The following is a 275513-nucleotide window of genomic DNA, read 5'->3' as shown; positions in this document are numbered from 1 at the left end:
ACACTATGTCCACGACCTAAGAGCGTATGAATTATGCATTAGCGTAATTCGCGTCAACGGTTTTTGGTATTTTATTTTTATTTTTTTGAAAAATATGCATATAAAAGTAAGCTGGCTTGTAGGATTAAAATACGATGTACCGCGCCTTCCTCTGGTAGCATACACAAAAGAGCAGTAACAAGTTCATTTGATATGTGATAGTCAGTAATAGCTACTAAGAGATTGATTTGAGCAATTTTGACTTTTTGGTTATATCACGATACCTGCCGTAAATACCTATTGTAGTATGTTTACCATCAACTGATTGTTGCCGGCTGAACATTAGCACCACGTTTACATGTTTAGGTGAAATACGAAAAAACCAAAATTTGTTGTGTGCTAACGTTTCATTCCATCCTTTGAATTTTTTCAAGCATATAACTCCAACCGAGTCGTTGTAATTCTGGGATCTATGATCCAGATGATTTGAATTATAGACAGACCTTGGTTTAGCTCTACGTCTCTCCAGTTGTGTGCCCGACATTACCTACCCGTTTTTTAATGCTCTAGTTCAGCGCACCTGTGTCAAATTAGGTATTCAGCTGTTTCCAAACATATAAATAAAATGATATTTTTGATGATTTATAGTAGTTTTATAGGATATTTTTACGAATTCACATGTTTTCAAGGTTTATAAAGACCACCTTCTATTGGTGTCACAGCGCCCCTCATTTGAGCTAACTTTTAATCAACTACCAGATGAATGTTTGGTACGTATTCAGACCTTTTCTGAATTATAACACTTACAAATTCGATTTGAATTTACTAGCTGCATGGAAACACCCTAAATCGGACAAACCAACATCATTTACCCTGCTTTTATTTGTAATGAATCGGCAAAATGGATGGAAAAAAGGCGAAGAAAGACGTAGTGGTGGTGCCACGTTGGCTGAAAAGCCGCAAAGTTTATTACGTGTGATGGTGAACAAATGATTTGTAACATGGACAACGGTAGTGGTAGTACGTGCACTTACATACAGTGGAAGTTAGATATATGTAATATTATACGACACTTTCGAACAAAACACACCGAAAATGCCAACAGCGAAGGATTGCAATAGGAAGGGAAACCGTCTTCAAAAAATCCGATCATAAGGGCGATTACACATTATCCGGTTTCTGCCGGACCGGTTTCAAAAAGCGCCGCTGGGTTTGGACGGAAAACCGGACAACAATGTGAAAGAGACCTCGCGCTACACAAAACCGTACATCTCTCACAAACACATATATGCATTTGTTTATATGTGGATTTGACAGATAAACATCGCTGCAAATATTCGGTAGGATTTGATTGCATACGGAAAATATCGATAAAAACAAAACACGATAGCTGAAATATATTCCGGACAGTAATGCCTATTTTTTGAACAGTAGAGTTCCGGTCATCAACGAAACGATCGAGCTAGTGAAGAAAGCTATCATTCGTAGAATCAATAAAGTGAGTAACAGAATAGTATTTAGTATTTTTCAGAGATGGTGGTCATGTGCTGAGCCACACTTTTCACCTGGCGGATTTAAACGCTCGCGGGTTAAGCAAGCTGTTTTGGATTGTGATTTTGAATATACAACCATTCTAGGAATATTGTTTGAAAAACGAACAATATTTGGAAGCGCAGAGATCGCAACGGGCGCAGAGTATGTACTGAGTGTAAACAGAAACTGCCTACACGACAAGGTCTCTGGCGGAGCTAACGGGAAAAGAGTAAACCGTTTTAACACCTTGGTATTCTTGCCGATGGAACGGTCGTTGCGTAATTCAAAGCGTAAAAACCACATATCGCTGCTGCATTAGTTAAGAAAAACTGTGAGAAATTTGAATCTAAAATTTGTTGGCTATTCACATAATTTATTTTAAGGATTTTTTCAGCGTCTAATTTCATCCTGATTGGTACTAATGAATAGGAACCAAATTATAGCATTGATGCTCTATAATCGTCATAGAAAAAGAAAACATTGCGAACGAAATGTCTGGGTGCACAATATTAATAAACAGAGAGAGAAGTTTGGCTTATTTCACACCTTGTTTGAGGATCTACGGAAGGATGAACATAAATTTTTCAACTATTTGCGGATGAATATTCACACGTTTGACGAACTACATGGAAAACTTAAAAATGCTCTTCAGCGCCAAAATACGCAGTTCAGGAACTGTATACAACCTATCGAGATGCTGGTAATAACGTTGAGGTAAATACAAATATTATTATGGAAGTTGAAAGAAAAAAAAACAACGAAAATTAACTTATTTGATAATTTAAAATACCGTCAATGGGGGTGAAATTGACGCAGGTAGTTTTCGAAGTTTTTGTTGAATAACTATCTTAAATTAGAGTAAACCACAATTCTAATTACGTAGAAATGTTATCTAACGATGAACACTCGTAAGTGTTCAAAGAATTCTTGAATAATATTAATTTTTACTGACGATTAAATGAAAGTTGACTCAATTTCACCCTTTAGAAGGGATGACAATGGGTCAAAGTAGTGAAAGTTACTTTCCTTTCTATTAAGAATTGTGTTTAGGAATCAATTTCTCAATAACTTCAAGATAATTTAACAACATATAAGTGTCTTGAATGATTATTTAAGCTAGGAAAGTGTCAACCCACCTAGAAGTGCGATGGAAATATTTATATAGAGTCATTCCATGTCAAACCGGTATAGTGGTTCTCAGATTTTCGTGAAAAGTGGTTGTTCTGTTCTTTATCGCAAAACATTAGACCCGCATTTTTTATCATTAGGGTGATTATTTCCATTTTTCGGTTGCCCAAAAAATGACTTTTTTTTAATTAATAGCTTTTGAACTACTGTACCAATTCGGATGATCTACATATCAAATTAAAAAGGTGACCATTTCCATTTTAGTGTGGTCCGAAAGATATTTTTTTTCATTTCTTCCAAAAATTACTTTTTTTAAAAACTCATAACTTTTGAACTGCTGCGCCGATTCAGATGATCGACATATCAAAATAAAGCTCTCTTTCAGAAAAATACCATACCCACAGAAATTTTGGATTTTGGCATTGTAATTATTGATTGTATTTTTTTATAGTTTACATTATCTCTGGACCAAGGGCGCTATATTTTTTTATATTGACGTAGGACTACGTCTAACATTTCAATATAGGGGCCCATTTCAATATTACGGTTTGAAAAAGTGTTCAGTTTTTGAACGCTAATACCTCCTCAATTAATAAATGGATTTTGGTTCCAAATACACATATTGATAGGAAATATCCTCAGCAATTGTTTATATGCTACATATTACGATTTTTCAGCTCATATAAAGTTCAAATTGATGACAAATTGGAAGAAATAATTCCCTACTCTCCCATACATTTTGTCTGCGCTCTGGCAGCAAACAGCTATTTATTTCAAGCAACTACGGATACGGGCGAAACGTATGGACAAGGTGAAGGAGGGAGACAAAAAAGAGATTATAAATAAATATAGGCGGTATGATTTTTATTGCTAAGCCAACGGTAGTCCTACGAACGTACTTCTAGTATTTTCGTACTTTCTAGTATTTTATGTTTCTTCGTAAAACGAAGTGAGTTAGTAATTCCAATTATAGCGAATTCATTTAGGGTAAACTCAGTAATTATGGCAAGTGCCCAAACAGTCGTGATCCACTGGATTTGCTGGCTTTGATTTTTCTTCTGTATTTTAAAAACGAATCCCGAACATTCGTCCACATCCTTATTACATTTTTTTTAATATTTTTCTTTGCAGGTATCTTGCAAGCGGTTGCACTTTTACCGATCTACATTACAATTATCGAATCGGTATCTCGACAGCAAGTAAAATTGTGAAAAATGTTTGTGTGGCAATATGGACTGTATTGAGAGAGGAATGCATTCCAATACCAACATCAGAAATTTGGAGCTCAGTCGCGTCTGGCTTCGAAAACAACGCTAATTTCCCACATTGCATCGGAGCAGTCGATGGCAAACACATTCGCATTACTTGCCCGTCCAACTCTGGCTCAATGTACTTTAACTATAAAGAATTTAATTCTATAGTGTTAATGGCTGTAGCAGACTCAAATTATAAATTTGTTTATGTTGATGTGGGGAGTTATGGGAAGGACTGTGATTCCTCAATTTTCAAGCGTTCCAGTCTATGGCAGTCCATTCTAAACGAAACACTACAACTACCGGAAGAAAAACCTCTTCCAGGAACGAATGGTCCAAACATGTCATACTTTTTCGTCGGTGATGAAGCTTTCGGGTTACACAAGCATTTGCTGAGACCATTTGGAGGAACGCATCTAACAGTTGAAAAAAAAATTTTCAACTACCGTTTGTGCAGAGCAAGGAGATACGTTGAATGTACTTTTGGTATTCTGTCCAACAAGTGGCGAATACTTCATCGTCCGATTAACGTAGAAACGGATTTTGCAGTCACGATTGTGAATGCTTGCATTGTATTACATAATTTTGTAATTGAGAGAGAAGGGTGTAATAATATACATACGATGCCTATCACAACACTAGAAGATCTATCAAATGATAGAACCACAAGAGGAGGATTTGCTGCAAACACAATCAGAAACATATTCTGTGAATATTTCGTTTCCGACGTCGGAAGTGTACCGTGGCAATCATCAAAAATATAGTAATACATTGTAAAATAAAAAAAGTAAAAAAAAACTTTCTATGTTAAACGGTTTCATTCTAATAAAACATAATAATAATACAGATAATGTACTAAAAACTATAAAATAAATAGGCAGGTAGCAGTTAGTAGTTATCACACCCCTTCCTTTAATCTAGGACATTGATGAAACTAAAATAAAATCGTGGGGCACATGATGAAACTATTTGATATGGATCACGGAAATTCAACGTGCCCCACGATCTTATTTTAGTCTCATCAATGTCCTAGATTAAAGGAAGGGATGTAATAACTACTAACTGCTACTTGCCTATTTACTTTCTAGCTTTTAGTACATTATCTGTATTATTATTATGTTTTATCACAATGAAACCGTTTAAATTAATTTTTTTTACTTTCTTTTTATTTTCTAGTTTTTAGTACATTATCTGTATTATTAGTATATTTCTCTACAATAAAAACAGTCCAAAATTTGTTGGATTTTTGCTTATTTTTTTGAAATGTTTTCATGACGTATTGTATTCTATTAGATAAATCATTTCATTTGACGCCAATAATGATGAGATTGCAAAAATCCCATTTTGTGCCGGCGTCCTTTCTGAATATTTGTTGCTCATAATGTAGTTTATATATCATACTAGCTGACCCGGCAAACTTCGTCTCGCCCAAAATTTAGAATTAGAGAGGGGGAGGAGTGTATTCACCAAACGTTTCGTGGCCCGTAAAACCTTCACATGCTAAAGTTGGCTCCATTTGCTTGATTAGTTTTCGAGTTATGCAGAAATTTGTGTTTCATTTATATGACAGCCCATCCTTAGAGACCGGGAGGAGTGTCTAACCACCCTAGAAACATTTATTGCACCCTAAAACCTTCACATGTCAAATTTGGTTGCTGGATTAATTCTCGAGTAATGCAGAAATTTATATTTCATTTGTATGGCAGCCCCCTCTTGAAGAAGGGGGTGGAGAGTCTTACCACCATAGAATCATTCATTACACCCTTAAACCTCAATATGCTCAATTTGGTTTCATTTGCTTGATTAATTCTCGAGTAAAGCAGAAATTTGTGTTTCATTTGTATGGCAGAGAGAGAGAGAGAGAGAGAGAGAGTTTGAGACCCTTCCCCCCTAGAGAGGTGGGAGAGGTCTCAAACTATCACAAAAAAACCTTCCCCGGCCCCAAAAACCACTACATACCAATTTTCATATATATATATATATATATATATATATATATATATATATATATATATATATATATATATATATATATATATATATATATATATATATATATATATATATATATGTTATGTCCCCGATAAAATCCAGCATTTACTATCGACGTAACAAATTCTTAGCAGTCCCACTTGTGATTGATATCAAAACCCTGGGCGGAACAGAAAACGGAAGAAAACTCTCATTCGAAACATTGAAAGACACCAAAACAAACTGCTACTAGCCGATAATAACTCGAATATCGTTCATCACATGATTACCAGCCAGATGGTATTTCTGATCGAGTTGCACGCCGGACCCCGCTTTCGATCGGTGTCGAAATTTATGTCCAGCTGGTGGATGTTCGTTTCACGCAGCGTTTGGGTGCAGAACAGTGCCCAGGAAACCTGTTCATGGATCTCGTTCAAATGTATGAATGTTAAATCAAAATACTCTATGAGTTAAAGGAACAGCAATGTACAAACGCAATGAATCAAACGTATGTTTGTATTTGCATAACTTTACTTAATGTGAGAAAAAATCGCTGTATTTCACTTTGCAAAAGAAAAGATGATTCCCGCGGGAAAACTTAAATGAAATAAATGTTTTAGTTTGTGTAATTCATTTTTTTAAGTTATTTTAATAAAAGAAAAATGTTAAAATAATAAAATTCTACCGTTCAGAATCCTAACATTTGGTGAGAAGTAAAATTGAATTGTAATTAGGTTTAGAAAATCTCGATAATACTGCAATTTCATTTCCTGCCAAAATATCAGTTGAATCCTTATCACTTTTAACGCTAGCATTATTTGAATAAAAATGCAGTTTATTAATATTCAATAATTCCATTATTTTTGCCTTTAACAATAATGCTTTCTTTATGTAGTGGATACTTGAAAAAGTAACACTTTTTCCCTCCTGATTATTGGATCTCTTACGACATTTTTATTGGATTTTTTTGACAACCAATTTAAACCTATCTGCATGACCCAGGTTTCGACATTGGGACGTAAAACGCACACCTAACATCGTTCTGTACCAGTAAAGAAAAACTGTTTCATTGATTTTTTTAGCGCTTGCATGAAATTTTGCTTGGTAATAATGAATCGCAAACAAATAATAGCATTGATACTCTATAATCGTCATCGGAAAAGAAAACAACGCAAACATAATGCCTTGGTGCAACTTATCAATGAACAGACAGAGAAGTTTGACTTTTTGGCTTTTTTACACCTAGTGAATTACACAAAAAAAAACTGAAGAATATACAACCAATCGAGATGCTGGTAATAACTTATAGGTAAATTGAAATACCAATATTATTATGGAAATTGAAGGAAAAAAAAAACAACAAAATTAAACTCATAAATTAATTCATAGATTTATTATTAAAATTCTATACATGGTCAGTTTCGCTTGTATCAGAATCAACACTGTCTGCATCTGAGGATGCTATTGGAATTGGAAAATAAATTGAATTTTGGTTCTGAGAGAAGTCAATTAGTGAAGAATCCTGTACTTTTCTTTTTTCATTAATGTTTTCTATCAGTTTTAAACTTCCCAATTGAAACTGTAGGAAATCCTCATCATTGAATTTTTTAAGATGATGCATAAGGCTTTGTAAGAAAGCCATTTTACCACATGGCTTCTCTCCTTCTACTGCTTTCAAAATTCTCACTTCGAATTCATCAAGTGGCTTTCCTTTTGTTTTATTTTTCTTCGTTTCCGATGAAGCAGACGCACTCGAGTTTTCTGTGAAGTCTTGCACATTCATGCTTTCTGCTTCTTCTCCATCCTGTGTCTGGATTGGTCCCATACTATCGACAGTGTCTCGTTCATCACACACTTTACACAAGAACTGTAGTTGATCACTATATATATATTTTTTATATTGCAATGCCCCAGATCCACTGGATTTGCTTGCTTTAATTTTTTTTCTGTATTTTAAGAACGAATCCCGCATATTCGTCCACTTCCTAATTACTTCTTTACCTAAAATGAAATAAAAGAGGTCAATTTATTATATTAGGTGGTATTAGTTTTATATTTTTATTTTGCAGGTATCTTGTTTGCACATTTACCGTACAAGTACAATATAGAATCGGTATCTCGACGGCGAGTAAAATTGTGAATAATGTTTGTGTGGCATTATGGACTGTATTGAGAGAGAAATGCACTCCAATACCAACATCAGAAATTAGGAGCTCAGTCGCGTTTGGTTTCGAAAACAACGGTAATTTCCCACATTGCATCGGAGCAATCGATGGCAAACACATTCGCCTTACCTGCCCGTTTGACTCTGACGCAATGTTCTTTAACTACAGTTGAACCCCGATTATACGCGGAATAGTCTGGCACGTCACCTCGGATAAGGAAAATCGCGGATAACGCGATAGCGGGCTAAAAATAAAGTGCCAACGCGAAAAAAATATATTTCAGAATGTTTTTTTAATGCAGAAATCAATAAACTATCCATCTGTGTATACCAAAGGACAGACAATGTGAAAGCCATGACAAAACAAAATATCAAGAGCATACCATTCACTGCTAATTTTCGGAAAGCTCTATAGAATTACTGTAGAACTAGCTTCGGCGGATAATCGGGGTTCTACTGTATAAAGAATTTAATTCTATAGTGTCAATGGTAGTAGCAGACTCCGAACATTAGTTTGTTTATGTTGATGTGGGGGAGTTATGGAGAGGACTGATTTCTGAATTCCCAAGCGGAGCACTATTGAGGGCATTGTATCCAATAACAACTGTTGGTTATCTATTGATGGATGTTTATCACTCAATGAAAATGTTATACACCCACACCTCGCTCTACGGCCTAGATACGTTCCACGAAACTTGGCCGCAAAACGAAAAGCCGTGTAAGCAATCAATTATTCTAATACAAATTCACACAAATTCAATCGGATTGGTATAAATTTTCATTAGAATGATTCCTTATACGGCTCTTCGTTTTGCGGTTTAGTTTCGGGGTACCTATCTAGGCCATAAAGCGAGATGTGGGTGTATAACATTTTCATTGAGTGATAAACATCCATCAATAGATAACCAACAGTTGTTATTGGATACAATTCCCTCAATAGTGCTCCGCTTGGGAATTCAGAAATCAGTCCTCTCCATAACTCCCCCACATCAACATAAACAAACTAATGTTCGGAGTCTGCTACTACCATTGACACTATAGAATTAAATTCTTTATACAGTAGAACCCCGTAAAGATATAATTTTACAATCCACTCACCAATCGAAATTTTGTCGCTGTCATTAAAAGCATGAAAGTCTGGAAATAATTCCGCGCAAACTTCCTGCCAAGCACTTTTCGTAGCATTCCTATCTTTGTATGAATCACTAAATTTGTCCCATAGCACAGACCGTTGCTGAACTAACGAAATTAAATTTTCGGCATCCATGTCGCTTGAATTTTTGAGAATAAATAAACAAACGCCAATAGCACACTCATATTGATACATGAGACGAAAAATTGTCTGAATCGTACCAATACTAACACACATGACAAGCATACTGTCAATTCGCCTAGGTGGCATTGAACTACGTGCTCCGCTTTTGGGGAATGATAATAATTATGGATTTCCTGGTGCAATAAGCCCGTATACAAAATAAAAATTATGAATGAAAATGAACTTTTTTTTAACAAATATGTTATTTTTGTAATAGAGTAACACGTTCTTTTGCAAGTAGTGAAAGAATTCTGAACAAAAATTGTGTTTGATAAAAATTGTATGTTATAATGAAGTGTTTTAGCGAAAATATCATTAAATTTATATAAAAATGGTTAAGTGAAAGTCAGTTTTACGTGTTTTAAGTAATCAAATAACATGTAGTATAAATTTTCATTAAAAATTTAAACAATATAAAACTGTCTTAAGTTCGGATAATCTTATAGGGTATGATTTGCTTTCCCAAACCGATGTCTCCACCAGACGTCGACACAATGCTACTGTCATGCTTGTCCGGTCACCGGACATTGCAGTCGCAGTAGACGGCTGCATCACGGGGCCGTAAAGAGGTTGGTACGGTCGAAATTTGCCATTTGGGAAATTTGCCGGTCCGGCTGAAACCGGATAATGTGTAATCGCCCTAACTCGTTCGGCCATGCGCTATGGATGAGCGACTAATCGTTGAAGCGTTAGTGGAGCTGGTCGCAAATCATAACCTTTCTGTATCTAGCATGAAGTGGGAATTCATGCGCCTGAATTTCGATCCTCTGACAACAGCGGTAGGAATGACAATGAATACCCGGAACCTCGAGGGTCACCTTAAAGTCGGTGTGGAAATGGTTGAAGATGCGATCACTAGCGAAATGAAGGGATCCTTGATTTCGTTAAAAATAGATTCCGCGTCATGACACAATTTTGGCTAGGTATCTAGGTCAAAGATAAAATTGTCTCGCGGGCCTTGGGTTTGTACCATACATAGTACAGCACGAACTTGCTAACTTTACTTTTATTACCTCCAGGAATCATTGAAGTCGCCATGCCAAAGCTGAAGCAGGAGTTTGGAGCCTACAGTTTCACTGTATGTGACGCCACAGATGATCCTATCGAAACCACCATACAGAGCGATAAAGATCATTCAGAACAGCAGGAATCGCTTACAGCGTCATTGAGTGACCAACTGCAGGAGCATCTCAATCTCATCCGCTCCGCAGTTCATACACTACAGTTGGCCATTTCGGATGTGGTCAATAAGTGCAACGATGGAGATAGAAAGCTCACGGAAGTTGCTAAAAAATACGAATCGGTGAAATAGAGGTAGTTTTTTAAGCTTCATGGTGCCAGTTATCCTCCGGTGTGGAGACAAAAGCGTTGGGGTGAAATCTATTCAATAATTTCCAATTTTTAGAGCAGCGTTCGTTTCTCGATGAACTTTTCGAGCAATTTCAGAAGCTAGATAATGTTTCAACTGCTCTTCTAATCATTCAAATCATTATTAATCTTTTTTACAGATCACTCTGATAGCTGGAAATTTATCGAACCATGAAGAAGCTTTCGAACCGTTGTACATATCGACTAAAGACATGCAGACATAACATGTCTCTTTGTGTGATCTCTATCTGCTTGTGGCTTGTGGCTACGCAAAAAATCAAACAAACCGAACCGAACCATTTTGCTGGTGAAATGGTTGCTAACATGAATAATCGTTTGCAGAACTCGCGGAACTCACGAGCGTCCAAAATGGCCGTACACCTAGACCCACGACTAAATTATGCCGGTTCAAAGCTTTTCACCAACGAAGATAAGGAAGAGATACATTAAAGATACACGATGTTCATATATTTCAAGATTTGATATTTGTAGAGAGTAATTCCATGCACCCACTACAATTTCTTAGCTGGCCTGAATCCAACGCAGTTGTTCATTTTGATATAATGTTAGGGTCACACATGCCTATGCCTACGCATTGTTTACTGTTTTTCAATTACTTAAAATAATTTATTTTCAGCTTACATCGTTGGGATACTACTCAATATATTCGTTTCCCTGAGTAAAAATCTCGCAGAAGACGGAAACAATATCTTCATCACGCAGCTTTTTGGAGAATCTACAGCAACCACACCTATTGGACAAAAGACCGGTTCAATACAACAACTAAGAGCCGTCGATGTTAAGTCAAGACGAAGCTTCAGTTTTGATGTGTGGAGGTTTCGAATAGAGTGGAAGGGAACCCACCCGGGACTCAGTGCTATAACTTCGGTCCTACTGGCCACGCCGTCCGATCAAGTGTCAGTTGAACGTGTGTTTAGTGCTTTGGCACTCTCGATCGACACTCTGGTGTTAGTGAAGCCGAACTGTGAGGTATTCGATAAATTATTACCAGTTATTTGTAATCCAATAATTTTTGTATCTCTTGTTTTTTTTTATTCTCATTTTTGACCTCAAATATGACTAAATAATAAGTATGAATGGGAAAAGAAATGAATAATTTTATGTTGCAAACCAAATCTCGACTGTAAAGACATAGGTTCGGATTGATAGTAGAACTAGTAGAACTTTTCGTGATGCTGGCTTTGTTGAAGTGGACATCTATTGAGACATTTCTTCGATTATTCCATTCCATTCTTGTATCGAGCTGTGTATATATATATATATATATATATATATATATATATATATATATGTATATATATATATATATATATATGTATATATATATATATAAATTTCTTTGTGCTGTGTTCGCTCACTCGTGGATGGCTTAAGGTGAAGGTGGAAGCTAGTCATTGTAGTAGTATAGGTAAACCCTCGTGTAAAAATGGGGTAATAGTGTTTGTGAGAGAAGAGCAAAGCACACGTAAATAGATCAATTCGCTTATCAGACTGTGTGGCGCTTCATTCACACGAGTCTTTGAATACATTTGAAAAAAAAGACGGGTGGGTAATGTCGGGGACATAACCGGAGTGACGTAGGACTATACAAAGGAGACAGCCTTTGTTAAATATATATTTTAAATATATTGTTTTATTTTCTTCTCCAACGTGAATACCTACCTATCTTCCTGAAAAATGGATTAGTTTACTGAAAAGAACCTTTGGTGTTGTGTTTTTGTTATCACTCGATATTCCCATCTTGTTCGGCTAAACCTTCCTGTTTAGCTATTGCGTTTGCCACTCGCCACAGCTTTCACAGTTGGAAAATTTCTTCCCATTCAGCTTGTGACATGTTGTTCAGTAAATTACATTTAATGCAACGTGCCGGAGAAACACTTTGCCACTCACTGAAACTAATTGTTGTCTTGATGAGCGCCGAACCGAAGCTGCTCTGTTCTTGATGCGGGTTTTCTGATTGTCGTGAGCAGCTTTGAAAGCCAACTCGAGCACTCCGACGGCCGAAACTCTATAATCGCTGTTAGGTATACTGGTGCTCCGGCACCAATCCGTTCGGCCTAGTTACCCTTGCGTAGCAATCAGTGAATGCGACCAACAGGGAACTGGAGACTTGCACGGTTCGAGTGAGACTTTGCCTTTCCCTTAACTTGTCCTCCTTTGTTACGATGCCAATGCCGTACAACCACACGGGTTTACGGTTTGAAAGAAAATAAGATATTTATTTGGGGTCCGCGTGTTTTATACTCTAGCGGTACACACTCACAGGATAGAGACAAATCGGCAGACTCAGCCAGAGGGGCGAGTCCAACGAGACGAACGAATGAGCGTTCAAAGGGAGCGATGGCAAAAAAATACATTCATTACGATTTGTTCGCTCGTTGGATTCACATGCAGGCTAAAAAGGGTCCTTTTCAGGATCACAAAATTATCTTCAATCTAAAGAGTTTATTGTTTTGTTATCACTCGATATCCCCATTTTGTTCGGCTAAACCTTCCTGTTTAGCGATTTGTTGCCACTCGCCACAGCTTTCACAGTTGGAAAATTTCTTCCTATCCAACTTTGTGACATGTTGTACAGTAAATTACATTCAATGCGACGTGCCGAAGCGCCACTCAGTGTCGCATTGGAGGCGATTTCAACCTGTAATTGAACATTTGCGATGACAGTGGTACAGTGTCGACTTTCAATGTGGGGTCATAATTTGGATCTCTATGTTTACAAAAATGTCCAACTAAATAAGTCGCATTACATGTTCGTCCAATTAGCTAAATGTCGAACTTATTGTAAACTGTACTTTCTGTACTTTCAATCTGGAAACAATTTAAGAATTGATGAAAATTGTATAATCAGGAAAGTCCCCAACTATCAATAAGCTCAGAACAATTGCCAAATTCACATACTCATCATATCCTGGCAAACAAATTATGAAAAAATCAATTTGTGTTTTATTATTATTTTGGATAATGTTTTAGAAAGCATTGAACTGTATTTCCTAAACTCTTTCTTGAAAGGTTTAATGGGCCTGAAAAGCTCCTTGCTTTATGGAATGGTTCCAATTTAGAAAACTTAGTACTCGTGGTTTTGAAAAAAGCCATTTCGAACGCCCTCGATGCCGCCTTGTTCTGGATTTGCCACCAAAGCAGTTTGTATAAAGATCAAACTTTTTTCTTCTGCTACCAGCTGCCGTTTTGCGATTGCGTTTGCCACTCGCCACTCGTTGCAACTGCCTGTTGTTGTCATGATGTCCACCGAACCGAATGTGTTCTGTTCCGAATGCGGGTTTTCTTATCGTCGCGAGCAGCTTTGCCAGCTAACTCGATCACTTCGGCGGCCGAAACTATATAACGCCGGCTAGGTGGACTGGTGCACTGGTACTAACGCGCTCGGCCTAGCTACCCTTGCGGGGAACTCCAGATCAACACGGTTCGAGAGGGATTTTGCCTTTCCCTTTACTTTTCCTCCTTTACCATGCCCAGACATGGCTGCTTGGGTTGGTTTGTTGATGTGTTGTGATGCGAACCGATGTGGTGTACGGTTTGAATGAGAATGATCGTTACGGCAGCGGAGCGGGGATTTTTAAGCTGACTGGCTGGCTCGAGAATTACGCATGTGTGAGACTGCGACCAATGTTTCGTTAATTTTTTTCTTTTTCCTTTCCAATCGTGCTTCATTCTATTTCGCTGCTGCTCTGGTTGCCCGTTTTGGTCGGTACGATTTGAGGAGCACAAAATGGACCAATCAAAAATGGGTACATAGTGCATTTTGACAATGCTTGATATTTTACAATTATTCAATTATTTATCTCAAGAAAAATGAAATGTTATTCGTTATGATAGATGCGTAGATATATTTCCTATCAATTGATGCAAAAACCTTTGTGATCTATCGAGAAATGCTAGAGTTATAAGCGTTCCAAATCTTGCATTTTTTCCTACTTGTTCAGTGCCTAGATTTCCATTTCACCCCCTATATCTTCCGGTTAGACGTAGTCCTACGTCAAAAAAACAAATAACAATTCAATACTAAAGTAAAATGTATGAACGATATGTTCCGATATAGAAGGTGCATTTGCATATGATTCTGATTATACGCGAGCGTAACATGAGCAAATTTATAACACATGCGAATTGGGGCTCTTTTGGTATTAACAAGTTCTTCCGCATAGTAACTCGATGTTGATAATTCCTTAATATTTTCCTTCGTTGATCGTATTATTTTCACATATTCACGTTGGAAAGCCTTAACCCTTCTCTTCGTTGGCCGAGGCATTTAGATTGAATTTAATACTTTTCCGTTTACTGTTTTTGAAAGCATAGGCAGCCGTGGCAGTGTTCCGAGCTCTGCAATACAATTTTCTTACCCAATGTTAAAGTTGCTAAAACTTACATTATAGACCCATGTAACGTAAAAATAATAATTGTATTGATATCAACACAATTTTATTCTATTGATTTTCATGACATGGGACGTTATGACTCCGGAATAACATTTTATTGAGTGGTTTTTATAGCTGTTTCGATGATGTTGTTTGGCATCAGTGTCGAAAAAATAACGATGCTTCCACCAATACAAACAAAACCATTGCTGAAGATTGAAAAACGAAAATTTCACTTTCAGAGCACTTGCTCGAGTTTTCCGACGTTCTTCACTATACGGTGCGAAAGCAGATGAAAATTTAATATCTTGTGAGTAATCGATTCAAGTTTGGTTGATATAACTTGATGGGAAGTGTGCGAAAACGATCATTTTCTTCACACTGTTTCGCAAAATTATTGATTTTCGGGCGAGGGGTGAGGGAGGGAGATGAAAGAAATGAGCGCCATTGTAGCAGCCATTTGTGGCTAGCTTCCACCTTCACCTTAAGGCAAGGCGCAAATTGAGACGCATATAGCGCGAGTAACTTGGCGCGATACAGCGCCTGTTTTTGAGGCTAATGAAAACAGATAGAACGGCGCAAATTGGCCAGATGACGCGATATGGTGGAGCGCTCGTGAGACACGACTCGCGCGACGCTGTGGCTGAACCACAGTTTCTCGTGCTGGTCATGCCGGTTGTGGTAGTTGTGTTGGTGAACAATCATATAGCGCCGTGGGTTTGACACTGTATGGCTGTACTGGTCGGGTGATTGTGTTAGTAAATAAATATATCGCGCAACTCTGTGTTAATCAGTCATTGTATGCGAGTGGCATGTTATTTACACCAAACTGCGACTCAATATGCGCTCCACCACGCTACGTTTGTGGCACGTATGAGTCGTGTTGGTAGTCTCACGTTCGCTTACGAGCGCTATACGCTTCTCAATTTGCGCCTAGCCTAATAACGAGCAACTAATACACTCCGTTTCGCTCGTTTCCAACTTACTTGGTATAAATAAGTTGGAAACGAGCGAAACGGAGTGTATTAGTTGCTCGTTATTGACGATACGGGTAGGAAAGCACACAAATCGGCAGAACAAATGTATAGGAAAATTGGAATGCTTCCAGTTTCAATGAATTTACACCGTTTAACGATTAGAAAATTTTAATGTATAGCATATCAAACATATCTTAGAGAATTTTCGATTCGATTGGTATGCAAACTATCAGAGTTCGTTCGTGGTGAAACTAGTTATTAACGTTAACTTTATTTCATAAAAACGTGACCTGTGTTCTGATTTGGCACCCTTCCTTAAAGACTTCCTTAAAAATCGGTCACAATACAAATGCCATCTATCAAAAAACAAACAAGATTTGCAATATTTCATTAGGATTTTGATTCAAAACATAATGAAACCATGAATATTTTTAACGTTGTTTTGTTCCTTCATATACGCTACTCCACCCTGACACGTACTTCGTTGCCCGCATAAATAATCTTATTTTAGCGTCCATATAAAGTGAAACGAAAACATTATTCTGATGCGAAAAAGTAGTTACACCATTAATGGATGGTTTTATTTATGACCAGAGACGCCAACCTTCATTATTTTTCAGGATTTCCCAGACCTTTTGACACGTTCCCTGAAAACCTGGCAAACACTCAATTTTTCCTGATTTTTCTTAAGTGATCCTGATTTTTCCTGTTTGAAATTGTTTGTAACAAATATACTGAGATCCCTGTCAAAGTTTTCCTGATTGGAAATAATAACTGTAATAAAAGCCTACATGAAAAGGATCCTAAGCGAATCGTGTTATCGAGTGTACAATGTTGAAACTACCATGAATAAAAAGATATATTTTTCACGTTTTGCGGTAAAAATGTTTCTCTATTACGCAGAATAAATCCTCAAAATATTCATTCATTATTTTTATTTTGAAAGTACGTTTAATTCACCTCGACGACATTCATACAGAATAAGCAGATAAATCGAAAAATAGCTTTTAATTTTTCAAAGATCGATTCTTTGGTACCGATTTAATTAGTGGATCGATCCCTACGCGGTTTGGAAAATCGATTTGACAAGATCGATCATTCCATACAGATCGCCTGAACGAAATTTAAATGATTTAATGACTTTAGATACACCCTATACTTCAGTAGAGCTGTCGCATGTCAAAATATAAATAAAAACAAAAAATGCTCTCTCGATAGCCATTCGGCCGTAGTTCTGTCCGCATGGCATCTAAGGAATTTCTCGTGAAATGTAGTTTATTCAATCTGATATGTTAGACAAATCATCAGTTTGGACGACTGTTCACATATTCTTGGAGAGCTGAACAGATATTTTCTTTAATCTCAGCGATTAATTTGCATAGCACTCACTTTGATGTTTGGGGGCAAAGTGGTCATAGATGAACAACGACTTACAATGTTCTGTTTACTAAAGCTGATATACCTCATCGCATTCTGCTCTTGAAAAAGATTCTTTTGTGGTTTTGACCCTAGGAAAATATGCCACTCCAACTAAACCAAGCCTAATTATGCGGAACGTTATGTGTTTCTTACAACGTTTTTGTATGCATGAGAAAATTTAAAATGGTACTATAGGTGAATAGGTCAAGCTTATTTCATACATGTACCTACTATATCAAATATGATTTGTACAAATTTGGACGAAAAAACGCATAAATCTATCCCCTTTAGCTTAATATGTAAGAGTGACCACTTTACCTCCTAGCAATTAAAAAGATCGATTTTGACGTGGGACTACGTCTAACCGGAGTATATGGGGGGTAAAATGAAAGCCTAAACACAGAACATGTAGAAAACAATGAAAGATTCCGAATGCTTATAACTCGAACATGTATTACTGGATCGGAAAGATGTTTGCATCAATTGATAGGGAATATTTCTACGCTTCAATCGCAATTAATAAAATGTTATTTTTCATTAGATAAACAGTTGAATAACTGTAAAATGTTAGGTGTTATCTAAACGCCCTAACTGCCTCGTTTTGATTGGCCCGATCCACGGTTTCCCTAACACAGCCATCAAAACCAAGCAGCCTTAGGGAAATCAGCATTGCAAATACATGAAAGACGGGGGTATTTTTGTTCCGACTGAAATGTGTTTCCCTAACATAGACTTCAAATCCATGTAGCGTGGGGAAATCGGCATTGCAAATACATGAAAGTCGGGAGAATTTTTGTTCCGACTGAAATGTGTTTCCCCAACACAGACTTCAGAACCAAGGTGTCTGAGGAAATTGGCATTGCAAATTCGTGCAAGTCAGTGGCATTTTTGTTCCGACTGAAATGTGTTTGCCTAACACAGACTTCAAAAGCAAGATGGCAAATAAATGCAAACTTCGAGTACTTTTGTACTTGCTTGCCTTTGTGCAAACTAGAATATGTTTCCTTAACACGGTCTCCTAAACTTAGGAACCTGGGAAAATCGGCAGACACTAGAGACGAAAGAACTTTCAAATTTAAATCCTTTATTTATAAGAAGTAGAAGTTGAAGTTTTTGATTCATGCAAGCCGGGGGTACTTCTGCACCCGCATTTTTTTTTGCACTCCGAAAGTGTTTTCCTAGCATGGATTACAAAAACGGATACGAACACAACGCTTTGGCTGGGTTATTCATTATTGCATTGGAGGATATGCCTTCATATCTCCGGTTCACTTAATTTCTACGCATACCATTTGATGATTAAGCAAAATGTTAATTTGCTGCGATAACGCCTATTGATTAAAAAATATGCGTTCGACGTACATATCAAAATCGGAACTGAGTGCCTGAAGTTCATCAAATCAAGCGAATTCGTGGTTCGAGAAGTACGTACACTTGAGAGATGCAAACTTCAGAAGGAAACGTAAAATAAAATAATCGTGTGATAATTCTTCCGTTCACATATTATGTCATAGGCATCATACAAACCGTAAATAGACTGTCATTAAATTTACTTGTAACGAAGAACATTATAAATCCCAATGCATGAATTGACCTTAAATGGCATTATAAAATCTTTTTACTCACAAAGCATATATATCGAATTTCAATGAATTCGGGAATTGTTTCATTCTATCAAAAATTTAATCAATACGAACAAATGATTGCTAAGCTAAGGTAGTCCCACGTCAACCTTGCGGTTATATCATAGTCATAACCCACCCATTTTTTTCACCTTTTTGACGTAGGACTACGTCTTTCATTTCTATACCGGGGTGTAAAATCAAGTTTCGTTTCGAAAACGAAAGCGTTACGCCGGAGAGAGAGATTTTGAGCGTTAATAGCTCCTAAATAACTGAATGAAATGGTATGATAATCACTTTATTCGAAAGATAAAATGTCTTCGCGTTATATACATGTTACTTTTTGACGTGGGACTACGTCTAACCGGAAGATATAGGGGGTGAAATGGAAATCTAGGCACTGAACAAGTAGGAAAAAATGCAAGATTTGGAACGCTTATAACTCGAGCATTTCTCAATAGATCGCAAAGGTTTTTGCATCAATTAATAGGAAATATATCTACGCATCTATCATAACGAATAACATTTCATTTTTCATGAGATAAATAATTGAATAATTGTGAAATATCAAGCATTGTCAAAATGCCCTATGTGCCCATTTTTGATTGGTCCATTTTGTGCTCCTCAAATCGTACCGACCAAAACGGGCAACCAGAGCAGCAGCGAAATAGAATGAAGCACGATTGGAAAGAAAGAAGAAAAAAATGAACGAAACATTGGTCGCAGTCTCACACATGCGTAATTCTCGAGCCAGCCAGTCAGCTTAAAAATCCCCGCTCCGCTGCCGTAACGATCATTCTCATTCAAACCGTACACCACATCGGTTCGCATCACAACACATCAACAAACCAACCCAAGCAGCCATGTCTGGACATGGTAAAGGAAAAAAAGTTAAGGGAAAGGCAAAATCCCGCTCGAACCGTGTTGATCTGGAGTTCCCCGCAAGGGTAGCTAGGCCAAGCGCGTTAGTACCAGTGCACCAGTCCACCTAGCCGGCGTTATATAGTTTCGGCCGCCGAAGTGATCGAGTTGGCTGGTAAAGCTGCTCGCGACGATAAGAAAACCCGCATTCAGAACAGAACACATCAAGACAACAACAGGCAGTTGCAGCGAGTGGCGAGTGGCAAACGCAATCGCAAAACGGCATCAAGTAGCAGAAGAAAAAAGTTTGTTCTTCGTACAAACTGCTTTGGTGGCAAATCCAGAACAAGGCGGCATCGAGGGCGTTCGAAATGGTTTTTTTCAAAACCACGAGTACTATGTTTTCTAAATTGGAACCATTCCATAAAACAAGGCGCTTTTCAGGGCCATTAAAACTTCCAAAAAAAGAGTTTAGGAAATACAGTTCAATGCTTTCTAAAACAATATCCAAAATAATAATAAAACACAAATTGATTTTTTCATAATTTGTTTACCAGGATATGATGACTATGTGAATTTGGCAGTTGTTCTGAGCTTATTGATTTTCACCAATTCTTAAATTGCTTCTAGATTGAAAGTACAGTAATTTACACTTATCTCGACATTTAGCTAATTGAACGGACCTGTAATTCGACATATTTAGTTGAACATTTTTGTAAACATAGAGTTCGGGGTCCAAATTATGACCCCACATTGAAAGTCGACACTGTACCACTGTCATCGCAAATGTTCAATTACAGGTTAAAATTACCTCCAATCCGATTCTGAGTCGTGGTAATGCGACGTGTCATTGAATGTAATTTACTGTAAAATATGTCACAAGCTGGATGAGAAGAAATTTTCCAACTGTAAAAGCTGTGGCGAGTGGCAAATGCAATCGCTAAACAGAAAGGTTTAGCCGAACTAGATGGGGATATCGAGTGATAACAATACAATAAACTCTTTAGATTGAAGATAATTTTGTGATCCTGAAAAAGACCCTTTTTAGCCTGCATGTGAATCCAACGAGCGAAAAAATCGTAATGAATGTATTTTTTTTTTCTTCTTTCTTTGATTTTAAGAGGCTTTAAACTTTGCAGTTCATTCGCCTCTAAAATGTATTTTTTTTGCCATCGCTCCCTTTTAACACTCATTCGTTCGTCTCGTTGGACTCGCCCCTCTGGCTGAGTCTGCCGATTTGTCTCTATCCTGTGAGTGTGTACCGCTAGAGTATAAAACACGCGGACCCCAAAAAAATATCTTATTTTCTTTCAAACCGTAAACCCGTGTGGTTGTACGGCATCGGCATCGTGGACGTAACAAAGGAGGACAAGTTAAGGGAAAGGCGAAGTCTCACTCGAACCGTGCAGGTCTCCAGTTCCCTGTTGGTCGCATTCACTGATCCGCAAGGGTAACTAGGCCGAACGGATTGGTGCCGGAGCACCAGTATACCTAACAGCGATTATAGAGTTTCGGCCGTCGGAGTGCTCGAGTTGGCTTGCAAAGCTGCTCACGACAATCAGAAAACCCGCATCAAGAACAGAGCAGCTTCGGTTCGGCGCTCATCAAGGCAACAATTAGTTTCAGTGAGTGGCAAAGTGTTTCTCCGGCACGTCGCATTAAGGGGGTATTCTAGTGTAGAGACACGAATTTCGGACGTTTTTTCGAACTCCGTAAAAATAAAACAAAGAATATTTTTACTATCCATTATATCATTATTCGTTTATCTATCTTTCAACAATAAAACAAAAATAGGACGGAAAAAAAATATTCATAATTAGAATAGTTACATGCTGGTGAAGTGAGGGTGTTCAAAAAAAAGTTGTGCCATGGCGTACACGATTCCAGTCCTTCTGGTTATCTGAAAAAAAAAAATCGAACAGATTCTGAATCAGTAAAGATGTCGCTATGGCATGAACCTCGGACAAGTCAAAAACATGGGTTTTAACAAAATGGCGGCCGTTTGAAAACAAAAATGCTGTTTAAAACGTTTTTTTTGCGTTTACCGATTTTTTAAAAATAGTAAAATTAAAAAGTTATAATTTTTTATTGGTTCATGCGATAGAGAGATGTATGCAGATTATTTTCATATAAATTTGACATAAATCGGTTCAGTAGAACTTGAGATATCGTGTACGCCAGTTAGAAAAAAACTAGTTCCGAGAGAAACGCGTTTGAAGTTCATTGTGATGGCCGTAACAGGTTAGATACCACATCACTAAGATGGCTCTAACTAGGTAAATAATAGGATTTTCGATAAGTCCTTTCTAGAGTATATTCTTGAATGCCTAAACTACAGAAATATGGTAAAAAAAAAATTTCGATTTTTTCAGATTTCTAGACTAGAATACCCCCTTAAATGTAATTTACTGAACAACATGTCACAAGCTGGATGGGAAGAAATTTTCCAACTGTGAAAGCTGTGGCGAGTGGCAAACGCAATAGCTAAACAGGAAGGTTTAACCGAACAAGATGGGAATATCGAGTGATAACAAAAACACAACACCAAAGGTTCTTTTCAGAACCATCAACATATTCATAAAGAGTAAACAGTAAACTAATCCATTTTTCAGGTAGATAGGTAGGTATTCACGTAGGAGAAGAAAATAAAACAATATATTTAAAATATATATTTAACAAAAGCTGTCCCCTTTGTATAGTCCTACGTCACTCCGGTTATGTCCCCGACATTACCCACCCGTCTTTTTCATCCAGATACTTGTTTCAATAGTCTTAAAATTGCTTTTAAAACAGGCTATTGAAATCACCAATCGGTATATGAGCGAGCGCCGCTCGGATGTCCACTCAGTTATAATTGAACAACGATTGGAGCATGTTGTCGCTGTTGTGGTGAAGCTCTTCATTTATCATGAAAGCGCGGATGAACGGTGTCACCAAGAGCCTGTTTGTGCAGCTTAGGCCAGAAGGGAATCCATCAGGAGGAGAGTGATGCCACAAACGGTTCCGTTTGAGACATCGGAGCAGCCGCCGCACACACACATACACGCGCGGGACTTTTCTCGTTTGGATGCCATCCAGCATCGAGAAGATTCCTGACCTGGAACGCATTCAGTTTGGAACTGTGAGGGAACGCAGAAAATCCGATTCATCAGAAGAAGAGAAGACGACCGAGAGAGTATCAGCATCTAAAAACGGTTCCGTTTAAGACATCGAAACAGCCATCTGCCAGTTCCTCATGGGAATTGAAAAATACATTCATGCAAAAGAGTTTTTTTAATGTTTTCTAACATATAACGCTGCGACCAAATACATTTGGTTTTATGATTTTCCAATCAAGTGCAATTAACAGGGGCTTATTGAGTTAGCATAAACCACTGGTGGGCATCGAAGAGAATCTGGGAAGTTGTAATTGTTGCTGAAAAATAATCTGCCAGTTCCCCTGGGAATTGAAAAGTACATTCAAGCGAAAGAGTTTTTTTAAATGTTTTCTAACATATAACGCTGCGACCTAATACATTTGGTTATGTGATTTTTCAATCAAGTGCAATTAGCAGGAATGCTTCTGAAGATTATTATTTCCCATCAGTAGAATATGTTCGTTTGCAATATTGGATGCGCGCGCAACGGAAAATGTTTCGCATAGTGAAAAACATAATTTTCAATCGATTATTGCTCAGTCGCCGAAAGTTTCAAACTCAGAGAGTTCATTCGCCTCTAGTTTGCCTTCCAAATTGCCATCGTAAACCACACCTTCTTTCGATTCAATCACGGACAAAAAGCATACTTAAGCGATATTCTGGTGGTGAAACGCATTCATTTTTCGTGAGGACATCGACAAGACAACATCGTTATTGAACGAGCTGAACGAGCGGAACGAGCTGGACGGCGAGGGATCGAGGGATTCATCACCTGGCCTGACCTGACCTGAAACGCATTCAGTTTGTTTGGAACTGTGAGGGAGCGCAGAAAAGCCGATCCATCAGTAGTAGAAGAGAAGACGACCGAGAGAGTACCATTATCGAAAATTGGTTCCGTTTGATGCATCGGAGCACCCACCACATACACATACCCATACACACACATTTCCATAGATCTTTTTACGACTCTATTTATACTAATTGTTTCGTTTCAGATCCGTACATGGGCTCACCAATCAATCCATCCGGCAGTCACTCATTTCAGGTCCTCATAACACCAAATCGGTTCTTTTCAGGACCACTTCACAACTTTGAAAGAGTTCAATTGAAGTTTTCTAAATATATATGATAATTTTATACATATACTCATCCGCTCACAGAGTTAAAAGAAACTTTCAGCAATCTTGCAATTTATTCATTCATCCATTCATTAAAAATTGATTCAGATGCAACTTCAAACAAATGATCACTAAATCAACGATAGTCCTACGTCACCCTTGCGGTCATACCACAGATATAACCCACTTCCTGTTTTTTCTAATGATGAAAAATGTACTATTTTGAATTTTTATAATAAAAGCCGTTTGCTATCTTGAACAACAATGAGTTGAACTATAATATTCTTCGGGAAACGCGAATTGACGCGGTACGTGGACACCGGAAATAGGCATATTCCTTAGGGTGACCACTATGTCCCCACTTCCCCTACGGTAATAGGATTGGAGAAAAAATCAATAACTTTCTCTGAATGATAACCAGAGCACGGTGGGATTTCGGATTATCACAACACCAATTGACACCAGAGGAATTTAGCAACAAATTATTTTTTATTTTTATAATATTCATATATAAATTATCATATCCTTTTTTTGTTCATTTATTATTTGCATTTGCCTTTCATTTATTAATGGAATCAGTGTTTGTCAGTGTTTTATCTCCCTTCTGCTTTTTGTTTCAATATCATCAACGTTTCCGCACTTATTCTCTTTTCTGCAGTTCTGTGATCGTATATAACTTCATTTTTTTTTCGTTTAGTCTGCGATCATCTGTTTTCACTTTCGAAGGGGATAGAATTTGTGAAGGAAAAATACGTCACTTAAAGTACGAAACTTTGATGTAGGTTGTGTGTGTGTGTGTGTTTTATAATTTTTCAAAGATACGTGTCTAAATATAATAATTCTTTGAATTGGGATTCTATTGAGTAATCAAAATGAATGTGAGACTCTTCACTCGTAGTTTGTAAAACAACGTGAGTATACTGAATGGTATGTTAGCAAAAAAGTTGCGTATCTGCGTGAGTTCTGATTTTTAGTAACAAATCAAACACGATGATTATGGTTTTCTTTTCGCCCAAAAATGTCATTGACCAAACGTGATTCTTCTCTATAAGCTGTCGATTTTTCTCCCCCAATTATCCTTCTCACTATTACTATTTAATTACATTGTATTTAAAAATCACAGTTATCATAAATATCATTCCATAAACATAATCCATGCTTATGATGCAGCTGTAAAGAATAAAATTGCAATACAATCTGGATGAAAATGAAAAATACTCTGAGCGTAACGCTAGCGCCATTTTGCTCAAATTTGATCGAAATTGTATGCAATTCGGCCGCTACGAAACGGCGTGTGTCTTCGCTGTGGCTAACTGCGTTACGCTAGTTCGTTTTCGTTCACAACTGTTCCAACTGTTCGAAACAACTGTCGTTGCCGGATCTCAGAAACAAGAGTGATGTTCAAATTATAAAATTAAGAACGCTAATATGTATAGAGTTTCATCGAATAGTTGACATGTTTGTAACCCTGTTTGTAAAACAGCAAACACCGTATCGTTCGTGTTGTAAGGCCCGAAGAATTCTCCAATATGAAATATATTGTTTATTATTCGTATACAGAGGAAAATTGAGTATACTTTGTAAATGTATTTCGGTGAAGCCGACAATAGGGACAAATTGTCGCTATTCCATGAAATCTATCACGCTTCTCTCTGCAGGAGCATTTGGTGTGAACATAAATCAAAAGTGTGAACCTCATTCTAGCCGAGGATGCTCAATGCTGATCTCTACAATGATGTCATTTCCAAAAAAGGGTCAGTTTATCTTAAAGACGAAATTCGAACTCAAACTTTATGCTGTTCCGATTTATGATCGTTTTTTTTTTTTGGATTGATGTTGTTTTATTTTGCGAATGTGTGTACGAGTAGTTGCCGAAAGGTTCCAACCAAACACTTCATCATACTACAAATATTAAAGTTCTAAATCTTAAGTTTACGTATGTTTTTTTCTTTCTCTTCCCATTCTGTTACACTTGTGCTTTTTCAAACCTGAATACTTTCGCGAGATATTTTTCCTCCAAATCGGTGTAAAGTTCCAGCTCTCACGTAATAATATTGCAGTTTCCGTTCATTGGTATGCATACCATCTGCTTCTGTTCCATATTTTGGATTTTGTTTTTGTTTTTTTGTAGTTGTCTTACAGTACACTTCACTTCTACGCTTCGTTAATGTAGTTCTCGCATGATCGCCATGTTTTTTTTTTCTTTTATTTTAATTTTAATGCTTCATTTAATTTGAACCCTGAAATTTTGTACTTCCGAAAATGTGTTGTTTCAGTGTAAATTTTGCTCACTTTTTCACTTTTTTGTTTGTAATTTTTAATGACAATTTTGTACTTTTACCTTCGATTGTGACTCAAAATGTACTCGGTATGCCCAGTGGTTACCACTATACTTGACCGGAAAAATATCATTACATGAGTTTGTTTTTGGTTTTTCTCCTGTGGAATACATGCTGTTCAACTGATATACTCGGTTAGTGGACTTTCTGCCGCTTTGGATGAAGTAACGAAAGGAGTTGCGTGGTGGAGTAGTAGTGTTCGGCTTGCTAGAAGAAACTATCTTATCTTAATTTTATGCTCACATTGTTCATGTTTGTTCGTTCTCTTCCTTTTGTCAAACTACATCGAAACATCTAAGGGTTAATTTTTACTTTTAAATTTTGTCTTCTTTTTTCTTGGTTTTTAGATTACTCAGATACACACATTTTCATTACGATAATTTCTAACAATAATTTCATCCTTTAAAGTTATGATTCTTCATGTGGTATACCATTTTTAAATCGTGAACTGGTTTGTTTGGATTTTCCTAATGCCTTGCTGATCGTATCTCTCGAATGTGTTTCGTTTTTGTTTTTATTTCTTTGGGGAATTTCTCACGCTACTTTGCAAACTGGTATGATGCCCATCTTCTACGAAGGATTTTATACTTTAGACGCTAACCTCTAATTTCGATATAAATATAAATTAAAATACTAGTCCAAAATCGCGTTTCTTCTTTTTTCTCTTGCGTTATAATAAGGTTCTGAACTTCGTCATACTTCATGTTTTTTTTATGTTTCGCTTAGTAGTATATCTAAAGGTAAGGTTTAGTAAGAGCATTGCCAAAGTCTTACTTTAGTAATGATTAATTTTTAGAGTTAGTTTTAGTTATCATGTAGAGATCGTATTGCTGCGTTTTTTTTTTCGTGTGTGTGTGTCTCTCCCTCTGTGGAGCAGTTGCTACGCATCGGAACGATACGAGCTCCTAAATCCCTCCCTCACTTGTCGCACACACCACCTTCCACTTGTTTAATAATCAAGAATTTTTAATTCTACTCCGACTGCTTCCTTTAACATTTCGACGCATTCTGATGGCGACTATTCTCTATAAAGTTGCTTTTGCACTCGCCCTCCTTGTTGTGTCTCTATATGTACAGATGTAACATAGTTTGCAGGTTGTCAAACTTTGACTTACCTACAGCCCCTTTTGTTCTGTTTTATATTTAATCTTAATTCTCTGGTGCATTATTTTCACTGCAGTTTTGAATTGGTTTTGTTCTGGCTTAGTTAGTAGATCAACCGAGTGGTGGTTAGAGAGAAAAGATGTATGTTCTTAAATTAAATAATCTTTAACCTTAAACATTACATGGACGGCTAGCACTTTAGTCTGCTGTGTACTGTTTGGTCGTGTCTGTTAGTCATTCTCGTTCATTCATTGTTCTTGATAAAAATAAAATAAAAAATGTAACAATCGATTAAAAGGGACAATCGATAGAATAGAGATCCCCTTCAGTTGTTATCAGATATCAACTACTGTAAGACGTTTTGTAAAGAGTCCCTAGCGTTCATTATTACGGTTTCGAAACATTTTCGTCGAAAATTGATTTAGCATTCAAAATTGTGAGAGTTTGCATAACTGAACGCAACATGTCTTCTTGAAAGTCTATCTAGCTAAGCTTCGTCGAATCACAAACCAGTTTGCGAACTAATTGAGTCCAAGAATTCACGAGGGAATTCCCGCTTTATCAGATCCCCGGCCACTATCTGCAAATGCGATCGTTTCCGGATCTAGCAGCTGCGCAAATATAAGTCTGATGCTAGCCGATACTTCAGGCCCATTACTTATCCCAAGGCATGCCAAGAAAATTCCCAATCCGAAAAACAAATTATTTTCACACTAAACTGACTTACTACGTACAATTTTTTTGAGAGATACTCTCAATTGTATATATTACCCCATAAATTAAGTACGACCAGTACTAATTCCAGAATTGCCCTCTTCAAGAATTTTCATTTATTCCAGGTGTTATTATGAATCTGAATCGGTGAAAAGATTCGCAATAGCGATCGTTTGCTAGCACAATGAATTGAATGGAAGAAGTGTTAATGATCATGCTTTTTGCCTATAATGCTTTTTGAGCAAACCAATATCTAGTAGCGTTCTCGTGCTTAAAAAATGTCTAACAAATGTGTTAAGCTGGAGTTATATAAATTCGTGCAAACTGATCTGCTCCAAAAGAGACATCACTAATAACATTTCAATTTGATTTCCAGGACATACCCTTTCAAATTTCATACAATGTCTGCTACCGAGTGATACAGGGTGACCCATAGTGGCATACATTTTTCAAAGAACTTTTTCTCAGACATGCAACGATGGACGAGAGGGTGTCTTAACCGGAAAAACAACAAACGAGAAAAACCAATATCGTTCGCTCCCAAAAATATCGTAGCAATCATATTCAACATGATGCCAATGGACCAATCAGAATGCGGAATTTTAGTTCAGATGAAGCTTGACATTTTCAATTATGTTCGTTTTCAAAGAAAATACAATTATCTGCTCTGTTATGGTTGAAATATTTCCGATCGATTGATGCAAACACCTATGCGATCTTTTAATAAATGATCGATTTATAAGCGATCGAAATCATTCATTTTCTCTTTACAGATTTTCTTTTTACACCCTGTATCTTCCTGTCAAATGTCCTACGTTAAAAATATGATATCGTAACATATATATTTTGGCATATTTTGCGCACTTCGAGTATTTTAATTGAAACTTTCAAGATGTCACAGAAAGTAAACTTTGAGTTTGGAATGGAACATGGAAACCAACCTTTCTTCCGGTGAATACGTTGCTCTCTAGCAGGATGGGGTGCCTTGTCATACGTTAAGTCGGACTCAATGCTGGCTGATGGAGTTTTTTTTTTCAAATTCAGGAATCGCCTCGTCGAGATGATTGACAGAAAAAATGGCAGTCATATCGAATAACTTCCTTACCCAAGCCAAACAAACATTATTTAACTCAAAACCTTGGATAAAAATGGATTGAATAAATGAAAATGATATTTGACAATGTCTAAAGGTACAAGTTTTATATGCGAACCTTGTACAAGTTTAGGGGAAGTGCGGGTAATACGGACAGTGGTGGTAATATGGACAGGTGGTTGATTTGTATAGTTACATTTTGAATATCAAATTTCTGTTAACGGGAACCCGTTCTACATGTTATTCCATAATATTTAAACCAGGCTTCGACAATGTATACTGATCAAAAGTTGAAAAGGGAAACAAATGAATGGGTGGGTTATAGCTATGATATAACCGCAAGGTTGACGTGTGACTACCGTTGATTTAACATGCATTTGCATTTCGGTGGGAACAGAAATGCCCCCGGCATGTATTTTCAAAGCGATTTTGATTTAGAAGTTTATGTTGGGGAAACCGTAAATCGGGCCAATCGAAACGTGACAGTGAGGGCGTTTAGATAACGCTTCAGGTTTCGCAGTTATTCAATTGTTTATCTCATGAAAAATAACATTTTATTCATTGTGATAGATGCGTAGAAATATTTACTCTCAATTGATACAAACATCTTTCCGATCTATTAGGAAATTTTCGAGTTATACACATTCGAATTCTTTCATTTTTTCCTGCATGTTCTCCGTTTAGTTTTTTATTTCACTCTTTTTTCGCTTGCTTTTTCTGTTTGTTCTATATCTGTTGGAGAACAAACAAACGATGAGAGAGAGCGAAATTATCCCTCTTGCGAGCGATAAGCCTCTACCCTTTGTACATTATTACCCTGTCCATATTCCCCTCACTATATGTCACCATGCCACTATTTCGGTCTGTTTGAATTTCAGCAAAAACATTGAAAAAAAACACTTTTTTGTAAACCATTTGGCCGATTATTTCGAAAAACAGTATACAGGCAAACCTTTTTTTTGTCCGGGGGATAGGGACCGCACAAAAAAGTCGCATAAAAAATCGTGCAAAACTTCACCAGCAGCTTTAAAAAATCGTGTTCGGTACACATTTTGAAAAAAACTTTTTTTGTGCGGTAGATAGGGACCGCATAAAAAAAGTTTCCCCCAAGAAAATAACTCAAATCCACGCCATTCACCGTTCAATTTCCTTTTGTTTCCCTGCTTTGCGATGGGACACTTTGCCTTTTCGGTTGCGCGTGGCTGTTTTATGCTTTTAGTTGCATGTCGAAACGAGTTGCTGTTAGACATCATGTCATGCAAAAACTTAGAAAAACTTAGAGCATTTGATGAGAGGAGGAGAATGATTTCAGAAGTGGATGATTGAGACGCAAATATGCTTTTTTCGCACTGAAATGCATATAAGCCATCGAAAAAAAACAAAATGGACGATAACTTCGTCAAATATGCTTCTTTTCATACACCGCACAAAAAAAATCGCACAAAAAAAACTGCACAAGAACAGAAAATCGCACAAAAAAAACCGCACAAAAACAGGTTTGACTGTATTGAATTGCACGAAACTGCATTTAAGTTTTGGAAAGCAGGAGTTTCCAGAGATATAGTTGAAGTTCTTCTTAACATGTACGTATTACCCCTACCTCCCCTTATGCACAGGAAAAAATGTAGGAATTCGGAAAATTTATTCTCATTTGATAAACAACTTGTGGATACCACAAAAAGTTGGATCAGACATCGCTCGATCTGTTCATAGAAAGATATATGCATGTATTCTTGTGATAAGTCCATCAGATTTTATGAGTCGCCACTCGGACGTTACGCGCAAACAGGCCTCTTGAGAGGCCAACGGTTTGTTCGCTGTTTCTATGTTACATGTAGCATCTGTTTCCAAATTTCCAAATATTAGTCAAATATAATATAAAATATTCAGTTCAACAGTTGTTTTTTTAAAGCGAATGGATGTGGTCGCAATCTTTTAACCAGTTCCTGGACTACTGGCAAGTTCGAGAAACCTATAAAACAGGAAAAGATGTCGAAATTTCTGAGGAAATATTTTGTTTGGCAGTTGTGGTCTGATGAGTAAAATTTTCGTTGCTTCGTTCAGGCAAAATCAGCGTTTTACGAGAATCAAAGCTTAAAAAAAATTCATTCGATCATTCGAGAGCGTTTTTGAAAGTTTGACTATTTAGGTTTTATTTGGCATTTTACCATCACAGTAAGAAAGCGACGAATGGTACGAGGGTCGTTTGAAAAATCCGTGCTAAATTGAATACTACTCAATTGTTTGGGGTTATCTTTTTTCCACCATATTGTCTCCTTTTAGGCTTATACACTTCGTCCAACGCTGCTGCGTTGATCCTTTCCGAACAATAGAATTTGTATAAGTCTGATAATAGCTTTGAATAAAATCTTTTTCCCGCCAGACATTTCTTCAAATTGGGAAACAAAAAGTAGTCCGAGGGAGCCAAGTAGAGAGATTACGGGGGATGTGAAACAAGTTGGACCCCTATTTCCTTTAATTCTGTGAAAATTGAAATTTGGAGTGTGTGTTTTTCCAAAAAATGCTACCAACTGAACATAACGCCAGTAGCGCCATCTCTCTGACTTTACACGGGCTTTTCAAACGACCCTCGTACACTGAGAATAATATCCATATTGTACCACAGAAGTGCGATTCATCAATTTCACCAGAAGTCCGGTACTCACTGGGCATTGGTCGAGGGGAAATACAATGCAAGAGGAAAAATGCCTTCAAAAGCGTGACAAACGAGACTATGAATTAAATTCCTAAAGGAATAATTCACTCAATTGAAATTATTTTTTTTCTGAAACGTTTGTCGTTTACTCACAGTTGATCGAATAGAACAACGCTTTTGAAAATTTTTGAAAACTGTCTTGAAAAATCAAAAAGGCAAATGTCTACTATTATTTTGAGATGTACATGATATCTTCTACATGAATTAGGTTGGAAAAAAAAATCATCCTTAATGTCAATCGATAGCAACATTTCAAGTTGACACGAGACTGGAGAAACCGAGTGTTCATCAATGACGAGAATTGGTTTTGTCCATAAAATCCAGAGACCGATCGTCGAAATCATAGCAAAATGTCGCAATCGGAAGTGAAGTGCATGATTAAATGTATTGCTGGTTTCATGATGTATAACGCGACTCCTTTATTGTTATGTTATGGATGATTATGATAGATAATGCTACTCCATTCTCAGAACATGTCCTAACTGTGGACGGAGTGAATGAGCAAGCGTGCCCGTTAACCCCTTAGCGTATGATTTAATTTTCAAAAGAGCGGACCAAATGCAAACGCATCGATGGGTCACACATCGATTATTTTACTACTCTACTGAGCGTCTTAGCGTCTTGTGATATGCAAGCGCACTACGAGAGATACTCGATATTGTACGTTTTGGCACAATCATTTCGCATCGAGTGAGAGAGTTAAACTTGTTTAAAGTGCTATGAAAAAGAATGAAGGAATGTGGGTAGCCTATAGTAGCGATCTTGAATTTAGTAAGCCTTGAATTATCAGTCAGTACTCTTCAGTGAGACTTGCCCTTTGATTTATCCATCGATTGCGCCGAGAGCTCGCAAATTGGGCTTTGGGAATGTTTACCCCATAATGCATTCTCAGATTATGCACGAAATATGCATAGTGCAGAGACTCGTGCACTGACTCGCAGAAGCACAGTAGAATAGAAATACTCACGTCATTTCGTCTCCAATTTAATAACAGTCCTTTCTCAGTTCACTTCCAAGTCTTAGAAAGAAATTGCTTCGGTAGTTTATTGTCTATGAAAGGAATCACACCGCAGTGCGGTTTTTGATCTTTTTTGAACTTTTTGCTTTCATAAATACGGTGGAGGTTCGAGGTAAATATATGACGTACCGCGTACATTTTTGTTTTCATGCGTAGATAATGGTAGGTAGATAATGGTGGTGGCGGGATAAATATAGAAACACCTATGGCTGGATAAATATAGAAACACCTATGGCTGCAGTCGTTGTCTAGAAGAAAATATGCATACTGAGTGTTCCACGTGCATTGCCAATGAGGACACAAATCTCGCGAGAATAAAAATAAATCTTGAATCAACCATCTTCAGCTGCTTCTACAAAACCACGCAAACCATTGGTCCTTTCAAAGCTCAGCGAATCATTCTACTAAAGTGTTATAGCTTCGATGCATTCTGAAATAATATTTTTGGAGATGACGATGATGTTTTGTGCTGCCTCTGGTCGCCAGCTGGATGACTGATGCGTCGTGAATGACTAATATCGGTCACATTTCTCCGAACAATCATTCAATTTTCGTGAATTCAAGCGTTGTTTCCGGGTTGAAAGAGGCGTCAAAGTGCCGCCGCCGCGGCCCCTCAACCGATTTGGATCGGATTTTCGGTCGCCGTTCTGCGATAGGTGCTCCATAGCGTAATTTTTGGATTATTCTTGAAGAAAATTGTGTTTTTGGGAGCGTTGGAGGGACAATTTTGCTTCAGCAAGCTTCCTACAAAATGTAAATAACTCACCGGTTAGTGGCGAATCCACGACAAGAGAAAGGGATCGTTTAAATACCAATCATAAATGTACGGTTGTTATGAGAAAAAGTAACAGATTGCGTTGAAGTGCAATTCTCGTTGGGAACAGTTGTCGTCCATCGATTGATATCTCAGGCACATGCTCATAGAACTGGAATACACATATTAGGCTGTCAAAAAAGTCCTGCGGTATTTCCGCGAGGTGTCGTTGTAAGCGCGTAGTTCTAGTTGTATTCATTGTATCGAGTCATACTATAGATTGTTGGAAAGGTATTTTTGCGCGCTATAATATAGTTCTTGACAGTGTTTTGTTTGGTTAAGTCATTCGTGAGTTATAGTGTCGCAAATATGGAGAAAAATAAAGAGAAAATCTGACATATTTTACACTACTACTATGACAAAGGCAAAAATGCATCTCCATGCTAATAATGCTGCCAATAAAATTTGTGCAGTTTATGGACCCGATACAGTTTCCATTTCCACCGCACAACGATGGTTTCAACGTTTTCGTTCTGGTGTAGAGGTCGTCGAAGATGCGTCATGCTCCGGAAGGCCTGTCGTCGAAAATTGCGACAAAATCGCTGAATTAGCCGAGAAAGACCGGCATAGTAGCAGCCGTAGCATCGGCCAAGAGCTGGGGATAAGTCATCAAACCGTTATTAACCATTTGAAGAAGCTTGGATTCACAAAGAAGCTCGATGTATGGGTGCCACACACGTTGACGCAAAAAAACATCTTTGACCGTATCGACGCATGTGAATCGCTGCTGAATCGCAACAAAATCGACCCGTTTCTGAAGCGGATGGTGACTGGCGATGAAAAGTGGGTCACTTACGACAACGTGAAGCGCAAACGGTCGTGGTCGAAGCCCGTTGAAGCGGCTCAGACGGTGGCCAAGCCCTCATTAACGGCCAGGAAGGTTCTGCTGTGTGTTTGGTGGGATTGTCAAGGAATAATCTATTATGAGCTGCTTCCGTATGGCCAAACGCTCAATTCGGACCTGTACTGCCAACAACTGGACCGCTTGAAGGTAGCACTCATGAAGAAGAGGCCATCTTTGATAAACAGAGGCCGCATTGTCTTCCATCAGGACAACGCCAGGCCACACACTTCTTTGGTGACGCGCCAGAAGCTCCGGGAGCTCGGATGGGAGGTTCTTTTGCATCCGCCGTATAGTCCGGACCTTGCACCAAGTGACTACCACCTGTTTTTGTCCATGGCGAACGAGCTAGGTAGTCAGAAGTTAGCCACAAAAGAGGCCTGTGAAAATTGGCTATCCGAGTTTTTTGCCAATAAGGAAGCGAGCTTCTATAACAGGGGTATTATGAAGTTGGCATCTCGTTGGGAACAAGTCATCGAACAAAACGGCGCATATTTGACTTAAAACAGATGATTGTAACTAATTTTATGAACAAATGAAAATTCAAAAAAAATACCGCAGGACTTTTCTGACAGCCTAATATTAACCATTTGCGATCGGAATTAATTTCCCTTGAAAGAGATCCTCTTATCTTTCCACGCTAATAATCCTTTGTTTTCACCGAGTACCGTTATTTATTATCCATAGAAACTGTATATTAATTCGTGAAAAAGTTCGTTTGACATTAAAATTCGTTTAGAAAAATTGTTAACTATTACATATGATTGGATAAAGTATTTAGTATAATTCCTCGCTGGGGTGGCTCAGAGCAGACATACGATCGCATAGGGTTAATAGATCCTCATACGTTACGTCACACATCACTTCTGCATCCATCGGATTGTGGACATATTAGAAAAATCTTAAGCGCAAAAAAATCAAATATTGACCCCGGTCAACTGTACACATGGACGACAAGGCCAGGTCACTTGTAAAAAAAGACAATGTTGTGCGTTTTCTGGGATCGATGTGTGATCTAATACAACCTATTGAATCCAATGATCCGAAATGTTCGAGTAAAACCAGGCTCTGCTCCAAAAGAAGAGCGGAATATGAAAAAAGCCACACAAAGTAAATTTTTATGACTTTATTCTTCAAAAATATTCAAACCAATAAACGTGTATTTTTAATGAAAAAAATAAACGGTTTCATTTGGATACGCTTGATGCTGTGCAGAGCAAATTGTTTTTTTTTGTTTTTGCTTAATGAGAAAATCTCAGAACTCGTTGTCAGCAGTTCGCAAGCCTGCTCGGAAGTAAAAGTTAGTGGCATTTGTGAATCGTATCCTTTAAAGGACCAATCAGAAATAATGATTGAAAGACTTGAACTTGACTCGAACTCATGACTCTGCTCTAGGGAATATGAATCATTTCATCTTCCTTTTCATTTTCCTTGTTTTCATACGCATGGAAATAAACTGGAGCGCTTTTCATCATAATGAGAATTCAGATGAAGTAACCTAAAATGGACCTCAACGCTTAATTTAACGCTGGAAATATTGTCATTTTCGGATAACATCAGAAAATCCATTTCCTTTTCCTCTGTAAGCCATAAACGTTCATCGAGAGCAGAATGTGTTACAGAATAACCAATCAACATCATATTAACGCGAAACTGAAACTTACAAACTGAATCACTCAGTTAACGAACGGAATAGAGGCGAATGAAATGCAAAGTTTAAAGCCTCTCAAGTACAAACGAAGAAGAGAAACGAACGGAAGACACTTAAACTTAAAACTAATAAATAAAAAAAAACTCAAGCTTGATTATCTGATTTTCTGTTTTATATTTGTTCTTTAACGTTATAAAATCATGTAGTATCTGTGTTCCATACACTGTGCGGGACCCCAAATGAAAATAATCAACAACTCGATTGGACTCGATTGCAGCACCACTTTTTCGAATATATAGCTTCCAAACAGCCAATGATTTTTTTTTTCATTCGGTTACGCACACATATAAAAGAAAACTTAATTATTATCGACAAATCATAAACTTAAAAACGAAGAGGTAAACTTACAAAAACTTAATAAAGTATAATGTTAAAAATAACTTATAAAAAATGGGTTTCGTTTTTTTTTTGTTTTCAATTTTCATGTTTTAAAAAGCAGGGGAACCGATCATTATGCTCTCGCGGTTCCTCTTCCAGTTAATAACCCTCTCGCTGGTTCGTAAATGTACGGCCTTACAGCTAGCGTGTTTCTACCAGCACACAATGTATAATAGTTAAAGTTTGTATCCCTTTCACTTATCGATTATGGTTTACTTGTTTTAGTTTAGACTCCAGATTCAAATGATCTCATTGGAGTATCGCTTAGCCTAATCTGTAGTACGGGTTATGAACGGTTGACGGCGGGGTGACGCAATACTAAACCTAAAGTTGTTTTTACACTGACGAAAAAAAAAATCGAGATATTACATATTTCCTTCTTACCCCATTTTTTCAATTACACACATCCAGTTATTGAACGCTGGTATTTTTTTTTGCATTTTGTACTTTACAGTTCGAGCGAACAATGTTCATCGCAACCAGCATTTTAATAACTGAAAAATGGAAATGCAATATCTCAGTTTTGCCGAAAATACGTTTCAATTCCATTTCCATCACAACTACAACAACCATTCCGCTATTCATGCATTCTGTGTGTGTCCTGTGGGGGTGGTATTTGTGAAAAACAAAAAAAAACTTTAATTGTGTTGTAATCCGTTTCCGGTTTGTTCGAAGAGAGCGCTTCCGAACAAAAACAAAAAAAAAAACGCGGCGGGGGTGAATATGAAAATGAAAACGGAATCAAATTTGTTTGTTAACACACTAAACCATTGGCGTTCGTACTTTGTGAGCTGATTTTCGCTGAGGAGAAGTAAAAGATAATGTTTTTTAAACTATTTCAACTATCAATTAACCGGTGGGATCCACACTATTCGCTAGATTTTATTTTATGTTTTTTTTTTCTATTTTTACTTCACTGAATCGTCCTTTCTACCTCTCTCGAAGGAAAAACAAAACTACTAAGTAAAACGCGGTACTCGACGAAGGGGATGGGATGAAATATGCGCGCGAAACAACACAATTAAATTTAATGTTTTTTTTTTGTTTGCTTCATTGTCTGGTTTAGTCTAGTCTAGTCGATGGATGTCCAATATCCGTTTGGGTGTTTGTGGTCTGTCGTATTGATTGATTGATTGATTGATTACTTGCTTGGGTTGGATTTGGGTGTATGTACAAATAAATAATGATTATTTGTTTAAACTGATATTACACGTGCCTGTGTGTGTGTATGTGAATGTGAGCTAAAACTAACTGAGTTCTCCAGATCTTTCACCTTTCTAGTTCTATTTCTCTCGAGTCTCGAGCTCCAGTATCGGGGAGTCGACGAACCTCAATCGGTTGTTTAATAGTATTAACAATTCAATACACGTCACTTTAACTATTATTAAAGCAATCGTTTGCTGTGTTTTTTCTTTCAATCGGTATATCCTTTCATACTATTGCTGCAAGTAAGGTAAGTTATGTTTTTTCTCTGATTCAACAAATTCTATATTTGTTTACATGTTTGAACAAGATAAATCATCTTTTTGTTTTTATCTGCGAGTGTGATTCTTGGTTTGTGTTGGTATGGTTGCATTTTTTTTTTCTTTTCTGCTCAGAACAAAATCCATTGACAGTTCTATTTTGCGGAGATGGTGGGTTTTCGATTAAAGAATATGTGGAAGCTGCGTTTGTTGATTTGTTGATTTGTTTCTCTTAACTATTGTACAAAAAATGAACTATTGTCAGTACTGTATAAGGGTACTGTTAACTGTTTCCTTTTTTTTGTATATGGTTCTATCTGTTTGTAATTAGAAATATTGTAAATATTTATCAGTTTGTAGATTCTGTTTTCCATCGATTGAAGAAAAAATGCAGTTATTCATAATAAATAATTCGCCTATTACCGTTAATTTCATTCCATTCCATTATTTGTTAAACTTTTTTCGTATCGATCAACTGTTCGTGCTGTAACTATTGCATCTCGTTTGGATTGATCATATCTCAATCGAAATAATAAACATATTAGATAAACAAGGAATACTGAGCTTAACTCTAAGTCAACTGTTTTTTGTTCTATGTTTCATATTTTAAACTATTTAAGTTCTTTAAGGCTGTGTGATTCGGTCCTGATAGCCGCGCACTCGTTTGACAGTTTCAGCAGTGCGTTCAACACGCACACACATACAGCCACCACCGTGTTGACAGTTCCGTTGGACAGTGAGCTTACACTAAAAAGTTTGTGGTTAAAAAACAAACTATAAATAAGTAAAAGCTATTGTAATACACACAAAATGAGGTAACTGTTATCAGCAGTCTTTCAGGTTTAGAATTAATCTTCGATACACATATGTATATGTTATAGCGGTCGGTATTTCTGTTTTATTTCAATATTTCGTACACTGTCGAACCGTCATCAGCAATTGGTGTGGAATTGACGTATAGCATCATTCACACAAACTAGTTCATGGCGAGCAGGACCGTATTCAATTGGGGGGTTGGGGGGTTCTCATGTAGGGGTATATCTCAAGGATTGTAGAACAAAATTAGACTAGCTTATTGCGTATAGTTTCGTGTGCTTCCAGCAATGGGAACGGTAGCGCGGGAGCACCCTCCCGCTTCTGCCACCATAACTGTGTAACAAATTAACGGATCAACAGGCTGCCAACAGTGCTGCCAGTAAAGCCTCCAACGCTCGTGCCGCCGGAAAGATCTATGGACACAGAGTGAAATGTAAGCCTCTAGGGTAATATTTGGCGTCATCATTCCGCGATAGCCTCGAGATATTAGATAGCTTCTGTATGTAGGGGGGATCTTTGCCTCGTCGAGTTCCGTGTCTTGACAACGCTTGAAGGCAGCCGTGAATATTTTAATGATTGTGTTGTGGGAACAGTTTACAGCATGAATGTTCCGCCTTTTCTATAGGCAGCACTCCATTCCAGACAACTGTTCCCATTATGGGCATGCATCGTGTCCTTCCTAAATGTGTTGCTTCCAAAAAATGAATCCTAAAGTCAGTATTCCGAAAATGAGTGCCGGAAAAAGGTGTTCGTCATGTTTAAATTTTTGCATTTTGATGTAGTTGTAATATATAGTCGCGAATTTCGATGAAGTTTGATTTCAATTTCGAATTTCTCCAAGTGTTTTCACCACTTCAATGAGAGCTTCAACGGCTTTTACGTATTTCTGTCGTTAAGTATATTCCTCTTCGCTTCGCTTACCCTAAATCTTAGCCTACTATGTCGCTACACGTTTATATTTGATGTTTGTTTTTTTTCTTGTAATTTTTGCTGTGTTTCACTAATTTTACACATTCTCTATTTAAAACAGCCTGCACGGTCTAACTTAAGCATTCGGACACGAAACGGAACAAAATGAAAAGAATAACAAAACATAAATTTACGGCTATCAACGTGTATTACATATTTTATAATTATGGTTTTTCTTACCTTCGAAGATTTTTTTTTTGTTTGCTCATTGCAAATTTTAATTCTTAATGTTAAACGCTTACGGTTGTTTGTAATTTTTTTTATTGTACCTGAGTGTGTTGCACGTGTGACTAGTTGAGTTTTTTTTCTTCTTTTACATGTCTAAAACTTTACACTTCTATGCAAAAAAGATTTCCATCTTGCATTTCAACGCATATATTCACAAAGAACCGAGGAGAAACTGAGGTAGTATACAAAAACACAGTTGCAAAACGATTGGTTTCTTCGTGAAAAAGGCTTAAAATGTGACCCTCGATAGTGTTCGGGAACATTCCGAAGCTGAAAAATTGTAATTTAAAAAACTCTGGTTGAAACATGCTTTCTGTTCGCGTGATCTTCTCTCGCTAGTGGGATTCGTATTATGCCGAAAATGAAAAAGTCCGAAAAATGTCAAAACGCCAAAAGCTTGTTTTTTTTTCTCTCTCTTCTCACAAATACTAATGTAAATTGGTGACACACACTCTTCTACTTCTTCTGCCTTGCTATACTTCGTTCCGATCGTGCTTTCTTCTTCCTGCTAATTTTTCTCTCCAAAACAGCTCTTATACCTTAAAAATTTCCGTTTTTCCTTAAATTTTCAGTTAGCCCAACAAAAACAGCAACGTAAATTGTATTTAGAATTTAGAATTTTGCTTATAAATTGGTTTAATTTTGAAAACGTTTTGCCTAAACTTGCCTAACTAAGTTTAATTACGAGTCCGAAACGATTTCTGCCAAAAAATGTGTACGATCGCATCCTCTCTCTGTCACGATATGAACGAACGAACGAACGAAAAAAAAAACCGCTAACTCAAACTCTCGCCTAGTTCCGATTTCTTTTTTTTTTTTTTCATTGGGAGGGATCCAAAGTTTTGCTTTACACTATTTAATTTTTACGCTCAGAATTTAGCCTAAAGGTTGTTTTTTTTTCTCAGTATGCTTGCCTTTCCTGCGCACAACTCTATTTACACATTCCTACAGCTCTCTTTTTGTTTGTCACCGCTTTACATTTTCTCTTCCTCTTTTTTGAATTTTTAAGTATGATTTTCTGATAGTTACATTTATGTCACTGTATTGATTATATTTTTTTCTGCAAGTAATTTTTAAATCTAAAGTTATGATTACTTAAATTTTATCATCAAAAGATTTTTCTTTATTCTCTAGACATGATTTTTTTTCCATGATACGGTTATATTTTTAATTTTGCTTCCACATTTCGTTCCACCTTTTTTCAAATTTAATTTCATTAAATTTCAATTTTTCAAGCTATTTTATAGCTTCTATTTGCTTTGTCTGTCACTGTGTAATATTTGCTGTTTTGTTTCACTCGTTAGCTTAACATCTACGCATACATACTCTGTTATGTGTGTAATGCTCACCTTGCTTTTATATGTATATGCGTGCGCTCTTCTACGCCATTCTTCGCTTCTCGTCGCCGTAGAAACTATTTACAGGAGATTTCGAAGGTGTATACTTTCTCTCTCACGTTTCTGTAAGCCTTTCACGCGCTTCCAACCGGAGCCGGAGCGCGGAGAGCGCGGGGAGCTCTCTTCATTCGCTCTGACCGGTTATTAATAATTAAACTTTTAAAGTGCTCGCACTTGATTCTCTCATCCGTTTGCTTTGTTTTTTTTTTCGTTTGTCCAAACATGTGTGTGCTTTTCGCCATTTTTTCCTCCTTGCCGTGTAGTTTATGCGGTCTAAAATTTGCCTTATGCTTTTTGTTTAAACGTCCGAAATTGTTTTTACCCTTTTCTCATGCCCAAAAGTTGTTATTCTTCCTCGCTTTTTTTTACTCACGTGTTCTTGCTGATAATAATTTTGTTTCAAAATCCGAAATTTCTCTCTTTTTCCTTCTCTTACTGTCACTGTTTTGAGTTTTTGTTTTTGTCCTCAAAAAGCTCCCTCTCCAAACCTGTGCTTCCGCTGCAAACACGTTAAACTTTAAATTATTATGCTCTATGCTTATGTCCTTCCGTTTTCCCCCCGGCAAAGGGATTCTTGTTGAATGCAACGCAAAACGATACAAAAAATGATTTTACGAACAACGAAAGGTGAAACCCAAGGTGCGCAAGGTGCGCATTATGTTTTTCGTTCGATGCGTCTCGATTACCAACGAAGGATTAAACGAATTTCCTATTGCAGTAGAAGTGCTTTTTTTTGTTTGTTTGTTTGTAAATGCTTTCTCACTATATCATGTTCTATGTTTTGCTTCATGTAAAAATGGAGGTAGTTGATTTCAGCGATCATCAATCTTGTATGTTAGATCTTGCTTGATTATGCTTGTGTTTTGTGTACTATATAAATGGTTGCTTTCTGTAAACATGAAGGAAGAATCTATTGGATCCAGCTATTGTTTTGTATTTGTATTTTGGCTATCAATGGCAGTTGTTGTGTTCCTTGAAAATAAATCGCCGGAGCTATCGAAACAAAATGTTGAAAATGTGTTACTCCACTCCCAAATCAAATAGGTTCTTCCTTCTGGTTGTATTTTATTCTCTACCGCAACTATCGGAACTGTTTGCAGACTGTTTGTTAAGCTGTATGTTCTGTATGTTCCAGTTCTGTTTCCCACTTTAAATATCACTATTATTGTTCTATTTCACTTATTCAGCTTCTGTTTATCTATGAGTGGCTCACATTCTTCAACGCGAAGAGTTGAGCCTTTGATGGGGAAGCTTGGTTGCTTGGAGTTAACAAAACTCACCCAAAACCGGATGAGTTTGTGTGTGTGTGTGGCTTAGATAAATTAAATGCATAAATAAACCCGTTTTATGTGTCTTGGTATTGCGGTGCGCATTGCTTCTGATTCTAAAAATAAACTCCCTTTCGTGTGTACAGGCTGCCTACGCGACTTACAACTTAAACCGAAGAAATATAAAAAATGTGTTTTTTAGCATCTCCACAATGCGAATAAAATTCTTGCCATCTTGGAAGGTAACTTTAGTTGACATGTATTAACGTAACGAAATAAAAAAACCAAGTAACGGAAAAGGTGTTACTCCAGCTTCCTCCTTTTTTTCTTCACTTGACTTTGATGTGGTTTCATTTCAGATGTTGCGGAGATAGATCCGGTCGGGATCTCTATTCCCCTTTAGCGTAACATGCTTTCTGTTCTGCTTCAAACTTACATATTAATATGAGCACATTAGTTTTGATTTGATTTTGCTATTATGTTTTTTTTATCATTTCTACGCAAACAAAAACTCAGAAAATAACAAAGTTCCGGTTTCGTTCGGTTTGTTTGAATACAATTTTCTGTATTGTTACTGAAATGGCTACGTTCTGAAATGTTAGTATTTCGAAAATTTTGAGATGTATTTTTCGCAAAAAAAAGATTATTATTTTCTGTGTGTGTGGATAAGAACAGCAAACTTTAGAAGAAATTGGCAACACCAACTGGATTCTGGTAGCGAATTCGTTTTTGTTTAGTTCCAACCAAGATTCGCACGAGTTCCAACCCAACTACTGTCAAAAGTTTTTTTATTCGCTTAGGTTTTGATCCTAGTTTCGCAATAGTTCCAACCCGAAAACACTGATGGGTTCGCACTGTATTGTTTCACGGGTTAGCGATCGGCTTCACCAATACAGCTACACCTCTGAACTGTCGAGTGCGTGTTATTGTTCGGAATCCGATTCTAACAAGGCTGGTTCATTCGATCCCGTCGAAATATTTGCCAAAACATTGTGTTGTTTGTTTGTCAAGCTTCATTTTCGATATCTTGAGAAAGGTATAAACATGGAATATTTCCGAACTATGTAAATATTAGATGATATTAAGCATATTATTCGATCCAGATTTACTCCAACAACAGTTAAACTCGGAGGAGGATCACTGCTCGTGTGAGAATGTTTTTTCCTGGAATGGGGTGGGTAATCTTGTCAAGAACGATAGAAAGATGATTGGTGAGCCTACGTCAAAATTTTGGAGAAAAGTTTAAAGCCATCATTCAGGAAAATGAATATGAAAAGCTATATTTTCCAACAGAACATTTCCAAGCACACTTCGAAGGTTGCCTCAAAATTTTGGAGAAAAGTTTAAAGCCATCATTCAGGAAAATGAATATGAAAAGCTATTTCCAGTCCAAAAAGATTGAAATGATTGAGTGGCCACCCCAATCCCCAGACCTCAACCCCATTGAGCATCTAAGGACAATACTGGATGGAAAAATCAATTGTATTCGCGGAGAAATCTTAACGATTTATGATTGGATATGCAAACAGCGTGGAATGCGATTCCTCAACAAATGTTGCATAATTTGGTCGAAAGTATGCTCAAACGACTCATGGCAGTAATGGAGAATCATGACGGACATACTAAAGATTGGAATATATTATCCACGAGCATCGCTTCATTTACAATGCTTTGTTTTTATACTGTTTACTTTTTTATTTCCTAAGCTGGATCACTGATACTAGAAACAAAAACGAAAAATTTATATTACAAATTTGAAAATGAATACAAACAATGGCTTGTTAACATCCTATCCATTGTTAGAAATACGTTCTCCGCAATTTGCATACAAATTGCAGTGAATTTTCAAAACTGTTTCTCCTAAATTTACGATCGCTGATTTGACAACCTCGAAAGGCATCCAATGTTTATGAAATTCGTCAGGTGGTTTTTGATTAGATAAAAATCAAGATCGAAAGAAAAAGATCGATTTTCGCAATTTTCTGGAGTTAAAAGAATCGATCCAAAAAATCGGAAACCGGAAAAAAGATAGAAATTGGAATATATGAATTTAAGTTAACTTCTCCTTATCTAGCTTGTTTTCTATGTGTAGGATAACACGATTCATGTATTCATATTGATGATAAACATCGCACAATTCCGCACGAGTGACGCGTGAAAACGCTGTAAAAATACCGATTTCAAGTTGAATCGTTTCAGTTTCTTTATAAGTGAATGATGAATGTGATACAAAGACGACCGTCTTTGTCCGCGATCTCGAACATTCCAGGAAAACCAACAACTTTCATCAGGGGACTAGATCACTAGCCCTATTCTGTATTCCGACGGATTTCCATTTTGTTCGAGTTATAATTTCGCATTCCCTATTTCGAACGTTTTGCCCATTTAATGTTCAAAGAGAAACAGATCGAACGAAATGTAAAAACAACACGAACGGAATAGAGAATGGAATTTTATGAAGTCGTTCGAAATGTTTCGAAATGTTGTGCCCTCATTTCATTCTACAGCACGATGCTCGGAGCCAATTCAGTGTTCAAGTACTGCCTGAACTTCACGGAAATTCCTCCGGCGTTGTCATTTCCATCGCATGGTTGCTTTCAGCCACAATTGAATTGTAAATCATCCACAAACCGTCGGAAGTGGTATTTGAGTCTGGCACAAACAATTTTTGATCAGATTGGAAGGCCCGAAGGTAATTTGAAAATATTAAATGTTCAAATCGAATTAAAATGTCCACATAATATTATTTGATTACTTAAAACATCGCGTCCTGACCCTTGCTTCACTATTTGTCGACACATTTACTGATATTTCTTCAGTTCTTCATTATCATATAAAAACATTGTCAAACGAATATTTTGTTTAATGTTTTTTTTTTCATAATTTGCGAAACAGGAAGGAAGGAAGGTATTGAATTAGAGAGACTTTAAACTCTGAGAGTTCATTCGTCTCTGGGTTGCGAAACAACGTTTTTCTTGATACGGGAAAGTTAATTTTCATTCATATTTTTTTAAATGTGTTCATTTCGCCTGGAAATCCATCATTTTCATTGTTGCTTCCCAGACTCGAAAAATGGAGCCCAATGTCGTCAACGCGAATGAGAAAGGGAAAGTTCAGTGACAAGAAAACATGCAGACCAAGGTAGAATTGTCCACTACATGGTACATTCCATATAATAAAAACATATCTAGATAAAATTTAAACTGAATGCTCTTGTTCACGTTCACGTTCACATTGAATGTTCGCCTGTAAACGTGAAGCAAATAAACATCGAGCTTCAATAAATTAATTCGGATAAAGTATACAGTTGTTCACGAAGCAACCCGAAGCAACGAAGTTTTGCGACCCGTGCGGAGATTCGATTGAATGAAATTGTCTCCATATGGAAATTTTCACTGAAAGCTCGACTGTTGCTCAACATATCATTTTACAGTTAACGGCGAAATAATTTTCAGAATGCCTTGGAGCATTCGAACGTAAACATGAGCGGGGAAATATTTTGACGTCTATATTCACCACTGTTTTCGCGTTCACCGATGCCGACGAACTACGGAGAATTCACCAACATCTCGATTCCACGGTGGAAATCCAGAATCGTTGTGAAATATTGAATTAATCCATATTTATCAATATGAATTGTGTTTAAAAATGTTTTTCCATTAAAACATGTTTCTTTGTATCGTTTCAAGATGTTTTGCTCGCGGTTTATATATTGACTGATAAACTATTAACATGAAAGTGTTTGTTCACGTTCACCAGCCTTCAGGTTGGAACTAACATAGATTCAAAAACGAATTCGCTATAGGGTAGATTGGGGATGTTTTCAATTCGACAAGAAATAGTAAAACCGGTTGTCAGTTGAGGCTGTTGGTTAAATAAATGCTTCCTTCAAAAATGAAATCAATCGGATAGTAACAAGTAACTTATGTGTTATTGATTTCACTATTTCGGTTCTTCTCACTCTATCACTGCGATAACAGAGCGGTTGTGTTGTAGGTATAGTAGTAGCAGCAGTAGTAGTACTAGTAGTAGTATCTTCTCGCTTATAGGCACCCAGTTTTATACTGTATTGCAGCATACGAAAAACTTGTTCGTTTCTTCTAATGTTCGATAACTGTGAGGCGAAATAATTTGTTGAAAACTAATGAACCAATTTTCTTCGTTCAGTTTTGCTATGTTTCCTCGGTTTCTGTTTTGTACAATTCATGTATTTGCATTACGCTTAATTCCTTCCCTTTGCTTGCTACTAAATAATTGAAAAGTCTTTTTATTTATCAAGTAGTGCTGTTTAAGTTGTATCTTCTGTTTTACTGCAACCGCGTTTACGTTACAATAAAGTTAAATATTTATCCATATATTTATATTTAAATATTTCTCATTAATCTATGTTTTCTTATTATCAGCAGGTACTTTGTATATTCATTATTTATCCTTTTCTATTAGTTTCCATTAACTTTCATCTTCTATTGTGTGAGGAAAATCATCGCTCATTGATATACATCTCTGGGTAGTTCATATCTCGGAACAAAAAATCAAACTCTAATGCTTGCTTGTCTATTTATCAGTTACGTTTGTGTTTTGCTTTACTTCAACTCTATGTTTTCTTTTCTTCATTAAATTATTAAATAATGACACTTGTGGTGATTATGTTTATCATTCTTTATGAACATTGAAATAAGTCACCAGTCCCCTCCCGCAATGGGAGGGCTTGCAACTTGAGAAAAGAAATTCAGGTTCAATAGTTGTAAAAAGAGGAACTTCGATGAAAAAAATATAAACAAAAAAAAAACAATGAAAAGCTTCAGAACAAAGCCAGGATTGAAAAAAAACATAAATATTGCATTCGATTTGCATCCGGTAACATTGGTAGCCTAACTGGATAGCGCGGTTCGGTATCGACCGACAGCACCAGCTATTTATCACTCGAGAGAATAGCGTGAAATACATCTCAAAATGTGGGACACGGTCCCCCGCAAGCTGTTTCGATAAACAGCACTGCCAATTTCGTACTTTTTTACGATTTATTTCAGAGTTTGTTTGCGAAATAAATTTCGGATTTCAGCTTTTTTTTTCCTTTCTTCCTATCACATGCTCGCGAGTTTCAAATGCTGCCGATGGTCTGCTGGCAGTCAATGGTCGTGTGTACATTTCGGTTGTCAGCGCAGCGCAGCGGAACACCTTAGCTGTGCAGCTGGTTCGGCATGAACTGCGTCTGCTGCTTGTGTTCCCGCGCTATGTGCCGACGGACCGTGTTGTTTCGAGTGAACGTTCGACTGCAGTAGGGACATGGCACGCGGATACCCTGATGTCGCTGGCGGATGTGGGCTCGCAGGTTCGTTTCGTAGCCATACTGGCGATCACAGAGCGGGCACTGAAGCTTTTTGCCTGGGGGAAGAGAGCCTGGGATTAGAGAGGAGGTTTGGGTTAAGCCACTTTCTAATCTTATCCTCGGTGCCTCGGAGATTCTCGGGAGAGAGATATGTTAGTAGAGCGGGTTCGACTTCTACTTACCGTCAGCAGTGGTCACACTCTCCCGCTGGGCACTCAGCATACTTAGCATGTCAACAGAGGGCATCGTTCCATCCAGTCCACCCGGCAGGCCACCTTTCACGTTAATGTATCCCACTGGTGTAGTTGGCGTCGGCGGTGCGGAAGAGGTCAGCGGCGATTGTATCGGTCGGATTTCCATTTTCACTCGTAGATCTTCAGCGCCAGCCTGAAAAAAGAATTGATTTAGTTGAATGGTTTGAGCAAATTAGGAACGGTCTTCGGATTCGTTCCAAATTGGGATACATACCTCGTTTCCTTCCCTGCTTTCAACTTTGAGTTTGACCTCAGATAACGCCCGTTCGCTTTGTTCATCCCGATCTAGCGTGTTCGATGAGACAGGTCCGTTTCCGTTGCCGTGATGTGTTGTGCTGGGGCTGTGGTTCTCGTACCGACTACAACGAATGAGCAAAATTTCACTTAAATAGTGAGTCACTCAAAATGTATCGGCGATTATTTGTCACTAGATAGTGTTGATGGTCATAAATCGAGTCACTCTAATTCAATATATCGGGCCGAAGAACGCGTGCCTGAACGATGACATTTGGCTAGAGGCGAATGAACTGGAAAGTTTAAACCCTCTTAAAGCCAAAAAGAAGAAGAAGAAGATGACATTTGAGGTTATGTTTTTTTGTGAACAAAGTTTGGTAATTTACCAATCGTGTCAAAAGTTATACTGATTTGAAAATGAATGAAATTTCCGAAGAAATGCACAGGACGCAAGAAAAGTTTGTTCGATTTCAATCTGTAAATTTCATGTCAAAGATCAACCTCGCACTGGTTGGCAAGTCACTGGAAAAGGCGATGAAATTTTGCAACTTGTCGAGCAAGATCGCCATGCAAGCTGTCAGGAGATAGCGGAGACGTGGTACACAAATTACGTAACGCTAAAAATACGGTTTTTGTAACGGCTCTCCCTTCCCTACTCTGTGTAGCAGTAGGTAACGCTCACCCCCCTCCCCTTAGGCTGCGAAACGCTAACATAGCATAATCTATACACTATGTCGAAGTCATTTGAAAATTTTTCATAACACTTTATTTTTTTTAAGTACATAACGAAAATGTCATCGCAAAATCATACATCTGGCCAAATCGGATTGGATGTGACTTCGGAAGAACTTTTGACAAGTTCATAGAATTTCGAACAAACAGAGATGGAATAATAATGCTCGCATCTGTTGGGTTTGGTTCTTTCAAACCATCTGGCGTTTAACTCAGAGGAATGGGCTGGTATAAATTGATGTTGATTTACGCAAAAGTAACCACTCCTTGGTTCAATGCAGCAGTTCCTGTCGTACCATTCCACTACTTGCAAAAATTACTGGGACGTCCTTATGTGACGAGTCGCTTTATTTGGGATATCGTTCAACTCGGTTGAAGGCACTGCCTTCTGGAGCATTTGTAGCAACGAATTTTGCATCAAGATCCAATTTATTAAAATGACAAATCAAAAATATCCATGATCTTTTTAAAAACGAAGGTTCTCGTCTGGTGCTCCATCCATATTAATTTTGATTACTGACTTGATTATTCCTTGATACCGAAGCATCTCCAATTCAGGCAACTCGCACACCCTTTTGACTTCGACCCATGAGAAAATGCGTTCGAAAAATAGTGCCTTCTTTTAGTTTGGCTGCCATCCAGCATCGAGAAGATTCCGGAAAGATGCCATCGTTGCTGAAAAATAATCTGCCAGTTCCCCTTGGAATTGAAAAATACATTCAAGCGCAAGAGCGAATGTTTTCCATCCATATAATACTGCGACCAAATACATTTGGTTTTGTGATTGTTACGGCTTCTTTGGCCGGCCATGGAAAGCTCCCTCGGCGAGAGCAGTGAACCATTTAGATGGATCACGATAAAGAAGGATGATTAGCAGATTAGAAAAAAATAAGAAGAAAATTAAATGTCAAAAAATATCAAAGAAAAACAAAGCGTAATCAGAGAAAAGATAACGAGGTGAATTTACTGAAAAATTGGGAAATCTAAAATTGTATTATCTTTTTGCTAGAAGGAAGAAATTGTTGGTCAGATAGAACGGATACGAAGTCTTTTAGCTGTGTCCAACAATGGATTGCGATCTGCTTAAAAGATCCTGAAAATCTCGCCAACAGTGATTTTTCAATCAAGTACGATCAACGTGCAATGAATCTGAATCTTAAGAAGGAATTCCCGCTCTACGCGCACTGGCAAACGATGTTTACTCAACAATTTATCAAACGAGAAATGGGTGTTGTGAGAAAGGGAGCGAACGCAAAAATTATGTAGACTGATTTGATGCAACAGACATTTTGTCTATTGGAAATGGAAGGAAGGAAGGAAGGTATTGAATTAGAGAGACTTTAAACTCTGAGAGTTCATTCGTCTCTTGGAAATGGAATACAAATCATATCACATTACATGCAATGTATTATGTATTATACAACTTTTGTGCGATTGCTTCTTTTGCTGAATATTGTGCCTTCAACGTAACGCTCTCGTTTTCGAAATCCCCCAAACATTCATTCATTCAGAATTAATTCAGATGCGACTAAAAATAAATGATCACTAGAGCAACGATAGTCCTACGTCACCCTTGCGGTCATATCACAGATATAACCCACTTCCTGTTTTTTTTTTGAAAAGCTGTATTATTCGACGTTAAAAATTTCACGTTGATCTGTTTTGTTTTGAAAAAGTTGTGCAGGATGGAAGCCGATAGAATAAATTTGATTTTGGACACCCACATCAGCAATCCGTGGCGAGGTCGGGTATGATGTGCTGGAACGTATCCATGAACGTACAACTGTTATACGGATGGTTCAGAGGACGCATCGTGGTGGAATTTACGATCGGAAGAAGGTTGGAGGTTGAAGGTATTGAGCACAATTGAGGCAAACCCGGGATTCTCGGACTACGACGCTGAAACAAAATCTGTTGACCAAATGAAGCGCTCTAAAGTTTTTCAACAAGGTCTTCTGGTTCGATTCTTGTTTTTAAGGGACTTTAACCCAAAGGTCATTCGTCCCTGTGAAATTCTATGAGAGCACTGTCAGAGGAGATATCCCCAGCAAATTTAAGTTCGTCTTCGATAATAAATTTGTTAGGAAGTTTTCGATTTGGCAAACGATTTGCAGCTGTGGACAGAAAACAAAGGTTCTCGTCACAAACAAGACAATGGATTCGTAAATGTATAGGGAAGAGTGCCTGCAGAAACGTCTGCTTTGATTTATTAAGGCCCACAAAGGTCCGGTGAAGTTTTGTCCATATTTGGAAAGCTACCACTATAGTCGAGTTTAAGTGGCAATGTGGTCGATTACAATGAAAAAGACTACAATCCTCCCAATTGCTCCCAATTCCGCCCAATCGATAAATTGTCAAGCGGAAATTGAAGAAGGGTACCAAAGTGACTAGGAATGCTGCAGACATGAAAAGATTGTGGAATAAAAAGGCCACTGAGGTTAAGTTCTACGAACTCGGCAAAAAATTCAGTCAAAATTGATGACGCAAAAGGACTTCGTTCTCTTTCCTGTGTCCTCAACATCAAGGATTCAATGACCCAACGGGATAACGCACAAAAAAGGTCAACTGTACCCACCAGTACATGTGTAATACATTAAAAGGAGTCAGAATAAAGTGTCGAAAGAAGACAAAAGCCCCGGAGTACACTGAGAAACAGATTTCGACGCTGAAATCCCAAAGCCGCTGGTTGATAAATAAAATATTCCGGAAAATGTTTTGTTTTGGACGAAGAAAGTTATTTGCCTCTTTCGAAGACGCTCATTCCCGAAAACGATCGATAGTATTTCATGGATAGTTCTACTGCATCTCCGAACATAAGACATAAGTTTCTGCAACAAATCTGCCTCAGTGTCGCCTAATGGAATATTTATTCGGGGTTTTGAGATCATTAGTGTACAAAAATAACTGAACCGTCACGAATTACAAACAGTTTATTGGCAAAGAGTTTCCCACATCAAATTGCATCACAGAAAAAACGCTGTAGAAAATTATCCATTGGGTATTTTTTCTTGATAATTTAGGTAGAAGTAGCTTAAAGTGTATTGTTTATACTGTATTTTTTCTCGCTGTCAGTTTTTCGAAAAAAAATTTAAAAATGGCGTCACCCGAAAGGTCCGTCGCGAAATTATTTTGCGCATGCACCTGGAAAATCCTCAACTCTCTCATCGGGACATCGGAAAACAACTTGGAATCGCGCAGTCAAGGGTGAGTCGTGTGAGTAATATTACTACGAAACTCTGATTCTCGGACGGAAGGAGAAATGCGGTCAGAATGGATGTTCTATTAGTGATCAGGATCACAAGCCTGTCGTGAAAGCGTTTAAGCGGAATCTCAATGCTTCGGTCTGGGAGCCAAGGACCGGGAGGAACTGCATACGTACAAAGTGCAGGAGAATCCAAATCGTGACGAACGGCAAAATACGGTGGGAAAATCACGGGCCCGGAAACCGTACACTCAGATGCTGACGAAGCCTCATTGTTTCGTCATGGACGTCACTAAGGAAGCATCCCGAACGGGTCAAATCCGAGGAAGACATGAGGAAAAAGGGGTTTGCGTACAGAAGAAGCTGCAGCCAGATGTTGTTGAATGAAATAGATATGCAAAAGCTTACTGTAGGGGCGCTGGTTCTTCGGATTGGTGATCGTTTCATGGCGGAATCTGGTCCGTTGGACGGTGGAATGTTACCGTAATAAAATGCGCGAACAGTATCACGTGGTACACTATAAATGCGAGAGAATTATATCTCCTCTTACTACTCTCCTCCGCTTTGCGTCATGCTTAAATATACTTCATTTTTTTAGTCGGAAAATATTGTACAATTTGATACTTTTTGTTAACCTGATTCACGTTAGATCATTGTTCAGTGTATTCTGTGAGACTTATCGATATGCTCAAAAGCTTTGTTTCTAAATTTCGAGTCCATTCGGGATAATACCAACATCTGGTTTGTGTTTTACTGACATGTAAAATACGTCCTTATTTTTTTGTAGATGACTCGTGTTTGTGTTATGACAAAACGACTAAGCTGAATTGGTATTCAGCTTTAAACATCCAGAACCAACGTTGAGCAAGGCATATCAACAAAAACAATGCCAGACCTCGCAATATCCCTCGATTAGCGGTCATCGGCCACATTTTCGGTGGATGCTCAACTAAACACGCGTGTTTACTTCGGACCAGGAGCAGGAGTTTGTTCGTCTCCTGATCTTGAGAGCCGTTTTTGTGAGATCCTTATTGCTGATATCTGTTGTCTGGCTTTTGAATTGACGAAAAAACAACGTGAAACACCCTTCCATATGAAAAAAAAATCTGGCTGAGATTTCTAGATCGGAATTTGAACCATTCGTTCCGTAAACCTGATGTTGCATGTACAGCGAAAGCTATGGGGTTCTCAATCAGCCAACAGTGAAAAGATTTTGTGTGTAGTCGAAATACATTAATTTGTTTGTTTTTTTTTGTCATTTTATCATTTGCAACTATTTTTCATGGCTTACAAGAGTTGCAACGGACGAGTAAACCGCGAGTATTCGGTTGAATCCTACTAAACATAGCAATTAGTTGAAACTTTGTATAAACAAACCTTGAATTAGCGGCTCCGCAACGCTTATGCGATTGAGCCTTACAAATAAATGAATTGGAAAAAAAAGAGTTGCAACGGCGTATTTTCGAAGGTTTACACATTTCTTGAAACGTCGTCTCATAGACGAAATAGAATCAATCAAAAGAAAAGCTCAGTCCCGTCAAACAACTACTCACTTCGATTGCTGCGGGGAGTCCCGATCCGTGTGTGCCGTGTCCGCTTCCGTGGGTGCTGCCGATGATCCACTGCTCGAAGGTCGATAGTTTTTGCTGCCACTCACTGGACTGTCGTTGCCAACGCTAGCCTTTCCGTCCCTCAGCACACTGCCCCGGGTAGCTTCCTGGTGTTCGTAGAATGGACTGCGTATCGAGCGTTTGCGGGAGTTTGCTTCATATGGCTGGGGCATGTACGTGGGCTGCAGGTAGGCTGAAAACATTGGCGTTGCGTTGCCACCTCCGCCACCTCCACCGGTGCCTCCGTTTCCGGCCTGTGGCTCACTTTTGACGGACCGGTTGATGGATTCGAGTGAAGCCGACAGGGAGTTCCGCTGCTGCCGACGGGCAGCTGGTGATGGCAGGTTTATTGGCGTTTCGTTGAACGATGGCTGTGGCTGTGTGGCATTTGCGCTGGCAAATCTGCCGTGTTCTGTCGTGAGACCTTTGACCTGTGAAAATATGAATAAGATCATGAACCACGGATCCTATCTACAATGGTGTGCATTCAACTCTGACCTGCAAGTTCTCAGCGGCCTTCAGAAAGCTTTCCAGCGCTTTCTGTGACACGTGCACTTCGCCCTTGTACATGAATTCCAGCAAGGCGTGCATATTGTCAGCTGATGTGGCCTCCAGCATGACGCAAATCTGTCCTGTGCCGACCGGAGCCCGCTCAAACAGGTCGGCAAAGTTTTTCGAACATGCTGCCAGAATCACTTTGTGAGCGCTAAATACCGTCGCTGTGAAAGAGAATAGAAAAAACCAAAATTAGATGAAACACCAAACGCATTTTTGTATTTCACCGACCAGTCTGCCGGTGTCCTAATTTAGAGGCAATCTTGAATGGAACACGCTCAAAAAAAAACATACGCTCATCATTTATCACCGCGTTCAGCGGCACTGGGTCAACAAATATAAACCCATCTCCCGGAGCAATGCAGTTTGTTTCCGACACTATTTTTTATATGTTATGCTGCCGATTGAGTGGGGAATTCAATCGTATTGTTACCGCCGCTCTTTCTTCGTCGTAATATTTACCATAAGCTACGAATGTTGTTGGTGGTGAGACCTTGAAATGGAAACTGTATGCGCAAGCGTGCATCTTGTTGCGCGCCAAACCGGTGATGTCATATTGCGCTTTTGGCTTATTTGGGGGGGGGTGGTTAATACTTCCTGGAATATGAATCGCTTATCTGGTTCTTTTTTTTGCTACTTCGTTGAGTAACACAGTCAACATGTGCACATCGAATATGTGATCACACATTGTTGTGTTTGCATTATTGGCGCCGCTGTATGCTACTGCAAACAATCCGAGTCGTTGATACGAAATGATGCAAACGACTGACTCAAGTAAATCGCCGAAAGTTAGGCTACCATTGAACGATGTTTCGTTTTAGAAATGTCAATGTGATTCTATTCTTTTGTTTTCTCGGGAGCATTCACATTAAATTAACCGTTTCCTATGTTAGTCAGCCGGTATTGTCAACGCGTCATTTTAGTTTCTGGGGGTCAGTTAAAATAACGGGTTAGAGGCTAATTAGAACGTTTTATTGATACACGAAACGGCGCTGAGACTCGAATACTTCAATTCGGACATATTTCCAAATGTTTGGCACGTTTTCTTTTGTAGAGTAAGCAGAATAATGCAAAAATGAGCTGCGATTAACCCTAGCGATTATCATGGTAGAGATATTTGTTATTAGAGAGGGGTAAGAATCAGGGTTCACTGAGATAAGTGATGTGATCATGTAAACACTAACTATCGATCATTCGACGAAACGAAATTCCGAAAATCATATGTGTCACTACCAGGGTTGCCAACGTTTCAGTTTATATTGAATTCTTCCAGTGTTACTCTCTCGTCAAACAGTTTATACAAAAATTTTATAGTCTTTGTTTTTAATATTATCCAGTTTTATCCAGTTTTTTATATGTGTGCTTCAGTTTTACTCATTATATGTAAAATAACTTTCCAATGTATAAATATTATCCCTACCTCACCCTTCCTATCCATTGGCCAAGTAGATAGATCTTTTTTTCTAACACACTCCACTCATTATTATTTTTCTCCTGCTTACACATCCAAATTCAATGCGGTTAGCGCGCAGTGCGTGTGGCAGCAACGTGTTACATTCTAATTGTCATCTTAAAAAAAAGGAAAGACGATTTGCTGCGATTTTGTTTGGTGCCACATGAATTATGGTAAAGAAACTATATCAGGGATGGCCAAGCGGTACTCCGCGGTCTACCGGTCGCCCGCGTAGGTATTCCAAGGTGCCCGCCAGCTAGTCTAGGTTAGTGTCACCTCCAGAAGCAATGGATTAAATATCCTTCCACTTATTGCCGTGTTCGTTTCATAAGGTGTTTATACTAACCTCAATAAAACATATTAGTTGGATGAGTAGATATTGCTTCGGTAAAGTTTCCGTTTTAATATTTTCATTCAGATTGTTAGTTGTTTCATATTAACGCATCAAGTTGTTCGACCATAACTAGTGATTAGGCAACAAATTGTCACTAGGAACAATTTAAACAATGTTTTCTCCAGGCATATAATTTGTTGAATGACCAATTGAAAATGCTGGAAACACTCGGAAACAAGAACGATTTTGTTTTTATTGATTCGAAACTTAGAATTAAAATGAGCCTAAATTTATTCTGGCTGTAGTTCAACTCTTACATTATAAGAATGAAATTTTATTTCAGTCATATGACCACCACGGGCCCGTCTACAGCGATCGATCCGTTAAAACCCAATTTTCCACTACTCGGCCACATATTTCGACAGGAATGTTGCGAATTTTATGGTGGATGTTGTCTCTGAGCTCTTCTAAAGTTGCATACCCAACCCATTTCTTAAGAACACCGTGCAATTGACTTATTTGGGTTGGGGCGGCTTTTCGTCCACGGGACACGGGAACATCCAACTAAAATTTGGTTACTAAACTTTGCGTAGCCTGTCGGCTGGGACGATTAATACGGCTGAAAACTGCAGTAAGCGCTCTTAAAGTTACAACCACTGACTCCGAATTTCGGTAGTAACTTTTAACAATTACTAAGCGTTGCTCGTTCGTGGAATTCACCTAGTTGAAAATGTTGATTTGATTAACGTTTTGACATTGACAGATTGTCTCCGCCTAGATAGGTTCTAAGCGGAGATCCAGAGTGTTGAGATGAGTAGAGTAGAGAATCCTGTCTACAGCGCCAGTTTATGTCTCCGCCCAGAGAGGTATCTGAGCAGAGTTCCGAGGAGTGGAGTAGAGTAGGCTGGCTACCCGATGATGTGGTGAGATCGAATATAGTCAAGACGCTTGATCTATACTGATCGCTAGTTTATTCGAGACTGACTCTGTTCTTAACATTTCATGCCCTATTTATATCATTGGTCCCGTAGTCCTCTGAATAGCCTAGAATTGCGATTGATTCTTTGGTTGGGTTCCCTCTCGAATGTTCGCTATAAACAATACGCTTTGTATAGCGGGTTCGTTTCCATGCGTTCTCTGTTTCGTGACAATTGGGATGTTATTGTTTACATGATTGATTTGATTGTTATGTTGTCATCATGGTGAGTATTTTGTGTCGTCCAATTATGTGTAATAAATAATTATCTTTTCAGCTGATTGTTTCCAGATATCTCTCGACGATGCGAAGGTAAGTGACAATAAATATTGACCTAAACATATGCATAATGATTGTTTTGGTTTCTGGCGTGTGTTTAGTGTTAAGCATTTTATAGTATATTTTATGTGTTGAATAAAGGGTTTATGAATTAAAGAAAATGTGTGTTGTTTTCAATTTTTGCCTGTCTGGGCCGTAACACAGATCATTAAAATATTTTAAGGGTTCGTTCACACGAATACACAAATCTGTCAAGTCGCTAACCCTTCACCTCTAGGTAATTGAGGAATATAATAATCATCTCGGGTCTGTTTTTATGGCAAATAATTGCTCTGTATGTTCATAAATAACGATTTCCCTTAAAAAATCAAAAATTTTGATTGATGAAACTTTACAGAAAATAAAGTAATACTTATCAATATCCGATAATTATTTATATTATTTTTAGTTTTTTTATTTAATTATATTTTTTTTTGCTTTGAAGAAAATTTCGTATTGCAAGATTACAGAAACACGCACAGTCTGCGACATACAAGTTAAGATTTGGCGCACGAGTATAGGAGGACAAAACTATCTTTTCTTGTCTAGTACTACATTCATGGTAGACCGCGGCCTAGCATTTGAGCAATTAGTCGCCCGTAATATCCAAAAGTTTGGCCACCCCTGAACTATATTAACTGAATTTCACTAAAACTCAACGTATCGACCTGAAGCAAATCATCACGGGTGGAGAAAAATTGGTAAAATACAGGAGTACTGTTCGCAGAAGATCATGGGGTAAGTGTAGCGATTCACCATTGTCGCCAAATAAGGTGATGCTTTGGGACTGGAAGGAAGTCATCCATTGTGAGGTGCTTTACTGTTCAATCAAATTCAATGATTTGTAAGCATTGGTCATTTGTAAGTCTTTCCATAATTCAATTAAAACGAAAGCAATACAACACATTGCTCATATCACGCGTTATCTGTCAAAAACAATGTGCTAAAAAATCAAACAGCTAAAAAGTCACCCGTTATAAACATTCACTTTGGTAAATGTAGTAATCTTGCAGTCTCACTTTTTTTGACTTCCTGATGAAACCAGATGCCAAAAATACCTACATATAATGACAGGATGGTTCATTTAACGTGATAATATTTCTAATCATTTTTTTTACATTTATTTATTTTTCCGAAGTTTTTGTTGCAACTTCGCTGATTTAGACCGATCACGATGCGCCACTATGGTTGTGATCATATAGTTAGATGCCATCAAAGATAAACGTTTAGATGGCGAACAGTTATGACAGAAAAACCGCAACCCAAATTCTACTGACCACGACAGCTGATTCTATACAACCGCCATCGGACATACGCAACAATTTCCTGCTAAAACAAACCGGCAGAGATAGTGAAAGACGCAGGGTTTCCCAACTCGCTTCTGTGTTGTCCAACTGCATAAAATATGCGTTCTCACATACTGCTGCTGTTCACTGATGGCTTAATTTGTAACTTCCCGGTCCCGTATCGGCCGGGCCGTGAGTACGATCTATTGCAGCAATGTCTAAGCATTAACCCAGCGAACGCATCGCGGTGTTTGTGGGTTTTTGTGCGTTTGACCTACTTTTGGCTTTCGCCATGAACGACAGTTTCTGAAACGCATTTTGTACCAATTTCGGGAAGCCCCCCGAAAATTCGTGCATCAGACGGCTGCACGCTATGCTGGCTTTGTTTATGTATGCGTTGACGCAGCGAATAGCAGGAGAATAAATAAATAAATATAGAATGAAGGCATAGGCAATTCAAAATTAGGTCACGACGTTTGCTCTCTTTTTTTGTTCGTTCGATGCTCGACTGAGAATTGGGGAGCATAGAGCTTGGAATGCAAGTTATGTTTACGAGCTGCTAAACACAGCGCTTAGTATAGCAATGATCATATGCTGAACAATCCAACCAATCAGCATTCGGATTGACGTGTGCACGCACTTTGTTACTGTTTGTACAAATGTATGTGTGTGTGGGTCAGACAGCTCGAGTAATCGACGCTTTGCTGCCCATAAAACAAGTTGCAGTGAAGTGTTGTCGATTTCGCCCCAAACTTATTTTTATGCTGCGCCGCTGGGAACCTCCGCGCATTTGTAAGGGTTTTCATTTCACCAGAAGTGACCGAGCGGGAGATTGATGTGGTTTGTTGGTCAACAAGTCGTGGCATTAGATACGAACGTAAGCAAACCCACTCGAGGAGACCGACCGAGTGAGTGGTCCTCCCAGGAGCATCGAGCGTTGAGATGACGTAAAAATCGATATGCTTTTCGGCAAAAGGTGTAACTTTTCCCATTGCGAGAGCGTTTCTTGGGTCGAAGCGGTGTTCGCGGGAAGGGAATGCAGGCAGTAAATGCTAATGCCAGCCGGGTCGTTCGTATGAAGCATCTCCGCGCTGCAGTTACTTTTGTTTGGGTTTTGGATGGTTTCGCCAGCAGCGTAAATATATGTGCTCCGAGAGATTGGGAAACGTCATCTGTTTACTTGATTTCGATTTCAGTCGGTATGATTTCACTTTCTGTCCGGGGTGATAGGGGCTTCTGCCCTTCTATCCCGATTAGATTGAGATAGATTTAGTGTGAAATTTTTATAACAGGTGAAGCGATGTTTACGTGCGCTATAAACATCGCCTCGAAACTGTGTCAGGGACGAATTGTAAGAACATTATTTTTGAAAACTTCTTAACACGTTAAGCCCAGCTTCGGTCCCTTGAGCTTTTTGGTAGGAAAATGCTGGCTGAATGGGACTGACATTTACAAAATAATAAAATAAAAATACATACGGTTTGTTTTCGGATGTTTTACAAAATATGACTACTTTCTAGTCGAATAGCTGACTATTTTCTATTTATACAATAAGTATCTTTGGGAACTGAGACCGACACTGATATTGTGCAAACGCTCTTGATGCGCGCTGAATGGAAAGCGCAGCAAGAAAAAATCGGGGTTTAACGGGGTTAACTGAGGGTTCATCAATTCATCATTGCATGGTTTTTCAGTCAAAATATTTTCCGAGAAAATATTACACCTGAAGAAAATTTGGATTATGTTTTCGTAACTCATGATTACATTTTTTTTTTTTTTTTTATTTAAATCGTTTATTTTTACAGGCTCAGTTACATAGGTTTAAAGGAGCCGAACTCCTTACTGTATTGTTACTAGTATATATACATTTTTCCTTAATTCTAATGTTAATAATATAGGAAACCGATTACTCGCGGTCAACTCGAGTTTAGAAGGGTGACATATTTTCTTCAGGAAAAGGAGGGGATATGAGGATATGTTGACATTGATCACACTCACACTCTCAATCACACTCATCACACTCAATTCTTAAACCTATCTTATATCTAATATGTATTTACATTTCATCTTATTCTTAAGAAGGGATCCGATCTCTCACAAAGGAAAAGGAAAAGGAAAAACTAAGGGTATAAGGACAATCACACACGAAGATCGATAGCTTTAAGGAATACATATATTTGGGACATGTAATCAAGGTCTAACCGAGCCAACACGTCTCTCACCGGCACATTGGGCTGCCTTCCTCGGGCCCGAAGGGTGACTACTAAATTCGATCTGGCGACAAGATACAGCTCGCACGACCAAACAACGTGCTCGATGTCGTGGTAACCTTGGCCACAAACACAAAGATTGTTGTCGGCAAGATTAATACGAAAGAGTAGCGCATCTAACGAACAGTGATTGGACATGAGTCGGGAGAAGGTGCGAATAAAGTCCCGGCTCAAGTCCAGACTTTTGAACCATGGTTTGAGGCTAACCTTAGGGATAATCGAGTGGAGCCACCGGCCCAATTCATCTTCGTTCCATTTGCGTTGCCAGTTAACTATGGTATTTTTGCGGACTAAAGAATAAAATTCATTGAAGGCGATTTGACGCTGATAAATATCGCCTTCAATTGCACCTACCTTTGCTAATGAGTCAGCCCTCTCATTACCCAGAATTGAGCAATGTGAAGGGACCCAGACAAAGGTAATGACATAACAGCGTCTGGATAAAGCACTCAAAATTTCTCGTATTCTCTCAAGGAAGTACGGCGAGTGCTTTTCCGGCCTCACTGAACGGATAGCTTCGACAGAGCTAAGACTATCCGTTACAATGTAATAGTGTTCAACAGGTCGTGAGGCGACGCTGTCCAGCGCCCAGTGTATCGCTGCCAATTCAGCAATATACACTGAGCAAGGATTCTGAAGACTGTGTGAGGTGCTAAAAAATTCGTTGAACACTCCAAATCCTGTGGACTCATTCATAGAGGACCCATCAGTAAAGTACATATTATCACAATTGATATCCCCATACTTTGCATCGAAGATCGTTGGAACGATCCTCGATCGAAGATAATCTGATGTTCCATGGATATCCTGCTTCATGGACAGATCAAAATGCACAGAGGAATTGATGTAGTCAGGAAAACAAACACGGTTGGGAATATACGAAGAAGGATCAACCTGCATGGAGACGAATTCATGATATGAGCTCATGAATCCAGAATGAAAATTTAGCTCGATCAGCTGCTCAAAATTTCCGATCACCAATGGGTTCATAACCTTACACCGGATGAGGAACCGAAGAGATAATAAATTGAAGCGATCTTTTAGTGGGAGTAGGCCTGCCAAAACCTCGAGACTCATGGTATGCGTTGAGGGCATACATCCCAACGCGATACGGAGACAAAGATACTGAATTCGCTCGAGTTTAATGAGGTGTGTTTTGGCAGCTGATTGAAAACAGAAACTGCCATACTCCATCACTGAGAGAATAGTTGTTCGATACAACATTATAAGATCTTCGGGATGGGCTCCCCACCAGGTGCCGGTAATTGTACGGAGAAAGTTTATTCTTTGTTGACATTTTTTACTCAGATACCTAATATGGGCCCCCCAAGTACATTTAGAGTCGAACCAGACCCCAAGATACTTGAATGACATAGCATGAGTGATCGGTTTACCCAAAAGTTGAAGCTTTGGTTTTGCTGGTTTATGCTCCCTAGAAAAAACCACCATCTCTGTTTTCTCCGTGGAGAATTCGATCCCTAGCCCAATGGCCCAGGTTGAAAAATTGTTCAAAGTATCTTGTAAGGATTCTTGCAGGTCGGATTCGTTTGATCCTACGACAGACACCACTCCATCATCTGCAAGTTGTCTTAGGCTGCAATTTTGTGTAAGGCAATTGTCAATGTCGCTTACGTAGAAGTTGTACAAAAGGGGGCTTAAACATGAGCCCTGGGGGAGTCCCATGTAAGAGACCCGACTTACTGCCGAATCTCCGTGAGAAAAGTTCAAATGTTTCTCACAAAGCAAGTTATATAACATATTATTCAATAGAGGCGGCAGACCCCGAGATTGTAATTTGTCTGACAAAACCTCTATTGAAACAGAATCAAAGGCCCCCTTTATGTCCAAGAATACTGAAGCCATTTGTTTTTTTTCGGCGTAAGCCAGTTGAATTTCTGAAGAAAGCAACGCAAGACAATCATTCGTCCCCTTGCCCCTGCGGAACCCATATTGTGTATCTGAGAGTAGGCCATTCGTTTCAACCCATCGATCAAGGCGAAACAAGATAATTTTCTCCAACAATTTCCGTATACAAGACAGCATTGCTATTGGGCGGTACGAATTGAAGTCGGACGCGGGTTTTCCGGGTTTTTGAATAGCTATAACTCGTACTTGTCTCCAATCATCTGGAACAATATTATGCTCCAGAAACCGATTGAATAAGTTCAACAAGCGATGTTTCGCCACATCAGGGAGATTTTTCAGCAAGTTGAACTTAATTCTATCCGATCCCGGAGCAGAATTGTTACATGAAAGGAGAGCAAGAGAGAATTCTACCATCGAAAACTCGGAATCAAGATCGCACCTATCTTGTGGTATATCTCGAATAATTCTTTGCACTGGAGCGGAATCGGGACAAACCTTTCGTGCAAAATTAAAAATCCATCGATGTGAATATTCCTCGCTTTCATTGGATGAAGAGCGATTTCTCATGTTTCGAGCCACTTTCCATAATTTTTTCATTGACGTTTCTCGTGACAAACCTCCCACGAAATTTCGCCAATAAGCACGTTTTTTCCCTTTGATCAAGTTTTTAAATTGATTTTCAAGGTCCAAATACTTCTGAAAATTTTCAGGGGTTCCACGTTTCCGAAAAGCTTTAAATGCATTCGATTTATCTCCATAAAGCTTGGAACACTGGCCATCCCACCATGGATTGGGAGGCCTTCGACGAATAGTGGAACCTGGGATGGGTTTCGTTTGAGCGCGAACCGCGCTGTCATAGATCAAACGAGAAAGGAAGTTATACTCCTCCAATGGAGGCAAACCATCTCTGGAATTGATGGCTAGAGCAATCGCGTCCGCATATTTTTTCCAGTCAATGTGTCTTGTGAGGTCGTATGCCATGTTTATTGATTCAGAAGAATTCAACCCATTGGTGATAGAAATTTTGATTGGCAAGTGGTCACTACCGTTGGGATCCTGGATTACATTCCACTTGCAATCTAACGATAGTGAATTCGAGCAAAGCGAGAGGTCAAGAGCACTTGGTTTAGCAGGAGGTTTAGGTACACGTGTTGTTTCCCCAGTGTTCAAAACGGTCATATTGAAGCTGTTACAAAGGTCATATATCAACGATGAACGATTGTCGTCGTACTGTTCCCCCCAGGCAGTTCCGTGAGAGTTGAAGTCTCCCAAGATTAATCGTGGCTCAGGAAGGAGTGAGCACATGTCAACAAGTTGCTTGCGGCTAACCGCAGCTCTCGAAGGCCAATACAAGCTGACTATACAGAGGTCTTTGCCTCTGATGTTTGCATGACAAGCAACAGCTTCGATCCCTCCAGTAGGTGGAAGGTCAATTCTAAAAAATGAGTGACACTTATTGATCCCCAATAGTACCCCTCCGTATCTGTCATCACGGTCCAAGCGTATTATATTAAAATCGTGGAAAAAGAGATCATTTTGAGAAGAGAGCCAGGTTTCGGATAGAGCAAAAACATCACAATTGAGTTTATGAATTAGAAATTTGAATGTATCCAATTTAGGGATAAGACTACGACAATTCCACTGTAAAACAGTGATATCTCCGACCTCTCTATTTAAATTAGACATCAAGAGAGATAATCATTGCAAGGAGGGGCCATGTTTGCATCAATTGCTGCAAAATTGTCTTTAGTACTGGAAGCATTGCGGTGACAATGGTTCTGATGGAGTCGGAAACATTAAAACACGTGAAGATTTGATTCACAAGGTCAGACAACTTTATAAATCCCGATTGGGAAGTTGAACTTGACGGAAAAACAGGGACAGTTGGGGTTTTTGATGTCCCCTCGAGTGCTGGGTCGTTCGAAGGTGAACTATTACCACGGAGGCCAGGAGGGACCTGATTTTGCTTATCCGCTGCACTCGATTTTTTGGGCAAGCTAACAGGGGGTATCACCGGAGGGACTTGTCCTTGAACTTTGGGAGTGGTCACATTTTTGCGCCGGGGATTCCCTTGAGAAATAAACGGCGTGCCCCCGTTAGTTGTATCCGCTTCCATTTCGTCAACTGGCAACGTAGCGAAGACATTGTGTGTATTGATTGGTTGTTGTTCTTGAGCCAGTGGAGAAGCGCCCTTCAAAATTTCTGCGAAAGTGCGTTTAGAGCGTTCCCTCAAAGAGCGCTTCTGTTTCTCCCAGCGAGCCTTGTATGTTTCACAAGCTGAGAGCACGTGTGGGGATCCCCCGCAATATGGACACTTATGCTCAGTCGCACTGCAGGATTTCCCCTCATGTTGTTCTCCGCAAGTGGCACATCGTTCTTTATTGGCACAATAAGCAGCCGTGTGACCAACTGACTTGCACTTTAGACAAGTCATTGGCTTTGGAATAAAAAGTCGCACGGCTAACCTCAATTTATCTACCATCACGTAGTCAGGGAGAGCTGAACCAGCGAAGGTGACTCGAAACGAGTTGGACGGCGTAAATTTCTTTTCTTCTCCTTCATGGGAGACTGTTCCGAGCTGGCGGCAACCCAAGATCTTAACAGTCGTCGAGGGCAGTTTTTTAAAACGGCCGGTACCTTCACTCGTAATGTATTCGCACGTCAAGCCCGTTTCGGTTATCACACCCTCAATTTCGACTATGTGAGAGGGTATGTAGACCCGATACTCAATTGTAAAATGCTGATCGACAACAATCTTGTTTGCATCTTTTCGATCATTCACGACAACTCGCAATTTGTTTGGTCTAACCTTCGAAATTTCCGAAACGGAGGTATACCTTGCCAGATCTTTCGCGATCTGCATGACTCTCAACGCCTTTCCATTTGGCTTAGGCCTGGAGAAAACAACCCAGGGACCAGTTCCGGGCGCATCTTCTGGATAGACCTTTACACGGGGAGTGGGAATAACAGGGGGGGAAGGCGAGGACGGGGATTGAGAGTGGGAAGGCGAAGGTTGAGAAGGAGCGGGAAGAACAGAGGGAGAAGACGAGGTTGAAGGTAGAGTGGGATCGTTAAGGGCAGATGGGAGATTTGCTAGTTTTTTGGAGGGAGGCTTGGTAGGGTTAGCTGACTCGTCCCCAGAAGAAGTATCTTCCGTATTTGGAACACGTTTGAGTGACTTTTTTTTATCCGTTAGGAGGGAACTAGAGTCAGAGACCTCCATATCCGAAGGTCCCCCACTCTCTGCCATTTTAAATTTTCACTTATATTCTAAGTATTTTTTTTAAACAATATTTCACAATAAAATAATTCACAAAAACAAAAAAAAAAAAACTTATAATTATTAAATATTTTCTCTCAGTATATTCAATCTTATTCACCTATGAACGCACTCCAGTGCAGATGAACGGGAGCGTGCTGAAAGCTCGTTGGTGGTGGGAATGTGCCTACGACACCACTACACACAGTCGTCGGTGAAAGCTTACCCGCACTGTCACTGTTGGCACGATGACTCGGCGAAATCTCCAATGTCGGCGAAGCAGCGACAAAACAAAAACCAATGCTTGGCTTTCCGAGGATGAAAGCCTTTATCCACTTGCAGGCAGGGCACTTCACTCACTATCCAGATAGTGAAATGAACTCTTCAGCGGCAAAAAAACAACAATCACGCGGTAACCGATAACGGAACTTGGACGCGACTTTCCTTCGTCTGGTTACTTCGGGCAATCGGCGAAGAATGATGATGATTACATTTGTTTTTTATAGATTACATGGCCCTCTAGTACAAGAGGACGTTATATTTTTTTTACCATTTTGGGGAGAAAAAAAAATTTCGGACCATCGGTTAACTTTGAAAATCATAACTTAAAAACGATATAAATCACATCTCTGATTTTTGGATATTTTATGTAGAAAAACCTCAGCTTCCAAGAAAAAATATAGTGCCTTCTAGTCCGAAGCCATGTAATGAAAAACAAATACATTCAAAAACTACGTAAATTATATCCATTTTTTTTTTTGGCAAGTGCAATATTTTTCCATAAAATACCAGTTAATTTTCTTTAATTTGATATGTCGATCATCAAAATGATTTTATGCGATATAGGTTTAAAAGTTTGAAAATAGATTTGCTTTACATTTGCTTTCGTAGGTTGGAAATCTTTGCAGTGTGATGCATTCGTTTAGTCGTTCTGTATGAAATAATCTTTTGAGTTTTTTGTCATTTTTCCATCGTGGGAAATGGAAAACGCTAGGACGTAATCCGAATATTGGAGGATTCAACCTGAAACAAAACTATCGAACATACAAAATCATGAAATCATTAAAAATCATCTGAATCGTTGTCGGACCTTTTATTCATCTGTTCATAAATCAAGAATTAATTGAGTTCTTAGAGTAATAGCATAATTGAAATGGATGAAAACAAAGTCAAAATCGAAGCTCGTCAAACATGAGCATTGCAACAAAAAATGAGCATTATTGTAGTTGAATTGCTAGCCGAAGTCCTGGCCCAAACGAAAAACTTTGCGGCTTTAAGTGTATATACACTTAAACTTAAGTGTACACTGTGTTTCACAACTATAGAACCACTCATTTTTTTCTGAGTTTCCAGAGATATGTAAGAAGTCGGTTGAATTGAAGTATATAGCGTAGAGTACAATAACTATCTTCATTTATAAGACTGGCCATTTGAACTTTATTGTTGTGTTCAGGCGCGAAAAATTTAAAAAACTAAAATTCCAGTGTTTCATAACTATAGAACCAAATGGAAAAACTCTCACTTCTTTACAAAATTAACGCCAATTTAACATAAATTACGATGAGTTTCTAGTTCGTAGGTCATCTTTAGCTCTCAATCAGTTCAAATAACCCATTCGGGATGGTTACGACCAAGCTGCGCCATGTTATAGTGGGTATCTCGTTCTACCCAGAGGATACTGCTCGTTTAAGCTCTTCAAATCACTCATACTCATTCAACTCATACAATTCAAAAAATCTGGAAGGTCATGGCACGGTTTAATGAATAGAGGCTCCAGATTTTGGACTGGTCAGCTTGTTTACCAAATCAAAATTCTGCCAGGAACTTATGAGGAGTGATCGGACGAATAGTAGATGCAGCTTACAAGCAGTATGAGTGATTTGAAGAGCTTAAACGAGCAGTATCCTCTGGGTAGAACGAGATACCCACTATAACATGGCTCAGCTTGGTCGAAACCACCCCGAGTGGGTTATTTGAACTGATTGAGAACTAAAGATGACCTACGAATTAGAAACTCATCGTAATTTATGTTAAGTTGGCGTTAATCTTGTAAAGAAGTGAGAGTTTTTCCATCTGGTTCTATAGTTATGAAACACTGGAATTTTAGTTTTTTAAATGTTTCGCGCCTGAACACAACAATAAAGTTCAAATGGCCAGTCTTATAAATGAGGATAGTTATTTCACTCTACACTATATACTTCAATTCAACCGACTTCTTACATATCTCTGGAAACTCAAAAAAATGAGTGGTTCTATAGTTGTGAAATGCAGTGTATATACGCAAACGGACGCTAGTTCGGCAATCCAAAGCACCTCAAAACATGCACACGGAGGTGCTGGAAAGAAATCTCTCTCAAATCTCGTCAACAAAGTAAAAGTATTCGTTCAATTTAATTGATTGATTTCTTCGATGTAGAGGCTTAGAGGCTTCAACCAACGAAGTTATTGAAAAAGGCCAAAAAGAAGATTAATCAATGAAACGTCTTGGGATTAAACTCACAACCGTCCGTTCATTAAGCGGACGCAAAATCATCAAGCTACGAAGTTCCCTAGTTTCCGAATCCCTACTTAATTCAACGAGATGTTCTGAAACTATTGAGAAAAAAGGAGTCCTCAAACGTCAACTAACTGAAATTATCTGTGAATGTGACATGTTTTTTTTTAATCTGGATAAATTGCGTTTTTAAACTGAACGGCATTTCGAACAAAGCTCTTTGTATGCATCCAGGCAGTAAGTGAACCATCAATATCCATATCTTTGCCGACAAATCAACGTCACCAAGCTCTCGAAATAGACAAGATACGCCGGGTACAGATCCATCTCGATAGTTTGCACAACACTGACTTGATTCTGTTCAACCATGGTCGAATACGAATTGCAGAGAATTGCGGTTGCAGACTGTTTGCTTGATATTTATTTCGATTTATATTCATTTTTCATTTTTATGGTGATATATGGGTTTCAGTATTGGTTTTCCAATGCCTGGACGCACTCGAGTCCTGTCCGGGGCGGAACGAGCTAGACCTAACAACATTTCCATCCTTTTGTCTCGACAAAAGCAACCGATCCCAGAATTGCCCACATCTCTTCCCAGAGCAAATTCGAACCCATGCTCACCGTTATCTGCGTTTTTTTGCGAACCCATCCCCCGGCACGCACAGGATGCACACATATTTCAGCTCGGTTTTTCCAGTCAGCTCCCCCGGCCTATTAGCGAAGGGAAATAGTTCGGTTGACTTTCCACTCGAATCTGCGCACGTTCTGTCATACATCAACCAGATTGACGTTATTGAAAATGGCCAATATTGTTACGGACGGGATGCACACTCCTCTCCGGTCGTCGTCGTCTGAGGAAGAAAAAAGACGGTCCTACACACACACACACACGCACACGTAACTTCACGGTCCACAAATTGAAATTGATGACTATTTGTAAAATGCTAATTTCATGTATATTGCCGCTATCTGTCATTCATTTGCGTTTTCAATTCCATCAGTGGCCCGCCCGAGTGAGTGTTTGATTTGCTCTGGCCGATGCCCAGTATGTGTGGTGTCGTGTGGGCAGGGAAATGGCGAAATGCTTTCAGCATCTATTCATTCTAGACAAAAATTCCTGTTCCCTCCGGCACCGGCGGACAAGTGTCGATGCTCCGAGAAGTCGACGCGCTGGTGGATCCGATTCCGATGGTTCTGCTGAGTGTTTAATGAATATTGATTTATAGGTGCGCTTCAGAATTAGATTTTCAGTCCATCCCTCCCCCCAGGACCCACCAACCACCTGGGTCGACCAAAACCAGGCGGGGTAGAGGTGAGAAACCCGACCGGAAGATTGCCTACCCATGCAGGACATATTGACAGAGACACGCTCCACTGGTAGCAGTGCAAACATTATCATCGCATGTATCAACAATCATACCTTTTCACGGCACAGAAGGAACGGAAGGATTCCGAATCGTCCCTCGTTAAGGAGAACACATTTCACCTGAGTCGCGTATTTTGAAACACAGGGAGAAAACTACACATTTCGCCGTTATCCCATTGTGGAAGATGAAATAGTGAAATTGTGATTCGATTTTTAACCCTCCACTTCTTTTGTCGCAGCAAAGAAAACTGCTGGTTGCCATTTGAATTTCAATTTTAATTTCGTTCGCGCCACGTTTTTTTTTGTTTCCATTTCGCCGTCATTGTCTACAGCGGGATTTGGATTTTTTTTTCCGGTTGATTCAAAGCGGTATGCGATCCTCTGTTTCCGTCGATGCAGGCCAGTTGACGAATCTAAATGCGTCAGCTTTTGGTGCAATATTTCCGAAGTGATATCCTAGTTGACGGATGACAATGCCCAATTTGTGTGACTGTGCGAGTAGATGTATGATGCTCACGTCGTTTCATTAGTTTGCTATGTACGTTTTCTTATCGGTACTGGGATGTCAAGCATGATATTTCGAACCTAGAGCACCTTGAGACCCTTCGGCAGCTTATGAGCAATTTTGGAAATTAGTACAGAGAGAAATGTTGAAAATATATTTCTCTTTTTTTTGACATTGCTTCAACGAAAGAATCAGATTCAATGTTCAATGACCAAATTCAATGTTCAATGACCAGATGATACAAACTGGGAAACTGGCTTCCGAAAGTATACAGCCCTGCGCTGACAACCGTTTGACATAGCTGTCAACCAAAGCGTCATCGTTAATTGAATGTCTGCCATTTTACAATATAAATCGTTTTAGCATCGCACACCGTGTTAATTTTGTTAAATTATACTATAAAAATGATGAAAAACCGGCAAATGTTTTTCGAGCATTACGGACGGATTTTGGTCGTCATGGACGGCCTACAGAGCACACAATCGCTAATGTAGTGCGTAAATTCGAACAAACTGGATCCGTAGCGGATATTGTGAAACCTGTGCATCATCGTAATGTGCGTTCGGCCGAAAATATTGCTGCTGTTGCTGCCAGTGTGGAGGATGATCCGAATGTTTCGATTCCACGGCGTGCTCAGCAATTGGGCTTGTCAAACACATCATTGTGGCGAATTCTGCATTTGGACTTGCACCTACATCCATATAAAGTCCAACTGGTACAAAAATTAGTGCGTGGTGACCATGGAATGCGTCGGGCATACGTCGATTGGGTGAACGAACAACAGCAGCAAAATGCTGAATTTTCGCATCAAATTTTCTTCAGCGATGAGGCACATTTGAGCTCGGTGGCTATGTGAACACCCAAAATTTCCGTATATGGGGCTCAGAAAATCCACACGTGATTGTTGAGAAGCCATTGCATCCGCCAAAAGTCACTGTTTGGTGCGCATTATGGTCTGGTGGAGTCATCGGGCCGTATTTCTTTGAAAATGAGGACGGCGAGACGGTAACTGTGAATGGTGAGCGCTATGGCCGCATGTTAACCGATTTTTTTTTTGCCACAAATTGAAGATATGGATACGGATGACATGTGGTTTCAGCAGGACGGCGCCACGTGCCACACAACACGACCGAACATGGCCATATTGCGAACGAAATTTCAGGGACGCATAATTTCGTGTTTTGGTGATACCAGTTGGCCGTCCAGATCATGCGATTTGAACCCGCTAGACTTTTTTTTGTGGGGTTATGCGAAAGACCGTGTCTATGCCAACTCTCCGCAAACTCTTGAACATTTGAAAGACAACATTCGTGAAGTTATGACCGAGATACCGCCCCATATGTGCCGAAAAGTCATCGAAAATTACCTGTTCCGGATCAAGGTGTGCGAGGAAGCCCTAGGTGGACATTTGAATGATGTTGTATTTCACACATAATGGCATAAACCAAACTTTAATTTGAAATAAAAGTTTCATCGAAATTCGAATTCTTAGTGTGTTTTATTTCAATTTACTTTCGGAATTTAAAGTTGGAAAACCCTGTATTATATAATACTAATGATATACATGTATTGGGGAGTAGAACATTTTCTGTTATTTTTCAGCTCATTTAATGTAATAAATCGGGATGCCTTAACTAAAAAATAACTTTGGGTGTAGTCGGTAGTAATGTGTTCTATTACTATAATTCCTCTAATTAGACTGATCGTATTATTTGTTGATAGTTTGTACTTCATGTTAGATACTCATGAATGCTTGTTTCTGTAGCTAACGGGACAGGGTTCTCTAACAATATTATTTAATAAAACCACTCATGAACTACAACTTCCTTCCAATAGAATTTATATTTCATGATTGAGTCACATTTACTCGTTAGGTAGTTACCCGAACGACATTCACCCGAATTCCAATCATCCAAAGGAACATATATTCGGATGCTATATTTCATTAGAATGTATTTTCATATTTGATTCTGATAAGCGTTATTAAAATGATCACATTTATATATCAACTGGTATTCAAAAACTCGTATATTGAGCGAGTAGAGCAAAAACGAAAGCGGCATTGCGTACTATATTTAAGTTATGAAAATGATATATAGCACCACTTTTTTAATTAAATTATTATTTTTGTATAAATGACGATTAAAAACATTATCCAGTCATTTCGATCACTTAGCCCATACACGTAGAAGAAAGCTGTCAATTCTAGCACCGTAAAATTCATAGAATGAGATATTGAAATCTGTTAAAAAACAAATAAGAAAAAAAATACAGCTAAAAGATCAGTTTTATAACACAGCGGGATTCTAGAACATTTACAAGAATCAAGGTCACTCGAATATAATTTATATTTTTTCGGCATTTCAGGATTTAATCCCCCAAAATTATATCCTTTTTTTCCATTTGGGAGAATTCTACTCCGCTTCACTCACATCGAAGACCTGTTTGACGTTTATAGTCTTTCTATATCGATATCTATCTATCTAGTATAAACACACAGAAGTATGGTATGGTGTTTTTTCACTAATTTGCTTCCCTATCATTGATATTCAGTTCGATCAGGAAAATTATGCCAGTTTGGAAAATGTTTATGTAGGTGCTGCTATCGAAATGTTGATCAACGAATATTTGTCAGCATGTAAAATTTCGCACAACGCCGTAGCTAATTTCAAGACCAATTCGCAAAATTTTAGGTTAAACTGATTGAATATAATTTATTATAAAAAGTTTTAAATTCAATGATTCTGTAATCATCAACATGGCGATAATTTATCCAACTATTGTCATAGGAAGGAAGTATATGTCAATTGTTCCCCTTCTACAAAATCTTGAAAATATTTATAATTGGAAATAGTATTACAGCAACCCTGATTTTGACACTTTCCTCAGCAACCGTTTTTTACAGTATACAATTTGAATAAATTAAAAATAGGAAGTAGTACAGGAACGAAATCTATGCGAGGAATTCTAGCTTCCGAAAACTATGTAGAAATGAAGAATAATGAAAAAAAAGGGCAATTTCAGTCTGTCGCTGACATCGCCCTTTTTTTCGAAACATGCCACTTATGACGGAAGCTACCCAAAATCACAATATTCATCATCATCGAGGGCGTATTCAAAATCATTGATCTTATTTACAAAAAAACCTAACTCAAACTTCAGATGTCTGATTGAAATATGTTGTTTGACAAAGTTGTTGGAAAATCAATTAACTATTTACGAAAGTAACGTTTTAAATGCAGAAAATCTTACTAAAAAATTGAATTTTATATTAAAAACCTTTATATATAAATGGAATTTACATGAAATTCGACATAAAAAATTATATATAACGTTTTATTCTAGGACCAACCGTTCTCGAAATATACATATTTTTTATATAATAAAAATAGTGTTAGTGAGTATGCATTTTCTAATGTTCCACAAACATGATTTCCATTATACAGTAATTCGCCCCCAATTGGACAGGCCTGTAATGCGACACAAATGATTGGACATTTGATCTTCAATTTGTACATTTTTGTAAATATATCTTTGTGCGAGTTTCTACAACACGATAAATTTTTAGCAGTGTTTTCAACAATTTTCCAATAATTTATGGTGTTACAACCAAATTTTTATTATTTTTATTATTTTTTTTATACTTTCATAATATTTTTTTTTTATCCCATTTATTTATTTAAGGCTCATTAGCATTTTAGCTGTAACAGAGCCGCATTTTAATCGTGTACATGTCACATGGTTATCATATCTATAATTAGCACATTACACAGTTGCCATTCGCCAGTATTCCTCCTATACCATTACACATGGTACATCACGGAGTAGCCATTTAGGCGTAAGAGTTATTCTTTCTGTTCTTCCATTATCCAGTTGGACCACCGGACAGCGGAGACAGTTGATTGATCATTGTTGAGTTATTTATAGAACAGTAGCCCGATGTGTCTGGCAGAGCAGAGCAGTTGTATGGATGAATCGATCTTATTTCGACCGTGGATCGATCTCCATCGCTGATGATTGTTGCGTGGACGTAGCTATTCTGTAACAACACAAAGATGGTCAATGAGGGCCCTGAGTTTTGAACTCACGATCGATCGCTTACTAAGCGAACGCGCAACCAATGTGGCTACGGAGACCCCCTCTTTCATAATATCATTCACTTAATTCCTATCAACTGCTGTTATTTTTCAAGAAGGCGAATTCATCATAGCAGTCTCCGAGAGATGAGTTCATTTTACTAGATAATATATTTCGCACACTTTTGTAATGGTTATTTGTTAGATTTTCACCGATTTTTCAGTTTTAACTCGTTTTCCACACTGTGTTTTTAGTTTGTGTTGTGTTTGTTGATATGTCCAATTACAGGTCACAATCGCCTCTAATGCGACATTGAGTGGTGCCTCAGGATATCTAAAATAAAGAATATGCCATATGAACTGCAGTTTGAAATGTTACTTTATTACTGAATTTGCAACAAATTTTTCAAAAATCATATTTTAACACCTGGATTTTGTGTTACAATTTTTTGAAAAAAAGAATAATGATTTTGAATACGCCCTTTTAAAAATCAGTCGTAATTTAAATTGGTCATAATGAAAATTATGACTTAGTGTAGCTTCCATCATAGGTACCAAAATTCAAATCGAAGAGGCGTCGAAGTTTGCTGTTTTTCGACTGATTTGGCGTGGAAGTACTCTAAAACAAGATCAGGATCAGTTAGAATAACACAAAATGTACAACAAAAGTATAATGTATATACAAAAGTATGATGTATATTCACAGGTAAATTAAAAATGCTGATTACTTACTTTGTCACTGTATATCGTAACTTTTATTACTAATATTAACAAAATTTTAAAAAAATGATTCTTCCAGCTTTTTTTAATTTTTTTGTTTTTTTCCAGCTTTTTCCAGTTTTTTTTTCTAGAATTTTTCCAGTTTTTTCAAAAATTTGGTTGGCAACTCTGCCCAAGATAGCTTATTCGTACTCTATATTTGGTATTTTATTCGTAAATATGCATGTTAACATCTGTAACATAAACTATCATATGAACAATTTTTCTCTAATCATATTTAGTTTAGCAAATTTACATTTAAACAGTATTCGGAATTTAAGACAAAACGGTAATAGATTCGATCTATTCATACAGAGTATTCATGAGGATCGTATCCATGGATCGAAGAGAACATAAACGTACACGCCGTTTTCTAACAACGATAAAAACTCGGATTTTATTGGTAAAACTGGTTGAAAACTGGTTAGAAAATATTTTCGAAGCCGAAAAATCGAAAATTTAAATTGAATGGATGTGCGAATATACCAATGTAAAACAGTATTGCACCCCATTCTGTTTATTAGAGCCGGAATCAATCTTGTACTTGTTCATCTTACCGATACACATGGCAACTTAACGAATATGGCCTTTTTGGTGAAAAAATATTCGTTTTCGTCCATTGTTCGATTCGACCGTTCAGCGGAATAGTTGATATGAGACTGTTTTTGTTGCGTTATTAATAGCACACATAGTCCGATGCTTCGTACTACATACAGCAGAGCTTATGTGAACGGAGGGAGGCTGCATCTCGATTACTGATAATTTTTGAGTGCATTTAGTTATTCTGCAACATACAAATTACAACATACATTCGCTAGTGAGGGGACAGACTTTACTGGACTATTGGGTCAGATAGTTGATGTGAACTTCCTGTCAACGAGCCTCTCGAAGAGCGACTAGAAAGTAACCGTAAACATCAGAAAACCAACAATGTTTTTTTATATTTCCTTTTTTTTTAACCGTCAGTCCTAATGATCAACGTTCTTCTAACGAAAAGCTCAACGTCAGTCCCTAGGGACCAACACGGGACTCAACGTGTTAGGTGAAATATTCTGTTCATTCGATAGCGCGAATTCGTACTACTTGCGGCCTGAGAAATCGTAATGCAGTACACCAAACCAAATAAATCTTAGAGGAATTCGAATTCAGTTGATACGCAAATAATCAACGGACTAACCACAGAAAGAGTTATAATTGTTAAAACTATTCCATAAAAGTATGACTTGTAACATGTAGGCCTATGTAAAAAAATAAACAAACAAACAAAAGGTGAAAAATAGGGCACCATCATTTGTATGATCAATGCATCTAAGAACATAAGCTTGCAGAATTTTCAAAGGGATACTAACAGGTATGTACTGAATAGATGTGACAAAACATTGAAAAAAGTCTCTAAAGAGTCACGAGAACCAGGTATGGGCAGAATCGCATCGAAATTCGTTCAACAACACTCATCCACAGACAAAACTCCCCCTTCTATTCTTCGTGTGAGCCTCACTTTATTTGAGACAGAAAACATTCACCTATCATCTTCGCAAAGTTCATTCTCGATTAGAACGGAAAAATACTGTCTCGATTCTGCTCATCTATTCTCAGAGAGTTTCACATTCCCTCATTTGCCTCTCGGAATGACGATAGATGGTGATAGAATCAAATTGGAAACTTTTGCTTGAGTCAGCGAGTGTCTCTGTAAAATCATTCGTTTTTCACTCAAATAGCAATTATTGAGCCTCGATCGCGGAAGTAAAAAATAGGTAGATAGTTGAAATTGAGTTGTTGCTATTGCAATGACTTTTTTTTTTTTGATGAAACGATCTAACCCAACGCAAAAGACCATATTAACGCAAGTTATTGGTGAGCGGGAAGATTCATATGCACTTGAAGGCTGTCAAGGAAAAGAGTACAAGGGAAAATAGAATGATACATACAAGCAGATCCAGTCTATTTTGACTCACTCGTTATTTTGTTTCGTGCGATCCTTCCAAAGAAGTACTCATTCATTGAATGTTGTTTTCCACTCTTTGTTTTGTTATGTTCACTATCAGTCCCGAAAGAAGATGGTCGGGAAGTGTAAAATGATTCATCGTGCAATCTCACGATTGCTTGCTGCATTCTTTTCGCCATGATTATTCCAAGCAGATATAACTAGGTGTGAAGAAATGAGCGAATGAACTTTTCCATACTTGATGAGAACACATCACTAATTTCGCTGAAATGTTTGGTGCCGCCTGAAGTCAGTGCGTAAAACTCAGCCCAGGAAGACCTTAAGTTTTACCCAAATTGATCCATAAAAAAGATCACTGCGGCACGATCAGTTACTAATTCATCCAATATGAGACCCGTTGAATCATGAACTATAAGCACTAGGTGGATGCCGATCATGCGCGAATCAGGAAAGAATGTGGCATGGCAATGACTCAATGACTAAATATAAATTTATTTGACCAATTAATATGTAATCTTGCGGGAAGTGTGCGACGAGGTCAGAAAACAAGTGTCTACAAGTTTCCTGATTCCTGAATCGATTATTGCCATTCATATAATCCCATGTAGGCTCCGATACGCTATGGAATATATAAAATTTATTTGCAAATACTCATACTATTGAATTGTCCCCAGTTTTTGAAAATGGAACCATTTGAATGGGTGGTAACGAAAAAGCTCTCTCTGAAGAATCTTGTGTTATGATTTGTTACTAGAATAACTCATCAATCCTTTGAGTGGCAAACTGTAGCGAACTCAACGGTCCAATGCGAATAACTATTGTAAACAGATAAGTATTTCTTTGCCAGATATCATCTTTGTCACTCATTGTCTATGAAAAAACATTGAGCACCACCCCTTTACGTTTTAGCAAAGCGGAAGATTTTTTCCTCCCATCCTTTCAGAAACTTGACTCAAATCTTAGAGGAAACGAGAATACTCCAGTTTCGGCGAGAAAGCCCATGGCATTAAAAAACAACCAAGAAAAAGAATTTTCGGCATGCTTGGGCGGTAAAAAGAATTGATTAATTTGTTTACAAGCACGACCCACTGCGTAGGTATGTCGGAGAGATGAACAAGAAGACTAAGAAACCGGCTCGACTCGGTGGGTCGTATATTAGTGTCAGTGTGTCGATTTCGGCTGCTTCCGCTTTGGCACTCTCCTTCTTCGGTGGTGGTTTTTCACGGAAAGGATCCTCTCTGGCGCGCGTCTCACACCCTCATTCGAGGGGATGGGCCTTGAGGGGGTGGGTATTTTTTCTGTCTCCCGACGGAGGGTTTGGCTTCCACTTTATTACTCTGCCTTCGCGCCACTTTCGAGGTCACCGTCGCCAGCTATCACCAAGTGTACAAGTCGTGTGTACAAACTCCTCGCGGAACTGCCTCCCCTTCCCCTCCCCCGCAGCATCCCTGTTTAGGGGTAAATTTATGCTTCTTCGGGTTTATTTTTTTTTGGCTCGTGCTGGCGGCTCCTTAACCGTAGGGTCGTCTCGTATGATTTCTGCCGGTGCCGCCAGTCGGTTGGCGTTATTGTTGTCGGTTTTATGATGAAAGCGTGGTTAGATTTAATTATGCTTAATGAGATTTGTCTGGTTTTCTCCGGGCGTTGGAAGTGGAGAAGAAGCGCATTTGATGTCGCGGAAAGTTGTTTTTTCGCTCTCTCCCTTTGTATTGCTTCGCTATTTGGGAAGTGTTTCGAGGAAGGATTTTCACGAAGACAGCTGCTGGGAAAAGTGCGTATCTTTTTTTCGCGCCAGGTTGACGGCATAATTTGTTGAGTTAGGTGAAGGTTTTGTTTTGTTTGGGATTTTTTTTTTGTTTCGGGCAACTCGAAAGGGTTGGAATTATGTCTAGCATTATTTTTTCACCTCTTTCAGGGTTACAACTTTTTATTTGTAGGTCAAGCTGTTGATCTTAATGAAGAAGTTCGTACTGCGAATCAATATTTCCCTCGCTGGTGGAAGTAATAGTGATATTTTTGTTGCTTTAATAGTTGTTTTCCTGTAATTTGTCATCTAAATAAATAAAGGTTCATATTTTATTTATTCATGCGAATAACGAATTTGTCATTCTCAATCAGTTCTCCCCCATTAAATATCACTGAATGTTATCAGAACTCCGAGACAGCAGCAACAACCGAAAAAAATCGCTCGTGAAATAAGCGCTAGACAATGCGATGCCACTCCGGAGGAGCTAATTAAAAGTCTCAAGCTATTGTTTGCATTAGTCACGTTTCCTAATCGAATCCTCGCTATGCAAACAGACAAAAACGTTGCTTCATCAAATCGGTAAACAGGAAAAATCATTCCTCACGTATATGCAAGCATTCTCAGTTCTCGAAAAAACCATCCACACACTCGCTGCTACCGTTCTGTACCCAACCCAAAGTTCACTACTCAACCCCATCGCGATTGGTTTCATTTGTAGCGACAGTTCGCTTTTTTTGTTAAACCATTTTCGTCCGTTTTCTACGTTACCCACCGCAGTGAATCCTATCAGCCGGTCAACAGTAAGCACTGGAAACAAAGCAAGAAGAAAAAAAAATCGAACTCCAGTTGTCGTCCCGGCCCGGCTTGGAGGCAGGTATCCTTTCCTTTTATTCCAGCCGGCAATGGGGCTCTAGACAGCACTGGTGTGGGCCACGAAATACGATTTAGGCATATACTCATCGGAGCATGAATATCTACTACGGGAGGACTACAGCAGCAATCCGTCGCCGGGACCGGAGTGGTTCGCGACGGTTCACGGAAAACGCAGGTCGCGACGAAGGGCCTACCGGTCGGTCATGTCGATTTGGCGAAATTCAAAGAAACTCCTTCAAATTCGCTGGTCGGTTCTGCGGGGGAGGAAATAATAACAACAAGGCAGGCAGGCAGCAATGAGCCGCCATCCAGCAAATGGAAATGGAAGCAAAAGGTAGCAGCGGCGGTCCGTCGGTCGTCATCCAATATTCTAAAATATTTATCATTGTTTTCGCTTTCGACTCGCAACGATCGGCGGCAACCGACTGGCAGAGGAAAATTTTGCGCGGTTCAATGAGCCACAGACCCGCGTATCGATGGGCGAAGGGACCGATTTCACTCACTCGATATTAAATTGGAGTTTTCGTACGCCCAAACACTGGTTTCTATGTTGAGTTGGAAAACATGAAATCATAAAAGCAATTATTACGCATTGTAAGCGTCGACTCCGTCGATATTTCTATCAGCCAGATATAAATAAATGAAATTGAATGGATAATATAGAGCAATACCACCTTAAATCAGACGAAAAACAGTAAATTTTGACGAGACTCTCTCCGATTTTGTTAAAATTTGGTATACTTGATGGAAGCTACCCAAAGGGCCTGGCCGGGTAAGGGAGTAAAAAGTGCCCCCAAACCAAATCACTAGCTGTATGGCAAATATTATAAAGGATATTAAATAAGAAATTTTGGTGGTTTATTTGAACCCCTATGTGATTTGACGTAGGATCTATAGTGAAAAACGTACTTTTTCGTTTATTTCACGCCACCTTCAAAAGATCCGAGATAAAAATTTGAAAAAAATACTGAATGTGCATCTTACTACGGTGTATCAAGAAAAATTATCAAAAAAAAATTTCATCAAAAATTTTAGTACCAAAAAAATATTGAAATTTTGAAAATTTTTTTTTTGAGATTTAGAGATTCAGTACTACTCTAATTCATATTTAAATGTGTTCCTACGGCTTTTCTAGATATGTGTGATTTTTTTCAAATTTTTTTTAGTGTTGCGCGGCATCAAAAATTTTTTTTTATATTTCCAAAGAGTGGTTAGGTAAGGGAGTAAAAAGTGCCCCCAAACCAAATCACTAGCTGTATGGCACATATTGTAAGGGATATTAAATAAGAAATTTTGGTGGTTTATTTGAACCCCTGTGTGGTTTGACGTAGGATCTATAGTGAAAAACGTACGTTTTCGCATATTTCACGCCTCAATAGATCCGAGATAAAAATTTGAAAAAAAATACTGAATGTACCACGGTGTATCGGGAAAAATTATCAAAAAAAAATTCATCAAAAATTTTAGTACTAAAAAAATATTTAAATTCTGAAAAAAATTTTTTTGGGCTTTTGAGATTCAGTACTACTCTAATTCATATTTAAATGTGCTCTTACGGCTTTTCTAGATTGATAAATATCATATTTCGAAAATTCCCCTCCATTTTTTTTGTATATTTTTATTGGAAAGTCCTTCCGTTTAAACAAACTTTGACGTACAGTGGTTCCGTGGTAAACTCACCAAAATGGTTGTCAATCCAATACAAACGTTCATCCGAGGACTAACCGTTCCATTTTTTTAAAGAGAAAAATATTTTAGTGAAATAGTAGAAAATGCGTTTTTAATATTAAATTCAATTTTTGAGTAAATTTTTTAACACTACATTTAAAATATTTTTTTCTAAAATGCTTATATCAGACTTTGAGTCATGATTTTTTTGAAAAATATAATTTTAATACGTTGTCATATGATGATAATGAAAATTGTGATTTTAGGTAGTTTCCATACAGTACCAAGTTTAAAAAAAATCGGAACGGGTCGGGTCAGTGACCGGCTGATTTGGAGTGGAGTTACTCTATAGATAAAATGGAATGTAAACAAAAAATATAAAAAATTGGAATATTACGTTTGTTTTTAATTCTACTATAGTCGGATTTAAAAAAATCTTACGAATCTATAAATCATTTCAATTATAGATCGCTGGTTATCCAATTATTTGCCGTTTGATTGATACCTATGTATTTAAGAAGGAGAAGGTAACCCATACTGTTTTAAAAATCAGAGTGGCTTCAAAATACACCTACCAAGAGAATTGATATCAAACACTTCATTGTTTACTAAAATTATTTCATTTTACTATACATCACCTCAGTTGAGCTTAATAGTTCGTTGCGTAGCTATTTGATTTGATTGTAGCATAGCGAGCATGCATTGAGTTAACCAATGCAATAAGACGGTTTGAGGTTGCTCCTCCCACAAATGCACGATCCGAATACCACTCCAAAACGGACACATTATCCTTTGAAAATCATGATTTGATCAACTTTGAAACAATTTTAGGGTCGTTTGATTGCTGAGGAGTCCACCCTTGAGGCATGTGTTTATTTGCTTATGAAAACGTGTTGTTATCTAACATTATTTTGTACACGTCATAATATTTTGAATACCACGCCCCGTTCCGAATTAAACAATCTTGATAAATCGTCATTAATACAATTATTAACTAAATTCACATATATACACTTGGCACAAAAGAGAAACAGAGTGCGCAGTCGAAATTTTTAGGTTATTTTCGAAATGCGTCAACTCTCAAGTTTTACAATATTTTTTCGAACATATTTTGATGTGGGTGTATGTAGATATAAAGAAAGCGAGAAATGAAAAAAAAAATTATCTGTTTTTTTTAAACTGCTTGTAGAGATATTTTTTGCTAACTAAGTCAGTAACGAATCCAATTAACCCTATCAATCAGCCTAGAACTAGAACGTTCCTGTAGCACGTTTCCATACAGAGTTTTTTTTTCGATTTTTCGTTTTCGATTTTTTTTATAACAACAAAAAAAAAACAATTCTCTGACCCGAATACGAGAGAAATAAAAAAAAACTTTTCTGTCGCTTTTTTCTGACATCTCCTTAATTATCATTAACCAATGAGCGTTACAGTTTTAGTAAAGTCATTTATAATTTACCATAGAAATTGCGTACATGGTAAATTATGCATTTGCATTTTGCATATGTGCATTTTTTATATACAATTTTTAAAACAGGTTAATACAAATGTGAGTGACAATTTTCAATGATTCAAAGAATCGTACTGAACTGAAATGAAAACAAACAGAGTGAGAAAAAACAGAGCATCTTACTCCAGATGGAATAAGTTATGCCCGCTTATGAACGATACCAGTCAGCACTCCGGTTGTAGTATCCAGTGCATAGAGTCTCCCCACCAATCATTGAATTGCATAAAATGTCAAAATCGCCTCCAATTACATCCATCTACACATACATCCAAGACGCAGTTGGGTGATATATGATGCATATAACAGGCATATACATGCAAAATTGGAGGCGATATACGTATAGAAAGCAGTAAAACGTATATACGTACATTATATACGTATAGAAAGCTGTATGTGACGATATTACGATGCTTGTTACACTGATATGTGATTTAACTCGACAATTACATGATATGACATAATATATCCACTTCCGTAACAATATGTTACCTCGGTTTTGGCTTTTCATTGTTTGCTTCTTCAACAAACATAAATTTTAGTTATTTAAAAGCTGTGGAAATTATTAAAAAATAGGCGACCTCGAATTAACGGAGAGTGGCGCAAAGCTGTCAAAGTTTGAGTTTTTTGAGAACCGAAAAATCACCCAAGGGGGGAGTAAAGGAAATCGGGGTTATCGAAAAAAAAATATGTCTTAAAATGACATGAAACGTCGAGATCTAGTGTCATCTCGAAAATTTTTTTTGTCAAAAATCGGCACTCTGGGACTTTGAAATACGAAACGAAAAGTATGGTTTTGGGTGGCAATAAAATTCGTTATCTCGATTTTTCATTCGGAACTTGCTACGAAATGTTGATTTGCACGATAATATACTCTATGCAAAATATTAGCTCAATATTAGCGGACTTCATTTACTGGTGTCACAAACGTTAAAATTTGAGTTTTTTTGAAACGAAAATCGAGGTTTTTTAAATAAATAATTGATGCCAAATGTCTGAAAATTGCATTACTCGTCAAGATTTACAGTTATCTCAATTTTTTTTTTGTCAAAAAATGTTTTTGGCACTTGCTCATTTTTGAGTTGAAATTTGGCATAGGGTATTTTTTCGAGGTGGTGAACATTTAATATAGGGAAACTTTTTGAAATTTTAGGGTCAATTTTTTCCCATACATTCATTGGCACCCTAATGAGCATGGAAATGTTTTGATCTATCGGGATGAAAACGTAAAAGTGATACACGAACGGACAGCTTGATCATATGTCAGATATCTCCAGTCAACTAACTACGGCGGTGGAAATACAGGGTTTTCCATTTCGGGCTTCCGAAAGTATACAGCCCTGCGCTGACAACCGTTTGACATAGCTGACAACCAAAGCGTCATATCGTTAGTTGAATGTCTGCCATTTTACAATATAAATCGTTTTAGCATCGCACAACGTGTTAATTTCGTTAAATTATACTATAAAAATTTATGAAAAACCGGCAAATGTTTTTCGAGCATTACGGACGGATTTTGGTCGTCATGGACGGCCTACAGAGCACACAATCGCTAATGTAGTGCGTAAATTCGAACAAACTGGATCCGTAGCGGATATTGTGAAACCTGTGCATCATCGTAATGTGCGTTCGGCCGAAAATATTGCTGCTGTTGCTGCCAGTGTGGAGGATGACCCGAATGTTTCGATTCCACGGCGTGCTCAGCAATTGGGCTTGTCAAACACATCATTGTGGCGAATTTTGCATTTGGACTTTCACCTACATCCATATAAAGTCCAACTGGTACAAAAATTAGAGCGTGGTGACCATGGAATGCGTCGGGCTTACGTCGATTGGGTCAACGAACAACAGCAGCAAAATGCTGAATTTTCGCATCAAATTTTCTTCAGCGATGAGGCACATTTTGAGCTCGGTGGCTATGTGAACACCCAAAATTTCCGTATATGGGGCTCAGAAAATCCACACGTGATTGTTGACAGGCCATTGCATTCGCCAAAAGTCACTGTTTGGTGCGCATTATGGTCTGGTGGAGTCATCGGGCCGTATTTCTTTGAAAATGAGGACGGCGAGACGGTAACTGTGAATGGTGAGCGCTATGGCCGCATGTTGACCGATTTTTTTTTGCCACAAATTGAAGATATGGATACGGATGACATGTGGTTTCAGCAAGACGTCGCCACGTGCCACACAACACGACCGAACATGGCCATATTGCGAACGAAATTTGAGGGACACATAATTTCGCGTTTTGGTGATGCCAATTGGCCGTCCAGATCATGCGATTTGAACCCGCTAGAATTTTTTTTTGTGGAGTTATACGAAAGACCGTGTCTATGCCAACTCTCCGCAAACTCTTGAACATTTGAAAGACAACATTCGTGAAGTTATGACCGAGATACCCCGCCCCATATGTGCCGAAAAGTCATCGAAAATTACCTGTTCCGGATCAAGGTGTGCGAGGAAACCCTAGGTGGACATTTGAATGATGTTTTATTTCACACATAATGGCATAAACCAAGCTTTAATTTGAAATAAAAGTTTCATCGAAATTCGAATTCTAGGTGTGTTTTATTTCAATTTACTTTCGGAATTTAAAGTTGGAAAACCCTGTATTATGGTTAAGGCTGTTTCGCATGGTTTCTAACATTTGACTCAAATTAATGGGAATATAATGGCGTATCGACATCGTAAATCGTATATCGACATTATTTTGGAGAATCTGGAACGGTCGATACCAAAAACGGGACTGCAAGATAATAACTCCTTCCAGCAGGATAATATACGGCGACTCACTACATCTCCAGCTCAGAAAACATGTAACGATTTGGCGAAATAATTCTACATTAATAACATTTCAACCTAAGCTAAGCTACGGGCCCTCGTGCTGCTTCAATAGTGGTAGCAAGCGCTTCTGTAGGCACTCCTTAAGGTAAACCTGCCCGTTTACCGTGCCGGTCATCACGAAGGGGGCGCTCCGCTTTCCGCAAGAGCAGATCGCTTGCCACACCATGTACTTTTTGGCAAACTTGGATAGTTTCTGCTTGCGAATCTCCTCCGGAACGCTGAATTTGTCCTCTGCGGAGAAGAACAACAGGCCCGGCAGCTGACGAAAGTCCACTTTGACGTAGGTTTCGTCGTCCATTACCAGGCAATGCGGCTTCGTCAGCATTTCGGTGTACAGCTTCCGGGCTCGCGTCTTCCCCACCATGTTTTGCCTTTCGTCGCGGTTAGGAGCCTTCTGAACCTTGTATGTACGCAGGCCCTCCCGCTGCTTGGTCCGCTGGACGAATGAACTTGACAAATTCAGCTTATTGACGACATCCCGGACCGAACAACTCGGATCACGTCTAAACTGCTTAACTACGCGCTTGTGATCTTTTTCACTGACGGAGCATCCATTTTTGCCGTTCTTCACCTTCCGGTCGATGGTTAGGTTCCCGAAGTATCGTTTTAGTACTCTGCTGACCGTGGATTGGACGATTCCCAGCATCTTACCGATGTCCCGATGTGACAACTCCGGATTCTCGAAATGAGTGTACAAGATTAATTCACGACGCTCTTTTTCGTTCGACGACATTTTTCCAAATTTACGAAAAATTGACAGTGAAGCATGGCCAACGTGATCTATACACTCTTATCTGATTATAAAACCAAAGCTGAAGATATAATTCCTAAAAATTAAATTTCTACAGCGTTTTTTCCGTGATGCAATTTGATGTGACACACCCTTTATATATCAAATCATCATCTCTATTACACAGTCTCCCTCCAGTCAGCGAGCAGCCAACAGTCCTTTCTTACCACTGCGCATCAAGGGCAAATTCATTTTTTGAGCGGAGGCATGTGAATGGATTTGATATTGCGAACAAAATTACGCTGCTATATGAATTGATTCACCGCTCAAGTTTTAATATCGTCTGGTGAAGAGTTCTTGTATACTTTGCATCACCTAGCTAAATGTTTGTTTTTCTACGCACCATAGAGCTGTGTTTTGTTATTAAAAATGTGGAATGGTGGAATAAAAATATATTCGCCTATGTTCGTCGTAGTTCGTTCTGATTTTCTAATTGGATTTTTTTTTGGATTTGATTTTTCCAACGTCCCCCAGCAGCGATCGATAGAGAATTCTTAGGCGAACTTCAAACGGAGGATCTACTCAAGTAATTTTCTGGCCAAAACGGAGAATCTGAAGAACGGGTCAACATCTATTTTTTCAGCAGTTACAGTCACAGTCTTTCTCAATACTGATGCCATACACAGCGACTCAAAAGTTAAATCATTTCTAAGGATCAATATTGTGCTGTGAATGAATGATATCACATATATCGATTAAATGATATGAAAACCGATGCGCTGAATCACTTTCATATATTCAATGATTTTCCCAAATCATTTTTTTTTTAAATAAACGTATGTCATTTTGGATACCAGTTGATATAACTACTAAATAAAATGTTTTGCATGGATAAATTATTGTTGTTGTGAGACAAAAAATTGACAAAATGTAAAAATCATAATCCTAAGCTTTAAAGATCCACTTTCTCGTATACAGACAAATCATTTGAATGTCTGGCAAAAAAACAAGAGAATTTTCTCCGAAAAACACCCGCAGAAGAGAAACATTTCATTCATACCAACAGCTCGATTCTGACAACTCATCGGCAGAAAAACATCTTTTTTCACTCTGCACATCTCCGTGCTAACCGTATCAATAAATTTGTGTGCGATATCACTGTTCCGGCCCGTTTGACTGACCGGTCTCTGTTTTGATGGCGATGCTCTACGCTCGTATGAATATATAAGCAGGAGGGAAAAAAGCGCAAAAATTGGTTCCAGAAGCCCGCGCCCGCGTCTTCAATTTGGTTTTGGTGCTCTTCGAATGCTGCTCTCGTTTGTGTTCATTGATGTGCGTAGAGTTGTATCGCTTTATTCACGTTTTTATGCTTTTCCACCCGCGCCGACCTCGGCGTCAGTGTCTCTCCCAACAACACCCACCACCACCCACGCGGCACCATCCCCTCCCTCTTCACCCAGGGAAAGGAATGTTTTTATCCGATTTTTCGTTCTCCGCTTTATTATTCCTTGAGAAGGTCCGGGAAGACGAAGAATTTTTATATGCGTGTGTTTGGAATAATGAAGCCACCACGGAGAAGATTTTATCGCCTTTGCCGAAAGTGCGTGGTTGTGGGAGTGGCTGCCGCTTCTGCTGGCAGCGGTGGTGGTGGTGGTATTGGTTCTTTTTTCCGGAATATTGGCGGAAAAGCTTCCCACGGATGTGTCTTGAGCCATATGATTGTCTTTTACTGATGCGCGGCGGGTACGCGTGAGAGGAGAGGCGGGGGTTGTACGACTTCGGAGAAGTAGCAATTTTTACGCCATCGATTTACATACGCACGCCAAGACGCGACGCCGCCCGGACGGTTTCCGAGTGGTGTGAGTGTTTGGGTTTTTTTTTGTTAGACGGGTATCATTGAAAAACAGCGAGAGTAGCGAAAAAAAACAAAAGACGCCTAATCAATTTGTCTCAAGAAAGCAGCGTAAAGAGCTTCCTTCGAATTTGGGTCGTGCTTTAAACACTGCTTTGTTCGTATGTTTTGCTTACCAGTAACTTAGGGAGTTGCAAGGACTCTAGAACGATAATTTACCTGTAACGAGAGTGAGAGAAAAAAATGTTATTCTATGTGTATTCACTAAACTGGATTAAATCGTAATTAAAGGTAACCAGTAACGAGGATATATTTTCAAGCACCACCACCACCTTTTGGGCCCAAGTTCTTAAACCGTACCTCAACTACTTGTACTCATAACCCCTAAAATAAAGGATACGAAATATTATAGAAGGACTGTAGGAAAAAAAAAGTCCGCTCTCCCTATTCGTTTTTTTTCTGGTTTCGCGCTCGTCGTATCACTGTCAATTGTAAAGTCAAACATCGATTGCCGGTCCCCGAGCGACCGGGACTGACTGGCCGGATGCTCAATTGCCTGCTAGTCCGAGGGATTCCCTACCGCAGCAGTGGCACTAGTACTCTGCCAGCAATGATGATGGAGAGCACGCAGCGCGAATGAATGGAATCGATTTTCCCGGACTTGGCGCTCTTCAGCGTTCCTCTCCCCCTTCGCACTAACTTTCCCAGTTTCCTGTTGGTTGAATCGTTCTTTATGCGGAGAAATCCCATCCATTCGAAGTCTCTGGTGGGTGGAAAACATCCATCGGACCGGGCATGGAGCCAAACATTGACGCAAAATTGAACGAGTAAGGTCTTTTTTTTTGCGCCAGCGGAAAAACAGGTTTGCTCTTATCAAACGCATTTTTCCAGTATTGCCTGATGAGTTGCGAGTGGTGGCACGGGAATCGTGCAGCCCCTGACAGCACACAACGTAGAAAAAAAAACAACTCTAGCCCCCGATGAAGATCAGCCTTCTCGGCTTCTTCTGCGCCCGGACAGAGGAGGTCCGCTCTCGGAGGCCACATAACGAAGCGTTATCACGATTTCATTTTTCTAAACACACTCTTCCACTACCGTTCACAACGAGGAATCTCTGGGATGGTCTTTGTTGCGAGACTCGTTGTTGCGCTGACGTTGACTGACTATGGCCACAGCCTGCCGTAGTCCAATGCCTCAGAACAATCATTATTCCGCACAAAATGAAAATCTGCCACTACTTCCCCATGCGAGAACTCGGGCTGCGAAAATGGAAGCCTGGTCGGATTTGGTGTTAGCTGCTGCGTAGGATAAATTAGGTAGCAACAAAAAAAAACAACGTTGCTCTAGAAAAAAAAGAGGAAATGTTTACGTTGATGCCGTCTGCCCTGGACAAATGAAACACGACGTCAAGTGAAAGAAGGAAAGGATTAATTCCATTTTTGGCGAATTCATTCCTAGTGCGTTCAGAAAGTTCTCATTCTCTCGGCGAACTTTTTTTCCGATTGTGTTACCGATTTTCGTCAGTCAGTCTCGGGTCTTAAGCGGAAAACGGAGTTTTCAATTATCGGAAGACCGTACAGTTCGAACGCAACTAATTTGGGTATGATGCAAGAGAGTTTTTTAGGTGTGATGTGGAATTTAGCAATGTGTGTATTCCATCCAGAGTAAGAGTTCATATTCGTTCGCTCGAACGTTGACAGCATTGCATAGCTGATTCGTGAAAATAGAAAAGTGTTCACATAATGAAAGTTCAGTGTTTGATTAACCATAAAACTTTGAAATGTTATGTTTATCGAGTCTAAAACACACAGCAGGTTTATGAGTCACAATTTTTTTACACATGAATCTTATGAGGAAAACGTAATTTTGCACGACGCCTTAGATGAACTTCATGATTCTTAATATACTCCAAAGGTATCTGATTACAACTATTTACCTTATTCTACGCATATATTGGGTTGGGGAAAAATAAATGTCGTATATTGTCAATATATGGCAACACTTAAACATATCTTGTGTTGTACTTATCGCACCGGGTCATGCTATACGGCTATTTAAAGACGACAATCTGTGCTACAAGTGTCGTTTTGACAGTGTCGTAAGGAAGGTTTTGCTGTGTGTTTGGTGGGATTGGAAGGGAATCATCCACTATGAGCTGCTCAACTATGGCCAGACCCTCAACTCTGTTCTCTACTGTGAGCAGCTTGACCGTTTGAAGCAGGCGATTGACCAGAAGCGGCCAGAAATGATCAATAGGAATGGTGTTGTTTTCCACCAGGCCAACGCTCAGCCTCACACATCTTTGATGACCCGCCAGAAGCTACGGGAGCTCGGATGGGATGTCCTATTGGACCCACCGTATAGTCCGGACCTGGCTCCAAGTGATTATCATTTCTTCCGGTCCATGCAAAACGCTCTTGGTTGGCCTCAAAAGAGGCTTGCGAAAACTGACTGTCTGAGTTTTTTGCAAATAAGGAGGGGGGGGGGGGGTTTATAAGGGGGGGGATAATGAAGTTGGTTTCTAAATGGCAACTAAATGTTTGCGAACAAAACGGCGCATATTTGACTTAAATTCGATAATTTTATGTATGTTAAATAAAGCGTCAAATTTCGATCAGAAATATGACATTTCTTTTTCCCCAACCCTATATGTCAATTTAACACTATCGAAACGTAATAATAGATTAATAAGTAGAGTTGATCATTAAAGGTACGGATCAATTGTTATTCAGAAAGAATAACAATTGATAAGCCAGACAAGCATAATTGTTTACTATTTAGACTGTTCATTAAAGTAATAGTACACTTACAATTAGCTACAATTTGAGTTATTGTCGTCCTTCGTGCATTCGGTTGATTGCATCCTGATGTTGATTTAAGTTGCAAATTGAGTGTGAAAAATTCAAAACTTTTACGGTTTATCACAAAATGGAAAGTATTTTTACTGCAAAGCATCATGCCACTGTGCAGAGAAAAAAAACAGTTCCTTGGAGGTCACTGAGAGGGATTGCCAAAGAGGAACATATTGGTGTTCAATAAATACGTGCAAAAATACGGGCAGAAGATTTCATTCGAGGACATGCGAAGTGAACGCATAAATGAACCGGTGAATCCAAAATTCATACAACAAAATAGGTAAGTTTTTGCTAATCAAAAATGGATATTAGTTCGTGTGGAGCCTCGAAGCCCCACGTCGATTGTGCCATCGGTCGGTTGAAGCTCATGACCTATAAGAAGCAAAAGCATTCGATAAGAATCTCCCCAAGCAGGTTTTCAGCGTAAAACGAAGGTCTCGAAAAATGTGTGATACGATTTCTGTCAAGAATAACTATTGGATCATAATGGACGGCAAGACATTCAACAAATTGGACTATAAATTATCACCAGGATACCCAAATTACATCCTTACATTCTCACTTCGCAGATAAATCCATTTATAAAAAAAAAAAAAAGATAACGAAGCGATGGTATGACAAGCATTTTTTTCCTTTCATGTGAAAGTAACATTATCAGAATGCATAGGAAACAATCACTACCTGCTTCACGTTCCCTGAATTTCGGATGTTTCAATAGTTAATCTTCTTATATCTTGGTTATCGGACAATCGACTTCTTCTGCTTTATAATTTCTATGGTAAACCATTCACTCTAAATATTTCCTGCAAGTTTCAGTGGATCGCAATCGAGGGTCAATAGGAGGATATAACTCTGTGGTCCTACTTCCAAAGTTTTAGCGTTACCTAATTTATGAACCATGAGTTAATAAATAAAACTATCTTTATTTTGACGAGAGCGAGGCTCTTCGTTTATTGAACAATAAAAAGGGACTGATCATTATATCTATGCTAGAGTCTTACAAAGCCTGGCTCTAGCATTATCTCATTTTTACACATTATCTCGTCTCGTTCTTATCGCATCTCTTTCGTTATCTCCTTCTGGTAACATGTGGCAGGGGTCTGGTTTTTATAACGGGTCGTTATTCCAGGATGCGTGCTGACGGAATGGTACAGTACCGATTGCTGCACTGTGTGTTAACTCATGTCTTTCATAAAAAAAAATTTAACCAGTTGTGTCGAGCACGCGACCGCATTGTTCACGTTGACACATTATTTTATTCAAATCGCTTGTTTATCACCTCGGTGCTTATCTTAGTATGTCATAAAATCTTAAAACTATCTTTCTAGTAGAAGTTGTAGAAATGTATTAGAATCATCAGAAGATGATTGATTAATAATTCATCCTTGCTCTCGCGAGAACAATACACAAGCGTGCCATACATCGCAATTTGTATGCCCTTGTCAATGAAAACACTGCACTGAGTGTGCAACGCGAAAGTTCTCTTATTTTTGTACTTATTTTATTTTCTCTGTTTACACCCCATTGGTCACAGCCGATTATATATTTGTTTCCTCCTCACCATTATGCCATATTTTTAATAAACAAAACAGAAAGCTATTATATCAACTCCAATCATCTTCTGGCTGTTTAAATATTTTCCGTCGAAAAAATGTACTTTTATTCTTTCTGCTTGAAACTAAGTGTAATGCAAAAATCTACTTTTTGAAGAAATTTTGTTATAAAAATTAAAAATCAAATTGTTACTGAGTTCTTTAAAATTCATAACTAAAGTTCACTAGAGAAACGGGATACTGCCGTAATCTCGCAAAGTGACGCAAGCGCGAAAATTTACATTTTCCTTTTTTTTTTTTGTTATAGATTGCTAAATAATACCAAATACTTCCAAAAATCTGCGAGCTTTTACCGAAATGTGATAAAATGACCCCGTGAAAACTTGAAAATGGAGTAACATAAGCGCCATTTTGACTGTGATGCGATGTTATTTTTTATCTGATCTGATAGCATAGGATGAACGAGCTGGGACATTGAATTTCACATAACAACATCTTTCGTAATAGACGTTTATCATAATGAGGTTAGTAAAAAAATCCATCTCCATGCAGTGCTACATTTATGATTGCAATGTTGTTTAAGAAATACGAACCATGTGCTTAGATTGTCTCTGATTGAAAATAACGTAAAATATTTAAATTTATAAAATCAAACTCAGCCTAAAAGAATAATTTATCTAGATTGAAGTGTATTCCTGTTATCACATATTGCACATAAATATTGCAAATAAATAGTTAAAACTCATCAATTCTATTTGTTCCCACAGCAGCCGAGAAAACAATAACCTTGACGAAAGATCCTTTTCGATCAGAGGAGGCCGACACAAATTTCGCAAAAGCACGTCAACTCCGAGAGCAATCTTTCAAACGGTATGCTGAGAAAAGACTTGCGAAACACTTTTGTTAATTGTTAGAACCATAACCGGCATTCGATAGATGCTAATAAGAGAGGAGTAATTCGGAGCATATCTACTATATCCACTGAATTGTAAGTTATTAGCAGTACTTAACTTTAAAGAACATTAGTATCATACAATGTTAAATTATAGTTGTGAAGCTCATCAAAAATAAAGCTGTCAGAAATCAGTGTCCTGCTCACGATTACTTCCTCGATTCTCAACATTCTTCACAAAATTCAACATGGATAAGCGTTCGCAGTCCTCCAAAGGAATGAACTACAAAATCTCCCATTCCTGCGTGTGCTGTGATCGTCAGGTTTCGGCCAATGATTTTGTATGCTGCTCTAAGTGTAACAGGATATGGCACATCTCATGTGCAGGTGTAAGCAGTTTAGTAGAAAACCGCGATTGGGCGTGCGCGAAATGCCTCCACATTCCCACGGAATCGGTCTCAGTGTCAACCATCTCATCCACCCGCAAGGCTAGAGTCGAGCTCCAATTACAGCGACTTACGGAGCAGCACGAGCTAGATAGAAAGGCTCTGGAATTGGAAAAGCAATATTTGGCAGCCAAATACCAGTTACTGGAGCAATCTTTTCTTGAAGAGGAAGATGAACTTCGCAGTATCCGAACGCGAACTAGCAGCAACGAATCGGTGGAACGAGTGCAGAAAGGAGCATATAGGTCCCAAATCGATACACAATTGGAAGAGGTAGCTCCGCAAGGGACGACAACAGAAATCAAAGCTGTTTCCGATGTTGTCAGTGATCAAGGTGATGGAGGTGCAGTATGGGGAAAAAAATGCAAGGAGTATACTCGCCACCCAAAACTCATCCGAGGAAGTATATGAAAAAGGATTGTTTCTGTGAATCGGTGAACATGGAGGAACTTCTAAATCAGCTCCGAGAAAACCAGCTGGGATCACGGACCATTTTCAAGCAAATATCTGAATTACAAAATCTAGTGGAATTATGCAGATTACAAATCGCTACGTAATCCATACCATTCCAAGGGTGCTAATTCTAAAACCGAAACAATACGGAATGAGACAGGAAACCCACCGTCTCTAAAGAACATTCCTTTGAACTTAGAGAAGAACTTTTCCATCAATCCGTTATTGCAACAACAATGCAGAACTGACGCGAAATACAGCGCACTGAGGCCGCAGAAGAATACCACACTTAATCGACGAAACAATCGCGCATTTAAGCAGCTGGAAAACTACGCCACTCGGCAGAAGCAGAACCTCCCGCCGGAAATTGTATCCCTTCAGCCACTAAACGTTCTGACTACAGTATGTGAACGTGATCATCTTCGAAACTGGGGGGAGTCCCCTCTTGAATCGGAATTCCCGCAGAAGTGTCACGCAAGAGAAATTCAACGAATATTTCCACCCTCTGTGGAAGTTCCAATCGAAGCCTCGCAAGGTACGCATGGAAAGACATCTCGTCAACCACTCGAAGTCCATCACCATGAATCTGATGGCGAAAAAATTCGAAGAATTCCGAGTCCAGTACAACCGCCAGCTTCAGGAGGTATATTGATTCGAGAACCAACACCACAACAATTGGCAGCTAGACAAGCTCTTCCACGTGAATTGCCTACATTTTCCGGGAATCCAGCGGATTGGCCAGTATTCATCAGTAGCCAGTATACATCAGTAACAAGTACACTACCGAAGCATGTGGTTACAGTGACGGCGAAAACATGATTCGCCTTCAGCGTTGCCTAAAGGGTGCTGCATGGGAGTCAGTGCGGAGCAGATTGATTTTACCAGCGTCAGTTCCACAAGTAATCGAAGCGCTGAGAATGCGTTATGGCCGTGCGGAATTGCTAATCGAATCTCTTATCGATAAAACCAAGTCAGCACCATCGCCACGATCTGACCGGCTGGAAACGTTAATCGAATTTGGAATGATGGTCCAAGCTCTCTGCGATCATATCATAGCTGCAGAACTTCCGGAACATTTGGCGAATCCAACATTGTTAAAAGACTTAGTCACTAAGCTTCCGACTGATTACAAAATGCAGTGGGCGAGTTACCGCAGACATCAGGATGTTGTGAACTTGAGACCGTTTGGCGATTTCATGGAGGAGATTGTACACGATGCTTGTAGTGTCTCATCAGTGCAAATTCACGAGCCAGCCACTAAGTTAGACCGTTTGAAAATGCATGATAGGCACCTAGTTCATTCCGAGATTGCAGGAAATGACCCGGTAAACGAGTGCAGTCCTGCTACTTCAGAAGACGAAACGACGAAACCAACCAAATGTGCTATATGCCAAAGGGAAGGTCACCGTGTAAGAGATTGCAAAGTTTTTCTAACACTTTCAGTTGCCGAACGTTGGAAAAAGCTTTAAGATCTAAAATTGTGCCGAACATGTCTTTCCCGACATGGCCGTCGAGCATGCCGTAATATTCAATGGTGCGAAGTTGATGGGTGTCAAGCACGCCATCATCGTCTTCTCCATTCATTTACGAACTAGAGAGACAACAATGCTTGGAAAGCCTAACAACGTGCAACACCACATCCCCAAATCCATTATACTTTTCCTATTTTTCCGCATTTTCCTGTAACCCTACATTGTGGAAGCCTGTTGAAGTTTTGAGTTTTTATTAGACGAAGGCTTCGAAAAGTTTGACGGCTGAATCGGGAATTACAGGATGTGTTTAACCCCTGTGTCTGAAGTAGATTAGTAATGTCACCCCTGAAGAACCGAGCTCCGAATGTGTTAAATTCGAAATCTTCGACGCAGAAAAGAGTAAAATGTTCAAGATGAGAAAAGTTGGTATCATTGAATCGTTGATTTTGCCAATGCAGGAAGCATCGATGGAAAACTGATCAAGTGTCACAAGCATCTAAAGGGCCTAATGATTAGAAGTTATCGGAACGCTATTCGGTAGCTTTTAATAGGAGTAGACAACTTGCGGCTGATCGTTCCACTCAAGGTTTAGGAAGGAGCAGAAGGAAGTCCGATTGCGACAAAAACACGGCTAGGCTGGTGTATATAGGACGGTCAAGGAAGCACAGAATATTAACCACGAAATTACCACGTTTGCGAATAAGGAAGAGAGTCGGAGTTCACCAAGGCAATCAAGAAATATTTTTCATACAAAGAAACTGGCGTCAAATCAGTTACCAGCCTAGCGTCAGAAGTGTATAAACGGGTTTTGTGCATCATGAAACAGACAACTGTACGCGTGAAGGACTGGTACGAATCGGGCCTATTATGGAAGTTTGACAAATTCAAGTTTCCTGAAAGTTACCCGATGGCATATAAACGGCTGCAATGTTTGGAGAGACGTCTGGCGAAGGACCTAACATTGAGAGAGAACATCTAACGAAAAATTAAAGAGTATCAGGCTCAGAATCAGGAATACAGGCTCGTCTTACCGCATTTTGAAAACAATGGGTTTGACAATACTTACTCACTATAACGAAGACAACCAAGTGGTTTAGTTCAGTAAATAACCTGGAAAATGGAGATCTTGTTCTAATTGTTGAAGACTCAAGACGTAACGGATGGACGCGTATTAGAATTGTTGACAGCCAATGATCAAAAGGATCGATCGACCAAGCGATTGTTCAAACCACCAACGATGTATTAGATGCTCCTGTCTCCAAGCTAGCGCTCCTAGATGTGACAGATGTAGATGGAACCGAATACAAATTCGTGTTCCACCGGGGGGAGAATGTTGCCACAGCAGCCGAGAAAACAATAACCTTGACGAAAGATCCTTTTCGATCAGAGGAGGCCGACACAAATTTCGCAAAAGCACGTCAACTCCGAGAGCAATCTTTCAAACGGTATGCTGAGAAAAGACTTGCGAAACACTTTTGTTAATTGTTAGAACCATAACCGGCATTCGATAGATGCTAATAAGAGAGGAGTAATTCGGAGCATATCTACTATATCCACTGAATTGTAAGTTATTAGCAGTACTTAACTTTAAAGAACATTAGTATCATACAATGTTAAATTATAGTTGTGAAGCTCATCAAAAATAAAGCTGTCAGAAATCAGTGTCCTGCTCACGATTACTTCCTCGATTCTCAACACTATTGTTGATTACAAGGAATTCAAAATAGTATCGTTTATCGTTAAGCATCCATGGATAAAGCTTCTTGGCGATGTTTACTTTCCCCGACTGCTCAATTCCTTTTTCGGATGAATTGATGCTGAGTGTTGATTAAAGGGTGAATGTTCGTTTCTTCAATTCTTTCAGCTGCGATTGGGCGAACAGTCGCTAAACTCAAAACATCATCGCATGAATTGTATCTGCTTTTCACATGTAGAATATTAGGGACGCGGTAACATTCTTTTTAACACGGATGGCTTCAATTACATTTTGGATTGTAAAAAATCGGTGCAGTACATAGTTGTAACAATCGGCTTCTCAACTACGTTAGTCTGCTCGACGCATGCTACAAAGTCGAAAAATGTGTAAAGTTCTCCTCCCTGATGCTTCCTCATGCTTCGCTCAACGGCGGCATGTTGAAGAAAATAATTTGATACAGATTCTAGTAATCTTCGATGGATTTGCGTCAATCGGTTGTGGAAACAGCAATTGAGATTTGCTATTTCCACACCAAACTGACGTTGGCAGCATACATTTTTCAAACATCAAGCCGCAATGTTTTTCCGTGAAGTTCAATGTTTTGCTGCGTATACATGTAATTTTAAGAAAAGTCGTGTACTGAAAATTCTGCCCTGTGGCGTTTACGTCAAACTGCTAGATTACGGCAGTGTAGCGTTTAGTTATATTTGATGGAGTATGTTCTGTATGTGACAGTTTTGCTCCGAGGTTAAAATGAATATCGAGCAGAGCCGCTAATTATTGTTATACAGTTCCGAAGCCTCAGTTATAGTGTCCAGCAGCAGTATACATTTCATTTTATTTTATGAACATCATTTTCAATTTATAAAATTTGTTATATCCCGAGAACGGCTGGTTCCTGGATTGCATGGAATGTTTTTCACACAAAACTGCATGTAGTTTTTATTTTATTTTTTATATTGCTTTTCTTCATTGGTTACGATTTCACAGAATCGAATTTTCATAGTCAACTATTCATTAATTGCTTCATATCTAGTAGGTTTTGGCGCATAACGCAGTTACTAATGGAATGGAAGCATGAACCCTGAGTGGAGGATATCAAAAACCATGGATCGATATTCTCATTTCTACGTATGATCCACACAAGGAAAATTTAAAATAACAAAACATAAACATCTCAATTCAAACGTTAGGCATCTTTAATTATTCCCTCTTAAGCAGTATTCCATCAAAGAAAATAATTTTCAAATTAATCGTTGTGGTGCACAAAAAAGGAATTTTAGAAACTTTTTTGTATTTAATATTAATTTGTAGGCATGTATTTGTGAAACCGATCCAGCGTTGTGTATACATCTGTCAGTGATCTGTCAGTCTTTTATTTATTCATTTTGGCTTAACGTCTTTACAACATGGCCTGATTCACAATTTTTCTCCAATTAACTCGATTCGTGGCTATCTCTCTCCAATTCCGCGGGCACTCCGTGCTCATGCTTCACTTGGTCTAACCACCTTGCTCGTTGCGCTCCTCGTCGTCTCGTACCAGTCGGATTCCCGATGAACACCATTTTTTGCAGGATAGTTGTCCGACATTCTTGCAACATGTCCTGCCCAGCGTATCCTTCCAGCTTTGATCACTTTCTGGATACTGGGTTCGCCGGTGAGTCGCGTGAGCTCGTGGTTCATCCTTCACCTCCATACGCAGTCCTCCCGTACACCGTCGAAGATGGTTCTTAACACCCGTCGTTCAAAGACTCCGAGTGCTCGTAGGTCCTCTTCGAGTATTATCCAAGTTTCGTGCTCGTAGAGGACAACCGGTCTTATGAGTGTTTTGTATAGGGAACATTTCGCACGACTGCTAAGTCTGTTTGACCTTAAATGTTTGTGTAGACCATAGTAAGTACGTCTCCCATTGATGATACGTCTCCGGATTTCACGACTGGTATCATTGTCAGACGTTACCATTGAGCCAAATACAAATTGGTCCACTACCTCAAACTTATCGCCGTCGATCATTACACTACTACCTAATCGGGTCCTGTCGTGCTCGGATCCGGAAGACAGCATGTATTTGGTTTTAGACGTATTGACTTTCAGTCCAATTCTCTCTGCTTCGTGCTTAAGTCTGGTGTAATGTTCAGCTATAGTCTCAAATGTTCTGCCGACAATGTCTACGTCATCTGCGAAGCAGATGAATTGACTGGATCTATTGAAAATCGTACCACGAAAGTTAAACGCCGCTCGTCTCATAACACCCTCTAGCGCAATGTTGAACAGTAGGCTAGAAAGACCATCACCTTGTCGAAGCCCCCTGCGGGACTCGAATGAATCAAATAATCCATCCGATATTCGCACATAGCACTGTATTCCATCCATCGTAGCCTTAACCAGTCTTGTCAGCTTCGCGGGGAAACAGTTTTCGCTCATGATTCTCTTTTCGTGTACTTGAATCGTATGCGGCTTTAAAGTCGACGAATAGATGGTGCGTAGGGATTCTGTGCTCACGGCATTTCTGGAGGATCTGCCGCAAGGTGAAGATTTGGTCAGTAGTGGACCGACCTTCGATGAAGCCAGCCTGATAACCCCCCACGACTCTGTTTGTCAGTGGCGATAGACGACGGAAGATTATTTGGTAAAGCACTTTGTAGGCTGCATTCAGGACGATGATTTGCACGAACAGTCTAGTTTGTCCCCTTTCTTGAAAAATAAGCCCATCTTTCCACTCCTGCGGTAGCTATTCTGTTTCCCAAATTCTGGCAATCAGCCGATGCAGATAACTAATCAACTTTTCCAGGTCCATCTTGATAAGTTCCGCTCCGATGCCATCTTTGCCAGAAGATTTGTTGTTCTTAAGTTGTTTGATAGCATTCCTAATTTCACCTATCATTGGGGGTGGTATATCTTCATTATTTACAGCACCAAAGTAATCAGTTCCATCGTCATCTTGATCCTCTGCCTGTACGCCATTCAGGTGTTCATCAAAGTGCTGCATCCACGTTCGTTCGTCAGTATACTCCCATCCTTATTCCGACACTTTTCCGCTCGTGGCACGAAGCCTATTTGGGATACATTGACTTTCGCGTCTCATGAGAACGGTGCAGCTGTTCTAGTTCTTCACACTCCTCCTCTTCCTGGCTACGATGTCAAATTTGCGGTTTTTCAATAGTTCGAAAAGCACACGAGTACTTCCGATGAAATTAAGAGATCGACAATTCCACGTCCCGAGTCTACAATCGTTAGTCCGTATTCGTCGCCTGGGTCTGTGTCGATTAGTCCGGTTAAAATCTTCTTGTGTATCGTTCGTTGCTTGGTGTTTTAGTGGTGCGGCTTGCAAGGCCTGCGACCAACCCCACTATCTCGCAGGAAGACCATCGTGATACTGCTGCGTGATACACCCCTTAACCAGTGCAAGCCAGAAAAACGAAACGAAAACGATTACCCGTTGGATTTCATTAAATTAAAAATTATTTAAATAAAAATATATTTGAAAATAGATAGGTAAATGTTTTGTCTGGAAATATATTCATTATGTTATTTTCCTATAAGGTTCATTGACTTTCCAACAACTTTGACGAACAATATAGAGCTGGATTTTGAGTTACGATTTATTGAAAACAGATCAATGATGCCTTATAAAACAATCAGTCGCAATTAAAGATGGACAACAAAATTTGTGGTATATTAAAAATTGTAATCTGGTTAAGTATGCTTTGCGTCTTTGTACTTCAAATTATCAATACTATGATGAAAAATGGATTTTTTACAGTTTCTTCCCACTAAGCCAATATATGACTTTCAAAAGAGACGTAAGCGTCTGGACAGAAGTAGAGTTAACAAATTGCTAAAATTCATAAAAACAATTTTATACTATCTTAGTTTGCGTGCTAGTTGAGAAAATCTGCTATATGATCTACTATTCGAAGCATCCAACTAATTATTATTGATTGCTGAGAAGTTTCCGAAAAGTACCGCAGCAATACACACATTCCCAGGTACGCTTCTCACAAGCCACCATGGTTGGCAAGTTTCGCTGAATGGCGAAATGGTTGCTTTCGCAGCATCGACTTTCGTTCATATGTGTGCACAACACAACATACCAAACCGAGTCCAACCAACTAGCTCAGCTTTCATTGTGCCTCCGAGCGATCCTGGAAATAATATTCGGTGAATTTCCACATCAAAAGAAATATCACATCTCTCACGAGCAATAAACGGTATCAATGGAAATCCCGCGGATCAGCGACGCCAATCTTGCTGCTGCTGCTGATGGGTACTGCAGAAGCCGATGACGATGACGATGACGACGAGGATGACGATAAAGAAGACAAACAGACCCGAACTTAGAAATGTGCGTTCCAATCCTGTCGTCGGCAATTGTCATTCTCCAGGAATTTTGTCTATAGGCAAAAATATCGAAATTCACATTCTATTTACAAGTTTCATGCCGAAATCATTCCGTTTTTGCCAGTGCCAGTGGCAGTGGTTAGGTTGGATGAGCACTCGGCAAACGACAATCTATTTACCCCTTTTTGCGTGAAACACAGAAGAAGGTCCTTTCCATCTCCCGACCCGCTAGTTTGCTGGGTTGGTCGGATCAGGAGGAAGGAAGACCTGCGTGTATTAGGTACCAACCGTTCCGAACGCATGCCCCATCCCCGACCCCCCTTACGGAGCTCTGCTCTGTGCGCTCGCTCTTTGAAGAGTCTTATTTATTCGAACGTTATTGAATTTATGTGTATTCTCAGGCAACCCCGTCTTCACCCGCTCGCCTTCGTAGCCTTCCGCATATCGAACCGGAAACTGAACCCGGTGGCTGATGAGTGAAAGTGAAAGTGAGATCCTCCTGACACCACCGCGTGCGGATACAGCCGGTGGAAGGGTTCCCGCACCACTCAATGGGAGTGGGAGTAGGGAGGATTTGAATTGTTTGTTGTTTTCTCTACATTTTTCCATGTATAAAATAATTATGTATAGAAGCACGCACTCGCTTCATCTTCCCCCTCCTTGCCAGGATGCTGCTGGCAACGAGTGCTCTAATGACTGATAACGCAGCGCTCTTGTGTCGGAGTGGAAGCAAGTGGGTGGCTTTGAAAACTTTGCTGGCGAATAGGGATGAGGGTCCTAATGCGCATTTCATGAATTTTCAGCGAAAGTCTCAATCGCAACCAGGCAGAGAATGTTGAAGCGATGAAAACTTTCTCCTGTCGTTGTCGCATGACGAGTTTTTTTTTGCTGTTGTTGGGTGTATATGACGAGAGGAGCTTCATCTCATTTTGTTTGTGCGCCGGAAAATAGAGCAACATTTCAAACGGATCCGGTGACGATGACGGCGCGGGGATCGGAAAATTGCTCCCGAAGCGGAAGGCGGAGGCGGAAAGATAGTGGAACAAGTTTAGGCACGGCCAAAGTTGGTAAATGGGTTTTGCTATAATTTTTCGGGGATGATGCTGAAAAGTGTACCGAAAAGTTGATCTATATAATGAGAGTGAATAATTTAATATGAACGAACCAGTTCATAACCAGCTGATTGGGCAAATATGAATCGAAGCGAGCAGTATGGGAAGATTGCTTCAAAATTTAATGAAATATAATTTGATTTTTCAGAATATAAATGCACTTAAATACACGCACAAACATTCTTAATAGTCCGTAAAAATCATAAGATTTCTGAAAATACAAGAATACACTAAAATGTTCAACCGATTATACAACCAGGTAAAAAGGTAAACCAGGATCACGCAAAAGCATCATATGGTGAACGAAATCTAGGTCTAATTTCTCGAAAAATTACGATAGATGTTGTTAGGAATAGTGTAGGAATCATTCCGAATTGTTTCAAACCCTCAGAAGGCTGTAATATGGGCATGCTTACCGTAATGCTTTTCAATCCGGACGACTTTTTAATCCGTATACTTTTTTACCATATTCAATATCATACCTAAACCATAACATCTTTTGCGTGTTGAATTAATGTGACTGATGGTTACTGTTGTATTAATTTAGCAGGTACCAAAGCACCTATGTGTTGACACAACAAATGTCAAAAATCAAAACAAATATTTGTGTTTTACAAACTCATGTCCGAAATAAAGAACACATAAGAAAGATGATTTTAAATCCAAGCGGATCAAAAATTAACGATGAAATTTGTTATTGAAGGAGATGCATAAGAGTATGTCACAAGCCTTAGAAAGTATATGGAGCCTAGATTTTCGATTTGGGAGACTGCAAAACTCTTCGATATACTAAAGTTCGTAAGATATTATCAAATGATAAAACTAGCACGCAAAATCATGCTATCAAACTTGGGTTTATTCGGTGCAAGGAATTCTTATAATACCTAAGGATTCTAATACACGAGGATAAAAATACTTAGAATGTAGTAACACACGTAAAGTTTTTGACATTTATATCTTCAAAATTTAATGACATGCGTGCCAATAAATAATTTAAAAAAAAGTGAAGGCTAGGTTATAAAACAAATGTTGACAACGATAGAATAAATGTTGAATATTTTTATACACGATAACGAAATTGTTTAGTGTTTTGTAGCTCACGCGTCGTAATATAAATGACGCGATGGTGTTTAAGTGTTGAAAATTACGTATCACACAAAGCTAGGGTATATTTTGAATACTTTATGAGGAAAAAAAACAGAATACACGCATGTATTCGATGGATTCGAATGCCGTATCGCATTTGAGCATATTCATAACAAATCGAAAGCCTAAAACATATCCCATTATGGTTGAGAATAATTTGATTACGATTGAACATTCTTATACGCGACGATAAAATTCGGAATTCGTATTCATTGGATTTTTTTCGGATATTTTGCATGGCGATTTAACAATTTTAGTTGATAACACGAGATTTTTTTCCGCTATACTTACGCATACGGCCTGACAGACCGAAAATCAATCAGGTGGCTGAATTAAAGGACTATTAAAACTGAATGAAGTTAAAAAAAATAATTTCTGGAGTCTTTTTCATTCAACTATATCTTTTTCTTTTGATAAATACCAATAACGCCTGAGCACACACAATGGCAATATTACAGAGACATGCACAATCTGTGAGTATACGAGTTACGATTTTGCGCGTGAGTACAGGATGGTTAATAAAACGTGTATTCTCTCGAGTATTGTTAAAAAGATCCATTAATAATATTCTGAAAAATAGAACTCAAAATTGAATACAGATATCAATACAGATTTTCTGAGAATATTTGAATAACATTTTTTGAACGAAATTTCATATTTCATTCTGGCAACCCTGGTTGACAAAAACCTATTGTGCTGGGTAAGAGCAGAAAAATGGCTTTTACGACCATCTGCTGAATCGTCGAACGATTATACGTTGAAGGTTCGAATAGTAAAAAAAATATTCAAAAGCATACCCGATTAATTTGGTTTGAATGAAAAAATTCTATCCGAACTTGTCCAAATGCTAAGCATATGATTCCTTCGGAACTTCATGTATTTTTTTCAAGCTTTGAGATTTCCCCCGTTTTTTTTATTGCTACCTTATAATACCACCTTCTAATTCATCACAACCATTTCTTTTCTGCGTGCACAAGAAACATGTTATAACAAAGCTATTTAAATAACACAATGTCCTGGTAACCGTGTAAAATTCCATCAAACCTCAACGGAGCATTCCATTTTTATTACAGTGTATATGCAATAATAACTATGCCAATCAATGATAGCAATATTATGTTTCAAAATTGGACTCATAAATTTAATACAGATTTTTGGGGGAAAAACTACGATGAAGAGATTTTTTTAAACCAAAAACACAGATGACCGTTTTATTCGGGGGATTTTTTAGCCAAATTTTCCAAATAACCAATACAGTACAATGCCAGCCGCCATCGTTAAATAAAATTAAAATCTTACTTTCACTAGTTTGTTATTTCATTGGAGAAGAAGTGAAGCTCTGTGGTCTCTGTCGCGAGTGTTTTAAGACTAGCTAGAATTGAGGTCAAATCTCCCTAACGTCGAAGATTGTCTTAAAGCAATGCGAAAATCAACAGAATCTTCAAGTGAAAACGCAGTGAATGATTCATTTTTTGTCGTTCGCTAAATTCGGTTGAAAGCTTCTACAATTTAACACACCTGCTCTTTCATACTCTCTCTCTCTCTCTCTCTCTCTCTCTCCTTCTCTCTCTCTCTCTCCTTCTCTCTCTCTCTCTCCTTCTCTCTCTCTCTCCTTCTCTCTCTCTCTCTCTCTCTCTCCTTCTCTCTCTCTCTCTCTCTCTCTCTCTCTCTCTCTCCTTCTCTCTCTCTCTCTCCTTCTCTCTCTCTCTCCTTCTCTCTCTCTCTCTCCTTCTCTCTCTCTCTCCTTCTCTCTCTCTCTCTCCTTCTCTCTCTCTCTCCCCTTCTCTCTCTCTCTCCTTCTCTCTCTCTCTTTCTCTCCTTCTCTCTCTCTCTCTCCTTCTCTCTCTCTCTCTCTCCTTCTCTCTCTCTCTTTCTCTCCTTCTCTCTCTCTCTCCTTCTCTCTCTCTCTCCTTCTCTCTCTCTCTCTACCTCTCTATACCTATACGGTAGCGCGTCCGCTTATTAAGCAAACGACCGTGAGTTCAATCGCATCTATTCATTGATCTGCTAATAGGTCTTTTTCAAGACTAGAGACGAATGAACTTCGTTATTCAAAGCCTCTATAATAGATAAATCAATCAATCAATCAATCAAACGATAGGAGCACATGTTCCCAAGCGAAGAATATGAAAAAGAGTTCGCCACGAGTAGAATGAAGTATGTAGTGACAACTGCGGCGTGTTCTGCTCAATGATATTTAAAATAAACGTGTAACAAAGAACCTAATGTGATTCTACGTCTATTATGCGGTCGTATTTCGCCCACAGCCCTCTTACTTCTTTAACAATAGAACATTTGGCAAATTGTCGGAAAAACAACATTTTAGTTGAGCCACTTTTTTGCAAAGAGAAACTGCAGCTATGATTTCTGTTTGAACAACTGTATGATCATGTAAAAAATCACGATTTAAACAGCTTTGTGCGGTCCAAAAGTAGGCAACAACAAAGGTAGGCGCATTGGACAGTTTAAAAAGTTTGAGGACGATTAAGTAGAAACATTTCTTTATCAAGACTCGCGTGGAACGCAAGAACAACTTGCGTGACTTATACAACGATTTAAAAGCGTTTCGATTCACTTGAATTCTTCCAGAGTTAAGGAGAACCTCGACTGAATCCAAAAGATGATCCGAACAATGATGTATACTCGAAATGCTGCTTGAGCACTATAAGCATGAGTCGTGCTGATGGAATCATTAGAGTGCCATCCGATTATGAACCGCTGAAACCGGGTCGAATTACTACTGGAGAGATATACAGACAGCAATTGATTCGTTTAAAGTAAGCATTGATCGAAAATTGACCAGAATAAGCGACCAGACATGAGGTTGTAATATTCATCCGATTTAATCAGTGGCCAAATACGGTTAAATCTGTTTACGGCAATTCGGACACAATTGTAAAGACACTATAATAGAGCTATAAATTAATGTGTAGTGATGCAAAGTCATATTCAACTGAGGATAGTCAGCGGACTATGAAAAAAGTCGCCTTCGTATTCAATTGGAAATGGCTTCTTCCAGCAGTTTCTCCGTCAACATGACTCAAAAGTCATTCGGGCGTTGAGTTGCTATCTCAGACTACGACACGACTATCGCATTTCATTCTTCCCCGTCAAATGAACTTCAAAGCATATTGAAGTGACTCCCCCCAAAATGAATTCGTATCTCTCTCATGTATCACGTATGCATGCATCGATTTTTGAGTTCAACGTGGTTTGACACTACACAGCTGAGCTAACTTTTCGTACACGAAAAAGACTCACACTCACGAAAAAGACTCACAGACTCACGTACACGAAAAAGACTCACACATATAAAATAGTGTGCAGTGTTGTATTCAGAAACACTGACAAATTTGTGATTTTTGTTGATATAAACCCGTTTTTCTGTATGTTTTCTTTCACAAAATTGAACTCGGAGAAAAAGTGAACTCAAATTTTGTTTAGAATTCCTCCTAATCTGCACGCTATTTTGCACGCATACCTGATAACTGTCTAAGTTCGTTGGTTTGAGTTCACGGTATAATAAACCGTCCATTAATGGTGTAACTTATTTTTTTCATCAGAAATCAAGTTTTCGTTTCACCTTATATGGACGTAAAAATAAGATTGTGTACGCGGGTAACAAGATTCATTACGGGGGGAGTAGAAGTGTGGATTAAAGTCAAGTTGAATGAAGAGGCAGATTTGTATTCATTAGACACGTCAATTAGAATAACCATTGATTAGAATAGTTCATCAGTCATCCTCGCTCTCAACACTTGTCAGTTTATATCCTAGTCAATTCAAATTATGTTGACGGCGAATGCCGAAGTAGTCCTAGTCGAAGTGAAAGTACTGAGAGGAGAGTCTATTTTCATTTTTCATCTTCGAAGATTTCGGGCCCTGGTAATCATACACTGTGTATGGTTACTACATGTTTAATACTGATGGTTAATGTGTATGATACACTTCAACTTATAGCTCTATTATAGCACTAATCCAACATCTCTAATGTCATATATCAATACATCAATTTTTTTATGTTTGTTGGCCTGATATCAACCTTGTCAATGCATATAAGCATTAATGAGAATTATCATTAATGGAAGCTTTATATGCACATATAATTCGCGAAAGCTCTAAAAAAAATCAATAGTTCTGTTTTGAGGATGCTGAATTAAACGACTATTAAAACTGAATGAAGTTGAAGGAAAAATATTTTCTGGATTTTTTTTTCATTCAATTATATCATTTTCATTCAGAAAATACCAATAGCACCTAAACCGTACACATAGCAATGTTACAGAAACACGAACGGTCTGTGACACCGTGTGCGAGTATCTTCTTCTTCTTCAATGGCACTAACGTTCCTAGAGGAACTTTGCCGTCTCAACGTAGTATTACTTGCGTCATTTTTATTAGTACTTAGTTGAGATTTCTATGCCAAATAACACGCCTTGAATGCATTCTGAGTGGCAAGCTCTAGAATACGCGTGATCACAGTGCAAGTCGGAGAAAATTTCTTTGACGAAAAATTCCCCCGACCAGAACGGGAATCGAACCCGAACACCCGGCATGTTAGTTATGACGCTAACCACTCGGCCAAGGGAGCGAGTATACGAGTTATGATTTTGCGCGTGAGTACAGGAGGGTTAATGCAAATATGAACTTTATGAAAATATTTGTTTTTGTTGTTCTATATTTGTATAACAATTACTGGTTTTAACAAGTATCACTGTTAAAATCAATAACTGTAGCATTTTTAAGGGCTATATTCATGGCCTTTTTAGCATTAAATATACCCTATATGAGCATACAAAGGGAAGCAAAAATTTATTCAGTGTGCTTTATGTTGATACATTGTTGATTTAGGGCTTTCACTTAGTGTTCACCGATTACTTGGGGTTGCACTCTAAAGAGAAGATTGAGCCCGATGGCAACTTACTTACACGACCAAGGCGTAAAAGCAAAATAGTTGCAATTTCTTTTAACCAGTTTTGTAACAAAAACAGCAAGCGACTAACATCATTTTGAAGTTTCCATAGTGTGTGATGTATGAGTGAAATTATGGTGTGATTAAATCAAAGATCACAATGAAATGAAACGAAGCATTGGTTTTTATGCCACTTAGAGGAGAACGCTTGTGTATTTTGCATCACACGTACACTTTGTTGTTGGTTTGAGTGTTGCCAAATGTTGATTGGAATAATTACCATTAAGCAAGTTTAATGTTTTGTTTATCAGTGGAATAATGGTGGCGATGAAATAAACATGTAATCGTCTGGGGACGTGAGTATATCAACTAAAAAAATATCGCCAAGTTAACCGTTTAAGCTACAATATCCAGAAAATGCTTGCGATGCTTGGTCATTATTCTCGCGCTCGGCGTATAATTATCGTGAGTGGAAGAATGAATCACGACTTAACCATCTTCAGCTGATTCCGTAATACCACGGCTCTTTCCCAAACCACTAAAACGTTCTGCTGAAGATTCATTTCAAAAATTTCGATGCATCCGAAGTGATAAACAACTGAGTTATATAACTTAGTTAGGGTTATATAATATAATAATATAATAATATAACCTTGTAGTAATACGTATTTTTTTTCGGTTTCTTCAGAAGCCATATATGATGAGCTTGAGCTTGAGCTTGGGTAGACTGGAAACTTTGATTAATCTGAACCAGCGAAATTGCACAAAGAATACACCGAATGACGTTTAAGAGCAGCAAATCATTCTCATTGTGCAGGTTTCGGTGAATCGAGCTTTAAATAGTCGATAAAGACGCCGGCCACGTCCTTACAGTCACCAGGGGAAGGGAAGGAATGTTAGTATGATATTCGCCCCCCGAAGACCAGAACGGTCGCCTTTATAGCGTGGTTCCCTAGCGATTACCAGGGAAGGGATAGTTGTTAGTGGGGGGAGGTAAGAAACAGGATTCACTATGATGAGTGATGTGATTAGAAGTTTATCCATTTCTTTCTTTTCATAATAGCCATGGATAACAGCTATTACAACCATTCTCCTTAGCGGCTTCGGACCCTCTGCTCTGGATCTTAATAGTTTCAGGTTTTTTTCGGAATCTACCATAGAGATCCGTCAATCGCAGGCGGACTTTGTTCAGAAGCCATATATGATGTTAATAATATTTGCATTGGGCTTTTCGAGTTTCGAGACCGTTAAAAACCAATCATAAAACAAGAATACCCAGATAAATAATTGTTGAATGAAAAATAATAGCAATGTGAACATACAAACGTGGAAACACATTTCATGTGCAGTTTCTACAGCAAAAAGATCATGCCAGTTGAGCTCAATCTCAACAAAAATTTGAAAGTTGTTCAGTTGTGTATTTCTCATTTAAAATGCAAAGATCCATGGGATTCACTAGTGATCCACTATTTTATTCTGCTTATATTTTTGTTATTGAAATATTCAGCAGAAGTATTAGATTCGAATTATGATAGACCAAACTAAAACGATTTTGTATAACTCTGAACCTTCATTTGAACGAAGCTGATTCATCAACAAATCCTCGAGAACCAGAAACGATGCACTTCAATCCAACCTCACGTCCTCTATCTCTCGAGCACAATCCATATCTGGCGGAACCCAATCGCAAACGTGGAACCAATTTCTCCGGAAGTAGCCATTCCAGCCAGGCACATTACCGGCTGATAAGCCAGCCCAACCATGCGCTGGTTAGATATTTAAAACCAGAACACTTTCCCCTCTGCACGCCCCTAACTGTGCTACGCGCACACACTCAGACGCACACACCAGCAAAAGGTTGTGACGACAGCAAGGACTTTGCAGCAACAGCAGGGCAAAAACTTGGCTAATTTATTTCTCAAGTGCACACGCAGGAGATGAAAAAGGCATCACCATCATTAATTCAGAGCAGCGGAACACAACTGCCACACGGCTGGCCCGATAAAAGTGAAACCGTTTTTCCGTGCGCTTCCTCTGGCACCTTTTTCCATCATCCCTTCCAGCCTGCTGTCGGGTGGCGTCACGGCAATAGATGTGGGACGTCGTCTCATGAATACGCATTTTGAACCAGAAATTTTCCCGCTGCTTTTTCCACTACTAAGCAAAGAGGAGTGGTTGAGATTAGATACGCAAGTGGGTTCGGGCTGAAGTTGCGGGGAGGAGGAAGTATGGAAAAGGGGGAAATGGAAATTTAGGTGAAAAGTTTCCGACACGCCAGAAGACTGCTGCTGGCTGAGTGCGCCTTGCTGGGAAAGCTTGCCGGGATCCGCGATGAGTCGTTACCGAAAGAACAGGCAGTGTAATATCGGTAAAAGTTTCTCGTTTGAAAAATTTCTAGTCTTACTTTTGAATAGATCTTTGAAATGCCTCTGATGAAGATGGAAAATTTTAAAATGGTACCCCGTCACCGGAGGAAAAATCAACGGCTGAGCGCGGCGAGATGATTGCCATTGACGAGAGAGGTGAAATCAGCGGAGGGATTGGTTGGATTAAAACTTGAATTCAATTTAGAAAATTAAACCATAGGAAGAAGCTGCAACCGGAGCTGAAGGCTTCCTCTCCGCTGCGACACCAGCAGCACTCGCTAAATGAGGGCTTTGTATTCCTAGCTAGCTTTTTACCGGGGATGAGATGTTTTCTCGTCCTCTTTCAACTAGAATGATTAGAAAGTTTTCCTGCTCCCTTGCGTGTTCATTTTCATCCCCCGTCCGGTGGAACTTTCTTCGTCATCCGTGAAGAATAAGAGCATCGGTAAACTGCCGGGAAGAATGCCAGTTTACCATTGTTACCAGCGACCAGTTATCCACGAGATTTATCAGAAAGAAATCGCTGAAATTGCTAAAATTTCCAGCATTCTTGGCAGGAATTACGAGCGAAACAATCGAACGGTAGGCGGTTCTTTCCGGTGTGCAACGTCCTCCGCAGCGTTGCCCCGCGCTCATAAATTTCGCTTCCCTCGTCTAAATCATTGTAGCAGAAAATTGTTTTCCAATCTCGCCTTGTCTGTGCGCGCTCTGTTATTCTCTTGCCGCTACAATTCGAAACGGTGGCGGCTGCGGCAGGAGGGCACGATCCATGATATCGGAAAATATTTCCCGCAAGCCATCAGGAAAGTTCGCACGACGCTGGGAAAATTTATTTGTATATACACGCACACTACGCAGAAAGTAGTGAAGTAGATTCTTGCTCCCGCTGTGATCGAGCAGGAGCGAACGAAATCTGGTTTTTAGGAAATATTTTATTTCTTCTTTAGGCCAGAAAGCGTTCTTTGGGCAATCAATTTCAAATCAAGTTGAAACATTGCACAGAGCCGGTTTCTGGTGGTGGCGCTGGTGGTTGGGGGCAATGGTCGCTGCAAAAACAGAACTGTTCTCTGGATCGCAATTCCCACCCAATAAAGCAGCAGCATCAGCATGGTTTCATTTCGAGCTTAACAAGATGGAAAAAATGAAATACCATCCGTCCACATTGCTTTTCCTTTAAGGGTTATGGGTTTTGTTTTGCGCAACGATGAAACAACTTGGAGCTTTACAGCGAAATGACAGCCATTATTCTCAATTTTCATAACATACATTCTATCGCTGTCACGTCGTTTGGTGGCAACTGAAAGACACACACATTATTAAATTTTAATCCTTTTGGCTCTATTCGGCGAGGTGCCAGGATCATCAGGGTAGACTATACTCCACTCGGGGTCGCGATGACCAGTTGCAATCTAGACTGATAGACCGGATGGAGAAAAAAATCATGTCCATTCCAGACGTCAGAGTCAGACTAGAATTTTGATGGAATGTTTTTAGAAGATTGCAAAATACATTTTGTTTTGAGTGGTTTGTTTTTCAACTTAAAATAATGCATACAAGCATACCAAAAAGTGCATTTTTTTTGTTTGAACCAATAATTTGGTGTCTGCCATTTACTTGTTGAAGATTATTTCATGAAAATACAAATAAAGTTTACGAAGATGCTGATCTGAATCAAACAATGCCGTTTTTACGTCTGTGAATAACTGCTTCCGCGGCAAAAAAAAGAAGATGTTTCCACATCGCATCGTGGCGGATGATGAAAAATGAGTTCGCTACAGCTACTCAATGAAAAAAAAAGTCATGGCGAAGCCAACTGAAACCATCACTGGGGAATGGTATGAATTTCAATTGAGGTGATTGAATCGAGCAATGCGCGAAAAATACTCACAGTACAAGCAGTAGCCTGAAAAATTGATTCTGCAGCATGATAATGCTCGACCTCACGTTGAAAAATGCTCTAAAACTTTGGATACACTCAAATGGGAGGGATGCATCATCAGAAAACACCCTGTTATGGAAAAGTTTATACGTTGATAACTTCCGGAAGCATTTTTTTCATACATATTTATGATTATCTGTGCATTCAACAATAGCGAAGAATATGCAATTGGAGTGATTGCTCTACAGACGCAGAGAAGAAAGCGAAGTAAAACTTATTGCAACGAGCGAAAAAAAAAGATATCAATCGTTATTTCAATTCCATATTTCCATATTGCTATAGCCATCCAACTGTTAACACGTTCGTCGCCCAAAGCGACTTTTTTGAGTTTCTTGCGGAGCCCAACTTGCGGATAAATTATTAAATGAAAATCAAACATAGTTTGTAGACAACTTTTACACGATCTAGCAATATTTAATTTATCTTGAAGATGAATTGACAACAATAATACATTCCAAAGTCATATTATATGGGTTTTGAACTTTGTCTGGTATATTGATCGAAAGCAGCATGAACGAATTTTGAAAAGCCTGCATTCAGGCACTTTCGTTACTGTCAACAATTTCAGGTGATTATCACGAACGTTAAGTTGATCTTCATCGCTTGCAGTGAATTTTTATTGAAAACGTGTTTGATTTTTAAATTTAGAGAAAAATAAAGGACCAGGAATACGGAAACGCAACATTAGTTTTCGTTGAGTGTTGACCGTTGTGCGGTGTTGAGCGGTTGAACGACGTTGAGCGTTCCGTTTCCATTTCCGCTTCTTTTTTCATTTTTGGAAGTATTGCGGGAATGAGAATTGAACTCTCAACCTTTAGCGTGAGAGGTAGGGTCCGTTTCCGTTTCCGTTACTGATTTCTATGCTCTTTTACTACCGCCATTTTGCTCTAACACGATCTTAGTTCCTAAATCATTCTTTGTCTGACTCCACTTCACTAACTCCATTTTCGGTCTTCCAGGGCCCTTTTTAATGAACCGAAAGCCACCATCTTCTTTTCCAAAATGGCATCGGAATATGATATTAGACTTCTGCTGTTGAAGCCCTTTCATCCAATACCCATATCGTTGGGGTTTTATATCATTACTGGTCATTTAGAGCCAGGATCAATAAACCGGAAACCAAAACAAGATTATGTTCGTTTTCCGCTCGTGTGTTATTGTCACCCATTGCCACTACAATTGGGGGTGTATGCCATTTCCGGCTAATCGGGAGTAGATTCATAAAACATAGCAAGAGTTATACTATACATTCCATTGCCGAAGTCACCAAAAACAAGAATATTTTGTGATGAATGGTCATCTTTTACCATTAATCGATTTCACTCTCAATAAGTTGACGTTGAATTTTATGCTGTGATTTTCACTAACACGCGATTATCTTCAATTTCGACGTTACGAATATCATGGCGAAAACGAAGATGCAAACAAAAAATAAACTTCATGGCAAGCTGATGTTATTGTTCATTCCACTGGTGTTCGTTGATAGTGTTGTTCCATATTTATCGACTCTCGCTTGAGCAGTAGATTATCAATACAAGGCAGGCTGAAATTCGCCGTATTCATGAACGTGAATATTTTCGGCACTGGTCATGAAAGCTGTTCGAAATTGGTGGAAAATTATTGTGTACACATAGAAATTCTCGTTTTTATAAAATGGTCCTTGTAGTATTTTTCAGCCAAAAAGGTCGCATCAAAAACGTCACTTTGCTAGGTAGGGGAGGTGGGGGTAAAACGGACATGTAAAAAAGAACTTCAATTATATCTTTGGAAACTCATTTTTTCCAAAACTTTCTTGCAATTCAATATACTGTTTTTCTACCTAATTGGCCAAATATTTTACAAAAAAGTGTTTTCAATGTTTTTTTAATGAAATTAAAACATACCAAAACGTGCAACATTTTCTTCGATGCGGGTAATATGGACATATAGTGGGGGTAATATGGACAGGTTTGTAATATATGGAGCGTAGAGGTTTATCGATCGTGAGAGGAATGATTTTATTCAACCAAGATCTGAACTCATCACGAATGACCGTTGAATGATGAAAAAATCGAATTAATCCACCTAGAAGTGATATCGTGCTTTTCAGCAGTATAAACGGACAGACTATTTTGCTTTTGGTTCCAGTCAGCTTCTAAACAGTCCACATTTGGCGATTTGATTTCCATTCATAGACGCAGGGCATTCCTTAGGAATATATTAAACAAACTTTTCACAGTCCATCTCACTCCCACTGGTAACTGTCCGTTTTACCCCACCAGTACAATTATTTCAATAATTTAAATTTTTTTAAATTTCCTCTCAAAAATGAATTTACTTTTCCGTACGCACCTAATATCGCTTCTCTGTTAACTTACAAACCGAAATATAACCGTCAGCGAATTGAATTTTGATATTAAACCACTCAAAATGCTTAATATCGAAGCAACTAAAATTACATCCACACGTGGAATCATGTATGTTTTTCGGTTTGTGTTTCCCTTTTTTACTTTTGATCAGTATTCATTGCCATAGAGTGGCTTAAATATTATAGAATAACATGTAGAAAGTGTTCTCATTAACAGAAATCTGAAATTCAAAATGTAACTATACAAATCAACCACCTGTCCATATTGCCCCCACTGTCCGTATAATCCGCGGTTCTCCTACTTAAAAACTTGAGAGTTTTTGTTTTTTTTTGTTTTGTGTGAGAAAATGGAGACATTGGGACCAATAACGTCTGTTTTGCGAAAGTACCTATTGTGAGGATGCTTTTAGTGGAAAACGTGTAACGAATGGTTTCAACGCTTCAGAGGTGATGATTTTAGTATCGAAGACAAGGAGCTTCTCGGAGAGGTGAAAACGTTTGAAGAATCAGTGTTTGAGACACTTCTTGATAGAGATTCAAGCTAAACGCAACAGGAACTAGCCAAATTATTAGGCGTAACCCGACAGGTAATTTCATATCGTTTGCGACCATTAGGGGTGAGTCACTTGCAAATTGAAGCCGAAATTTTCCGTTGCCATTAACCAAAATCAACGGCCAAGCCACAAATCCGCGATACAAAGCTCATGTTGTATATTTTGTGGGATCACCACGGCGTGGAACATTTCTACTTCTCTCGACTAACGAAGTTCATTGTTCTTTTAACTTTGTTAATATGTAACCGTACAGTCTGATTAGAAACGCTAGACATTTTGTCTATTGGGAATGGTACACAAATTATATCACACACAAAGGGGGAAGGAGTTTGAAAGTAAGTGAAAAGCAATATATCATGTTTGCCCTATGAATTTTACACCAATGAAGCGTCATTCCTTTTTTATTATTAACTTTGCTGAATCTTTTGCCTGCACTCTTTCATTTATTTTCCTCAAAATTAAACGTTATTTCCCGGCCTTAAGAAAGGCCATTTGGACTCCATCGTCGCCGCCGCCAGCTAGCTGGATGACTGCCAAATCGTAATTGCCGCAAAAATTGAAACCGCAAAACGGACAATGCATATCTTTCCTTCTCTCAATGCAAGGTGACATGTGCGAAATCGACTGTCAAATCAAGATAGAAGCATCAAACGAATATTTCATTACACAAAATAGTTCCACTGAGCGGGTACAGTAGCAATATGCCCAAATTAACTCTCAGCTTCATGGTGTCAACTGATCGCTGTCTGGAGAGAAACTAAATTTGTACCATCATACAAATGCCATACAAATGAAACACAAATTTCTGCATTACTCGAAAATTAATCAAGCAAACGAAACCAAATATGGCATGTGGAGGTTTAAGGGTGCAATAAATGTTTCTATGGTGGTTAGACATTCCTCCCCCTCTCTAAGGGGGGCTGCCATACAAATGAAACACAAATTCCAGCATTACTCGAAAATTAATCAAGCAAAACATGTTTCCGGATGCAATAAATGTTTCTATGGTGTATAGACACTCCTCCCCCCTCTCTAAAGGGGGGCTGCCACACAAATGAAAAACAAATTTCTGCATTACTCGAAAATAAATCAAGCAAGCCAAACCAAATTTGGCATGTGGAGGTTTTGTGATGCAATAAATGTTACTATGGTGGTTAGACACTTCTCCCTTTATCAAAAGGGGGGGGGGAGAAGGGGGTGTGGGCGGGACGAAGTTTGCCGGGTCAGCTAGTAGTAAATAAATTAGGATTTCGTGTTTTAGCCGCGATAAAAAACACTTTTAAGATATGCATGAAACAGTTTCAAATCAATACTGTATTGAACACTCATATTGTGGAAAAATTATGAAAAAGATCATTTAAGTGATTGTTTACAAAAGTTTACAAAACTTCTAAATATCGTTAAAATTATTCTATTTCATTTCATTCATTTCCACTATGATACTGTGTTCAGTGTTCAGATTCACAGTCGAATCCGCAAGCTTCCACTTATAAACTCTGATCCCTCCCTGGTGAATTCACACGAAATGAGAAAAAACAGTAAAATTAATTTCCGCGAGTGTCAACGTCTCGTAGCCTCTGTATGGTGTCGTATGTCGCGAACAGCAACACCCAAACAAAGAACTGGACCACTCTTCAATCGAAAAATACAACCAAAACCACCGGCAATTGCAAACAACGCGAGCGATACGACCGGACCGGGAAAGCGCGATGTATGAAACATTCTTTCCAAATTCAACTTCGCGATGACAGCTCAGCAGCATCCGTTCGGTGGGACCAATTCTCATATTCATACCCTCCGACGTGGTGCCCGATAGCCACTCATGGGCACACACAATAAAATTTTAAATAAATGTCTAATCCTTCGAAAATCCTTTTCTGGACGATTTCTGTTTTTCCTCGAAGCGCGTGTAGTTGCGAGTTTCCGCGAAATTTGCGGGAGGGTTGCTGCGAGTCAAATTTCGAACACCAAATCCGGTCGAACGGTGTGAGTCTGTTTTTTTCCCCGGAAAGGAAAGCAGGGACAGGCTTTTATCTTTGCGACAAGACTTCAAAATCAGACCGCGCGCGTCTGGACCGGATGTGGCATTTCTCGCATTGACTCACGCTTAGCCCTCACCGTTTGACAGATCATCAGCGGCTCGGCCGGATATCGGCGACCGGGAAGCGGTTACCTGAGAATGTGTTTATTTTTCCGAACCACCACCCAAGTATAGAAAGTTTGTGACAGTCTCACCTCCTGACTCACCTCCACAGACCAGCGTGACGTCTGTCAGTGTGGCTGAGTCGAACAGGTTGGAAAAGGCCGCCGCCAGATTCGACGAGTAGTTGCTCCATTTGAGACAGTACTGCTGCTGATCCATTTTGATTGTTTGGTGTTGGGGTTTCAGCTTGACTTTTTGTGTTCACCCTCTCTCTCTCACTCTCGGGGGAGGTTGCTTGCTGTTGCCGTTTACTGGTGACAGCTCGTTAGATGCGAGGGGCTGTCAGGATCTGGAAAATAAGAGAGAAGGTGTTCGCTAAAGTAATTTGAGCAAATAACGATGTTGCAATGAAAATACACTGAAGGCAATAATTATAAAAAAATAAATCGCATATTATATATCTCGTTCCAAAAACAAGAGCTTCGAACGTGGTGTACCTATAATAATTAGAGATAAAAAATAGCGTTGTTGATCTGCACAGTTATCGAAATGTATAAAATATTCAACCCGAAGCCAGTTTCTGATTTGCCCCACGGCAAGGCCAGACGCGCTGTTTCAATCATACAAATGAGGCCCCAGGAAAGCAATTTTGAATACATTGAGAGTCAGTGCAGACTGCGGTGTTGGAGACCTTGAACGACCTCATCCAATTTATCTACGTTTAGCACCGCCAACTGACTGACTGGGCTACTCCAGAGGAGTGCTATTCAGAGGAGTGCCTTCGATTGGGACAATTATGCAATCGAATCTTAACTCTCGTGATTTTTTTCTTCAAATTTTTCGTATTTCAAAAAATTCTGTAATTCTCTAGGTTGAAGTAAAAAAAACAAAATCCTATACCTCTGAACATTCCTCCCAGAACGGGAAATTAAAGCAGCAAAACTTCGGCTTCGGAGTGGAAACTCGTTATTTGGGATTACGGTGGGAAAGCACCAAATCAGTTCTGCGGATTAATGACTGATTGGAATAGCAGGAGCAGCGGCGGACGAGGCAAACCTAAGACGGAGAGATGAACGTAAACGATGCAGCAGGAGGAAAAAAAACTTTGACGAACTACTGTTCGTCCCCACGGTTTGATCACCACCGACCGCCGGATTAGTGGCCACAAATTGGATTGGAAGAGCAGGAGGAGGAAAAAAAATGTATCCATGTAAGTCGATGCTACGCGGTTAAACGGAAGCAAATATATCAATGTTGAGTGTAGGTATTGTAGATATCTGACCTACTGAACGAGATGTTCTCCAACGAACAATTATGGGGAGATATTTGGAAAAGGAAACCAATTTTATGCCAAGCATGCGGTCATCGGTTTCAACAACATCATAACTACTTCAATGCCTCATATTTGCGTTACCAAGCTAAAAGAGGCGAGGATTTTCTTAGATAATATATCAGTTGAAAGACTGTGAATAAGTTTTGAATATAATGACTTCAAGTCAATTTACAAGTGGTTGTTTTTATGCCCCGAAAACTCCTGTTTGCTTTGGAATGCACCTTGTATATCATCCATCAATTCAAAGCGCAGGTTTCTTACCTTCAAATAGCACCATTGACTCCAAAGCAAACGTGAAAAGCTCCACAAGGGTGAAATCAACTCCCCGCAACAATTCAGCAGTAGCACAATAACCAAGAGCCGCTTAATTGCAACTTTATAGAGCACCCCGCTGTGAAAACGGACCTGAAGACCACGCACAAAACTACTCGCACAAAAAAAATTAATATTTATAAACCATTATGTCTAAAAATATAACTCGTTAAGCTCAGCTGCGTTAAAAAATAGCGAGAAGCGAGGTTTGTGACACCAATATAGCATCGGAAGTGGTGCGACGCAGGATGACGCGTATCGGCGAGAAACGCAGCTTTATCGAGGCCGCCGCCATCATTGTGTCTGTCCAACCGGCGAAACGCATAAAACGCACCGTTTTTTTGTGTTTTTTTTGCTGGTCCGCTCTGTTGGTGCTTCCGGATCAATGGTGTTGCATTGTGCAGATTTTAGCTCCAAGCAGTAAATAAGCAATTGAAAACTCACACGCCACAATTGTGCGGAGGAAGCCTTTGGGAAGCGGATCGGTATGAGTGAAACTGGTTGAGCCATTTATTAATTAGAGTGAAGGTTAATTCAATCGATGCGTTTCTTCGGCCGTTTCTGCTCCACAAACGCACTGTTTGTCGAGGGGGGTTGCGGTTTCACCATTATGTTTGTCCCCTGTCTGCCATCCCGCTACGCTTTTTTATTTGTTGGTGGGATCCAAAAGAGAGGTGAAAAAATGCAATGATCGGAATTACTTTATTTAGTAATTAATTCGCACTGTTAGGTGGTAAATTTTGGATGTGACAATAACGTAGCCCATAAGAGTATGCGAAGGCAGTTTGCTCGAACGAAATCAGATATAATGAGGGTAATATTGAAATTGTTGTTGAAATTGAGTAACACCTTCACAATTTTGTTCGTAGTTACGTTTGTCTTGGAGATAACAGATCTCCTAATTCAGGCATTCATCCTTCAAATCACTTGATTACTGTCGTGTGAGCATGAATGTACGATTATGTATTTATGTTTTTGATCTTTTTTAAGGTCTGCATGAATATCAGCGCATCTTAGAGAAGTAGTTCAAGAAAATAGGAATTACTGTGCACAGTGTTGGGACAGGTAGTGAAAATGGTCAAAAGATTTTTTTGAAATAATTTGTTGATTTTACTATTCAAAGTAGTTTCCCCAACTTCGATACACTTTTTAATGGTCTTATGCTCTAGCTTATTTTGATAAACACCGTTCAAATGACCCTGATGTCATAAAAAAGTACTTCAATATTTGCTTATTTTTTGGTGAAGAAAAAAAGTCACAGAGTGCCAAATCATGTAAATGCGGTAATAGTTTTAGAACATTTACGCGATTTTGGATCAAAAATTAACGATAAGTGACTTGTGGCTCAGCTCATTGTTATCAAGTACTAACTCACCTTACAGAAAACTCTCGTCTTAGATAGATAATCATCGCCATACACATCTGACCCATTCCAGCGCGACGTGACAACGGTTTGACTCACTAAAAACAGTTTTTTCTCGTTTTCATGTATTAATCATACGATTTCCAAATGGTAAACGATTTTAAAGTGAAATTGAGAAAATGTCCTAAAAGAATCTTCAGTTGGAGAATATTTTGCAGTTGAATTCGCTTGTTGCCAACCCAATACTTTTGTGACGTGACAACACCTGTCTTTTTGCGGGTTCCGACTTTTGAACATTAATGTTGTATTTTCAGTTCCGTTTCAAAACATACAAATAAACTTTGTTCTATAATTTGTCAATGAAAGATGAACGTAGATTCCTACGTACTCAGTTTTTCGAAAAACTCGTAAGAACCTGCATTTCGACGGCATGCATTTTGTGACGTGACAACGCGCTCTATGCGAATAAACAGTCTCCACGAAGAGTTGTCACGTCACACAATCAATAGGTTGTATTAAATAAGAATTTCATCGTATTGTAGCAAGCTATATACTATTTTTCATGTTTTTACTACTCTAAATACCTCTCACATTCCTCTGAGATCTGTCCTTCCCCTTCCAAAGGTCCATCCTATCGGGGAATGTGGCCCTAACGTGACCGGTGATCCTGAACCTACCCCTCTTTGTATCTCAGGAACGGTACGTCCTATCGAATTTTCAGTAGAATCAAATGAAAGGTGTCATAACGCTGACAATTTGATAGCAAGATGACTTTTTTTTGGCTCTCTTCATTTTAGCTTTTTTGCGCCATTTTGCGTTTTCATTGCTTCAAAAACAGAGAAGAAATATTTTTGACCTGTATGAAAAATGAGTTCAATGTTCAATTAGATTGTGAAACATTGCGAAACAAGGCAATTGTAAATGCTTATGGTATGTTCATCAAAATTAGCTATATAAATTGAATCTACATGTTACCTATAATACACGGTATGTCTTTATTTGGAAAAAAGCCAGGGTGGTCCTAAACCGACCTTCAGTTTTTATATCGTGATTGTTTAACACGTTCACTCTGGCGCTTGCCATCAATAGCTCACTACAGGGAGACGCATTTGATTTTGCTATCAGATACTTTGTATGCATCCGCGCACATACCTGTGCAAGGGCTTTTATGTTTGCGTGCTAAAGATGACTTTGACTTTGACGTTGACTTCGATCGTTGATTGATCATTGATGTTTGCGTGTGCATTTGTATGTGCACTTTCTTTGTATAACTCCACACACGTCGCTCTAAGGCTGAATTCTTTCCACTCAAACATTATCTCCTTCTCACTTAAACCCTATCTCTCACTATCGAATATTATTCTTTTTTATTTCTCTCGCGCACTCATGGATATATGCCAACATTACCATTCACGATCGTATTGTGGGATTTCATGCAGTTCCCTGTCTTTTATATCCGTTCTTAACGAACCGCAAATCACCAACCTCGATTCCATAATGGCATCGGAATACGATAGCCGACTTCCGCTGATAAGTCCATATCGTATGGGGTTTCCATATTTTTTTAACATTCAATACTTACCATCAACAAACCGGAAGTTGAAATAAGATTACATCTTACAGGGTTTTCCAACTTTAAATTCCGAAAGTAAATTGAAATAAAACACACTTAGAATTCGAATTTCGATGAAACTTTTATTTCAAATTAAAGTTTGGTTTATGCCATTATGTGTGAAATACAACATCATTCAAATGTCCATCTAGGGCTTCCTCGCACAGCTTGATCCGGAACAAGTAATTTTCGATGACTTTTCAGCACATATGGGGCGGTATCTCGGTCATAACTTCACGAACGTTGTATTTCAAATGTTCAAGAGCTTGCGGAGAGTTGGCATAGACACGGTCTTTCGCATAACCCCACAAAAAAAGGCTAGCGGGTTCAAATCGCATGATCTGGACGGCCAATTGGCATCACCAAAACGCGAAATTATGCGTCCCTCAAATTTCGTTCGTAATATGGCCATGTTCGGTCGTGTTGTGTGGCACGTGGCGCCGTCCTGCTGAAACCACATGTCATCCGTATCCATATCTTCAATTTTGGCAAAAAAAATCGGTTAACATGCGGCCATAGCGCTCACTATTCACAGTTACCGTCTCGCCGTCCTCATTTTCAAAGAAATACGGCCCGATGACTCCACCAGACCATAATGCGCACCAAACAGTGACTTTTGGCGGATGCAATGGCCTCTCAACAATCTCGTGTGGATTTTCTGAGCCCCATATACGGAAATTTTGGGTGTTCACATAGCCACCGAGCTCAAAATGTGCCTCATCGCTGAAGAAAATTTGATGCGAAAATTCAGCATTTTGCTGCTGTTGTTCGTTCACCCAATCGACGTATGCCGGACGCATTCCATGGTCACCACGCTCTAATTTTTGTACCAGTTGGACTTTATATGGATGTAGGTGCAAGTCCAAATGCAAAATTCGCCACAATGATGTGTTTGACAAGCCCAATTGTTGAGCACGCCGTGGAATCGAAACATTCGGGTCATCCTCCACACTGGCAGCAACAGCAGCAATATTTTCGGCCGAACGCACATTACGATGATGCACAGGTTTCACAATATCCGCTACGGATCCAGTTTGTTCGAATTTACGCACTACATTAGCGATTGTGTGCTCTGTAGGCCGTCCATGACGACCAAAATCCGTCCGTAATGCTCGAAAAACATTTGCCGGGTTTTCATCATTTTTATAGTATAATTTAACAAAATTAACACGTTGTGCGATGCAAAATACCTGTTCTTCAAATGCTTGTTTCTCATAAATTACAAAATGAAACGTAGGTCTACCTACTGCTCTTCAAACAAGCATTTAATCACCCATTCAATGCTATATAGAAACCTAAAATATTTTAATTATAATTATGTAGTTTTTTAAACTTGTCTTTCTCAAAGGTTGGTGTATAAAAAATAAATTTGTTACAAAAAAATTACGATATAACTAGTGTTTATTCAAATAACATTTTAATTTTTCTCCTAAAACTAGATTTGAAACCATAATAACCTGCATAACCTCATGGAATGGGTCATCTTCCTTCGTTTTCAATCTCTCCGATGCAAGTTTGTCAAGCTTCGCATTGAATTTTACAACTGCTCTTTGTTCCATGTCGAGATTTCCTCGAAAACTTAGAAAACTTTCTTAGAAACATACTCATGTTATTGAAATTTGAATATCTAAACAAAAGAAATTCGGTAGATGATGATTAATATCTCAATATTGAATGTATCAATACATAGATGACATCCCTCGTCGCTAAGACATACAATTTATATCCCAGAACTTGAATGACACGCTGTGTATGTGTGGATTCCCCAAAATGTAACAACTTATTCTGATGTGATGAACATATCGTGTTGTGAAATAGTAATGATAGAGATGAAAATTATTTGTATTATACCACAGGAATTTTATCTATTTTATATATAAAATACATGTGAATAGCTGTTGGATAAATATCCATCTTTATTCGAGGATTGTACTGTTCTGTTTATTGCAACAAAAGAGTTGAATTAAGTCGCGGAACATTTAAAGGAAGTCATCCCTTATTCTCGCTCAGTAATTTAAATAGTAATAAAATGTTAGTAAGACTATATAAATGCTCATATATTCAGCAGACCTAATATTTATCATTAATTTGGAAATCTACTTGAGCCAGTTAAACGAGTTAATGAAATTTAAAAAAAAATAAAATAAATTATAAACAACAAAATGACTTTTGAACAAGAATTCTATCGTAACCCCCTGATAGGAATGACACCAAGGGGTTGCTAAGGTGGTCGCCTTTTTGTAGCCAGCGTAGAAAATCATGAGCAAAGAAATCATAACCTAAAATTAAAAATGAAGCGCTTCGTGCGATTCTACTGCAGTATTTTAATCGCAAATCGCTAAATAAAGCTTCCGGATGGGTATACAAACATTTAAGAACTATCCAACAGAATCATTGTACAAGCCACCGCAAATGCTGAACATATTTGCATAAATATTAACTCCAAACAATAAACAATGCGTGAGTCCTGCGCGAGCCCTAGCTTTCTGCTGTCTAAGCTCAATTTGTATTGGTTGGGATAGGGGTGCCAGGACTCTTTGTTTCACACATTCGTGCGACATTCGACATTCGTGCCTGTGCAACATTTAATTTTCTATTATTATGGTAGACTCGAAGACAGTTTCAAATTGTTAAAATGTCAATGAAAATTATTAGTTGATTCTATTTGAATATATGAAACATGTTATACTGACTCTTACACAACTGTTTTTATATGATTCTTGAAGTATTATATTATTTTCTATAGTACTATAATGTAAAATCTCTTTTTCGCCAGATTTTGTTTTTCAAATTTTTTTACCTGCTTGCTGCTTGTATAGAGTATAGCACATAGAATCAGTGTTGCCACATTTTAATCTGTACTAGAGGGGTTTAAAATCTCTCTTATCTGTACTTCTCTTCCAAAAATATGTACAAAAAATCTGTACCTAAAATATTCGTTATAGATAAAAATCTACTTTATTAGCATGAAAAAAATACTCATTTATTTCCTACAAATACTACATTTATATTTGCAACTCATTCGTTTGTTCGATGATGCTTATAAATACACTCTGTCCAACTTCTATAAGACCAGGTGATGATCTTGCTGCGTTGTGTCATTGTGAATAAACAATGCTTCAATTTATATTCTAGTGTGTATGTATTGGTGACTACCATACACTGCATGATTTTCATATGTGTGTGTACAAGCGCTCAGCGTAAACGAATGTTTTCGTATTTTCAACTATCAAGTTTCTGTCAACTGTCAAGTTTGTGTCCAGTTACAGCTTCCGTTGTTTTAGTTGTTTTGATCAATTAAATCTGGAAAATACCGAAGGGATAAGTCCTCACGGAGAGAAATTTCACCAAGAAAATGTTGGTATCAGATAAACTTCTCGTCGGGTTGGACGATCCCATCAAGTAGGGCTCAATTATTTGGCGAATCCTCAAGGACACGGTAAGAAGGGCAGAGCTCCACGTAAATCGAAGCTCTCTGACCACGATAAGCGTGAGACAGCTAGAACAGGTTCGAATACCTCAAAATCGCATGTGCAAATAAATCAATATTTCAACTACTCAACTGTTCGGGTGACAATTTGTCAAATTTTGGTTAAATATCCTCACATAAAGAGGGCTTAAAAGGTTAAAACTCCTCATCTTACACCATCTCATATCGGAAGAAGTCTGAGTTTTATCAAAGCTCACATGAACCGACAGTGGGACATGATATGTTGTGACAAAGAATGTTTCCAAAAGAAAACATTTTGCTATATACCATAACGAAAAAATCTTCACTGACGAAACAAGTTCAATTTGGATGGTCCTCGTGGTTTCAACGGGTACTGGCATGATTTACGGAAGAAGGAACAGTATTTTTCAAACAGGAATTTTGGTGGAGACTCGTGCATGGTTTGGGCGGGATTCTGTGCAACCTGAAAGCTCAAGATAGCTTTCACATAATTCGAGGATTACATACATGTTCTGGAATCCTCTCTACCACCGTTTTTGCGTGGTTATCGTCACAAAAAATTCACATTCCAGCAAAACAATGCTACTATTCATACCAGCAAGTAAACTAAACAATGGATAAAGGACCAAAAACTTTATTTTTTGGACTGGGCGGCTCGCTCTCCAGACTTGAATCCTGTTGAAAATCTTAGGGGGGAACCTTGTACGCAGAATCTACACTGAGGGAAAGTGATACACCACGATTGAAGAGCTCAATGCCGCAATTTTGGAAAAATAGAAAAAATATCGAGAAATCCGTTCAGCAGAATTTTGTAAACAGTATTCCAACACGAATTTTCAAGGTTATTAGTCAACATGGCAAGGTTACCAATTATTGATATGTAAATCAGTCGATCGTTTTGAATTTTTCATTGATAATACTTATGAATTTTGAAGTGGTCTTATAGAAACTGGACAGCTGAAATTATCATATTTGAGCACAATAAATAAACAAACAACTCTATTGAACGAAATTGACGTTAAATATACTTTGTTCTAAGCATTCAACAATGTATGAATGTATCTTGTTGAAATTCTAACTGTTTGTGTTGCAACGAAATAGAATCAGGGTGGTCTTATAGAAGTTGGACAGAGTGTAGTTTTTCTGAATCTAGATTGCTGCCACCACGATGTTTAAACAAATCTTTTGATCTCAAAAATGCGTTCATCGTATCGTTGCTGAGCTGATTTAGAAACAGCTTATTTTTGTTCTGATTATGCTTACAATTGCTCGACAGTTGTCGAAAAGTGAGGCGTTGTGAGAACGTTACAAACACGGCATCGAAGCGCCAAAAATGCGAGCGATTCGTCAATTATTTTTAGACATCAATTTTTTGTCCACCAATTCTGCCCATGTTCGTTTTCTGAAACTGTGATTTCCTTACGGAGTAATTTTACCTTAAGGAGACGGAATTCATTCTCCAGATCTTGTATATTCCCATCGTAGAGCCCTGAAAACGCCTCTAACACAACGAATTTCGTCCTTATGAAACTGTTCAATTATTGCATTGTAAATGTATTTATGCTCAGCGGCATCAAGCGGAACTGCGGCGTAAAAGTCGTCATGTACCTTATGTTGCTCTGTTCAAATGAAATAAATTTCACACGCGGAAAAAAATCTGTACCAATCTGCACTTTTTGACGAAAATCTGTACCCTGTACCGCACAGAATCTGTACCAAAAATAACAAAAAAAAAATCTGTACCTTTCCAGATAAATCTGTACGTGTGGCAACACTGACTGAGATTATTCCTAACCTCATTACAACGAACTTAACACTTGATTTGATGTTTGGAGATTTAAGAAACAATGTTTTCAATCACTATCACTATACATAATCTCGGAAATCGTTCCAATTTTAATCGAGTTCTGTTTTTTTGAAGGATTGAATTATTATTTAGAAGAATAATTCTTGATATTTTAGCGACGTAGATCATCAGCTAATAATAAAAAAAAACATAAAAAAGAAAAAAGTTCTCTCTCTCTCTTACGTTTTTCAGGAACTAATCAAATTGAAAGCTACAAATATGAACTTCCTTCAGATTTCCTTATGTTATATTTTTTTTATTGTGAAAAGACAGCTAAGGAGAAAATTATGATAACATTTTTCATTGGCGTTCAGTATCCTTATTTTTGTTGAGATTAAATGAAGCCTCAGTTGAACGGGACGCCACTATTAGCCTGTATATTTATATTAGCAATTTTCAGTGGAACAATACAATAAAGGAATTTTAAATTTACGCATCAAAATAAAGCAACAAACGCGTGGAAAAGTTGGATCTCTGTGTGATTTGAGGCGAATCAAGAAGTAGGATTTTTTAGCATATCTTGGAAGAAGTTATAGGCCTGAAGTATCTGAAGGAATAAGGCTTGGGTTTGTTCAGCTCTCTAGGTTTGGAAGCGATCGCACTAGCAGAACGTTATCAGGAATCTAGTAAAGCAGAAAAACCCTTGAAAAAGCGTGCTCTCTGCTGACATATATTTGATAAGGTTTCAACTTGTGTTTTCATAGTTGAGTTTTGATACAACCAGTAGTTCGATGTCCCAAAAAATAATTTCCTTCATATAATTATCCACAAGATAACTCGTCCAGCCGTTTGGAGGGTAATGAGGTTGAACCATCCTCATTTTTGAAAGATGTCGACCTCCAACTGGTGTAATTAGGACAGCAATGGATCCCAATTAAAATATCAATGTCAAGTCGAACACCGGTTGTTAGCTTGTGCTCTTTTTCCTTTATTCAATGTATTTGAATTAATGCCAACTACTGAATATTTTCCAAAACTGCTGCATTCAGCATACAACAAAAATTCAAACAAGGAAACCTCACATCAATTGTATTGCTTTTCCGCTTCTCAATGACACATATTAGTAAGAATACATTTGCATACATAAAAATAAATGTACTTCACAAGCAGCGCTAGTTGCATTCGCCAGTGGGAAATGCCATCCATTGAAGTGGCCAAGTTCGTAATTAGTGCCGATTGTTGCGCGTTTTGGTGCTCCTTTGCCGATTAAAGAATGCACTGTTCGAAGTGCCGATTCAACAATGTGACAAACCAATTTCCTAATTAGCACAGAATGCGCTTCCAGGTACTCAAACTAAGTGTTTGTTAGAAGTTTATATAAGAAATACAACGATAAGCTTATTTTGATCCACCGGAATCAGTTATAAACTTCGAAGATCGGACACAGGCCTTCGGAAACAAAAAAAAAACAACTATTCTCAAGCGGCAGATGTTGACAAGATTAATATTCAAAATTATGTCCAGTTCCAATTATTGGAATTTCCTCTAAACAAAACCGGTCGTACAATAACAATGACTAAAAACGCACCGGGCGCCGCTGCTTGTGCATTGGACATACACCTTTTTTTTAAACACGGCTCGGATAACGGTTCTTGGCCAAAACAATGCTGCCATATCATCTAAGAGGGCAACTATTTTTGGCGTGCATGTTGTGTATGTTTGGTACGCTGTGAATTCATAATTAGAAGGGACAAAAAAAAAGCTTTGCTGCAACTGGCTCATGATGTGAAACGGTGAAACGCGACGCGAGGAAGGGTTAACGAAAAAATGCACACGTGCTATCGACGTGTGTATATGGAACATTTGAAGCGAGATTGCGGTGCTGCGTTTGCTGACGCCAAAAACTAGTTGTGTACGCAATTTGACAGCCCGCTGGCGGCGACGCCAATGTGGGTGCAGTGCGTTCTCCCCCTCTTTTCTGCAATGGACACAAGACAACAAGCGAGGGGTGAACCTTCGATTTGAAGCTTGTGTACGGGGTTGGAATATGCGACGTCAATTTTTCGACAGAAACCGGTTCCCTTACTGATAACGGAGCGCCCGTTTATAGTTGGTTACCGTTGTCATTACGAGTTGGCACTTAATTTAAAGCATTCGTTATGATAACAGGGGGTGCGAAGGCAGACAACGCGTGCAATTGATGGAGATAAAGTGCCCGAATCGCGTTAGGGGCTCCTGTAAAGCATGTAGTGTTTCAATAGTGAGGTGTGCGATACTCTTACCACTTATATACGACATCCTAGAAGGTATAGAATGAATGTAGAAGTTCCACTCGATTTGCAGACGTAAAAACGGAAGTTTTGAGAATAAATTTTTAATTTAATATTTTCGGAACACGTTTGAAACGTTTGAAGGTACAGATGATTGAGAAATCGGAAGAGATGCAGTGATCAAGTGGTAGAATTTAAAAACATTTGACAGTGTTTTACTCCTCACGTTCTGCCTCGACGAGAAACGAATTCAAATAGAATTGGAGAACCTCTCTTCAGTCGAGCTGGTGTTGCGTAGAATGGCTACCTAGCCAGGCAAAGTTTCGCTTTGAAATAATCTATATAGAAGAAGAAGCACCTCTTAGCTTATCGCTGCTTAATGGACCTATGTTTCTGTCTATGCCTTTTGCTCTCTAGCGCAAACTTTCTATGAACCACAGAACGTGGCTATTCTCCGCATCAATCGATACCATCTGAAGAATCTAGCCACTTCGATGACTCCTGTTCTAAAGAAAGGGTGCTCGGAGTTTCTTTGTTTTCGAGTTCGAGTTCTCGAGATTTGTGAATTCCCTCCAACGGCAAATCGATCAAATGTCTGATATTTGATATCAGAGTTATTTTTTTTTTTAATAATTTTGAACTAGACTTGCATTGAACTAGCTCTAACTGCAAAAATACGGTAACATACTTCTAATCAGTCTTCGGAATGGAACGCGGTGCTGATGTGCAACTTTTGACGTAAAACTACATCTTTCATTAAGAGTGCCAAATCAGAAAACAGATCACGTTTTTATGGAATAAAGTTAACGTTAATAACTATTTTTGCCGCGAACGAATTCTGGCGATTTACATACCAAACGAATCGGAAATTCCCTAAGATTTGTATATACTATAAATTACAATACCATAGTCTGTATATGGTTTAAATTGATGAAAATTGGAAGCATTCCCATTTCCTCATATATTAGTTCTGTCCATTTGTGTGCTTTCCCGAACAGAGCTGTCAATAACGAGCAACGAAGGGGAAATCGTAAGATGTAAAGTCTCCGTGAACGAAGGGGTATATTTGCCTAGAGTATAAACAGTTGATCACGCTGAGGTAAACTTTCATTCTTCGTGAGAAAATCGACTGTACAACATCGTTGCTGGGCGAGCTGGACGGCGAGGGATCGAATGCCATTCTCAAGGCAATGGGGGTGGAGGAGTAATATGATGGATAAAGTAAAGTTTTTCAAGGGTCTTTTTGAAGGTTATAGACGAATGACGAGTGACCTGTTTTTGATTTGGTACCCTTAATGTAAGACGTAGTCCTACGTTAAAATTGTTGTTTATCTTTCCTATTTTTACGTGTTATATATCACTGCTCTTTCAAGGATAGATTAATTCCTATCAGGACAACACTCATGTCTGAATTTAATACGTCCGCAAAGGGCTAAATTCCTAGAAGGTTTGTTTTCTCAGACAATACTGTCGTAGTCTTACATTAACAATGCGATCGTGTTTTGGAAGCAGTGTTGCCACACGCACTGATTTATTTGGAAAGATTTTTTCGATTTTTGTAGTACAGACTCTGTACGGTACAGATTACAGATTTTTGTAAAAAGGTACAGATTTTCTGAAGAATTCAATTAATAACACGTGGAGTTGGTAAAACAGATAAGGTAGAAATTTGATTTCGATGATTGGACTGCTGCAATGTTAAATCCCAAAAACATTCCCACTAACAAGCATCAAAGAAGTATTGCTCCGTAAAGATCTCTGCTGGACAAAATTCGGTTGCATGAAAGAAATGACAGTTCGCTCGCATTTCAATATTCTTGCTATATCTCACTCCTCGGCAACTGTCGAATGATTTTTTCTGAATATAACAACAACCAAACTAAACATCTAAATCGACAAAGCAACGATACGATAATCCCTATTCAACATAGAGCAGCTCGAAACTTTTAATAATTGATGCAGTTAACGTTTAGCAAGAATGTGTATAACAATCATCAAGCAATTGCATAATTTGAGGCTTGAGTTTTTTTTTCAACAGATTTTTCTATGCAACAAATATTTTAAATGATCGGTATCATGGGATACAGATTTTTGAAAGAAATAGTACAGTTGAAGAAGGTTTCAATATAACTGTAACAAAAATCAAACTGCTTGCAGAATATTGACTATCCTCAAAAATTCAATGACATTACCTCTATTACTTATTCGAAGTACATTTTTCCCCAGATCAACAGATTCAATTGTTTGTTTCAAGCTAAAAAAAAACCTGAATTCACGATGAAGAGCTGGAAGATTTTTGTCTAACCATTCTCACTTAAATCTGCGGGGAATCTTACGTAGTTTCAATGTCCAATGCTACTGAATATCCATATTCATGTAGATCATGAAAAATGCGGCAAGAATATTTATGTTGGGATGACAGTAGTAGAAACTACCAGAACAATACATAGTAAAGGCAGATAATTTTGAAGGATATTTTTATCAATTTGGAGCTGATCAAGAAAATGTGAAAGAGTCGAGTTTAATGATCCGATGCTCCAGGCTACTGCAATGTGCATTCCCAGAAACTTTTCCAATTTAAGAAATAATGTGCTACAGTAAGCGTTTACAGGGTTCTTCGATGGGTTTTACTAGATCTGGAGAACGCATTCCGTGCCCTAAAAGTAAAATTGCTCCGGAAGGAAATCACCGTTTCAGAAAACAAACATTTGTAGGATTGGTGAACAAAAATTAGATGCTAAAAAGCAGTCTTCAGAATGCAACGCGGTGCTGATGTGTGATAGGTTTTTTGTACTCAGTTGAGCTCCCACTCTTTTTATACACATGAGCTCTGGCTCTAGCACGCTCCGAAACACAGATAAAATGTTTTGTTGTCAGCACCAGTGTTGCCACACGTACGTATTTATCTGGAAATGTACAGATTTTTTCGTTATTCTGTGCCAAATTTATTACGGTACAGGGTACAGATTTTCATCAAAAAGTACAGATTGGTTTCTCCGGGGGTAGAAATTTCTTACATTTGAACAAAGCTACATTAAGGTACATGATTACTTTTACGCCGCAGTATCGCTTGATGCGGCAGCTAAAAACTTTTAATAAATGATAGTATGCAATATAGATTCAGAAAAACTTTGTATAAGCATCATCAAACACACGAATGACGAATGAAACGTAAATGTGATATTTGTAGTAAATAAATGAGTATTTTTAATGCTAATAAAATCGATTTTTCTCTACAACAAATATTTTCGATGGTACAGATTTTTGGAAGAAAAAGTACAGATGAGTAAGATTTTTGACCCCTCTGGCACAGATTAAAATGTGACAACAGCACCGTTTTTGCACCGAGTTTGAGGCCGTGTTTTGCGCCGTCCTTCGCACCGTATTCCTATACCTTTTTTACACCGCGCTTGAGTCTGGTTTGCTTTCTCTGTTGAGTTATTTTTCTTCACACAAGCGTATACGGTTGGTATGGAGGCGCGCTATTGTTTCTAAGGATGACCACTACAAGATGGCGCCATGTATATATGTTTTCAAAATCCTATCAATATGGGTATCAAATGAAAGGGCTTGATTAGTAGAATACAGTAATTTATGAAAAATGCAAATAAAAGATGGCGGCCGCTACAAAATGGCGGATAACATATTCTCTCAGAACCCCATTAATATGGGTATCAAACGAAAGAGTTTGACTAGTAGAACACAGTTATCGATGAAAAAAGGGAATGGTGGCGGCCATTCTGGATTTGCATAAATACTATAAGTTTTATAAATAACTGTGTTTTACTAGTCAATCCCTTTCATTTGATACCCATATTGATGAGATTTTGAAAAAAATATGTAATCCGCCATTTTGTAGTAGCTGCCATCTTGAATTTCCTTTTTCCATCGATAACTGTGTTCTTCTAGTCAAGCCCTTTCGTTTGATACCCATATTGATGGGGTTTAGAGAAATAAGAAATCCGCCATTACATGGCGGCCGGCATTTCATAGCGGCCGCCATTTTAGTATTTCAAGATCATGAAATACGCAGTTTTATAATGACTGCTGACATAAAGGTGTGTTCCAAATTTCAGATCAATTGGTCAACAGGAAGGGGGTTAAATTTCTATTAATGTGGGACAGCGCTACAGGTAAAGTTACAAAGTTAGCTACGTACATACAAACGGGTCATATAAACGACCCCGTCCTGTATACCGAAGAGTTTTGGAGTTTCCCGGATCGAAAATCTTTCCACACTCCATACTCCATACTGAAGATTCTAACATACCCTTATGCAACTCCTTCAATGAGAAATTTAATCGTCAACTTTTGACCGTCCAGATTTAAAATGGATTTCTGCTTTTTATTCCGAACATGGGTTTGTGAAATTCACATCGATTGCACATTTTTCATTTTTTTTTTTTTTTGTTAACAGCTAGGTACTATAATTGACACCAAACTAAATTGACACAATAGTAACTATCAGTCACATTAATTCAACATGCAAAATGTCATGATTTTGGCATGTCGGGACGCTTTTTTATCCGAATACTTTTTCATTGCATTCAGAAAAAGTATTCGGATAAAAAAGCGTCCCGATTCAGAAGCATCACTGTATCTAAATTGTGCGCCGTGTTCATACGGCTCTCCAGTGTTTATGAATTTGGTGCACTTCGTACCAAGAGAGAACACGTGTTTGTTACGAACGAGCGCTGATGAAGATTAAACTGATCTTAGAAAGATTATGTTCAAGCATAATCAAACGCACGAGGGATTCGATGCTTGCAAATGTTAATGTACATTCAGTATTTGTAGTAAGTAAATGTAATATTTTGTAGAAAATGAATGAGTATTTTCTATGCTAATAAAACTGTTTATTCTGCAACGAATATTTTCGATGGTACAGATTTTGGGAAGAAAAAGTACAGATGAAAAAGATTTTTACCCCTTCCGGTACATATGAAAATGTGGCAACATTGATTGGTAGTGTCTTCTAATTTACCCCAGGATCACGATAGCTTGAAGAAACAGAACGAATACCTGAGGTTCATGACTTAGATATGAATGCCTTACAAGATTAAACGGTAAGTAGAGTTTTAATATAAGAAATCGTAAAATCACTATTCTGATTCGCCAAATTAAAAAAATATATTATTGAAAATATGGTGGTGCTATTTAATTTATGTATTACCTGGAGATAGTACTGTGGACTTGAATCGAAGGTGAATGTAAAGTCCTGTTTCCGAGCTGCAGACAATGCTAATTCCACATATCGTGAAGGGAGCATCGGGTGCACTTCCCACTAAGACTTTTGGATTTTTCTATTAAAAGAGCTTCATCGAAGTTACCTTGGTATGACCATGATATTGATCTTGCCACCCAAAAATACAATCGAAGATTGTTATACATCGAAAACGTGATGAGGAAAAGTTCATCTAGGAACGTAAATGAGGTTCGAGAAGAAGTACGTTGCTGAAGTGTACCATGTGACTTGCGAAAAACTGAAACTGAATAGTGAAATTTGGAACCATTCTTGTTAGTCCTTGTTCTTGTTCCCAGTGATTTATGTTCCATTTCTTCACCGAAGAACCTTCAAACAGCTCGATCTCATATTTCAGATAAATTCCTACTTCATAAAAATCCTAATTACACTCCTCTATACGCCTCGGCTATGTAATTTACCTGCTTTCAACTAGCAAACCCTAATCTAGCCCCCTCTATCTGGCATTGCGTGTGCAGTTGGTGTTCCTCCGGAAAAAAGAAACCGAACTATGGCAAACAAAGAACCGTTCTTCGTCTTCTGCGTTCGTCCCACAAAGGGGCACCACGAACCACACGAACACACACAAACATACGCGCACACGAACTCACGCACATCTAGCTCGAGCATTCATTCCCCATAAAGGCCCGAAAGAACCTTGAATGCGTTTCGTGTGCGAATGATCTTACATCACGCAGTGCACGTTTCTCATCGTCTGGGCGGTAAGGCCATAATGTTCTAAGGCGAGCACATTCGTTTCGTGGCAGCCTGGTCTATGTGCTGCTATGTTGTACATAGAAAAGCATTGCGAGAGCGAGAGACAGAGACAGAGAGCGAGTGAGCACAGGCGATAAAAGGATGAGGGGGGACACTAGGGAAAAACTGCTGTGCTGCGACTAGTGTCGTTTGGTGGGAAAGCCGAGCGCGGTGGTTAGGTAAGGGAGGACCGACGGAACCAGAAATGGAATGGGAAACGCACTCTCTATTGCGAATGCGTTCGAAATGCGCATGAACCGATAAAATGACGCACAGAACAGCACCACCATTGCCGGGAGGCAAACCATTACTATTTCGGTGCGTATCGTCAGCCCGGCCATTCGAGCGAGAGTGCGTTTCACAACTCTATTTCGCAAAATCACTGGGAAAATGGTCTTCCATCTGGGATGCGAGCGGGCGAGAATGCGGAAGTGGTTGGGTTGAGTTGGGTGTGAGGGGGGAGAGTGGTGGGGTGTGATAGTGGGGTGGAAATTTTAAATTATATTCTATGTGCGTGTAACAACGCTCCGCTGGCACTGGTGGTGCTTGCTGATTTTGTGCGTGAGGAATAGGTTTCTGGCTTGGCACACTTTATGTAATGGCTTAGATGTATTGTAAGGAAAGCTTCTGCGAAGCCGAAGTTCTGCACTCGAAAGGCATGCGATTGTGGCAAGAATGACAAGCGAGCCCGAGCCCCGTTGTTACGCAACGTGAAGCCATTGTAGCTGGAAGTCATTAATTTTGGAAATTGAATGAAATCAAGCAAATTGCAAGATGCTTTATGGCGTGTTGAGGCTCTATGTTTGAATCTGACGTGGGCGACGAATGTCCTCTGTGTGTGGAATGCTTGTAGACAGGGAGAGTCGTAACGCAAGTTTTAATTGCAGAATAGGGAAGACACCAATTATTATTATCACCGATTATACACGGTACAACCGATGGCTCAGGGAAACAGTGTGGACAATTTACCCAATCATCGACAGAAGTGTTGCTCTGTCCGTTCTGAAACGCACTATTCCAAGGCGAATCGGTTTGTGGCTGAGGTCGTCATTGTCATTGTCGTTGCGTTTTGTTCGGGTAACACTTTTTATTTCATTCTTCCTAACTGCATAAAACCCACGAAATGAAACACAAAAATGCTACTACATCCACTGGAAATGCGTTTCTAACGCGTGTGCGTGACCTCCAACAAAGCCGCGTTCACGTTCAGTCCAAAAGTGCTAAGCTAGCCGCGTTTTTTTGTTTCGCCTGTCACTCGTAGCTCTGTGCTTAGCATTTCGTTGGTCGCGCGTTGTAATTTTTGCCGCCAGGCACAAAGCGCATAAAGAGCACGTTTAGGGGTTTGTCCCCCCAACGGACACAGACGCATTGTGTGGCCTTCGGTGGGGTTTCACACTACGACTGGTGTACCAGCGATCAAATATAATATGCCATGAAAAAATTTACACTAATTGCATGCTAGAGTTGATAAGTAACAAGCTAAACCAGTTCAATTTAGTCAGAGCATCTATCGGATTAGGCATTGATGAAAGAAAAGGGCTGCAAGAACAGGATCTCCTGTAGCATTCCCTAATTATACAGATAAACACGTGCTACATGTGGTACGGTGCACATATGACCCCATATACAGCATGTGCTCCGAATGATTCATGTTCCTGAATACAGCAGCGCTTGCTTGCAAGCCAAGGGAGAACTAATACCTCCGAACAACGGGAGTATGTTCAAAGAAGGGTTGAGCTAAATTAATTTATTCAAAATTACCTTTCTCCTAACTTTCACGCAGGGCGCACGGGATATCCTTTCGCATTTAACCCTTCCCTTGCAAAAACTGTGCGAGCACGTTAGAGCACGTTGTTTGTATGCAGATAAAAGTGAAATCGGTTTGCATTGGGAAAATTGTATTCACTTTCTCCCCTTTGTGCTGCATATTGAAAGGGACGAACCGTGGTACTGCGGGGAAATGTGTGATTCCGGAGGAAATATTTTCTACATTCAAAATTAATCAATTGTTTATGTTTCTCAGTTGCGTATAATCACCAGCAGACCGTTTTATAGCCAACTAAGGGAAATCAGTGGCGACAATACAATGAAAGGAAATTTTAGTCTGTTCTAAAATATTGTTAATTTTATTAATTTAATTTTGTGAATCATATTATGTTCGATATATTACTCTGTTATAATTGATCCAGTGTCATTGGATGTAGGGGAGGTGGGGGTAAAACGGACATGTTAAGAAGAACTTATTTATTTATTTATTTAAATCTTTATTTCATCTGACTATTTGTTGTCATATTGAAAAATCGGTGGGCAAAAGCCAAAGTGGCGTAAAAACCTCACATATTCTCGTCATACATTGATAGAAACACATAAAAACACATTGTGGTCAAAATATAGAACAATATAAAAAAACGTAAACATTTATCACAACTCATAGTAGGATGCGACTTCGTCCAGTAATCATCCTTGATCCGGCGGTCCACGTTGAATCCGACCACGGAAAGCTTCAGCTGATAGATTGAAGTCGAACAATTCGTAATACATATTGAATCGTGCTGACATAAAGTGAATTGGGTCGTGTGCGCCGTAGTTCGCCAAACGTGGTCCAAGATGAAGAACGCTTCTAGACCGAAGGACTCTCTCAGGTGCATAGATGTTCATTTCAGCAAGAATACCAGGGCTATCTATTTCTCCCAACAGCACTTTGGCTGCAAACATTGCCTGGCTTACCATCCTTCTTTTCTGAAGTGTCTCGAGACCCAGTAACTGGCAGCGGGCCTCGTAAGGTGGAATATTGATTGGATCATTCCATGGGAGATGACGTAAGGCATAACGGACGAATTTTCTCTGAATTGATTCGATCCTATCAACCCACAATGCTTGATAGGGGCACCAAACCACCACGCCGAATTCCAGAACCGGCCGAACAAGCGCGCAGAATAATGCTTTCAGGCAAGTGGGATCTCTAAATTCATCAGAAATTTTGAAGATGAATCCGAGAAGCTTATTAGCCTTGAAAATTATGTCCGAGTGATGCGGCTTGAATTTTAAAGCTGAGTCATACGTAATTCCGAGATCACGTATTTTCTCTACGCGTAGCAAAGGATGCAGATCGATCAAGTATGTAAATGTTATCGGCTTGAGTTTTCGGTGAAATGTAATGACGTTGCATTTTTGTACACTCAGTAAAAAGAAATTTCTTAGGCACCACTCACTGAAACTGTTTAGCAGGTACTGTAGTCGCAGACAATCAGCCATTTCTCGAACTAAAGGGTGTGTCACATCAAATTGCATCACGGAAAAAATGCTGTAGAAATTCGCCCAGTAGACCGATCTTTTTGAAAATTTTAGACAGTAAAATAAAAACTATTAAACAACTTTTGGCATTTTCTTTTTATTCATACTTCGAGCCCAAGCCCGTATGCTCGCACCTTCCTCTTTACCCCGTCCATAAGGTTCTGTACAACGTCATGTTGTAGTTTTTTTTGAACAGAAATCCATTTTCTCTTGAAGTCCGCCTCCGATTTGACAACTTTTGGGTTCTTCCGGAGGGCCTGCTTCATAATCGCCCAATATTTCTCTATTGGGCGAAGCTCCGGCGCGTTGGGCGGGTTCATTTCCTTTGGCACGAAGGTGACCCCGTTGGCTTCGTACCACTCCAACACGTCCTTTGAATAGTGGCACGAAGCGAGATCCGGCCAGAAGATAGTCGGGTCCTCGTGCTGCTTCAATAGTGGTAGTAAGCGCTTCTGTAGGCACTCCTTAAGGTAAACCTGCCCGTTTACCGTGCCGGTCATCACGAAGGGGGCGCTTCGCTTTCCGCAAGAGCAGATCGCTTGCCACACCATGTACTTTTTGGCAAACTTGGATTGTTTCTGCTTGCGAATCTCCTCCGGAACGCTGAATTTGTCCTCTGCGGAGAAGAACAGGCCCGGCAGCTGACCAAAGTCCGCTTTGACGTAGGTTTCGTCGTCCATTACCAGGCAATGCGGCTTCGTCAGCATTTCGGTGTACAGCTTCCGGGCTCGCGTCTTCCCCACCATGTTTTGCCTTTCGTCGCGGTTAGGAGCCTTCTGAACCTTGTATGTACGCAAGCCCTCCCGCTGCTTGGTCCGCTGGACGAATGCTCTTGACAAATTCAGCTTATTGGCGACATCCCGGACCGAACTTCTCGGATCACGTCTAAACTGTTTAACTACGCGCTTGTGATCTTTTTCACTGACGGAGCATCCATTTTTGCCGTTCTTCACCTTCCGGTCGATGGTTAGGTTCTCGAAGTATCGTTTTAGTACTCTGCTGACCGTGGATTGGACGATTCCCAGCATCTTACCGATGTCCCGATGTGACAACTCCGGATTCTCGAAATGAGTGCGCAGGATTAATTCACGACGCTCTTTTTCGTTCGATGACATTTTTCCAAATTTACGAAAAATTGACAGTGAAGCATGGCCAACGTGATCTATACACTCTTATCTGATTATAAGCGAAAGCTGAAGATATAATTCCTAAAAATTAAATTTCTACAGCGTTTTTTCCGTGATGCAATTTGATGTGACACACCCTTTATCATAAAAACTTTAACGTCATCAGCATAGAACGATCGACTACCAATTGGGAGGATCAACCCAATCTCATTCAAGAATATAGAAAAAAGCAACGGTCCAAGGTTGCTGCCTTGAGGTACTCCGGAGCTGTTAGTGAAGTTTTCCGAGATATCCGTTCCAATTCTCACACACAGTTTCCGATTGGTAGGGTTCGACCTGAACCAACGAGTGAGCCTTGGAGATACACCAAGCTTCTCGAGTTTGACCAGCAGTATGTTGTGATCAACTCTATCGAAAGCAGCCTTGAGGTCGGTATACACAGCATCCACCTGCGCCCCCATTTCCATATTCCTGAGGCAAATCGAAACGAAAGGAACAAGATTCGTTGGAACAGATCTCTTTGGATAGAAACCGTGTTGATCAGCAGAAATATAGTTTTTGCAGCAAGAAAAAATGCGACGTTGATAATGATCTCAAATAATTTTGAACAGGCGTTAAGCGATGTGATCCCTCGATAATTTTCGACATTCTGCTTGTCACCTTTCTTGTGAACCGGAAACATAAATGAATATTTCCAACAAGTTGGAAACACACCCTGCTGTACCGATATATTGAACAGTTTAGACAGCGGTCATATAAGCTCAGAAGAGCAGTTCTTCAGTACGCAGGAGGGAATTCCGTCAGGACCAGCAGCGTTTAAAAATTTCAGTTTTTTGATGGCAGATTCGAAATCCTAATGATATTAAAATCGAAAATGTTTCTGGGAGTATCCCTTATCGCATCTCCAATCTGTATAGACGAAGCGGAGCGATCGTTAAAGACACTTCTGAAGTGCTCGGCCAGGAGTTTGCATTTTTCAAATGGGGTACAGGCAATTTTGTTGCCCAGGTGTATTTACAATGGTAGTCCATCCTCCTTCCTTTTTGTTTCAACGAACGACCAGAACTGCCTTGGATTACGCCGTAGATTGTCCTGAATAAGCCTAGTATACCTTTTGTAAAGGAAACGATTGTACTTTCGGTATTCCTTGCTGGCTGCTGAAGGCAAATATTTTGCGAATTACGGCTGTTACAGTACTTGCGAAGCGCCCTCGATCTCAGTCGCTTCAAATAACGTAGTCGCTTAATCATCATCTATCGATGCGCAGGAATCCAGGAACTGCCAATCTGCCTGGGCAAGTAAAAGCCTCAACGCAACAAAATCGGTTCTTCGAAAGTTGAGCTCATGCACTTCAACGATATTGTCGAACCGGACGGGTATCGTTAGATTAATATGTATTTCCAAGGCAGGATGGTAATTGTCAAGATCGATCAAGGGTTCAAGAGCTTCAATTATATTCTTGGAAACTCATGTTCAACCAAGGTCTGAACTCATCACGAATGTCGGTTAAATGATGAAAAAATCGAATTAATCCACCTAGAAGTGATATCGTGCTCTTCAGCAGTATAAACGGACAGACCCTTAAATATTTTGCTTTTGGTTCCAGTCAGCTTCTAAACAGTCCACATTTGGCTATTCGATTTCCAGTTATAGACGCAGGGCATTACTTAGGAATAGATTAAGCAGACTTTGCACAGTTCATGTCACTTCCACTGAGAACTGTCCGTTTTACCCCACCAGTACAATTATTTCGATAATTAAAATTTTTCCACTCAAAAGTGAATTTACTTTTCAGTACATACCTAATATCGCTTCTCTGTTAACTCACAAACCGAAATATAACCATCAGCGAGCTGAAGTTTTATATTAAACCACTCAAAATGCTTAATATCGAAGCAGCTAAAATTACATCTTCACGAGGAATCATGTATGATTTTCGGTTTTTATTTCGCTTTTCCACTTTTGATCAGTATTCATTGTCATAGGGTGGGCTTAATATAGTAGAATAGCATGTAGAAGGTGTTCTCATTAACAGAAATCGGAAATTCAAAATGTAACTATACAAATCAACCACCTGTCCATATTACCCCCACTGTCCGTATTACCCGCGGTTCCCCTAAGTAAATTTTGAAACGATTTATTCGTCACTGCAAATTAGACTACTTTTTTAAAAGGGTCAAATAATTATTATTCAAAAACTATAATATCTACAAAATACTGTTCGAAATATGCGATGTAGGAAATTATTTGAGTTTTCATAGAAAATACAAAAGTAATTAAAGTAAAATTACACTGAAAAAAAATATTTTGAAAATTGAAATTCATTTTTATTAAAAACGTTTTATTAAAAATTATCAAGAACATTATGTGAAATTACTTCACAATTCCAAACAACTTCTAACAACTAATTTTTAATGTTTTCTTTGAACAAATTGGAACTACAGGTCGGACTCGATTATATGTGGTTCGATTATATGCAATTTTGGACTCATACATGTATAATCATACATATACAGTTTGAAAAAAAATATTTTTTTATGTTTCAAATATGCCTTATTTCACGAAAAAGTAGTACCTTTCAACATTAGGGTGAAATTAAAGTGGCTTTTATATGTACAGTGTGGTCAAAATCGTGATTTTTGAAGATTTTGCTTAAATTTTCAACGGGAATTGTTTATATCTATATTGCAGCGAAATAAAGATAGTTAGAAGTTAGGTGTTAAAGAACAAATTGTAGAGCGGTTAGAGAGCTTTAATTTATTTGATAGAAACAATCAAGTTCAATATCAATTTTTAGGATAAAATTAATGATAACACTTTAAAAATTACTAACTTTAAAGATTTTCCCTTCCAAAATGTCATTTAAATCCACTAATTTAGATTTTTCATAAATATAACTATATATGTTCCATAACTATAAATTCTCTCATCTTTCTGAAGGAAGCAACAGAATCATTTTCTGTTGCGTACTTTTTAATGTAGCGCCAGTTTGAGGCAATAGAGCCCTATACAAACAAAAAGTTGTATAACTTTGTCATTGTTGAGATTCGAACATATGCGTAGAAGGATTTTTTTTTATCAAATATGATCCTCTATCATCTTCCGAATGAATTCGTTTTTTTTTATATGAGAAAGGTATTTTATGACTTTGAGGGAATAATCAAAAATTATTTTTTTCTTTTATATTAAAAAAAATGAAAAATATATGCATAAAAAACGATTAAAAAAATAATTTTTTGACTCGATTATATACAGGATTCGTATATAACAGTAAACATAAATCCGAAACTGTATATAATCGAGTCCGCCCTGTAATCCTAATTTTGTTGACAGTCAAGATAGCGATACAGCAACAAAATTTTAGATCTTATTAAAATATTTAATTTAATTTATTTCGTATCGTCTTCGACTTTAAAAGTAACTTTTGTTGAAGACATAAACTTTCTATCTCTAATAGTTTCTGGTATACACGGCATTTTTGTTTGGAGATAAAAGAATTTTTACTCATAACATTTTTGTGTGTAAATTCTCGCGTTTGACATGTTCTTGACATGCTTCTTAATAGGAAAAAGATTGCAGAACATATTCATATCTATTTTCTTCAGTTTAAAAGAACACATTTGTAAAAAAAAATAAATTTTAATTTTCGAAATATTTATTAATTAAATTTTATTTTAAAAATTTGTTTAATATTTTCTAATGAAAACATAAATAATTTCCTACATTTCATTTCTCATCAACATATGTACATATGTTTATATGTCTTATAGTTTTTAAGTTAGGATTTTTCTAAAAAAAAGTTGAAAAAAAAACTCAAAATTTCAATACAACGTTCGTCACATAAAACCTATAAAATATTGGTTAGAGAATGAAATGTAGAAATATATTCAAGTATTTAGTAAAACATATCAAATCTTTTTTTTTTAATTTCATTCAAAACAAAATATCCTAAAAATTGAAATTCATTTTTCTCAAAAATGTTTTTTTTTTCAAATTCTCAAAAAAATTAGCCCTATCAATTTCCAAAAAGTCACTCAAACATCGAAAGATGGGCACTTCTACAGGGAACGAGTTTTCTCAACAACAACTTTTACATGTTTGTCGAATACGCCATATCGCTATCTTGACTTTAAGCAAAATATTATTAGTGGTAATTTAACAACAAAACATAAAAAAGTTGTTGTTAGGAAAACATTTTCCCTGTAAAAGGCCCATCTTCCGATGTGTGGGTGACTTGTTTGAAATTGTAAGGGTCATTCACATATTTTTTTGAGAATTTGAAAAAATACATTTTTGAGAAAAATGAATTTCAATTTTTAAGATATTTTTTTCAGTGTAATTTTTCATTATAAAATTTTTGGTATTTTTTTTTATGAAAACACACACAATTTCATACATTTCATTTTTTGAACAGAATTTTGTATTTACTACTTATTTTTCGGAATAGCCTCAACCGATTGACAATATTTCTGATCAAAAATGTATTTTGCTCAAATACTTGTGAATTAATATAAAATGATTCCACGCCTTTTTTTCATTTTTTTTTTTTTTTAATTAGTGTGTTTGAATTAGGGTGTCCCAAATCAAATTGCATCACAGAAAAAACGCCGTAGAAAATTATCCATTCGGTATTTTCTCTTGAAAATTGAGTTGAAGTAGCTTAGAGTGTATCGTTTACACTGTATTTTTATTGCTGTCAGTTTTTTCGAAAATTGGAAAGAAAATGGAGTCACCCAAAAAGCATCGTCGCGAATTGATTGCGCGCAAGCACCTAGAAAATTCTCAACTCTCTCATCGGGACATCGGAAAACAACTCGGAATCGTGCAGTCAACGGTGAGTCGTGTGATAAAACGTTACTACGAAACTCTGAGCATCGAACGGAAGGAGAAATGCGGCCAGAATGGATGTTCAATTAGTGATCAGGATCACAAGCGTGAAGGCGTTTAACCGGAATCCAAATGCTTCGGTTTGACAACATTGGTCAAAATGTTGAATCTGTCATCCTAGTTTTTCGTTCAGAGAGCCAAGGACCGGGAGGGACTGTATACGTACAAGTTCGATGTCCCGGAGGAAGTGAGGAAGCAGAAACCTTCAAAGTTTTCCAAAAAATGCATGATTTGGCAAACGATCTGCTCATGTGACAAACGGAGTGCGCCGTTCATGACTACCGAGACTCTAAGCGGGCACCTCAAGGAGTGTCTACGGAAGCATCTGTTTCGTCTGTTGAAGCAATACGAGGGCCCTACGATATTCTGGGCGGATCTAGCTTCATGCCACTATTCAAGGAATGACCTGGCGTCACTGTAAGTTTATAAAAAGTTGCCTCAATTGGCCTTTTTCAAGGCTAACGACGAATGAACTGCAAAACTTTGATATCTCTATAATCAAGCGCTCATTCACTCGTCAAAGCATCATTCACGACTCAACAGTCATCCAGTTAGCAGACAGTAAATGAAAGTTTCCTCGGTTTATTCCAAACGCACTTACTGAAACAAATGAAAACGGTCGATGGTTGATTAATATATCGCAAACAGTTTTTTTGTGCTCTCAATATTCATTCAATTACGTTCACAACTACGTTATCACATCCAGATGTTTAATCGAAAGGTGCAATACCTCCGCGTTGATTCATATCTCACAAGGGCCGAACCCAAATCCTCGAATCAACAGAATTCAAAACGGAACGTCTACCGCTTCGGGTGGCCCCAACGCGCGTTCACCTTCACCACATTAATATTACATTCCACTGCAAAGATCGGACCTATCCGAACCAAAACCCAGGCCGGACTTTTCCCTCTGCTTCCGAGACTGCAAGACGTAAATCTTTTCCGCGAACGGAAAACCAACAACTTCCATGAATATGCACAGCCATGCCAATGACGCTTGAAGAGGGGAACGGGAGAAAAAGCCAAAGACGGCGGTACCCCAAATTAGTATGCTCTCCGGTCGGTCGATGTGTGTGTACCCACATAAAACATGCAGCCGCGGCGGCATAACAGGGCGACAAGGGATGTATTTGTTGTTGCTCGCTGCTGGCTGCATCGATCCGCTCCGTTGCCCTTTTCTTGCTCTTTTTCGGGGGCTCATGGGGTGACCATTGGGGTGGTGGTGAACCCTGGTTCATATTCAGAAAACTCGCATTATGCAGCAAGACACAGTGGCAGCGAAAAGGGATACATTCCAAGTGAAAGTGAAAATCTACGAGCTTAAGGATACTGCAGCAGAGTAGTGTAAGAAATGGCAAGACGAGGGGAGCCCACCTAATGCGGCGTAAGTCTGCGTTGAGCCTTCTTTGCGTGTGCTGTATGGTGTTTCCTTCTGCATTCGGGTAAACAAAACATGAAGAATACCACTGGTGCTCCAACCCTCAAGAAAACAAACTTTTTTATGCCTGTGAGAACGAACACAACCATCGTTGCATATGGATGAGCTCAAGCGAGGCTTAGGAAAGGGTCGAGAACGCATAAATCTCAATTTGATATCTATATCATTCCGGTCCCGTTTCGAATTCGGTATCGATCTATTTTTTTTTTAATTTTGGGTACCCAGTATGACGATTCTCTTCCACATTGTTGTCACTTGCAGTTTTATAACTCGTTTCGGTCACAAAAGGGTTATCCCATTTGCGATAGCAAATGCTGGTCTCCAGAACCCAACGTACCTATATCTCGAGGCCGAAGCATTTTGTAATAAAATTGCATTTTATCGCCTGTACTTGAATGCGTTAATTTTATAGCCTTGTCTTCTCGCGGTCCGCAACAAAAGCATCGCACCCCTCCCGGCCATGCCGATAGTTAATGGCGCGTCGAGGGCTGAAACGAGTTAAATTTTAGCATCATTTACACCTCACCCCAGGCCGGGCCTGGGCAGGCTAACCGGGCTAAAACCGGGACGCGAATGCGAAACCCGCTGCGGGAAGGCGACCCCACATCCCGTCATGCCATGAACGCCGTTAAGACGCGCATATATACGCATTTAGTGCCGTTCTCTGCGGCAGCATCTGGAGATATAAATGGGCTTTCGTGAGTCAAGAAAACATGGTGCACCAAGATGGAGTGAGATTTATCGCGTGTCCTGTGTTGAGTACCCTGCGTGGGGATCTGCTTGGTGCAAAGAGAACGTTGCGAATGGTGGGAAAACAGCGGTGGAATTACTGCAGAGGTTAATGGTGCTTGGCTTTAGTATCGATTTTTAATGCAAGTCGAAGCGGTTTGCTTACTGATGTGCTCACATTTTCGATAGTACTTAGCAACGATTAAAAATCGACCCCTTCGCACAGATTTGAACGAAAGATTTCCTCATCTCAACAATTATATTTAACTCTGCGGCAGTAAAACAGATAACTCAAAATTGATAAATAGAATATAAAGGGTGTGTCACATCAAATTACATCACGGAAAAAACGCTGTAGAAATTCGCCCAGTAGACCGATCCTTTTGAAGTTTTTAGACAGTAAAATAAAAACTATTAAACAACTTTTGGCATTTTCTTTTTATTCATACTTCGAGCCCAAGCCCGTATGCTCGCACCTTCCTCTTTACCCCGTCCATAAGGTTCTGTACAACGTCAGGTTGTAGTTTTTTTTGAACAGAAATCCATTTTCTCTTGAAGTCCGCCTCCGATTTGACAACTTTTGGGTTCTTCCGGAGGGCCTGCTTCATAATCGCCCAATAATGAATCGCACAATCTCTATTGTGCGAAGCTCCGACGCGTTGGGCGGGTTCTTTTTCTTTGGCACGAAGGTGACCCCGTTGGCTTCGTACCACTCCAACACGTCCTTTGAATAGTGGCACGAAGCGAGATCCTGCCAGAAGATGGTCGGGCCCTCGTGCTGCTTCAATAGTGGTAGTAAGCGCTTCTGTAGGCACTCCTTAAGGTAAACCTGCCCGTTTACCGTGCCGGTCATCACGAAGGGGGCGCTCCGCTTTCCGCAAGAGCAGATCGCTTGCCACACCATGTACTTTTTGGCAAACTTGGATAGTTTCTGCTTGCGAATCTCCTCCGGAACGCTGAATTTGTCCTCTGCGGAGAAGAACAACAGGCCCGGCAGCTGACGAAAGTCTGCTTTGACGTAGGTTTCGTCGTCCATTACCAGGCAATGCGGCTTCGTCAGCATTTCGGTGTACAGCTTCCGGGCTCGCGTCTTCCCCACCATGTTTTGCCTTTCGTCGCGGTTAGGAGCCTTCTGAACCTCGTATGTACGCAGGCCCTCCCGCTGCTTGGTCCGCTGGACGAATGAACTTGACAAATTCAGCTTATTGGCGACATCCCGGACCGAACTTCTCGGATCACGTCTAAACCGCTTAACTACGCGCTTATGATCTTTTTCACTGACGGAGCATCCATTTTTGCCGTTCTTCACCTTCCGGTCGATGGTTAGGTTCTCGAAGTATCGTTTTAGTACTCTGCTGACCGTGGATTGGACGATTCCCAGCATCTTACCGATGTCCCGATGTGACAACTCCGGATTCTCGAAATGAGTGCACAGGATTAATTCACGACGCTCTTTTTCGTTCGACGACATTTTTCCAAATTTACGAAAAATTGACAGTGAAGCATGGCCAACGTGATCTCTTTTCTGATTATAAGCGAAAGCTGAAGATATAGATCCTAAAAATTAAATTTCTACAGCGTTTTTTTCCGTGATGCTGTTTGATGTGACACACCCTTTACGTACATACATGAAGTCATAACCCTGGATCGTATATGTTGCTGTCTTTGATGGGCTGCTAGTAAATGTTGTATCCATTTCTACTAGAGCTTCTTCATGAACTTTTATTTCTGAAAAACGAACGTCACCCGCTGTGAATTATCAACGATCTTTTTTCTCTGGAAATAAGTTTTTTTAAATTTTGAATAACCAGAAATTGTGTATGTCAGGTTACTATATTTTTTTCACCCTCTGCTCTGTAGCTTTTTTTTAATTTTGAAATTTTTTTCGTTTAATTATTTATGCTTTCTTAAAGATTAGTGAACGAAAAATAAAATAAATATTAATTGTTGTATTTGTTCCGAGCTGCCGCCAGACTCAAATAACCCCTTAAGCCACAGTATTTTTCTGGTTCTTGATTTTTTTTTGCAAAAGATGACAATATTTCATGTAACCGAACCGAACATAACCGCACGCTTGGAATCCAGATGCGATATTCGTTCTACGGACACTGAGAAGGAAGGAAATATTTCAATTGAGGCTCCGCCTTTTGGTGACTTTCTCACACGGTCTGGGCGTAAAATCAGAACTGCCAGCGAGCAGCTAACATTAGTGAGTCATGTTGCGAATGAAATAGTTGGTTCGCAACATCAAATATAAGATAGATCTCGATTGAAAGACGCAGAGTATCGCTTTTCACGCCGTTCATATTTGGGCCGAATAATATAATACCCGAAGAGATAAGCAAGCGGATTGAATAGAAAAAAAAATCACAGTCCTACGTCGGAAATGTGGTCATGTCGCAGACACAACTTCCTAATTTTTTCCATATTATTGATTCATGATCTAACCAAGAATATTTTGCCAAAAAAATATCGATTTTTTTATTGCCTTTTGGTTCACTTCAAACATGCTTTATGTTTAAATCTAAATATGAAAAAAAAATCATATAAATATAAACTATAAGGGTGTCAACGAATGTATGGGAAAAAATCGACCCTAAAAATTTCAAAAAGTTACCCTATACTAAATGTTCACCACCTCGAAAAACACCCTATGCTGAATTTCAACTCAAAGCGCAAAGCGGTTAAACCTTGAGTTTTTCGTAAATCGAAAAATCACCCAAGGGGGGAGTAAAGGAAATCGGAGTTTTCGAAAAAAAATTTTGATGTCAACTGTCTTAAAATTGCATTTTGCATAGGGTGTTTTTTCGAGGTGGGGAACACTTTTTATGGGGTGACTTTTTGAAATTCGAGAAATTCGACGATTCAAAAATACAGGTTCGTATATTGTCAACAAAGTGATAGGGTGTGCAACGAATATCCCAAATCCGAAACGTCATGAATCATATGGTAAACAAACCACTGGGACAAATTAGTGGATTTGTTTGTGATCGTAATTTGCGAGAATTGTTGTTTTTTTTTCTTCAATTCTAAGGAAGTGGCGTCTGAGACACATCTATAGCTCCAAAAAGTTTACAGAATGCTGCTCGAAGTAAAACAACGCGCCGTGATAGGTTTCGTTCAAAGAAGATGGTTTTGATATTGACAACGCCTGAGTAAAGGAAGACCAAAGCCATCCGAATATTCTGAATTGGATGCATTGCTCGATCAGACGATCAAACGAATCCCAAGTGATTGTATGCGATGGAAATCATTCAAATGCTAGGAAGTTGGGTTCCTTATGGTTTGAAGGCATGGGAGGTTCAGCGTCATTTTTTCGCTTGTTAACAACTGCTCCTGTGGCAAAAAGGAAAGACTTACCTCATCGCATCATGATGGGCGATAAAAAATGGGTGCAATACAACTACCAAAAGAAAAAAATGTCATGCGAACTGCGCGGCCCAAGGTCGTTCAACCAAATATTTACGCTACGAACATTGTTATGTTGCGTATTGGGTTGAACCAAGGCGGAATTATTTATTGTGAGCGGTTAAAACCAAACGAAACCATCACTGGGAAACGGTATCGAATTTAATTGATACGATTGAGCCGAACAATACGTGAAAAACGACCACGGTACGAGCAGAAACAGGACATAGTGATTTTCCAGCATGGCAACGCTCGGCCCAATGATGCCAAGCTTGTTAAAACTTTCCTTGCAAATATTAAAATCGAAAGTTCTATTCCACCCGCCATATTCACCAGATATTTTGCCGTCCAAATATTATTTTTGGCGTAGGATCATGTCTATGATTTTTATGTAGAGGAGTCACGACCCACTACAAACAATGTTTCGGATAACGTAGAAGCAAAAGGAGAAAATGGTGTTTGTGCCCATGATATATATCTGTAATTATATTGGGTTGCCCGACAACTTATTGCCTTTTTTTTCATTACAAAAGAAATAAAAAAAAAATTTTCATAGAATGAACCTATAAAAATGGGATGTGCATCATTTAGCTTAAACCCTCAAGTTCAAGAATATTTGGCGAACAAAGTTTCATCTTGGTGTGTGTGTAGATGTAGGGAACAAAAATATCGGGAAGAAATAAAAAAAAACTCAATTTCCTCCTGTTTTTTTCAAAAAAAAATTATGGACTAACACAAATTTTAACACAATTAGCATTATCAACTAACTTTCACTTGATTCCTAGAACGTTGAAGTTTTGAAATAATGTACACCCCATCATCTATGTTAAAAAAATATATTTTATTTGTAATGAAAAAATCGGCAATTACTTTTCGAGCACCCCAATAGATTAACTGGACTCAGATTTATATTTATATACAGCCACTCCATGACAAACCGATATTGTGGGTTTCAGATTTTCTTGAAAAGTGGTACTTTTGTTCCTTCTCGCAGAACATTAGACACGTATGTTTTATTTTTTTGTAAGGGTGACCATCTCGATTTTAGGGTGGTCGGAAAAATCAATTTTCCCCACTTTTTCCCAAAAATGACACACCGAGTCAGATTATCAATTTTATTTGATAAGCCAAATAACTAATCTTTATTGGAAAAATAATAAATTTGCAAAAAGTTTGAATTTTGTTTTCGTAATTTTTTAATTTACAGGTTTTTCAGTGCAAAAAATAGAGGGCGCTATATATTTTTTTAAATTTTTTTCTGAAAGTTGAGGATTTTTTACATATCATATCCAAAATCCACAGATGTGATTTTTGTCGTTTTAAGTTATGATTTTTCAAAATCAACCGGTGGTTAAAAAAATATTTTTTCCTTTTTTCCAAAAAAATATTTAAAAAAATCCATAGCTTTTGAGCCTCTGGGCCAATTCAGATAAACGACATATGTATGTTAAGTCAGTGAGCTTCTTTCAAAAATATCACTTTTGCAAAAAATGGTTTGGTTTTTATAATTATTCATTGTAATCGTTTTTTATAGTTTACACATAGTTTACAACATAGAGAACGCTATGTTTTTTAATATTTTTTTCTTGAAAGATGAGGATTTTTTACATAACATATCCAAAAATCAGAGATGTGTTTTTCTTCGTTTTTGAATTATGATTTTTCAAAATAACCTTCGTTCAATATTCCTATACGAATACGAATAGACTAGATCTATGCGACTATGATCCCATTTTTTTCGCAAGTGTAATTTTAGTTTTTCAAAAAGAAATAGCTCATTGGCTTTAATTTGATATGTCGATTATCTAAATCGATCGAGTATTTAAAAAGTTATGAATTTTTGAAAAGATCATTTTTGTAAAAATGGGGAGAAAATGATTTCTCGGACCATCGGACCATGGACCACTTTGAAAAATCATAACTTCAAAGTGATAAAAATCACATCCCTGAATCTTGGATATTTTATGTAAAAAAACTCAGTTTTTAGGAAAATTTTTTTTAAAAATATGGCGCTCTCTAGTCCAAAACCATGAAAATAACAAAAAACAAATATAATCGAAAATTTCGAAAACAAGATTCACATTTTTTGGATGTATAATATTTTTCTTAAAAAGATTAGTTAATTGGATTTAATTTGATATATTGATTATCTGAATTAGGTTCAGAAGTTCAAAAGTTAAGAATTTTTGAAAAAAGTTTTTGGAAAAAAGTGAGAAAAATTGATTTTACGGACCATTCTAAAATCGAGGTGGTCACGTCAACGAAAAAAAAAATACGTGTCTAAAATTTTGCGAAAAGGAACAAAACTACCACTTTTCATGAAAATCTGAAAACCATTATATCGGTTTGGCATGGAATAGCTGTATATTTATGTAAATCTATTCTATTTAAACATGTGTTTAAAAATTCTCTGATAAATGAGCGCTCCTTGACCAAACGGTTTTTCCAGCGCCTTCATTTGAAGTATTAGAAGAGTAAAATTTACGGATTTCAGAAAAATAAAAAAAAAACTCAATTGTTACGTGTTATGTTAATCATCAATCGAGGAATCACTGAACTTACTAGTGCATAAAAGACGCTTACATAAAGAGTATTTTCACAACAAATGACAGATTCGCTTGATTCAAGCGTATTCGATTCGAGTTAAACTTTCGACGTACATTTGGCTTACGAGACTGAGTATTTTCCACAAATATATTTTTTCACTCAAGAGTCATTGTGTGTATGCATTTTAGCATCAACCTTTTTTTTATTTGTAGCTCAGAAACCGTGATTGTAGCCGCAAACTGCGAAAAAACGAGCTATATGGAAATAATAATACCTTTCGAAACAAACATGCGCTGAAAAATAGATTTTTTTTTGAGAAAATTAAAATTCATACTAAATTTGAAATAGTTTGAAAACCATTATATTTTCCTTCATATTTGGACGTGAAAGCCTAAAATCATAGCCGACGTTTCCTTGAAACTCCCATGATGGAGAAATTAAAGCTAAAAAATCTTCAATGTGGATCTCAATTGTTCCAAAAACAAACGTTATCGAATATGTAGTCTAATATTATTTTATTGTAGAATTGTAATAATAATAGGTTATTTCCTAAAGTTCATAGTAATAAACCTTCCATGAGCATTCGTTTCAGAAATATTTCAGATTTGACAACATTAACCTTATTTTTTTCTGAAATTAATCCAGCTATGATTTTCCATTTCCACTATAACATGTTTCGATCAGGTTTTCCCACACCAAATACGAATAAAAAATGAATGGTTTTTGAGTCATTCAAAATTTATCTAGTGATATTTTTATATTTCTCTAAATTCTTTTTCTCAACGTAATTTTTTCACAAAGTCTTCTTAGTTCCCAACAACTTTTTCCTATTCAGTTTTTTTATGCAACCAAAAGTTATCAAGCTACCATTTCGTGGTGAAAAACACACGCCCTTTTAAGAAAGAAGAATAATAAAAATTATTCTACTCGTGGAAAATACCCAGACTTCTGAAACGAATGCGTTTGCAATCTTTCATTCAAGTAAAAAATCGTCTCCAAAAATCGCATTTTCAGGAAATTCTGAATAGAAATGCTCTCAAAAATAGCTTCATAGAACTATAAATTGCAGATAGAATCAAAACTGAAGAAATCTAAATCTTATTGAACTTGTCCAATCGTTCGAATTTCTTCGTTTGCAACGAACGTTACATTTCGAAAGCTTTAGGAGAGGAAATAATAGTTTTGCTCATGAAACATGATCTCCATCCAATCGCACCAACCAATTTCAATATAAAGTTTAGAATTTGGTAAAATAAAAACATAAACACATAGTCTAAAACTTAAAAAGTTTAAGTTTTCACTTCTAAAATTCTGATCAAAATGTTACAGTTCTCTAAATACCCACTTTCTAAAGTTGAGATATGATGTGTTTCGAATATTTATGAATTTACATGCTCTCAAGTCATACCGCATTATTATTTTGTCCTAAGACTAAATTTGAAATTCAATTGGGGTGTTGAATTCTTATAAAAATTGTTCCAATTTCTCTAATAAAAGCATCGGAAAACCAAAAAAAAAAATTTCTCGCAAACGTGAAATGGATGAATACCCGCGAAAATTATACTGCTACCGAATGTCCACAACGTTAAATGTGTCTCCAACACTTCCTGCTTCAAATAAATATGCATCCGATATTGTATATTCGTTTGAGTGGCGCCTACTGAAAACATAAATCAGCTGTGATAATCTACCGATTCATTCCAAAACGAACACACTCCAAACGGAGCAAGTAATTTGAACCCGAGATACCAGTGTTCACCGAGGGAATGACCCGAATTATTGCGTGCACGTCAAATTTGTTGAACTTCGGAAACCAAATGAAAGAACGCACCCGAAAATGCATAGTTAGTAAAAGCAGCGAAAAAAAAAAAGTTTTCGCTGTGCACTATTTACAAATTCAAACAATAACATTCGAACGCAAAAAAAACACAACACCAACCAAAGGCGCGCACGCTGCACGCATGCATAGGCATGCGACAATTGGCTCATGCATTTTTAATTGCTCATTAATTTCCATAAATTGGGGCCACAGCATAAGGCAAAATAAGCAGCCGGGCAGACCTTGCAAACGAAAACCAAAACCAAAAAAAAGTAAAAACAAGAAAATAAAGAGATCCGAACGCAACTTAGTCACTTTGCGCGCAACGTTGACTTTGTCGGTTCCGCCGAATGTTGCATTTGCGTGTGCGATGACAGAAAAAAAAAACTGCTTTGTAGGTCAAATTCGTTCCGTGGATGCGCTTTTTCGACAATTGAATTCAATTGGGCCATCAAAAGAAGAGCGCCCGCACACACACATACTCGTTTCAAAATTCAACCACTGCAATTTCCGACGTCCGCTTCCACTTGCGGACCATTGCCGGATTCGGCTATTCTTTACTGATCGGAATAACAATACGTTCCAAACTGCAGCTGACTGAATAGCCATTCAGAATGACCACCTATCGGGCTGATTAGATGCATCCCATCGCAGTGTACCAAAAGGGAAACGTTCCCCCTTGGCTATGCTCATCCTGGTCCTAGACAAATCATTCAATACCTACAATCGGGGCCCAATTCATAACTGCGTTTGACTCGCGGCCAACTGCGTCGGCAAAGTTTGGCTTCACGTTCGTGGGGTCAACGAATTGGAGCTTCCCAGAAGCGGTTCTAGAGTTCAACGCAAACGGTGTTCCTCTGACGGGGTAACGAGTATGTTTATCGGAAGAAAATCACCTTTGAAGTGGTGGATGGTTTGGAAGTTTTCGCGAAATTCAGTTGCTGCAATCAGATAATAGAATCTGTTCGTTGCTAATTGCTGTCTACCATGCATTGCAGGATTGTTTCTTCTGCGGAAAGGCGAAAAGTTGATTTTTAATTACTCTGCCCAGTAGTTACTAGTGAGCTGAAATAGATGAACATGTTTCGCACTAACAAATGCAGAAATTTCTGCTTCCAACGAAGATTTGTTATCCCTGTTTTCTGCAATAATTCAAATTATATTTTCAGCCAATTCAACGTGACAGCAGTTCTTCGTTCGTTCAAGATCAACAGGATATTCGACCGAAACAAGCCCAAGTCAATTAAACCCCCTGGCCGAAGTCCCCAATTCTCCATCTTCGATAGGAAATAAGTTGATCGAACAAAAAATAATATGACTTTTCGAGGACCTCTCGTAGTACGTGGCGAATCTAGCACACGATAAAAGTGTCACGAAAGCGAAAGAAATGAAAAGTGTAAATTGCTTTTTTACACCATCGCCCGCCCATCACACGGGTTTTCGGGGTGGGAAATTTAACCGCAACACGAAGCGTGCACCAGTGAAATTACAGCGAAATTCAAAGGCTCAGGCTGCGGGTAGCCAGAAACAACACGAATCACAACAAGACCCGCCGAATGCCGGCCAGAAGACGTCCACGTCTTGTTCTGTGTGTAATCTCCGATCTCTTATTTTGACTTTATTTATTTCCTTTGTTAATTTGCTTGGTCACGTTTGGTAGAATCACTCATGAGATTTCCCAGTTCTAGTTTCTTTTTTTGTTGTTTGGTGGTGCTGCGATAGGATTTTTGGCGAACGACATATTTGCTGACCATTGGTGGAATTTGATTAGGGTCCTTGTGACGAATTCTCATTTAAATCAACCGGTATAGCGAACAAGAACACATTAGAAATGAGAAAAAGAAACTGCTGAGCTTAGTTATCGTGCTCCTCGTTTAGTTTTTAGAACTTACCTCTTCAGCGTTTGTGAACAGAAGCTGTAAAATGGAAGAGGAGAAAAAAGTATGAATTAATACGCTTGTGGATTCAGATACATATTCGGTAATTTTTAGCTATAGTAATGGGATCACCATCGACGTTTATAGAAATAGCAAATAGACTCGCAGATAGAATTAGAAAAATTAATATGCATAGAAAAAAGCTTCCAGTATGTATATATTAGGCTGTCAAAAAAGTCCTGCGGTATTTCCGCGAGGTGTCGTTGTAAGCGCGTAGATCTAGTTGCCAGCCTAATATATATATATATATATATATATATATATATATATATATATATATATATATATATATATATATATATATATATATATATATATATATATATATATATATATATATATATATATATATATATATATATATATATATATATATATATATATATATATATATATATATATATATATATATATATATATATATATATATATATGTCAATATCTATATATATATGTCTATATCTATATATATAAAAATGGAGTGATGTCTGTCTGTCTGATTCTTATAGACTCGGAAACTACTGAACCGATCGACATGAAAATTGGTTTTGGGGCCGGGGAAGGTTTTCGTTATATTTTGAGACCCCTCCCCCCTCTCTAAGGGGGGCCTGCCATACAAATGAAACACAAATTTCTGCATTACTCGGAAATTAACCATGCAAACGAAACCAAAGTTGGCATGTGAAAGTTTTAGGGTGCAATAAATGTTTCTACGATGGTTAGACAGTCCTTCCCCCACTCAAAGGGGGGGCTGCCATACAAATGAAACACAAATTTCTGCATTACTCGAGAATTAATCAAGCAAATGAAACCAAATTTGGCATGTGGAGGTTTTAGGATGCAATAAATGTTTCTATGGTGTTAAGATACTCCTTCCCCCCCTTACAAATGAAACTCAAATTTCTGCATTACTCGAGAGTTATTCAAGCACATGAAACCAAATTAGGCATATTGAGGTTTAAGGGTGCAATAAATGTTTCTATGGTAGTTAGACTCTCCACCCCCCTCTCTAAGGGAGGGCTGCCATACAAATGAAACATAAATTTCTGCATTACTCAAGAATTAATCAAGCAAATGAAACCAAATTTGGCATGTGGAGGTTTTAGGATGCAATAAATATTTCTATGGTGGTTGGACACTCTTCCCGCTCTCTAAGGGGGGCTGCCATACAAACGAAACACAAACTTCTGCATAACTCGAGAATTAATCAAGTACAATTTGGGATTTGAGGGTTTTTGGGTATGAGAAATGTTTCTATGGTGATGTGACACCCCTCGCTCCTCTGGAATGGAGAGAGGGTCCCATAGAAATATTACACATATTTCAACCAAAAATTTCCCAATCAAACATGACAATTGAAAATTTTCGGAAAACACTGAAGGAAAAAGGGAAAATTCGGAAAATTAAACTCCCATATGTTCTACAATTATACAGTGACAAGTGCTGTTAGTCCATTTGATTTTTGCACTAGCGAAATTGATCTTTGTTCGAAAGTGGAAATGGGTTTTAATGTGATGAAACGCACTCCTATATAATCTTCTATCTATACCCAAAAAAAAAGGATCGCCGGATGTGTTGATAAGAGCAGAAGGAAGGAATTGTCCGATTTAGGGCTGTCTTGATTCTATTATATTTTCTGTATAAAACATTTATTCCATGTAACGGAGAAACATGTTATTTGCAAGTGGTTGAAAAATCTTGAACGAGAATTGTGTCTGAAAATAATCTAATATAGTGATATAATGATGAGTTTTGTTAGAAATAATAGAAATTTTATAAGAAAAAGTAAATTCAACGGGGTCGAATAGAAATTTTATAGTACAAAGTAAATTCAACGGGGTCGAATAGAAAATCAATCAATGAACAGTTCTGCGATTGGACCCATGAACTTGCCCATAGTAAGAAAACGTGAATATTTGAAGGTATTGATAACAAAAAACAAATTTTGGGCGGGACGAAGTTTGCCGGGTCAGCTAGTAGGGGATAAACTGTGAAAAATAAAATAAAAACATAAATATCACAGTTTTATTCATGAATTTTATGAATACATGTTACATGATTACAATTATGATTACACGAAAAATGCCCTGTGAATAAGTATGACAAAGGAAAAGTAGTCTTTCTTCGAGAACATGGAATAACCATGGCATCAAGATCGGTAGGAGCAAGGATGTGATGCATAATTAGGTGCATATGGGCGAATAGTATGTCACAGAGAAGAGTTCTGTGCATTCGTCCATCCTGATGTCCTGAAGTGAAAGGGAAATAAAAACGATTGTGGTTCATCAGAAGCTCTATTCGGTAGTAATCAAGATTTAAAAAGCCTGTCGGTATCTGTCCGACGGGTTTGTCAGAATTTAAGCAATGATACCAATATTTTCTTCACTAAAATGTCGCCTGTACCACGACCCGTTTCACATTCACCGGAAAGTACTAGTTCTGAGATGAGGAATGGTCATATATGGTGTTTAGTGATAAGAATAAATTTAACCTTGACGAACCAGACAATTTTAGCAGCAAGAGGCAAGGGAGCCCAACAATGAAGAAACCAAACTTCGAGGGAGGAACGGTGATGATCTGGACTGTTATTAGCTGGTATAGGCTGAAAAAAAACGCTTCTTTGTTTCAACACGGATGAATTCGGACATGTATTGCCTGTTAGAAAAATTTATGATTCCATTTCCCGAAACGGCGTGGATAAAAACAGCAAGATAATACCGCCTGTCATGTGTCCAAAACATAAAATAGTTGCTGACCCTCCACAATATAACTATATTGAAGTGGCCAGTCTGCAGCCCGGATCTAAATCCAATCAAACCAATTTTCTTGGGGGTTACTCTCACGTCATATCGCATCAAACACGAAAGAAATTACAATATGATTGCTCAACTGAAAAGGCAATTCAAGAGTGGTCTAAACAGGATCCGAATGTTATGAAAAGACTCATAACTTCTAAGCCACGACGATTGCAAGAAGTCGTGGCTTAGAAGTTATCAAAAAACACAATGTCTAAAAGATCGCGAACAATACGATTGCTCAAATTTTTTGGAAGGGAAAAAAAGGATTGCCTCATGCTCACAGAGTAAACATGACGTCCTTCAAAGTCAAGTTATCAGACAGGGCTATCTTAAAAAAAATACAGCAAAATCCAGCTTTATCAGCTGCTAAAATATCAAAACTGAGAGTGAGTTTTTCATCTAGTTGATAGTTCGAAGAGTATGAAATCGACTCCATAAACGAAGTTTCGAAGGGGATGTGGCATATAAGAAACCATTATTATCTCCAATGAATGTTGGAAAAGAGCAGTATCGGATACGAGATAACATATTTCTAGATATTCGATAACTAGAAGCAAGACATTGTTTTCGGACGAGAGTAAAATGATGTTTGTGTTTGCCCATACACGCAGCCATTTGTTTAGTCATCAACCGACTAGATTCCATCGTTTGATTTGTGAAAAGTGTTAAACAAAGTAAAAGTTTAAAGCACACAAAATGTCTGGGTTATTTACAAATTACGTGTTAGAATCAGCACTTTCCCCAAGAATCTATTTCACGAAACTATGTTCGATATCGTTTTCTGCATTTCGTGATGTTCGTATGCGAGGGGTATACCACCAAGCTATTAAGTAGGGCTTACTGCAACGGAATTTCATGGCGATACTCAAAAACGGAAGTAGAAGACGAATACTTTTCTTCGTGAAAACACTTCATGTAGACAATATAAATGACAATAGATTGAAAGAATCCTTAACGATTGCACGCAACAATAGTTTGCCAGATAAACTGAAGCCTAGGACCAACCGGCGCAAAACTTAGTCATATACAATCAACAACCTTTGGGCTAGATGTTTCGGTTCCAAGACATGCGACTAGAGAGTGAGAATTGGAGTAGGCAAAAAAGCGAAAGGAAAATTTGCAGAAATTCCCATTTGAACGGGAGATGAAACAGAGCAAGTCATATGGTTTGAAAGAGCTATATCGTGCTACTGATACTAGAACGGCTGAGAAGCTATCATCGAACTACTGCGAAGATATAGGGTGATGAGGACGGACACCTCAAGTAAACGATTTTTCGTGAATTTGAATTGAAATTTAACAAATAGCTTTTTATAATCAAATTTGTTTTTGAGACAGAAATTTTGCAAAATGAATGTGTCCGGCATCTTTGAAAAAAAAGAATGAGAAAGACTTGACGGGAAAGATGACCTCGATAAGCTTCGGACGTCTTCAAATAGGCCTTAAAATGATCTAAAATCACCTCATTTGCCAAAATATGTCTGTTGATCGTGCGTATACAGAAAAACATGATTCCAGAAACTAGCAATAATCAGATTCTCAATGAAACGATCCCACGAGATTATTGAGGGCCTCACCCTATCCTGTTGAAGACGATTCAGTTTGCACAACTATATCAACTTCTAGCAAACGTTAACTATAAAACTGGCAAAAAAAAATCATGCAATTACATCGCATTTAAACAAGCAAAGCTATGAAAATGTTTTCCCTAATGTTTGCCCGAAATGCGCATTTATGGAAGTACCATCATTATTGTTCACACATCCGAAACCTGGTTCCATAGTGTGGGACTCGGTTTAGAATAATCCTCCTCCAGGCCCGGATATTGAAAATCCAACCTCAGGGGATTTTCACAAATTTAGATAATGAATCTAAATTTAATTATCCTTGACGCCACACTCTTTTCACTAGTAGAGTCCGGTGGCACAGCTTATTTTTTTGCTTGCCACTAGTGGAACAACTAAAACTGATATCCTTGTATGGTAGCCTCATTCCCCCGTTTTTGTTCCCTTACTCTATCACAACTCTTACCTGTTAGAGCAGTTTTTAATGATGTCCCATTGTTCGGAAAGGTTAATGCGTTTCAAAAATAGTCCATTAAAATTATTTTTCACAGCAATGGCTAGCAATTGCTACTCCCAGCGTCGGACCCCCTCCCTCCCTTCCTTGGAAAGAAGACTTGAGACGATCCTCCGGACAGAGTAATCCTTTTTCCACGAGATATCCCTCGGAAGCCTCCGAGTGGAGTAGTTAAGAATAATTTTATTACCCAGAAATGCTTTTAACAGGAGCCAACGGCAATAACAAAACTCTGCGCAGCAATCGCTAAAAGCCTGAAGAATTTTGAAAACATTGTTATTCCAGTGATTACTTTTACGATTATTGATTATGCTGGCACACTAGCGAGGCGTACTGGAAGAGCGAAAGTTAACTCTGGCGCACTGGCTGGTGAGATTCAGGACCTCGCTGGTGAATACCTCGGGGATCAAATTAGGAGGAGTCCACCGGTCAAACGAATCGTAAAACGATGTTCAAAATTAGCTCCTTTCGATTCACTAAATTTGCTCGCCATTTCGTGTGATTACGGATCGCTGCTCGCTTGCTGATAACTTGACTTGTTTTTTAGTGGCGCCGGAAAATTATACGTTTCGACGAAAAAGTTCGAGCATGAATAAACAACTGTGCGTATACACACATATTGGCCAAACAAACAGCAGCGCGGGAACGGTTCTTCTTGTGCGTCTAAAAAGTTGGCGGAAAAAGTTTTCCCCTTTCTTCCTTTCCGATAGGCCGCGCGCTATCGAGAAATATGTATCGCAATAAATATTAAAAGTTTTATAATATTTTTCCACCGACTTTTTGCAGCTCAGCGCTTTTTTGTGAATGATGATTAAATGAACCGGTTCGCCTGTTGGCATAGATGTTTTTAACTCGATTTAATGTTTGTTCCGTAGCAGTTCTGGATGTGCAACAAAAAGTTTGCGTCGTGACTTTTACGATTTTGAGCCCCGAAACGCGTCCTTTTGCTAAATAAATAATTGCAACACGAGCTTTCTCCTAGTCGTAGAAGATCGACCAACGCTCCAGTCTTTAAATGACGTACTCATAATATTTGATCATTCCAGATAATAACATGAAAGAGCTCTAGCATTTCGAAACGACATTCGAACAGAGGGCAAAAACAACAACAAACCCCCAAACAGCGGCAGCGATAAGCTACAATCGCTCCGGCATGAAGGATGGAAACGGCAGAAAGCACCTCCGTTTCAAGCTGCTGTGGGGAGGGGGGTTGTGGGTGGTATGGTGGAAAAAGGTTGGCGGCGATTCAGATAAAGTACATTCCAAGCGCAATGGCACCCGGTTGCTTTCGCTTTCACTTTCACCCAGCGCGCTCCCCCGAGTGGGTAGTATAACCGGAGGTCCTATGTATGAAATGTGTGTGCGTCGTCTTCGTCGTCTCCGTCCGTATCCTGGTGGCATTAGGGCATGGTACAATAGAGGAAAACCGGATGACACTCGACTGGCTGGAGAGGGTGAGAATTGCTATGTAGAGTTGGCTCCAGCAGGGGAGATAGAGAAAAAACGTGCGCTGATTTTAGTTCAAGAGCATCGCATACACCGATACACCCGATACATGGTATCCAAGCGAGCTCTCCATCGCAGTGGGTGGTGATGGTGGGTGGCAAGGAGCTTAGCCGACTGCTCGGTAGACTGGATTGTTTTTCATTCATTCGCTATATACTGCTGCTGCTGCTGCTGAGCGACCCATACTTGGGCACGGATCCAACCGGCAATCCGATATCGCAGCACAGTGAAGTTTGTTTTCCTTTCCGCATCCTCGTCGCACAGCTGCTTTTCACAAGCTTCCGAGGGGTGGTGATGGTAAACTCCACAAACCTCTGCACAGTCAAACAGGGGGGCGGGGGCCGATGGTATCACCGAGTCTGCTTCGGGTGTGTGCGTTTGTTGATAACCAGCACACCAACACGAATCCGATGATGAACGAACCAACACATCCTCGAAGGAACAGAGAGTACCCGTGATGTATACGACGACGTTCTGGTTTTGGGGTGGCATTCGGTGGAAAGTGAAAGTGATGCAGCAAAAAAAATGAACTCGGAAGAAGCAGCAAAAACCATCGTCCTTGTGCCTTATTATGCTATCTTCGCGTGGTATGATTGTAAGTTTCTTACTGCTTCGTTGGTTTGGGTTGCGATTCGAACCATATATTATAAGTTTGTCTTCTCGAAAAAAAGTGGGATAACAGAGCGAGAGAAAGTGTGTATGTGTGTGAGCGTGTGGCGCACACATTATTTACTTTTACTGAAATGCAATGCGACACAGTTTTTCTTCCGATCTGAAATGAATTGCTTGTCAATATTGTTATCAGCATAGTTCTCCAGGGAATTGTCTTACATCGTTAACATTTCTATACAAGATCGCACGAATTGAGCCACCAAATACGGAAAATCATAAGAATAAACTATTCGAAAAATTAATTCATTTTAATTTCATTTTTTTATCCCATTTGTTTATTTTATTCAGATTTAGACTTAGTATTTTAGCTGTAACAGATCCAGATTTAATCGTGTACATGTTACATATTTATGGTATCTATAAATTGTACTTTACAGTAGCAGGGACCGAAATCTTCGAAGAAGGAAAATGAAAATCGACTCTCCTCTCAGTAGCTTCAGTTCGACTAGGACTACTTAGGCATTCGCCGTCAGCATGCCTTGAATTGACTAGAAATGAATCGACAGGCGTTGAGAGCGAGGATGACTGATGAACTATTCTAGCAAATGGTTATTCTAATTGGCGTGACGTGACGTGAAATCTACCTTTTCATTCAACCTGCCTTCAATCCACACTACTACTCCCCCTGACACGAATACCCGTGTACACAATCTTATTGTAACGCCCATATAAAAAGAAACGAAAACTTGATTTCTGATGCAAAAAAGTAGGTACATCATTAATGAACAGCTTCATTAATTACCCATCGTGAACTCAAACCAACGAACTTAAACAGGTACCATGTATGCTATGAATGTCCTCACGTTAGTACAGGTCGGACTCGATTATCCGGAGCAGGGTTGCCAACTATTATTTTAAATCAGAATCAGGAGAAATCAGGATGTTCATATTGTGTTGTCCGGAAAGTACCAACCTTTTTTCGGAAACAAATATATAATTTGATTCTAATAATGTAAAAAGTACAAAATCAGGATCATTCCAGAAAAATCAGGTAAAATTGAGTGTTTGTCAGGATATCAGGGAACGTGTCAAAAAGTCTGGGAAATCCTGAAAAATCAGGAAGGTTGGCATCTCTGATCCGGAGTATTTTATTTTTGATTTTCGGAAATTTTCAATAATTTGTATAATAATTCCATATTGAATAGCTAATATGGGTATCAAATGAAAGGGCTTGACTAGTACAATACAGTTATTTCTGAAAAATGCAAATCCAAGATGGCAGCCACTACAAAATGGCTGATTACATATTTTTGCAGAACCCCATCAATATGGGTATCAAACGAAATGGCTTGACTACTAGAACACAGTTATGTATGAAAAATGCAAATCCTAAATGGCTGCCACCACAAGATGGCGCCATATATATTTTTTTCACAGCCCCATCAATATGGGTATCTAATAAAAGGGCTTGACTAGTAGAACACAGTTATTTATGAAAAATTCAAATCCAAGATGGCCGCAGTCCCCAAACAACTAATTACGTTTTAAAAAGATTTTATTCAGCCTGACCTGTTTGTATGTAGGTTTGAATGTTTTTAGGGTTGTCCCACATTAATAGAAAATTGATCCCATTCCTGTTGACTGATTGATCTGAAATTTGGAACACACCTATTTCATGATCTTAAAAAATTCAATTTGGTCGTCGCTAAAAATGACTCGGAGAACATGAAACATAATAAACAACATAAATTCAAAAAGGTCACCGCCACTAAATGGTCAACTGTGTATATTTTGCAATCCCCTCAATATTGGTATCAAAAGAAATGATTTAATTAATGGAATACAGTACATCATGAAAATATTCCTTAGATTTAAATATTATGTTTACCGAGAGAAAACTGAGAGAAAATTGTTTGTTTTTTGACTCGATTATCCGGAGTGAAAAAAAAAAATCAATAATCGAGTCCGACCTGTATAACCTGTATAATCGAGTCCGATCTGTATTAGCAAATAGCGTACAAAATAGCATGTAGTTTTGGAGAAATTTTAAACAAAATTTTAGTTCACTTAGTCTCCGAGTTCAATTTTGTGAAAAAAAAAACATACAGAAAAACGGGTTTATATCAACAAAATTCACAAAATTGTCACTGTTTCTGAACACAACACTGCACGCTATTTTATATTTGTGGCATTTTCACTGAAATGAACACCTGTATCCTCAGTTCTATGCCTAAAGTGAGTATACAGTCATCACTCACCAAAGAGGAACTATGCGCTTTCCCCTTTCACCGGCGAATATATAGAGATCCAGTGTGCGCTAGTTGGGAGAATTCTTGGTGCCGGTGAGTCGTACTCTCTCACACTCTCTTTACTCTTGGGAGTTAGAGTGTGCAAAAACCTGTGGCAAGCACTGAAGCGCGCTGATCCGCACTCCGCCACACTGAAGAGTGCAATCTCATTCGACATATAATCCACACGCATGTTTCACCTCGGTTCACTTTTTTCAGCGAACCACAATTCTAAGTAGTCGAGTCGTAGTGTGCGATAGCAACTAAACGTCCGAATGACTGTAGTGTCATGTTAACGGAGAAACTGTTAAAAGAAGCCAAAACTCATTTCCAATTGAATACGGAGGCGAATTTCTTCATAGTCCCCTGACTATCCTCAGTTGAATATGGCTATGCCGAGCCCTGCACAGTGGCCGCCCAGGCATAAGAGTATTCTTTCTGTTCTTCTATAGTTCAGTAGTATTAATCGCACAACCGCCCTATATTTTTCTTGTTGCAAGCAGAGCTTGCATGATGATTTTTGTGTGGACGTAGTTGTTCTATAACAATACAAAGATGGTCAATTGTGGGCCCTGAGATTTGAACTCACGATCGATCGCTTAGTAAGCGAACACGCAACTAATGTGGCTACATAGACCCCCCCTTATGGAATTGTTGTGCGAAATAATGCGAAAGTATACCATAACTGAACCGACTACAGACGACCTGAAGAAAAAAAGTTGAAGTCAATTAAACAAATTGCTCAGCGTCAACCGCGTCAATAGGATTGGTACGTTTTCTCGGAATTCAATTTAATGTGCTACATGTTAAACGGCAAACCTTCAAAGAATATTTTATATTATAAAGGTTTACTTGACGAAGCACTGTAAATTTGGTTTCTACAGAAACGTAAATGTTTTATTCCTGGGAGACAGGATTTACTGACAATTAAGGTAGCAAGATCATATGAAAAGTTGTACAAAAATAAGCAATTCAAAGAAAGTCGTAGATACATCAGATATCTAGAAATCGCTGGTAAAAAAATTCAAACAATGCTGCAACCATTGATTATTACATTGGACAAAAAGATCTATCTTCCAGCCGAATTTTTAATGCAGACTAGAGAGGATTTTATTTCGAATGCACTGGTTTGTAAACATTCGTCACAATGGAAGAATCCGGCGGTTATTTAAGGATTAGTTTTGCAAAGTGTTTGTTCCCAAGTTCACTGCATCTCGGGAAGGTACTCAACAACCAAAACATAATTCGAATGGTCAAGTATAGCCATAAGTTCTGTCAGTGAAATCGCAACTGTTGCAGCAGAGAAATGTTCGGATTCCTGGCAACGATGAAGATCGGTCTTCACGAGAAGTTTGTGACAACTGTCGCGTTATTTAAGTGCGGAAAGAGATCTACGAGCTGCCCAAACCACTTACTATCAATAAACGACTCGTAATGCGGTACACTACAACGGTGAAAAGAACCTGCCAAAACATGATGTGCAAGATAGACCCAGAGAGTGGCGTTCGAGGTGAGTACCGCTACACAATGACATCCATGCCGATCGTTAATGCGTTCGGTGCAATCCTCTTCGCAGACAAAAGCGTCTAGCAGTCGAAATAGACGAAATAGACGCTGCACATGTCGTATCTTACATTTAGATTTACAGCTTGGTGCATACAGGCGTTGTGTGAGCCATTTATGGACGCCCAAATTCAAACAAATACGATGCAAAAATAACCTCGGTTCTCGGTTCAAAACGGTCCACGTGGCTAGCAGTTGCCCTACCAGACTTCATCTCCACAAATGACTGACCATCCCAGCCCATACCACAATCCAGTGAGTAATTATGATTGATGATTGGCCCAAGCGTTTACGATTCTACACCAAAAACATATTTTTAACACATGTTTGGGCATCCTGATTTATTACATTCCACACTGGTATAGCATTTGTATAATATATATGTTATAGAAATATGAGAGCAATATGATCGAGCAAGACAAGAGACACATTACAAATAAGCACGCATTATAGCTTTTCGCATACTTTACCGTATACACGGCCCAGAGCGAAAAAGAAATAGAGACACGTTTATCCTCTTTTTTTACTCTTGGAAAACGCTTCCCAAATTAATGTTATAATGAGGTGTAATATTTTCTCGCATTTATGCAACAACACCAGTGGCTATGTGGATAGCATGGTCGTGTAAAACAGCTTTGCATTCCAGCCGACCTTGGTTCGATCCCCGTTGACATCGTTTGGACTTTTTTTTTGGGTATCCAGAAATACGCGTGTACCAGTACAGAACGGAAGAACTTTCTTTGACGAAAAAACCTCCGTCCAGAACGGGAGTCGAACCCGCACCCCCAACATTATAATTTGTGACGCTCGAGAATCAGCAAAACTTTTAAAATTTTGAGATTTTGTTCAAGGAATGTGTAACACTCGGAAGTGGCAGACCGGCAAAGTCAGCATATTCTAAAATAGATGCGGAAGAGTATAGCTATCATCGAAGGAGGCGGCGAAAAATGCAAATATTTTGCATTCAAACATCCAAAGGTCCAAAGGTGTGTGCGGTCCGAAATGCAACACAGAATTTGGAGCACATAGGTGTGCTCGAGGATATCGTACGAAAATTTACTAACAAAGTATGATTGCGTGGTTATGGAAGCCGAAACTTTCCTGGGAATTTTATATTTTATACCCTGGTTACTTTAGTAACGGAACAAATTTTCACTTTCCGTTTTCAACCGAAGAACACAGCTCACGCCGTATGAAACACATTCTTCCCATCGACTTGCTGCATTTTGAAGTCATGTTTAACCCATGAAACAATGTACGGCTTGCCAAACATTGAATTATTGATCTGAAAAAGTAACCAATAAGCAGACACTCCCAAAAAACAGTTACAATCCTAAATTCACACAGGCTCAGGCACAGGCACAGGCTCTCCCAGCAAAAAAAAAATCAATAAATAATAAATTTCAAATTAACACCAAGCTTTGACACGTGATACTGGCTGAACGCTATCTAGAGTGAAACTAAAAATTGAAGAGAGAGAGAGAAATTACAAAGGTTTAAACTTTTGCAGTTTGCAGCCTGGAAAATTTTCAATTTAGAGAACTTAACCTAAACTGTCAGCTTCAACAAAAGTCATTTTGGACGCTCTCGCCGACGCCGCGGACCGTTTGCTAACCGGATGACTGCCGAATATTAATTGCAAACGGGACAACAGCAATATTTCCAAATTAACTTTCAGCTTCAACACATGTTGTTGGCTCATCGCTGTCTAAAGCTAAGCCAAAAATCGAAACTGAGTAACACAATTAAGACCTCTTGCTCGATGCTATGCGGCACCGGGAAATAAAATCATACCATGTAAGCTAATGCAGCTAATGTCATTGCACGCAAGAATGTTACTTGTTCCATTGTTGATGAATTTTAGCGGCGAGTGAACTTGGAAAACCGACCTTTTTTATTTGTTACATTGTTTAGTTGTTTTGTATACGAAAAGAGATATTAACATTAGTAACCTATACATTTTTCCACACGGAATATTGGAATAGTGGTCTATATTTTGAAAGGTTAGACGTAGTCCTACGTAGTCGAAAAGTGATATTTTTGTCATATACGGCAACGCGCTTGGTATCGAATGGTGTATTTACTAATATCGCTAGTTGGTTGAAGAAAGTGTGTAGATGGAAGTAATCCATTTATATATGAATGGGTTCCATTACCTCAGTTCAATATACCCCAATATCAACACTATTGCATTCGAAGTGACGAGTAGTCACCAAACTGACCAAGTCAACAACCTTGATATTCATAAATAAGGGGCTCCGAAGGAAAGGGTGTAAGTGACTTGATCGATTTCTCTTCATCAACTTTTTCTTTGGTTAATAACTAAACTGCAAAAACGTTACAATTTGAGTTTGCTATAGAATTTGATAGGTGAGGCTCTGACATATCTTCCACATTGTGAAATACAGCTGGGAATGTGTTTGCAGCTAAGTTATGACCGAAAGAGAGAGTCAATGTAGAGAAATCGTTGATGTCACTAACACCCCTTCCATTTTGAGCCCCTCAAACATGGTCAGTTCTAATTTCATTTTTTTCCATGAACCATTTTTACCGATCGATACCCTTTCACTTCACCGCGTTGCTCCCGATCAAGATAAAAGGAATCAAATCACCGTTTTGATCATAAAGTTTAATTGATAATCACTCAATATTTGTCATGCTAAAATAAAAATCGAAGTTCTTCCAACTGGTTTATGTAACATATCTTCATCGGCGCGTGTTCAAATACGTATTGCAAAACATCTGATTTCCTTTATATTTTAACTGATACATTTTTTTATTTTTATTTTTATAGAGACTTTGCCTAAATTGATCCATTACAAAGCAATCAAATGAGCAACTATGACACCAGATCCAAGCAACCATTTACTTTATCTTGAAACCGTTCAAAATTGAAACAGAATGACGGAAGATAAAATACAATTTTTAGTGCAACTCCTTTTTCAACAGCGGCAGCTTATGTCCCAAATGGAGGCTGAAATTGAAATACTACGAGAGCAAAAAGAAGTGCTCAAATCTTCAACGGTCGACTATCGTATGAGAAACAAACTTCAAGATCAGTTTGGTTACCTAGAAACCATCATGTGAGCAAAGTCCAGTACTGTTCAATCGATTTCACCTCAACGTAATCATTCTTTTTCTTTCTAGCGAAGACAGAATACTGGAACTTCCTCTCGCCAACGATCGATTCAATTTTGCAGGACTAAGAAAAAATAAGCGCACCCCCAAAATTACAGTTCGAAAGTACAAAATTTGAAAAACAATGACAAATAAAGTCTTCCTCGGTAATGTTCAAATGGTTGATAATACAACAACATATTGTTTTTCAAAAATTCAAAGGTTCAAATGTTGAGTTGATGTAGACGTATGCATCAAAAAGAATTTCGTTCCGTTTACAGTTTGTCAGAATTAATTTGAAAGGTAACCTTATTGCTACGAATCACTTTAAGAGTACCAACACCAAACCCTCTCCGAATGTGCCCGGACGTCGCGAATCCCACCGCGTCATGTAACTTTCCGCCGGTCATTAAATACGCTCCCGAGCGTGCAGCACTCCATTAGCGGCGACGAAAACTCAGCCAAATTTTCATCGCCCAAGTGCACGCGTTCGGTAGTGTGGCACTGCTGCTCCTAGAAGCCTAGTTTTTCCTCCCCATACCATGCGAGCGGAGCACCGGATGCTCGCAGTTGCATGGCGCACCACATTTTCGTTGCGTTTCGTCCTCTCTCGCTTTCTCTGGTCCATCATCGGCAGCTGCGTTCGGTTGGCAACACGCGCAGAAGCAGAAATTGCATATATACAACGTGCGCTCTGCTCGCCATACAACGTCATTCGACCACATTGGAATGAGGCGGCAGCAGGAGCAGCACCAGCTCAGAATGTATGTTGTCGTTAGCAGCGCACTACATCCAAGTCCGAAGGACTCGCTCCCAGAGCCGCACCAAGACCGATGACGGCTGCTGCTGCTGCGGGTGGGAATAAAGTTCCAGTGCAGTACGAAAGAGTACGATCATCTCGGGACGATTTCAGCTGGAGACGCAAGAATTTCCATTTTTCCTTCCGATAGCATAAGAGCGAGACGGCCGATTCGTGTTCGATGCCTTGCCGGGGGTTTGTAGTGGTGTGCATGGGAATAAGAAATAACAAACGATGGTCTGGGTTGCTATTTGGGGCTTCTCCGTACGATGCGAGTCGTTGTCGTGCTGCACGAACCATCGCAGGACCCAACAAGGGGGAAGAGGGGGAAGGACAAGGACGAATTGCAGCGGGGGGAGCGGTTGGACGACAGGAAGCAAAATTGAAAGTGAAAGTGAATTTTCGGGTTGGTAATGTTCCTTGTCAGTTTGGGTTTTGGGAGAGGCGGAAAAGCAGGTACCGCCGGGGGGAAGTGGTAACGCTTCGGCTGGAATGCTGGAGCGAACATGGTGGCGGTGGGGGGAAACACGCTGGTTATATGCAACAGCAGGGTTCGTATATGTATGAAATAAAGCTAGTACTGTGGCACACAAGCTGAAGTGTTGTCCCAGTGGGAAAATATAGCCGACATAATGGCTTGCGCCCAGTACCCGCAATGGCAAACGGAAGGAACCCGCTTGGTGGGCAGGGCAGGGCAGCAGCGAGCAGTAGGTGCAGCTAACTGAAATGCGAAAAAATCGATTCTTTCGATGCTGATGACTCGAGGTATCGCTCCATGTGGGAAAAGCATTTTCGAAGGCAAACAAATTGTTCCACATTTGGGTCTTGATGTGTGAGGAAATGTCCAATATCATTAATTAATGCGTTTCTCGCAAATTTCTAGAAGAGCCACAGCACTTATGACTGAAGTGAATTAACTTTCGATTTGAACTTGGAAAATGCATTGTATCGAACGAAGTGCCAATTGTAAGCTGTAACTTTACTTGCTGACGGTTGGCAACGACGAACATACTTGAAGATCCGGTTTATTGAAATCAAAGATACATTATCCATTGTTGAAAAATATTAATGAACATCTGAAAACGGTCCGTAATCGGCTATTCAACGAAGTTTCCGTTTCGTGCAGGAACAGGAGCGCTGTCCGGTCTTTTTGTTAACTTTGCGAATGCGTCTCTTGATTCTACCAATCAACTGTTTGCAATTCGTGACTCATTTATTTTTGTACACCAAGGAGCTCAAAATCCCAAAAAAATATTTGACACTGAAGCAGATTTGTCGGGTTGAGATCTTTGGGTACAAAGGTGATCGAATGGGTATTCAGTTTTTTTTTGTTTTTTTTGGCTTAATTCGTCGTTCAAAACAAAACATTTTCCGGTTATATATCTGTAAGTCAGTGAAAATATTTGCAAGTGATTGCGAGTTATTCAAACAATCGTGCTGGTGTGATAAGACGAAAAGATTCTTGTGGGATAATCAAGGCCAGTGAAATTCTAGTTATCCGAAGAGCATCTTTCTTTCTTTCTTTCTTACTTTCTTTTTTTCAATACATCGATTTGTTTACATTTAAACTGACAGACTGACAAATGGAAAAAAAAAAATATGTTTCCGAAAGGGATGAATTTCTAAACTTCACATATCACATTACTTGTACTTTCCACCCTCGCCATATAATCGTTCCAACCACACCTCAAAATATGTTTGATTTGTTGTCCGGTCGTAAAATCTTTGGAAAACACTTTTTTGTGAAACAATAACCCGATTAATTCGAAAAACAGTATAATGAATATGAAAAACATTTACAATCAAGGTTCTTCTTATCTCATCTGTCTTGTTCCCAGCTCAACTTAAAATAAATTTATTCAAATGTTAGAGTTAAATTATCAAATGAATCTTCATTGCACGTGTTTCCATTTTCTGACTAGAAATAGACAAATATCACGGATCACAGAATATGAAAATCTTTGTTCGGAAATTTATGTAGTGTCCACATACGTGAGGTCAAGCGTTGTGATACTCTATTCTGAATTTGGCCATATTTGGCCGAGCCGACGACATAGAACCATGAGCGGCCAATCCCCGTGGCTTTCATTCCTTTGTGTTAATTAATTTTTTATCATCTGATCACTTACTTTTTTTCCACTGGAGCAGTTGTTCACAGACGACTCCTTGTTCATTGTTTCCAAATCCCAAGTGCCTTACCTTCGAATCAAACCCAATGTATGCAATCGCTTGACAATGGCTTGACGGGTGACTTCGAATGCTGAACCAAGCTCTTCTTACGTTTGACCGAAAGTATATTAAACCAATACAAGAACTGCAATAGATCAAAACGGTTTGTTTACAGTATGTCTTTTGGTTCTCAACCTTTTGGATATGTCCGAATCAACCAGTACTTGTTACTGGTGCAACAGGGCGAACTTAGTAGCGCACCTAGTAACAGCATCGATCGAAAGTTGATGCACGATGCACTGCACAATAGAGTTGAAAATATCTGTTATTTGTTTGGATATAGTTAGTGTTGATACCATTCAAATGCTAGAACTAAAGACAAGTGATCTTAAGACTGTTTCATCGAAGCCATATATTTGACATTTTTTGACAGACAAATTTATTCAACGTGTACTGATGATACTAAAGGGTGTGTCACATCAAATTGCATCATGGAAAAAACGATGTAGAAATTCGCCCAGTAGACCGATCCTTTTGAAAATTTTAGACAGTAAAATAAAAACTATTAAACAACTTTTGGCATTTTCTTTTTATTCATACTTCGAGCCCAAGCCCGTATGCTCGCACCTTCCTCTTTACCTCGTCCATAAGGTTCTGTACAACGTCAGGTTGTAGTTTTTTTTGAACAGAAATCCATTTTCTCTTGAAGTCCGCCTCCGATTTGACAACTTTTGGGTTCTTCCGGAGGGCCTGCTTCATAATCGCCCAATATTTCTCTATTGGGCGAAGCTCCGGCGCGTTGGGCGGGTTCATTTCCTTTGGCACGAAGGTGACCCCGTTGGCTTCGAACCACTCCAACACGTCCTTTGAATAGTGGCACGAAGCGAGATCCGGCCAGAAGATGGTCGGGCCCTCGTGCTGCTTCAATAGTGGTAGTAAGCGCTTCTGTAGGCACTCCTTAAGGTAAACCTGCCCGTTTACCGTGCCGGTCATCACGAAGGGGGCGCTCCGCTTTCCACAAGAGCAGATCGCTTGCCACACCATGTACTTTTTGGCAAACTTGGATAGTTTCTGCTTGCGAATCTCCTCCGGAACGCTGAATTTGTCCTCTGCGGAGAAGAACAACAGGCCCGGCAGCTGACGAAAGTCCGCTTTGACGTAGGTTTCGTCGTCCATTACCAGGCAATGCGGCTTCGTCAGCATTTCGGTGTACAGCTTCCGGGCTCGCGTCTTCCCCACCATGTTTTGCCTTTCGTCGCGGTTAGGAGCCTTCTGAACCTTGTATGTACGCAGGCCCTCCCGCTGCTTGGTCCGCTGGACGAATGAACTTGACAAATTCAGCTTATTGGCGACATCCCGGACCGAACTTCTCGGATCACGTCTAAACTGCTTAACTACGCGCTTGTGATCTTTTTCACTGACGGAGCATCCATTTTTGCCGTTCTTCACCTTCCGGTCGATGGTTAGGTTCTCGAAGTATCGTTTTAGTACTCTGCTGACCGTGGATTGGACGATTCCCAGCATCTTACCGATGTCCCGATGTGACAACTCCGGATTCTCGAAATGAGTGCGCAGGATTAATTCACGACGCTCTTTTTCGTTCGACGACATTTTTCCAAATTTACGAAAAATTGACAGTGAAGCATGGCCAACGTGATCTATACACTCTTATCTGATTATAAGCGAAAGCTGAAGATATAATTCCTAAAAATTAAATTTCTACAGCGTTTTTTCCGTGATGCAATTTGATGTGACACACCCTATAATCAAATATACTTGATACCAAACATGATAACATGTAGTTCTTGTTTACTTAAACTTTTTTATGGGGTTGTTCCTCAAACCATGTACTGATACCGTCACCGTCAAATTAAAGTGCCTACTTTACTGAAAACCACATTTCACCTCTGAAATCATAGGTAAACTCATTCAATCCGATTGATTTTTTTTCTAAGCTTGATAAAAACATTTTAAGATACATGTGCATTTTTGCAATTATCGATAGACATTTTTGAAAATATTTTTTTTATCTGATAGCGTTGTAAAATTGGTGTATCATAATGGCCACATACAAATTATTTCATATTCATGTAAATTTCTCATTGAACTACCCCTCGTTCTTTATTGTTTTGACACTTCCAAGTGTTTGTTGATCTAGTTGCTGGTTTTATTTCTCGTCCAGAAATATTCAGTACGAATTATCTAAATAGCCATGGATAATACGTCGGCAAACAGAACTATTCCCTTGCAGATCCGAAAACTTGTTATTCGTGACATCGAGAAAGGTGAATCACATCATAAGATTGGTGAAAAGTATGGATGCAGCAAAGTAGCGGTAATCAAACTTTGGGCAAAGCTCAAAACCTAGGGTTCGGTAGCTAATCGTCCAAGAAGGCGAAGGAAGATTCCCGAACCGACACGAGAATCATTCGAGAAATTCAGAAAAATCCGAAGGTTACCCGATATCGGACAGCACTCTACGAACACGGTATGAAGAGCAAGTTTTGTAACAAGTTGCCATTTATTAGCAAAGTAAACAAAGTGAGCTGGCTCAAATTTGCTATAAGTTGATAAATTTGCATGTTGATAAGAATGTTGGAAGGCTGTTTTGTGGACTGCTGAGTCCAAATTCGAGTTGTTCAACGTAAAAAAAACGAGTTCGCATGTAGCGTAGAACTGGAGAGGCTCTCCATGAACGACATATCCAAGGCACAGTAGAACATGGTGGAGGGAGCGTGATGGTGTGGGGATGTTTTTCTTGGACCGGTGTTGGTGCTTTGGTAATAGTTGTGGGTATTATGACGGGAGACTCATACATTGGTATATTACGTGAGAATTTGGAGGTTTCGTTGGTTAAATCTGGGTCGCAAAACAAACTTGTGTTCCAGCAAGTTAACGACCTGAAATATACCGCGACGAAGACGAAGACATTTATCCGTTCCTGCCATATTAAACCTATGGAATGGCCCCGCAGAGTCCAAATATGAATCCAATAGAGAATTTTCCGGGCCATCTTGGTTTCATGAGTTGATAAGACAGGGGTTACCTACAAGCCTAACTATTTTCAAACCCTTGAGAACGCCAGGGAACAAGCAAACCATTTGTCATGACAATTGTCATGCGTAAATGCGAAAACAAGAAAAAAAGTAAAGAGAATAAATTCACGTTGACCAAGAACAATTTTGATACTGTCGTCATCTTCGGATGAGAATGACCATCAAAAAGCTTAAATTTGTGCTGATGGAACTATCTGCACAATACGCTGAATGCACTCCAGGAAGGATATAAATAAACAGCATTTTCAAAAGTATAATTGGAGGGGTATAGTGTGTGTGTGTATATGTGAGAATACATAAGTATATGTGTGAGTATCATCACTCCTTACAATCGTCATACCCACAAACGCATAAAAACGAAAGTTGCGAATCGTTCATTTCGAGGGTGCGCAAAACATCTTGTAATTTTATTTTTTTTTTATCTTCGCTTATTTTTCGTCGGCCTATTTCCGCCACTTCAGTGCCAATCACCGACATCAGGGAGGCGACTCCACCTGTTCCTACCTATCAGACTCAACAACTCATGAGCCGGGCCAACTTCTTTTACTTCCCCTCCGAAGGAAGACGTAACCAGAGATTTTTCGCCTCAGAAAATCCCAACGACGCCAGCTGGGATTGAACCCGGGCCGATCGGATTGTGAGGCTGTTACGCTAACCACACAACCACTGGCGCCGTCTATCTTGTAATTTTAGTACAGTGTGCTATGAAGTGCTCTAATTTACTCCAAACTTTAATCGATCGGCTAGAAAAAACGACTGAATGTATCAATATGAAATGTTCACAGAAGTTTATGGGATACACTATGCTAAAACTTTACCTGCTGATATTCAAATTTATTGCAAAATTACAGAAAATTTTCTAAAATCGATGCAAAAAAATTCAGACATGTTTTTTTTCCCAAAGCAACAAATTAACTTAACACAAAATTTGTTGGAGTTTTCAAAATTACCTATCCGTTTGCGGTGCAATAATTATTCATTGAATAATTTATCATCTAATATGAAGGGGTAACTTCTCATTCGAACAAAAATATATTTGTATGGAAAGGTTCTACAAGAACGTTATATTAATCAAATGAAAGCTGTTTAGTAATTGTGTTAGTTTACAAAAAGTTCGAAAAAAACAGAAAAAAAATATTTTTTCTCCAGATATTTTTGTCAACTACATCTACATACACCCAGATAAATCTTTTCATAACATATTCCAAAACATGAAAGTTTAAGCTTCAAAATGATATGCATCCCATCTTCATACGATGATTTTTCACAAATTTATAGTATTTCAAAGATCACTTTGCACTTTGCACTCTGTTTCTCTAACTTTTTTGTCGAGTGTATATCTAAATAAAAATACAAACTAGAATACAATATTTTATGCAAATGTGTGTATCTATCACTTGCAATACTAGAATGAAATATTATTTATTCTCTGTAAAAAAAAATATTTGTTTTATATTTTGACAACTAAACATCACACCGGTCAAAATGACCGGTTTGGTAGAAATAGGTATATAACAAATGTCGGTAGTTCTAGTGTTAAAAGGACTAAGTTTTTTCATAAGTTTTTATAAAAAATTCTAGCTCAACAGTTTAAAGACATACAAAATTTTCATAAAAGAATGAAACATAGGAAATTGTTTAAGTATTCCTTTGAAAATATCAAACCAATTTAAAAAAAAAACTAATCCGAGGAAAAAATATTTTTTTAAATTAAAATTCATTTATCTCAAAAACGCGTATTTTCAAGTTCTAAAAATCAACTTGCTGATTACTATATGGGCTATTCGAACATTTGGTCCAAAATTTGAAAGGGAAACTATTTTTGAAAAAAATGATTTTTGATTTTAAAAATATATTTTTCTAAATTTTTTTTTTTGCATTATTTTTATATATTTTATATATTATTTTTAAATTGATTTGATATTTTAAACTAAAATTCAAACAATTTCCTACAATTTTTTTTATCATACTGTCATACTGTCATACTGCACTTCGATCACACCAGCCCGATATGTCCCAGTGTCCCAGATAGTGTCCCAGGTTCACCGCAAGACGCGAGGGGCTGCCTGCCCTTCATGCCGGGAACATAGTAGAGAAAATGTGTCGCGATGAGGGCACCTGGAACGCTGTGAACAGTGTAATCATACACATCATGTCCGAGCTACAGCGGAAGTGGAGGGCCGACCAGCGTAGTAATAACCCCTGACCATAGAAGAGGAACAAATGCGAGGGCTGTTGCAAAGTGTAGTACCCCACGAGAGTCGTTGTGACGGAGTGCGCGTTATGTTGGAGGGCACTGCCTAATCGGCGCTCCGTTGGGAAGAGAAATCCTGCGAGGGTGGCTGTGACGGGGCGCGCGTCAAGTTGGAGGGCGCTTCCTAATCGGTTCACGTCTCGACAGGTGAGAAACCCCGCGAGGGTGACTGTGACGGATTGCGCGTCAAGCTGGAGGGCAATTCCTAATCGGTACACGTCTCGACGGGTAAGCGGAATCTGGAGAGCAGGGTCAAGAAAATGCTGGCAATGCCTGTTGGTGGATGGAGAGAGGAACATTGCGAGGATCGTTTCGGCGGAGCGAGAGCCTAGGAGAGCATCATCAAATCGGCGGGTACCCCACGAGAGTTGCTGTGACGGAGTGCGCGTTATGTTGGAGGGCACTGCCTAATCGGCGCTCCGTTGGGAAGAGAAATCCTGCGAGGGTGGCTGTGACGGGGCGCGCGTCAAGATGGAGGGCGCTTCCTAATCGGTTCACGTCTCGACAGGTGAGAAACCCCGCGAGGGTGACTGTGACGGGTTGCGCGTCAAGTTGGAGGGCAATTCCTAATCGGTACACGTCTCGACGGGTAAAAGGAAGCCTGTGCAGCAGATGTGCGTGGCGGAGTACAACGGAAACGTAAATGAGATGTATAGAGAAAAAGGGAAGGATCAACGCTAGTTAGCGTTGAAAACTCGTGAAGTGCATGAGCACAGCCGCCCCCTGAAGTAGTCGCCTAGATGTGGTCCCGGGGGGAATGAGGCTACGAGTAGAGGGCTTGGTTTTTGTGGGTGCGATCCCCACTCGACGTTTGGGTTATCCCTTCCCAGATAAGGCTGGAAGAGCGTTCCTCACCTCTATAAAAAAAAAAAAAAAAAAAAAAAAAAAACCAGCCCGATATGCATACTTTTCGGCGCAGTGCTCCGTACAGCGGTAGCACTCCGGCGAAGCACACTGCCGTATTGAAAGGGTTAAGAAAAAAAATTTACTCTTTTCTCAAAAGGTTGGCTGGTTTTTTTTTCTAGATTTCAAGTACAGGTATATTTAAAAAAATAGTCTTCGGTGCACAGTTTGAAAAACCTTTTTTTGCGTGGTAGACAGGGAGCGCATAAAAAAAAGTTTCCCTAAGAAAATAATTGTTGCTATTAGAAATCATGTCATGGATAGATGGGAATGATTTGGGAAGTAGATTATTTAGACGCAAATATGCTTTTTTTTAATTTTTTGACAGTCATAAGGCAAGTTGGCATGAAATTCGTTTTAGTTGCTTCAAAAATGAGAAAATTTGAGTATAAATAAATAGCAAAAACCATATTTGACAGACGTAAATTAGTAAATTTACGTTGTTCAGAGCTGGAAACCATGAATGCAGTTGAACCCGTGATTTTGAGGCACGTATCCATATACTTCAGTCGAGTTGCTTAAATTTTGTACAACACTGTACAGTTTGTGCAAAAATATATAAAGGGTTAACAAAATTTAAGCATAATGAGAAATGTGAGGGTGTAGAATAAAAATTAAATAAGGATCTTTTGTGGATAGTTTAATTCATTCCACGAACTTGTTGAGATATATTGAGGAATAATATCATAAATATTTTCCAGCAATTGTTCTGTTCTTCTCTAATAGGGATAGTTGAATGTAACATACGAATATTGTCGATTATAGATTCAAAAATTAAAACGAATGAGAAAACAAATACAATATCTTTGTTTGATTGGAAGTACCCCTACAAAATATCCAAACGTCAGTTATTCACGTACTAGCATACTAAGAACTCAAATTTGTTTTTTTTTTTTGACTGAAATGGCTAAAATAAATTAAGTAAAAAAATAAAATTTGAATCCACTGTGTTCAATTCATGAATCATTGTAAAAATTTCAATGTTTTTCGTGAACTATTGAGCTGTATTGAGCTAAAAATTCCATGTAAACATACTTTATCCTTTTTATAAAACCGAAAAACATGAACATCATATGAATATTGTCGATTGAAGAATGTTGAAATAGGGGTAAATGATGAAACAATTCCTACATCTTTGTTTGATCGAGAGAACAGTAGCAATTGATTCGGTTCATGAAATAAATACCAAAACTTGCCACTGGCACTGGCAGATAAAAAACCATCAAAGTGTGTGAAAACTCAGATATCACCAACCGTTTCGAATACGTTGACGTCAGTCAGCGGTGAACGACGCTGCGCTATCACAATGGCGCCATGTCGGATACCAATGATTGACACTGAACGCCGACTTTGAAATTGTTCAAGGCTGTGCAACGCTGTCGGTTACTTTTCGTGCCAACTGCTGCCATTAGAGTGAACAGAATGAGCATATTCTTGTAAATTATCAAAGAAACAGAATCCGCTGAATTCGGCAAGAACATCACAATCCAGTAGGATGGGCTCTTCTGCACAATAATGCGCCGAGTCACAAGTCACTCTGTGCGCAAAAACATCCGCATTTTCACCTAAATTGGTACCCTGTGACTTTCCTCATTTCCCAATAAACTAAGGTTTAATTAGAAGGACGACATCGGGGCCATTCGAACGGCTCCAACCGAATCGTAGAATGCTATTTCACAAGATGAGCTAGTGCAGGCAATTGACTCATAGTTAAATCGAAATGAAAGTTAATTGAAGCCAGAGAAACTACATTGAGTAATAGAATTAATTTAATATTTTAATACAACGTGTTTAAAAGTTGGTTCTTACTACTAGTTCCGACTCTTAATTTACACACACAGATATAAATCTTTACTATACATTTTACTGTTTTCAATATATCTATGTTATCTTTTTTTATGTTTAGGATGGTAATGCGTAACACATTCAAAGTGTCGATAAAATATGATAATCATAAACTTAGCTTTATTATTGCCATCAAACAAAGATTTTTTTTCGCTGCACAAGAAGCTCTCATGGAACGAAAGAAAACATAATTGGGCAATAATAAATAAAAAGCTGGATTAACCCGATTTTTCGGTTAATCAAGAAGCTTGCATCAATAATTGTTCCCGACTCGAACAAGGTAAAATATTAGTACTTAATATGTATCTCATTTCCTGAACAGATTTTCAAATCAATGTATTCTAAGTCTGGAGCATCTAAACCTACACACGCAGTTCACGGAGCCCCCAAAACAGGCAAGTATTCACCGGTCGCGTCTCGAAACTGCAGCGCATCATTAGCTCCAAAATATGTATATATCAGGTATCGATTTTCCGTAACTAATTCATTCAAATTAGCCCACCTTGAACCGGCGCTGGAGGTAAAAGACACTCAACAGACGACCACCTCTGTTCCTCGTTTGCCCGTTGTTACAGCTGAGGGAACGCACCAAAGCTGAGCGATATAAATTCACTCGACCGGGGCCGGAAATGGCCACAGCCCCATCATCATCGGGCCGAAAAAGAAAACAAACTCACCCTGGAAGCGTCAGCTCTGGAGGGGGTGGAAAATCAGGGAAATCGATTTCTGACACCGAAAAGCCTTTAAATTCCCACGAAAGGGCACTATTCCACGATAACGAGAGAGAACAAAGGAGACGCTTCATCCATTATTCAACGAGCGAGCGAACTCGGCTCGGCTCATCGGGATGAAAGTTTTCAATGTCCTCTCCCAGGATAGACAAACTGACATCAGGCATGAAACATGTGAATTTTTAAGGCCAAAGAAATAGACACCGCGCGCACGCACACAGCAGACGCACGATGTCACTTCTGGGAGGGGGATGGGTGGTGTGAAAGTAGGAAAAATTCATGAATAAATTAGAAACTTTAACTCGGTGTAATATTGATGAGATGCCTTTCGGGACACTACTAGGGTTGCTAGTGTTTTGAGAGATAGGATATTTGTTGGTGATGAAGTAATATTTGGGGCGGAATAAACAAATTCAGACAATAGTTCACCTCTGCAGTCCCATTTTAAACAACTTTCACCAATTATCACGCTTGTGAAAGCAATTGGTATCACGTGCGGAGATAATTCACCATATGACTGCGTGCAATGAAAAGGGGAACACAAAAACGCATTTACATAAAATCGATTTCCTCTACTGCAGCGCGGAACGCGGTTGTGTACTTGTGTACACAAGTGCTTCAGATGCGGAATACTCATTTTTATTACATCCTCATCTCTTGGAAAACATCTCCCTTGAATACAGCAACAACACCAACTGTATGCATCAAAAAAGCAAGCGAAATGATTCTGCTGCTCCCGCAGTGATTATGTGCAACGCTTGGGTTTCCCTATCGATTTTTCCCTAGCTGCCCTTATGTAATGTCAGTAGCAGCAGCAGCAGCGCAATGTGACAAAATGTCCGGATGCGACGTAGGAAGGAGCGAGAGCGCGGATATTTTACGTGTGTAAAAGGAAGTCAAGCGAGATGCGAGCACTGGCGGAAAATGCGAGTGAACAGCAATCCGACAGGCGACGAGGTGACGGGCGAGGACGTTCCAACACCCACCACCGGGAGCCCTCGTAGCCCCTGGCGTTCTCGATACTGCAGTTATGTCATGTCAGCGCCAAAGTGAAAGTGGGAAGGGATATTTACTTTCACTTTCAATTTCTGATGTAACTCAAGTCATTGAAGCTCGTTATGGCCCAGAATGGGAGTGCATACTCGACTGGTGTTTGCTGGCTTTGCTGGTAGTTGTGGAGTCCGTTTTGACACACGTGTGCGACGGAGCTCTTGAGAGAAGCCAACATAAAACGGGTAGCTGGGTTTGGGTGGGTGTTCTGGGAGAAGAGGAAAATGTTTGTACTTGCAGCGCTCATAATTGAAGAAACTTTACTTAATCCTTCGCGAAATCCGTCTTCCGGTGATTGACTTACCTGGAAAGAAAACGAAGAAAAGCATTAATATAAGCGATCAACAACAAAGATATGATGTAATAACAGTTAAAATATAATGATAATCTCGTTGCCTGGCTAAACTCGCAAAACAATTACCCCCATTATCATGGCATTCGCCAGTGCAACCAAATATTTCCGGCTGGCGCGAATCATCTTCACACCCCGTCTGAAGATCAGATCTAGGTTAAACTTAAAAATAAACGCTGAAGCACGAATATATATTACGCGCATTCATCGACTTTACGTAAGCCTTCGTCCCGAATGCATTCATATTTTTCCTGTCAAAATCGGATTCAGTAACGCAGAGCGTGACAGACACACAAACTGCAAACACATTAAACTTGACCATGAAATTCGCAAATTCCTCCACAGCACCCCGCCAGCCAGGAGCCAAGCCCCCCACCACTTCCTGCCCACAGCGTGAAACATGACGACTCAGTTTATCAGTAAAAATGCATAAGACGTCCGTTAGTACAGAATTGGGAGATCGCTTCATCTAGCAGGGTGCAATTGGAATAGAATCCGGTCAAAATTTCAATCAAGTTTCGTGAAAGAATATGTCATAAGGACTCGATTTCTGTGCTTTCTCCAGGATTATAAAATGATGAAAAAAATAAGAGGGTCACAAGCGCCTCAATCATTCTCCATTTTGGAGAACGGTAACGATGGACCTGGTCTCAAAATGCGCAACCGAACTGCACGGCAGTGCAGAATTAGGGATGTCCGCAAATCGTTTGATTAATCGAATACTTTATACAAAAATCGATTATTATTCGAACGAATATTATGCAACCAATAATCGAGCCGAACGAATAATTTACGTCGATTAATCGAACCAAATTCAGAAAAAAGTGACCTATGGCATCTGCAATTTTAATTGTTTTAGAAGTGTTTTTATTGTATTGAATTTACAATGTAATGGCTAATTTGACCTAGTAAACACCTAGGATTGCATGTTTTTGTCAGTGCTTTTGCTTTTGCTTTGTCATTCATAACTTTGTTTTATCAACTTTTTAGTTCAGAATGTTATTTTGGATAAAATTGAATGTGAGTAAAAAAAATTAAAATCGCTGACCAGTAAATAGGAAACTGCAGGCAGATCTACTTAAAGGGTGTGTCACATCAAATTGCATCACGGAAAAAACGCTGTAGAAATTCGCCCAGTAGACCGATCCTTTTGAAAATTTTAGACAGTAAAATAAAAACTATTAAACAACTTTTGGTATTTTCTTTTTATTAATACTTCGAGCCCAAGCCCGTATGCTCGCACCTTACTCTTTACCCCGTCCATAAGGTTCTGTACAACGTCAGGTTGTAGTTTTTTTTTTTAACAGAAATCCATTTTCTCTTGAAGTCCGCCTCCGATTTGACAACTTTTAGGTTCTTCCGGAGGGCCTGCTTCATAATCGCCCAATATTTCTCTATTGGGCGAAGCTCCGGCGCGTTGGGCGGGTTCATTTCCTTCGGCACGAAGGTGACCCCGTTGGCTTCGTACCACTCCAACACGTCCTTTGAATAGTGGCACGAAGCGAGATCCGGCCAGAAGATGGTCGGGCCCTCGTGCTGCTTCAATAGTGGTAGTAAGCGCTTCTGTAGGCACTTCTGTAGGCACTCAAGGTAAACCTGCCCGTTTACCGTGCCGGTCATCACGAAGGGGGCGCTCCGCTTTCCGCAAGAGCAGATCGCTTGCCACACCATGTACTTTTTGGCAAACTTGGATAGTTTCTGCTTGCGAATCTCCTCCGGAACGCTGAATTTGTCCTCTGCGGAGAAGAAAAACAGGCCCGGCAGCTGACGGAAGTCCGCTTTGACGTAGGTTTCGTCGTCCATTACCAGGCAATGCAGCTTCGTCAGCATTTCGGTGTACAGCTTCCGGGCTCGCGTCCCACCATGTTTTGCCTTTCGTCGCGGTTAGGAGCCTTCTGAACCTTGTATGTACGCAGGCCCTCCCGCTGCTTGGTCCGCTGGACGAATGAACTTGACAAATTCAGCTTATTGGCGACATCCCGGACCGAATTTCTCGGATCACGTCTAAACTGCTTAACTACGCGCTTGTGATCTTTTTCACTGCAGAGCATCCATTTTTGCCGTTCTTCTCCTTCCGGTCGATGGTTAGGTTCTCGAAGTATCGTTTTAGTACTCTGCTGACTGTGGATTGGACGATTCCTAGCATCTTACCGATGTCCCGATGTGACAACTCCGGATTCTCGAAATAAGTGCGCAGGATTAATTCACGACGCTCTTTTTCGTTCGACGACATTTTTCCAAATTTACGAAAAATTGACAGTGAAGCATGGCCAACGTGATCTATACACTCTTATCTGATTATAAGCGAAAGCTGAAGATATAATTCCTAAAAATTAAATTTCTACAGCGTTTTTTCCGTGATGCAATTTGATGTGACACACCCTTTATTGATACTACAAGTTAGCTCAGATTAAAAAATTAGGTCTAATCCGTTGCTTTCTTCTGATTTGGCATGGTATTATTATCCACTACTATCCACTGATTATAATACTTAAGCGATTTCTTCATCCTGGTGGAATGAATGGTTTTCTACTATCAAAAGCAATGGATGGATCGCTCCCAGTTTATATCTTTATGAATATCGAATACAGGTCGGACTCGATGATATACAGACTCGATTATATGTGATTCGATTATATACCATTTTGGACTCGATTATATACAGTTTGGAAAAAAATACATTTTTTATATTTCAAATATGACTTATTTCAAGAAAAAATGTAACCTTTCAACGTTAAGGTGAAATTTAAGTGTCTATCACATGTACAGTAGGGTAAAAATCGTGATTTTTAAAGATTTTGCCTGAATTTTCCCCAGGTATTGTTTAGATCGCTATTGCAGCCAAATTAAGAAAGATAAAAATTAGGTGTCCAAGAACAATTTGTAGAGCAGTTTGAGAGCTTCAATTTAATTGATAGGAACAATCTAGTTAAAAAATTCAAGTTTTTCACTTCCTAAATGTTAATAAAATCCTCTAATTTAGATGTTCCACTACTGTATCCTAAATTTTCTCATCTTTCAAATGAAAGCAACAGAATTATCTTCCGTAGCGTACTTTGAGCGTACCAGTTTGAGGCAATAGAGTCCGAAACAAAAAAAAAGTTCTATAACTCTGTCATTGTTGAAATTCGAACATATGCGTACAAGGATTTTTTTCATCAAATATGATCTTCTATCCCCTTCTGAGAGAATCTGGATAAATTTATTTTTTTCATATGAGAAAGGTGTTCTCTGACTTTAAGGGGATGAATCAAAAATGAAATTCTTCTCTTTTATACAAAAAAGGAAAAATCCATGCGAAAAAAAAGGAATAAAAAACTTACATTATATACATGATTCGATTATATACAGTGAAAAGAAATCAAGAATTGTATATAATCGAGTCCGCCCTGTATATATATCGAATATCGAATATATACTATATATCAGATTGGGGAAAAATGTTATCCATTATTTTTGCGTGAAATACTAAACTTTTTTTTAATATGTTTAGGATTACCCGATTTGGGTCAAAATGCACCCTTTTTGTTGCAAAATTTATTGCCATTCTAAAGGCAGCTTCATAATGCCTTTCCTATAGAAGTCTTGGTCCTTATTGGCGAAAAATTATTGCAATAGATTTTAACAATCTTCTCTTGATCTCTATTTCTTATCACTCAGGAAGTTTTGCAATGCTATAAAAAAAAATGGTAATAACTTGGTGCCAGGTCCGGACAATATGGTGGATGCATTAAAAACATCCCAATCGAGCTCCCGGAGAAATGTGGCCTTCCGTTGTTCTGATGGAACACAACACCTCTTCTGTTGAACAATTCTGGACGATTCTGGACGTCAATCGCTAGCTACAAATGGTCCATTCGTGGACAGTAGAAATCTGAATTTAGTGAATTGATTGCACCAAAAAAAAATTAAATAGAGTTTATTTAAAAAAACAAATTTAAAAAAACAAACAAATTTCACGTATTTTACTGCTACAGTGTCGACACCATAAACACCGTTCACAATTTCAGCGGTCACATTTTCACCTTTATAAAAGGAAAAGTTTGAAATGTACCGAATTTTCTCTTTGTTGACCTCCATTGTTAACACCCTGTATCTCACAGCTAAATGGAACAAACAAAAAATAGCAAAAGATTTTTTCTTAGTGTAAAATGCCCCCTCGACAACGACCCTAAGCTTCAAATTGTACGATCATTATAACGCGAGATATTGATCACTAAAGCCAGCTACCGAGAAAATAATGAATTGCTTTTTCCCCAACCTGATATACAATAATGTTCTGTTCGTTTATGTACGCATCAAAAACTAGAAATGTTCTGAACCGATTGAGCTCAAAGTTGGACACTATATACAATTCACTTCAAGGAATGCTGTCACGACATAAAAAATAAAAAAAATAGAGAAAAATAGGAAAATAATTTTTCATATGGTTATAGTGCCTTTCTCAAATTGAGCTTCGATTGAAAATCGACTAAAGGGTGTGTCACATCAAATTGCATCACGGAAAAAACGCTGTAGAAATTTAATTTTTAGGAATTATATCTTCAGCTTTCGCTTATAATCAGATAAGAGTGTATAGATCACGTTGGCCATGCTTCACTGTCAATTGTTCGTAAATTTGGAAAAATGTCGTCGAACGAAAAAGAGCGTCGTGAATTAATCCTGTACACTCATTTCGAGAATCCGGAGTTGTCACATCGGGACATCGGTAAGATGCTGGGAATCGTCCAATCCACGGTCAGCAGGGTACCAAAACGATACTTCGAGAACCTAACCATCGACCGGAAGGTGAAGAACGGCAAAAATGGATGCTCCGTCAGTGAAAAAGATCACAAGCGCGTAGTTAAGCAGTTTAGACGTGATCCGAGAAGTTCGGTCCGGGATGTCGCCAATAAGCTGAATTTGTCAAGTTCATTCGTCCAGCGGACCAAGCAGCGGGAGGGCCTGCGTACATACAAGGTTCAGAAGGCTCCTAACCGCGACGAAAGGTAAAACATGGTGGGGAAGACGCGAGCCCGGAAGCTGTACACCGAAATGCTGACGAAGCCGCATTGCCTGGTAATGGACGACGAAACCTACGTCAAAGCGGACTTTCGTCAGCTGCCGGGCCTATTGTTCTTCTCCGCAGAGGACAAATTCAGCGTTCCGGAGGAGATTCGCAAGCAGAAACTATCCAAGTTTGCCAGAAAGTACATGGTGTGGCAAGCGATCTGCTCTTGCGGAAAGCGGAGCGCCCCCTTCGTGATAACCAGCACGGTAAACGGGCAGGTTTACCTTAAGGGGTGCCTACAGAAGCGCTTACTACCACTATTGAAGCAGCACGAGGGCCTGACCATCTTCTGGCCGGATCTCGCTTCGTGCCACTATTCAAAGGACGTGTTGGAGTGTTACGAAGCCAACGGGGTCACCTTCGTGCCAAAGGAAATGAACCCGCCCAACGCGCCGGAGCTTCGCCCAATAGAGAAATATTGGGCGATTATGAAGCAGGCCCTCCGGAAGAACCCAAAAGTTGTCAAATCGGAGACGGACTTCAAGAGAAAATGGATTTCTGTAAAAACAAAAACTACAACCTGACGTTGTACAGAACCTTATGGACGGGGTAAAGAGGAATTATGAATAAAAAGAAAATGCCAAAAGTTGTTTAATAGTTTTTATTTTACTGTCTAAAATTTTCAAAAGGATCGGTCTACTAGGCGAATTTCTACAGCGTTTTTTCCGTGATGCAATTTGATGTGACACACCCTTTATTTCGTATTGAATATGTGATCTATGTGATGGAAACATTTGTTTTTCTCTAGTGTTTGAAAAAATCGTGAACTAAAATTGTGTTTCAAAATGATTTAAAATTTATCTATTTCCATTATTTACAGAAATTCCACGCCAAACCGATACAGTGGTTCTCAGATTTCTGTAAAAAGCGGTCATTTTGTTCCTTATCGCAAAATATTTGACCCGTATTTTTGACTTTTTTCAAAAACTTTTTAACTTTTGAACAGCAGGACCGATTCCGATGATCAACATATCAAATTGAAGCCATTCTTCCTGATAAAATATTATACTTGCTAAAAAATGAATTTTTCGGACCATCCATTAATTTTGAAACATCATAATACAAGAATAAAAAATATATAAATATATATTTCATGTAAAAACAAATAATTAAAAAAAAATAGTGAAAAATATAGCACCCTTAGTCCCAAGACCATGTAAACTATAAAGAAAAACAAATACAATCAATGATTACGGAAACAAAATCCATTTTTTTAGGAAGAATAGAAAACTGCCACTTTTCATTTTCAAAATTCGAGAAATTGGAGGTTTGGCATAGAATGGCTGTATACAGTGACCCAAACTAGTAATCGTACCTCATCATGCAGATCTTTTTCCACCACTTTTGAAAGTCGAAAATAAGCTTTCGAAAAATTCTATTAGGATAATGATATATACATAATTTTAAAGCTTAAACCTTCAGCTTTTGGAATATTTCACGAACATATTGTTATCTTGTGAGTAGATGTAGTGGACACAAATATCTCTCTATGGAAAGATCCTACATAAACGTTATTGGTATCAAATGAAAAATAATTAATAAGGGTAATTGAATTTGCTATTAAGTTGGTTAGCAAAAAATTGGGTAAATTCACAAAATTTATATAAAAACAGAAAGAAATCAATTTTTTATTGCTTTTTGATATTTTTGTCCACTACACCCACACACACCAAGATAAAAATATGTTCGTGAAATTTTCCAAAATCTGAAGGCTTGTGCTTTAAAATGATGTATATATCATTATCCTAATAGAATGTTATGAAAACTTATCTTCGACTTTCAAAAGTGCGAGTACGAGTTTGTGTCACTGTATTTATAAATTTTCTGTTCGTTTGTATACGAGTCACAAACTCGAAAAAATCGGAATCGATTGAGTTCAAACTATGATACAGTGTACAAAACAACCTACACTTCTAGAATTGTTGTTACGACATGAAAAATTGAAAAATTCTACTCAACCATGCAAATACAATGTGCCACAGAAACGCTTGGCAGCAGAGATACCAACCCTACTGATTTTTCAGGGTTTCCCAAACTTTTTGGAACGTTCCCTGATATTCTGACAAACACTCAGTTTTACCTGATTTTTCTGGAATGATCCTGGTTTTTCCCAATTTTTGAATGGAAATTATCCGTAATAAATATACAAAGTTTTTCTGTTTGAAAATGACAACTGCCATAATAACCTTCATAAAAAATCTCTCCGGTCCGCACTTGTATAATGTTTAATTATTTAGTTTATTATCTTTCTATTGTCAATGCGATTTGCGTTTTTGAGTCGCATTTATTAGAACATTTAATATGCATTTAATTTCTGTCGACATTTGTTGAAGCTTGAATTTGGCGTGAAAGATAGATACTCTATCAGATTTGCATGCCCGAAAGCAGTTTCAAATCGTCATATTTAAAACGAAAATAATTACTTGATGTTCTTGGAATGACTGAAACATTGAGTCATAACTCTTACTCAACCATTTGTTTATAAATGTTCTGCTGTTTTCATAATGATGAGTATCATTATACTATAAATTTTTAGTTTTTGTTTAATACCTGTCACCATTTTGCGAATAAACGCTCCTCCATTACGTAAAATACTTATTCGATACGGAAAAGTAAATTTTCATTTTTAATTTCTATTCTAAAAGTGCCTTTACTCCACCTGCAAATCCAATGAGATTATCGCTTCACAATGTTTCGAAATTCGATGCCGTCAATGCTAATTGAAAAAAATGAATATTAAGGATAGTGTTACGAGATAATTCGAGAACTGCAGTATCTTACTTCAACAATAACAGATTTAAAATTAGCAGATTTTTCATGTATAATCTGTAATATTATTATACGGTTCCAATTTTGAATTGCAGGCAAAAAAAAATCTGGTGTCACTGCATAATCTTTCATTAATTATTCTCGAAACACAGGAGATCATCCATGTCAGTTGCTTTTGGAAGAAGAGTCGATTCTGATAAAGAAATGAAGCGACAGGAATTAGTGATTGTGCCTGTACCACACAATCTGTCCGAGAAACCTCCATTTATTACATCCCCATGGCGTTTATGGACCGACCCCGTTCATAAATGCAACGAACATTTTTTTAGTCCGGCAGGGATGTGCTATCCCATCAGCTAAACAAACCGGATATTGCACCGACAGATTATCACAGGTTCAAGTCCCTGCAATATTCACTTAAGGGCAAGAACTTCGACATAGAAACAAGGCAAGAACTTAGGCATAGAAAATAAACACTGGGAGGATAGAATTTTTAGCTGCGTGAAAGATGGCGAAAGCTAAATATGGTCCCAAAAGTTACAACAACAAGCTTATTTCACATGCGAATTCGTCCGAACAACTGCAAAAGGGTAATTCACGATGCAATTGTGGCTGAAAGCAATCACCTGCATGGAAATGACATAGCTGAAGAAATCGAACTTTTCAAATCGTTTTTGAACATTGGTGCGGAATTTGTGCGGTGTATACATAACTATAAATAATACACAGAATAAAAAAGTATACTAAATAAAAGGGTTTCTGTTTTCAATATTCAAATCGATAAAACAAGTTCTTTTATCAAGTAAAAAATCTACGCTTGATGAAGACATGACATCATAATTTTTCTATAAATTTTGTGATATTCATGGTTTTTTCACCAATTGCAAAGAATCAAAGTAAAGTTCTATTCATATATAGGGTTGGGGAAAAAGAAATGTCGTATTTCTGATCGAAATTTGACGCTTCATTTAACATACTTAAAATTATCCAATTTAAGTCAAATATGCGCCGTTTTGTTCGCAAACTTGTTGCCATATAGAAGGCAGCTTCATTATCCCCCCCTTATAAACCCCCCCCCCTCCTTATTTGCAAAAAACTCAGACAGCCAGTTTTCGCAAGCCTCTTTTGAGGCCAACTTAGTATCACCAAAAGCGTTTTGCATGGACCGGAAGAGATGATAATCACTTGGAGCCAGGTCCGGACTATACGGCGGGTGCAATAGGATATCCCATCCGAGCTCCCGTAGCTTCTGGCGGGTCATTAAAGATGTGTGAGGCCGAGCCTTGTCCTGATGGAAAACAACACTATTCCTATTGATCATTTCTGGCCGCTTCTGGTCAATCGCCTGCTTCAAACGGTCAAGCTGCTCACAGTAGAGAACCGAGTTGAGGGTCTGGCCATAGTTGAGCAGCTCATAGTGAATGATTCCATTCTAATCCCATCAAACACACAACAAAACCTTCCTGGCCGTCAATCCGGACTTGGCGATGGTTTGGGCCGGCTCACCGCGCTTCGACCACGACCTTTTTCACTTTAGGTTGTTGTACGTGATCCACTTTTCACCACCAGTCAACATCTTCTTCAAAAATGGGTCGAGTTCGTTCCGTTTCAGCAGTGCATCGCAGGCGTTGATTCGGTCTAAAAGATTTTTTGGGTCAACTCGTGTGGCACCTATACATCCAGCTTTTTTTGGAATCCAATCTTCTGCAAATGGTTCCAAACGGTTTTATGGTCTATACCCAGTTCCTGGCCAATCGAGCGAGTGCTCACGACGATTGGCCTACCAGTACGGGGTGTACCTTCGACAGCCACTACACCAGAACGAAATCGATCAAACCAACGCTGTGCTGTGCGAATCGTTACAGTATCGGGTCCATAAACTACACGATTTTTTTCGGCCGCCTTCGTTGCAGTTATACCTCGCCGGTAGTAAAAACGTTAAATATGGCGAATTTCTTGCTTGGTGGACTCCATCTTTGACGCGCTATAACTTGAGACTGAAAAGGACAATCACAGCACTGTCAAAACGACACTTGTAGCACAGATTGTCGTCTTTAAATAGCCGACCCGATGCGATAAGTACAACACAAGATATGTTTAAGTGTTGCCATATATTGACAATATACGACATTTCTTTTTCCCCAACCCAATATTTCAATTTCAATATTGATCAAAATTGTTTCTGGTAGAGACTGTTGTTTGTTGTTTCCATTTTTACGGCTGATGAAGAGATGTTAGTCTAACTAATGATTTCTCTCAGTGTCATGATTAATCGATTAATCGATTATTTTTGGGCGATTATTCGTATCGAATAACGAACAGCTGAAAAATATTCGATTGGTTGATGAACGATTAATTTCAAAAATCGGGGATCACTAAGGGCAGAATGCGAAAAAAAAGCTCGCGCTCGTGTGTATACCCACCGCGAGCTGTGCTCCTGTTCATCGTCGCAACTGCAGCAATCCCGATGCGCTTCGGCCAAAGTAAACAAACAGACGAATCGGCCGAATCAGTGCGCCTCGGAGCAGCCGATTGCATTCACGAGTTCGACCGAGATGCGCACCGAAGATATGTGTCAGTGGGATTTTTTCGCGAACCCGTGGGTCGTTTATTCTACGCTGCAGACCGAAGGTGACGTTTGCTTCTGCCGAATTCAGTCAGTTTATCGCTCGAACCATGTGTTCCTCTTTGTCTTTTTTTTCGTTTTTTTCTTTTTCTCTCGTTTGTTCACTTAACAAGGATCTGATACACCCACGCCCCCATTAATTTCCCACAATATCACCGAATTCAAAGAAATTCTTCACTTCACTTCAAGTAGCACCGAATAATATAGTTGTCACACGGCTCGCGGGCTTCTTAAGGTCACACCCATCCGTACCATCCATCAAGACACTAACCGTTGACAAAATGCATCATCATATCTCACCGAAACGCGCGCGCGCACACTTGCGCTGCTACGAGATAACTGTTTGGCGCATGCAGTGCTCTATGCGCGAATAAAAATTGTTTACAAACTTTGCACCCTGTCCCAGAGGCGATGCAGAGAAAAATTTCGGCGAAACGCACGAGCTAACCTTGGAAGTTGTTACTTTTTTTTTTGTTGTTGGTTCTACTTGTCTAACGAGAGAAGCTGTTTTTTTATTGGCTTCATCCCTCCTGATGCGGGTATTGGATGCAGGCAGCGGTGCATGCGGACTTAGCGGAACTCTTGAAGATATTTGCGTCTGTGGAACGGTTTATGGGACGAGGTCATGCAATTTGGAGGATGAGGGGAGAAACCTGTCGACTTTAGCGGAAGACAGTAATCGATTGTTTGTTCGTTTTTACGCTTACTTGTAATCAGTTTACACTGCGTCATTCATTGATGTGAAAGTGGAAATGGATGATTATCATAAAACACGGGAATTGAATTCTAGAGGTTTGTTTTTGTGTCCCAAACGAGAATAAAATTTGATCATCCTGTGAACCCCAAACCAATTGGTTCAAACAGAACACCTTCTGGTGGTTGATACCTATTATAAGAAAAACATAAATTAAAATAAAACGTGAAGAGTTTGGCTACAGACAAAACAACAGTGAATTCCAAGTGGAACGTAATTCGTTTAATGATTTCACAGTCATAACGTTTATGGGTTTAAACTATGGTAGACTAAAACTACAGCATAAAGTGCAATAAGAAACTCTACATACTTAAAATGGATAGCACATTTGAAGATTATATTCATATGTTCCTGTCTATATAATGTTCCAGCTTGCTTCAGCTGTTGCCTTCAGGTCAATAGGAAGTATGTCAATCTTTAATGGGTCCTAACTCATAATGCATGTAAGATCAAAAAATTATGAAATTTTATTTGCCTCCACAAATTTATGTCTGTCATTCACGTTGTACAGATTCATTAAATTACAAGCAAATACTGGCCAGGACTACACTTAAGGTGGTCCATGCGGAAGGTCCAATTTGGCACCACTTTGTCGGGCATTTCGACCGTGCTTTTGTGGATGCATTGACGGTTCTTGTATTGCCTGTTACTGTTTATTGCACCAAGTGTAACGTACATACAAATACAGATTTCCAGCCTAGTTGTCATATTCTGCTACTATTCTCCTCGATTATATACAGCGTCCGGTTTTTTTTCACTGTACATAATCGAGTAAAATTTTGTTATTTGCTTTTTATACATATATTTTTTTGTTTTTTTGAATATAAAAGAAGAATTTAATTTTTTATTTATCCTCTGAAAAAAATAATCCAGAATCTCTCTGGAGGTGACGATCATATTTGATAAAAAAAATCCTTCTACGCATATGGTCGAATTTCAACAATGACATAGTAATTGAACTTTTTAATCGTTCCGGGATATGTTTTCCTTGAACTGACTCAACTTCAAAAACCACGCCACGTAGGACGATTCTTTTGCTTCCATTTAAATTATTTAAAAAAATTAGTACAGGATATAGTTGCGAAACATCTAAATTAGTAGATTTAAATAACATTTTGTAATAGAAAAACTTAAAAGATAGTGGTTTTGAAGGCCTTATTATTAGTTTTAGCCCAAAAATTCATAATAAACTTGATTGTTTCTATCAACCAAATAAAAGCTCTCAAACCGCTCTTCTATTTGATTGTTAATACCCAACTTCTAACTTTCTGAATTTCGCTGCAATATCGCAATAAACAATTATCATTCAAAATCTTCAAAAATCATGATTTTTACTCCACTGTACTACCCATGTTTGTATAGGAGACGTAGGCGACAAAATGAACAAAATCGACTTTTTCGCTGTTTCGCATTCTACACAATGTAATACGTATGGTCAACATGCGAACAAACATTTTTTGTTGCAAAACATTTGAGCAATTTTGAAAAAAAAAACGTTTCCGAAAAATCACGGTTTGTCCGCTTAACAGACGTAGTTCCATACAGCTTTCATATAACGTTCGAAAATCAACAATTGTCAATATTATGTGCTATAAGCTAAATTTACATTTGAATCACATTCTTTGTAGAGTCCAGACATGCCTGTCACGATAGTGTCTTATTACTTAGTGTTTCCTTATACCTCATAAAAAATGTTCATCACCTCGAAAAACACCCTATGCAAAATATCAGCTCAATCCGATCTAAGGAAGAGTGGCGCAAAGTAGTCAAGGTTTGAGCTTTTTGAAAATCGAAAAATCACCCAAGGAGGGAGGTGGTAGGGATACATGAAAATGGCGTTGATTTTTTTTGTTGACGCCAAATGTCTTAAAATTGCATAAAGTGTCGAGATCTACCGTCATCTCGAATATTTTTTTTGGTCAAAAGTCGACACTTTTTCCGGAATACGAGACACAACGTATGGTGTTTAGGATGCCAATTAAAATGGTCATCTGGATTTTTCAATTGGAACTTCGTTCGAAACGTTGATTTACACCATAAAATACCCAACGCAAAAAATAAACTCAATCATTTACTAGTGTCGCAGACGGTAAAATTTGAGTTTTTTTTTGAAAACCGAAAAATATCCTAAGGAGGGATATCGGGGTTTTCGAAAACGAATGAACTTTTCTGATGAGCAGGCTGAACAAACGTACCGTTTTTAACGGGGCAGTACCGCATTTTCGACTATTTGCATTGTCCCGTATTTTTATCAATTGAATCTATCAATTTTGATCAACTATCGATCCGTTGAACTTTTTGCTATTGAACTTTGTATGGAGCAAAACCGTTGTGACATCAGCATTAGGAGAGATTTCAAACTGATTGCTAGTTGGAGCCAGGTATGGGCAAAATCGCATCGAAATTCGTTCAACATTATCCCTCACGACTCCAATCGTTACTCGGATAGAAAACACAGGTACTTAAGCACAGAAATGCACAGAACAAATGTATGGGAAAATGGGCATGCTTCCAATTTTTGTTAATTTTAACAATTTATGGATTAAGGATGTGTAATATTTAACATATAAAACTATTCTTTGAGAATTTTCTACTCGATTGGTAGGCAAATCATCAACTTCCGTTGGCAGCAGAAATAATTATCAACGTTAAAACTATTTCTGAAACGTGACATGTTTTCTCATTTGACTCCCTTACTGAAGAACGTAGTTTTGACGTAGTTGATTCAGGTGAAATACAGGAGGTTAAATCGACTGTTTTTTTAGTCCAATTTTTTTTGCCAATAAGGATGAGGGACAAACGGATTCCTTACAAAAATAATGGTTCAGTTAAAGAAATTCATCGTTTTTTCTAGCAATGGAGTTCATCTCACCACAGAACCATAAGAATCGTTTTGTTTTTGTATTACAATTGAGTGCCCTTAAGGGGGTATTCTAGTCTAGAAATCTGAAAAAATCGAAATTTTTTTTTCCATATTTCTGTAGTTTAGGCATTCAAGAATATACTCTAGAAAGGACTTATCGAAAATCCTATTATTTACCTAGTTAGAGCCATCTTAGTGATGTGGTATCTAACCTGTTACGGCCATCACAATGAACTTCAAACGCGTTTCTCTCGGAACTAGTTTTTTTCTAACTGGCGTACACGATATCTCAAGTTCTACTGAACCGATTTATGTCAAATTTATATGAAAATAATCTGCATACATCTCTCTATCGCATGAACCAATAAAAAGTTATAACTTTTTAATTTTACTATTTTTAAAAAATCGGTAAACGCAAAAAAAAACGTTTTAAACAGCATTTTTGTTTTCAAACGGCCGCCATTTTGTTAAAACCCATGTTTTTGACTTGTCCGAGGTTCATGCCATAGCGACATCTTTACTGATTCAGAATCTGTTCGATTTTTTTGTTTCAGATAACCAGAAGGACTGGAATCGTGTACGCCATGGCACAACTTTTTTTTGAACACCCTCACTTCACCAGCATGTAACTATTCTAATTATGAATATTTTTTTTCCGTCCTATTTTTGTTTTATTGTTGAAAGATAGATAAACGAATAATGATATAATGGATAGTAAAAATATTCTTTGTTTTATTTTTACGGAGTTCGAAAAAACGTCCGAAATTCGTGTCTCTACACTAGAATACCCCCTTAAATAGAATGAGCATTATTTTCAACAATACGATGCAACATACAACAGCGTGCGTGCCACAATTGATAAAACGTTCGATTGGTCTCAAGAACACAGTTGGACAATTTTTGTGGGGCTATTTGACGTCTCTGGGTTTCGTTGATAAGCCATAGAAAGTAGATCCGATGGAAAACAGCATTTGCCACGTTATCATTGATTTTCCTCCATTGCTGCGAAAAGTGATCGGAAATTGGCCAGCCAGCCGAGGTAGCCAAAGCTAGGTAGCAAATGGCAAAGAATTTCGAACAAAGCCAATTTCATGGCAATTTACACCATTTATGTGTTTTATTTTAATTCAAGGCCCATGACTCGATGAAACTCACCTACCATATATAACAAAAATGTTTGCATTAGTCTCATTTCAGCGGATCCAAATGAAATCGTCCTAAAAATGCAACATGATAAACATGAGCTTGTATTCATTTTAGATTATAGCAAAAATTAGTTTCCCAATTCGTAGGAACCATTTTGACTCAAGAGTAACTTTTCAAAAAAGCGTATCGATTTTAGTAAGAGCAATCTTTGATCAATTTTATCTAAAAAAAACTATGAGTCCAAAACCGGGATGGCGTACCGGAATGGTGTCTTAGAAATAATTGTAGAAAATCGATGTTTAAACGGGAGAAAACTATACACTGAGGAAAAAATGAGATTTTTTTTACGAAAAAAATCTTAATTCGAAATATCTCAAATACGAAGTTTGTTTTTTTAATTTTTTTTTCATTTACGATGTTTTAAAAATGAATGTGAGATGGTCAAATTATTTTTAACGAACTTTTTGGAACAACGATGTTTTTCTGAATGGTTGAAACTTATAATTTTTGCATAATACCATTAAATTTTGACCACAAATTATAAATTCTGATGTAATTTAGAACAAACATGCTCATGGTCAACATCCTTCTAGATGCAGTTGTTCTCTAAATAGTTTCAAAAATTCATAAACCTCGTTGTTCTACACTGCCGTTCTACGCATACTTGTCCCATGTTACTTTTTGACGATTTTCACTATTCTTCATAAAACGTTTTTATGCATAATCTTACGGAAAAACACAAAAAAACATATAGTTTAGTCCCAACTTTTAAAAAATCAACATCAAGCTCAATTGTCCCATGTTGATATTCTATTTATAACTGTCCCATCATGTATTTTTAGTAGATCCATATCGAATAAGTCGGTTCAAGTACAATAATTTCATGTCACACTTTCAGCCGGCCTAATGCACTCTTTTCTGGTTTGGAAGAACGAACAAATTCTCAAACAAACAAGAAATAGTTTAACAGAACACGTGTACACCTTGTTAGCGAATGCCTAATAACAATAAGATTTACATTCTGCGAAGGTGTTGCAGATCACTCATTTCTTCATAAAACGATGTTTCTATGCATAATCTTTCGGAAAAACACCAAAAAAAAATTGTTTGTTCCCAGTATATCAAAAAACAACATCAAGTTCAAACCATGGAGCCTGAGGAAATCAGCATTGCAAAATAGATGCAAGCTGCGGGAATTTTTGTACTCGTTTGCGTTTTTGCAAATTGGAATGTTTCCCTAACACAGACTTCAAAACCATGGAGCCTGAGGAAATTGGCATTGCAAAATAGATGCAAACTACGGGTACTTTTATACTCGCTTGCATTATTGAAAACTGGAATGTATTTTCCCAAAACAGATTTCGAAACCAAGAAAATCGGCATTGCAGATACATTCAAGTCGGCAATACTTTTATACCCCCATGCATTTTTACATTCGGTTTGCTAACACGGTCTACAAAAGCGGGTACAAATGCAACGTTTTGGCTCGATTATTCTAGGCTGCATTGGAAGATATCTCTTCATGTCGCCAGCTCAATGAACTTCTACACATACCGCAAAAGGCAAAATGATGATAACTATTTTCTGCGATGACTACTACCATAATGCATGGATTGACTCAAATTGAGATTTGTTTGCAATTGAATTCGTAAATAGTTTCATTCATCCACTAGTTTAATCAATAATTTAATCAATGCACACAAAAGACAGCTATGCGCAGCGGCGATATCGTACCCAATGAGGACCATCCGAAGTGCGGCAATCCTACGTCAACCTAGCGGTTATACCATAAGTATAACCCATCCATAGTTTTGTTCGTTGATTGAAACAACACTATTTTTTACCAGTGCATATTTTTTCCACGTTTAGAAATCGATATAGAGTTCAACAAAAATAATTTTATAGTCTACAAACTAAGTTTGATCTTCATTTAATAATTCATCCGCAAGTAGGGCCCCGCGAGAAACTCAAAAAGAGCGCATCAGGCGACGAACGTGTGAAAGAGATTTTCAGCCGAAGGCTGGTTCATCTCTGAGAAATATGAGCAAGCGAAACATAGAACAGATTCCAAATAAGCACAAATTAAAGCTTTTCTCATACTTTGCTACTAACACGGTCTAGACCGAAAAAGATAAAGATTCACGCTTGTGTTCTCCTTTTTACTTTCAGGAAACATTTTCCAACTTCCTTTTATGAAGTGGTGTAATATTATCTCGCATTTATGCAGCATCACCAGTGGCTATGTGGATAGCGTGGTCGTGTAAAACAGCTTTGCATTCCAGCCGGCCTTGGTTCGACCCCATTGACATCGTTTGGGGTGTTTTCTGTGTACCATCCCAAGCTGACGCTCAGTCTGATAGGAAGAGATGTCTGCTCCCATATATTCAAACATTTTAAAGCTTGTGGGTGGGATGCTTTTATTTGTTCATTTCACCCTTCAGCACACGAAAAATCTTTTTTTTTTTCTGCCGAAGATGAAATATTTTCTGCCAACGCTAGTTTGGGTGTACGCTCCACCAAATTAGACGTTTCTGCGAAATTTGAAGACTTTTACAATTCTAGATCAATTGTATAAAGTAAATACAATAATTCCATTGTTGATTCCTTTCGTTAAACCATGCCACACATTCGTGACGGACCCTGATTATGGAGCGAATGAGCTCAATAGCAGCTGGTAGTGGGTTCCAAGAGGTGATGCCTTGCCTGTAGTATCTTCTCAGTAGAAGTATATCCTTCTAAAATGACACTCAAATATACACGGAAGAAGCCAAGGCGATGCTAAATATCTGCCCTCGCGACAGGAAAATCTAACAATCACGGATCCATCGAGATGGTAATACTTTTATTATGTGCCAGCTTGCGCGGAAATTTATCAACGTTCGTCTCATATTACTACTCGACGGCAGAAAAAATTTCAAAATGTTTAAATGAACTTCAACATTGGCTCTTGAAGTCTGCCAGCAGTTCAGCAGTATAGGAAAAGATACAAAATTAGCTTTCAAAAAATACAAAACTTGCACAATAGCTTTCCTTCAATAATCTAATTTGTACCGCAAAATATAACGCAAAATTTCAAACAAATGCTCATTTTCATTGTACACCCATACCTCGCTTTGCGGCCTAGATACGTTCCAAGAAACTTGGCCGCAAAGCGAAAAGCCGTATAAGGAATCTAATACAAATTCATACAAATTCAATCAGATCAGTTCCAAATTTGTTAAATATGTAACATGGTTTATCATTCAAAATGCATTTAATGTTTTTTCATTTTAATTTAATTTTAATTAAAAATTAAATTCATTTAAATTTATTTCATTCAGATCGAAAATACATACATAACATAAACATACAACATACATACATAAAAATCAACAATAATCTATAAACAAAAAAGAAACAACTTCATGTTACATAGAATATGTGTAACATACCCATTTTTTTATTACTTATGTTATTGTCCCGCAAATATTGTTTCACTTCTTTACAAAAGGGATTTTTGAACCAATCCTCAAATGTTTTTTGCCGTTATAACGAGACATTTTAGGCCGTAAATCGAAAACGTGCCTGGATTGTAGAGGGCCGCTATAGCGAAATGTCGTATAAAGAGCGGCCGTATAGCGAGGTATGGGTGTAATGTGCCTCTATATGTGTGCCTCGAGAACGATACCGAAAAGTGTGCATTACTACTGCACGCGATTTTCATCTCCATTCAACCAGGTTTTCACAGCCTGAGCAATTCTTGCAAATTATCATCGATATTGAAAATTAATCATACCGACAACATTCTCAATGTTCCGGATAGGTTGTGAGTCCAGAACTATGCATTCGGAACCATTCGTCCGATGAGTCACGAAATGTGAAACTTGCAATTAGTTTCGCTAGAGGGAACCAAATCCCGAGCCCGGAGTTCACCAAACGATACGACAGGAAACCACAGAAATAAGTTTACTCACATCTTTCTTTCGAATGCATAGTAGCGTTGCTATTGTGTCGGTTCGTCGTATGTTGCAACTCTTTCCCCACCCCCCCCCCTCCCCGATGTGTACGGTAAGATACACCAACCTTTACATTTCTTTCTTCGGCATTTTTTTTTCTTTTCCTCTCCGTAAGCTCTCGATTTCTAGGTAATGATAAAAACATACCGCCTAGACGCGGATGCCTAGATGCCGAATTTTCCCCATCTTTTCGCTACGTGAATAGTGAACAATGTAAGCTGGTTGGAATAATGGTGCGGTGTCTCTGAGCGGCATGCATATACACCGTGCTGATTGTATGCATGTGGCTATTTTCATATTATTTATTTCGGTTGCTGGAGACTAACAAAAAACATTTTTAGGCAATCCGCACATCGCACACCGCTAGTCCATCTTTCGCATCCACAAAAATGCTAGGGGCATCGTGAAAGTACGCGCACGAAAGAGAGGGCTGGAACGGTTGCATGTTATGGCTTCATGCAGATTTGACTATGACTAGCGGTGCACCGTTAGTTTTGTGCTGCCATTGTTTAGGGCATAATTTGTTCCAGCCGTTGATACTTTCTTGCATCGACATCCCCCCGATTTGGTTGAAAAATCACACAGTTTGAAGCTTCTGCAATGTGTCGTGTAAACCGAAATAACGCAGGGTTTATTAACCTCCCCAAATTTGAGAACCCTTCGAACGATCCGCCCCCTTGAACCACTTCTTTAATCATTAAATGAACCAAGGCGACGCCCGTCTCGAATCATCATCGGTGGCGTCAGGCAAAGCGAGCACAAATATATAGGTGAAATGTTCTCGCTCCGTAAATGCATCAATCATCTCGGGGGAGAACATATTATTCAAATTCGAAATCATCTTTTCTAATTTCTCTTCCATAAAATCTTCGATTTATTTTTTTTTCCATCATGCGTATTTTCGGAACTGTACACCTCGACCCAGACAAACGAACCTTATTAAAGTGCTGCATCGGGCTTGACCCGCGCACCGAACCCGCTCGGGGGGAGGTGAACGGGAAAAGCGAGTAACACTGACCGTTACAAATTGGTGCTCATGTTTTCCCACTTTCAGCCCCGGGTTTGGAACATCCAGAGAGCATAATCACTTATCGACTTGGCGGCGCATAAGCGACGAACCCGATCTGTATCACGGGGCCTGAGAGGCAGAGGAGAAACGAAGATTGATGAATCTCATCCGAAGGAAAATAATGCCCTTTCGCTATTCCACTCGCTCAAAATGATGCATTATTTTACCCCTTTCGTCCCAGTGGATGGTCATTCCACACGGCCAGATGAAGCCATGAAAGCGGCTTCGAGCGTCCACGACCGAACCGCGCGCCGAATGCAGGAAATAATTAAATACGATTACTATGCGTTAATGAAAAGGTCGAAGCCAAGGTCTGGAAGAAAGCGCCCCAAAACGCACCGAAATAAAAACATGGGAAAAAGGGAGAGGAGATGATGAGAATAGATTACGATTAGGGAAGCAACATACAGATTGTGCACCTCGCTGAGTGAGCGTTCGAGTGCGTATACGGGTAATTATGATGGTGCCTTCTTATGCTGCTGCTGCTGCTGCTCCTGCCACAGACAGGTGGTTCCGAAGAACGCACGCAGTGGGATAGTTTCTTTCCACCTCTCTCTCTCTCTCTCTCTTGTTTCATCCCCGTGGAAGAAATAAAAACACAAGTCAGGGAAATAGGAGGTCAACAATCTCTAGCCCGGCGGTGGTGTAGCGAATGCGGTTTTGTTGCATCGGGGTCTAGGCAAAGGGCCATGTTATGATCGACGGCTCTTATTGGAATCTGATTCGAAAGTTGCTCCAGGGTTTCTGTTGGAATGTATCATTCGGTGACTGCTTGGAGATGCCTTCTAACATTCGAATATGGCTAGGAACTGAGATAACAATTGGATACGCTATCAACATTTACATGACCAAGCATTATTTTCAGGTGTACGTGATGCAATAAGTTCTTTCCAAAATCAATTAATTAGACCGAAAACTACGACTAGTCAAGATTGCTATTGATGCTCAGTTCAGGACAACTCAAACGAAACATACATTTAAACTAGCGTTGGCAGAAAAGCTGTCATTCTAGGCTGAAAAGATACTTTTTGTTCTATCAAAGCGTCAAGGACTTTATTTAAGAGTGTTAAAATGTTTGTATGTTTGTATGAACCAGTATCGGTGCCAGCACCAGCACATTGATTGAAACCTTCAAGTTCATTTAATGTAATGGATGAGATTTTCACAAAATGTGCTCAATATTTATTTCGGGTATACCAGGTGATTATACAAGACCAAAAAAACGATAATTAATGTTCATATATTATATGACGCATATAGTTGTGGCGGAACAACTGGTAAGGACTGCATCAATATAATCAATGTATCCAAGATACGACCGCATTGTTAACGTAAGACTACGAAATCATTGCATGCGAGAATTATAGATATATAGAAATTCAAGAATAAACTACAAATAAGATCCAATGTTTGAATAAAGAATTTTTAGTGGCACTGGAAAAGGCAGATGGATGAATCATGCACTGTTGGCGAACGATTCGCAAGGTAGTGAACATGTAATTTGAGCAGATCGTCGAATTAACTCTCAGCGTTAGCATACACTGTTGATTGCTCGCTGTCGAGAGCGACACAGAAACAATGAACTCATTGTACATCCAAGTAGTTTTTCAGTATATATTCAGCCATTCCATGCTAAACCGATATAGTGGTTCTCAGATTTTCGTGAAAATTGGTAGTTTTGTTCCTTATCGCAAAACAATAGACCCATCTTTTTTTATTTTTTTCATTAGGGTGACCATTTCCATTTTAAGGTTGTCCGAAAAATCGACTTTCCCCTCTTTATGCTAAACATTCCTTTTTTCAAAAATGCATAACTTTTGAACTACTACACCGATTCTGATGATCGACATATCAAATTAAAGCCAATCACCCTTCACACTCTGAATAAAAAAGGATTTTGTTTTCGTAATCATTGATTATATATGTTTTTCATAGCTTACATTGTTTCGAGACCACGGGCGCCATATTTTTTTATATTTTTTCCTGAAAGCCGAGGTTTTTTTCCCATAATATATCCAAATACCAGAGAGGCGTTATTTTTCCTTTTTAAGTTATGATTTTTCAGAATTAACATGTTTTCGGTTTTCGTTCAATATTTCTATGCGACTAGACTGAATGTATGTGACTATAATCCAATCAATTGGCAAGTGTGTTATTTTTTGTGCTAGCTAGTAGGCTTTAATTTGATACGTCGATCAGCTGAATCGGTCTAGTAGTTCACAATAAATAAATTTTTGAAAAAAATCATTTTTGGGAAAACAGGGAAAAAAGATTTTTTGGACCATCGGTTAATTTTGAATAATCATAACTCAAAAACGAAAAAAAAACGCTTTCCTGGTTTCGAGATATGTTATCCTCAGTTATCCCAGAAAAAATATAAAAAAATATAGCGCCTTTGGTCCCGAGACCATGAAAGCTATAAAAAACAAATACAACGAAAAAATAATTCAAATTGTCTGCAACTGCAGTATTTTTCCAAAAAAGACCAGCTAATTGGCTTTAATTTAATATGTCGACATCTGCATTGGTCCAGTGGTTCAAAAGTTTTGAATTTTTTAAAAAAAGTCATTTTTGGCAAAAATGCGAAGAAATTGATTTTTTGGACCACCCTAAAATGGAAATGGTCACCCTACCAAAAAAATTAAAAAGAATTCCGGTCTAAAAATTTTCGACTACAACTTTTGACGAAAATCTGAGAACCACTATATCGGTTTCGCGTGGAATGGCTGTATTATCAAAACTAGATCTCTAACGCTCTCAGTAATACAATTTCCCAAATAAATAGTCCACAGCATGTGCTATGCAGCACCTTTCGTAGAACGGCTACAATGGTAGAAGCGACAACAACCGAAAATTTGTAAAAAAAAAAATTCAGTGACGGTATCGAAAAAAAAACATGTAACACGTTGCGAGGAATGTGTAATGCTTAACGATGACTATGTTGAAAAATGACTACATGATTTTGAAGGTTAAGATTGGTACTTCAATTTGTTTTTACCAAATCATGCTATTCGCTTTTGTTCGTCTTCTACAAGCGTGTCAGCATAACTTGTAAGCCTACTCTCTTGCCATCGCCACATTCAACTTGAAATGCGCTTTAATTTGACGTCACTTTAAACCAGGAAGAAATGCTCAAATTCACGAAAACTAAATGATCGAATTGAAAATATCACTAATAAATCCAAACACACTCCTAAATTCACACAAGCTTTATCCCGGCAACAAAACAGAACATTTTTATAGAAATTTTAAGATTCAAATAATATTTGTATACAGCCATTCCATGCCAAACCGATGTGGCGGTTCTCAGATTTTCGTCAGAAGTGGTAATTTTGTTCTTTATCGCAAAACATTATGCCCGTATTTTTAATTTTTTTATTGGAGTGCCCATTTCCATTTTACGGTCAATTTTTATCATGTTTTCCCAAAAATTACTTTTTTCAAAAATACATAACTTTTGAACCACTGAACCGATTTAGATGGTCTAACTAATTGCCCCAATGAAAAATAAAAAAATACGGATCTAATGCTTTACTTCCTCTTTCTCTTTCTCTTTCTCTTTCTCTTTCTCTTTCTCTTTCTCTTTCTCTTTCTCTTTCCTCTTTCTCTTTCTCTTTCTCTTTCTCTTTCTCTTTCTCTTTCTCTTTCTCTTTCTCTTTCTCTTTCTCTTTTCTCTTTCTCTTTCTCTTTCTCTTTCTCTTTTCTCTTTCTCTTTCTCTTTCTCTTTCTCTTTCTCTTTCTCTTTCTCTTTCTCTTTCTCTTCTCTTTCTCTTTCTCTTTCTCTTTCTCTTTCTCTTTCTCTTTCTCTTTCTTTTTCTCTTCCAAGATATTGAAAATATCTGATCTCTAGCGTCTCTAGCCTATGCTCATTGAGCGGACACGCAACCATCTGTCTACGAATACTCCACATTTTTTCTGGATTTTTCGATACGCACGTATAAATCACAGTCGGTAACGATCTACTGCCATTGTTTCGTACAGTTTATGTTACTAATAATGATTTAAATCCAACTGATGTGCTTAGGCTGATCGTTTTTTGATAATACATATTACTTGAAAAAAAAATTTCAATCAATTCAATCAAGCAATCAGGGAGAGTCGCGCAAAACGAAAAATCACCCAAGGGGTAGTAAAGTAAATCGGGGTTTTCGATGTCTTAAAATTGCATGAAACGTCGAGATTGCTTGATTTTCATTTCTTAAGTCTTCATAACGTCAATTTCGGAGTGGACAAAGTGAATCCTTTGATTGTTTTTTTTTTCTGTAGGGATGCTGGTGTTTTTTGTGTACAACGATATAAGTAAACCGGAGAATGTCGAGTTTCTCGTGTTTATATTGGAATATTTACGGTTTACTTTGGCAAATTGCTTTCCATTCTTAAATGTTTTCCGAAGTATAAATGAAGTGAATTGAATAATTTAATTGAGTAGTTCTACGTCAAAAATGAGGTAAAATATTGGACACCATCCTCTGTTTTTTTTCTTCTAAAGAACCTGTGGAACTCCTAGAGTCTTAGAAATGTAGACAGGTCTGGGCCTAGGGACACGAACGGGAGCTTGACGTAGGACTGTGATTGTTTGTAGTGATTGCACTTGAGTTTTTTTTTTCATTGTTCAAAAATCTGATTTTTTTTAAAATTTTTTTGGTACATCAAATGGAGATCCTGGAAAAACAGTTTCTTATATTAACTTATATCTTTCAAACGGGTAGAATGAGGTAGAATCCGAAAACACATTCTAACAAGGACACGAGGAACTCGACGTATTATTTCATAGGTGGTCAAAATTGTGCACAAAACACTTTAAAAGCAATTGCCACCCTCTCACCCTATAATTGTGGCGAAGTGGTAACATATATACTCACGCTAATGGTCACGAGTTCAATTCTCGCTCCCGACATTCTTCCAAAAATGGAAGTAAGAGTGATGAACCAGTCAAAAAGTGTTGAAAGTCACTATAAAACAGATAAAAAAAACTCTTCTAATTATTTCATTATGCAGAAAAGGACGAACAGTCATCATTTATCATGATCTGACATGTGTGAGTACACCTTTCGAACCTCTCAATCAGCAGCCAGTTAAATTCTCTAGTTGCACTTTTACACTACCAAAACAAACATGCCCGATATCGATATTCTGGGTCACAATTACATAGAATAGAGTAAAACCATCCAAGATCATTCCAAGAACATCCCTTCATTGATTCTGCCAACTGATAAATGCCTGTTATCGGCAATTGAAGAATAATTTGTAATACGCATCGACTCATATTTTAAGCTAACGCCCGAATTGTAGAAATAAAGAATTCTCATTGCGTTGTAAGGGAAAGCGAATGGCTAGTAAAATCGAAATAACATACCTATTTTAATCGTCAAATTACTTACTTTTTTACTATATTCACTGTTCATGCTTTAATACTGGTCATATACATCATATATATCGCATATACATCACATATATCACAATAACGATGTTGCGTAATATGTGTTTGAAATCCCCTAATGAATCGTGCCTCATTTGTCTCATTTTAAATAACGTAGAGTTACCCCCCTATATAGAAATCAAAGACGTAGTCCTCAGGGTTACCATATCTACAGAATAATCTGTATTTATACAGATTTTTCAGACTTTTTGAAGCCAAGAATCTGTAGATACAGATTACAGATTTTTTCCTTACAGATATACAGATTTTTCAAAATAACGACACAATATTAGTTAAACTTGATCTCAATAATTTTTCCCCAACTCACCAATTTTATTCATATAGCATTTGAATCAGTCTGAATGAGAGTTCTTTTAGCATTCATATGCAGCATGTAATACTGCTCTCTCATGTTCAATCTCAGGCGAAAAAATGCAAAAGTCTGCGTCATCAGCTAGCTTTACAATAAATAGATAACACTGTTTATCTTCTTTCTACTAACAGTAGAAAGTGATTTTTACGTGGATACATTCTACATCGTCGAATTCATAGTAACTATATGTCAACCAATGATATCTAAGATTATGCTTCAAAATAGAACTTATAAATATAACCCAATGCAGTCGTATTAAGTTTCGACATGTGTATCGTATTGGTAGCAATTATTTTTACCTTAAAAGCAGTGATGTATAGCTTTGTGATCATGGAAGATGAACAAGATTCCTTTATTTTTTTTGTAAATTTCTGATTAGTATTTACTAAAATTTTTTTTTATGTTTGTGTTTGAAAAATATTTACTGTAACTCTTCTCCGTGTGATATATTTCGCATGTATTACGAAAATCATTAATTTGCCATCTTTCGCGTTTTATCTTTCTGTTTGAACATACAAAACAATGCTCTTTACATCTACATAATGCCGCAATACATGGAGTTTTCCATTAATCCGTTCCTCAAGCACGGATGACAATTTTTGTTAATACTGAGTACCGTTATCTATTATTTATAGTAGCACCGTTTTGGTTCGCGAATAAGTTCATAACACACTAGAATACGTTTAGAAAAAATGTGAACTGATACATTGCTGCATAAATTATTATATTAATACATATACTTCTTTGCTGTGGAGGCTAAGAGCAGACTAACGACCGCAAAATGTTAATACAGATTTCGATACAGATGAGAAAAACCTCAGATAAAAAGATTTTTAGCCAAAATTACAGATTTTATTATGGCAATCCTGGTAGTTCTGCGTCTCAACCTTATATAGCAGGTATATAAATACAAAACCGTAATTTGCCAACAAATGCCTCTAACTGTCAATGTGATCCTCATTGGCATTATTGACAACATTGCTTTCATTTGACATCTAGCACAGGAATAATTTCCGCCTATAAGATCCCAGGTAAGTTTCAACTCAAAACAAAAAAGATTTACTCTGCAACATAATTTGGAAGAACTTTGAACATGTCGACTTTTGTGTCTGCAAAGTACTATTTGCGGTTAGCAATGATTCTCTGCTACCGTTTAAATAAAACTGCAGCAGAATCGCATCGAATGCTTGTCGAAGCTTAAGATGTATATTTTCCTGGAAAATCGCAGTGCGTTGAGTGGTTCGAATTGAAAAATGGGATCATGAGGAACGAAGGGCATGGAAAAACTCTGAAACAGTTCGTGGACAGTGAAGCGCCTTTGGATGAAAAGGACACTGAAACGCTTCAATAAATCAAAGATTATTCGAATGTGACTCAAGAAGCCATCACCACACGTTTGAAGCCCATAAGAAAGATCCGAAGATTGGAAAAAAGGATCCGCATGAGCTGAACATAAAACAGCAGGAAAACTTCAAAATAACATGTGAAATGCTGCTCGCCAAATACAAGAGCTAGTCGTTTCTTCATTGTATTGTGACTGGCAATGAAGAGCGAATTTATGTCAAGAATCCTAAGATTCAAAGATTTTGGGTAACTGAAACGATCAACATCGATTGCACGGCCAAATTGCTATGTATAGAAAACAGTGCTACTCAAACCCGGCACTACCGACAACAAATGAGCAATTTGAATCGAGCTTTAGATGAAAAACGATCAGAGTACCACAACACGCATTTTTTTTTGTTGCATTTTGTTGCATAATATTGCTCCCTCGCACACACTGCAAAATCGGTCAATTGAGTCAATTATTTGGAATATTATTTTATATGCAGTATATTCGCCAGACATGCCATTGCCATGTTTTGAAATCTAGCGAAGGATTTCAACTCAAAACAAAACATGTTTCATTCTGCAGTATACGTTTGAAGAGCTTTGAAGCTTTTCCTTCCAATTTGCATCCATTGAACACGCACTTGCCGAGCAGCGTGTCAATACTTGCGGCAATGTAGGAAAACGGATTCTTATAAGAAACAGTTCTTTCTACGTGTCATCCTCAAATTGCCAGAGAGAGCGAAAAAATGTATAGCTATCGATGGAAAATACTTTGAATAAAAATATTGTTCCTGAATACTCCAATACTTCAATACTTCAGTGAAAATTCATGATCACAGCATTCAACTTATTTTGAAAAACTAATATTATTCACTCATACTAAATTTTGTGAACATTCGCTGCTGCTGATTTCAAACTCCAATTTATCAATTTCTTCAAGATTTGACTCATCGATCATCAACTTATCAAACCAGCGCTCCCCACACTGGAATACCATACTTATAATGAACAGGCCCCCCTCAGTGAACGTTATAGAATATTGTGCCACAGCTACTCAAGCAACAAACAACACAGTCAAGGGAAAAAATGCAAGCCAATCAAATTGATTGCATTCATCCCGAGGAGTTGATGTACTCCTCCATTACACAAACCAGGTTCGATGCCCCTTCCGAAATAGACCAAAACTAATCGTACAAAGTTGCGAGGCTTTTTATTTCTCTGGGTTCAGTCCCATAGCCCTGTTGATGCCCTTGTTCCATCTCGAACGAAGCATTAGCCATTCACTCTGTCCCATCTACCTGGCCCGACGGTAGTTTAAGGAAAGGCGTGCACATTCAGTCCCCACCATTTTCTCGACTCCCGGGAGATAGAGGGAAAGAGATACCTAAGCACAGACGAACACGGCGGCCCGAAACGGGACCCCAAAGAAGGCCGCTTATTAGATGCATTAACCATCGGTACCACCTTCTTTCGTTGATTAGGATGAGGCAGCAGAAAATCGATGCCCAGAGCTAGACGATCTCCGAAAGTGCATAGAGTTTTGGATGTGGTACATTAATGAAACTGAAAAAGGTTGAGAGGGGGAAATGTACAAGCACATTACGTCTCTGTGCGATCAATAGAACTCCAGAAGCAGAATGAGTGCGAGGAAAAGAGGCATTCACGCATCGAGAATAATTGACGAAAATAAATTTTCCCGTGGTCTACACTTGTCTGGTCAGACGACGATGATGCATTCCTGGGTACTTTTTCTTTCATTATGATCTTTATTTCGTTTTAATCTCCCCAACATGCGCCTATAAGATTCCAGGTAAGTTATCAGACACGGTGCATTAAAAGTTCGACTTGGACGCTGGAGAGAAATGATTATGTTTAGCCCAACCGATGTTGGGTGATCTAATCGGTTTTATGGGCTCTTCCTGGATTCTATAACCAACTTTCTCCCGACTGTTGTTTCTGGTAAGGGGGCAAATGAAATGCGTTATCAGATTCCATTTCCGACGATTGACTCAATGGCAAGACGAAGTTAATTTAGATCCAGACTGATTGAGAGCGAACATTTGTCATTATCTTACGCCTTAAACTAACCTTATGGAATAGATGTATCCCTTGTTGGTAAAGCAATGAATTTCATACCTGTAATCAGAAGAGAAATGAAACAGTTAGTTTAGTTTATCTGGTACCCTGAAAAATGATTAGACGATGACAATTCCGTTACAAATTCATGAAAATTTCCACCTTTGTGGGATCTGATGACGAGTATCGAACCCCTTCCCCCACGATCATCTGTTAACAAACAAACTTTAATTACTTTATGACCCTAACAAGTTCTCCGCTGTAAACTATACGACACGTTGATGCCTTCCGTCAAAAGGGGACGCGAGCGCCCTATTTAGGACGGCGCCCCCTGCTGAGCGGTCTCTTCCGCATAATATCCATTAATTATCTCATCTGAGCTTGCCGCACCATAAGTCATACAAATCGCCGCGGTCTTCCGCCCGAGATGCATTTGTTTCACTTTCTTGTGGTTTTTCAACCCGGCGGCTCGTCAGGAAATGACCCTTCTTCTCTGGGAGAGTGAGTGATTGCTCTCGGAGGTAATTCGGTCAGGTTGAAAATTTTTACGATTAACCATCAGCATAAATGCATACATTTTTACGACTTTACGGCTCTCACATTTACGGCATTTGGATGCACGCGGTACAGAGTGGGGTCATAAATATGTAATGCAATCGAGCACCGTGGCAAGGTGCGTAATGGAGGTATTTAAGAAGAGTTATCTAGTATAGGAACCGGTCAATATGCTGAAAGTTATCAGAAATTGCTGGCATTATTTGGTATCATCGGTACTTTAAACCCTGCATTTGATAAACTAAATGAGGAGATTTACGAAAATCGCTCTAAATAAAAAAGAGTTTCTGTTGCGGTGTAATTATGAGTAAAGTAGATAGAGTAGAGAAAAAGATAGTAACTTCAAAATAGAAAAAAAACAAATATGACAAACTGAAAAAAATATATTTTACATTTCTAAATAGAAAAAAATCATAACTGACTTTTCAAGTAATCAGAATAATCAAGAGATTTCATTTAAAGATGTTTAATATCTAGATTCACCTTTCAGCTGGTTCGCCACCGCCGTTCTTAATATATTTGGGTTGGAATCGTATTGAAAATCATTTTCATAGGACTACATTCACCAAAGATGTATATTGTGTAAAATGAGCGAGTAGAAAAAACTGAATGATTTCGAACGCTTTCCGGACGATTATTTCTTAACAGTTCGAAAAGACGTTAGCATCAAACTTTTAAATTTTCACTGCTAGAATGTTACTTAAATCCACTAGTTTGGAAGTTTCACAACTGTAACCTGTATAAAAATTTCTCATCTTTCAAATGGAAGCAACAAAATTGTCCCACGTAGCGTAATTTGGATCTAAAGCCAGTTCGAGACAAACAGAACACGAAACAGGGAAAAAGATCAATAACCCTGTCGCCATTGAAATTCGAACATGTGCGTAGAAGTATTGTTTCTTCAAATATGATCCTCTATGAGAGAAAGGTATTTTATGACTTTAAGGGGGTGCATCAAGAGTTAACAACAAGAACAAGAACAAGAACAAGAACAAGAACAAGAACAAGAACAAGAACAAGAACAAGAACAAGAACAAGAACAAGAACAAGAACAAGAACAAGAACAAGAACAAGAACAAGAACAAGAACAAGAACAAGAACAAGAACAAGAACAAGAACAAGAACAAGAACAAGAACAAGAACAAGAACAAGAACAAGAACAAGAACAAGAACAAGAACAAGAACAAGAACAAGAACAAGAACAAGAACAAGAACAAGAACAAGAACAAGAACAAGAACAAGAACAAGAACAAGAACAAGAACAAGAACAAGAACAAGAACAAGAACAAGAACAAGAACAAGAACAAGAACAAGAACAAGAACAAGAACAAGAACAAGAACAAGAACAAGAACAAGAACAAGAACAAGAACAAGAACAAGAACAAGAACAAGAACAAGAACAAGAACAAGAACAAGAACAAGAACAAGAACAAGAACAAGAACAAGAACAAGAACAAGAACAAGAACAAGAACAAGAACAAGAACAAGAACAAGAACAAGAACAAGAACAAGAACAAGAACAAGAACAAGAACAAGAACAAGAACAAGAACAAGAACAAGAACAAGAACAAGAACAAGAACAAGAACAAGAACAAGAACAAGAACAAGAACAAGAACAAGAACAAGAACAAGAACAAGAACAAGAACAAGAACAAGAACAAGAACAAGAACAAGAACAAGAACAAGAACAAGAACAAGAACAAGAACAAGAACAAGAACAAGAACCAGAACAAATTAAAGCATCTATAAAACAAAGAAGAAAAAGATACAGTTTGTCTTTTGCCAGCAAACGAGCTGTCAACAGTCTTTCTCGAGGCTAAGACCTAACCTTAATTTTCAAACGGCATTCGTAATCCGTTGAAAAATGTAGATTGAGTTTTCCATTAACCCTTTTGCGTACAACATCGAGTCTCACTCGATGTGAAATGATTGTATCAAAACGTACAATATCGATTCTCTCTCGAGGTGCCCTTGCATATCACAAGGCCCAAAGACGCTCAGCAGAGAAGTGAAATTACTCGATGCGTGGCCCATCGTAGCGTATACATTTGGTCCGCTCTTTTGAAAATTAAATCGTACTCTAATGGGTTAAATTGGCCTTTTTCAAGAACAGAATTAAGCTCAAAGCCTCTTTATCGATACAATTTTTATACACATGTACTGTTGCGAAAAAACGCCTTTGCTGCAGTATAGCGTCAATCTCGTTTAACACTCTGAGCGAGCAAAAAAAAAACAATAAATTGAGAAAAAAAATTAGATAAGCAAAACTTCGTTCTTTATGTTTTCCATTACATTATTTCATGTAAAACAGAAAAGAATGTTAGCATCGCCCGAGTTGAGGTGTCTTTATTCTGTTTTGTTCATCTATTCCCAGAGAATAATTTATATCGTTTATATATTGTTTCCCATATGTTATGAATGTCTTATGTATTTGTCTTTTGACTACGAATTCCAGAATCCAAGTTGTGTGACAAAAAAGTTCGTTTTTAGAGATTTTCCCGAATCAATAGTAGGCAATTGACAACAGAAGAGTTAACGTTTCCAACGGAAACAGACTTGAGACACGAGACTCAAGACTCAAGAGTCAAGAATCAAGACGCAAGACCCAAGACTCAAGACTCAAGACTCAAGACTCAAGACTCAAGACTCAAGACTCAAGACTCAAGACTCAAGACTCAAGACTCAAGACTCAAGACTCAAGACTCAAGACTCAAGACTCAAGACTCAAGACTCAAGACTCAAGACTCAAGACTCAAGACTCAAATCTCAAGACTCAAGACTCAAGACTCAAGACTCAAGACTCAAGACTCAAGACTCAAGACTCAAGACTCAAGACTCAAGACTCAAGACTCAAGACTCAAGACTCAAGACTCAAGACTCAAGACTCAAGACTCAAGACTCAAGACTCAAGACTCAAGACTCAAGACTCAAGACTCAAGACTCAAGACTCAAGACTCAAGACTCAAGACTCAAGACTCAAGACTCAAGACTCAAGACTCAAGACTCAAGACTCAAGACTCAAGACTCAAGACTCAAGACTCAAGACTCAAGACTCAAAACTCAAGACTCAAGACTCAAGACTCAAGACTCAAGACTCAAGACTCAAGACTCAAGACTCAAGACTCAAGACTCAAGACTCAAGACTCAAGACTCAAGACTCAAGACTCAAGACTCAAGACTCAAGACTCAAGACTCAAGACTCAAGACTCAAGACTCAAGACTCAAGACTCAAGACTCAAGACTCAAGACTCAAGACTCAAGACTCAAGACTCAAGACTCAAAACTCAAGACTCAAGACTCAAGACTCAAGACTCAAGACTCAAGACTCAAGACTCAAGACTCAAGACTCAAGACTCAAGACTCAAAACTCAAGACTCAAGACTCAAGACTCAAGACTCAAGACTCAAGACTCAAGACTCAAGACTCAAGACTCAAGACTCAAGACTCAAGACCCAAGACTCAAGACTCAATACTCAAGACTCATGATTCATGACTCAAGACTCAACTTCAAGAATTTGCAAGTGAAAGATGGCTCATAATCTATTGGCGGATGCAATATTTGGTAAATAGATTAAAATTAAAAACAAAAGAGAAAATGAAGTTGAAGTTGAATCCTAAACCAAACAACTGAAAGACAAATAGAGAATCGGAAAACCAGAAACGAAATCCTATTGAAATATTAAAACAAACTGAAGTAAATCAGGGATAGTCAACCATCATCACTGACTGCAAAAATAAATTATTTTCCAGAAAAGAAGTAGAATCAAGTAACTTAGAGCTTATTACGGGCAGCTTAAACATTATGAACAATTACATTAGAAGGTTCCTCTATATGATACTGTTAAAGGAGTAAATCTAGTTGAAACGCATTATTCAATAATTTTTACTGGTCCGACCGATGGGTCACGGATTAGTTCAGCAGCCGTCTTCGATAAAACAAATCTTCGAAAAACTATGGTTCTGTTACAGCATTCAGAATAGCAAAAAGCTTTAAGTATTCCAAATAAACTCAGTCAACAATGTATAATGTTCAAATAAACAGTTGTTTTTGTTTTCAAATCTACATTTTTTGGGGAATTGATATATAAAATACAAAAACCGTATGTGGGTGAAGATACCAATAAAAAGATACCAATAACTTTTAATTACAACTGACATTTTTTGTAGCCGATGATAAGACAGTTTTATCATTTAAATTAGAAGCACACCATCCTACGAGAATATTCTGAGATGGTGGAGTGTTGGAATTGACCTATCTGGTCATGGGAACCATTTGAAATTTCAAGAAATTCACAAAAATGGACAAGTCCTAAGGCTAATATTTTTCGGAGGCGATAGAATGTCAATTTTATCATTTGAATTAGAAGCATACTATCCTCCGAGAATATTCTGAGATGGTGGAATGTTGGAATTGACCCATCTGGTCATGGGAACCATTTTAAATTTCAAGAAATTTACGATAATGGACAAGTCCTAAGGCTAATATTTTTCGGAGGCGATAGAATGTCAATTTTATCATTTGAATTAGAAGCATACCATCCTCCGAGAATATTCTGAGATGGTGGAATGTTGGAATTGACCCATCTGGTCATGGGAACCATTTTAAATTTCAAGAAATTTACGATAATGGACAAGTCCTAAGGCTAATATTTTTTGGAGGCGATAGAATGTCGATTTTATCATTTGAATTAGAAGCATACTATCCTCCGAGAATATTCTGAGATGGTGGAGTGTTGGAATTGACCCATCTGATCATGGGAACCATTTTAAATTTCAAGAAATTTACGATAATGGACAAGTCCTAAGGCTAATATTTTTTGGAGGCGATAGAATGTCGATTTTATCATTTGAATTAGAAGCATACCATCCTACGAGAATATTCTGAGATGGTGGAATGTTGGAATTGACCCATCTGGTCATGGGAACCATTTAAAATTTCAAGAAATTTACGATAATGGACAAGTCCTAAGGCTAATATTTTTTGGAGGCGATAGAATGTCAATTTTATCATTTGAATTAGAAGCATACTATCCTCCGAAAATATTTTGAGATGGTGGAGTGTTGGAATTGACCTATCTGATCATAGGAACCATTTAAAATTTAAAAAAAAATCCACGCGAATGGTTGAGGTTTATGGCAACTATTTTTTGTAGCCGATGGAATGACAATTTTTTCATTTTTGACTTAGACGACAGGATTCTATCTCGTTTCTGAAAGGACTCAAACTGGACAAATAAAAATACTTCAAGTTAAAAGGTAATATAAAAATTTATTGATGAGACTTAAAAATTATATCATTTTAATTTTCGAACATATTTCACATTGTTTTGTAGATGGAATTTTTAGCACCATATTTGGGGCGCATCTACTGCAACACCTCCGTCCACATGATTGACATGACAAAATTAGTGATTTCAAGCTGCTGCAGTATAAACAAATTTTTATTACTGCTGTATTTAGGAGTTTTATTTTGATTTGTTTCCTCTCAGAATCCATGTTTCCTAGCCCGGTCAACGGTTTCTTCAAAAGAAAGTTTTGTGCATATTTAGCTACATATACACCACAGTTGTAGTCGTCGTTTTGCTTGTCGTGCGCAATATTTTTCGAGCCGCTTTGCCAATTGGTTGAATCAAATGGTTGATTTTTAAGTCTCCGAATAGAGCTTACTGCCTTCAAAAATTCTTCTTGTACGTCCTTCAAATATGGGGATGCTGTTTCGAGAGGATCTAAATAAAAAGTTTCTCTATTCATAAAATCAGCAATGAAGAGAACCCAATGGTTCCCTCTTCCAACTTGCTTGGTGGGTGCTTGCCCAGCTCTAACATTCAAAGGAACCACCCATACTCCCGATGTATTGGTTAGAACTGGTAAAACATAATCTCGTTTCCTATCCAATACTTCTTTTAGTTGAGTTGTATCAAACAAGTTTCTCGACATGTAAGTTGATACCAATTTTACGCTTTCGACCTCACATTCTTTTATGGCCACTGCAATTATCGCATCTAAGGTTTCTCCATCCATATATGTATGTGCATCGAGCGTTTGAAGCATTTCTGAGCTTACAATCATACTACTTACTCCTATGCTCTCATATTCTGAAGGAAACTCACCGAAATACCATTTGGTGGTAACTGGAAATTCAAATCCTTTGTCAATGAAATGATGAATAGAGGACAGATTACAGGTAGTTTCTAAATCTTCTTCTAATGATCTTTTTCTGTTGTTATCACTGTTTTCCTTTGAATCTGGGTGCTTCTGTGTTGATTGTTCAAGTTGTGTGTTTAAGCTGTTAGTTTCCTGCTTCTTTTTCTTCTTGAACAAGTGGGTTGAAGCATCTTTTTGAAAGTATGGACTATGCCATTCGTCCTCTATGTCTTCTACGTTTCCGACAAATCTGTCATATTCTGCGATTCTATCATCTTGACGTTTTTTAGCATTACTTATTCCTTTATCAGTAGCGTATATATCTTCAATGTCAAAGTCGGAAAAGTGGAACAGAGATTCAATATACGATTGTAGTTTTCGAAGAAAATGTGTTATTCTTTCGTAGAGCTGACCTTTCATAACATTGTGTTTCAATGTTCGGAAGAAGCTTTCAACCCTTGCGTTTGAAATAGTATCCGGATTCGAGTCAATTTGAGATACTATTATATTTGACCACAAACAAACCACAGGCATGTATTTTTTCAAGGCGACATCTTCCAAGAATCCTTTGAAATACAGTGGGTTCTGTGATCCTTGGCTGAGATCATCTATTTGTTTTAATGTTGTTTCAAATGTTTCTTTTAACAACGCATAAAAAGGCGATCCCAAGAAGATTTTGTCCTCATCTTTTTTTAGAATTTCTGGTTCACCGATGCCAGTATAATCAAATTTACCAGCGCTTTCTGAATCGAAGCTTGTTCTATCATTAATTTTTGCATCTAGTTCTTTTAGTGATGTCTCAAGCATTCGGTTCTCATTTGCAGATCCAAAAATGCATGTCATAATGATAAACAGATCGATTAAGTCCACTAAGTTTGTAGCACGTACAGCCAATCGCATACAGTCCATGAACTTATGTTTTATGTTGATTGGAGCAGATTTCAAGTCCTTAGAAACTACATTCATGAAATGACTGTAGCATAAATGAATGATAGTGAAATTGAGATTGAGTTCTCTTATGCAAACTTTATAACAATCTCGGATATACTCTGGTAGTGTATGGTGTTGATTATTAAGAGCCCGTATCAATCCACCAATCAGTGACCAGCTCCAATCAACACTAACAATTCTCGCTATTTTATTCAATTTATTCATAGAGCTGCCTGACTCGTACGAAGCACGAAATATATTCAACCAATTGTGGAAGTCTACTGTTTTTTGGCTTTCAGTCACAAAGGTTGTTACGGGTACACTAAAATTTGACCGGTAATTGTATGCGACCAAAACATATATTTGAACACGCTTCTCAGCTTTTGAATATCGTACAACCGATCCAGTACCATCCATGTAGAAAATAGGACTGTAAGTCTTGTTTTTTCTCAGCTCTTTGAACATTTTTGTATTAAAACAAATTACACCAAAGGGCTTTCTAAACACATTTTTGATATAAGATCCGTTATCCTCAGACATTTTTATCAAATCTTGAAAATCATCAATATCCCTGTTAAGCTTCGATTTAGCTTCACTGCTAATTTTTTTCAATACATTTTTGCTGACAATGTCTACCTTCTCGAATGGTTCCCTTTTTTTCTTTTCGTTGATCAACTTAGTTCGTAATTCAAGTGGTTTTTGGAGCTGCAGTTTTTTCATATTTATGTTTCTTTTTACTCCTTTGCAATATGCCGCTTTCAGGTTTTCCCCGTGTATCAGGGTCATAGCGACATTAACATAGACATCGACTTTATATATGTTATCACCATCCGTAACAGAAACAATTTTGAAACGATAAGATCTGCAGGTCTTGTGAGCGCAGACACCATAAAATAGCCAGCCAGATTTGTTGCAATTATGAGAATTTATATTGATTATACAATAGATATTGAATTCTTCATATTTGATTTTTAACAAATCTTCTAAGGCCACTATAAAAGGCCTTCTATGCTTTTGTTGCTTATATTTAGCATCGCCAACCTTGGTTTTGCTTTGCATTATATTATGTTGATCATAATGTTTACACATTTCAATGTTCTTCTTGTTGATGTAAAAAGAACACTCGTAAATTGAAGCACCACTATAAAGTCTTTTTGTGGCAGTTGCCCCACATTCCGCAACCTTGACATTGTATTTGATCCTGTTACTGTTGCCTTTTTCTTTTATCTCTTTTCGTAGGTTTTCAAAGTCCGTTGTATTGAACACAAGTTCAGTTACATCTACATCACTGCTATAAGTAGTATCTTGTGATTTGGTCGATCCTTCAAGATCATTGGTATCAAATGAAACAATCGAGTCTTGCATGTCGTTCGTTGATCTCTCTTGCATTTGACTTACTGATGTTTCAAAAATGCGACATTCAATTTCTGGAGCATTAAGTTCCATTCCTTTCTTACATACTTTTGCAGGAAACTCGACGGATAATGATTTTATTTCGACACGCGATAAATCTGTTCCTTTCAATAAAAATCCGAATGGAGGTTGCTGAAGAATAATACATATTAATACATGAATAATTAATTGGAAATGTCATCTTACTTCGTTATCTTTTCCCGTATTATCAACGCCGTCAAAAGTAGTACTTTGAGAGTCGGCCAATTCCTCGAAATCGTTTGTGTCAAATGATACAAATGATAATGTTCTTGTTTCGACACGTGAAGGAGATGAGTTTGTTTCGGACATATGATCTGTTTTATTTAATAAAAGCTGCTAAATAACAACTATTAATACATGAATTAATAAATAGAAATGTCATCTTACTTCATGAACTCCAACGCAGTCTTGTGGCAAGCAGGCACTTTCATTCTCAAAAGAACATTCTTTGAAATTATCGATCTATAAAAATTTGAAGTTACTGTATGGCGTGACTATTTCAAAGCAATTTGATATTTTACACTTACGTTATGACTTTCAGCGGCAATTGAATGTTCAATATTCTGCGGAAATGATTTCACATTGAAAATTTCAAAATAGTTTTATTAATTTCAGGAAGCTTATAACAATTATAAGGGTTCTCACCTTTCGTTCTGCACGATACTTCTTATATGTTGGATTACAAGCGAAGTTATTCCTAACTTTTTTTAAGTTAGGTGCGCATTTTTCGTTTAATCCCATTTCTACAAGAATTTCTTTCAGATTCTTAGAATTCAATTCGAATAGCTCATCCAACTCTTCTCTAGCGATCAAATCATTCGCTGCATCCCAACAATTCTGCAAAGTAATCTCAGGAGCAAACCGTTTTACGGATTTTCGATGTTTCATGCTTTTGATTACCTTCATACTAGGATAGTTCGTTTTATCTAATCCCATACGCTCCAAAATTACTTGCATGTTCTTAAAATTTAACTTGAAATCATATTCTAGGCACTTGGTTGAAATTAAACTGTTAACCGCTTCTAAACACATCTCTAAATTAATTTTATAAGAGGATGCCATCTTCACAGTACACATTTCTCAATCCTTATAGTACTCCGGTTGGAAAGGGTCTGACTAAATTTACTGTAGGAAAAAACGACACTAGTTTTCAAAGTCCAAATTTTCACTATAACTTTCTCTAATGGTTTCTAAATACACGTGGTGAATAAAAACTTATAAAGATGGATCATATGCTGCTCTGCTACTTTTATACTCCCTGAAATTGGTGGGGTGTTTGTCCTGTCGGCTTCGCTCGGTTAGCTCGGGTGATATTAGTTTGTTGTGTTGATACTGCTTTCATCTCACTTTCGCACGTCTCTCGGTGATGCGATTGAATGAAAAGGATAGAAATTGTTTCGGCTGGTGTACGGAAAATTAGTGTTCCAAACGAAATGGATCGTCGTGGAATGGATCATGTTCTGCTCTGGTGGGGTATTTGTCCTGTCGGCTTCGCTCGGATAGCTCGGGTGATATTCGTTTGTTGTGTTGATACTGCTTTCATCTCACTTTCGCACGTCTCTGGGTGATGCAATGGAATGACAGGTCATGTCGCAACACGTATGCGCTCGCTCCGCGTGGCGCAAACAGTAGATATTATCGTCTATTACTGCTATTAATCACCTAATATTATTCTATACACTAACTTAACGAACCAAAAAAATAAACACCCTTATTCTTGTTTTCGAACGAACACAAAACGTTCGAAAGAATGCCTCATTCGTATCCTTGGTTTCGTACGAAAGAAATCTATCCGTTCGAACATTCGAACATCGTTCGTTCGAACGAATTGCCCTATCCTCGTTTTCGTACGAAAGTGTTTTTTCATCGGTCAGTCAAACGACACTTTTGAGTAGCGAATCAGATGAAGCGTAGAAGAAAATTTAATCGATGTTTACGTTTTTGTGGTTTATTCAGACGCATAAAATACTCAAATTGATTTTCTCTAATGTTTATTTTAATTAGGGTGGGAAATTTCTATAGAAGCAGATAAAAAATATATAGACATGATTTCTTGATCTGTCGATATTTTCAATTTCGCTGCCGGAGAAAATCGTTTGGTCGTCGAGGATTAAATGAATTGCTGCTCGTTTGTGTTGAACAGGTGAACAATAATGGCTTGAGAGTTTTTAACCTGTCCTCAATTACCATCGCCAAGGTTCGAGCCATACAAATTAATAGTTTAGTTAAACGTTTTGTTTCTGAAAAAAATAATACGTGAAAATTGATGATAATTACTTAGTAGAATATCGACATGCTGAAATTTAAACTGCTTAGCCGGATGATTTTCAATTTTTATCCGTTGAATCCATTCCACGTACCGTGTTTCATCCCTTTTGATTATGAAATGATATTCCTGGTCGACATCTCTTCTTATAATAGGAAACAACGGAAATTATGTGACTGTTGGATTTCGCGTTATGATCATAGGCTTTAGTATCACTAACGCAAATTTCTCCATATTTTCATACCAATTCGTTCAACTTTTCAGACCCATTTATCATTGGGTTCTGGTGGAAACATTCAGAAGCTCTTTTAATAATACATTTAAAGAACATGTAGCAATAGTTTCTATTCATGTTTTTAAAAAGTGAACTCAGGGGTATGAATGCCACACAGAAAAAAGCGCAATTTTTATTATGAATTAATTTTGTCGTAATAAAATTTTTACTGAAGTCATAGATTAATACAAACTGAACCTACCTCAATTTCCATGCATTCGTCGGATTCCAGCTGTATTCCACTTTCAATATCATCACAACTCATCGCAATCGTTTCATTGCCGAACGAAAATTCGCCACGGCGCAACTCCGCCACCGAATATTTTCATTACGATTCGGCGCTAGAGTACGTGCTCCCGTGGCCGAGTGGTTAGCGTCCCACACTATCATGCCGGGGGTTCGGGTTCGATTCCCGTTCTGGTCGGGGGATTTTTCGTGAAAGAAAATTCTTCCGGCTTGCACTGTGGTCACGCGTATTCTAGAGCTTGCCCCTCCAGAGTACATTCAAGGCGTGTTATTCGGCATAGAAATCTCAACCAAGCACTACTAATAAAAATGACGCAAGTAATGCTGCGTTGAGAAGGCAAAAGTTTCACTGGAACGGTAGTGCCATCCAAGAAGAAGAAGAAGCTAGAGTACACAACTTCACTTTGGTGACTTAAGATAATAGCGCTGACTTAGTATTTTTTTTATTTTGCGCTTTTTTATGTCGAAATATTTTTCAGTGTTGATCTTAACGCCTACAGAAAATGTATAGCAGACCAGGAGACAGACACTTCTGTCGTCAAAAATTTCGGCGGTCGACGCCATATTTGAAAATGTCGACGCCGGTTTTTTTCAACAAGAAAAATGGGGCCAACGGCGACCGCCGCTAGCTTATTTTTCTAGTTGACTCGATCGGCTACGGATGTTTTTAGTTCATTCAAGTCTGTTCAGAAGATCGGGACTATCCTGTACCGCCTAGTATGGAAACGACCCCGTGTTAACACTAGATTTACCAGCTATTTATATATACCTATTTCTACCAGCACCAGTCAAAATGACTGGTGTATAAGAAAAAATGAATATTGTGGTTCCAGTCTGTACTATTACTTATCAAATGGCGAAAATAAGTTGAACAATATTAATTGTGATAGATAAATGGACTAATAGACATTGTCAAATAACAAAACACTTAATTGTTTACAGTTTGTTGCTCACAATAGATTTTGCAGTGTATACACTTTCTACATAGACTTTTTTTGCATTTATTGCAAATATTTGTAGTCTTATTGTTATTAAAATATTCTATTTGACACCATTTGCGTACAGAAACAGTGCCATTTGTAGTTGGTATATCAGCTTCGTGTGGTATTTGCCTTGAAGTCTGATATTCTGAAGCAAGTTCTTTTGCTAATTGAAACAGAAAGTCTTCTCGTGAGATATTTTCTCCTGTTATGTTTTGTTCAATATCCAGCTATTTCTTCCGGCTGAAACTAAATTATTGAAAAACAGTTGAAGTGGTCACCTTCTGGAACCTGATTTCCATTCGATCAGTGACATCGACGCCAAAATATGTCTGGTTGCCAATAGAAGCGCGTATCGTTCCAAGCAACGAAGTATTTTGAGATCTTAATTTTAACGCCAAAGGAATACTTGTAAAAAATATCAGTTTTACGCTCCTTCATGGTATACGGTTCAAGAAATTTCATTACGACAAATTTGCATAGGGGGATTGATGCATTTCGAGTCTCGCTTTTTCCTAAATAAGGAAAGCCATTTATCACATATTTCGTCTCTACATCAGACGCCAATTAGAATTTTATGCTAAATTTATGGGGTTTGTTTGGAAAATACTGAGTAAATCTGCATCTGGCCTCCGATGGAAAAAGTTGCTTATCCCCGGTAATATAAGTTCATCCCCTGTTTGAAGCTATTTCCTTCGTACGCCCCACGCGCGCACAATATTGCAAGAGATGCCTTCAATTTTTCTTGTGTAATTGTCCACTTTTTTCCAAAACTCGAGAGGCTTCTAACTCTGTACAAATTCGTATATGTTCCAAAATATGGTTATCAATCAGTAATTGGAACGCACTACTTAGATTCCCGTTCATAATATTTCTTTCAGCATGTGCTGTTGGACCGTGTACATCTTTGAAATTACTATGAACTAGTAATCTACCAGCAACACCTCCTTCTTCAATTCTCGTTCAAATAGTTCCGTCTAAAGCAATTTCAGTTTGCTGATTTGGTACGCTTGATTGGAATTTTTACGCAACCACTGTCGCTTGGCTCATCTATATTGTCATCATCAGGAATTTCCTCATCACTACTCTCGATAATAGCACTGTTATCATCACTTCCTTGAGAATCAATTTTTCTATCTAACAAATCATCGCCGCTGTCGTATAATTCACTTTCCACATCTGAACATTCCAGAGGTATGCTGGTTGCATTTTCTAAATATGCAGAACATTTTCAGGGGCTGACAATTGCTGTCAAAATATGTTGAAATTAAAACGCTCTCATACATTTCTTCATAGAAACATGCACCAGTCAGTTTGACTGGTACTGGTTTAAATGTCAATAACAAAAAAATATATTTGTTAGTAATAAATATTAAGTAACATTAAGTTTATAAAATGTTTTTTCTACTTATAGCTACAAAAGTCATAACATCATTTCGGAAAGCAAATGTAATATGTCGTAGGAATTTTAAATTCAAATTGCACGACCAGTCAAAATGACTGGTCTGGTAAATCTAGTGTTAAATAAGTTGCAAGTGGTTGCTCACGGAAGTTACGAAGGCTAAATTCGCGTTCAGTGGATTCAGTAGTAGATGTATATGTATGACAGAAGTGGAGAAAAAGGAATGAAAATGAACAATCGATCATTACCAGAAGTGATGACAACGCGGTTAGATCCAGGAAAAAATCAATACAGTTTTTTTTTATATAATTACGCCTAATTGATCTACTGATTGTAGGACGTATTCTATTCATTTAAAGTGAATACTCACGGGAAAAAGTATGGCGAAATAAGATTTAAATTAATAACAATTTGCAGAACAAGATATTTTTCTCTAGGCTCAATCTGAGAGGAGAACTTGAATTCCATTACTCAGTGGGTTAGGTATTACCTCTGACTACCAAGGAGTCGCAAAGAAAACCCTATTGTAAGATTTATATCACTTGAAAGCATACGTTTACTTATAATAAAAATGCTTCAGCTTCAAGTCGTCTGAACGAGACTGATCTGAGGAGGTTTCTTATTCAGAAAATCGGAACAAAGTCGAATGATTAATATCACTCGATAATAGTCGATTTCAACTTTTTTTTCGTAAATTTAAGCCGGGAGTCTCGAGTCATGGTTAAGAAGTGTTCTCGATGCATCGATTTCGCGAACTGAAAATTAATATCGACTAGCATTTCCGAAAATACTAGACTATCCCATGTTGTAGGTTGCTCAACCGATCAAAAATTCGTTTCCTCATATATTTTCTCAAATATTCTTAATTTTTTAAGCACTTTTTTGTGAGAATATGATGAGATTTTACAATAAAACATGAAACAATATTTTGGAATGGATTAATCACGTTTTGGAATCGGCGCCTATCCGGCTCGACTAAGAAAATCTAGAACTGGACTATAATATTGATCGGCTAAATTTTAGAGAAACTTAGTTTATTCGACCCAAAAAATTATTTTCTTTTTGAATATTTTTTCATTGACCGATGTAATATTTGGTCCAGAGATGTAAGCTGATTTACATTTAAGCCGCGATTCATTAGCCATCGAAGCAAATTAATTGGTCGACTTAAGCTGACTTTCTTGTTATGAACGATCAATTTTTGAAGCCGCCATTCAAATTCAAAAACGATTATTTTAGCAGTAGATGCCGGTTTGATGACTAATGGAAAGACTCGTGTGTCTAATTAAAATGAAAAAAATGTCATTCCATCGCCTCCAAAAAATATCAGCCTTAGGACTTGTCCATTTTTGTGAATTTCTTGAAATTTCAAATGGTTCCCATGACCAGATGAGTCAATTCCAACACTCCACCATCTCAAAATATTCTCATAGGATGGTATGCTTCTAATTCAAATGATAAAATTGACATTCTATCGCCTCCGAAAAATATTAGCCTTAGGACTTGTCCATTATCGTAAATTTCTTGAAATTTAAAATGGTTCCCATGACCAGATGGGTCAATTCCATCACTCCACCATCTCAGAATATTCTCGTAGGATGGTATGCTTCTAATTCAAATGATAAAATCGAAATTCTATCGCCTCCAAAAAATATTAGCCTTAGGACTTGTTCATTGTCGTAAATTTCTTGAAATTTAAAATGGTTCCCATGACCAGATGGGTCAATTCCAACACTCCACCATCTCAGAATATTCTCGTAGGATGGTATGCTTCTAATTCAAATGATAAAATCGACATTCTATCGCCTCCAAAAAATATTAGCCTTAGGACTTGTCCATTATCGTAAATTTCTTGAAATTTCAAATGGTTCCCATGACCAGATGGGTCAATTCCAACACTCCACCATCTCAAAATATTCTCGGAGGATAGTATGCTTCTAATTCAAATGATAAAATTGACATTCTATCGCCTCCGAAAAATATTAGCCTTAGGACTTGTCCATTATCGTAAATTTCTTGAAATTTAAAATGGTTCCCATGACCAGATGGGTCAATTCCAACACTCCACCATCTCAGAATATTCTCGTAGGATGGTATGCTTCTAATTCAAATGATAAAATCGACATTCTATCGCCTCCAAAAAATATTAGCTTTAGGACTTGTCCATTATCGTAAATTTCTTGAAATTTCAAATGGTTCCCATGACCAGATGGGTCAATTCCAACACTCCACCATCTCAGAATATTCTCGTAGGATGGTATGCTTCTAATTCAAATGATAAAATCGACATTCTATCGCCTCCAAAAAATATTAGCCTTAGGACTTGTCCATTTTCGTGAATTTCTTGAAATTTCAAATTATTCCCATGACCAGATGGGTCAATTCCAACACTCCACCATCTCAGAATATTCTCGTAGGATGGTATGCTTCTAATTCAAATGATAAAATCGACATTCTATCGCTTCCAAAAAATATTAGCCTTAGGACTTGTCCATTATCGTAAATTTCTTGAAATTTAAAATGGTTCCCATGACCAGATGGGTCAATTCCAACATTCCACCATCTCAGAATATTCTCAGAGGATAGTATGCTTCTAATTCAAATGATAAAATTGACATTCTATCGCCTCCGAAAAATATTAGCCTTAGGACTTGTCCATTATCGTAAATTTCTTGAAATTTAAAATGGTTCCCATGACCAGATGGGTCAATTCCAACACTCCACCATCTCAGAATATTCTCGTAGGATGGTATGCTTCTAATTCAAATGATAAAATCGACATTCTATCGCCTCCAAAAAATATTAGCCTTAGGACTTGTCCATTGTCGTAAATTTCTTGAAATTTAAAATGGTTCCCATGACCAGATGGGTCAATTCCAACACTCCACCATCTCAGAATATTCTCGTAGGATGGTATGCTTCTAATTCAAATGATAAAATCGACATTCTATCGCCTCCAAAAAATATTAACCTTAGGACTTGTCCATTATCGTAAATTTCTTGAAATTTCAAATGGTTCCCATGACCAGATGGGTCAATTCCAACACTCCACCATCTCAGAATATTCTCGTAGGATGGTATGCTTCTAATTCAAATGATAAAATCGACATTCTATCGCCTCCAAAAAATATTAGCCTTAGGACTTGTCCATTATCGTAAATTTCTTGAAATTTCAAATGGTTCCCATGACCAGATGGGTCAATTCCAACACTCCATCATCTCAGAATATTCTCGGAGGATGGTATGCTTCTAATTCAAATGATAAAATCGACATTCTATCGCCTCCAAAAAATATTAGCTTTAGGACTTGTCCATTATCGTAAATTTCTTGAAATTTCAAATGGTTCCCATGACCAGATGGGTCAATTCCAACATTCCACCATCTCAGAATATTCTCGGAGGATAGTATGCTTCTAATTCAAATGATAAAATTGACATTCTATCGCCTCCGAAAAATATTAGCCTTAGGACTTGTCCATTTTCGTGAATTTCTTGAAATTTCAAATGGTTCCCATGACCAGATAGGTCAATTCCAACACTCCACCATTTCAGAATATTCTCGTAGGATGGTGTGCTTCTAATTTAAATGATAAAACTGTCTTATCATCGGCTACAAAAAATGTCAGTTGTAATTAAAAGTTATTGGTATCTTTTTATTGGTATCTTCACCCACATAAAAACCGTGCATATCGGGTTGATATGAATCCTGCTGAAAAATAAATTCGTCATTGTCAAATTTCGTTGCTATTCGACTGAAGCCTCGACGCTCCCTCTCACTCTCCAATCTTCTTCACTACCTTTGGTAGTTCTACTGCCAGAGATAGCTGGAGCCTAACCAAAAAAACCAGTAAATTTGATCCATAACAAGATTAAAAAGTTCACTCGAATGCACAATCACCCAGCTGTGCATGATGGGTCTTGACTTTCTTCGGTCGCGTTGTATTTTTTTAGCCTTTCATCCCGCTGCAATCTCTCCCTTTGACCGCGACCATTCCCATCAACCAACATCCATCACATTTATTCGGTGCGTATCAGACTTCTTTTTGATTTCTCTTTCCCCCGATTCCACTTCGAACCCACTTACAGACCCCATTCATCACCACCGAGTTCGGCCACGATCGGCTGCGACATGCCAGACAAACCCGCGGGCCGCCAGCGCAAAGATCCGAGACCCAAAATCGACCCTCAAAAGAGTGGTACCATTGCATTGCTGGCTGGCTGACTGGCTAGAGCTGATCACACAGAAGAGTTGGGCTAGTCTTCGGTTCCTTTCTTCCCTGGGAGGGTTTTTTTTTCAGCCTTCACTCGTCCATAAATTAACTGCAGCGACGTGCGCCATTTGAATTTATGTTCCTTTCTTCGGCGCTTGCAATGCGGATCAGCTGCGCGGAACGCGTGTGCACTGCACTGTGGGCTGTGTGAGTGAACGTTGCTCTTACGCAATTGTGAAAAGTTTCCGTTTCACGGAGCGATAAATCGGCCCGAAAGGGGGCCAAAATTTTACCCCCTTTGTGTAAAGATAAGCGGTAATAAAAATGTGAAAAATGACGTTGGGAAAAAGCACTGTCTAAGTTGCTATCGTAGGGCATTGCAGTTTGAGGGTTCTTCCTAATTCTAAAAATTTTCTTATTTAACCATTGTCTCTGTAAACCGAAAATTTCTTCTCACGTGTTCTTCATCAATACGGTATCGAAATTGAACACAGATTCTAATTCAACGGTCAATATCTAATCATCTGTAGGAAGACTCACTTCAGAAGTTTGATTGAAAATAAGAGCAACGTATGGGAAATCTTCCCCCTCCTCCATTCCCTTGTGCTCGTATCATTGATCTACGAAAACATTTCGTGACAGCAGCACGCCTTGCGAGAATTCGATATGCACAGTGTTTCTGCCAAAAACCCAATTAAGATGGTTATCACGTTCCACGCAGCGTAGCTCATCATCTTACTACATCGCACGGGGAGCTAGGAGCTGGAACTCCACACACAGCATACGCTATGCTACGGTGTCTAGGTGTCCGTCCATTCAGTAAAATGGAGAGCAAAAGGAGAAAAGCAAAAACAAACGAGTAACAAACACACATTGCTCCGAATACGATTACCTGAGACTAATCAGCGTCTATTACTATGTCCAGCTGAAGCTCACGCAGCAAATCAACGGCCCCGAAACCGAAACGGTTGTACGTTAAGGAATTCACTAAAATTTATTGATTGATTTCACACACTCTAATCGAAAAAATGTAATACAACGTTCGAACCAGCGAAAGTCGTACACGACGAACGCATTCGCACTCCCAAAATAATACAATGGGTTAAGAGAGCACTCCGATGAACTTCCAGACGCCTCGGATGCACGGACCAAAAGAAACCAAGCTGTTGGTAACAAAACCAAAATGTTGTACACACAAGCGAAACAATAGAGCTTTTCAGTGCAATTGTGCAGCCCAACACGAGGCTATCGAAGAAATTTTGCACTATACAGGGTGACTGAGTTGAAGAGTTACTAATTCAAAAGGCTATTTTTTATTTAGACAGTTTCATTTAGCTTGCCCTGTAATTTGTATGTTTGTAACATGTTTGTCTGTAGCGCTTTACTACATGATAAGAAATTTGACCCCCTTCCTGTTGACCAATTGATCTGAAATTTGGAACACACCTTTATCTCTGCAGTCATTATAAAACTGCGTATTTCTTGATTTTAAAAATCCAAGACGGCGGCCGCTACAAAATGGCGGATTACATAACCACAACCGCATTCTTTTTATTCCCTTAGTTTGTAACTTTCAGTCCCAGTCATCAACGATTTTGTAACGAAAAGGTTAATGTTAGTCCCTAGGAACCGACACGGGGCTCAAAATGTTAATTGATCGCAATATGTTTGCACCCAATGATTGAAAATATTGGAAATATATGAATTGGCACAAAATTATTTTTTAGATAAAAAATTTAATGCAGGCAAACCTTTTTTGTGCTGGGGATACGGACCGCACAAAAAAATCGCATAAAAAAATCGTACAAAACTTCACCAGTAGCTTTAAAAAATCGTGTTCGGTAAACAATTTGAAAAAACTGCGGTAAATAGAGAGCACATAAAAAGAATTTCCCCAGGAAAATAACTCAAATTCACGCTGTTCACCGTTCGATTTCTTTTCGCTTCCCTGCTTTGCGATGGGATTTTGATTGGCCCAATTGTGCTTCTCAAACTGTTCCAACCAAAACAGGCAATCAGTGCATATCATTCTAATGAAGGGGAATAAGATAAATAGAGAAGCGAAACATTGCACAACAGGCCTCACCCCTGTAGCGCTACGAGTCGATCATTCATTCTCTAACCGGAAAGCAGTTGACATCAGCAAGACAAACAAACGAGCTTCAATGCTCCTTCAAATCAGTCATCCAGCTAGCGACCGGGCGACAGTGGCGGCTCGATGAAAAGATAGAACGTACCTCAGATTTTGTGTATATTTAGAATTGTTTTGGGCATTTGGTGATTTCTGTTTCCATTCGATTTCGCGAATTCGTGCATTGTTTCCGGATTAATAACCAAGCTGGATGAGAATAAAGCATTTTCCAGCAGCGAAAAGTTTTCCTCAATTAACGCTTCTTTGCATAATGGTGAAAATGTCCATCATAACATTCAAATGTCCAAAAATTATATAAAACAACAAGTTCACCATAAGTTGAATGTGTATGAACCTTGATTTATTTCACCAATAAAGAAAAAATCATGCAAAGCAGGGTTAAACAGAAGATGAGGAATCGTTATGATGCGGTTCGACTTTCCTGTTATCGTTCTGCGAAAGGTTCTGCATTATATAAATTATGGCTTATTATTTTGGGAATGATGTTTCTAAAAGCGTTGGAAATGCGATTTTGCTAAAATGCTACTGAAATACTGCTTGGATATTCATTTCGTTCAGATCGGATTCGTTCAGTTTTGGAGTATCGCTTTAGACAGCGGGCAATCATGGACTGTTAATGATGATGATAAGAGCTAGTTTTCCATAACCTATGCTGAATTAAAATTACTTTTTCAACATATTATTTCACGGAGTTCACCAAGAACGTGATTTTTTTCGATTATCTTTTTCCTGGTTTCTATGACCTTAATTATCTGCAACTTATTGGCACAGTCTAGGAACCTCACAAAGGCCCCTCAAAAATAGTTCGACGGTGTTAAATCACATGTTCCTGGAGGGATCCATCGTGTGACATTATTCGTTCATCGATTTTTTCTTCAAATCAATCAATTTTTTCATGCACGGAGTGGCGTGCCGCACCGTCTTGTTGAAACCATAATTCCTCCATGTTAAGAACACTCATTTGAGGTGCGAAAAAGTCGGTGATCGTGGCCCTGTGGCGGTCACCAAATGCGACAGTTTTGACTATTAACGCATCCATTACCCAAAATGAGCTTCATCATTGAACGAAACTTTCTTGTAAAGAGCGCGATATTTTTTTATAAACTGATTCGTAAGATTCGTTTAAAATGCATCCATCACCCAAAAAATGAGCTTCATCAGTGAACGAAACTTTCTTGTAAAGAGCGCGATAATTTTTTATGAACTGATTCGTAAGTTTCGTTTAAAAAAGACTGCACGATTTTGCACGATTTTTGTCAGATATCCAAGACGAAAAGCCTAGCCAAACTGAACACAAAACAAGTGACAGCTGGCAAAATGGGCCACATATCCAAAAATGTCCCCAACTTTAAGTTTCATGCCTCTATAAAACACAGTAATGCCATTTATTTATTTTTTTTTTTCAAAATATGGACCAGTGTTTTCTGGTATGTACTTCTTATTTGATTTCTTTTTCTTTTGAGCTTAAAATTGTGTACAAGATCCGAGGAATACGGTAAATGCGACAGAATTTCCCAGTCTCGCTCTGTGAGGGTCTGAATTCTAAAAAATGTGTATATAACCAGACTATTCTGAATATTTCTTTTTCTTCTTCCATCTCGATCCTTGTTCCTAAACATGGTCCAATTGCATTTTGATGCCTGATAACGAGAGAAATCTTGATGGAAACACTGAAGTTCACCATGCCTGTTCAGGAGAAAACTAATAAAAACGCCTAAGAAAAACCTAACGTTTAAGTTGGTGAGAAGAGATAAGGATACATTACTTTCCAGTTCAAGTTCCCCAGCATTTGTATAATTGTGCCTCATTTTAGATGCCAATGCGAACCACTAGTAGTAGTAGCACTACCTAGCTCTTCCAAATGTTTATTTCGGCACGACATTGACGATTTGACAAACAATGTAAAACAATTGACGTCATCGAATGGCTACTCGAGGTTCTCGATTGCACCGTCAATAGCGGGTTCAAATGCGCCGCTGATGCACAACGAAAGGCCCGCGCAGAAACAGTATCCGCCCAAAACAACAGTATTATGCAATCACGCGCCCGTTCGTGAATGAAATTCAATCACGATCGCGGCTAAAGCAGTGCTGTTTGTGTGTAATTTTTTTGTCACTCATTTTTGCCCAATTGTGTGTACGGCGTAGTTTCATCATTATCATCACCATCATCTAAGCCGAGGCACAAATTTTACTTACCCTAATCATATATATTCGCACAAAAGCATGACATCCGTGTTTGTGTGTGGCTTGCATTAACCAATTCGAACGTAAGATAACGACCTGTGTTCCGAAGGCATACCCACCTGTCAGCAGCCGTCATAGTTTTTAAGCGAACGCATCGTTATAATCAGTTAATTATCGATGAAACGAACAATGTGGAAGAAACTGGGGCACTGTTTTTTTTTCAGTTAAATCATAAGGAACAATTTATTCCCGGTCATTATAAAATCTATATTAGTTGGAGCTCACTCCCACGCAGCTCGGGGAAATTTCGACAGTTTTGAACAGCACAGTTTTGAACAGCACATCAGCGTAATTTATTTTATTCTATCCCCGATTCTGTCAGTCAGAGTGCGAAATCTTGCATACTCACTCACACGCTGGTGAAATTCGTTATTTTGTGTTGTTTGGTCGAATTTTTTTTTTGGGTGCCTCTCCTCCAAGGACTTCAACGATAGCTTCCACATGTTTGCAGTATCACCGCGAAAAAAAAAATGCTGTTGCACCATACTACGTACGACGTAAATGTTTGGTATCATTGGAGGAGTTGGGTTCGGAAAGAGTTACCGACGTTTGCAGGAAAAACCTACACAGTAAAAAAAATTTGGCTAACAGCACTACCACCAAACAACTAGTAAACAATTCCCCCCTTCGGTTTCGGTTTTTTTTGCGTTCCGGTTCAATCTGGAATCGTTGTTTTGACATACGCATCGCACCTGGCTATCGCACTCATATCGATCCCTACTGTGTAAATTCAGTAAAATTTGGGTGCTAATGTAATAGAGATAACTTTGGACAATGAAGAAATGAGTCAATTTAAGCCGTTCGTGTCATCACTGGTATCTATGATAATGACCGGAAACTTTGTGGCTGTTTGATATGCATAAATAATTGCAACTTCACTGTTCGTCAAAGCTCATCAACCACCAATTGAACTGTGCAAGCGCTGATTGCGCTTTGGTGACATATTTCCAGTGTGCAATATTTTCTTCGAGGTAAAATGGTGAGCAATCAAAATTAATCTTCAGGAGTTTCTTTGTGTTGTTTTCATATTGTTCGTGAATTCCAAACACAAGCAAATAAAACCTCGCAGATGCTAAATTATGCATGCAAACATTATATGTATATGTAATATGTATTTAATTTGAGTTAAATAACATTTCGCTGATTTTTTTTTTATCTCTGAGTATCATTTGTCGGATCATTAGAGTTAACGTGTTCACCTCCCAGTAAACATTAATTCGCATAACTTGGCATATCGCATATGTCGCACATAAAGTGAGATCGAATCAAAATCATATATCATGTCGAGCAAAGTATACATTGTGTTTATTAAAAATCGTACAAAATGCAAAAACTTCTATTTTATTTATCACTACAGATAAAGTCGCAATTCGGGTTCATGATAGATGCTATCGTAGAATCGATCTGAACGAAATATGTATTTCGGGCTGATGCAGTTCGTGAATCGCATGAATGTATTCATTGAATCCAAGTAGCTCTGAGAAAAATTTTATTACATGCTGTGGAAAATCGTTCAACAGTGAAGCATATTATATCGTAATTGAGGACATTTGACATCATATTAGGAATTTCACATATCGAGATTTGCGATGCCTTATGTACAGTGTCGGCGTCTGGTGATGATATGGTGATTTGGGGAGACAAATTTATCTCTACCAGATCAGCAGGCCCGAAAGCAGCTTCACATTATTAAAATTTGAATGAAAATTTTAACTTATGTTATGTGATAAGTTAAAACACGTAGTACTAAATCTTACTTAGCCATTTCTATATACATTTCATGACACTTCCACTAAAATACAATCGGCAACCATCAATGACGCATCCGATTGCTTCTCTTTCGTATCATATGTACGAGTTTTAACAGCTCAATTATTTTATTCCAGATAGCCGTACGAAATAGCTGCTGCTCGATAATCCAAACAACCGGAGCTCGAATCCCATCAGGGCAATTTTTTCAATCAATAATATCACTTATTTTGAATATTTATTTCCCCCTGCCACTAAAAGTCAATTGAATAATTCTTATTACTACAAACATAAATGTTTGACGATTCGTGAGGTTTTAAAAATAATTATAACCTCACGAACATTTTCCGCCATCCTTTTTTTCTATGACTGTGGTAAATCGTATATACGTATAATAATTGTCATGTATGTACCGTTCTGAATCATATTTCAGACAACATCATATTTCGGACACTTTGTTCCAATATCTTGAAATGCTTAATGCACTGATGATATAACTATAAAATTAATATCACAATTGCTTCTTTAGAGTAATCCCTTGGCTTCATTATCACTTCATTTGAGAATTACATTTGAATTATTACATAGTAGGAAAAAATCCATCCAAAATCCAGGATCCACTCATTATTGTTTGTGTTTGACATTTGCTTAGTGTGAGCACGTAGAATTTCACCAATATTTAAATTTATAAAATTTAAGATATAAAATATTCAAATTTCTCTCGTGTTTCATCAGTTCTCATCATCGTTCTCAGGTTACTGTGGTTACTTGGTAAGTGTTTCGCAGTTGACTATAAAATATAATCAAATGTAATGTAATTTTCGTTCAAAAAATTACAAAATAAAGTGTCCGAAATTTGATTTTTTTATAAATGGTGTCCGAAGATTGATTCTAATTCGCTTGATTAGAAAAGCATTTTATTCGATGTTTTTTTTTATGTTTTCAATCAAAAAGGTACCAAAGTAGAAAGCTTAAAAGCATATTGAACTAATTTATTAAAAATATCAATCAAAAAAAAACCTGTGCATAAAGTTGAGGTCTGTTTTCTGCACCATATGCCTCATGCGTCCGAAATATGATTCAGAGCGGTATATTAGGGTGTATGTATGAGAAAAAATCGACCCTAAGGGTGTATGAGAAAAAATCGACCCTAAAATTTCGAAAAGTTACCCTATATAAAATGTTCACCACCTCGAAAAAAGCACCCGAAGCATGCCGAATTTCAGCTCGGACTTGAGGGAGAGTGGCGCAAAGCGGTCAAAGTTTGAGTTTTTTTTTTTGAAAATCGAAAAATTACCCAAGGGGGGAGTAAAGGAAATCGGGGTTTTCGAAAAAAAAATGTTGATGCCAAATGTCTTGAAATTGCATAAAACTGCGAGATCTAGTGTCATCTCGAATTTTTGTTTTGTCAAAAATCGGCATTCTAGGACTTTTTTCGAAATACGGAACGAAAAGTATGGTTTTGGGTGCCAATAAAAATAGTTATCTCGATTTTTCATTCGGACCTTGCTACTAAATGTTGATTTGCACTATAATATACCCTAGCGTGACCCATCAAAGCGATTGCATTTGGTCCGCTCTTTTGAAAATTAAATCGTACGGGAAGGGATCAACAAAAATTTGATGCCAGATGTCCTAATATTGCATGACACGTCGAGATTTACAGTTATCTCAAAAAAAAATTTTCGTCGAAAATCGATTTTTCGACAAAGAGCCAAAAAACTTTTTTTTTCTGACAAAAAAAAATTCGAGATAACTGTAAATCTTGACAATTTATGCAATTTTAAAACGTTTGGCAGCAAACTTTTTTTTAAAAAAAAACCTCGATTTTCGGTGATTTTTAGTTTTTAAAAAAACACTCAAATTTTAACGTTTGTGACACCAGTAAATGAAGTCCGAATGGGCTAATATTTTGCATAGGGTATATTATAGTGCAAATCAACATTTCCTAGCAAGTTTCAAATGAAAAATCAAGATAACTATTTTTATTGGCATCCAAAACCATACTTTTCGTTTCGTATTCCGAAAAAAAACCCAAATTGCCGATTTTTGACAAAATTTTTTTTTCGAAATGCCACTAGATCTCGACGTTTCATGCACTTTTAAGACATTTGCATTAAATATTTTTTTTCGAAAACCCCGATTCCTTTACTACTTTACTTTATTTTGCATAGGGTGCTTTTTCGAGGAGGTGAGCATTTTTTATGGGGTAACTTTTTGAAATTCGAGATGACCATTTTCATTGGCACCCTAATGTATATCACCTCCACCCAAAATATGGACTATATGAAGCTGTATATGCGCTTGTTATACGATTTAGCTTACCAATGAATCACGCTGAATTCCAAAGATACAATTGCTTAAACTTATTCTAGGTTCTAGTCGACTTCTCTGAAGCACTCCATGACATAATGTGAACGATTCAGAGACATGATCATCAATTTTCACTAACATATGTCGACCAGTAAGATATGAACGGAACCATTGAAAAACAGATCCGTGGAAACCAAATAACTTAAATTCAACAGTCGCAATGCCGCAACTCGGTTGAGAGATCGATGTTGATCGCATCGACTGAATGTATTCTTACCATCTCGACTGTAATTAATGGGATGTTTTGCACAAAGTTTGTTTCAGTTGATCTTCCCAACAACATCACATGTTGTTTGTGAGATTATTTGTTTCAGAATGTACGTTCAGGATATGCCCAAACCAAGCTAAATACAGAGCCTGCACTAACGACCAGAAGCAAAGCAGAAGAGAAATATTAACTAGGCACTGCGACTATAAAATTATAATACTGCCTAGAGGCGAATGATATTTTAAGTTTGTATGTTCTGAATAAAAGACATCATACCGCGAATTAATTTTGGTCTTTTTTTATTTATTTTTTTTTCTTATCAAATCTCGATGAAAAAATGCACCACGTTGATTTTTTGTATCGTCAGGTGGAGAATGTTTGTGTATGATGAAATAACACGATTTCTTTCACGGTACTGAAGTTCCCAGTGGAACACTCGCCGTCTCGACGAAAGTATAACTTGTGTAATTTTTTATAGGTAGTACTTAGTTGAAACACCGTATGCCAAATAACACGCCTTGAATGTATTCTGAGTGGCAAGCTCTAGAGTACGCGTGACCACAAGTCGGAAGAATTTTTTTTGACGAAAAATCCTCCAGACAGAAAGGGAATCGAATCCGAACCAGCTACATGGTCATGTATGACGCTAACCACTCGGCCACGGAAACACACACGTACTAACATACTAATTCACGATTAACACGTACGACAGAAGTAAAATAGCGTAAGCAATTCATATTGAGTTAACTATATACATTGGAATTAAGAACAACAAATTTCGACCAATGGCCAGTTTATGTTCTCGTTATTATACCGATATTATATATATTCTCGTTCTAGGGCAAGAATGAATCATGAATCAGCCATTTTCAATTGCTTCTATAAAACCACGCAAACCATCGGCCTTTCTAAAATCCTCCTAAACTTTCTACTGAAGAGTTATTTGTAAAATTTGGATTCATTCTAAAATAAGATCCAAAGCGATAAACATAGTTGTATCGGAAACACTGTCTAAATAAGATTGCAAAGCTTCGCTGACTTCCTGCACAGCAGGAACTGGAGAGATGTGGAGCATAAAGATCTTATAGATCCTTCGAAGCACTGGGTAATAGTATACCCAGAATCATTTTTGCCGGAAGACTCACTACTTTACGTTTAATATTGACGCATGAACAAATTCATTTTGTTTCCGTTGAACATACAGTGTCAGACCAAACAATAAGACCACTCCAATGCAAAATATTCAAATGAGCTTTTAACCGCCAACTCAAATAAAGGCATATGCGACACCCAGCGACGAGCGCTTGCACTAGTATGGCAACACATCACATCAAGTTTGACGGAGCAGAAGTAAACAGTTCTAGCAAGACGCACTGATTCCTGCGGAAAGTCGAAAAAAGTTGCGACAAAATACAGGACCAGTTGTTTTGACTGTTTTAGGAGGAAAACTGGCTATTTCACGGAGATAATTTGTTTGATACAGACCCTAGTAAGTTTTTATCAAACCTTTAAGACTTTAACTCGTGAATTTTGATCAAAACATCGAAATATGAGCCGCTACTTTCACTGCACAGAACCGCAACGGATTGTAATTCGAAAAATGGCAAAACAAGGCCAAATTCAACGGGGGATTGCAAAGTTCCTGGGACGATCGAAAACATTTGTTTTCAATGCAATTCAAAGGGGGTCTCCGTAGCCACATTGGTTGCGCGTTCGCTTACTAAGCGATCGATCGTGAGTTCAAAACTCAGGGCCCTCATTGACCATCTTTGTGTTGTTACAGAATAGCTACGTCCACGCAACAATCATCAGCGATGGAGATCGATCCACGGTCGAAAAAAGATCGATTCATCCATACAACTGCTCTGCTCTGCAAGACACATCGGGCTGCTGTTCTATAAATAACTCAACAATGATCAATCAACTGTCTCCGCTGTCCGGTGGTCCAACTGGATAATGGAAGAACAGAAAGAATACACTTACGCCTAAATGACTACTGTGTGAATGTACTATATGTAATGGTATAGAAGGAATACTGGCGAACGGCCACTGTGTAATGTGCTAATTATAGATATGATAACCATGTGACATGTACACGGTTAAAATTCGGCTCTGTTACAGCTAAAATGCTAATGAGCCTTAACCCATTAACGACCAAGCTGTAAAAATTATTTTTTTGACGAAAGCCATTGTTGTATTTTCGATTATTATCGCTAAAGGAACTCCAATGTTCAAGAATTATGTTTTTCCCTTCTTCCATTTTCCGGGAAATGACTGTTCGAAAAATCGAACATTGGCCGAAACCCGCATTTTTTTTGCAAGTACAAACATACTGCAAACTAAAAGTCACTTCAATTAGCAAATATACGTTATTCATAAATGCATCAATTTTGGATTCCCGGAAGAACAAGAACGGGAGAATGGAGGTCTCTAAGTATAAATCCAAATTAATCCACCTAAGGTGAGATGTGGCATTTCTTATTTCATGTAATTTTAACTTATTACTGACAGGCTTTTTCTTTCAAACGAAAGCATATGCTGTGTTATTTTTATTGTTAACTGTGGAGAAATGTCAATGCTTAAAAACTAGTCTCTCCAATTATCCATTTCCCGAAAAAATCGAACATTTTCCAAAACCTGCAAAGTACCAGAGTACTGCTAAAAACAATGGCATAGAGGGTTGGGAGGTTATTATTCGGTCCGGCGGAAGAATATTCACCCAAACAATCTCATTAGGATCCTCGTTGCACGTATTGATCATTTACTCCAGCTCCTCCACAAAAGAAATTCTACGGGCCGCCATCACCTAATGTCGTTACGGACAAAAAATCATACAGATTTTCGATAATATTTGCTAAATTAATCGATATTTGCAAACATTCACAACTGAAAATGCAAAAAGAAATGAAAAACCTTCCGTCTTCTAAAGTAAACAAATCAAAATGCGCAGCGGATGTTAGATGTGTTGGTGTTGATTCAGCAGAAAAAAAAATGTTCGTTATGGCCAACGTTCGATTTTTCGAACACTAAATTTCCCCGGCTGTTATTTTCCTGTATGCGGCTCAATCGAATGATTTTCGCTCTATATCACAATGTATGTTCTTTTATCAGAGCAGTACTGTAGAAAACTTCACATATTTTTGTATTTTATTGGGGTTTTTAATGGAAATTGAAAACACCTTCCAAACATACTTGCTTTAAATCGAATTTATTATCCAAAAAAGTTACTCAAAATTGTATGAAATCGATATAAGTGGTAGCTAATAAATTAAGCTATCTTTTGGTGCAAAAACATTACCATAAGGTTCCTGTCCAAAGACATGAAAAATTATCAAAGTTGCTGTTCGATTTTTCGAACGCTTGGCCTAAAATGGGTTAAATAAATAAATGGGATAAAAAAAATGCAATTCATGGAAAAAAAAAGGAATCGACTGAACGCCTCCGGAAAACGACAGCCAAGGATGATGCTGCGAGTTTCTAATGAAGATCCGTTCGAGCCTGCAAAGGAAATCAGAGACGAGCTGAACTTGTCTGTGAGTTCCCGAGCAAACCATAACCGGTTTGTGGAGCATGCACTCGTGATAAAAGTCGCAGCAAGGTTCCTGTGCTCACACAGAGCATTTTCTAGCAAGGTTGAAGTATGCCAAGGACCATTTCGATTGGGTTGACCAAGAAAACAGCAAGAAATGGTGAAATGTACCGTGCTCTGACGAAACGAAGGTCTACTTGATCGGTTCTGATAGAATTCGATCGTCCGATTGGCTGCGTATACACGACAAATATGTTCAAACATGGACAACATCATGGTCTGGGAGTGATTCTCCTGGTACGGAGTTGGTCTCTGTACTGGATCGACACGATAATGGACCAGTACTTTTATACTCAGACATTGGAAACGTTTTGTTACCGCCCGCGGAGTGGGAAATGCCGTTAAAATGCCGGCTCATGCAAGGCAACGACCCCAGACACACCACCCGAACTGTGAAGCAATTGTTTGCTGATCACAAGGTTGACGTCATGAGTAGCCAGCCCAGTTACCAGACTTAAATTTCATCGAGAATATGTGGCAGATCGTGAAGGAGTCGGTTTATACGGAAAAATCCAGAAACAAGCAGGAACTATGGGAAAGAATCCGAGGAAGTTTCTTCGTACATGAATATATATTATTGAATTTTGAACTGATCTTATTTTAGTACTTAGTACTGAAGTATGCAAAAAGAGCATTTTTATATGAACTGTTGTTTTTTCAACTGTGGATATGTTTTATTTCTTCGAAACAGACAAATAAAGGATTACCGATGGATTGAAACACTGAGTTCCAGTATTTTTTCCCGATGTTTTGCAACATTTTTTTTCTCGCTCGAGAAATGATCTTATAATTTTGTCCGACACTGTAGCTCAATTAAAGTTGGCATAATCAAAATTTCATAATTTCTAGGATGCCAACCTTCCTGATTTTTCAGGATTTCCCAGACTTTTCAGCACGCTCCCTGATATCCTGACGAACACTCAATTTATCCTGATTTTTGTACTCTTTACATTATTCGTAATAAACATACTGGTTTCCATGACAAAGTTTTCTGTCATGATAGTTCTCCGGTTCGCACTTGTATATATATTACATTGAGTTAAATTCTTTAGACGCAAAGCTACAGCGTCAGTCATTACAACGATATTAAGTTTGACGAACTACATTGGTTTATTGAGGATAAAGTGTATGTAGATGTATCCCCAGAGTTATGAATGTAGGAATACGTTTCAGAGTGTAAAGTTACTCAAGAGAATATAATATTAATAATATAGGCAATATAAAAAGATTTTATATGTAATTTGTTCATCTGATTCAAAGTAGAATCAACTTTAATGTCCCATCATTAAATGGTAAATATATCTATAACCGTACTATATATCATAAAAATTAGAAAAAGTTCAACAAGTCTTCCACTGCTGATATGCTTTCCGCATTTGTTGAGTAAAGATTCATTCCAAAGCATGGATGATGAATTCAGTGAAAATTGGAATATTGATTTCTCAGCAATTGACTGTAGTGATGCTGTAGGTTTTCCGGAAAACCTATAAACGATCAAAAAGCCAGGCGAAATACTAGCATTCCGCTTATGCGAGGATTTATACCATGCTTATTAATTCTTTTACATATCCGGTCTTTGCCCGAAGGAAGAAATACTCTGTTTCTGGAGGGATTCGGGATGTATTCTGTATTATGAGCTTATGAGCAAGCAACCTGTTTCTCACATGTATGGCTCGCAGCAGTTTTCGACGAGGAAGCAAACATGTTCTGGGTGGATAGGATATTTAAGCTGTTTGAAAGATAGCGAAATATTGTGAAACAGAACTATCGATATTAAATTAAATTATAATGCTTTGACTGAAAATGAAGTTTTTGTGTTCCCAAAAATCGACATTAACTTTTCGAGCAACCCAATATGAGCTATTCTGATTTATTCTGATTTTTATTTTCATTCTTCCTGATTTTTCAAAATTATTGTTGGAAACCCTGCCGGTGACTGACTATTGTGAAATTTCCAAACATATCCCGTGGCATTCTTCCAACGCAGACTATCATTTTCGTTTGATAATTTGATATTATTTTCGTTTCAGATATAAAGGAAACCAACTCTCATTGCTAATAATTGTTCCCGATGTAACAAACTCGCAGCTCAGATATCTAAAAACAGAAGACATCCGAAAGATGCCCAGTATCATCTCTTCCGCCAAAATCGATTAAAGAAATGGGACGTTGCACATAAACACATTATCCAATTGTTCTGAACTTTTTTATCTATGAATTCCGACTTCAAAAGTGTCGTACATTCCACATTTCACGTTCACTGATATATTTCGAAGCAAGATTATAAATTATGGCGATAGAATAAAATAGGGCTTTGAAGTCGTGATTGCATAATTCAATTCATCCAACTGCACATTATTACAATCAACCCAATATCCAGAAACAGTCCCCCAGAAAAAAAAATCAAAAATTCCACAATTCGTCACACTGGTGACGCAAGTGGTTACGACTCATCATCGACTCAATTCCGTCGAAAGTACGCTGAACCACACGACACAAGAATGCACTCCCCAAAATCCTCAGAAGGAAGCGAGCGCGCCCGAGAAAGCTGCAGAGGAAAGAATGAAGGGGAAAAAACAAAAATCTTGAATCATACTCGAGAACAACAAAAACAACCTCAAGGTCGTACTCATATTTCGTTCCTGCGTCGATTTTTATTTTGTGTGTTCGCCGCATTCGACACTGGGCTGTCGCTTAGCTGATCTTTCAATGTATTCATGTCGCGATAAAAATTATCCCTCCCCCCTTCCGTGTTCCCGCGTGCCTTCGTTCCCAGTCCCGTTTATGGCAGCCTATTCAAAGTTTCCGTCTTGGCCTAACAACGACGCCACCCCATAACTTTTTTTTTCTCTTCACAATTCGCAATAAGGGTAAAAGTGGAGAGAAAAAATAAGAATCTGGCCTTCCGTTGCCAGCGTTCGGGGAGGATACTGGAGAACGCGGAGGCATCCTTTTATTTTGGGCACTCATCGGCTTATAATTTCGGTTTGTTTTTACATAATTATTTGTTTCTTCTTCTCGTTTCGTATCTAGGCCAAGCGAAAGAGCCCCGGTGCATTCTGAGTGGCTGCAGATAACATTACTGGGTCAGTGTGATTTGGATCCATGCCTCCCCTCCACAACGCGCTCCCCCACCGTGACATACTCACACTCGAACGCCCCACCGATGGCCGGGCAGATCGATTGTGAATGTGTGGTTGGGCTGTTTGTTTGTACAATCCAAAATTCCACGCCATTCTTATCAGTGATCACTTGACGGAACCCAGCAAGCGCGCTATCTGCAAACGCGCCATAAGTTAGGCAGAGTTACCTTTTGCTGCTTCCGCGAAACCGAATTATACACAGGGTGCAGCATCGCAGCGCCGGAGTTTATTCGAACAAGGAGAACATGAAAAGAGACAGGTACGAGAAATTACCTTCGTGATGCTTTGAGGTCTGCTTACGCTTCAGAGTACGAGAGAAATGAATTGTGAGATGCTTTTAGGTGTTAAGTATAAGGGAAGGAAAACTGCAATTCGATTGCACTAGCATTGTATTGCACTCTGCTATTGCAAACATAGATCGAGGAGAAGGAAAAAACAAATAGCGTGAATTTTTTGTTGCACCATTTATGCGCAAGTATTTCCGAGCGCTCTAATTAGTAACCTTGCAATCATCCGCGGATGTTGCATCATCTTCGTTGCGCTGTCATTGGAAAATGAAACAATTGCCAGAATGGGTTTTCCGTCATAGTGATTTTCTCCATTCTCGTGAAATTCATGAATCATATTTGTCAAATTCGTTACTTCCTGGATTTATTGATCACACACAGTATATCGCAAAATTGAGTGTACAAATGCTACTTGACGATACTTTTCATTTATTTGTTATGAAATATTTTGAATACATTGATTCTTTTGAGGTATTTTTATTATTCACACATTAACCTAGCTGTACGTGCAATAAAATTCCGAGAAAAGTTTTCTGCCAATTGTTTATTCCTACAAATTGAAAACTATCTCTATTCTAGGCATCGCGAAAATGAGTGTACACCTTAAATTTCTCCAAACAAATTAGTCTTGTGAGTAAGTTTCTTTGCGAATCAGCGTCCTTTTTTCATCAGTCATTGGTGTCAACACTTAGCCATTGCTTGGACAGTGTTGGTTTTTTATTTTTTATTGATGTTTGCATTTTTTTTATCCAAATGGCAAGTTAGAGGAAAGAAATAGATATTGTTACACGTACAGTGATAATAAATATGAACTGTCGTGGAAATACATTGCAGGAAATAACAGATATACGCGGAGGAACTCACTTTACAGCAAATAAAATCATAAACAAGTGGAAACACGAAGGAACCATGGAAAATCTCCCGAGTAGAAGACACAAACGTATCCTGTCTTCTGATGATGAACGAGTAATTATGCGAACATTGCAAAAGAACCCTATTACAAACATTCCTAAATTGACTACCGAAGTGGTCGGCACCATTGGAAGACCTGTCAGCGCAGATACTGTCCGGAGAACAGCATACAGGAACAATCTCAGAGGTCGTATTGGCCGTGAAAATTATTACACCTCAAAGGTGAATATGAAAAAAACGACTATAGTTTCCTAATGCATGTATGAACAGAGCTAAGGAGTTCTGGAACAAAGTCTTCTATACAGATAAGCCGAAAGCCAATCTCTTTGAATCGGATGGAAGACAGATGGTGTGGAGAAAACCAGTATCGGTGCTCCAGGTTCAGCATTTGGTTCCCACAGTATAACACGGGTGCGATAGTCAGATGATGTATGGTACATTGGCGGCTTCTGGATCTGGAACCATGGAGTTTATCGATTCGGCGATGGACAAAATGGCTGAACTGATCTTCCTGAAACGTAACCTGCAGTATCCCGTTCAGAAATTCGGTCTCTCTCGTGATTACTACTTTCAACAGAATAATGACCCGAAGCAAATTGACCTCATCGTGCGGGAATACCTGCTCTATAATGTCCCAATCAACTCAAAACACCTCCGCGATCACCGGACTTCAACACTATAGAGTATCTATGGTGGGAAATAAAGAACCATCCATCCATAAAAATCCAGGGGACAAAGCGGAACTCAAAACGACGATTACGGAAATCTGGGAGGCAGTTCCGTCGACAGTGTTCAGAAATCTCGACACGGGGCTTGCAGAAAGTGCTGGACGCCAAAGGGGGACCATACCAGATATTAGGGGATTGATTTCTGTTATCTGTTAACATTTCTGAACTGATTTTAATTTTCTTTTCAAGAAAAACTTGAACTGTACACTCAATTTTGTCACGTCTTAGATGGAGATTTTGTGTTTGTATAAGAAATATTTAGTAGAAATATGACAATTTTAATTTTTTTCTTATCACTACATGAGAGTAAAATGGGTCAATTTTACGATGAATACGAGTCGCATTTAATTATTTACTTTTTAACCCCGAAAAACTCAAAAATAACAAAGCCGCATGCCGCATATACTTAATTTTGCGATAGACTGTAAATAAAAATCGATCATATTTTGCAGATATTTCAGATTCCAAATAGTATCGTAAAAAAGTAATTTACGTATAAGTAATTTTACTAATACGTTATTCAAAGTGAGTTCCATCGGATGTCACAACCTTGATCCATTTTTCAGGCAATACACGAATTTCAAGTAGAAGTCGGATTGTTTTGATCCGATCCTATGTTATCAAGCCAATTTTTCATACTTATTATTTTGATCGGAACCGCTTTTTTCCAAAAAAGGCCGAGTTAGACGAGGTAGAAAATCCCAGTACAGGTAAACTTCGATATAACGTACATTTCACTTTCAAAATTGTACGTTGTATCAGATTGTACGTTATATCGAAGCATAATAAAGTACTCACAAACGTAGTCTATAATACATTATTGTGTTGCTGTTTTAGTAAAGTTAATGAATAACTTCAATCAGAAGACGAAGCCAGGCTTTCTCATGATGTTTCCCTTCGTACTGTTGATTAAAGCTTGATTCATTTAGAATCCGGAATCATAAAACCATTTCGGGATTGATTGAAGGTACAAAACTTGTTTTAGCATCACAATACAGACGCTTGACATTTTACAGTTGTTCAATTGTTCATCTAATGAAAAATGACATTTTATTACTTGTGATAGACGCGTAGAAATATTTCCTATCAATTTATGTAAACATCTTTCCGATTTGTTAAGAAATGTTCGAGTTATAAGCATTCGAAATACGGGTAGGGTTAGCACACAAATCGGCAGAACAAATGTATGGGGAAAAAGGAAGTTCTTCCAGTTTTCTTGAATTTAAAACGTTTGAAGATTAGCGAATTGTAATGTATAGCATATCAAACACATCTCAGAGAATTTCCGATTCGATTGGCATGCAGATCATGGGAATTCGTTCGCAGTGAAAATAGTTATTAACGTTAACATTATTTCATAAAAACGTGACCTGTTTTCTGATTGGGCAGCCTTCCTGAAAGACGTAGTGCTATGTCAAAACGTCCGAAATTCATATCCTTTTAAATAGATGTGATCATGGCAAAAAAGCTATGTGAAGAAATGCTTCAGACAATCCCTTTACACGCATTTTCATAAATAATGACGAGGAGAGCTTCCACCTGAGGAGCGTTTCCAACAAGTAGAACTTCCTGTATTGGGTGATTGTCAATTCAAGGGAACCCAATGTACTATATTCACATTATCCAAATGATGCAGTATACAGATTTTAAACCATTTGAACCGCTTTGGAAGTTTGTGTCGAGCAAAACCGTTGTGTATGAAATCAGTATTATGTGAGATTGCTGACTGCTCGCTAGTTGTAGCGAGACTGAGTAATAGAAATCGCGAATGGCTAATCTATATTCAACAAATTATAAACGGACGGAGTTTATTTGGAATATCTCCTTTATCCACAGTGTTTGTACGAACGAACGCTGCATTTACATTTCTAGCGAGCGATTTACGCACACCTTCTTCGCAGTGGTATATAAAAATTACACCTAACGACTACATCCATTCCTCGTTATAGAAAGTACGGGTAGGTAAGGACACACATAGAATAAATCAATGGGAAACGTAACAATATTATATTAACCATTTGACCTACGAATAAATTTCCAAGTTTTGGCACAGTCTAATCACCACGAGTGTGGTTCGACATTATAGGCTGAAGAGTTAAAGTCAATTCCTGAAAGACCAGATATTCAAAGTAGCATTAAAAAAACTTCCTTTCCATATAGATTACAGGAATTATAATCAATGAGATAAAAAAAGTGGAACAAATCATCTTTATAAGTTGCGAATCGTTGTGTGCAAATATTTTTTGAATAGAAATCAAAATTCTAGAATGTAAGGAAACATTACATCGTTATGGAGAACAAAGCAGGTACATCTAAGAATGTTTGATTGGTTTGGTTTAATTGTCAGTTTTATTCACTTAATTAATATCTTCGATATATATATATATATATATATATATATATATATATATATATATATATATATATATATATATATATATATATATATATATATATATATATATCACTTCTTGATTATTTTTAGGGCTTACGTGTCCCGTTTTCATTCCTGAACTATTTGGTCAGCCTACCTTGGATTCAAGCAAATTTAAAATACAATTTTAAGGGAAAAGAAACCATTATTTTATAGGAATGCTATTGGTTTTTCAGAACTAGTCGAACATAATGCCGAAGAGCAATGCTTTTTATAGAAAGTGAAACAAACGAGCCTGTTTTGCCCGATAATAACAATATGAACACCGAAATAGTCCATTATTCTCGTTTTACCCAGAATGTCAAGGAGTAATGTAGAGCAAAACAAGGAAGAACTTTCACTGCAAAGCCATATCCTGGAATCGAAAAAACCTTCCTCGCTCGACCAACACATCTAAAACTGCATCGTCTGAGTACACGTGTTGCGTTTTACTTTCGTTCTAATCCAATCCCACCCTAGAGCCTGACTGTGTACAACAGCAGCAGCAGCGGAGTTGCAGTTCATTGCCCTTTGCAGCAGGCACAGCGCACGCTGGAAACGCACTTGCTGCAGTGCTGCAGGATAACACCGCAGCAAAAAGGAACCGAAAATAACAATGGGTAGTAGGGGTCGCCAGCCGGAGGGGTGAAACGGCGTACGCTCCGACGCGAATGCATGATACAGCGGAAGAGATGCATAGATCAAATGCATTCAACGGGGGTGCCGCGCCCGATAGTGAAGAGAATGGTGTGCGAAAGGGAAGTGCGCCGGCAAAAGGACTCGAAACAAAAGAGGGTGCAGTAACTTCCACCTCTGATTCGGTCGTTCCAATGCGTAATGCTGTGATTTCAAACCGGACGTTCGAAATAATGCGTTCTACGACGCACCGTAATGGGAATAACGGGTGAGCACATGTATTTTATTCGAATTTTCCCCACCATATTCCCATGCGCGAAACACACCGAAAGTTCTAATTACGTTGCAGCTCAAGCATGGCGCACCATAGTTTCGACAATGAACTATCAAACAAGAAGCGATAAGGCTTTCTCCACACGATGCGTATGTTTAATTTTCCCCCTGCTTCTTTTTGGGAATAATTTAGACTAGAAATTAGGGAAGAAAAATTAGAAATGCAAAAGTCTTTCATAATTCTACTCATTCATATGCTAATCGGAGAATTGTTACGTCCGTGCAAATGCCTGGTTCTGAAGCGGAACTAGTCCACGTATGCTCGACATGTTTGTTTTCTTGTACCGAGATCCCTATGCAGCGATCCTAGCGACGTTTTATAGGAAGCACACTAGACAATGCGCGTAGCGTACGCGCGAACACTTCCTGATTTTTTTTGCTCCCCTTATATTGTTAATTTTTAATCCAACTCGTTTCCGATTCCTATCTGATTCCAATTGGATCCTTACCGTTTTGATCATATGCTAAACAGTGTGTCCCAATAAGCCTGGTGGTTAGGATCTGATAGGGTTTGTTGTGCTCTCACGATCGTTGCATTGTTCTTCTCAAAAAAGGGGAATTGCCTTGCCGAAAGCAGGAAGCAAATTTTGCAGTGTAACTGAATTCATAATAGTGATTCCTCTTTCCCCCCCACTGAATGGGGCTCGAGGCGCATGCCACGTTTTACTGCAAGTTTTTTTTTAGCTTCCACTTTTTCCCTTTCAAAGGATCAATTCTTTTCCGAATGCGCTGCATGACTACCGCCTAACAAACTTCTTCAGACTGTGACTCTTTTTTTCGATAGGCTAAACAATGATAGGGAAACATTAGACTCGTTTTATTTTGAAATTCACGAAACAAAATTTTATGTTGCCAGGTATATAAACTGAAACTTGTTCAAATTCAAATAGATCAGATAGACAATGGCCAACCCTACGCGTTTTGGAGTGACTCAGTCGAAATAATTAACAAAACTGTGTCTATCCACCCAACAGCGTGACATCACTCTAACACCACACCACCAGCGACGGATCGTAATTGTTAGCTGTAGAAAAAATAATGACAGGCAACGCATTTTCGCAGGCCTTATGCGTACGTGTGCGTTTTTGCTTCCCTCTGAGTGTATGTATTCCTTCCTGCTTCAGCAAAACGTGTGAACCAAGTGGAGGAAAATGATAAAAAATAGATTTTCTTATTTATACGGCCCAACCACCGCGTGAGCGCGAATAGAAGAAAAATTACGCTCATGCAGCGTTTTGTGGTGCGTATTTTTTCAGGTGAGAGGGGACTGCACGCATCCGGATAAAGCCTTGTTGGAAGAAGCAACGAAGTGGTGCGTAATTTTTGGATGATCTGTTCTGTTCCGAACCGTCTATCGAAGATTTACGGAAGTGTTGAGGAACTCTACATGCTAGTGTAGAATAATGGAGCTCAGTATATACATTCTGATTAATTTGGCGTTTAGCGGAACAACTAGAAGGAACGCAACTAACTAACTACAAACAATTCCTAAAGCATTAAATGAAAGAAAAAGTCCATCTCACATTTGCATTATTTTTTTTTTTTTTGTTTTCGAATAATGCATTACACTTTGGTTGACAACAGCAACATAAGTTCTGTAAACATTTTCAGCATAATATTTTCGATGAATTTCCCGGTTTTAGTATATCCTGCGCAGGGTTAATATCTTTCTAATCAGGTGTATGTTCCGGCGAAATAAAATATTCAAAACAGAATTCGATATACAATCTCTCCCCGGTCTCATTATAACGTCTTAAACTAGTAACATACTGTCTGTCTTCACTCGAATCAAGTCATGTGCTATGACTTTTGGGTTAACAAACAACACACACACATCCAGATTTAGCCAATAGGACATGCCTCGTGTTCTACCAGGACCTCATGTCCCTTTGACAACCAGGCAAAGATTGTTGAAATATGGCTGTTATGTGCAACTCCAGCCATCGTACTAACCAGATATTATATCTTCAGATTATCATCTGTTCGGGCCCCTGCAAAATTCAAGGCTAGGGAAAAAAACTTGAACTCTTCGAACAGCATAAAACTCACACATTGGTTGATGAATCTCTTATAGTCCGTTTTTTGTAAATAATAATTTTATACCACCGAAATACCTCCAGAGGATGAAAAAACCAAAAAGATCAAGTCTGACGAATGAGGATGCTGTGACAAGACTCGAGCCCCACGGAACCCACTGGCCGGAACGGATACCGCTTCACAATGTTCTTTTAACCACTTACCCTGAGTAACGAGTTAGCAGTGCAAAGAGGCAAACGCGGAGAGAGGAAATATTGCAATGTAAGTTCCGTCTGTTTTCAACTGAATATAAATGATCCCTTCGCGATTGCAACCCACAATCTTAATCCAGCTAGCGAGCAGACAACATTCTTTCCTGATGCTAAGAGGTTTTACAGATTTTTAACACGGTATATAGGGAGAATAGATGAATTTCACGCCAACTCGACTGGCCATTGGTAGCACCATCCCAGAATACAGTGAAACGTTGTGGGAGTAAATGCATTGGTCATTTAAGCAACTTTGCATACTTGGAATTTTTCAAAAAAGAATAACACTACTTTTATAGAAGTGTCAATGTTTTTTTCTAATTTTTTACAACAATTTATAACTCAAAAACAATAATACATTAAAAAAAACTCGGGTCAAAGAATGAAATGTACGAAATTGTTTGAATTTTTATAAAAAATACAAAAAAAACTGACAAAAATTACAAAAAATATGTGAATAGCCTTTACAATTTCTAACAATTCACTCATACATCGGAAGAAGGGCACTTTTACAGGCAAAACATTGTTCTAACAACAACTTATTCATGTTTTCTCCGAAAAAAAATACAACTAATACTAATGATTTTTCCCTGAAAAGGACCCGTCTTCCGATGTATAGGTGACTTGTTGGAAATTGTAAGAGCTATTCACATTTTTTTAAGAATTTGAAAAAAATACGTTTTTGAGAAAAATGAATTTACATTTTTATAATAACTTTTTTCAGTGTAATTGTTTTTTTTAACTTTTGATATTAGATTGAGGAAAAAGAAATCCATTATTTTCTCGGTAGCTGGCTCTAGTGATTAATATCTCGTGTTATATCGATCGTACAATTTCATGTTTAGACTCGTTGTAAAGGTGACATTTCACAACTACAATTTTTTTTGCTGTTTTTTGTTTGTTCCATTCAGGTATGAGTTACAGGGTGTTAACAATGGAAGTCAACAATGGGAAAATTCGGTACTATTTACACTTTTTTATTTTATAAAGGCGAAAATACAAGCCAGATCGCTGAAATTGTGAATGGTGTTAATGGTGCCGATACTGTAACAGTAAAATACGTACCATTATTTTTTCAATTTTTTTTTCAATTAAAAAAAACTCACTACAATACACCAAATTTAGATCTCTACAGTCAACAAATGGACCGTTTGAAGCTAGCGATTGACCAGAAACGTCTACACCCAAAGTTAATTTTTAGCACATTTTCTGGCATCCCGAATTATTACATTAAATGAGCTGAAAGATAACATAAAATGTTCTACTCCCCAATACATGTATATCATTTGTATAATATACATGCTAGAGCCAATATGAGGGAGTAAAACAGGAGACACATTTAAATGAAAACTTTTCGTATAGTTTGCCAAATACACGGCCCAGACAGAGAAAGATATGTTCTCGTTCATGTTCTTCTTTATCGGCTTAGAAAACACCTTCCAACTTCATTTTATGATGAGGTGTAATATTATCACACTCCTTTATAATAGCACTGGCAGCTATATGGATAGCGTGGTCGTGTAAAGTAATTTCGCATTCCAGCCGGCCTTGGTTCGATCCCCATTGACGTCGTATGGACTTTTTTTTTGCACAATCCCAAACGAAAAGAGAAAAGAAAACAGAAAGAGATGTCTGCTCGCATACATACAAACCATTTTTAAGCTTCAAAATAGCTCATTATTTGCGCATTTGACTCTCATGACCAGGAGATGGAATCTTTTCTGCCAAAGATGGCATGTTTTCCGCCAACGCTAGTTTGGGTGTAGAATTGGCCAACAGAGGAGGTGTTTTGTTCCCTCAGGACAACGCAAGACCACACAACTCCGGGAGCTTGATTGGGATATTTTAATGCATCCACCATATAGTCCGGACCTGGCACCAGGCGATTACCACATTTTTCTCGCATTGTAAAACTTCCTAAGTGATAAGAAATTGGGATCAAATGAAGATTGTAAAAATCTATTGCTAGAGAACTAGCATGAAATTCGTCAATAGACGCAGAGCAAAACGAACTATCAATCAACCATCTCCAACTATTTCTATAAAACCATCCATTCACATTCACATAACACATTGTACTGAGAAGTTATTTGAAATTTTCCGATGCATTCAATAGTATTATCCGAAATAATTAAAAAGCGAACTGGTTTTTATAACTTTTTGCCAGAAAAGAACTTTAGGGAATTCTGGAGTATGTTTGAACTTATTGGTGACGATTATCTATTTTTCGTGAACTTGAGCATCGTTTTCGGATTGAAAGTGGCGGCAAAGTGCAGCGCATATGATGAAGGTATTATACAGTGGTGAGCATAGCTGCGAATTGTCAAGACCATCATGCGATGATCGTTGCACTAGAACTTTTATCAATCTTCTTTGTTCGATTTGCTCTAATGCGTATCGCAAAGCCAGAGAAATGTTCTGATACAGTAAAGAGAAAGGGTGAGCATCTCTTCAACAATTATAAACTGAATGCTATGGTGCTATCTCTGTTGGCGGAGACGAGAAAACAAGAAAGTACTACCACTGCAATATTTTGATGATCATGATGTTTAGTTTCATTGTGTGTGTGCGTACTATTCCTGGTTTCTCTAGGTCCCTCGTGTGAATGTTTGTATTCTCAGTGTAGTGTGCAAAAAGTAAACAGATATTCGTTCCTTCGTGACGTGAAAAATAGTCACGATCGTCGAAAGAGATCGAAATTTACATTCTCATCAAGCTCCTTGATGCAAATTTTAAGCAGGATGATCGGCTGAGACAATTTTCCCTCAGAGCTCAATAGCGAATAAATGAATTCAACAACTGAGCATTCAGAGCTCATTTCCCAGCGAGAAATTGAGAGAATCCGATCGCATTTTGTGTATCAGTTATGGGAATTGCTTGTAGCACTGGGTGTGAGAGCTGTGTTCTTCGTTAGAAAACTGAAGATGAAAGTTTGTCCCGAAACGGTTGTAGTCGCAGCCACTGCCACCAAACTACCGATTCGGTTCAGGTTTTCTGTTGCTGTTCTTGCAAAAATGCCACATAGTACAATTTGTCAAACTTTGGAAAATTATATTTTTAGGAGAGTTGGAGACGGAGTTTTGTTAAGAGATACTGAAAAACTACTTGAATATTCAATAAATTCAGTTTCTCTCTAGATATCGAGCAAGTAACAGTACAAGTTAATATTGAGAGTTAATTTGTCAATTTGCATAACTTTATCGCTTTCCGATTCGCGAAAGATTGACAAGGTAAGAGGTCCAAAGCAGTTTACGCGGAGGATACGTATCTCGTAAAAAAAGCTCAAAAACGCGTTAATTGGAAAGTCCACGTAAAAAAAACCCTCATAAAAACGGTGTATAAAATCTGGGTGTATGTAAACTGAATAATCATATCTAAAAAACGAGAAAAAAAAAGCATTTCTGATATACAGATATGTTATGTAAAAAATTCTCAGCTTTCAAGAAAAAATATTTAAAAATTTGGCGCCCTCTAGTCCAAAGCCACGAAAACAATAAAAAAACAACTACAATCAATAATTACGAAAATAAAATCCATTTTTTTTTGCAAGTTCAATATATTTTAATAAAAGGCTAGCTCATTGGCATTGATTAGATATGATGATATTATAAATCGATTCAGTGGTTCCAAAGTCATGATTTTTTTTAAAAAAAGTGGAAAAAAATAATTTTTCGGACCACCGAAAAATTAAAAAAAATATTTGTCTAATATTTTAATGAAACTACCACTTTTCATGGAAATCAAAGAACCAATATATCGGTTAGACATAGAATGGCTGTATATAAAAACTGAGAACCATAAACATTAGACAAATATATTTAATTCAATGATTAGTATTCAACCTTATTCTAGAAACCGATCGAATCAGATCTACTCGAACGGAAAGCAATTTTGCATTCTAAAACCCTTTTGACAATATGGCAACCTTGCCACGCACTTCGATATGTCTACATTAAGCGTCGTTTTCCCTTTCCTGTGGAGCGAAAATGGTAATGAATTTTTGGGTGGAATAAACATACTTTAGAATAGAAATTATGAATGAAAATTAACTTTTTCGTACATAATATGTTACAAAACATTTAATAAAGCAACACATTTTCTGCAAGTGTTGAAAAAAAACATCAACTGAAATTGTTCCTGATAATTTTTTTAGTATAATGATGAAATTTTGCGGAAATATAAAAAAATCACCGGAAAAAAGTTGGGTAAAAAGTCAGGAAGGCATATTCTAAGTATTAAAATAACATTAAGTAATAATCGTCATTCAAATTTAAATTATTTAAAACTGTCTCGGGCCTGATGAACCCATAGAGTAAATAGCATTCGAATACGGATGATTTATTCTGAAGCTTGTTTTACTTTGATGTTATCATTTATTTCGATTATGTTTGAATCTCGAACAGATTGCAGAATACAAAAGTTGGAACGTCTCGGTCGGATTGCGAAATTCATTCAAGTTACAAATCCGATCGGGTTCCGGAATATAGATAAGTGTTCATCATGCAAATCTCCGAAGGATCACAATTTGGAATGAAGAACTTTTTTTAAATCAATATCAGTGTTATATCAGAATATCAGAAAACTGGAACTGGGACCGACACTGATATTGTGCGAACGCTCTGAATGGAAAACGCTGCAAAAAAATCGAGGCTTAACGTGTTACCACCAGCACCACCGTCAGAAGTTAATAAAAACTCAAACCACAATCTCAACCCCTAACACGTTGAGCCCAGCGTCGGTTTCTAGGGACCGACGTTGACCACGGGGACTGACAGTTACAAAGTTTGAAATAAAAGATATATGAAATAATAGATATTTTCGGATGTGTTACAAAAGGTGGCTAATTTCTAGTGGATTTACTATTTTCTTTTTGTACAATAAACTTCGCTGGGAGCTGAGAACGACACTGATACTGTGCAAGCGCTTTTAATGCGGGCTGAACGAAAAGCGCAGCAAGAACAATGCGGGGCTCAACGTGTTAAATGCGCGATTTTCATATTTGTTTAAAAAAATGTCTGTGTAGATTAAAAATCATATCTTAACCCTTTCACGCTCATAGGGACATATTTTTCCCTTCTACAAAAATCTTTATCGATTGTTCAATTATTTTTGAATCGATTTTTTTTTACTGAATGTCAAAATAATTATAGTTCAAACATTCATGGTGGGACCAGGGTTGCCATAATGAAATCTGTATTTTTGGTCTCAAAAAATCTTTTTATCTTAGTCTTTTTCTCGGAAAATCTGTATTAAATTTCAATTCAATTTTGATGCATAATGTTAATTTTAGTATCATTGATTGGCATAGTTATCATGAATTTGATGATTTTGGTGGTACCCATGTAGAAATTCGCATTCACTGTGCTTTTGTACATCCAAAATTAATTTTTTAGCACATATTTTGACATCCTGATTTATAACATTGAATGAGCTTAAAAATAACAAAAAATAATGTGCAACCCTGCCATACTGGTACAGCATTTGTGTAATAAATAATACACCCTGCTATAACTTTCTGGTGATATTCTCTTACTTTACACTCACAATATAGCTAATATATTGTGTTGTATTGGCATTTTTAGTATTGGACATCTTATGGTCCTAAAAGGTTTGAAGGGGGTTTTACGAGGGTCACTATTTATATTTCGGGAATAGGAACAAAAACAAATAGTTAAGCTGCGAATGTATTTTTATTGTTTTTCAAAGTACTCGCCACGATGATCGATACACTTTTGCATGCGCTTAAACCAATTTCAAAGCATTTATTCCAATCGACACGAGCCTTTTTTTTGAGCGATTGTCAAATTATGTGGGATCCAACGTGAACATAATTTTCGCACAACTAAGTGTTCATGTAAAATCGCATATATGCTGGTGGAACTAATGCTTAGGGATGCCTCAATCTCACAATAGGTTACATGACGATCTTGCTTAATCATTTCGTGCACAGCATCGATGTTTTCTGGCACTACAGTCGATTTTGGACGACCTTCACGAAACTCGTCGGACAGCGAACTACGACCACGATTGAATTCACTATACCAGCGATACACAGTGGTTTTTGATGGAGCTTCATCGCCAAAAGTCAAATTAAGTTAATTGACGCACTCTTTTTGTGATAATCCACGTCGAAAGTCATAAAAAATCATCGCACGAAAATGTTCACGATTCAGTTCCATTTTTTTGCCGAGACCAAACTTTCAACTAAATATAAAATAAACAAATAGCGTCCGTATGACAAAATGTTCTGAGTACGTATATCGTCAAAAATGTCAAACTTTACGATGGAACCGTCAGAGACTCACATGACATCAGTGTTGCCAATTCCCGAAATATAAATAGTGACCCTCGTATAATTTCATCGAATATTTTGTTCATTTTTGAAAAAATTATTGCTGCCAAACATTGTTGGACATTATTACAGAGTAATAGTAATAGTAATATTTGGTATTGGCGTTACATTCTGTACTTTCTAGACGAGAAACACTTTAGCAAATTAGGAAAATTTCGTTGGTTTTTCTTCTTGCAACTTTTCAGTCAGAAATAAAATCAATAGTAAAAGAATGTTCGATCCTTCGAACTTCGAATCTACCTACCAATTTACACAAGATGTACTGAAAGCTTGATTGTTCTTATGTTTACCTAGAATAATATAAAAACCGCCAACAATTTAATAAAAAAATGCTAATTCATTTATCGCCTGTGATTTCCATTCAATTGTCACCACAAATGTCATGGCATCGTTTCGAAAACAAAAACTATGGTGAAGTAGGAATTTGAAAATAATATTTTGGAATCAGTCATTTGTGGTGTGGTATAGGGCACTCCATTATATACAGTTTTTGATTTCATTTCACTGTATATAATCGAATCCTGTATATAATCGAGTCAAAAAAATATATTTTGTTCGTTTTTTTGCATGTATTTTTGGTTTTTTGAATATAAAAGAGGAATTTGATTTTTGATTCAACCCCTTTAAGTTAGAAAACGCCTTTCTCACATGAAAAAAAACTATCCAGATTCTCTCAGGAGGTGATAGATTTGATGACTAAAAAAAACCCTTATACGCATATGGTCGAATGACAGACAGAGTTCGGAATCTGTCTCAAACTGACTCTACATTAAAAAGTACGCTACGGAAGACGATTCTGTTGCTTTCATTTGAAAGATGAGAAAATTCAGTACAGGATATAGTAGTGGAACGTCTAAATTAATTGATTTTAATAACATTTTGGAATTGAAAAACTTAAAAGTTATTTATTTTTTATGCGTTATCATTAATTCTATCCTAAAAAATTATATTAAACCAGATTGTTTCTATTAATTAAATTGAAGCTCTCTAAGCGCTCTACAATTTGTTCTTTGACAGCCAACTTCTATCTTCCTTAATTTGGTTGCATATAAACAATTCTTGGTAAAAATTCAAGCAAAATCTTAAAAAATCACTATTTTTACCCCCCTGTACATGTAATAAGTACTTAAATTTCACCTTAACGTTGAATGGTTACATTTTTTCTTGAAATAAGTCATTTTTGAAACATAAAAAAATTTATTTTTTTCCAAACTGTATATAATCGAGTCCGAAGAGTATATATCTAATGTTATTTGTAATTGATCTGAGTGTACAAATAAGTAAGTAAAAACTAATTCAAAGAGCGAATCCCTTAAAATCCACAAGTTATTCTATACATTCTCCTATCTTGATTGGATCGTAGCGTGACTTCTAATGAAACCGATACCTATCGGGAAATTTGTGTACAAATTCAACTCGAAATAATCATCCACAACTTACCTTGCAAATATTCGAACGTTCGCACTCGTATTCCAGAATGGCAGCGTTACTGCAATGATTACCGCAACTGACAGAGCTCTTTTCAAACTTCAAACTCTCAATAATTTTGCATTCGATAACCAATTAGTAAATGCTGTTTGTTTTGTTTTGTTTGTTTTTTTTTTTTGTATTTTCTCTAAATTCTCTTGATTTTTTCTCAAAACAGACAATTTCAAGCATTCAATTTTGACTCGGAACCGTATGAGTTTACTGCCGAAAGTGTTAATTTTGATCCGAAAGAGGAGTTTTCCGTTTTGAGAATGTTGAAAAGTTCTACATAGCTTTGATTTGGCGCGGGTTTTGCCGGATGCTCTCAAGCGTCCTGCTCCGGAACATGCAAACTACGACGACGAAGACGACGAACGGAGGCCATTCAGTTCGGGCCAAGGCGTCCGTTGCTGTTGCTGTTGCCAATTCGGCTGGTGGCACCACTGTTACTGCTACCGATGCAAATTCCGGCCCAATCGGCGAATTTCGGAGAGAATCTCGTCGGCGAGCACTTATTTGTATTGGACATTTTTCTCAACTTAAACTAGGTGGAATCTTCTGTTCAATGCTTCTCTCTACCTCTTCCTTGCGGTATCGATATAATGATTAATTTTAAACTTATTCACTTCCAAAATGTACACAATTTATACACGATGCTAAATTTTAGTTTTTTTTTCTCCTCTTACGATTTTTTCATCTGTGTATCACCAAATTTCTGCAACTGTCGCTACGAGTTTTGTCACTTGCGCTGTATGCTTGAAGATAACAGAAATATTTTCCAAAACGTGAATTTTCCACCACTTCTTTCTGCCGAAACTTTTATTTTCGAGGAACCAAAAAAACTGCCCAATTTATCCGACGAACTTTACATCGGGATTGACTTTGGTTTCCTGTTGGTCGCAAATACACTCTCCACCTTTCTTTTCCCGGCTCTCGAGTGTTTCACTTTTGCTGCTGGGGTCCAGTCCGGCTTCGGGATCACAACTTCCTCGATTGCTGCGCGAAAACTAACTGCCGGTTGCACCCTTGCACTTGTGCAAACACGGAAAAATGGTTTTCTGCGTCACCACACCGCCCTGCAAGCAGTACCACACTGGAAACTGTGTGTGAGTGTTGAGGGTGGAAATAGTACAACACCCCCAAACGAACTTTTCTTGTGTTCTGTTTTTTTCACTCTTCACTGGTGATCGGCATGAACTCGCAGAAATGTTGTTGGCTAGATTGTTTACAAATCAACTTCTTTTTTTTTTGTTAGATAACTTATTTTCTTTTAGTACATGCGGTACTCGTATATCTCGGGATCACACAAAATTTTCACGGAAACTTTTTTTTTCGTTTGTCGTTTGTCCAGGAAGCGGAATAAATTCCACACTTGTAGATTGCGGCGCGATCACTAAGTTCCGTATCACACTGTTCACTTGTTTGCAGTTCGCAACCACAAATTTGCGGCAGGTCTCTTCAAGCACACACTTCAATAAAAATGTCCAATTTCTTGCACTCTAGCTCGATTATTCAAAACTTTTCCCATGGCGGTGGCCAGTTTCAGCACAAACGCTGCTACCATGAAGCTCCACTTTTGACGCTGCGCTCGAGATGCACCTCCTCGGCTGGATACGTGTGTTCCGGTTTGCAGATTTTTCCTTCCCGGGAAATTATGGTTCTCATAGAAGCAGTGCGAATATTGATTTGTTTATGTTTTGATGTTTTGTAAATTTCGATGAAAAAAGGTGAAAATTTCGCGCAAAAATCAGTTCAAACGGTTTTTTGGTTCTTTTGATTCTTCCGAAGTGCACGCACAGAAAACGCGGCTTGCTCCCAAGCACCTCCAAAAGCTAGGGCCGAATAGACGAATATGAAAAGTGTAAGCTGCATTTTGGCAGAGTGTGGCCCCGGCAGTCACTCACCACACCGCATATACGATCATAGGCAGCGGCCATCAACGGGCTGAGCGCACTTCTAAACATCGCCACATACACTCGAAACCCCCAAAAAAAACCTCCTGTCGCCGTGAGTCCTCCTCGTGCCTGACTGTGTATGGGTGTGCAATGGGGTTCCGCGGGTGATGGTGGCTGGGCGGCAGAGCAGGACAAAGCAATAACAGTCAAAATGCGTGTGAATGAAATGCGTTTAAAGTCAGGTCCAGCTCCTACGGAAGCACACACGAGTGAACGAGAGCGCGACTCAAGCCACCCCAAGCATGTGTTAGAGAGATGGCATTAGAAGAGCAGTGGCAGCGGCAACAGCAGCAGCAGCAGCAGCAAGCAGCATTATGTGCGTATAATAAGCGTGTATGGGTTAACGATAGCATAGGCCGCGCGCACTGCCGATTGCCGAAAATGCTTTTTTGGTCACTAAAAAAAACGCAAAGCAAGAGAGCGATTCTATGAGCTCGCGAACTCTCGCTAGATTCTGCTCTCTCTTTTCTTCTCTCTCACTCGTTTCAATCTCAGCGAGGGCCATTGCACATAAAAGTGAATATACACATGTAAACAAACGGTGGTCGAAATTGTCGAAAATTCATATAATCACAGAGAGAGAAAGGGTGAGCCAGCGAAAAGCAAGAACCGAAACAGAACAGCGCTTGGATCTGCCTTTGTGCGGTAGAGTGCTTACTGAGGCATTATTTCTCTTTTTTTTTTTTTTTTTTGCGAAAACGATGTTTTCGCTTCAGAAAAACACAAGTCCAATGGTGTTGACTATAGCAAACTAAACGGAGAGATTCTCATAAATTTTATTTTCATCTAGATAATTTGAGGGACTCAAAATGAATGGGGTGTAAGTGATATCATCGATTTATCTACATCGACTCTCTTTTAGTCATAATTTAGCTGCAAACACATTGACGTTCCCTGTGGAACTTTTGCATTCTCAACGTATGCATTAACTAGCGTCATTTATTAATACTTAGTTGAGATTTCTTAAGCCAAATAACACGCCTTGAATATATTCCGAGGGGCAAGCTCTTGAATACGCGTGACCACAGTGCAAGTCGAGGGGAATTTCCGGCATGATACTGTGAGACGCTAACCACTCGGCCACGGGTGCCACGTCGTTTATATATAACGAGTAAATAAATTGGAAAAGAACTTTCCATTTTTCAAAGATCGATTGTTTGGTACCGATTTAATTAGTGAATCGTTTTCACGCCGTCTAGAAAATCGATCTTTTTCTAAAGATCACCCAATCCGAATCATGACACATTTTGGTAATACATCTAAATGGTTTTGACGGCAGGAGTGTAAATACGTTGTAAAACAAAGTGGCTGAGTGGCGACTTTAAAACCTGAGTCTAGAATGATTAGATGCGATTAAGGTCATTCTACAGGTGCCATTCTCCTATTCTATAATACATTAAATCTGCTTTGAATTCCAATAATTTTTAATCTTTTCGTTTACCTTCAATATTTCGTATTTATCAATGAAACGAATGAGCTTCCTTAGAGTTCTGCCCAGTCGATTATCCATATTATATATTTGGGTTCGATTCTAGTTCTGGCCGGAGGATTTTACGTCAAAGAAATTTCAAAGAATTTCAACTTGCACTGCGGTCACGCGTATTCTATAGCTTTCCACATAGAATACTTTCAAGGCGTGTTATTCGGCATAGAAATCTGATCTAAATACTACTTATAAAAATGACGCAAGTGATACCTACGTTGAGATAGTAAAACTTCCACTGGGAGCTCTAGTGCCATCCAAGAAGTTTATTCAAGACAAAATACTTGAGAGACTCGAAACAGATCTGAGACAATTATTGTTTGAAGAAGAAAATTTGACAGTAGAGAATATAGACAAATGAATTATTACTTGGAATCAGGGCACGGCATAGTCATAGTCAACTGAGGATAGTCGGCTAACTAACCGACTGACTATATCTGTAGTCAGTTAGTGATGGCTTTTGGCTTCTTCGCCCAGTTTCTCCGCCAAAACGACGGGTGTTTAGTCGATATCTCCCTCTACCGACTCGACTTTATCATTTCATTCTTCCCAGTCAAATTGTCCTCATTGCATTTTGAAGTGACTTCCCCCAAAACGAATTCGTTCCTCTCTCTCTTTCCCATGTATCTTTATGCATGCATCGATGTTTTTGGTTCACCGTGGTTTGACAAACGCTACAGGTGAGCTAGATTTTTTTGTATCGTACACGAAAATTACTCACACGTATAAGATAGCGTGCTGTGTGTGAGCTATTTTGCACGCGTAATACTAACTAATACTAACGGGAGGACCTTTATAGCATACTTGATAAATGTCTAAGTTCGTTGGCTTGAGTTCACGTTGGGAAGAAAATAAACCGTCCATTAATTGGGTAACGACTTTTTTGCATCTGGAGTCATGTTTTCGTTCCTCTTTATATGGACGTACAATAAGATTGCATACGGGGGTACAAAATTAGTGTCAAGTGGAAATGGAAATGTGGATTGAAGTCAGTTGAATGAAGAGGCAGATTTGTATTCATTAGTCGAGTAAGTTAAAATAACCACTGACTGGATTAGTTCACCAGTCATTCTCGCTAGTCAACGCTAGTCAATTCATTTTCTAGTCAAGTCATTTTTTTTTGTTGGCAGTGACTGCCGAAGCAGCTCTAGTCGAAACGGAGCTACTGGGAGTAGAGTCGGTCTTCATTTTTAACCGTCGTAGATTTCGGGCCCTGCTTGGAATATAAATATGAATAATGCACGTACACTCAATAATAATACAAATAAACGGTTTTCGACGGACCACAATGGGACCAGTATCACCGGTAAGGTTATTAACCTGCACATAAAACAAAACATTTCATGAAGAGACAGTGTTAGTTAGAGTTTCAGCCAAACAATGAGTACAATAATATTTCACAAGAACATAAAAAAAAACTTGGGCATAACACAGAAAATAAATGGATAGAATAACAATAAAAAAAAACTTGCGGTGATTTATAACTAAGATATAACCGCAAGATGGACTTTAGACTTCCGTTGGCTTAGTAATCATTTGTTTGACGTTGCATCTGAATCAATTTTCAATTAATGTATGAATGTATATTTTGAGAATTTGAAGAACGTTCCTCTCGTAAGTGTGTTAGTGGATGAGTATAAGTGTTGAATTATAATTTATACAGGGAAATACATCGTTTGAACCTATTAATACTTACGCCATTTGTATTCACGCTTAAATTGTATTCTTAGTGACAAATTCTAGAGTACACGGGAACGCAAGAAATCGCTCATCCTGAACGGGAATTGAACCTGAAGGTCCCGATGTTTAGATGTTTAGTGCCCTGATCATCCGAATTCAACGTATGAATCAGATAACAATAAAAACCACAGAACGGTTGCACTGGTTTTAATTGAAGTTTTATACAATAGCTGACATTTGAAAAGTATAAAAAAAAGTATTATCATCATTTTGCGTGAATATTTATGTTGTATCGACTTGTACGTTATATCGAAGTAAAATAAAGATCTCACAAACGTAGCTAATAATACATTTGTGTGTTGCTGTTTTAGTAAAGTTAATGAATAAATTCAATGAGATAAGAAAGCCAGCCTTTCTCATGATGTTTTCATTCGTACTGTTGATTAAAGCATGATTCATTTAGAATCCCAAAACCAGCTGTATTTCGGGATGGTAGTACGAAACATGTTTTAGCATCACAATACAGATAATTCATTGTTCTTTCAGAAAAAAAACGTTATAACGAGAGTACGTTATATTTATTCTGTCAGACAACTCGTCAAAAAACCAGCTCAATTTGTAGTGAAATATGGAACAATAATAGATGGAAAACTTTCAGAACGACTACATAAGTATATTTCAACTGGAAAGGTTCCAGCCTCCATGTTTCATCTTGAAAATGTAAGAAAATCAATAGTGAATACAATTAATTATACAGTATTAGCATATACTGTTTGAAGGACGCAATCATGAAAACACGACCCCAAATAAAGAAGAAAGGAGTGGTTATTCCTCAGTGCAATGAAACGAAGGTTTCTGTCATTTTTTCAGACAGTGAACGCATCGCACTGCTTTGTAATCCCGCGTTCAAAAATGAACCACCAGTTCAACGTTATTCTTGTTCATATGACCGAAGACGCTTATTTTACGTTCATCCTGTAGATCACCGAAGTAAGGTTCAAACTCCCCAACCAATATTTACAAAATGGGGTCGACCATTGGTTTTAAAATCACTTTATTATGTTTCCCGTTGCACTGTGTCCGGGTATATTTCAATATTCGACGTATACGTATCGGTTGTGACAAAAAACGACAGATTATAATGCTTTCGATCGGTTTCGGTTATTTACAATACAAGATTCGCACCGAATACAGAACTTGTTCTTCGAACAGTGAATGCAAATCTATTTCCTTGAGCTAATTTACTTTTTTCTGTATTTTTCATATAATATATTAACTCTGATGCTTTTGGAAATGGTTTATTAGGCCACTCTCAACGACTGAACAATTTCTTTCTTCCACCACTACACCGAAAATCTTTGTCATCACACATCACACATCACACATCGAGTAATTTCACTACTCTGCTAAGCATTCTAGTGTTCTATGATATGCAATTGCACCACGAATAGAGTCGATGACGTAGATGAAGGGGCTAATGACGAAGGCACAAATCGAATAATGCTCCTACGAGGCTTTTTTCACAGACACTCTATCTTCTTGAATGATGTTTATGATTTATTCATTTCCACCATCTCTTACTGCTTATCTATCAATATAAAAATTGTATGAGCGAAGTGAGGGTGTAGGCAATACTGGAACAGGTTTGCAGAATTTCATTTCGTGAATTTTAATGTAGAAAATTCATTCAAGTTTCTGAAACCTGAACTGATTGATTGATTCGGCCATTTAGAGCCACAAGTAATGTCTTTGTAAATTGATTATCAAACTTTGAGAAAATCTTCCGTCTTCTGAAAGAATTGCGAACTGGTACTGGAATTGAGATTGTCACTGAGACGATCAATGGGTTATATAAAAAATACGTCAAATGTAAAAAATAATACTCACATATCAGAACAAACACTATATTACTATTTATATTACATTGAAATCGCATGTGAGTTTGTGGATTTCGATGTCTAGTGAGAAACCAAAAGCGAAAAAAAAACCTTCTATCGTGTATAGGCTGATAGAAAAATATTGAACGGAACGAAAATATGTTTTTACTTATTCCTGTGGGTCCAATTCAAAAAAATCACACTTTTGAATGACCCTCACTTGAAAAATATCCTCAATATACATGCTTTTCATGCATCCTAGCATTCTAAGTTTGTGGCATATCTTCTGACACATTTTTCGTTCATTTTTCCGATTAGATTTTCTGTCACCTCCTCGTGTAGCCGCCGAGGCAAGCTGATTCGCATTCGGCTTCGCTGATTCTCTTTGCAGTGAGCGGACGGACACACAGCCTCAGAAGATGCCACTCACCTTCTTCTCTGCGCGCTCGAGTTCAATGGCATTGAGTTGGTAGTGGTGCCAGTAGTGCTGTATGCAGTGTGTACTGCGCGACTGTGAGCGAATCCATAGGCACAGCTTGAACTCCTAATGTTGCGCTTATGTACACCCGTCTCTATACATCTTCTCGTCAACAACCGAACTTGGTTTGGCACTAAACCAAGTTCGGCCACCCGTACCACCCCCCGTTCTCCCATCAACCGCTGTTAGCTTTGTTCATGAAGCAGAACGTTTTTTTTGGTACGAAAGCGTTTGTTTGGTTACGAAATTCAGCGCGCACACAATTACAGAACCCCTCGGTAGGCAACCCCTTTTTATCTATCATCCATCGCTGTTGAATTTGAGTTGAGTGCAAAAAAAAAATGCACTACGACTAATGCAAAAGGGCCCGAAGTTGCCGCAGAGGATATCCCGGAAGGAGAAAACTCATTGCTATGGATGAGTTTGCCGAAAGAAGTTTCGGGGTGCAAAAATAGGCTGCTGATTTATTTCCCATCTAATGACTGCCCCCGATGGTTCCTGAGTTCTTTGTGCAACCACATCTACTGACCAGGAAATGGGTGGGTGGTGGGTGGCTAGAAGTGTATGGGACATGAGCGCAACGCAGAAATCGCAGCATGGAACTAGTCAACATCGCTCACCGTTCTTGTGCACGAAAAAGGTAGAGAGACGGAGAGAGCGAGAGAGTTGCAATCTCGTAGGCGCACACATAGCATTAGGCGACTGCGAGAGCACGCAAGCGAGGAACTCACTTTATGCTGTCTCACTACACATAAACGCACGAATCGCAGCAGCAATTACACATCCAGAAGGACACGGGGAAACGCACAAACGCACTTTTTCGTCTGTGCATCATCTTACACACACCACTACCAGTGCAATTCCGTCAAGTGATTCTCAGTCCAAGGAAACCTGTTCGTGTGATACTATAAATACATAAGCACATTTCAGCCTACCTCAAGCACCCTCTCGAGAGACGGCATCACATTTAGTTTTTCTTTTTCGTATTGCTGCTTAGATCGCAAAGTGTTCTCTAACACACCCCCCCCGCCCAACAGCAGCCCTGTGTGTGCGCCCGTGTGTGTGCGTGTGTGGGTGCATATTTTGGGCATATGCTGACGCTGTATGAGAATTGTGCGTGGAAGATTTGTGTGAAAAGAGGTGAAACATCGCCGCACGCAACTATACAATATACTACTGGGATGGAATGAGTAGCACCGAAATACACAGGAAAAATATGCGTGCGAGATAAAGAGTGTGCGTTTTTCATGGCAACGGTACGAATTTGTGCGTTACACTGCAAAATGACACTGTGTGGTACTGGTCGGGTTGTTGGTCTTACACGATTTTTTTCTAGGAACTGAGAGGATGAATTTCAATCAACGCCACACCGCGAATCTTTGCTCGAAGACTTTTGAAGACGAATGATATTGTATGTGCTGGCCAAAATAAATGCTCTTGTATACATTGAAGATGAGTGTTTATGAATGAAATTACAATCGCTTGAAGGTAGACAAGAGCTGTTGAATTTGCAATTACTTCAGTTGCACTGAGCCACGAAATAAGAGTTTAATCTCACATAGTTTATGCCAAAAAATAAAAGGATATGATTACAGAAATATTTTGTTAGGAAGCAGACATTTCTTTAATAATTATCCATCCAACGCATCCTGAAAAAAAACTACCACTAACCTTAGCACCACCAAACTCTACGAAAAATTGTAACGATTTATTAAGAGTTTTGAAACGCATATTTCCCAAAATCTTTATCTCGACATATGTTGTGTTGCATACCATTGGACAGCAAATGTATCCAACATATTTTTTGTTTCAGACATGAACAGTGTATATTGTAAAACAATTTAACAATTTGACAATTCAAATGGATATTTTTTTATTTTACTAGCCACTCGTATTCCCCCACAACGCAATCTTTTTGCATACAATTCGGCGTTAGCTCGCTAATTTGATTAGATACATATTATGAATTATTCTCGATTTGCCGATAATAGGCATTTATCAGTTTTCATAAACAATGAAGGAATGTTCTATGAAAGATCTTGAAGGTGATGTTGGATGATTTCACTCTAACTCCCCAAAGATTTGACGAGAAGGCTCTCGTCTCGCTCAAAAGGTTAAACATTAATAGAGATTTTATTAGATTGAAGTTCAGTTTGTTGTCCAATCATTTCGTACTCAATTCACGTTTTATCGTGTAGGTCTTGCTACTAACAATTAATGTAATTGTGGTCCAGGATGTCATTATATGGAGTATATTGTTTGGTTATGTAAAAAATGCAATTAATGTATTTGACTGGCTGCTGATTTAGAAATTCGAAAGGGTATAGGGTAGGGCGGGGCTAGTTGGTCATATGGGTAAGTGACGATATCTTGGAATCTGAGCGTCCAAAAAATTAGCGATCTATGGATGAAAAATAGCGAATGGCTGATACAAAAAAATAAGCAAATCGGATAAACTTTTTATTAAGTAGGTTAAAAAATACGGACATGGTTCCGATTTCGCCAAAAATCATTCACGGTTTGCGCATTATAAAATGTGTTCTAAAACTGGTTAATAACCATGAAAAAAATCGGCTCAAACGTAAAACAAAGCTTTATTGTACGTATTAGCTTTAAGTGTTAATGGAAATCGCTTTTAGAATTATTTTTGTTGAATTTTCATGAATATTCTTTTTCATATATAGAGGGGCTAGTTGGCCACAAAAATTGACCGTTTGAAAGCAACGCATATAAAATTTTCAGGTATGCTGTGTTTCATTATGCAAGCTATAAACAAATATAGAAGGCATATGTTTTACTGCTAACCGCAGTGTATTTGAAACGAGACAACCACCACACAAACCACTTGTAATATAATTGTAATATTTATATGTTTTGTTGTAAAATTTTCATTGAATATAATAAACGCTAACATTGAATATCAGAACTCACAATAATGCATTGAGTAATGTAGCATACCTGGAGGCTATTTCGATATACTTTGGGGCGAACGGTACAAATGTCATCAAAACAAATGCAAGCAAGAATGCAAGCGGTCGTGCGTCGCAGGGATACCAGGTGATTTTTTTCAAAAGTCTTGACATGGTACGAGAAAATGTCTTTATCATAATATCGGAGGAAAGCTCTTCACACAAAAACGGAACTGTGATAACTCTATTTGTTTATTTTAGCTTTGAAATTTTGGTTGTAACTCAAACCATATCCATGAAACTAATTGTAGAAAAGGCATGTAACCGGAAGACCTTCTGTGAAGTGGTCGTTTGAAAGATTTAGGTTAATCTATTGTATAGTAGGGCCAAAATAATAGAAATTGAATGTCAAAATCATTCGAATTTTCGAGCGCAAATGAACTAATGTCTTCTAGAGAGAATATGTGTTCGGACCGCTTCGATCGCTTAGACTAAAGCCCTACTTTTTGACGATATTTTCGGCCAA

General features: G+C 38.3%; 3 protein-coding genes across 10 annotated transcripts; all 3 read right to left on the bottom strand.

Annotated features, from left to right (window-relative positions):
* Window positions 1–7269: 7269 nt before the first annotated feature.
* LOC129773474 (uncharacterized) lies at window positions 7270–9296 on the bottom strand. Its single transcript, XM_055777086.1, has 2 exons — window positions 9127–9296; window positions 7270–7865 (listed from the first exon to the last, which is right to left on the bottom strand). The coding sequence occupies exons 1-2, from the start codon at window positions 9293–9295 to the stop codon at window positions 7270–7272; spliced, it is 765 nt and encodes a 254-aa protein (XP_055633061.1). The 5' UTR covers window position 9296.
* A 25970-nt stretch (window positions 9297–35266) lies between these two features.
* On the bottom strand, window positions 35267–266380 carry LOC129775105 (zinc finger protein chinmo). Of its 6 annotated transcripts, XM_055779377.1 has the most exons (9): window positions 234781–234863; window positions 234625–234719; window positions 158652–158675; window positions 119478–119734; window positions 54971–55191; window positions 54416–54903; window positions 48909–49053; window positions 48623–48827; window positions 35268–48511 (listed from the first exon to the last, which is right to left on the bottom strand). In XM_055779377.1, exons 4-9 carry the CDS (start codon window positions 119602–119604, stop codon window positions 48291–48293), a joined length of 1407 nt encoding a protein of 468 aa, XP_055635352.1. In that variant the 5' UTR covers window positions 119605–119734; window positions 158652–158675; window positions 234625–234719; window positions 234781–234863; the 3' UTR covers window positions 35268–48290. The 6 variants fall into 6 exon arrangements, with proteins under 6 accessions (XP_055635355.1, XP_055635352.1, XP_055635353.1 ...); XM_055779380.1 differs by having other exon boundaries at window positions 35267–48511; window positions 119490–119734; window positions 234625–234872; XM_055779378.1 differs by lacking the exons at window positions 234625–234719; window positions 234781–234863 and adding an exon at window positions 264579–266380.
* On the bottom strand, window positions 220902–225233 carry LOC129775104 (uncharacterized). 3 transcript variants are annotated; one of them, XM_055779374.1, is made up of 4 exons: window positions 224881–225233; window positions 224741–224815; window positions 224519–224689; window positions 220902–224464 (listed from the first exon to the last, which is right to left on the bottom strand). In XM_055779374.1, the coding sequence occupies exons 3-4, from the start codon at window positions 224660–224662 to the stop codon at window positions 221135–221137; spliced, it is 3474 nt and encodes a 1157-aa protein (XP_055635349.1). In that variant the 5' UTR covers window positions 224663–224689; window positions 224741–224815; window positions 224881–225233; the 3' UTR covers window positions 220902–221134. The 3 variants fall into 3 exon arrangements, with proteins under 3 accessions (XP_055635349.1, XP_055635350.1, XP_055635348.1); XM_055779375.1 differs by having other exon boundaries at window positions 224519–224686; XM_055779373.1 differs by having other exon boundaries at window positions 224519–225233.
* Window positions 266381–275513: the final 9133 nt, after the last annotated feature.

The sequence above is a fragment of the Toxorhynchites rutilus genome, chromosome 3 (genome assembly GCF_029784135.1).
Source record: "Toxorhynchites rutilus septentrionalis strain SRP chromosome 3, ASM2978413v1, whole genome shotgun sequence".
In the NCBI taxonomy this organism is placed as follows: Eukaryota; Metazoa; Arthropoda; class Insecta; order Diptera; family Culicidae; genus Toxorhynchites; species Toxorhynchites rutilus.
This window is presented reverse-complemented; position numbering and strand designations above follow the sequence as displayed.

Excerpts from the sequence above, each read along its gene's own strand:
- LOC129773474 (XM_055777086.1), bottom strand. The coding sequence starts at position 9,295 with ATGGATGCCGAAAATTTAATTTCGTTAGTTCAGCAACGGTCTGTGCTA. Across the intron at positions 7,866-9,126 it reads CAGCGACAAAATTTCGATTG|GTAAAGAAGTAATTAGGAAG; the intron begins GTGAGTGGATTG and ends ATTTCATTTTAG.
- LOC129775105 (XM_055779378.1), bottom strand. The coding sequence starts at position 119,604 with ATGGATCAGCAGCAGTACTGTCTCAAATGGAGCAACTACTCGTCGAAT. Across the intron at positions 55,192-119,477 it reads CTGTGGAGGTGAGTCAGGAG|CGACGGTATTTAGCGCTCAC; the intron begins GTGAGACTGTCA and ends TCTCTTTCACAG. Across the intron at positions 54,904-54,970 it reads AGGCCGCTGAGAACTTGCAG|GTCAAAGGTCTCACGACAGA; the intron begins GTCAGAGTTGAA and ends ATATTTTCACAG.
- LOC129775104 (XM_055779373.1), bottom strand. The coding sequence starts at position 224,662 with ATGTCCGAAACAAACTCATCTCCTTCACGTGTCGAAACAAGAACATTA. Across the intron at positions 224,465-224,518 it reads ATACGGGAAAAGATAACGAA|CAACCTCCATTCGGATTTTT; the intron begins GTAAGATGACAT and ends ATTATTCTTCAG.